The 276,760-nt window shown below is 41.5% G+C and overlaps 3 protein-coding genes across 8 annotated transcripts; 1 reads left to right on the top strand and 2 right to left on the bottom strand.

Annotated features, from left to right (window-relative positions):
- Positions 1 to 2,098: 2,098 nt before the first annotated feature.
- On the bottom strand, positions 2,099 to 217,352 carry rptor (regulatory associated protein of MTOR, complex 1). Of its 4 annotated transcripts, none has more exons than XM_080879214.1 (36): positions 216,914 to 217,352; positions 215,203 to 215,377; positions 190,097 to 190,199; positions 186,496 to 186,578; positions 140,113 to 140,271; positions 138,310 to 138,456; positions 128,868 to 129,043; positions 111,195 to 111,254; positions 95,225 to 95,325; positions 92,144 to 92,288; positions 82,810 to 82,885; positions 79,609 to 79,710; positions 66,847 to 66,930; positions 65,720 to 65,830; positions 65,143 to 65,217; positions 64,002 to 64,067; positions 60,943 to 61,134; positions 56,470 to 56,610; positions 55,583 to 55,703; positions 54,756 to 54,896; positions 48,815 to 48,970; positions 41,696 to 41,814; positions 33,124 to 33,227; positions 31,846 to 32,023; positions 31,625 to 31,735; positions 25,675 to 25,780; positions 21,571 to 21,685; positions 21,374 to 21,498; positions 20,355 to 20,480; positions 17,324 to 17,371; positions 7,988 to 8,094; positions 6,830 to 6,957; positions 5,521 to 5,607; positions 5,323 to 5,439; positions 5,079 to 5,208; positions 2,099 to 4,460 (listed from the first exon to the last, which is right to left on the bottom strand). In XM_080879214.1, exons 2-36 carry the CDS (start codon positions 215,368 to 215,370, stop codon positions 4,392 to 4,394), a joined length of 4,077 nt encoding a protein of 1,358 aa, XP_080735340.1. In that variant the 5' UTR covers positions 215,371 to 215,377; positions 216,914 to 217,352; the 3' UTR covers positions 2,099 to 4,391. The 4 variants fall into 4 exon arrangements, with proteins under 4 accessions (XP_080735340.1, XP_080735341.1, XP_080735343.1 ...); XM_080879215.1 differs by having other exon boundaries at positions 215,203 to 215,380; XM_080879216.1 differs by having other exon boundaries at positions 2,100 to 4,460; positions 20,379 to 20,480.
- Positions 217,353 to 227,523: 10,171 nt separating this feature from the next.
- LOC308395648 (uncharacterized protein) lies at positions 227,524 to 233,775 on the bottom strand. 2 transcript variants are annotated; one of them, XM_080880566.1, is made up of 5 exons: positions 233,673 to 233,775; positions 230,420 to 230,509; positions 230,003 to 230,098; positions 229,567 to 229,856; positions 227,524 to 229,384 (listed from the first exon to the last, which is right to left on the bottom strand). In XM_080880566.1, exons 1-5 carry the CDS (start codon positions 233,673 to 233,675, stop codon positions 229,150 to 229,152), a joined length of 714 nt encoding a protein of 237 aa, XP_080736692.1. In that variant the 5' UTR covers positions 233,676 to 233,775; the 3' UTR covers positions 227,524 to 229,149. The 2 variants fall into 2 exon arrangements, with proteins under 2 accessions (XP_080736692.1, XP_080736691.1); XM_080880565.1 differs by lacking the exon at positions 233,673 to 233,775 and adding an exon at positions 232,631 to 232,728.
- An 11,998-nt stretch (positions 233,776 to 245,773) lies between these two features.
- On the top strand, positions 245,774 to 250,504 carry LOC308395927 (neuronal pentraxin-1-like). Of its 2 annotated transcripts, none has more exons than XM_080880978.1 (5): positions 245,774 to 246,306; positions 246,667 to 246,871; positions 247,586 to 247,827; positions 248,174 to 248,353; positions 249,227 to 250,504. In XM_080880978.1, exons 1-5 carry the CDS (start codon positions 245,875 to 245,877, stop codon positions 249,446 to 249,448), a joined length of 1,281 nt encoding a protein of 426 aa, XP_080737104.1. In that variant the 5' UTR covers positions 245,774 to 245,874; the 3' UTR covers positions 249,449 to 250,504. The 2 variants fall into 2 exon arrangements, with proteins under 2 accessions (XP_080737104.1, XP_080737103.1); XM_080880977.1 differs by having other exon boundaries at positions 245,778 to 246,306; positions 246,664 to 246,871.
- Positions 250,505 to 276,760: the final 26,256 nt, after the last annotated feature.

Below are 276,760 nucleotides of genomic sequence, written 5' to 3' on the forward strand. Positions count from 1 at the left end.
ACTGCAGCAGTTCTCTGGTTAGTTGAAATGGGAACGGTCAGATTTCATGGTGCTTTTCTATCATCTAACTAAAGAAATGCCAACTTCTATGAGTATGTGCCTTTAAGAAAACCTGTTTTATATTGTTGGAACATTTTTCAGTTTGGAGCTGAACCTGCAGCTGGAAATATTCAGTCTTTTTAAACTATAAACAAGCACGTCACTAGAAATGACATTAAAACAGAATGAAACTTTACAGGCACGCTTTAATCATTTTATTAAAGACACAGCTGTTATTGTTACCATCACCACAAAACATGGTATTTTTAGACTTATATCTATCTGCACAATTAAATTATGCAGTAATGGGTCTAAATTCATTTACAAATAATTAATGAAACTTTGAATAAACAGACTACGAAACAAGAGAAAGAAGGGCGGGGTGTAAATGATTATTAAAAATTCATCCTTATTTAATGTTATCCTGAATTATTTATTTGAAAATTCATTTTTTCTAAATAGAGTATGAAATTGGATTTTTATTAATTAAAACATTATGTAATTTATGCCCAAGTTGACTGATCTTTTCATAGTTCCCTTTTTAATTTGAAAGTTTTATTCATGGGCTTATAATGCTCTTAACTGCTCTGTATAATAAAATTATTTGGGATTTACTGCATTTATTTTTAAATACATCAAATTAATTAATTTTTGCTTTAATTGTAGAATTCATCTTTATAAAAACGTACACTTTGTGGTCCTAACAGATCATGCCATCACACTCAATCACACACGAACGACCAAACCCAGTAAAGTAGGACAGGACGATTAATTCCATCCAGTGTTATTCCAGCAGCTGTAGCATTTGGGTGATTTTGAACTCTCTGATTCAGCTGCTGAATTTGCTAAAAGCAGCTAACAGGATGTTGTGGGTAACGAGAGGTTAGCTGGGAGCCAAAAGTCCATCAGGGACTTTTCTTAAAGGATCTTGAGTGCCCATGGAGCTTTTTGAAATTTCAAAGGTTCCTCCCATCACCCCCAACCAGTCACAGCAGATGGCTCCTCCCTGATCCAGAGGTTTCTTCCTGTTAAAAGGGAGTTTTTCGTTGCCACTGTCGCCACAGGTCTTGCTCATAGGGGGGGTCACCTGATTGTTGGTGTTTTCTCTGCATTTTTGTTACAATTTTTTTTAACAATAAAAAGCATATTGAGCCAACTGTTGTTGTGATTTGGCGCTATTTAAATACAATTGTATAGAAAAGAGACTAAACATCCATCTCGGTGTGACGGATGTGATGAGCAAGACGTTTGGCCCATAGCAACAAAATAAAATGAACACCATGTTGTGCTCAATAAGACTTAAAATGAGACTGAACTTCAGTTAAATGTTTAATGAGGTCAAAAATAACACGTGCCAAATGTCCCATTTTCTCACTTATATAATTATATAGAATTTGTATATATTATATAGGTCTATACAATTTACTATATAATTAGTCCTCTTTTTGAAACCAGAGGTGTCGCCTCCTGCTGGCCAGTAGAATGTATGCAAGCTGTTAGTTTTTGGTGCAACTTTATAGAAATGCAATTCAACCTGTTTATGGTTTTTTTAGAAGTCAAATTTACACAAACTTTGAAACAAGCTCAGGTGTTAAACATATGGTGATGCACTAAGTTGAGACAAAAGTTGTTTAAATTAATGAAATCTCAGAAACTCCAAGAAAACTAACAAAGCCCACATTAACATGAAACCTTGCCCTCCCCTAATCCGGTTTTATTTTGGTTTCAGTTTGAACCACTAGGAGATCTCGTCAGCTTTGAGTAGTACATATATCGTTTTCTTACATATTTGTTTGAAACAGCTGAACCGATGCAGCTTCAGGATATGAGACAATGCATGTGTGGTGCATTGAGACTTCCACGTGGTGCCAGGACTTCCCAACAAACCTAAAACAAAATATAACTCTAATAAACTAAGCAGTGGAGTTTTAAGATCTCTCTTTAATTTAGAAAAGCAAAGCAGATGTTCTTTTTTTTCATAAAGTTTTCTTTGACTTTACAAAATTAATATAAATTCACACGAAACTAGAAATTAAAATAAGACAACAGACGCTTGTTTGTGAACAATTATTTATAATTTAGAAATTCATCCATAAAGGATATTCTCCTGTTTGTAGTGTGTTTCAGTAGAAACAGCTCAGCAACATCTGGAGGCTTCTTTGAATACACATTGAAGAAACAGACAAAACCCGGTGTTGTATTTGGTTTATTTCACTGATTTCATCTCCTGCTTTATGAACCACAGTCAGCAAAGCAGTCTGAAGTCACAGACACAAACCTGATTGTTTCACTTTTCCTTTCCTACTAAAGACTTTTTGTCCAGCTCTAAAATCTTAAAACTCAAAGCAGGATACTCAGAGATGAATGTGAGTGTGAGCTGAGGGCTTGGACCAGCTCAGTGAGCGTGTGAGGGTGGAGACTGACGTGGTGACCGGACTGCATGTTGTGTGGTATGTTTGGTGTTTCCAGTTCACTTTCAGTCTACAAATCCACTCCGTCTGTGGGGGAAAAGTAGAGCTCGGGAGGCGCGATGCAGATGGGAGGTGTGGCAGGAAAAGAGAGGGGGGAGCAGCCTTTGAATGCTAAAGCTCCCCCACCCACCCCCCAAGGCCAAGGCGAACAAAGAAGAATTAAAAACATAGAAAAATACAAGAAAAGAACGAAAAAAAAAAAGATTAAAAGGCAAAGCTGCCTCAGAGGAGAGGCACGACGATGGTGATAATGCACAAAAAAAAAAAAAAAAAAAAAAGCTTTAGGAAAGAGCACCACATTGACGTCAGTTTTCATGATCTCTTGCTTGTGACTGACCTCACCTGCCTATCATGCTGCAGGGGGAAGAGGGGGCTAACGGGGGCTCGTGAAATACCTGAGCGAAATCTAGGGGGCTGACTAAAACCTGATGCAGCGAGCAACAACAGGTGAGTCGGCGCTCTCTAAGCATGCGGCGCACTTTCGCTCCGTTACACATAATCAATCCAAAGAAGTCTGCAATAAAAGCAAAATAAGAGCTGAAATGAAACCCTGCAGCGGGGGTTCATCAAAAAAAAAAAAAAAAAAGGATCTGAATGAAGACAAAGCTGCGCCTGATTGGTTTAAATTAACAGGAAGCTTTACTTCTATTTGTATTTTCCAGAAGCCATAAAAATGAAAGCAGCTTTTTGAGGGCTTGTTTGACCCTCAGGTAAATCATAAAAACCGCCATCTTTACTGTGACAGCAGGTAAAGATGGCACAGCCATACGATGAAGTCTAAAGGAAACTCGCTGTCGTGAATGGAAATGTGTGCGTTTGTATTGCTGTACTGTGGCAGCCGAACACCCCCTCCAAATGGAAGTGTGTTTTTCTGTGGGAAACAGGAAGAGCTTGAGGCTGGATCGATCACGAGCAGTCTTATTGCTTTGCAGAGGCAGGTAGGTAGCTGCCGCGGTCTCCAGGTAGGACCAGGTACTTGGCTAGCTCTCCTCTCACTGTGCTAGATACAAGGGCATGCGTCATCCTAGTAACAAAGCAGGTTTAGCTAAAACAAACAAAACAAAAAGCACACCCCTCCGAGCCACAGCGAAGGGGACTGCATGGAAATGATGATTTTGTTTGGCACGCTGGGGCGAAGGAAGCGAGGAGGAGAACTGCAGAATGGGAGCAGGTGTCTTTTTGGGCAAGTCCAAGGCTATGAGAGCCCGCTGTGGGCAGGGCACATCTGTGCTATAATTCCTTCTAACACTCACAAAAACAAACTCGTCACGTCTGCCGGCTTGACGTTTTCAGGGAACAGTAATCACAATCCACCTTTCCGGGGTCCGTCCTTCCAAGCGTCTTGGCGGCAGGTACTGCGAAGTCACGAAACTCCGCATCCTCGGCCAGTTTACGCACACGCACCGGGGTTCGGTGGCGTGGCGAGTTCATGTTTCCTGCACCGGTTAATGTGTTTGAACAGTGTGTGCGTGCTGTCCTCTCTCGCCACATCTGGATTGGGTCAGAGTTTGTTCAGGTAGTGATGCTCGCTGTGTGGCGAGGAGAGGCCCCCGGTGATCGACAGGTACCATTTTCTTTTCTTTTTTAAAATAGAACCTCTCTTCTTCTGTAGATGCTATTTAAATATACACACTCAGCACAGCCAAGTCTACAATCATTAGCTTCATAATAAGAATATGAATAAACAATGATAATATAATATATATAGAGAGTCGTCTGTAGCATGAGTTTTCGTCAGCAGCCATCACTAGAACATTCAGGGTGGTAATTGCATATGTACACGAAAAACAAAAAAGAACGTCATTTACATCCCGGTGCTTGAGGCTCAGGGTCACAATTCATGTGTGATGATGGGGAGGAGAGGTGATGGATGCTGGTGTGTTATCTGAGCCTCTTCTCTGCCGAGTAGATGGACATGTAGTAGTCGTTGCTGCCTACCGCCAAGTGAGGCTGCAGGGAGACGGAGAGAAAAGACAGGGGAGGTTACTTGGTAACTTCTTTTAACCAGAAGTTGGTAACCAACCTAGAGAGTCAGTGTTGTCCAGTTTCGGACATTAGCATTCATTCGCCGTCATGTTTCTGACTAACTGCGAGCCCAATATTCACCTCCCACCGCTCCAGAGAAGAATACCTGACTCTGTGTACACCAGCTAACTTTGCCCGAGTGCTCTTTGATGTGGAGGTTTGTCACTAAAGGAGGTAACAACTGTGACTGGAGGCAAATTTAATGAGCTCCGAGTAAGAAAACCAAAGAAATGAGCTAAACAAATGAAATTTCTCTTTGGGTTCAATGTGACAAGGAACATCTTTCACAATTTGCATAATTGTTTGATATAAAATTGATGAGTGCAGTTTTAAAGTGAAGACTGAATTGCAGATTAAATGCTGTGGCTAAGTACCTCTAAAGGAAAGCTCACTCGAACATTTCCACTTTGGGATGCATTGTTTTTTAAATTTCACTAAATTAGAGATATTCAGTTTTTTAATAACATTTATGTGTCAGGTATAGGTGTTAGCTTAACACAACAACAAAGACGATACAGATACACAGTTGAGCTCTAGTTTTACCCAGTGAGGATGGAAGGCTAAACAGCTGATGGCACCAATCCTTTGTCCCATGAAACCGTCATAGTACTTAATGTTGCTGATCACGTCGCCGTTTGCATTGTAGACCGCTATGAACTGGTTCATCGATCCACTGGAAGGTCGACAGTGAAACACAGAAGAGTCACACACGTGCATTTAGGTATTTACTTGAGGAAAAAGCATCTGATTCTCTGGGTTTGACCCAACGTCAAGCAAACCAACTCACCAGGCGAACAGGTTGGCCTGTGGGTGGATGTCTAGAGCCGTTAAGCCTTTCACCGTCTGTAGCACATTGATGGACTCCGGCATCCGTGGCTCAAAGAACCGCACATCTCCGTTAACACTGACGGGATAACCAGAGTCAGCACAGGCAAGAAAACATTCAAGTTAGTGTCTGTGAGTCTGAGCAGGTGAAAGAGGATACCTGACGCTGATGATGTGCCCGTCTGTCTCCTTCTGTAGATGAGCTTTTACCACCCAGGCTCCGTGCTCCCTGTAGGTCATCACACGACTGCGGAGACACAACAAGCGTCCGTTAACTACGCTACAAGTGACATCAAGTCAAAACAAACCATTTAAAAAATATGTCTTTTGGTACATTAAGTGGTATTTTCACCACCAACAGGAGAGCCTCTAGTGTCTGATCATCCATGGGTGCAGTGAGGCCGAAAATATCTGCTACTCACTGTGTTTTGATTGACTGACTCACTGCTTTGGGCTAACTGGGTGTGAAAAAGCCCTGAAGAATTAAATGATTGCAGCAGAAGCGAGAATAAAAACACGTGTCTATCACACGAAGGAGCTTTTCTTGAAGCCTCATCCAGCAACACTTTAAAACGCCGTTACAGTCGTTAAATTTCTTTCTTTCCTTAATTAAAAGCAAATCAAGTAATGTGACTAAACGATCTGGCTGTACAGTAAAGCTGGGTGCACATTCAGTAGAAAGGCTCTGATCTGACCGCTGATTTAACTGGGTGGTGACTTTCTTCTTGGGTAACCAGTGTGGTATTAAAAAAAACAAAACAAAACTGAAGATAAATCCTGCTGCTCTACATGTAACGAGGATGACACACCACTGGGTGGCAGAGTGGCATCAAGGTGGGGAGAAAAAACAGTCTTTCTGATTTTATTTTGTATGACCATCTTCTTGGGGCTGAGCGGCGCTCGAATTACCGGATAAGTAAAGAAACACTTTACAGTCGGAGCACAGATGTGCCAGAACGAGCGCCTGATCTGTCTAAGGCCGAATTTTAAGGACTCTTTTCTCCAAGCACTGAAAAAAGAAGCTTCTCTATACAAAATTTTCCTAAGACCGAGTCCAACCATCAGCTCTGGGCTGATCAACATGGGGAGGCAACAGTTGCTGAAAGATGTAACTCCCAGCCTGAAGGGGAACTATTAAATTAGCTTCATTTAAAGATTTATGGGCCACTTCATGTTTTAACTGCCTTGTTTTCCCCCTCAGGGGCTGAAATTAAAATAATGTTTAACCAAGCTGGGGGCACGGGGTCCATTAAAGGATGAGGCAACCCAAAAGGGAGATTTATGGCACACTACATACAATAAATATAGATTAGAGAAGTGAATAATGCACGAGTCTGGAGTAGGAGAAACTGCCATGTATGTTCTTCAGTGAAATTAAATAACGTTGAGACAGTAAAATAAAACCGTACTGAGAAATCATAAATTTGAAAGTGATTTAATGGGATTAGAAAGTGATGATGGGAGGCTACCATTCATTGGGGCCCATCCTCCGATCGAAGACCCGCACAGACCCGTCACCCAGACCGGCAACGATCAGCGAACGCTGGGAGTCGCAGGAGAGGCTGGTCACACAGCTGTCCGCTCCTGTTGGGATGTCCTGGCGCACAAACACACGCACACACACAAATCCTCTTGTTAAGGTCTGTAAAGGTAACGCTCATTTCACATTAAACCTCCTTTAAAATCATCAATCATGTGCTCTGTTGGCTCATTTGAAGCTGGGCGCAGCATCAATATGCAGCCATAGGCGAGACTGGGGCCATTTGTACTTGTATTAAGTCCATCCATCATGACAATGATTAGCACACCGAGGTCCATTAGATGTGTAAAAACAAGGAGAAAAGAAAGAAACCACACTAATGGTACCGGCTCTGCCTCACACGTCCATTACTTTGCCCAAACAAACAGCAGCAGCAGCAGCAGCAGCAGAGAGCTCCGTGAACACATTAAGTTTTAATGTGAAACGCCTCAAAAACAGGGTTGTTTTCATGTTTTAGCACCAAGAAAGTAATCCGAGTTGTTCCTGATGAATATTACAGCTTAAATCTAAAATTCCTCAAAATGCTTCCACACAGCGGCCTCGTTTGGGAAAAGTTGAAAGCTAGACTCAAAATCCTGCTAAAGGATCATTTTGTATTGTCAACGAATCGTGAAAGGACCAAAGTGTGATTTTTGGATACACAGAAGATCTGATGTAAAGTGTTGACGTTTAGATCACAACAACTGCGCTCTGTAGAGGTCGCCACAGCGAATCATCTGCTTCCATCTCACCCTGTCCCTCTGCATGTCCTCCTTCACTACATCCCTGAACCTCTTCTGCTGTCTCCCTCTTTTCCTTTGATGTTTAGATTTATGACAAATGGCAATAAAAGTCTCGTTAAGATTGAAATTCTACTTAGAAACATGAAACCTGCAAGTCTCATATTTTCTGAAACTACTTTCCAGAGACATGAAGGAATAAACTAAATCAGATGAAGGTCACGACAATGATTTAGGAACTAGAAGGAGGGCAGAGAGTCACACTTGACTGACACAGACCAACAGATGCTCCATTTGCCCTCAGCTCTTTTACCCGATTTTATAAAACTAATGAAGAGAAACACAAAGCAGTGAGGTGTGCCGAGTACCTGGACCTTCATTTCTCTGTCAGTGTCCCAGATCCTGACGACTCGGACGTCTCCAGACGTCATGAGGAACCCCGTCTCCTGCTCCCAGTCCACGACCATACCTGCTCCTACAAACACAGGACGACACAGCGACACTTACAACAAGCACAAATGGGACTGTGCGCTCGATACGAAGCACACACCAGGATTATTTATTGTTTTCAAAACAACAGAAGGTGGCTTTTAATCACAATTACACGAACAGCATAAGAATAATTTGCAAACAATCTGCGAGCTGCAGTTTGAATTTGATGTTTTTTTTAAATTTCATTTAAAAAGGGACCTTTACAAACACCTATAAACACAGCTGCTAAACACACAGAACATGTGCTGATCCCAGTAATACACAGCCCACGCAATCTGTCGGAGGTTTCAGGAGTCTCACGCTGACACATGTACCAAGTCAAATGAAAGATTAGTGCGGCAGGCTCCTGCACCAGTGCGTCACTAATAAATACAACAGAAAGGAACAATCAAAGAATGAGCAAAAACCCTGCTGTCTGCAGAGTGTAAAGGTGCAGAAGAAATGTTTTTGCAGTAAAACTCGGACCATTAAAACCAAGTCATTCCCGAGTGTACAAAGGCGCACTTCATGCAGACTGAAGCATTGTTTAGCATTTTGCATCCTCCCTGTCAGGACGACCACTGGGAGACGCAAACACTGACCCTGGAACTGCGCCTGTCAGCAGATTCCGGCTTTGATGAGTCAAATGGCACTCGAGCGAAAAAGTGAGGAAGGAAGAAGCTGAAGACAGCAGGACTCTTCGTGTGCTGGCAGTCACAGCAGGAATCAAGTGAACAGTGCAGCACAAGCTGTGCTGGCTCAGGAACGTCTGCGGAGGGAAGCTAACTGCAGCCGACAGCACGCTCCACGATGAGCGGCTAGGGTGTGACCGTTTCAGCGAGCTTCCTCCACACGGCCACGGGTCAACTGGTCAATTATGGTCTCTAGTTTTGACACTATTAATTTGAACAGTTCAACAAGCTGAACAGCAAATAAATGCCTCCTCCTTTTCTTTACTGCTGTTAGTCAGTTTAAATCCTTTAACCCAAGTTTGAATGGGAGTGTGAGGATGAATGGGGCGACGGACTGGTGACATGACCAGAGTGTACCCACTGTTTTGCTCTATGACAGCTGGGATAAGCTCCAGCGACTGAACTGAATCAGCGATTAAGAAAACAGATGTACGGGACTTAACGCGAATTTGTGCTAACACTCTAAAATTGTTTTTAGGAAAAACAGGAGGGCTCTCATGGAGGAAAATGTTTTTCTGAAACTTTCCAGAAGGCTTAGTAAATATGAACCCCCATAAAATACGTTCACCAGCCATTTTACACCAGTTAAACTGCTCATTAACATAAATCTCTAACCAGCCAATCACAAGGTAGCAGCTCAGCGCACTTAGACACGTAGGCATGGTGAAGATTATCTACTAAAATTCAAATGAACCATTAGAGCGGAAAAGAAAGGTGATTTAAATGATTTTGAATGTCATTGAATGGTTGCTGGTGCCAGCTGGGCTGAGTATTTCAGAAACTGCTGATGTGCTGGGATTTTCCATTAAAACCATCTCCAGGGTTCACAGAATGGCCAGAAAGAGGGAAGACACCCAGTGAGTGCTCGTTCTCTAGGTGAAAACACCTTGTTGATTCCAGACAGCTTGAAGCTGACAGGAAGTCTACAGTAACCATGTGCTGACCACGTCCATCGCTTTATGACTGTTAATAGCTTCCACAGTCACAAATAGAGGCAGCATGGTGGCACAGTGGTTAGCACTGTTGCCTCACAGCATTAAGGTCCACCATCAGGGCGGGTTCTTCCTGTGTGGAGTTTGCATGTTCTCCCCATCTTTGCGTGGGTTCTCTCCAGGTACTCAAGCTTCCTCCCACAGTCCAAAGACATGCAGTTAGTGGGGATAGGTTAACTGGAAACTCTAAATTGCCCAGAGGTGTGAATGTGAGAGCAAATGGTCGTCTGCGTCTATGTGTTAGCCCTGCGACAGACTGGCGACCTGTCCAGGGTGGACCCTGCCTCTCGCCCCAAGACAGCTGGGATAGGCTCCAGCCCCCCCGCGACCCTGGAAAGGATTAGCAGCAGAGAGTGGATGGCCTGTATTTATATAGCGCTTTACTAGTCCCTAAGGACCCCAAAGCGCTTTACATATCCAGTCATCCACCCATTCACACACACATTCACACACTGGTGATGGCAAGCTACATTGTAGCCACAGCCACCCTGGGGCGCACTGACAGAGGCGAGGCTGCCGGACACTGGCACCACCGGGCGGATGGATGGAGTCACCAATAGAGCAACTTCATGATGTGGTGTAACAGGAGAGCAGGATGTGCGGCTGACGACTCTGGAGCAAGTGCATGATGCTGTCGTGTTAACACGAGCCAAAGTCTCTAAAGAAAAGGCAAAAGAGGGTCCAACGTGGTAGAGTGAGACATACCTAATAAAGTGGCTGATGAGTGTAGTTACAAGCCAACTTTGTGTGTATAGTCAGGGTTCAGCACCCCTCCAGGTCTAAGCTGACCCCCCTGCTGGTCCTATGCACCAGATATCTTTATTTGGCTAACGATCCCTCGGCTGCTCCCATTCGCTGCTCTTCACACTGCAGTCTGGCCTGCCTTTGAGTAAAGCAGCAACACTAATATTTGCCGCTGGCAAGCAAAATGAATCCAGAACAACCACTAAAATATCTGCGTTCATAAAACAACAAACAAACAAAAGCCAATACTTTCAAAGGTGCTCGTTTAGCCATAATTCAAATGTAACAGCAAAGCCACTTAAATGCTACAAACTGTTTACTGTCAAGAATAAAACAGATAAATAATTAAGCAAATGCCTACTGAGACAAGTGCAGAATATTCATAATTTACTGAAATGATCCACTGAAGGCAGGAGTGTAATTTCAGCTTTATCGCTGCACACAGTAATTCTGCCTCTCTCTCTTTCTGTCGCAGGAAACCCGGACCAGTAATAACCTTTTTTTTTTGTGTTGGAGAAAATGAGCAGGAGCTCGATCGGCTGACCGTACAGTGAAAACAGAGAAGTTGCAGCTTCTGGCTTTAAACTATGAGTTAACATGCTTGATAGTGGCGGCACAGTTTTAAAGGGCAAAGCTAGCGGCATGCTTTAATAGCAAATGGTAGACAGATGAAAGTCACATGATTCTGAGAGCATTAACCTGAACAGACCTCTGACATCAATCGTCTGGACGACAGACTGGAAGCAAATCTTTTCTATCAAGCGGCTCAGGATTAACACACGTAACAGGTTTTATGCATATTACATGTGCAAGACCTTCAAACTCTGTGCGAACTACTAAATTTATGTCTGGTCAGCTAACCTGCAGTGACCAGCATTTTAATGGAGCTTTAACCACACGTGCTGCTCGTCTGCATTTTTAGGAGGCTTTTCTGCCTTCAGTGAAAGCCAAAATGACAGGAAATGATGGGCGAGACAGACCGGAAATGAGGGGTTACAAAGGTCACGGGGCAAATTAAAGCAAGGAAGGTTATTCTATTAAACCACAATGAGGGTGCACACAAACTACTTGATTCTCTGTACATATACAGTACGTGTCACTGCACCTTGTCTGTGTTGTGTTAAAAGCTAAAGCCTGTGTGTTTTCCATTTTAATTGACGTAATTTTCAAAGTACATAATGCATCTTTTTTTCATTTTAGTAAACAGAATAAATCCTCTTAGCTCACTTTGATAACCTTGGCGCAGATGGAGAAATGCATTTCCAACAAGCCAGAGTGCAGACGCTCTAACGGAGGGTTGAATGGTGGAGGAGAAGAAATAATGGGGCAGGTAGCAAAACACACATTAAAAACACACTCCATCTCTCCCCCTTTCTTGCAGGAGTGCTTTCACCACAGACGTTACAGAAACAGCCTCCTTTTCTATCCTCTTGAAACTCATCACGCCAAGATTCATTTCCTCCTGTTCCTCCTCCTTTCTCTCTGAGTCACTTCCTCCTCCTGTTTTTACACAATCAATAGCCATCTCCAGCTCACCCACCTGTGTCAGCACCTTGCTTCATACATTCATCTAATTTTTTTTAACACTGCTTATTTTTATTCTCATTTGCTTCCTTTGCAAAACGAAGTGTAGATGAAAAGAGAAGAAGCTATTTTCTTTGCTCTTCCTAAACCTTGTTGAAGAGCGAACACGTTAATTATTAGACATCTCCCCCGGCTGATCTCGAATCATTCATGCGTCTCATTTATCAGTCGTGACTGAGCTTCCGCTGCTGTGTCACAATACCGCTCGGCTTCTCTTACACTGTCAGGAAAACCCAAGCCCCGTGCGGCGGCTTCAAATCAAAGCGTGACGTCACCCGGCCCGCTCGGGCGTCACGCCGCCGGTGTGCCTTGGCACATGTTGGGGAATAGCATGCAGGGGAAACCGCTTCACAAGACTGTGCGGGCTTCTCACGCTGTGAAAAGGAGGAGGCGGCATTCCCTTTGAGGCTGACAGACTGGTAATGAGGAAATCTGGGTTACAATGAGTGGAGGGGAGAAGGGAAGATTCCCCAGTGCACTGAAGTGTGTGCAGGAGGAAACGCACATCAGCAAACTTTCCCAAAGATTTACATACAGCTCATCAACGCCTTTCTCTGTGTGCTCTCACAATAAGAAATTCTTTGGGCCAGTGGTTCTCAAAGTCAGGGGAAAACTGGAGTCAAATAAAATGATGCACAGACCTGCTTTTCCTGCAAAGCATTAAAGGACTGCCGGGCAGAACTAAAGCATATAGTGATTCGAAAACAAACGTCATTACAAATTAAACAGATGACGAGCAAAATATTAGCTGCTTTCACCCTTTATTAGTTTCATCATTTGTTTCGGTAATGACACAAAATGAAGTTGGTAATGTTTGGCAAACGTTGCTTTTGGGAATGTCAAACTCAGGCTGCACTCCTGGCAAGTCAGCTGATTGCAGTGTTTACCACATTACCTCTGGTACTGCTCACAGGGAATAAGCTATTCGACTTCCTTCAGCCTGCCTATAGCTGCTGTGAATGTGCCAGCTGTGTCACAGCACACCTCCACCCCAGTGCCACCTTTTTACACTGCGTCTAACTTGATCAGTGTCCTACCTGTTGGCACCGAAGCCTGTTCTGTTTTGTACAAAGGTCTTGCTCCTGCTCTCCCTGCTTTACGCTTTTAGGTGCATTCACGTGGAAGGCAGAGTCCCTGACCAGAGTCACAGCCCCAAATCAGAAATATTCCATACAGATGCTGACTGAAGTCTGATAATACGGCTGAGTTTGAAATTGTATTTCTTGTCTCAGGGATTTGAAACACGATGCTCCTTGAACACAGCCTTTGTGACTTTCTTCTGAAGATTTCCTTTCTTAACTCTTTCTATGTGAAACAAAAGTCACAATTTCTATGCATCATGCGCTAATGACTTAACTCTTTTTAGTTAACTTCCTGGGCAAAGTGACAAAGCGCAAACTTCCCAGATGTTCCACTGACTTGATGACTAAAAGAAGCCGATTAAAAGAAATATGGCTGACTTGTTGCTTCTGTTACATTCTAGAAAATATTCTAGAAAAGAAAGAGGATCAGAAGAGATAAAGGAACACTTTTTGAATTAAAATCAATGCCCAAAATAGCAGTGAAGCAGTGTGCAGCCCCCATTCACCCCTGCTGGAGCTGATGCTTCAGTCCTAATTAAGATATATTAAGCTTGAGACGCTCGAAGAACATTTAGCTGTACGCCGGCTTGCAGTCTCGTTTGTCTCTCCATCTCTCTGCCTCTCTATCCAGGTGCTCCTCTCGCTAACTTCTCGCTTCCACTATCTTTCCCGCGTTAGCTCTTCCCTTCTGTCCCACTTCAAGCGGCTAAATTCTCCCTGACAGCTGTCAAAAAACTTCACTTTGAGTTCAGAGGGTCACAGATCTGAAACCTTAAACCAAACCTTTCAGTTCTGTCTCTTGCAGACAACACTCAGCTGCTCAAAACGGGATATCATCCTGCCTTAGAGGGAACCTTTGTGGGCCTGAGCGGGTCTTAGTTACCCACACAGAAATCAATGTGGACATGCAGAATTGAGTTGTGAGAAGGAAGGAGCTGGCAAAAGGAGTGTGGGCAATGTTTCCTCAGCTGGAAATCTGACCACGTTACAGAGGTGGAGGCATAGATAGCTTCCAGGTACAATCTCTCTTTAAATCTGGTATTTCGCCCTCTCTGCTTGAGTCCTCCCCAGTCAAAAACGGCACTGATATTGTTAGCAGATGGCCTTCCCCTTGCTGAATCATTAACTGGGCAAAAAAAGCTAGTTTAACACCAGTAACAGCCAGCAGGCTTGTGGTGGATCATCACTGCTCCGGCACCAGTTTGCCAAGAAAATCCCCAATTTGTGATATTTATCTATTCCTTTGCATAAATATCTTTGATTCACTCCCATCTTTCCTCTCCGGAGAAGACGCCTTCCTCTGACTTCTTATTCTGCACCATTATCTCCAGTGACGGCCTAACTATCCCACACACTACAGCTTATTAAAACTGGCGCTGAGGCCTTCCTGCTTCTTCTCTCCCTCAGCGTTTTTCAATCTCCTCACTTTATCCTGTTTGCTTTGAAAAGGTCTTCCAGGATTCTGGTAATAAACCTCCAAGATTACTGGGAACTTACCCAGCACGCGCGTGCCTCTGATAGACAATGATGTCACGATACGGGAGCGTTCTGACGGGCAGGGAGACTTCCCCACTTTGGCATTTGGTTAACCTTTGAAAGAGCTCGGACCTGCTTGGCTGACACAGACCTCCTGAAATGAGCTCTAAGCGGCCGACATTATCACCTGTTGATCTGATTATTGGGGAGAGGAGACTAGCACAAAGTTCTCACGCCATTTTAAATAACTTAAGGAAATGGGTTCTGATCCAGGATTGCTGCTGGAGGTCTCACAGGCAGGAATATCTTCCTGATTCACCTCCCAGTGGCTGCTTTTCTAAACTCCGGCACCCAATCAGCTGTAGAAGATGATCGAGGCGTCAGATCCTGAATATAAACACTGGCTTTACATCTAAAAAATAATAATTTATATATTTTAGGAATTTTATATCAAACGTTATACATTTTTAGAATCCTGTAGTGACAATAATCTCTTTAGCTTTTTATTATGTAGTTTTTAAAAATGTGTTCACCTACAAAACAGTGAAAATCTGTGATGTGCGTTTATGTAAAAGCTGCAGACAAAAACCCTGCAGCCTTTTGTATCACTGCAACTTCACACAAGGTTCTGGAGGCCTGATGTTAACAAGGTCCCAGGCAGCAAGGCTGAATGTAAAGCAGGACACAAAGCGTGTCTCCATTTAACCAAAGAAGCGAAGTCAGCCCTACTTCTGCTCATGCACAAGAAAAGGGACAAAGAGAAAGATGATTAAAGAGGAGAAAAAAAGAAACAAACCTAATGGCATTAAAAGGAATAAAAATAAAACAAAGGACAAAGCTGTGTTGTAACATATTGCAATTATATGTATCAGAACTTAATTAGATCGGCTCTTAGTCTAATCTGCAGAGCTGTGACGTTTGTTCGCTTCAGTCCATCTAACCCCAGAACAAACACTGATTAGAAATTTCTGGTTTGCTCTCTCTGTGCTTCCTTTCAGCCTTAAATAAACACGAGCATGACCTTATTTTCAAGTCATCTCCAACTTTTCTTTCCTTATTTTCTCTCCATCTATCCTGTCTTCCAATCTTCTCCTCTGCCATCCGCCTACTTATCCACCCCTTTTAACCCCTGTCTGACCTTCCCTCTTAAGAATTCTCCCATTTTTACCTAGAAACCTTATCCCTCTTGTTTTCTGCACAAAGCTCTACCTCCAGCGACAGCCTCTGCATACTAATGCAGCTGCAGCAGCTGCAGGAATAACTTCTCAGAGCCAGTTGCCAGCCGCAGTCCTGTAATTCCACTGTTTCCTCTGAAGTTTAACAGGCTGAACCCTCCAGTGAGACAGACATAGTCCCAATTAAACACCGACACCCATGGGACCAGATTCAATTTGTGTGTGTGCACGTTTTTTTTAAATAAATGAAAGAAGCTGTTTGAGGTGACGATGAAGAGTGACTGGAGACTATGCAGCTATGTGAAAGTATTATTTTACATGCCGAGTTAATCAAATACCCATTTGCAAATGTGCCTGCAACTGAGTGTTCGGTACAAGGATCCCATAATTTAAAAGCTGAATAACTAGCCAAGTCAAAGCGGTGTGCGTGTGGGCTGAAGTTATGATGCATGGGTTTAAGGATGATCTTTTTTGCAGTTCCTCACAATCTAAAGAAGCCAAACAATATTTCCACAGAGATTACTTTTTGGGGTTACAGTTTCAATATAATCAGATCACAGCTAATGTGTCTCCTGCAGTGTGTATACACTTTGAGGATGTTTGCATATATCCCAGCAAACCATTCCAGTGTATTTAGAGAGTTATGTTACTAAAAATTAAGCTTACTGCTAACAAAGAACCAACATGTCTAAAGCTAATCAGCCATTTTTCACTGATTTTTGCCTTGGTCATGGAGATTTAGTTCAATTTAGCATAATACCATTTAGACATGAAGTTCATATGGTCACACGCCATTTACATGTCCTGCAGCTTTTTAAACTTTCATGACTGGTTAGTTTTAAAGATTAGGGCGGTTAGTTAGCCAGCTAAATATAGCTGCAAGAATCTCCCAGTGTTTACTTACAAAGTGGGTTCTGATTGTTTGAGCAGTGGCTGATTTTTAACTGCTCATTTAACATCTGCATAATTATCTGTTTAGGTAACACTGGCTTATTTACACTGATATTGCTTGACATGCACTGCCTCTGAAAACCAGAATCTTTTATTGCAAAAGACTCAAGTGCAGACAGCTGCTACAATCTGACATTCATTAAACTGTCGCTGGCTAGAGGAACAGAAATCTGCTTTCTCACTTTTGTCTGAAATTAAGGAAAACTAAGTTTGTAAATAACAACCTGATTAGAGTTAAAGGTTAAAGGAGGTAGGAATTAAGAGCTTTTGATATCAACTTTAAAAAGTTTGTGCTGGCCTTCTGAAGAGGACATGTCTGTGCTAGTGGAAGTTTTTTCTTCATGGAGCGTGCTCTGAACTTGGGTTGACTATCAGGGATGGAGTAATGAAACATCACCAGACAGGTGAATGAATGAAGCGTGCTGGTAGTGGTCAGGGGAATAAAGGAAATTTCTAAATGAAAGACACACCCTTGGCTGTTTAGTGCAGCATGTGCTTTAGTAGTGAGGGAGAATAGAAGGGAAATGCAACACTCACCTCCTTGCTTACTCCTGTCAAGATAGATGGAGACCCTTCTGGCCAGACCTGCGAGCAGGGGGAAGAGGAGCGTATGGAGGAAGGAAGGGAAGATGGAGAAGGGGGGGGGGGGGGGGGGGGGGGGGGGGGAGGAGAGCAGGAACGTAACAAAGCAAGCGACAAATTAGCAAGAACCCCTGTGCATGCTAACCCAAACATCCACACACACCTAACAGAGCTGTAATAACCATGAAGTGACGGTGGGTACTCCTCGCCACTTCATGGGTATTACTCTACATGCACTTGAAGAGCAGAGGGATGAACAAGGCTGCTGCTTCCCAGCGTGGTAACTCCCAAATGACAAACAGCGGCACGTCAACACCAAAGAGCGGAAGGAGATTTGAGCCGAGCTGCCACCTCTGCATTACAAACTGCGTCCCCAGCATCCGAACCTGCAGGACGCAGAATCTAAGATCCCTTCACCCACAGCGTTAAAAAGCAGGCAGGGTGGAGCTGAGTGTGCATCAGTTTGTGGCTGGTCAATAACAAAAACAACACCTGGAAATAATCAAGGTGCACAAATATGTATGGATTCTTATGGAGACTTGTTGCTTCGGTCTTGCTGCCTTGTTCAGCCTCTCTCTCTCGGGGGGGGGGGGGGGGGGGGGGGGGGGGGGGGGGGGGACCACAAAACAATATCAAAGACCCAGCAAAATAACAAAAAGCCAGACAGTCCACAGAGATGGATCATTGATGAAAAACAGCACAGGAGCGTGTTATTGGACGATGGGAGGGGGGGCGGGTTGAGTGAGGACAGGTCCTGCTGGTACTCTTGTGTGAGTGTGTTTGTCTGGCAGCATCTCCTTGAGAAATGCTCAGTCTTGTTGCAACTGCCTACAGAGGTAGAGCAGGATTTTGGCAGCGAGAAGACAGACTTGTGTAATATTTCATTAGGTTTTACATTATTAATGCAGCTGAGGCAACGCTAAAAATCTTAAAAATTCTAAACACAGCGTTATTGTACTCAATCTGAAAGACGTTCCAAGCAATGGAAATAACTCAGAACTGAATACTGGGCCAGGAGGTGGTGGGTGTGAATGCACCAGGGAAAGCAGAGTCTGCGTGAGATTGCCGAGGTTTCTGAGATCTACTGCCAAGTTCATTTTTATTTTTTTACATTTTGGAGCACAACAAGCCAAAGCTGGATTCTTCAGTAAAACTTTTTCAAGCGAGGTCTCATCTGAGTGGCTGCTTATATTAAAACTGATGCCTTCACTAGGTTCTGCATACAGACTGCAAAACAGTGGACTGTCACCGACGACACATCCAGGATAACAAGCACACCATTAAATGTTAAAGTTTCAGAGAAAACATGGCTGGGGCTCGCTGTCGGACAGTCCTCCGCAGAGGGAGAGCTTCTCAGGGCGGTTTGTGTCGTGAGAGTCAGGCAGAGACCGCTGTTAGTTAAGTGTGTCTCCTCCCTGCAGGGGCCCGCAGAGATATGGTGACTCGGTAATGACGGAAACACGTATGTGCACACGGCATGAGGTCCACACCTCTGCACAGATATGCAGTCAGGCACTGAATCAGCCAGTCACTCAATCTGACAGCTCTGCTCTGGCTGCTGCCAATTAGCCAAACACGGTGCCGCATCTCGTATGGGACACGCAGTTATTAAAAAAACAAAAAAAAACTTCTGCGCTCGTGCTAAAGTGCACCATTTTAATACGGATGGATGAGCGCTACGTAGGTAATCGCTGCGTTTATCACACAGGTTATGCTCAGAAACAGTCATTCTTACAGCTGTCACAGTTGCTCCCAAAAACATCCCAGTAGTATCGGCTGAGAAACGCTCGAGGCAGAAATTTAAAGCAGGGGAGAGAGTTAAGGAGAGCGTGCGCAACCTGACACAACACACCGGTGGGTGGAAGTGTCTGACAGGTGTGTACAGTGGGTGCCTGCATCGCATTTGTGAATATCTCCACCTCGGGAGTTGTGTGTAAGTGTGTCAACACGAAGGTAAACATGGCAGCGGATCCACCAACGTCCACAGTCCCAGTTTTATAACGATCACTAAAGCAATGTGAACAGTCTCACAGGGGAAGAATGAGAAATACCTACCTTCTGCATTTCGTGATTGATTACGTGCAGACTTGGAATGTAGGGCCCGCAGTAGGTTAAACAGCCCCCGCTGTTTCAGGTGTGACAGGTATATATGACAGATGTTGAACGTGTGAGAAGGTGAGGGAGGTGAAGCTGACAGCGGATTTTAAATTAGACCTACATTCGTGGACTTAAACCGGCCGCCACCGGCAGCAGAAACAACCCGAATGCAAAAGTATGGAAATAAAGTTTCGGCTGTGTCATTTTTCATTTGTGTGAAATTGGTTATTTTTAAAGCAGCTTGTGACAAACTCTCCCGGACTTCCAGTGACGGTGAAGTGGTCTGCCCTGGCTGCTGCCCCTCAAATCTGACATTTTTAGTGATTTGAACAGCTCTGTGGGATGAGCACACGTGCAGTAATTAAAACCGAAGCTGTGCGAGTGAGTGTTTGCTGCTGGGTTTGATGGGGTCTGGGTCACTGTGCGACTGAAATGCTCTCATCGGTGCCACCTTTTATTCAGAGATGAATTTCTGAGGTTTAAAACACCAAACACACTGTAAAAAAAACAAGAAAAACTACCTTCAGGCTGAGTGCTGTGTGATTTTAGTCCAGTTATGTGTTGGACTTTTTCTTTTATCCATCTAAAACCTGAGCTGTGTTTAATTTAAAAAGATATAAGTTTGAACGTAACCTTAACCTACTTTATTAGATGTACTTTACTGTAATTGTCAGCTGTGGCTGTATCGTTTCAGCAAAATTGAATTTTTTCTTTTAGTTTTTTTCATTACTTAGTTTAAGGAGAAAAAAAACCCTCCTCTCAGACCTTCTCTGTAGGCGGAGCAATGAGGACGTATGACTGGGATGCTTTGGGACAGTTTGTGGTTTTGGGGTATGGGTGGGACTGCGGATGGGTTGGTGACACAGTAATAAAGAGCGTTGGTCTTTACTGTGCGTGCTGATGGAGGGCTGACCTCGGGTAGTGGGCAGCATATCGGAGAGACCCTGCCACGCCGTCACCATCTCCGGATTCTTCTGGTCAGCAAAGTTCTTCCAGATCCGTAGCGCTCCATCATCTGGAGAGACGAGAGAGAGAGGGAAAGATACAGAGTAAGAGAGAGAGAGGCAGGAAAAAAAATGCAGCGTGGTGTAAACGCTGAGGCTGGACGCAGCTGCACAGACACCAGCATCCTGTTTGTAATCTTTATGCACTTTAAAGTGTTGAACTGCGTTGATGAAAACCCTGAACCAAGACTCTTTCACACACACACTGTGTCTTGACTGTCAACACACACTCCTCAAAAGAAGACGGAGAGTGTGTAACGCCGAGCGGCATCTTAAAAGGCTCTGTGCCTGTGAGCATCTCGCCAGAAAGAAACAACGAGGCAGGAATCTAACCTCCAAAACCTCTGCGGCAAAGACACCAAGATAAAACACGTCCGTGCACTCTTATGAGGAAGCTATTACAGGCCATAAAAGTCTCCACTTGATTTACAGCCTGCGTTTTACTTCTTTTAATGCTGATTCTTTTTTATAACTAATGTCCTGCCCTGCTATCCTTCAGAGCATGAGTGATGGGGAAAAGCTGAATAAGTGAACATTACTTTTTGATGAGATGGAATTTAGATTTATCAATACTGAAGCCTTTTATCAAAGCTTCTTAGCTTAATTTAACAGAAGGAAGACCAAACAAAATAAATGTGTTTGTATTTTAATGTCGAGTTGTTTTCTCCGGTTCCTGTGGGTGATGAAGATAAAGCCATGGAGGGTAATTGCTTTCTTCTTTTGATGAATGATGATGACTACACATGAGTGCTCTGTGTGTAACAGCCAAGTGTTTAAGGCTTGTTGCTGCTACAAATGAGCCTCTCTGCGATTTCTGCTGTTGCCAGTGGGCGTGGACATTTGCAACTTGGATGCACTTGTGCATCTGAACTCACACTTTTGTGCGTGTGTGTGTGTTAGAAACCTGTTGCGGTGAGCAGCAGTGAGCAGTCGTGTCCGTTCAGGTACTCCATGGATGTGATGCGAGTATAACGAGGGTTTCCGTTGTAGAAGTAGTCCAGTCTCTCGCCCTTGTCCCAGTCCCAAAAGCTAAAACAAACACACTCATTAGACGAGAATATGATCTGTTTAACATTTTAACTGAATGTGGTAGTCTCTGACCAGATGCTGTCCTTGTCAGCCACAGCGATGCAGGTGTTGAAGGGGTGGAACTTGACCACTGATGGCACTCCGGGGTTGCGGTTGATGAATATTTGATCATCCAAGCGAGAAATACCTGAAACAGAGGAGAAAATTCAAAAGTTGGTATGAAAGGATGATGGATTCATCCAAACCGGAGGTTTGTTTCCCGATGCAGGTTAAAGTAAGTGGCACGCAAATGGGGGAACAACCTGTCTGCTGGCACACCTAACCCACGCCTGCAGCTGCAACCTTACAGGGAGTAACTTAATGAACAAATAAAATGTAGTCTGTCCCGCCTTCCTCTTGCTTTTGGCTGAATCAGGGAGCCTACAGCTGTTCACTGTTGGTCTGGGGTCAGTACCTACTACTGCTCGATACTCAGGTAACTTTCCTGCCACCCGAGAAGCATTTAGGAGAGTTTATGAGTTGGGCTTTAGGTAGTAATTTTTGTACCTATTGAGGTGTTAAATTTTCACAGTGCTTTTACTTCTACGTAGACTCATCTTTTTTGGCCTTGGCTCTCCATGAAGCTTTCTTTTAAACTTTTAAAATGGCAAAACTGTTAACAGCTCGATTCCTTCCATCTTTTTTCCAGTTTTTGTATCCCAGAGATCAGCGTGTGGTTTTTAACAAATAAACTTAAAAGATTTCTCTTGCAGATTTTTCAAATTCTGCCTCTGATCAAAATCAAAAGCATTTTAGTACAAAACAGAGGAACAAAATAACATAAGAGCTACAACAAAAAGGTTTATTTAAAAGTCCATTAGCAGTGCACACTTTCTTAAACTGACTGACAGGTTTTGTCATGTCCAAGAATACCAAAGACACCAGCTGAGGGCCTCAGGACTCTCTCAGTGGTACATTATTGAGTTTTGTGTTCGTGAAAATTATTCTTTTGTCCTCTAAGTTTCTTAAACACACTAATGCAGTTCATATTTCCATGCTCTGTCAGCAGATTAAAAAGAAATGTTCAAAGAATACAGTTTAATTACTAGTTTTTAATTGTATAGGATAATAAAGGATAATAAAAGGTACACTCAGCGCAATAATGTGGCTCACTGACACATTTCTAATAGCTTTTGGAAAAAGAGAAATTTATTCTTCATGAGGTTTTGCATCATAGGCTGTATAAATGGCCTGGCTCTCATAGACTCTACCTGAGTACCCAAAGCACTTTGTACAAGTTGAGTTTTGAAAGTGTGAACAACAAGTGAGAGGTTAGTCTGGCAGCACACCCTGCTTTATCACCTTTTTTACCCTGAATGGCTCCGTCATTTACCAAATCACCATGATACTGTATGTGACATGAAAATAAAGGCACAGATCATAAAATCAACTCAAGTGAGAAGTAGGGCCATTTTCTCACAGACTTTTATACAATCAGACTTCTTTTAGCAACCAGACGAGTCGCCAGCTGCTGGCCACTGGAAAGACTGCAGGTTTTATGCACTTAACTCTATTTATTTGACTTTATTTATTTTAAAAACATACATCTATGCTTTGGGTGCACACATTAAATACTGGGCTGTAGTATTGCTTGGTGAACATAAATTAAATACGGAATCGGGGCCGAGATTCCCAACACAACACAAAGGTCAAGTATGATCTGAACTTTATACTTTTAACAGCAGTACTGAGAAAAAAAAATTAAAGACAAGTATTTGGTTTTTAAAGTATTTGTATAAGTTAAAACAAAAAGCAAATAAAGTTTCCTGGAAGACATTTTCAGAAGTAGAACGTGGAATAAAGGAAAAAAAGGACAAAGCACAGCCTGGCCATCGACAGGAAGACTTGAGGCAAAGAAGGAGAACAGAGCAAAACATGGAACGGTCTGCGGTGGAAGAGCCGAGGCAAAGAAAACAGTGGAGTTGTGTACCCCACTGGCAGGTTTCGCTGCGAGTAAAAACACGTTGATAAATCTGATGACTTGACTGCCTCACTATATGTTGTCATGGCAACAACACATGCCGGCTGCCGACCCCGTCCTTGGCTACACGAACTCACTCCCGAGACCGCCGTAACGAGATGAAGAACAATGAAGGGGGATGGATGCAGCTGTGACGGAGGAAAATGTAGTTGGAGGGAGAAGCTGCGGAGGCCTGCGGTTAAAAGCCGGCCGAGATCATCATCACGACTCGCTTTATGTGCACAAAGTGTGACATCACAGTAGATACAGAGCGACTGTAAAAACAGAGTACACCTCAGAAGTGCACAGTGAAGTGGGCAGACTTTGCACCGCCAACAAAAACAACAGTACAAGTCAGATCAGGTTCACAGGCTACAGAACATCGTTTGTTCTCTTCTCTCTTTGCTAGCTTTGCTGCCTCGTTCTCAACTCCTCCATCTTCCTCCATCGTACCCTCCCCCCTCCTCCTCCCTCCTTCCTCTCGCCTTGGTTCTCTCTCTGGAGGGATTCGACTGAATGAGGGCAACCCTACTACTTCTCTCTTTCAGAAAACTGCGAGGGGAATTCAATGATTTAACGAGAGCGGGATAGACGTGTGCGTGAGCAAGCCTCAGCTCTGACGCCAATCGCCTCGTGACTGTGTGTGTGTGTTTGTGTGTGCATGTGTGGAGGGGGCTGCCGGTGACGTCGGGGGTGTTAGTTATTCTGTTTGAGAGCTGCTCAAACTTCACCCGGGGAGTGTGTGTGTATGCTGGCACTGGAGCCTCTTTAATGTGCGAGTGCATGTGAGGGGAGACCTGTGACTCACAAAGAGGACGTCTCCTGCTGTGAACTGATTTCAATCAAGCCTTCCATCCCTGCGAATCATTTGCAAACTTGCTCACCTAAAATTTTTGATGCATCTTGATGTTTTTCGGGGACAGTCTGGATTTCACCCAAGTTAGCCTCATTAGGGCTCCGGAAATAGTCAATTAGACACGACTGTCAGTCACTTGTAACAGTTTAATCAACTAACATAGGGACTATTTTGTGCTTGGGTATTATAATAATAATGGATTGGATTTATATAGCGCTTTTCAAGGCACCCAAAGCGCTTTACAATGCCACTATTCATTCACTCTCACATTCACACACTATTATATTACCAATGAACCTTTGTTAGAAAAACAAACAAACAAAAATAACCTCCATAAACAGCCGCTTTATGCAGATGTGATAGAAAGTGAAAGAAACTGCATCAAACAGCTGTGCAGCAATGACCTGATGCTAAAACACAGCAGATAAAAGAAGTTGGTGCCAAGTTAAGAAAGTATCAAGTAATCCTTCACTAAATGAAGTGAAACACCTTTTTTTTTTTTTTTTTTTTTTAAACGTCTGCAGTGTTTCTACAAGCAAGGAGGAGGTGAAAACGAAGCCGTGTTCCTTTGTGAGATTATGACCTCGGCTGCTAGTTGATTTTAGCAAATTCTGACCCTATTTACGGTGAAACAGATGATAAAGCAGGATATACTTGAGCACAGGCCAACCTTCTGACTGATGATTTACTCAGTCAAGGTGCAGTCACTTTTCTCTCCTCTGCTCTTTCATCATATGCACCTGAGCCCATCCCTACATAATTTGTGAAGTCCTCTCATTACAATACCGTTAAAAATCAAGCTTCCCAACAATCAGTAATGTGTGTGAAAAACACAAAACATGAATCTGGTGAGAATGGCAGAATAATAATCACCTCCTGGCAGAGAAACGGATGAAACAAAGAGCAGCCGACAAGGAAAAGTGCCGTTGGAGGCTCTGTCTGGACAGTCTGGATTTCACCCAGATCCTGCTCTCATTAAGGCTCCGTAAACATTCAATTACACATGGCTCTGTTAGAAGCTAAGTGCTCGAGTGAAGTGACCGCAGAGCTTGTGTATGTCGTATGCTCCCTAACCAAAGTCACTCTACCTTTCAAAAGAGGAATCATTTAATGCAATACTGAATAGGATGAAAACCAGGGAAGAGATTTTAATAATTAATTTAATTTCCAGTAATATCTGTTCATTTCATTTGAACATCTCCCCTATGAAAATCCTCCTCAGGACATTAAGACGATTCTTTCTTCCAGGCAGCGACGTGAAATATAAATGTGTTTAGAACAAGTTAGAAGAAGAAGAAGATCTTTTGTGCGCATTACTGACCTCTTTGTATGATGCTTCGACTCTGCCTTCTTACGCGAGCATTTCTCAGAAACCTCCACTGACGCTCCAACCTCACCTGACTCTCCAGGTCGTGCTCCTCGGGGATCTGCGAGATTGCATGAAAGAAAAGACAAAGAGAGAGAAAAAGAGATTTACAACTGCTCTCCCCATCTGGAACATTTCTACAACGATAAGCAAACAAACGAATAAAAAATTCAGAGGGACAATATCGAATTACTGCCGCAATAAATCCATTTTTATTGAGCCTTGAACATTGACACTTTTGCTGAGTGTAAGTTGAAAACTTAATTAAATCCTGTTGTGCTCTCCCCCACATTCAGAGACCACTGCACCAAATAACAGATGAAACCATTATAATCCCTCCTTCGCTGATACAGCCTGGACTCTTCTCTGGATAATGGTTACTATCAATGAAAGGAAAAAAACCTTCTAGTTTCTATTCTGAGTAAAATTTAAAGAAAAAGAACAATTTTGTATATTTTCCACACCTGACGTTTTTACTTCCCTCAAGTCGAATTAATGAAAATTACAAGATAGAGTTTGCAGAAGCAATATCGTCACTTGAAATATTAATATCAACCCTGTTTTCAGTTAGATTTGTTCTCTTAACAGCTTCTGTAGTTAGCAAAGGCTCAACATTTTAGGTTTCTGTGTGCCAGATGATTAATGTAGCTCAATGCTGGTGCTATCTCTATGTCAGCAAGCTTCTGTAGTTACCTGAGACACACAAAAAGCCACAGGAGTTCACAAAGTTAATTATTTTAGCAGCCAAATTATCTAATAAAAATCTAATATTAGCACAGCTATTTAGCCAAGGGTCAAAATACTACATTTTAGTGTATCCAAAGATGATTTAGTCCTCATGTCTATGCTCTTATAAAGATAATCTTATAGTAATAAATTTAATCTTAACTAGAATTTGCAGTTGGATTGTTGATACTGGTGGATTTGTCCTGTGGCTGGTTGTTGGTGTCAATAAAAAGTAGGAGGTAAATAGCTTGCTGTGTACCTAATAAAGTGACACACATTGTAAATGTTTATGTTACCCTTATGGTTACTACTTCTCAGATTTGTTTCTGAGATGAAATCATTTAATACATGGATGCAGTAGCTTGCTAACTAAGTTTGCATTAGCTGCTAGTTTAGCACTCAACCTCTCGTTCAAATATGGTCTCTGCAGACTATTAAAAACATGCTAATATTGACGGTTCAGTTCAATACAGTTTTATTTGTACAGCGTCAAATCACAACAATAGACCCTATAATAATACATACAGAGAAAAACCCAACAATCATATGACCCCTATGAGCAAGCACTTTGGTGACAGTGGGAAGGAAAAACTCAATTTTAACAGGAAGAAACCTCCAGCAGAACCAGGCTCAGGGAGGGGCGGGGCCATCTGCTGCGACCGGTTGGGGTGAGAGAACGAAGACAGGATAAAAGACGTACATAACCTACTGGTTTCAGCACGCTGCAGAAACCAGTAGGTTATGTCACAGTGGCTACCCCCATCCATCATTTATTTACACAGTATGTATTTCCTCCTTGTGCTGGCAGGACTCAGTGCCCTGTCAGTATAGCGAGCTTTAGAGATACACATGTTCCAGTGAGGCCACTAAAACATGGACAAGATTATTATAAACCTTTTGATTGATTCGTAGTTTCTTAAATGTTAAGACTTTCCTTTCAGAATCTGTGCTCATTCCCATAAAGTTTTTCAACTTCACAGGAAAGCCTGAATCGCCTCGGTGCAATGTTAAGGGACGCTCATGCGATTACCAAGATAATGAGTCCAGGTATCAAGTTCACTTTATGTAATCACATCTCATCACATCTATTGAGCAGTGGGACAATATTAAAAGTATTAACTTTATTAAGTCTTACATAACAAAATGGGCCCCACAGACTTTGCGCCCACTTTATTTTAAGGGAACAGAATCAATTTTTTTTTTTTTTTTTTTTTAAAACAGGACATTAAATATGCAGAGTTTAATATAAAGCAAGTCTGTGTCATTCTTCAGCGCCATGAATTAAAGTCATAAATTAAACGTTAACTGCGCGGCTGTGAATAAACAACAGAGGAAAACTGTAAATGTATGTGTGTGGTTTTAAATGTCAGGTGCCAGCGTGTGCCTATGAAGCACATTTCTACAGCAAGGCCTCCCACGCCACATGAATGCTAAACAGTCCCTACCCCACCCACCCACAAAGTTATAGTACCATGTTGCCACTGTTCCTGCAATGTCCTCGCCTGGCGTGTGTTGGCTTTTGGAGAAATAAAACACACATACTGTAACACCTCACAGCGAATAAACAGATTTGTGTCTGTGAGAAAGATGTATGTAGCGTGTGTTCAGTCAAATCATTCATATACAGGGTCTCTGGGGTTTTATGGTTTCTCAGAGGAGGCAGATTTAGAAGTCTGATGTCGACCTGTGTGGAAATCGCTGGCTGATGCTGATGCTGTCGTTGCAAGGGTTGGTATGCTGCAGCGTGTCAGCTGCTAATGTAACGTATAATGAGACCCTGAGGAGTAAAAATGTGTGTGAGAGTCTCTCACACAATCTCCACATACTGTGCATATACAGTAAAATCGATAGTGTGTAGTGTAGAGTAAGGCCAAAGTATGTGGACAAACAGGCTGTCAACAGTCAGCAGCTAACCTGTGATTTCAGACCCGTAAACTGTACAAAAAAGATGGATGCAACCGCTGTGAGGTCACCTGCATTTTGGCCACGTCTACGTTAGTGTTTTGGTCTAATAGTGACCATATTGAGATGAAAGGATGGCGCTTGGTTACCAAACTGCATCCATTACTTTGCAGGTAACAAATTACTAGAATTGACCTCAACCAAAATTAAATCACAAACCTCTCAGATGGTCCAAACAGTAAACCAGATTATTTGTCAGAGGTTTCCATTAAACTGCTCCAAAAGGCACCAACAGCACAAACATGGCAGAGGAGGCCCGTAGAGCTGAAGCCTGGCAGAAACAGCCCCTCTCAATTAAAAACCCAAACTTTGCTTTTGGCTACAAACGGTGGACATTTTAACAGTTTAAGTTTTATGGTGACTGGCTCACTTTTGGAGCCAGCTTCAGAGGACAGTTACAGGTACTGTAGTTTTCGGCACTATCACCTTAGCCTCTTTTTTCAGCCCTTGAGGTTTCACACATTTACTTCTCATTGACATTTAGCATTGCATCTTGGGAGTGTTGAGCTGTGGGATGCGATGAACACTACTTTCTAAACTTCAAATCTGTACATCTGAAATGTTTTGGGCTATGCCAGATGAAAGATGACCAGCGTGAACAAATTGTGGTGACATTGTTGGCTGTGTCTGCAAAATGATGGTCCTATTTCTCTCAGCGGTTCAAAGCTGGATGGTATGAAAATCTTTCAATCCAAGATGGACAGACATATTTCAGGAATGCTGTCCTAATGTCTACTAATCAGGCAAACTTTCATATGGTGCAGCTAGTTTTGACCGCCTGGAGCACGTGGTGACATGGCCCTTGAAAGATTTCTCAAAATTCAGCAAATGATCAGAAAACAAATGAAGCAGCCACGTTACCAATGCTGCAGTTTCTCTATGGCAGAGATTAAAGTGGGGCACTTTTGCCTTTACAAATTTTGCTACTGAGGCTCAAAGCTGGTTACAGATAGAAGGCAACACTTGGTATAAATATGGTGTTCAGTCCTGACATTTTCATGTTGCCATGTCCTGAACTGCAGAAGTCTGGGAGGCTCAAAAATGCTGGAAAAAATAACACATTAAAACCCCCCCTTTCCCCTTTCGTTGCACTTTTTAAAGTTTCATAACTGCTCAGTGAAACGTTGTTGGTGTTTGCTAACAAGTTAGCTGCTCTAGGACTACACGACTGAGGCCTAGCTGAAACTCGTGATCACAAAATGACTTAAATAAAATTAAAATGAGCTGGAAATGTTTTTAGGTTTCAGTCTCTGCTGATTTCATCACAACCTGACCTACAGTTATTAATGCTGTCTTATGACTGTAAGCTCTCAAAAAGTTCTGTATTTGTGTTTTACAATCATCCATGATCTCTGAAAAATATGCCCCTGGGAAAAAAAAACATTAATATAATTAGGAAAAATAACACGGACATTAAAAGTGATGACTAATAAAATAGGAGTAAAACACTTCAAGACAAAAAATAATGTCAGACCCTGAACTGGACAAGCATCAGAATAAAGCTGGATTTGAGACAAAGTTAGAGTCCGAGAATAAAAATATGAGTATAATAAGTCCACACGAAGCTGTGCATGTAACCACGGCTCTTTGCTTCTCAAACAAATATGAACCTTAAGCAGAGGACGTGTCTTCTGTCTCTCATGTGAGATGTGTGGAGACAATAACACAAATATACACATTCTTCTAGTGTGCTGCTGACACAGTGATATGATAACCTGTGTGCAGACTTTGAGACACACACACATGGCTTTGTAATGGAGTTAAGTTTGATGACAGCACTCAAAATTTTGCCAACACAGCGTTATGATTTGCGGCAAAACTCCCCTTTACTCCTCCTCCTCCATCTACTCTGAGCTCGTTCACTCGCCTTCACATCCAGTCATCTCTCTGCTTTTTATCAGCCTTTGTTGCCACTCCTGGCCCCGTATTTCTTTCATCCTATTCATCCCACCACCATGCTCTTCATATTGAGTTTTCTTTCACTTTTAGCATCTCTGTTTTCCTCCTCGCCCACCTCTATTTGCCCCTCAGTGTCTGCTTTCCTTTTCAAATATTTTACTTTCATCATCTTTTATTTTTTTCTTCCTGTGTTCTCTTTCTCCTGTCCACCACTTTCCCCCTACAACATCTTACATGTTTTGTAAATATTTTTATTTTACTAATATCTTCTTTCTATATCAGCCATGAGCAAAAACGACCCCCTATTATTTTTCACGCACTTTGCAAAGTTTCCATTTTCTCCTCTGTTTGACCCTGGCTCTTTTTATATCGCTTTTCTTCCTGTTTAACCTACAAAAATGTGCTGACACTGTTTGCCTTTTTTCCTGGAAAAGACGACACGTTCAGGCCGTTTAAACACGCGTTAGTTTGATTTAATATTAAAGCATTTCGGTGTTACTACTGTGCCGGGTGAAAGCACTTGTCTTAATCTTAAGTTTCACTCAGGAGGATGTTACATTATGGAGCTCATTATTCAGCAAAGCCATCTCGTACAAACAGCAGGTACTTTCTCTCTCACTGTGATCGGTCCCCACCCTGCTGTTTTCCATAGGACTTCATTACTTTTTAAAATAAATCCTATAACACAGAGTTTATGTCCTCAGACAGCTCAATCTGTCCTCAAACTGTTGCAAAAAAGCACGATAAACACACACCAGTGACACAAATTCACATAAATGTGTGTAAACAGAAAATTATCTGCCATATTGTGCTGCTTTGTTGCTTAGCAACTGACTTAAGCTGATTTTAAAGTGGTAGATGGCTTAGCAGTGGAATACGGAGGAAGACAAGAAAACATTTCTAAGTTCTTGATTTGAAAATGGCGATGTCCTTTCTCCTTTTAAAGGTGCACTAAGCAGCACTTTCTCTGTATTAAAACCATTTTTTATTGTCAGTGTCTGAAAGGGGCTGAGGTCTTCCCCGACTCTCTCGTCGCCTCTAAAGGGGCGTTCCTGGGTGAAAAAACTGCTCGCAATCTGCCTGAGTTAAACTTCTCTCACCATTGAGGTGAGCGATTGGAGTGAGTACTAATTAGACAGCACTGATAGTCACTCCATTATTGATATGACAGGGTGGTAAATGCATTAGAGGCCAGAGCCCGCCGTGCACACTTCACCAACCATCAGCGACATAGTGATGTGCGATGAGCCAGCCTTTTGTGGGAGAGTAAGCAAGCTGACCAGTTTGACATGTGAGGAACACAAATGATGACACTGACCTTCATGACAGGCTGAGCAAAATACTTGGCGCTCCAGTCGCACAAGCCTGTCTGGAGGGCCGGACTGATGTAGTTCCTGTGACCACCTGGTTCATCGCTGTCTTCAGCTGCCTAAAGAAAAACACAAAAAGAAAAAAAACTGTGATTTAAAGAGTTAAACGAAACAGCGAGAGAGGACAAGAGTGACTAGCAGCAGCACGGCAGGTTTCATCTTTCTCTACCTGCTCGGGTCCCTTGTCAAACATTTTGCGAGTGCGGGTAAACTGGTGTGAGTGGGGCGCCTGTCCTCCCAGCGTTGGGGTGTAAGGCGGTCGTGTGGCCGGCTGCTCCCTGGTGGGGGGTTTGGGAACGTCGTTGGTCAGACTGGAGCTGCTGGTGCTGGGCATTGGTGGAGAACCACTGAAGTAAAGGAAAAGAGGACAAGAGGATTAAGGGGTCAGTTTACGAATGCACATTTTACGTGCTTTTATTTTTAAATTAGCAGCTGTGTTACATCTAAATGTAACACAGCTGCTAAATCTAACATCGCTTCTTCTGTGTTGTCTAAAGGACAGCTGCTATTTCTTTGCTTTTTCACTCATCTGTAGTCCTCCTCTGACTACTTGCACATCTATTTCTTTAATGCATGGGGGATCTCCTCTAGTATGCAAAAAATGCGCCTCTTAAACTTGAATCGTATTGGAGGACAAAGTCAAATCCTGGAAGTAGAGCCGGCTATGAATGAAGGCTGTCTTAACGTAGCCAAAAATCCCTCAGACACCTCGGGACGTTATGGTCGAACCTCAGGGCCTCTCACGGGACACGGCCTCGCTCTTCTAACCTGATGAGACACTTTCAGGCTTGGACAGTACTGAGTTTTCCCAGACTGTTCAACCCAGCTGCTGCTGCTCCTGAGAAATTTTGGTCTGATCTAGAAGCCGATGATTTGCTCTCTGCACAGGTTTGAGATAATGGTGAAACTGCAGATGTGCACATTAAAGTAGTGAGAAGGAAACTTTCAGGTTGTGTAATGTAACAGCAGCTCTGGATTTGCTGCAGAGGCGTGACGAGCGATGACCATGAAAGGGTTTGCAAAGCTGAAAGTTCTGAATTAAAGGGTGGAATCTTTCCTCTAATGCACATAGAAAACTATTTACCATGACAGAAGGGTGTTGGACGCACAAACAAACAAATTGGGAAATTATTCAATCGTGAAATCAAACAGCTCATGAATAATATTTCAATTTTAAAATGCTAATAATTATTTTTCTTCTGAATCTACACTTAATTTTGCTTGATTTTTATATTTTATCCTGGTTCATGCACCATGAATATAATTCAATATAAAATTTAAAGTAACATTTGGCCAGAATCCCATTCGCCTGCTACAAATGACGCACATCGTGATGATTAAATGCAACTTTTTTTTGCCTAACACATGATTCAAATGCTCTGGGGTTTCCGTTTAATGAGTTTTCAGTGTGTCACGGCGTTCATGCATGTGTGAGCTCCGTCCTCACCCAGCCTGGTGTATGTGCGTGCCCTTGCTGGTGGGGCTGGCCGGGGCTGACTGGGTGAGCGATCCTGAGTCCAGGATCCTCTGAGGTCTGGCATTCATCGTAGCCTGAGGGAGAAAAAAAAAAAAAGGTCTGTTTATTCTTGTTTCTGAAGATGATCACATTTGGATTTATAGTTTGAAATTATGATATTTCTTCCCAGATTTTTCAAAAGCTTTCAGAGACAAATATGCAGAAGTGTCTAGATCAGAAACGAGCCCAAAAATCTGGATAATCTTCCTGCTGTAACTGCATAAAAAGTGCAGGACTTCACAAAGTTTGCTAAATTTCCACAGGTTTATCCCATTAAGTGAGCAGGTAATATAACCTCTTCATTGTGAGTTGTCTAATGGCTGCACACGAGGGAGGGGCAAACTTAATAAAGACAATAGAGGCAAAGCATCGCTGATGAATAGCAGAGCTGTTGTTTACTCGAGCCAGGTGGGGAGAGAACTGTGTGCAGCGTAAATCCAGTTAACACAAGCAAACACATTTTACTACCTTTGATTTGATTTCTATGCTAATTGCAGTGAGCATCTTTTGCTTCTGTGTGCGTCTGAAAGGCTGAGAGCGAGGCAGGAAAGTTTTTAATGCAAAGACCGGGCCCATAAAAACGGCTGCATCTGTGAGGGGGACGAGACATCAGCTATGAGGGTTAGCTGTTGGCGCTTCATTAGGAGGCAAGTCAAATGAAAGAAAACAGCAGTAAAAACAGCTGGAACAATTATTATGGAAAAAGCCAGATCACTAATGAAAGCAGCTTTTCCACTCATGCACAACAAGATCAATATGATGGGACGGGGCACAAAAGGAAAAGCAGATAAGGAACTAAAGGACGCGCTTATGTCTTTTGCAGAAATTGTGGGATGGATGTGTGACACAAAGGAGAAGTGCATGTTGAGGAGGGCAGCGGTAAGCACACAAACAACAGGAAACCTGAACTGCACAAACAAAAGGTCTTTGAAACAAAAAGCATCAGGGCGGAAGAGCGTTTCCACTCAGTGAAGTAACATGCTCATGGATTATTCATCGGTGTTTGCTGATCGTCAACATGTGGCAAACAAACCAGACGCTAACGCGGGAGAGACATGCAAAACTGCAGCTTTAGCGGGAACCTGGGCTGGAACTGGTGCTAGCAGCTGCACTACTCCACGCAGGGAAACAGGCTCGTTCTCCGACTTCAACCCACTTCCCCACACTTCCTCTATCATTAATTGGCTGGAAAGCGAGTCAACTGCGCAAACACATTAGTCAGAGGCTGTCGAAGGATACAGCTGTGGAAGCGGATGACAGCTCAGGGAAAAAAAGAAAAGTCTGAATAATCCTGGTAAATTATGTAGAGCTTTCTTACTGCTGGAGAAAGCACCCGACATCGCTGTGACATGTGATGATGAGATCGAACAGCTGAAGGTGATTGAGGGTAATTGAGAGAATTCTTCCATTCAATTGAGGTTTATTTCTATAGCGCCAAATCAAAACTACAGTCACCTCCAGGTGCTCTACACCGTAGGGTAAAGACTCCAACAATCACACGACCACTGGCAGGAAGGAGAAACCTCCATTTAACAGAACCAGCTCAGAGGTGGCTCAGAGGCAGATAGAGGTGCTGCTATCTGCGGCATCTGTGGTCTATACACATGTGGTGAGCAGAGAAGCAGTACTCGCATTAAATCCCTCCTCCTGAGGGATTTAATGCCCCAGCCTGAGCCGACTGCAGCATAACTAAGGGAAAGTTCAGGGTCCTTTTTTAATCCAGCCCGAATTTACGCTTTATCAAAAGGTTTCAAGTCTAATCTTAAAAAACTAGTATGTCTGTCTCCTGACTGCAAACTGGAGCTGAAAGCTCCGCCTCTCATTCTACTCCAAGTGTAAGCCAACCAGCAGTCTGAGAGTGAAGCGCTCTGCTGGGCTTACATGGTGCAATGAGGTCATTGAGCTAAGATGGGGCCTGATTTTTCAAGACCTTGTAGATGAGGAGAAACTTTAAATTAAACTGTTTTTCACAGTAAAGATGATGTTTGGGGGCTTCATTGAGAACCTTAAGTTCTTAACCATAATCCATCTTCTTCTGCTTATCCGGGGCCGGGTTGTGGGGGCAGGGCCTAAGCAGAGAAGCCCAGACCTCCGTCTTCCCGGCAACCTCCTCCAGCTTGTCCAAGGCGTTCCCCGGCCAGCCGAGAGTTATAATCTCTCCAGCGTGTCCTGGGTCTGTCCCGGGGCCTCCTCCCGGTGGGACATGCCCAGAACACCTCAGCCATGAGGCGTCCTTCTCAGATGCCCGAACCACCTCAACCGGCTGCTTTCGATGTGGAGGAGCAGCGGCTCTACTCTGAGCCCCTCCCGAATGGTCGAACTTCTCATCCTCTCTCTCTCTTAACCAATAATCTCCTTTCAATACAGGCAAACAACTGGGAGATAAGGGCGGTGTTGGATAGTAAATCTTTGCCATTCAAACATTCAAAAAACCTCTGGATTTGTTTCAGATGGATGTGATCCAACTTTATTAGTGACACATCTGTGAAAACGACTGGATGCACCTGAATAAAAGAATCACAATGTGTTCAAAATGTATATACTATTAAAAATCTCCAAGAGTCCCAGCATCAGACAGCAACACTGGACTATAAAAAAAGCATTTAGAGCCTTAATCATCTTGGAAGAAAGTACATTTTAATTAGCTCCTGACCTTGTTTTGCTTTGTTACGAATCAATAACATTTGACATTTAAAATCTTAATTAAAAGAGCCGTTAGCACTTGTGAACTTGATGAGGGTTCTTAAAATAAGCAGCTGTTGCCGAGCTCTTTGAGAGAGAGGGAAAAATAAAAAAGACCGTTAACACCACTGTTTAAAATGTGCACTCATGATATCGTTATAGTCCAGAACAGTATTTTGCTCCTTCAAATTCTGCATCAAACGCTAAGATCAAATCCTCTTTAATGTCTGTTTTCTATCCTTCTCCTCATTGGAATAAATTACGTTTAAATATTTGGCCGTCATCGTTTTATTTATTTACAAAATACTTTGTTTTTCATCCCAAATCAAAGTACTTGTGCTTATTCTGTTTAAGGTCTTGTTTTTTCGTAGTCTTTCTCGTCTTTGTTGTGATATCCAACGTGTGAAACCTGCTGTGAGGACAATTAAAGTGTGGCCAGAGGGGACAGACGCAGTGCTCCAGGACAGATTTAAAAACACAGACTGGAATATGTTCACCCACACAGACCTGGACCAGTACGCCTCATCTGTACTGGATTACATCTCCAAAACCACAGACAGTGTCACCACCCAGAAACGGATCACCATGTACCCCAACCAGAAGCCTTGGATGAACCGGGATGTTCGTCTCCTCCTGAAGGCCCGCAACACTGCCTTTAGGTCAGGAGATGCACACGCCTACAGTACAGCCAGGGCTAATCTAAAGAAGGGCATCAAAAAAGCCAAACACCATTACAAAAAGAAGGTAGAAGAACACTTCTCCAACTCCAACCCCCGACGCATGTGGCAAGGACTCCAGACCATCACAGACTACAGGACCACCAAACCCTCCCCCGCATCCTCTGATGTCTCCTTCCTCAACGAGCTCAACAACTTTTATGCTCGTTTTGAGCGAGGGAACCCCACAACCACAACCAAAGCAGACATGACGCCAGACCACCAACCTATGACTCTCTCCCCCACCGATGTAGGAGCGGTGCTGAGCAGGATCAATGTCCACAAGGCTGCAGGCCCTGATGGCATCCACGGGCGTGTTCTCAGAGCGTGTTCTGGGGAGCTTGCAGGAGTGCTCACAGACATATTCAATCTGTCCTTGGCCCACGCTGTGGTACCGGCCTGCTTCAAATCCACCTCCATCGTCCCGATACCCAAAAACTCCAACCCATCTTGCCTCAATGATTACCGCCCAGTAGCACTCACCCCCATCATCACTAAGTGCTTAGAGCGACTGGTCCTAGCACACTTCAAATCCTGTCTCCCCCCCACCCTGGACCCCCACCAATTCGCATACCGCCGGAACAGGAGCACAGAGGATGCAGTCTCCATCGCAATGCACTCTGTCCTCTCACACCTGGACAACAACAACACCTACGCCAGAATGCTGTTTATAGACTTCAGTTCAGCATTCAATACAATCCACCCCTCACAACTCATCAGGAAACTGACAGACCTGGGCATCAGTTCCCTCATCTGCAAATGGTTACTGGACTTCCTGACCAACCGCCCCCAACATGTCCGGCTGGATAACCGCTGCTCATCTACCATCACAATGAACACCGGTGTACCACAAGGCTGTGTGATGAGCCCTTTCCTCTACTCCCTCTTCACCCACGACTGCAGACCTGCTGATGATTCCAACACCATCATTAAGTTTGCAGATGACACCACGGTGATTGGCCTCATCAGTGACAACGATGAGGCCGCCTACAGGGAGGAGGTGGATCGTCTGGCTGAGTGGTGCGACACAAACAACCTGCTGCTTAACACCGAGAAGACCAAGGAGCTCATCGTGGACTACAGGAGGAATGCTGACCCACATCCACCCATCCACATTAAGGGGACGGCTGTGGAGCGTGTGAGCAGCTTCAAGTTCCTGGGAGTCCACATCTCCGAGGATCTCACCTGGACGACCAACTGCTCCAAGCTGGTCAAGAAGGCTCACCAGCGCCTCTTCTTCTTGAGGACTCTGAGGAAGAACCACCTGTCCTCAGACATCCTGGTGAACTTCTATCGCTGCACCATCGAGAGCATCCTGACCAACTGTATAACAGTCTGGTACGGGAACTGCTCTGCCTCGGACCGGAAGGCGTTGCAGAGGGTCGTGAAAACTGCCCAGCGCATCGCCGGAGCACCACTTCCTGCCATAAAAGACATCTACAGGAAGCGGTGTCTGAAAAGGGCTGGGAAAATCATCAAAGACCCCAGTCACCCATCACATGGACTCTTCACCCTCCTGCCCTCTGGGAGGCGCCACAGGAGCCTCCGGACTAAGACCACCAGGTACCGGAACAGCTTCTTCCCCACAGCTGTCAGACTCCTGAACTCTGCCTCCTGACATCTGACCCACGTTAAACTCATGGACTGAACATACACACACCCACAATGGACAACTGTACCCTCAAACACACAATAATAACATGGACTGAACCACCACTCACAACCACTAGCACTTTATATAGCCTCTGTAGAAACTATCTACACCCTCACTTATCTTAACTGCACTACTGTATAGCTCTGTGTAAATAATCATTCTGTACATTCGATAATCTTTAATCCTACAACTGTTTACAACTTGCATAGTTCCCATTTCTGTATAGCTGTATATCTCAGATTTCTGTAAAGTTATTTATTTCATATTTCTGTATAGTTTTTCATATTTATATCCTGTTCATAGCCTGTACATAGCTTGTACTCACTACAGCCTGTACATACTTAGTTATAGAATATTCACAACATACTTCATACCGTGTACATTATAACATACCATAATAGACCCATTTCTGTAATATACTCACATATCTATATTATTGCTAATATATATTGTAATATATCTATATCACTAAAGCACTTCTGGATGGATGCAAACTGCATTTCGTTGCCCTGTACCTGTGCATGTGCAATGACAATAAAGTTGAATTCTATTCTATTCTATATTTTGTTACATTTTTGTACAGTTCTGTCATTTGTTCTAAGAACATTTGTTTGAGTCCTATTTACAAGCAGATGTTACATAGAGATATAATACATTTATTAATCTATAACAACTTGAAAGGAAGCCATCCTTAGACAATTCAATTCAATGTTATTTACATACTACAGATACAACATATGTCTGAGAAAGTAACATATTACAAACAAAATCCCAGTGATCAGAGGACCCGAATTAACAATCACTCGGTGATGGTGGAGAAGAAGAACTTCCTTTGACCAGGAAGAAACCCCCAACAGAACGAGGTGTGGGGAGAGAAAACCTTCAGCCAAGACCAGCTGAAGGTTGAAGGAAAAGAGAAGACTTAAAATTCATGAAAAGGAGCGTCAAGAGACCACGAACAAGGAAAATATGATCTCGCTTTCCAGTTCCTGTTCTTGCTGCAACTGAGGGCTTTTCACTGAGCTTTTAAGACTGCAAAACAAGGAATTACATTACGAGTAACAACACACAACCTCGTTTCTGAGCATCACTCTGAGACTGCTTCTATTTCTGACAAAGCCGCACAAACTGATGGGGCGTCCTGCACATTTGTTTAATGTGTGAGTGAAAGGACATGCCCTGGCTACTGCAGGGGACCCGATATTATGATATATTATTAACTATTTGCTGATATCTCAGTATTGGAATTTAAAGAAGAGAAACAACGTTCAACTTGTGAGGACGCGGCTTCCCTGTTGGCCACATGTGTTTGGAAAGCCACAAACGAAACAAGCAGCCGATCTGTGCAGAGTCAGGATTGGGTACATGAGTAAATAAATAACTACAAACAACTATATTAGTCAGACTCTGTGGGTTTAAAAATTGAGCCTGTGCAACTCTGTAAATCAAGTCTCAAGTTCACAGCTTGAAAGATTAACATGACTGATGATGATTAACCCTCTAAACGTGTTGCAAAAGTGTCCTGAGCAGGTGCAGGGCACGACTGAATCCTGTCTCCTTCCATTCAAGGCGTCTTCCTTGTTCTCTTATGTTGCTTGTCAGGGACCTAATCTTTATAAATATGACACCACTGTTTGTTAAATTGACTTGAGTGTGCAGGTCCACAATAACTCATGCTCCAAAAATGTGTTACGGTGCTGGCAGAAGAAAACGTCTATTGCATTATATTGTTAATCGCGTCCTGTTCTTTGTTTTATTGCAGCTGAGACGGAAGCCTCGATGCAGAGATGCTGCCTGTGTGAAGGTAACAGAGGGAACAATTGGTGTTGGTGGTGGAAAACACAAGAAATCCTGCCCGAGGCTTAGGATGGGTGGTGGAGTATAGTGGTTATTATAGCTCCTTAAGTTACGGCAGCCTCTTTGCTCTGCTGCGCTCTGCCAAGCCTCGGGGAGTCATTGGCCCTTAATTGCATTTGCACAAAAGTAATGGCCTTTCGGAGGAAGCAAATGCCAGTGGGAGGGAGGGGCATGTGTGCTGGAAGCTGATCTTTTTCACTGTATAACCATGAGGTGAAAAAGAACTGATATACGGGGATACAGAGACAAAAAATCAATTATAATATCCTCATTATATTAGACTCCAGAAAATGAGATGATACTCAGTTTTAAGAATTACTTATAACGTGGACAGCGGGAAAAGGAAGAAAAGGCTCAAACCTTAAATTCAAAATGCAGTAAGCAAAAGCTGTAAAACTAATTTCCCCGCTCTTTCTTGAATGCTTGTCAGTGATACACATACGCCTTTTTGAGAAACAATCAGCAACCTGAAGAGCTGAAAAACGAAGCGGATGCAGTTCCTCTAATGGCCACATGAGGGCGGCTCTAAAAGGAAGTCAATCCATTTAGATCATGATAAAAAAGGCCCAACATTACCGCTTTAGATTTTTAACAGCCTCAATACTTATTCTATGGGTATTTTACATTAAATTAAGGCACATTATTATTTATTGGACAAATTCATTAAAAATTCTCCAAAAAGCACCGAAACCACAAACACGGAGTTCAGCGACTCGATTGGTGGCTACAGCTACCTGTGCAGGCAAAGCACACACACCTCTAATAATGCCCAGCGCCAATTCACAGGTGTCTTTGTCGATGTTTGTATTCAATCTATGGATGAATACGTTATCCAAGCTTGCAAGCATTAGCTTACTGCTAATTACAACATAGCAACCATCAAAATGCTAACACTGAGGCTTCAGAAAGGGACTCCACAACCAACTATGCTACAGTCACACTGGGGGAAAAAAAAAACAAAAAAAAAAAAACAGTGCTTGGGAACTGAATGCAGCAAGACCAAAATAAGTGTGACCACGTAAAGTGAACATGAAATCAGTCTGTTGCCATTTTCAAAGCAGGTCTGGTGCATCAAAACGGCGACAAACCAGCATGAAGATGGAGTCAGTCAAAGCACAAAATTATAAAATATTTCTATTTTCTTGCTGCTTGGCCTAATAATTTTTTTTAAGGACTGTATATTGGAACCAGGATAAACCTGCTTAGCAACCACCCTATTGCAGAGTCGCATCCCAGTCCAACTGGCTGTAAGGTGTCAGCAACCTGTCTGCTGTTGTTTGCAAACCATTATCGACCAGTGAATGAAGTCAGTCTGAGTCATCTGCACTTGTTTGGAGAAACGCTGGGTTCTATTAGACAACTTGTGTAATCATCTTGTGATCAAAAGCAGTAGCCCGGTTCCCACAAATACTTGCAATCTGTTTCCAAACAAACTAATTCACTGCAGTTGCCGGGAAACCACAGGTCAGGTTTTACTTCCTACTCAAGAGAAGGTTGTTATCCTGTTCTTGCTCTGGTGTGACTGAGCCAAATGAAAGTCAGTCTTTAATACACAGTTTGTGATAAAAGCTTTAAAGACCCGAACATAACGCACCTTGTATGCTATGCTATTGAGGACCTTCATGGCCAGATCTGACACTTCAGGAAAAGGGTCTGCAGCCAGATGAAGCAGCACTCTCCAGATCTGAGTGTAAACACTGTTGAAGGACACGCCTAGAAGAGACAAATAAAACGAGAAAATTCAGCTTGGAAGCAAAGTTTTAAACAACGGACACAAATCACACACATTGAGAAAATTAACACACGTACAAAACACCCACAAACTCATACTGTACACCTCACTCTGATGTAGATCTTATAATTCACTTCATGTTCATTACAAGAAGAGCTAAGTGCTCATCTCATTAGCTTCATGCTACCCTCTCCGGTCATTTACCTCTCCTGCAGTTATAGGTTTTTTTGGCTGGCAGAGGGAAACGGACCTCTGGTGTAAGCTAATGTACACAATTAATCAACGCACAACACACACGCGCAACAAACAGCTGGCTCTCCGCATCCACCGGAGCTCCACTGCCGAGAACTGTTGCTGTTATCATGAATACAAATGAACAAACATTTCCTGTTGTCAAGGTGTTTTTGTTCACTCGTCATTATTCTTTTCTTCTGCATCGACTTTGCAGCGAATGTGACAATTTGCTGATTTTCTCTGAAGCTTGTTTGTTGTTCTTTGAACTTTCTCCTCCTTCTGTCATTTTCACAAGAGTTTCTTGCTGACAACAGTTTGTTTGGAGGCACCACCAGCCTGTTGTGTCTCTTTGTGTTAGAATGAACTCTTTTTCTTATTCAAACTCACCCTAGATTGTGAGCCTTTACTTGCTCCTGCATGTTTTCCTTACTTAGCCCTCTTCCTGCTGCAGCCCCTTTTCTACTCTAGCTCCATCTAAAAGTCCTTCAGTCCGTCAGCTTCAATCTGCCGTCTTTCTCAGTGTCAGGCACCGGGACACTTGGCAGTCCCCAGCTGTTGCAGTTTCTCATTTTGAATTGATTATTCCCTCCTTCTTCTCAGATCTCTCCGACTATGAAGGCAGCCGTGCAAATTTGACCTCTAAGGATGACCGCTGTCACGCTCTACCCTGCCCAAATCTCCACTTTTCTAAAAATCCAGGATTTATAAACCCTGAGAGGTAACGAGAACGACTGAAGTCTGGACCCACTAACTGAGACTCCCTGCCAGAAAGTGCTTCAAACAAGGGAGACAAAAAGGGCAACCGCTCCCCCCAAAAATGGAGGAAGACAGAAGGCAGCAACTAGGGGATGGATGCAATATGAAAGATGTGGTGTCGGCGCAGCGAATCCCAAACAGAGTGCAGAAGGAGGGAAAAAGAGAACAGAGATGGATCATACATTTCAGAAGCCTCTGTGCTCTGACATATGACAGAGAGTGATCAAAAAGGCAAGATATAAAGAGAGAAGACAAAGAATAAGTAAGAAAAAAAAGCATCCTGAACAAGGACGGAGAGATGAAGTGACGGAGAGAGCAAGAGTGACTGCGGGAGGAAGAGAGCGAGGGAGTTAAAGAGGTGATTAGACTGCAGCCTGAGGGCCAGGATATGATTAGCGACAGCTAGCCAGCGTGCTAGCTGCTGCAGTAAACAGCCACTTGATAAATGTGAAATAGGGTTCCTCTCCCATTTAACTGCTGCGCACAAATTACCAGTGCACCATCCCTACACAGTCCACATGAAAGAACGTGACGGTGAATATCATTCACTGGCTGAGCGCTGCAGCACAGCCGTGTCCTGACGTGACACTCGTGTCGTCCCAAGTCTTGTGCAGAGAGAAACGGATGTACAGTAGTAAAGATGTTAACCGCTGGCTAAATGAACCACTGCATCATTTTTTTATAGCCTCCACCAATTCTTGCAGATGACATAAATCACTTTTAACACTGCATATCATTTTTTGGGAGATTTAAACGGCTGAAACATAAAAAGTACATCAGAATGTCTGAAAGCAGTGAAGGACCTCGTGTGTGTAAAATATATTTTTAATATATTTCGAGCGAGAGGTAAGCAGTGCAAGCAGCCCCAAATCATACCTGCGGTGCTCTTTAAATGTGAGACTGCCTCAAACACACTGACAAAAGTGAATTTAAGCTTCTGATGTAACAAATTTGAAAGTTGGCCCAGGCAGACTAAAAGTCTGCATTAGTCATGGCCTACCTTAGATGCACAGCTTCACAGCTTTAGTCTGGAATGAAAATATCAGCGCGGTTCACAGACTGTGAACCTTACTGACTTTTGTATATTAGCTTTTTTAGCACCATCACAAAGATAAAACAGTTGATGTTGTCTTTGTCAGCTGCTAGATGGATGGACGTGGTGCAGCTATTAAGGGTCGTTAGAGGGCGAATGGCTGTAACGGCTGAAATAAATACTGCATCCAAAAGGAAGTAACCTTTGTGGACAGAACTTAACCACGGAAAGGGCTTTGTCCACCTTCGTGGTTACAAGATCAGTTTTTTGCAGATGATGTGGGCTGCTGCCCTCTAGGTGACCTTTCACCATGAGGTTTGGATGAAAGCTGAGCAATTCTAAATTTGAAACCTGCTTTGAATTGGGGATTAAATGTTGCATATGGTGGAGTTAAAGCACCTCAGGGCGCAGTTCAGAGTGGAGGAGGTGGTTGACAAGTGGACTGCTGTACCAGTCTGTTGTGTTGCAGCTTATCAATCTAAGCTCACCCTGTAAACAAGAGGCAGACACGACAATCCTCAACAGTGCGTCTGGGTTTGTGTTTAGAGGTGAGGTTAAATGCTAAGTCAGACAAGGGGAGCTCAGAGCAGAGCTGCAGATTTTATGCATGGACAGGATGGCTCCAAGGTGAGGTGTCTTAGAAACGTCCACCTGAGAGAAGACCTCTGAACAGACCCGTGTGGCCTGCCTGGGAGTGCCTCAGTATTCCTGGAGAAGGGAGGGAGGCGGTAGCAAGGACCGTACAGCTCTGCTTCAACTGTGACCCACACTCAGAGAAGCAGTACTGCATGTATGACTGCATGTATAGATGCCACAAGCTGCAAATGCGCAATATGCATCTAGTTTCAGTACTGTATCGTGTTTTATAAAGATATTTTACATAAGCCGTGTGTCGCCGTTTTCTTCAGATTACTCATCAACAACATTCAGCACTAAATCGAGGAACGATAAATCAGGCAGACACCTAAAAACCTTACATCCCAAAACAGTGTCCTCCAAGCACAACATCAAAGACTTTTTTATGTTACTGAAAACAAAAGATTAAAAACAATCTCTGAACCTCGGCTGAAGCCATATTAGATATTTATGCCTTACAAATGAACCTCCCAGCTTGGGGGTAATTATAATAACAAATAGTAAGTCCATCAATCAGTGCTCTGACCCTGGCCCACAGCACACTTTTATTACCCTGTTGGTTTTGTGCAGGCAGACTCCTGCAGCTGCTGCATTCAGCATTGAAATCTGTTCCAAAATGCTGGCCTATAATACACGTACCCTCTCAACATTTCTTTGTTTGCAGATAGATGAGATAAATCGGTGAATGCATGCTGCTGTTTACCACAAAGTGAGAAACAAGTTAATGCTTTTTGTTTCCAGTTGAGATGAAAAAGCAAGCCCCAAGGGTCTTATGAAAGCAACTTCAAACCAAACAAAGGATGGAAAAGAATAAGTTAAGAACAAATAAATCAGAACGGCAATTGAAGTCTCAAATGAGTTAGATAACTGAATCTAAGTGACAAAAGAAATGCAAGAGGCTAAAGCAAATCTAATTCTACACAAATCTGCACTCAGGTAAGCATTTTAGCCCTTTCTTCGTGTCCCAGAAACATCCATTCATCTTCTCTGCCCACTGTGAGAGAAGGCGTTTATACTGGCTCGCTGAGGGGAGTGTTTGGACTCTGCTCAGCTGTGCTGGGGGAACCGTTTAGTGGGTGAGACCCCAATATGTTTATTTATTTAATAACCCATTTACATGGACGGGAAGCTCACGCCAGCAGTGCACGTTGAAAAACGTTTCAATGGGCATCAAATTTTAGATTTGTCAGACTAAAGGGTAAAGAGAGCGAACACTGCCAACGTGTTTTTAATGATTTTCTTCATCAAACATTAATTTCCAAGCTTTGGTTTCCTATTGTGTCTGCGCTATTAAAAACAAAAAAACATGAAAAAACTCTGAAAATCCCACCAGAACAGCTGGAAGGCCCTGATGAATTTGACTTCAGGTTTCTGGATTAGCCGAGAAATCCCTGAAGTTTCTTTTAGAGAGCAGAAAAAAGCCAGAACAATGTGTGTCTTACAGAATAACTCAAATGTGCGTTTGAGCAGGTCTCTGTGCACATTTACACAGTTCAAATAGAGAAGACACTGGTTTGCTTTCTCCTCAGAGGACCGATATGAAAATAACTAAAACAAAGCCAACTTTTATTACAATACCTCAAACTACTTTCACGGCAACTTGAATGTATTCTTCAGAGCTCAATTTTACATTTTTGCTGTGTTAAAAGCATTAACTGAGATGTGATGGGGCAGCTGGGAGATTAAGAAAGGTTTCCAAGTTAAAATTTAACATTAAAAAAGGAAAAAAGAGGGAGAGGGAATCCTGAGTTTCACTTTCCTCTTTCTTGTGGGGGTGGAAGTGAGTTAATAGTTGTTCTGCTCACACACAAACTGCCTGTCAGGGCGCATGGCGCAGCCCGCCAATCACCTGCGAGCAGCAGTAAGTGAACAGGGGCGACTTCGGTGTGTATCAGGAAAAGCACTTTAATGTCCCAGCCCCCCGCTCCCTTCTATGGTGTCCTTTACACATCTGCAAACCTTTACACTTACTCTATTCTTGGATTTGGAGCTTTTCCGTCTGTGGCCTTGTTTCAGGGTTACTCTACTGAGGCCTCGCACTCTTCCTCTTCCCTTCACCTTCTTCAGGTCATTTATTTCCTTCTATTTTTCTCTCACGCACAGCCCCCTGAGGATTGCTGCTCACGTGATGGAAAATATTGCAACACTGTCCCTGCTGCTGACTGCATCATCCAGCAGGGTTACAGCTGCATTAGTCATGCTAATGAATGTCTCCAGATACAGCCGACACACAGTTAGCAAAGCTTATATACAATGAAATAATAAATAAAACAATGATTTTCTACATGCCCTTTGTCTCCGGTTCTGTTCATAATTTTTATGGACAGGATTTCTAGGCGCAGCCAAGTGGCGGAGGGCTTTCGCTTTGGTGGCCTCAGAATCTCATCTCTGCTTTTCGCGGATGATGTGGTTCTGTTGGCTTCATCGGGTGAGGGCCTCCAGCTCACACTGGAACGGTTCGCAGCCGAGTGTGAAGCAGCGGGAATGAGGATCAGCACCTCCAAATCTGAGGCCATGGTTCTCAGCCACAAAAAGGTGGAGTGCCCACTCCGGGTCGGGGATGAGTTCCTGCCCCAAGTGGAGGAGTTCAAGTATCTCGGGGTCTTGTTCGCGAGTGATGGGAGAAGGGAGCCGGAGATCGACAGACGGATTGGGGCTGCAGCTGCAGTAATGCGGACGCTGCACCGGTCCGTCGTGGTGAAGAGGGAGCTGAGTGTAAAAGCAAAGCTCTCAATTTACCGGTCGATCTACGTCCCTGCCCTCACCTATGGCCACGAGCTGTGGGTAGTGACCGAAAGAACGAGATCGCGGATACAAGCGGCAGAAATGAGCTTCCTCCGAAGGGTGGCTGGCCTCTCCCTTAGAGATAGGGTGAGAAGTTCGGCCATCCGGGAGGGGCTCAGAGTAGAGCTGCTGCTGCTCCACATCGAAAGGAGCCAGCTGAGGTGGTTCAGGCATCTGACAAGGATGCCTCCTGGGCGCCTCCTGGGTGAGGTGTTCCAGGCATGTCCCACCGGGAGGAGGCCCCGGGGCAGACCCAGGACACGCTGGAGAGATTATATCTCTCGGCTGGCCTGGGAACGCCTTGGTGTTCCCCCGGATAAGCTGGAGGAGGTGGCTGGGGAGAGGGAGGTCTGGGCCTCTTTGCTTAGGCTGCTGCCCCAGCGACCTGGCCCCGGATAAAGCGGATGAAGATGGATGGATGATTTTCCAAACAAGATGCTCATTTTCAAAACCAACAGCCCATCTCAAAGAAGACTACTGGCTTAAAGGTAAACTAATTTGCTTTGAGACATCATAATAGAGCTCTATAAACTTAAAACAACCCATCTGAATGTTAAATGATTGTGAAATTGATATAGGTTAGCATGCTACTGTTGCATGTTGTTCCTCCACCTGTATCTACTGACTATTTCTTTGCTAGCAATAGAACAGATTGCGTATTAAGCGAGCTGACACCACACCGTCAGCTTACATGTTATTAGCTATTAGTTGCTTTGCCTGTGAATATAGCTGTTAGTGGTCGGTGCTCTTATCAAGATATTAAATAAATCTGGGTTTAGAATAGTGCATAGCTGCTGTTATATAATGTTTGTTTACCTTGTGCATGCTGCTTCTTAAATCATCTGTGGTTTTGTAAATGCAAGTGTTGCTAAAGACGGTTATTGTGGCAGATGAGGTTTTGACTTCGATAGTAAATGACAGTATGCATGTGTGTGTCTAGCCTATATTTTCTGCATGTTTTATACCAAAATCTTTAAAAAAAAAAACCACAAAAAAAAACAAACCTACATTTCATAGTTTGAAAAACGCTTTTTGCTCTCTTCAAAAAAAAAAAAAAAAAAAAAAAAAATTCTCTTCGAGACACAGGACTTTTCGCAGCGGTGTTTCCTGGTTGAAGAATCACTGCTACTGAGCTGAACAGTTTCCTTTTACATCATATGACTGGGCTGCAGCAGGACAGTCCCCTGATAGAGAAAGAGCGAGCTCTGGGTCTTACTGGTGCCCGAGTCAGTGGCTTGAATTGATATGGCTTGGGACCACCATGGTCCTCCACCACATTAATGTCTGCTTCAAGGGATCCTGGAGGGGAAAAGTCATCAACTTCAAAAGAGCCCCCGGGGTCAGAGCTGCCCGGTGCTTCTGTGTCGCTCTCCATTCTTCTCTGGCCTGAGGATCAGTGAGTAACACCTGCCTCACACATCTCACGTCCTCAGTGCCTCCTCAGGGTCGTTCTCTACCCTTGCACACTTTAAGTATTTTTCAACATTTACTTGTAGGAAACCACAGACAGAACTCGGGTAGTACTGGACATTGGTTACCTATGAGGGAGTTCAGAGAAGAATACGAGGACACCCGTCGCATTTTGTCGATGGTTTCAAAAGAGAGGATGTACTCGTCGTTGTCAGGACTCCCCAGGGTGCTGCTGGCACTGCTGCTGGTGCTCAAGTTACCAGGAGAGAAGGCTGCTGGTCCACCTGGATAGAGGACAGCAATAAGTTATGAGCATTACAAACGTAATCAGTTGAAAAGGAAGCTGATTAGCTGCTGTAAATATGCCATTATGTACATTGAAAAAAAGAAAACAAAACTGAACAGTCTAATCAACAGCCAATCAAGTGTGAAATGTGTAAACTTGGAGGCCAACGACAGAAGTCATAACTTCATTTCAGACGTCAGATCCACTTGTTTCCTGCTGTAACTACCATAAACACCGCTCATTACTCTGACTCACACAACTCCAACTCCCATGCATCGGCCAAACAAACTGCAGGCTGAAATGTGGAAATGGAGATTGGTGGAGAATGGAAATACGTTCTGCTCGGTGCTTATTGATGATAAACACCCCTGTGCATTGGAATAAGCACTGAGAATGTGAATTAGAAATGGTGTGAGCAGTAGGTTAGGCACTTCACCAAGTGCCAGTGATTTAGCACCACTCAGGGCTTAGTCATTGCTCAGCCTGGCAGTGGTAGACAGAGGGAGGGCAGTTAGCTTTGGCTGTCTGAATCACTGAACACAAACAGGAGGTCACAAGCTCACCAAGGACAGTGAGTTGTGCTTGAAAAGCCCTGGACCCTCGTGTTAGATTTACGTGGCTACGGCTTAAATTATTCCATGAATATTTTGATTAGCATTAGGTTTTTTATTGTTTTTACTCACACTTTAACTTCCCTTTTTTAAATATGAATAAGAAGAAAAGTTCACAAAAGGTTTTCTGAAGCGGACAAAGCTTTTCCTTGAAGTTACGGCTGTTTGAGAAGCAGAAAATAAGCGTGACGGGTTGAAAGACTCAATTTCAGTCCGTACAGCTTTTCCTCTGTTTTGTGGTTGTCACGCTGACCACCAGGAAGGACAGAAATGGACAACGCAAGGACCAACTGACCAAATTACCCTGAATCACACCAGCGGCAGACCAAAAAAACAAAAACAAACACAAAGCAAACCCAAAAACAAACAAAAAAGTTAAAAATTTGAGTCCTAAAAATGATTTTTGTACTGGGGATTAGTAAAGATAGAATACCTGCCAAACAAGTAACATGAAGAAAACTCTGTGAGCTGGCCAAATGTCAGCAAACCCTTCTTGTTAACAGGGAGGATTCACACGTACTCGAGTCGTGCTTTGATGCTGAGGTGATCTGCTCACAAGCAAATCAAACTGCATTCATTTAAATGCTCCAGATTTGCCAAAAAATATATCAAGTAAAACATATGACAATATTCAGAGTGAGCTGGTTGCTTGTGCAGCTTGTCATTCAACATCAAAAGAGACGTGAATAATCACCCTGTTAAAAACAAAGGCAGCTGGTCTGGCTCATGCTGACTGATAACTGAAGCTCTGTTAGTTTGTTTTGTCAATGATTGGCTGCAAAGATCCCCTCCCCGGTCACCCAGCGTCATACAGTGCAGTATGCCTTTGGTTTAAAGTTCAGCACCATGGACAGCTCCACATTTCCACTGGTGATTAGGCCGCTCAGGATTCAGATGCTCTGAACCCTCGATTTCCTTAACACGGTTATCTCAGTCATCTATTTATTGTCGCTGGCTCTGAGGGAAGGTGGCCTTAAAGACAGACGATGACCTGAGGAGCAGCACCAATCCCGCCCAATATAAGATAAATAAGGATTACGATCCAAGATGGCGCCGCGTATGGATGCCCTGGTGCTTCAGTGCGTTACTTCTGTCTTGTTTTTGTGCATAACTTCTGTGTCTGGGCACTCCTCTGGATATTCTTACACCAGAGAAGAGCTTCTTAACCACAGGACTACAACACCTGTGGATTTACTTCCAATATTTGTCGCATCCGCGGCAGATTTACTGCAGACTCTGATCAGGAAAGTGAGACGCCGAAAGAGAGGTAAGCGAGCCGGCGCACTCATGCGTCTGAGGAGACGTGGACTGCGAACTGCTCTTCCTGGGATCTTCCTTTCCAATGTACGATCACTCAGGAATAAGACAGACGAACTGGCCCTGATGAGAAGCATGAACAGAGACTTTGCCTCCTCCTGTGTGTTATGTTTTACGGAGTCGTGGCTCTGTGAGGACATCCCGGACAGCGCGCTCAAGCTGGAGGGCTTTCATCTGCTGCGCGCTGACCGGCAGGCCTCTCTCTCTGGTAAGACCAAAGGTGGAGGTGTCTGCTTCTACATTAATAGTGGCTGGTGCACAGATGTAACAGTGATTGCTCAGCACTGCTCTTCCTCTCTGGAATACCTTTTCATTCACTGCAAACCGTTTTATTCTCCGCGGGAGTTTGCTTCATTCATCCTGGCCGCTGTTTACATCCCGCCAGATGCGGATGCGCAGGCAGCTCAGTGCGCACTCGCGGAGCAGATACTGCACATGGAGCGGACATTCCCGGACTCTCTCATCATTGCTCTTGGGGACTTTAACAAAGCCAATCTGAGCCATGAGCTTCCCAAATACAAGCAGTATATTAAATGCCCGACCAGAGAGGAGAGGACATTAGACCACTGTTACAGCACGATCAGCGGGGCCTATCGTGCGGTGCCCCGCGCTTCACTCGGACTTTCTGACCACGTCATGATCCACCTAATCCCCGCGTACAGACAGAGGCTGAAGCTCTCCAAACCTGTCGTGAGGACCAAAAAACTGTGGAGCAACGAGGCTGTGGAGGAGCTTCGCACGTGTTTGGAGTCTACAGACTGGGACACAATGAAGGCTGCTTCTAACAGCTTGGACGAGTTTACGGACACTGTCACCTCCTATATCCACTTCTGTGAGGACAGCATTGTGCCATCACGCACCAGGGTGAGTTATAACAATGACAAACCCTGGTTTACTCCTAAACTCAAAAAGCTGTGGCTGGAAAAGAGTAAGGCGTTCAGAAGCGGAGACAGGGACTGCTACAGAGAGGCCAAGTACAGGTTCACTAAAGAAGTGGACATTGCTAAACATCAGCACTCTGAGAAGATGCAGCAGCAGATCTCAGAGAATGACTCGGCCTCTGTGTGGAAAGGTTTTAGGAATATCACAAACTACAAGCCTAAAACCCCCCACTCCACTGACGACTTGCTCTTGGCCAACACCCTTAACGACTTTTACTGCCGTTTTGACGAGCCATCAGGCAGCCTTCACACCTCCAACGGCCCCAACAATAGAGACACTTTGGACACTCATTCCCCCACCTCTCCCCCCTCCATAGAGCCATCACCACCTTCAATCACTTCACCTGCAACACCCCCCTCCTCACCCCACACAAAGGAGGATTTCACACCACCTCCTCCCACCACAACTCTTCATATTCATGAAGCAGATGTGAGGAAGCAGTTTAAGAGTCTGAATGCTCAAAAGCTCCCGGCCCAGACGGCGTGTCTCCTGCCACCCTCAGACACTGTGCAAACGAGCTGGCCCCAGTGTTTTCTGGCATTTTCAACTCCTCACTGCAGGCATGTCATGTGCCTGCCTGCTTCAAGTCCTCTACCATAATCCCTGTCCCCAAGAAACCTAGGATCACTGGACTAAATGACTACAGACCCGTGGCTCTGACATCTGTGGTCATGAAGTCATTTGAGCGCCTAGTTCTCTCCCATCTCAAGACCCTCACGGCCCCCCTCCTGGACCCCCTGCAGTTTGCATACAGAGCCAACAGGTCTGTAGATGATGCCATCAACATGGCCCTACACTTCATCCTGCAGCATCTGGACTCCCCAGGAACCTACGCCAGGATCCTGTTTGTGGACTTCAGCTCTGCCTTCAACACCATCCTTCCAGACCATCTCCGAGACAAGCTTTCCCAGATGAATGTGCCTGATCCCATCTGCCGGTGGATCACTGACTTCCTGACGGACAGGAAGCAGCATGTGAGGCTGGGAAAGAATGTCTCGGACTCCCGGACCATCAGCACCGGCTCCCCTCAGGGCTGTGTTCTTTCTCCTCTGCTCTTCTCCCTGTACACCAACTGCTGCACCTCCACCCACCAGTCTGTCAAGCTAATCAAGTTTGCAGATGACACCACCGTTATCGGACTCATCTCGGACGGGGATGAGTCTGCCTACAGGAGGGAGGTTGAACGTCTGGTGTCCTGGTGCAGCCACAACAACCTGGTGCTGAATGCCCAGAAGACAGTGGAGATTATTGTGGACTTCAGGAAGCACACAGCCCCACTCCCCCCCATCATCCTGACTGACACCCCCATCACCTCTGTGGACTCGTTCCGCTTCCTGGGTACCACCATCACCCAGGACCTGAAGTGGGAGCCCACCATCACCTCCGTCATCAAGAAAGCCCAGCAGAGGATGTACTTCCTGAGGCAGCTGAAGAAATTCAACCTGCCAACACGGACGATGATGCAATTCTACACTGCAATCATCGAGTCCATCCTCACCTCCTCCATCACCGTGTGGTACGCTGGAGCCACTATCAGGGACAAACAGAGACTGCAGCGTGTTGTGCGCTCTGCTGGGAAGGTGATTGGCTGCAGACTCCCATCTCTGCAGGACCTGTACACCTCCAGGACACTGGGGCGTGCAGCTCGGATCTCAGCTGACCCTTCTCACCCTGGACACAGTCTGTTTGACCTGCTCCCCTCAGGCAGGAGGCTCCGGTCCATTCGCACCAGAACCTCTCGCCATAAGAACAGTTTCTTCCCCTCTGCTGTCGGACACATGAACAATAACCGTATGACTGTTCCCACCACTAACACATGACCCTACGCTGTGTCACTGCATCATTCCATGTTTGGCACTGATCACCACCTGCACTCATGTATATATCTATCCACTTAGCACTTTTAATTCTTATTCTTATTTTTATTTTCATGTCTATTTAAGCGTAATTTATGACAGTATGTTTGCACTGAAGCACCGCAGCAATTTCCTAATGTTGTAAACCTGCTCAACATTTGGCAATAAAAACCCTTTCTGATTCTTTCTGATTCTGATTACTCTGAACTCTGAATCATGCAAAGCTGCTCAGGCAGAGTAGCATATAAAATGTGGACTTGAATAAGAGCCTAAAGGAGGTAAGAGGATATAGAAAAAATACTTTTACTTTAAAGTAAAAATTAAAAGAAAATGGAGAGGCGAAGCTGAAGACTAAGATGAAAATTATAACATTTATAGGTGAAAAACTCTCAATAATCATCGGCCAGTGCAAAGGTGAAGCAGCAACAATTAAAAAATTTCATTTAGCTGGATTTGACAAGTTTAGTCTCTCTTGGTAACTTTGATGCAGTTTGACTCACTAGGTTGGCGTGCCCTCCACAGCAGAGTGTTAGCATGAAGAAGTGTTTTTGGATAGGGATTTCTCTGGGAAAGGGCCAAGGTCCACCTCTGAATAGCAAACATACACTTACACAACAAAATACTGCAGGCGTACTAAATATTCTCTGGGTGTTACGCTTATGCCTAACATGACACACGAGTGTCGAGTTAAGCATCGTGACAAAGATGATGTGAAAATGTTTTTTTTACACGTGAGAGCCGGGTTCGAATCAACAAGCTGAAGAACTCTGCCTGTTTGGAAACCTGGTCACGACCTCTCTGGTGGTTGTGAAACCTCTTATTAATGCACACTGAGTCACACTCAGGAATAACAAAATGCAGAAGTTAGCCTGAAGAATAACATCCAGAATCCGCAGCTGATGTAGAATGTGATATTTCTCTTTCCTTGAAATAGTTCAATTTAATAAGCTCTATAAGTCTATGTCTTAATGCAACCCTCCTAAAAATCATTCTTAAACTCGACTTTGTCTACTTCACACACATTAATTTGCCAGCACTCCCTGTCGCTCGGTCTTACCCTCTTCATTGAGGTTGAGGTTTTGCAGACTTTTGTTCAGGTTGCGGGCAGTGGTAGCAGTTCGGATGTTGGTGTAGGAGTTGACTGATCGTAAGCGAGGGATGGCCGGGCTGTCCCTCACTGGAGTCAGGTTACCAGGCTCTGAGCATGAAATGCAGAAAAGCACATTAATCAGATCACAGATTATCCCAAACAGCTCAAAATGATTAGGTTTCCCAGTCTGACCCAACTCAATCATTGTGGGAACTTCATAACCTAAAATAACAACTTAAAAAACTGTTTAAGTGGTTTCGCGTTTCTGACTAAGAACCTTTGAGAATTTTGACTCAAGTCCAAATCTAATTTCTCAGTAAACAGCTGTACACATGTTTGCCATGTACGCGACAACAGTTCTGCCTTAAGATAAGAAAAAAAAAAATAGTGATTTGCCATTTCACCTTCTCTTCGTCCTAAATCGAGCCATAAAAAATGGAAACAAGAAATTCAAATTGACTCTACATAAACTCACTCATCCCAGTCGACCCACTCTCCCTGCACACACCTGCATACAGGAGAGGTATGACTTCAGCTTTCAATCCTCTGACCGCTGCTAAATTTGATCTCTTACCACTGATACATAAATATCCTGTAAATTAAGCCCGATCTGTATCACAGGAAACATCAACCTTATTCAAATGATTATAAAAAAGTCATATTCTGGGTCAAGGGTCATTCAGATAATAACACAATGAAAATCTCAAACTAGGTTTTGTCCTACGCGTGTACAAATCCCACATGCTTAAAATCTGACACAGTGACTCTGATTAAAGGAACTGCTGATCACATACCCGCGGTGTTGGCCGGTGACGGCACGGAGTAGTTCTTCTCTTCCTCAATAAACTGGAGGGCAACAGTACAGAAGTTGCTCTCATATTGGACGACCAGGTGACTGAGTGCTACCACCAGCTCCTGCCAAATGCATATGCAAAAAAGACAGCATCAACCATGATGATCGTTCCGTTTGTTTTAGGTGTAAGGTAACAAAGGAGCTAAGTCCTCTAATTCAGATGTTTTTATTGGTTTATTTTTGGATCTTTTACCTCCCACAAAACAAAAAGCAAACGCTACAATCTTCTCTTGCTGTCTTTTCTCAAGACACATTTGTTAGCAACTCTTAAACAAACAGACTTTTTGGGTTTTTGTCTGGTTATCTTGAAATATGAAATGTTGTTTAAAAAAATTAAAATTTCTAGTTTCACAAGTAACAAAGAGCAGCCAAGTGCAGGAACTTATCAATACCCAGCAGGCCACACACAGGCCGTGGATTATTTCATGGAATTAAATCATCTCAAATGCACCAGTACACCAGTGATCTTAGTAGAAGTGTAGTTTAGGGCAGGGATAGCTCAGTAGGTAGAGTGGTGGCCCCATGATCGGAAGGTCGGGGGTTCGATTCCCCTGAACAGCTACCCTGAGGTACCCCTGAGCAAGGTACCGTCCCTACACACTGCTCCCCGGGCGCCCAGTGGCTGCCCACTGCTTCACTGAGTGAATGGGTTAAATGCAGAGAGGGATTTTCCCCATGGGGACCAATAAAGTACACTTTCTTTCGTCTTTCTAGGCCTAGTTTTATGTCCTTCTGCTGTTTTTGCACATTTTTTTAAATTCCCAATTTCTACATTTATCAGTTTGCAACTATATTTTATGCAAGTGTCTGTCTGCGTGCTGTAGCAACCTTTCGGACCACAGGGCTGCCATCGTTGATGAGCTGGGCCAGCATCATGGCCACGTTGTGGTCGATGGTGGTGGAGTGGTCCGTCCTCTCAGCAGAGTTCCCCACAAACGTCCCCAAAGCAAAGACAGCTGCACACCTCACCTGCAACAGCACAACCCACACAACACCTTAAGCTTTCTCTCCTCCTCGTTCAGTAATGATGTTAAAAGTTAAAAGCTGGCTTCGCTGTGGTTTAGTCTCCACAGTAAACGCTGCAGCTCTAGCTTTCTATTTATTTTTACCTGACAGTGATTTTGGGGTTCGGCCGTTTACCCCGAAAACCAAATATTTCCTCAGCAAACTGATACAAAAATATTTTAATGTCTTGTGGAACCAGTGGGGAAGAGTTTTAGAGGTAATTATAGTTCAATATTCTCTCACTGCACCAGTATGAAATTCAGAGATGCTGGATGCTTCGCTGACCTGTATCACTAACTCATTACTTTTTCTACGCTGCCTCATTGGATTTTTAATCTAAACCTGCTTTGCCCAAAAGGAATTTCCCATCAGGGATCGGATTCACAAACCAAACCTTATTACCACACAAGAATGAATATTTGGTTAGCTTATTTGGAGGCGATTAGATTTCAGGACACAGCTGCAGTGATGCTAAAATAAACAGATGTTACTTTGTTGCAGTTTGCTCCAATTAAAGAGGTTCAGCTCAAACAGTTCAGATGAACATTTCATAATTCACTTCAGCAAGAGCTGATTAAAATCAGAAAATCCAAGGTAATCTTTAAGACAATAGTTACAGGAAAATGCAACATGTCATATACACTCACTAGACAATTTGCCTTCAGGACCGTCTTAGCACAGATTCAATGAGGTTATGAAAACATTTCTCAGGGATTTTGTCCACAACGACTTGATAGCATCACATGGCTAAAAAATACACAGTGAGAATCTCCCGCTCCACCACATGCCAAAGTTGTGTTACCGGATCGAGATCAAGTGAATGTAGAGGACATATGAGTGCAGTGAACTCACTGTTATGGTGAGTCAATCTCAGCAGCTCAGCAGTGTCTGAAACACTAAGACCAGCCCGTCCGATACCAGCAATCATGCCACATTCAAAGTTACTTAAATCACATTTCTTTCACATTCTGACGCTCACTTCAAACTTCAGCAGGTCGTCTTCACTGTGCCTAATGCCTAAATCTATTTAGTTTCCGCCAAGTGACAGGCTGACTAAATATTTGGGTTAGCAAGCATTTCAAATGGTGTACTTAACAAAGTGAAAGGTGAGTATAGGTTATATAAGAGTTGTTGGATGTTGTCAGAAACGGAACATAAAAGATCCCGACAACAATAAAAAGCAGTCTCGTCTCACAACACAAAGGAAAATAGTCACAAATTTGAATGTCGTGCATTTCAACTGGAAATATATTTTCTGTCTGCAGCACAACTTTAGTTTAGACAAAGCAGGAAAGAAAAAAAACAATTGTATTTTCCCCCAAACCACAATCTTATTCCAAACGAACACGGCTGTTTGAAATTCCAGACCCTACCTTTAATAAATGGAAAACATTGGTTTTGTGTAAATAGACACGAATCAGTACATATAGAATAGAATAGAATAGAATAGACTAGGCAGGAATAAATGGTTATGTTGGACGGGAGAGACCTGACAATCAAGCTGGAAATTTTGTGTTTAAGAACATGAATCAACAGATTTGAATTCATAGCTATTTCACAACTGTCACGAGACTGTGTTGAACAAGGAGATATGAGACATCATCCATTCATAAAAAAATAAATTAATTAAATAAAATTAAAACATGTGCTACTAAAGGGGTGCTTTCCTTTTAAAATGGTCTTAGATTAACTTGATAAACATTATTCTGAATGGAGGAGCAGGCGTAGGAGGAATGTTTTTCCTCAGCTCGAGTGAGCTCTGATTGAGGATTTTGTCTGCATATCTGTGTGTTTGTGGGTTGCAGAGCCATGTACGATTTTAGATGCCATCTCAGTTCTGTCCCCTCAGACTTTTGCTTAAACGTAATTAAACTCTTTGCACAGTCACTCACCTCTGTGCATCTTCACCTACTTCCAGAAGCCTCTGTGCATACACGGGCACGTGTTCCCATCTCTTCAGAGTTTTAAAAAAAATTGACTTTAATTCCTGAATTCATTTCCCCAGCTACAACCCAAAAATAAAAGTAGAATATTTTGTTGAATAATTTTATTTCACAGGGTCTTTTCCTCAAAAGAGAACTGCCTGCTTACGATGTGGCTGTGCAACGTGAGCAAAGCAACTATCAAAACACAAATAATGTTTGAATTTAACACAAGGAGAGCTTTAAAACGCAGTAACCTATCTGTGAATGCACAATTTCGCCACAGTTTGATCAGAATCAGTCAGTTGGAGCTTTCAGTGGGCTTGAACAAACCAACAGAACATGTGTGGGTCACAGATGCTGTCTGCAGACCTCAGTTTCAAGCCCACAGCCAAAGCAGCTGTCTGCGCTGGGAAGGACGCCGTTACTGAGCCAGGAACAGATGTTCCCCGTGTGGCTTGTGTGAACAGGGGGCACCGAGTGTCTTGGTGAACTTCAGGGCAAACTCAGACTCACTGTCCCTCTGGTCCACTCATGACCCAGTCAGACAGAAGCCAGCGTGGGCTGGTGTTAAAGATTGAGCGAGTGCACTGAGCAGGGCAGTCCCGCAGAAAACAAACATGCTTTAAACCTTTTCTAACAAACACACTGCATCCCTGAAGTTTTCTCAACTCCACCTGGAGGTGTGCAAAAACGCAGATGTCTGATTCAGTTTTTAAGCTGCTAGCTTCCTAGAACAAAGTCAAAAATAATAATGGTCCGGAGAATTCACAGCATGTGACTGGACCCACATCTGATGTGGACAAACTCCTGACACCATCGCTCATTTGTGACTCAGGAGGCACTGAAAATAAAGACATTTGGCCCAGTGTTTAGTAACATTTGTTACCACGCATCAGTCCAAACTGTGGAGAGCCAAATAAATACATTCATGGTCTGTTTGTGATTTTTCTATAATTTCATGTTTATTTTTATGACTTCTAAGATGAGACAGATTTAAAAACACCGGCACAGTAAAACAACTGAACAGTTAAAATTACAGACTGTGGAATATCAATAAAAACGTCTTATTATAAATTTAAGACATTTGTCATCTTGGACATCGGAATATTTTTGAGAAGCTTCATGATGTAAGAGTTCAGAGAAAAATGTCTTTAAATGAAAGGAAGGGAAATCTTTTCATTTCCTGTCCACATTGTTTTCTTTCTTTATTATTTCTTACAAAAAACTTTGTTTTTGAGTTTTGTAATGGGAAGTCTGAAAAGTCTTTTCTTTTTTCCCTGACTGACCACTGATATTACATTTCAAAAGTAAAAAGCCCCAAACTCTTAAAATATTCTCTTTATTTAGCTGCACTCTAGACTATAGTTTTAGTTGAGATGCCTTTTTCTTATACAACTCTTCTAAGACTCGTCCAAATGAAAAACTCAAGCAGAAGTCAAAATATTCTGATGCATGCAGAGACCGATCTGCGTATTCTGCGACCTCGTGGTTCCGATGCTTTGGCAGTGGCAGATTGAGTATCTACAGGTGCTGCTGTGACAGCAGAGGGTCTGTTGGACTCCAGATGTTAGCCAGTGGTCACCAGCTAATGTTTGTCATACAGATTTTGTGTTTAAATGTCACCCAGAAACTGATCTACTGGAATGTCTTGTTTTTTTTCATCAGCACATTAAAAAACGACAACAACAAACGAGACTTCTTGGGCTGAATCGTGTAATACGTATTTGCACACTGACCTTTTTAGTCACTAATTCAAGTGAAACAACCTGTGAAATATTCTACTGACAGCAAAAATCCCCCCAACACAAAAAACTAAATGTGAGTGAGAGCTCCTTGAGGCAGTTTGGAGGAAACACAGTTAAACAAAGAGCAGCTGGTCAATCATCCTAACTGACACGAGGTTTCACTGGCTGCAGGCCATCAGTTAAACCCTGTCCACGTTACACTGGTCCGAGCAACTAACAATATGCTTCACAATAAAGTCAGTTAATTGAGTTAATTGATCCACTCGGCACAGCCTCTGAAGAAAGGAAAACTCTTCATGTGTTGGAAAGAAGTTAAGAAATTGCTATTACTACTAACTTTCAGCACTTCCCTTGAATCCTGTGTAGGTCTCTAGCCTGCAACAACAGGTCGACAGGACTTTTACTGAAACTAGAATCAGGGCAGAAGTTTCAAGGTAACATTTCTTAGAACATGAAAATCTGTCTAAAAATCTGGTTTAATTTAAGTTGAAGAACTAAATCTGAAGGTTATGCATATTTTGGAAATTAAGCTGTGCTGCTCTTCCTTTTTCCTCAAACGAACGTCTTAATCATCTCTAAAGACTTTCTTGTATTAGACACAACGCGTGCAACACTTGACGTCTCACCTCTGGAATAGGATCTGAAAGCAGAGTGTAGAGCTTCTCGTGGGCGCTGTCGCGAACCCCACACCAACGCGCCGGGTCAAAGTTCTGCCAGATGCGTCCCAGGCAAATAGCCACCCACTGGCGGAGCAAGGGATGGGGGTCTGACAGCTGCTCCAGGCAGTTTGCTATCAGGTTGCCCTGCAGACAGGCCTCCTGGAGGGGAGAGAAGGAGCGATGCAGAATGAGTGATGAGTGCATGAGATGCACAGATGTGAAGCTTTTGGTTATAAAAGCGGGCGCACCTGCAGATGAGTATATCTGATGGATTTGAGAAAGACTGACAGAACCGTGGGAGCTGAAACAACATCACTGAATTACTCTCATTTGGATCCGTCGTGAGACGCTGGACTGTGGTGGTTAACAATAACCATCCCGCTAAATCTAATAAAATACAATATCTGCAGTCATCTCGAGCAGCGCACAGGTGTGAAGCTGGGAGAAGACTTGTAGCTCATTAGCCAGTTAATAACCACTAACCTGTAACCTCACACTGTGTGATGGACAAAAAGATGATGAGCTCTGTGGCAGCATGACTTTTTCCTTTCAACCCATTTGGGCTTTAAAAAAAATCATCTGTGAACAAAAGGTAATTGGTTACCAAGTTTTCAGATGGTCCAAAGCACGAGAGGGAAGCTGGCGGCTTTATTTAAAATCATCATAAAGTTTCTTTTTGATGGATTTTTTTTGTCAGAGCACTAACAAGTGTTCTCTCTCTCGTTTCCGCTGCTGTCGCGTTTCTTCTTTTCACAGACTTTTTCAAATGCTGAACTATCATTAATAACACGACAGACTCCCTGTCGTTTCTCACACACAAACGGTCACTATCTGCTAGCCTGTCTGTGTGTAGTTCAAATGTTCAACAGTACAAGATAAAACTACCCAACCTACAGTGCACGTTCAAACCCTTCATCTCCACAAATGATTCATTGTTATAATACCCAGGACTCTGACGGCGTACTAGACTTTATTCTAAAGCACACGTGGAACATGGAAACGTGTCCGTCACTGTTTTTCACAGTTCAGTTTTAGCGACACTGTTTCTAAGCGTACTTTCTTCTCAACCTTGAAGCCTCGTGACTCTTTGCATCACAGTGCACGGCCTTTTTATCACGTATGATTCATTCCTACCACATCGATGACTCTTATATGTAAAAGTGGGACAATGCTCCTTAGCACTCTCAAACAAGCAGGATTATACGGTGGTACTAATTCATTAACTACCCCACTGGATCTGATCACAGTGTTACAATGTCCGGCAGTAGTAAGAACAGGAATTAAATATTTTGCTGCCTACAAATGGAATTAATTACAAAAGCCTGTGAAGTTACATTGGAAAGTTTTAAAAAGTATATTTATGAGTAGATTTATTCACATGTATAATATAGTGTTGTATAATGTATATGTGGTACTGTTAGACAGGTCTTTCTTTAAAAAGACATCCAGCACTCAGAAAGGATTTAATACTAATATTGCCACTATTATTATTATTATTATTAGTAGTAGTAGTAGTAGTAGTAGTAGTAGTAGTAGTAGTAGTAGTAGTATTACATTACATGATTTTTAGATTAATTGAAGATTCTAAATTGCCATTAGCTCCAGGTGTTAGTGATTGTGGTCGCCCATCTGTCACTGTTAGTCATGTGATGGACTGGTTCCCCATCCAGGAAGCCCCACCCCTGCTGAGACCTGCAGGATCCAGCCTCACTGCAACCCTGAAACGGTGAGTGGTCACAGTAGAGTAAAAGGAGGACAGCAATCTTTTGGATCTAGGAAAAAAGTTGGTTGTTCATTTTTTTTGCTTGAATTTTTGGTCTGCATATTTTTTTGCTGCATAACTGCAAATAGCTGACCAACCAGCTGCCTGCATATGATGCGTTTATGGGAGTTCTGTAAATTACAAAGAAATTACAAAGAAGCCAAATATACCAAATATAACTTCAAAGTACAGTCTGACTTCTCTGTGCAGTTTAAAAGACCCGTGTGATTATGCAAAGATCTAGTAAATGTGTCACTTCTCAAGTTTTCTTGAAAATTCAACCTCTCTTACACACACGAACCGCAATAAACGAGAGGGGGAGAAAATCTTCTTTCGTCTCCAACAAATTGAGGCATCATAACAGCGCATCATTTGTCAGCAGCTACACAGCGTAACCCTCCCCACCCCTAATGTTTCTCATCGTTCTCTCGGCTCTGATGGATCCTCCCAGCTGAACCCAGAGAGCTGGAATATTAAGACACCATGGCTCGGTGACATGTTCGCAACAGCGAAACTGCAGTAATGAGCGCTGTTGTTGAAAGGAAGAGGAATAAATAATGGAGATGTGGAGCAGGCAGAGAGTCTCAGTGTAATGCTGAGGATCATCTATTATTTACACAGACCTGTGAGAGAGGTAGGCGTGCTAAGGACACAGGGATACCGGAGAAGAATGGCTGTTTCTGAGCTTGAGAGCACATACAGCTTTTATGATTTGTCACATTTATATACTGTAATGTCGAGACAGGGAGGAGTAGAGGAGAAATGAATGAGTCAAATAACATTCACAACTAGACAGAAAAATAACCACAGAGACCAGGAGCAGGAGCGAAACGGAATGATGGTGGAATATTTCTTTGTGGAATAGAGTGTCAAGAAGTGCGTGCGTGCGTGTCGACTCCATGAAATGACGAGCTACATCCCTACATCGCACCCCTGGACGTTTGATTAGCGTCAGACACAAAAGGCTTCTGGGATTGAACACCGGACGCCAGCAGCAGGCCGAAGTGACACCTGCGGTGATAAAGTGTCACCGCAGAGGTGGCTGTGGGACGGAAACGGAGATTGCAGAGGTGACTGTGGGTGACAAAACTGTCACATAACCAATATCTCCCAGAAATACACAATAGACGAGAGAGTGATCTTTCAAAGTGACGGCTGGCCCCGAAAGAAGGCGCCGTTCTGTTGAGGGAAGTGAATGAATATGTTCGCCTATTTGGATTTCTAGCAAGCAAACAGACAGCGACGTGTTCAGACATCCTCCTACCTGCCCTGTGGTATAGTTGTTCACTATAACAGCTAAAATGAAGACAGCCATGGTCCGATGCTCAGCCTGAAACAGGGAAAAGGACAGAATTAAGTTTTTACGTCACTTCCACTCTACGTTTCTCGTTTATCTTAAACTAATTTGTTGTGAAGCAGTAAGATAAAGTGGACCTATTATACTTTAATATGCGAGTGGAAAATCTTCATATTAAACAGGGACAAAATTTTAGACAGCAAGGTGAGCAAAATATTCAGGATTCAGACTGCTCAGATTTTTGTGCACCTGGTCGACATTAACTTTCATGGTTTCCTTTTAGAGGCCAGAGATACAGCTCCAAGCAAAGCAACTTCACTGACATTCTCCGCTTGACCGCTTCAATTTATAGGGCTTGACCAGGGTCAAGTTCAATATCAGGTTTCAAGTTAAAGAAGGATAAGAGTCATCACGTGTTCCTCTCATGCCACTACACAGAGGACTGAGTTGACTAAAGATGAAGTTTGGAGATGAGGAACAAACATTTGTCATTAAGAGCTAACTGATTAGCAGTTAGCAAATTATTTTGCCATCAAACATGGATCACGTGACTCTTTCCGGGTCACTTTGCTCTGTGTTTTTGCATATCGATATCAAAACAGTAACTTTTTAGATAACTTATAGAAAAAACACAATGAAAAACGTGTCTGATCGTTAGCGCATCGGAACCGTTTCCTAATTTTATAATTGAACTCAGTAAATAAATGTCAATTTCTATAATAACGCAATGTCATGAAAACTCTGAAAAAAGGGAAATGGCGAGAAGTCACAATAAAAAGATGAAACTAATATTATATTGATGGAATTTTCGCTTGTATTAATAACTTATTCCTAAAGACAACAGGCATATTTTTAGTGTTACTACAGACTATTATTGTTTCTTAAGAGGTGGATCCTTCATTTAGGCAGAAAATTTACTAGAGAGACTGAAGAGTTTAAACACTGTTTTCAGAACAAGAACATTAAAGGAGTGAAGTACAGCAGCTGGTTGAGAAATTACATGAAAGGAGTAACACCAGATAAAAAATAACAGAAGTCCACTTCAAGACTCCCAGCTGGAATATTTAAACAGGATTTTGCTTTCTTGATGACGATGGCAGATACTCACAGGCATGTAATTGTCAGCCAACACTGACAGGAAGTACTTGTGCCCATTGTCTTTCACCAGGTCAGCTTGACATGACTGTGGAAACAGAAAGAAGGAGAAGATGGTGGAGACTTCACAGCAGATATATTATGGGGTATGTTTGTTTCTTTCAAGCAGAGCCTCAAAACTTTGCATGAATACTGATTATAAATGTTATTATTGCAGGAGCGTACGGCCCCGAGCAGGGACTAAAATATGAAACATGGCAGAATTGAGATGTAAATCCTAGATTACTCCTAATTATTTCATCAGCGCCAGAAAGCTCTTCCAATGCCACAAGCTGCTTCTGTACTTCAGGGTTTATCATGTTTTTCGTCTGTAACATGAAACAAAGTGACGAGCAGTGAAGCTCGAGATCAAAGTCTGCGTCTGATTCAAACATCTTCAAAAAGTGTCGGAGGAGTTAAATCAGATAAATTATTGTAGGAAACAAGGAAAAAGTTAATTCAAGTAAATGAACCTTTTTCAGTCTATGAAAATAAATATAATAATATAGAATAAACTGGACTTTGAAGTGTGAGAGTGTGATTTTACGTACGCTGTCCACAGCGAGGATTTTAGCCCAGATGAAAACCAGCAGCGGCCGCAGCTCTCTGGCTGAGCTCTGAAGCAGCTTTAACACGTAGGGGAAGATCCCCACGGACAAGGCCTGAAACACAGAACAGGCAAACACGGAGCGCTGGTGTTTATAAAGCTGTATTGATGTTACCGTTATGGGTCAAGCTTTGCTGTTGAACCTGACCGTCCAAGTGTGAAGGCCGAGACGCACCTGTGGTTTACAAAAGTCAAGGCGAACACCAGAATGAAAAGTAGCCGAGCACAAGCTGGGAGCCCGAAAGACTTGTTGAAAATACAACCTGGCTTTGGACTTATTTCACCTTCCAGCTAAAAGAACGAGAGATCCTCTTTTCGAGGAGCGTGCTAACAATTTGGCTATTATACAATATCCAATTAAATAAACTATCCAACAGCAAAAACACCATACTTTGGGATTTTAATCTTAAACTTATATTGATCTGAATTACAAATGCTAAATTCTAAAAAGATTTTCACTGGAGGTTTTACAGATGCAGCAGCGTCCTGTTCATAATAAGATAATAATCTGGTGTTATACGTGTAACTAAAAAAAAGCATACAGCTGATGGTTTTACATTCAGTCTTCAGATGTATCTGCTTTCTCCTCAGTGACGGGCAGCAGCACCTGACTTTAATCCACTAAAAACACTAATATCCTATTTAAAATATAAATAAATTAACAAAAAAGAAGACAAACTGCTAGCAGCATGCTAACTAGTACAGCCAGGTCCACTGCCCATTTCAAAATGCAAGAAATCTAAACAATAACCTAATATTCAGCTGTCATAGTGTTTTTAAAACCTAAAAAAATTGCATAACAGATATTTTGCACATCCTGACACAAGTCTTAGATTCTTCATTTTTTTCTGTCTTGGATACGTTTACAAAAGTGAATATTGTCGAGCTTTGCAAACCTCTAAATCAGTGAAAACAAACTCAGTTTCATATTTCCTTTTAATAAAGAGATAATGATGTAAGCTATGAGAGGCATGTGTTTAAAGGACACGTGGCGCTCCCTGCCTCCAGTGCTGAGCACAGGATGGAGGGTTGCGATTGTTATTTTTTTAAACATTCATAGCAAAAACGCACCAGACTGACGGCCCAGGGTCCCAAATCCAGAAACCGTCCGAGCAGGTCCAGAGCACGCAGCCGGTGCACCTGACTCAGGAGGACCTGAAAGAGAGCAGAGGTCAAAGGTCGATGCTGCCGCCTCTGAACTGAGAGGAAGTCTAAGATTAAAGTAGCAGGAGGAGGAAGAACAAGAGCAGAAATGTCGTAGAGGTGCAGTAAAACAGGTGGCTCTCCCACCAGTACTGCTAACACACTGGCACCAGATTTCATGAGTGGGCGGCAGGGTGCGTCCTCTTGGCTGCCATGTTATTTGAGATCTTACTGCAATACTGGTACGGGTAAATACCTGATTGGGCTTTTTTTTCCCTGCAGAGAAATTTTGGCAGCCACTTAAGCCCCAAAGGAAAATCCCCTACCCTTTTGAATGATGTAATTGGCATTCTTTTGTTGTTAATTGGGGTTTCATTTGAATTGTTTTTTGTTTTGTTTGTTTTTTACCAAAGAGACAAAAATAACAGGAACATGCACAGATTTCTGTCCAATGAACTCATTGCCGCTGTTGTATGCTGCGATCATGCTTACTGCCGCGTGCAGTCAGCCCCACAGGCCGATTCTGAGCCAAGAAAAACCCAAAGCAGCAGAGATGCCAAACGGGATCACGATGTAACGGTTTTGGCCAAGTAGAAGTATTTTAAGGACGCAAATGTTAAGCGCTCAAATTGTATGCGTGTATGTTTGGTTGGACTAACATTATGTGCAGTGTGCCACAAAGCCTGTGTGAAGGCTGGACACTGGTCCATCCCCATGTGACCACCCTGCAGTGTGTGTGGGAGCAAGCATATGGAGGAACCCAGGAATACACACCCACACACACATACATTAAGAAATTTCCAGGGAATCAATGTATTAATGACTTCCTCCGTGCCTTCGACCCGCAGGGTGTGACCACAGAAACAGATCCGGGAAAGACCGGACCAGGGATGCCTTCAACTCTGAGGAAGTGTGTGGGAACAAGGAAGTGTGTGACGCAGGCGCGTGCTCTGCAGGAAGGAAAAAAGCCACCTGGCAAAAATACTAAAGAAATCCTCCTGATCTCGGTTTAAAGGAAAAAAAAAATCTCATTCCTCATCCAGTCCCCACCCCTTTCCCAATTCTCTATATATTTTTAGATGCATAGTCAGTGTAAAAATGGTCATAGCATGGTGACATCACCCACTAATTAGTGAAGTCTCATAATGAAGCCAGGAACTGAGCAATTTCCCCACCGCCATCTCTTTGGACCCGGACGCGACGAATGAGCAGTAGCTCTAACAGTGAAGTCACGGACACAACACACCCTTGACTATCCTTCCTTAATGACTGTAACAATAACCATAATTCAAAAACGAACTTAATATTTTCTTCAATGTAACCTAAAACTACTTTTTACTGCCTTACTTTCAGTTAATGTATTTTGTTTTGCACTATGCATATTTTATATGCCATTAGGTCATTTATTGTGAAAATTCTCATGTAGGAACTATTGTACTGCATTTTGGTTCCACTGGTGCACCTGAGTGAGATGCACGCCCATGTTGATGTGTGAGCATGGCAAGTTGAAGCAAGAGAAGCCAATTTAATTCAGAGAAAGTTGTTTCTTAAAAGTATCTGTAAAGTGCTCATTTCTGCCTCAAAGCATGGGTCAGCCAGCGAGGTATGTTTGTATGTTATATAGATCATTTTATGTCTTTAATTCACTCGTCTTACTATCTCATTGGATTTTATGTTATGTTTTAGTTCGACGGTGGCGTAGTTTGTGATCAAGGTGAAGCTGTAACAACCCCAAGATCTTACAACTAACATTAAAGCCAACTTCATGCCATCAGTAAAAGAACTCTTTATTGACTTTAAGAAGAGGTAGAAGTGATAGTCGAACTCGGACCTGCATGATTCCCGGCCCCCTGGTGGCAACATCGTGCCAGTGCACCAAGGACCAAGCTGCTGCAAATGTTAATGGACACACAAGTTCACAGTTGCTTCTTCATAAAGATGTCCAGAAGCCAGACATTAAAGTTTATGTTTGGAAAGATGACACAAGGAAGGAGAAACAATAAGGAACTGTGTTAAGCCTGACAACAACAGCATCACAAGTTAGCAAGAAGGGAATTAATGCACCCAAGTTCACAATTCATTACTCAAGTCAAGTTAAAGGGAGATTTTGCATCAACAAATAAGTGCATTACAAGAAAAACAAAATGTCAGACACAAATGAGACAGAAATTGAAGCTCCCAGTGCAGAACAAGCTGCAAGGCAAGTGGATGAAACCTCTTTAGAGCAAACAGTGCAAATAGAGCAACGTAGAAGTGAAAGGTCTCGCATGCTCACAGAAAAAGGAAAAGAATTCCATAATCAAAGGTTACAAGGGTTGCAACGTCGCTTTGACAGTATTTATGACAGATGGAAAGCATTAATCAAAGTGGCAAAAAAATCTGTTATAAAAGGAGATCCACCTGACATTCTTGAAGGTCACATGAACGTTGTACAAAGAGAAGCAGCCGAGCTTAATGATATTTATGATGAATACAGAGCAATGGATGGACCACCTCATGATATGCGTTCCAAGCTAGACAAATGCACATCAGTGACTACAGTAGTTTTGCAAAAGATCAAATGTCACATTAAAGGAGAAACTCAAGAGGAGATTGTATGGCCTGATGCAGGCTCTATATTTACATCCTCTAGCTCTGTTAGTGTCTCAGTTCATAGTCCATTTAAAGCCAATACAGTTCTTTCTAATGGTTCCTCCTCCAAAAGACAAGAAGCTGCAGCAGAGTATGAAGCCACAAAGGCTGTGCTTCAGATAATGACAGAACAAGAGAAGTACAGAGAAAGAATGCAAATGCTTGAAGAAGAAGACAAACGCATATCCGCAGAGCAAGCAGCTGCTGCAATGTCACAACGTCTCCTAGAGGAAAAGGAGGAAACTGAGCGCAAGTTACAAAGAGAAAGGGAGAAAGCGGCCGTGATAAAGAGACAACAAGAGGAAAGTGCTGCAAGGAGGAAGTCAGTTGAGGACTTAAGAAGAGAAATTGAAAGATTGGAAAATCTGAAAGGACTCAAGGCAGCACAGGCAAAACTACAAGTTTATGAGGAAGACTACATTTCAGTAAAGCAAGAAAGAGTCACTCTAAACCCTGCAAACTTACAGGTAACAGAGTCCAAGAATACTGCTAATCAACCCTTACAACCACGAAGAGAGTCAAATGTCACTTATGAGAGCACAGGTGAGCTTGTAAAGGTTTTGGCAGAAGCTATGTCAGCTAATAGACTGCCTATTCCAGAGCCCTCGGTATTTAGTGGGGATCCACTTAAGTTTAAGCATTGGAAGGCGTCCTTTCAGACTCTAATAGAGAGAAAGAACATTCCCACTGCCGAAAAGATATTTTTTCTACAGAAGTATGTTGGTGGCTGTGTTAAGGAAGCCTTAGATGGCTATTTTCTGATTGGCTCTGAAGACTCATATGAGGCAGCATGGAATATGCTCAATGAACGTTATGGAGAGCCTTTTGTCATTGCTAAGGCCTTTAGAGACAAGTTACACACCTGGCCAAAGGTCACAGGAAAGGATAGTGCAGAGCTAAGAAAGTTTGTGGACTTTTTACAAAGCTGCCAATCTGCAATGACTAATAATGAGAATCTGAACATTCTCAATGATGGCATTGAGAATCAAAGACTTGCTGCTAAACTACCAGATTGGTTAAGTAACAGGTGGAACCGAAAGGCTACAGAGTACCAGCTGGAGCACAAAAGATTCCCACGTTTCAGTTACTTTGTAACATTCCTGTCAATGGAGGCAAGTATCGCATGTAATCCCATTACATCATACCAAGCCATAAGACAAAGTGACTTTGACCAACCAAAGACAAAACCTCAACCTACACCCATTCCTAAGAGACAAGATACAGTGAAAATCTTCACAACTAACTCTACTGAAAGAAGCATGGTCTCTTGTGTGTTTTGTAAAAGAGCAGGACACGGCTTACACAAGTGTCGTAAGTTCACTGAGAAACCTGTCGCTGAGAGAGTCAAATTTATTCAAGGCGAAAAATTATGTTTTGGCTGTTTAAATAGTGGCCATCTCTCCAAGAACTGCAGCAACAAGATGACATGCAACACATGCTCAAAACTGCATCCTACATGCCTGCATGAAGAAAGACAAAGACAAGAGGCAAAGAAAGAACCACCTAAAGAGCAACAAGTAAGTGAACTGAAGGAAACCCAGCATCAGGTAACACAGTCACAAGACATAGTCAATGAGACCACATCTAATAGAGTGACTCATGAAAGTAAAAACACACAGACATCTGCAATAGTCCCAGTCTACGTATCCACACAAAATGAGCCAAGTAAAGAAGTACTGATCTACGCTCTGCTGGACACACAGAGTGATTCTTCATTTATTCTTAATGAAGTAGCAAATAACTTGGACACAACCAAAACTCAAGTTAAGCTCAATCTATCTACAATGTCATCCAAGAAAACTACTGTACCATGCACAAAACTTGAAGCTCTGCAAATAAGAGGACTGTTTTCCAAGAAGAAACTCACTGTACCAGTTGTTTACACACGAGACTTTATACCCGCTAATCGTAGTCATATTCCTACTCCAGACACTGCAAGGGCATGGTCACATTTGGAGCATCTCACTGAACATATTGCACCCCCTTTGGACTGTGATATAGGACTCCTTTTAGGGTACAACTGCACACAAGCCTTAATGCCCAGAGAGGTCGTATGTGGTGAAGAAAACCAGCCATACGCTCAGAGAACAGATTTGGGTTGGAGCATCATCAGCTACTGTGATTCATGTGATACAGGTAATGATGTAATTGGAGTAAGTCACCGCATCATTGTAAAACAAGTTATACCAGAGACTGAGTCACCCACAAAACTAAAGAATAAGGTTCATTACATCTGCAAGACACAAGTAAAGGAAGTAACATTTCCAGATGTAATCAAAGCACTTGAATCAGACTTTACAGAGAGAGCAGTGGAAGAGACAAGCATTTCGCAAGAAGATGTCCGCTTTATTACAAAGCTACAAGAAGGAATAAAGCAAAAGCTAGATGGACACTATGAAATGCCACTGCCTTTCAAGGGCGACAGGCCAGATCTTCCCAATAACATGCCAAGTGCAATGCAACGTTTAAGTAGTCTCGAACGCAGATTCAAAAGGGACCAAAGGTACTACACAGACTATGCAAATTTTATGGCGAACATGATAGCATGTGGTGACGCAGAGAAAGTGCCGGAGAAAGAACTCTGTAATACACCTGTTTGGTATATCCCCCACCATGGGGTATACCACCCTCAGAAGCCCGGCAAGATACGTGTAGTCTTTGACTGCTCTGCACAATATCAAGACACTTCGCTGAACATGCACCTGCTTACAGGGCCTGACCTCACAAACACTTTGGTGGGAGTGCTCTGTAGGTTCAGGAAGGGCTCCGTTGCTGTAATGTGTGACGTGGAACGCATGTTTCACCAGTTTCATGTAACACCTCAAGACCAGGACTACTTACGCTTCCTGTGGTGGGAGCATGGTGACCTAAGCGTTCCACCCTCAGTCTTTCGAATGAAGGTTCATCTCTTTGGCGCTGCTTCTTCTCCTGGCTGTGCCAACTTTGGGTTAAAACATCTAGCCACGCAAGGTGAGGGAAAGTTCACTCCAAACACTGTAAGGTTCATTCAAAGGAACTTTTATGTAGATGATGGACTTGTTAGTGTTATGTCAGAGTCAGAAGCCATAAAACTAGTCCAAGAGGCAAGAGAACTGTGTAGCACAGGTAAACTAAGATTACACAAGTTCATATCAAACAGTGAAAATGTGATAAAGTCATTGCCGAGAGAAGAGTGTGCAGAAAGTATTAAGGATTTAGATTTGGCACTTGGAGAGCCATTAATGGAAAGGGCTCTTGGTGTTCAGTGGTGCGTTTCTGCTGATGAATTTCAGTTCAGAATAACTGTAAAAGAGCACCCAATGACAAGAAGAGGAATTCTGCGCACAATAGCATCAGTGTATGACCCACTGGGATTTGTGGCACCGTTCATCCTAAGAGGAAAGCAAATCCTGCAACAGTTATGTCAAGAGAAAGTTGGATGGGACGAGCCACTCTCAAATGATCTCAGCACACAGTGGGAATCCTGGCTCCTAAATCTTCAAACCCTGTCAAAGGTGAAAGTTCAAAGACATGTCTTACCTGCAAACACAGACATTGCACAGTGTGAATTACACCATTTTTCAGACGCTAGTGTGACAGGCTACGGAGAGTGTAGTTATTTAAGAACAGTAACATCAAAGGGTGATGTTCATTGTGCCCTAGTCCTGGGAAAGGCACGTGCAGACCATGCATCAAGAGGACTCAGTGTCCAACAGCTACTCAACTCTAACTGGTTTAAAGGTCCAGAGTTTTTGTGGCAAAGCGAGCTACCTGTTGAAAATGGCAAGTTTACGGAAGTCAAGCCCAATGATCCAGAGCTAAAAACAGTACATGTGTTCAACACCAAAGTAGAAGAAAGGAGAACAATACTAGACCGTCTCACCAAATTCTCAGACTGGAGAAGAGCGGTTAAAGCTATTGCTCGTCTACAGAAATTTGTGAAGGATTTTAAAGGACTCACCCAAACAAAGGGTGAAAACACAAGTGTTGAGGACAGACAAAGGGCAGAACTGTTCATAATAAAACTTGCACAAGAAAACACATTCAGCAAAGAAATCAAGGACTTAACTAGAGGAAAGGACATTCAACTGAAGGATAAGACACACAAGCTGTACAGCCTAAGTCCATTTGTTGATGAGCAGGGAGTGCTCAGGGTGGGAGGACGTTTAACAAGAGCAACTCTGCACCCATATATCAAACATCCTGCCATTATTCCCAAATCAAGTCATGTGTCGTCTTTACTTATTAAACACTACCACGAAAAGGTGCAACATCAAGGAAGAGGAATAACTGTCAACGAGCTGCGCTCCAATGGACTATGGATCACAGGATGCAGCAATGCAGTTGCTTCTCACATCTACAAGTGCACAACCTGCAGAAAGTACAGGAGACATACTCAAGATCAACGGATGTCCGATCTGCCAGAGGATAGAATGGAAGCAACACCCCCATTCTCCTACTGTGGCATTGACTGTTTTGGACCTTTTTATGTAAAAGAGGGTAGAAAAGAACTTAAAAGGTATGGTCTTCTTTTTACATGTATGTGTTCTAGGGTAATACATATTGAAATGCTGGATGACCTTACCACTGATGCCTTTATGAATGCATTACGTTGTTTTATTTCTATTCGTGGACATGTAAGACAAATTAGGTGTGACCAAGGTACTAATTTTGTTGGTGCTAAGGGAGAGTTTTTGAATGCACTAAAGGATTGTGACAAAGAACAGTTGAAACAATATGGATGTGAGTTTGTTCTGAACACCCCCTCTTCAAGTCACATGGGAGGTGTTTGGGAGAGGCAAATTAGAACTATTAGAAGTGTTTTAACTTCTATTTTGGATCACACTTCTAAGAGACTTGACAATTCCTCACTCAGAACATTTCTTTATGAAGTCATGGCTATTGTGAATAGCAGGCCATTAACAGTAGAGAACCTAAATGATCCAAATTTAGAGCCTCTTACACCGAATCATATTCTCATGATGAAGTCCAGTGTTATTCTACCTCCTCCTGGTGAATTTGTGAGCCAGGACCTGTACCTAAGAAGGAGATGGCGCCAAGTTCAGTTTTTGGCCAATGAATTCTGGACTAGGTGGAAAAAGGAATACCTTCTCAATTTTCAACAGAGACAAATCTGGCAAAGAGATAAAAGGAATGCAAAGGTGAATGACATTGTTATTCTCCAAGAGGACAATTCTCCAAGGAACAAGTGGAAATTGGCAAGAGTAACAGAGATATATCCAAGTGCAGATGGAAGAATTAGAAAGGTTAAGCTTTTGCTCAGTGATTCAACCTTGGATAAGGATGGCAAAAGGACTGTCAAACCAGTGTACCTTGATAGGCCAGTACACAAAACTGTGTTATTGCTAGAAGCAGAATAAATGCTAAATTGTAAACATGTTCCTATTATAATGTTTAAGTAGAAATCACAATAGTTTTGTGATTTGGTGGGAGTTTTACTGCCTTACTTTCAGTTAATGTATTTTGTTTTGCACTATGCATATTTTATATGCCATTAGGTCATTTATTGTGAAAATTCTCATGTAGGAACTATTGTACTGCATTTTGGTTCCACTGGTGCACCTGAGTGAGATGCACGCCCATGTTGATGTGTGAGCATGGCAAGTTGAAGCAAGAGAAGCCAATTTAATTCAGAGAAAGTTGTTTCTTAAAAGTATCTGTAAAGTGCTCATTTCTGCCTCAAAGCATGGGTCAGCCAGCGAGGTATGTTTGTATGTTATATAGATCATTTTATGTCTTTAATTCACTCGTCTTACTATCTCATTGGATTTTATGTTATGTTTTAGTTCGACGGTGGCGTAGTTTGTGATCAAGGTGAAGCTGTAACAACCCCAAGATCTTACAACTAACATTAAAGCCAACTTCATGCCATCAGTAAAAGAACTCTTTATTGACTTTAAGAAGAGGTAGAAGTGATACTACTGATTGAGCCCAATAAAGTCATCAGGGCAGTTTCCACAGAGGGCAGAGAGAAAAGAATCCAAGGGTCGTTTTCTGTACGGTGCTAGACAACTGCAAGTCTTTGCACACCCAGGAGTCGCCCCTGCCAGCAGGTTTAAGGCACTCAGAAGCTACAGCCATCTTTAACATTGTTTACAATTAGGCCATGCTTTTGAGGTGCTCAACTTTGGAACAGCCTTCCTTAATGCATCAGTTTGGCCAAATCATTAGTACTTTTTATAGGTCTATGGATGGAAGTTTGTTATTGATTATTGCAATTAATTTACCGATCTAGTATTTAGATTTGATATCTGTCCAATTAGGACTTGAAGAGCTGGATCAGGTTTAGAGATGGCACGATACCACTTTTTTATGTCCGATACCGATACCGATATCATAAATTTGGATATCTGCCGATACCGATATGAATCCGATATAGTGTTTTTTAATCAACAAAACTGTTTTTTAAAATATCTTGCTGCATTTTGCAAGTCTGCAAGTTCATACTCAAGTTTAAAACAACAACTACACTAAAGCTATTCTGTTATACCTGTATACAAAAAAAATATTTCATAGTTCAGCAATACTGATCAATCTAATAAACTTAAACCTACACCATCCTCACTATTCTGGTATTTTAAAGAGTACTTAGCGTAAATATTAAGAAACCTAACTAATAGGGTTCCAACTCCCAGCAACAACAAAAATAAATAAATAAAAAATAGGGAACCACCCCTCACGCTCCACCTCATGATGCTTAATCGACGTAATCAACCTTAATTTGATGCAGTGTGAAAAAAAATGCACAGAAATCAATTATTTTTCAAGAAATATTAAATAGATTCAACATCTTTCTTCAACAAAATTGCAGACTGCACAGATGGTACCTTCCCAAAGGAAAAAGTACTATAGCTTACTAGGGTGTATATATTAGACTTAATAGTTACTATATACAGTAATTGACTTCTATTCATTTTACATCAAATTAAAACTTTGGGTGTCAAATAATTATTTATTAAAAGCTCGACATTTTAAATGAGAATAAGAAAGAAAAGTATGTCTTTGTGCCCCCTTTTCCCTGTTCATGCCCTATCGGCCCCCCTGGCTAAACTTTGCTAGATCCGCCCCTGCACAGTTACCAGCGTCAGCTACGTAGAAAAAGATCCTCGAGTAGAAAGTAATATTAAATAAATTCTAACAACAGCTTATCAAGCTTAAACGTGCTGCTGTTGTTCAGCCGCTGGTTTCCTCTTTCTGGTGCAAAGTGGGCCAAAAACAAACAAGACAGACGGACTCGCGACAGAAAAGCCGATCAGCTGATCATTAAGCAGTTTCACGATTGAAGTAGCAGCCGGAGAGCGAGAGGCAGTCGCTTGTTAAGCTTAACGCAGGAATGCTTTACATTCAGAGATGGACTTACACACTTGCTTTACTTCTCTCGGGGATAACTTTGTCGGAGATGAAATGCCAGGTTGCTAGCGAAGCTCCACATGCTATCCAGACCACCGACAGGTCCCGCATGCCACAGCCGCTCTATCACGTGATGCATACTGCTCCGACGTGCTAACGTTCTGAGGCAAGTTACGGCATGTTGCAAGTTTTGTGAGGTGCTTTCGTGATATAATGGATCGGATTACATTTTTTATTTTTCTCCGATATCCGATCCAGTAATTTAGGTCAGTATCGGACCGATACCGATACGTAATATCGGATCGGTCCATCTCTAATCAGGTTACAATGGAACAATTCAGTTTAGCTTGCTTCGTCAGGACTCCAGTTGCTAAGAGGATAGCTAACATAGTATGCAGGAAGCTAACAGCAAGGGTTCAATAGTTAGGAGGTACTTTCCACCTGAAATACTTTCAGCCATGAGGTTTTCCCCCTTTGTTCTCACTCTGGTTATGTTCAGTGTAAAAGTTGGTGGAAACTCTTTGTCACACTTAAAATAACATATTATGTTGAGGTCAACTCAGTCAAATTAACATTATGTTGTTTTAGCTCCACTCAGTGTGTGAGGGGTTGCACTCACAGCGAGACCAACAGTAGGGAAAGGAGAAACAAGCGTAACTAGAAACAGCAGCAGCAAACAATCAAGTACGTTCAGATCATTTATCTGATAGCTGATGTTACGTTACGGAAAAACAAGGTGGTCCGAATCTCTTCCTCACCGTGAGGAATACAGCTTTGTGATTTAACAGGAGATTAATGTCGTCAGACACCGCGGGCGTTGTATCGGAAGTGAAAAAAGTTGGAAAGGAATTTATAGAGTGCTACACAAATAAAATTGTTATTATGATTCCACACAGCCCTAATCATAAGCTCATTTTATGCAAATAAATATCTGAGCAATTCTCTAAACATGCACACACATTAAAGTGCGTGTGCATGTTTACTGGAGCGGCTCATGTGTGCAACAACATGCTTCCCATCCCCTTCGGTGCAGTGAGTAAGCGCTTCCTCTCATGACGCTGTATGTATGAACGTCGACGCACGTTGCGTCACGTTATGATGCACCTGCAGGTATGAATCACTTGGGTGATACATAGAGAAGAAGATTAAAAAAAAACAACACGTGTGTTTGAGTGTGTTGTTGTTACTATAGCGTCACAACTTGGAAACATTGTAACTCCAATAATCCGTCCAGGATGAAGGACTGCTTCCTGGGCTCTGTTGTTCTCCCTTTGCTCATTTCATTAAAGAGCGTTATTGATGGTTTCCTGCCCGTTGCTCATCTTTTTTGTCACTCTTTGCACTTTTCAAATTGAGTCAGATTATATTTTGGCCTTTGACTGTAAATCCTGTAAGAATTCACCCGACTCTTTAGCTTCATTCTTATGCAACTGCATACTTAAATAGGTAGAAAACCTGTTTATGTGCCCATCAATTACATCACGGAGCAGGAAGTAGCCCTCACACTAGATGACATTGCCCTTATGGTGTACAGCTGCAATATGTTGTGTAATCTCAAAGGCTGCTGCTCCTTTCCTCTTATATCCACATCAACAACACACACACACGCTGTACCCGGTGCTCGCCGATCAGTCTGCCTTTTCCTCAGCTTTTAACGGCTCCCGACAGAACTGCTGTATGGACGTGCTGCTGCTGGGAGCGCGCTGAGTCAGCAGAAAATTACCATTCAACACGGACAGCTACTATGCTGTGATATAGCACTACTATGTACTGTGATATAATACAACTGTACAACCCCGCGGGGTGATGGTGGTGGTGGAGGTGGGAAGAGGAAAATGAAGCATATGACCGCAGTTACTCAGCAGCTGATGCACTCTACGAGGACGTGCCCAGATTTCACTCTTGGACCTTTCACTCTCTCCAGAGTGTGGTGGTTTACACGTTTGCCTAACAAGATCCCGGGTTTGATCCTGGGAGGAGACACTGATGCCTCGTTGGATTGTGCCAATCAAAAACTCGGCGCTACCCGCTGTAGCGACCCCTCGTGAAATAAGAGAGGAGCTGCAAGCCGCTTCTACAAAGTTCAGCGCTACAGAAAACACAACATTCATGTCGCAGGTTTTCTTGCAGGCTTGTAAAAAAATAATAATTGGTCTGAAAATAATGAGCTCAATTTGCAAGAGGGACGACCTGAAGGTAGGAGTATGTTGTGTAATAAATTAAAAGAGACCTGTTAGCACTGTGACATTTGCAAAACAAAGACTCATACTGATACAGAATTATTATTGCATGTTGAAAGTATAATTGCATTTCATTTCATTTTCTTGTCTTTTTCAAGCATTTTTATCTTCATCTTTTACTTTAGTGTCTCTCTTTTGGTTTGCGATCTCCGTTCCACGTTTTGCATATGAAAGCTGGATTTTTATATCCTTTCCTATAGTTTTCTCGTTATATTTGACTGGTTTATCTGCAATGGCGAGGTGGAGAAAATTAGCGTCTTGCTTTTATGAATTATTATCTACATTTAAATGGAAATGTGGGCACAGAAAGCAGCGCCTCCTTAGCTCGCTTAGTTATTTCAGTGGCCCGAGTTCAGTTCTGTCCCCGGCCATTTGTTAGACATTTTACCCCACCCCCCGTTTGTCCTCAGCAGTTCCAGTCTCATAAAGCTGTGGGTGTGTGTCGAGGTGTGTGTGTGTGCGTCTGTACCTGCAGTACAATTGGGAGCTGCTCAGGTGGGTTTCTGTTCTCTACGCCCATCGTCAACCACACCTGAAAAGCTGTCAGCTGCTCTGCGAAGAAAGGACTGTGCTGTGGACACAAGAAGCAATGAAATATTTATCACCATTTCAAATCATTTATTCTGCTTCAGCTTTCTCTCTCTTTCAAATGGACACACACACACACACACGCTCATAATGAGGTAGTCCTGCAGTTACAAGCCCATCATTTCATAAAAACATGAACATAATGAGCTCAGGAGTGACACCGCACTGCAGTAACAACATAAATCCTGATCTGTCATGATCACCTTCCCCTCTCCTCTCTCTGCTGTCATGGCACATTGTCTGATTGATTGGCTGCTGGCCGCAGAGTTTTCGATCACGCAGAGTGTTTGAATTGCGACAGCCTCGTGTAGACCGCTGATGGATGTCGGGAGGGGAAAATATCAGCGCTTCGCTGTTGGATGGTTACATTAATTTGAGCATAATCAAAGCTTAATAACCCTACACACTCAGATACTGACACAATTGTGAAAAGTAGCGCTGCTTACTTAAAGATGACACCTGTGATGTTACTAAAGTAACTACTTTTTTTCATTTGTTACTGTTGAGACTTTTGACAGACACAGCCATACAGTACTGTGTGTAACAAATGTGTGATACTGTATACCAATGAGCGAATGTGGGTGAAGCTGTCAAAATTAATTAAAAATTAACGTCACAGGCATGTAGTTAAATAACTAGCTGGGTTGTTGCAAGACAAGAAATACGACAAAATGCTGGCTCATCAAATCCCAATAAATTCATACACAACATCATTTTGTCCTGAATTTGGTCTCTGCTTCCTGCTTTGGACCAACATCTTTACACTGACATAAACTTATTACATTTTTAAAAACTGAACACTGATTTTAAATGTGTTGCCTTGATAAAGTAGTTACTGTGATGAATGACACAATTTTCCTTTTTTAGCTGCAAATTACATAAAAGATATTTTAGAAAGATTTATAAAATGCCATGAAATATCAAAAATACATAAAGAAATAAAGTTATTACATAAAGTAACAAAGATGTGGGGCACGAGTGGCATTTTTGGTTCCATATGAAATAAAATATGACTGTTGGGGTGTTTTACAGGTGCTAGAGAGGAGTTAATTAACATGAGCAGAGACTCAATCTACCATAAATAACATTCTCCTTTTTTTTTCTTTACTCAGCTGTGACAAAGCCCAACAAAGAGAGCTAAAGGAGTCAAAGCACATCAGAGAGGAATTAAAGGCTCCTGAAAGACGGAGCAGGCAGATCTGCTTTAGGAGTCCTCAGAGGCTCAATTATAGTGTTGGTAAGTGTTTTTAGCCCAAGTGCAAGAGAAAGTAGGAGGAGGAGTGAGTGTGGAAAACTGCTCCTGGGGGAGCGATGCTCACCTCCCAGGGCCAGGTGGAGAGAAGGTGGAGTTCCCATATAAGAGCCCTAACATGGGAAAAAACCGTTGGTCGGCTCATTCTTGTTCCCACAGCATTATAAGCAATGATGCTGCAGGATTTTTTACTTTTATGTAAAAGACTGTTATTAATTATAACAATACTAAAAACAGTGTCCTTTCCAGAAGCTCCAGCTGCTAACTTACTGGATGAGCTCCTTAATTTGCAACTATCAGGCAAAGCTGTAATGTCTCGGATCTATAACAAACTGTGCAGTGTAACCCCAGCCCGCGTTGTGGGCCTCAAGCCCACATGAGAGAAGGAGTTGGGTATATCTATGTCAGATGACGTCTGGGACCTTTCTCTGGTAAACTCTACATCACTCTGCGCCCGTCATTCCCTGTTACAATTCAAAGTAGTCCACAGGGCCCACTTATCTAAATCCAAACTAGCTAAGCTTGATCCCACTTTAGACCCTCGCTGTAACAGGTGCGGGTCTGATGATGCCAATCTAACCCACATGTTTTGGACCCGCCCTGCCCTGGCAAATTTTTGGGAGGTGGTTTCCTGCACTTTGAACAAGGCTACTGGCCTGAAACTAGCTGTCAACCCCTACTTGCTCTCTTTGGTACAGCGGGAGAGGATGATAAGTACATTCACGGAGCAAAGCGCAGGGTGCTGTCCTTTGGTTCCCTCTTGGCTAGAAGTGCCATTTTGATGAGGTGGAAAGCTGCTGCCCCGCCCTACTATGGTCGGTGGCTTGCTGATCTCATGTCGTGTCTCAGTCTGGAAAAGATCCACTGCTCCATCCAGAACCAAAAGGGCACATTTGATAAAATTTGGGGTCTCTTTCTGGAAAACTAAACTTCAACTCAATGGATGTTCCAGCTGACTAATGGATCTTCTCCTAAACCCAACCAAGTAGTTTTGTCACATGAGCCTAACAAAGACATTTTGTTGCCAGAACCTAATCAAATCACTTTGTTGTTTAAACCGAAGTAATTTTGTTTCATAGTCCTGACAAATTCAGTTGTTTAAACCTTCTAAAACACGTTTGTTCCTTTAACCTAACCAAGTAGCTCTGCTGCCAAAACCCAATAAAAGACTTTAGTTGCTTAAACCAATCAAAGCTACAAGATCACAACAATGAAACTGGCCACCTGCAAAGGCCCTGAAAAACATCACTTATGATGTTGTAGGGAAAATACACCAAGACAGTGTTACAGATACGCTGTTGACTCACACAGATACAAAAAATAAAACAAAAAAAGTGTTACGATGACCCATATTTGTTAAGTCATCATCAGCTCAATCAGCTTTTTTGAAGAGCGCTTCCATTACACTCAGCATCTCCATCACGGCCCCCTGCCTCGTCAGTAAATATAACAATAAACAGTCGAGCGGCTGAAAGTGCAGGGCCAGTGCTTTCTGAAACTATTTTTTTATTTGACGCTCATACTTGAGTTATTAGACTTGACATTTTACAATGTAATCCGCCGGGGATGAGTGTGTGCGAGTGTGCTTGAGAGATTAATAGAGATGCTGTATATGCGGGTGGTGGCGAACTTGCAGTGCAAACAAGAATAGTTTGTTGTTTACAGGTGTCAGTGCTGGACACATTCAAGATGAAAGACATCCATCAATGCTAGAGGTCCCCTAGCCTCCAAGCTTCATGCATTTAATGCCAAAAAACACAACAACATGATGCATCAGAGGCATCAGTGGCTCTGTGCTTATTTGTCTCTCACACACACACACACACTTACTCTGAAGGCGGTGCCCTCCTCGATGATGGTGGGCAGCTGAGAGAGGCATATGTCCACGGCCAGGTCCCACGCTTGCCTGTAGAGAGGAAACACACACACACCGCATGTAAGTGACATCATATGTCATGAGGAAGATCCTTAAATAAAACTTATTTTCAGGACTTTCCAGGAAGAATAACAAAAAATAAATAAATGAATAAATAAAAAAAAAAACTGCCAATCACACTTGGTAGTGTGGGATGGCCAAAGGAAGATCGCATTAAACTGTGGCACCGTTTGCTACCTTTACGAGTTAGAAGCTGCATATATCAAACAGCTAAGACTCAAAATTCTTTCCATACCAGGCATGAACTGAGACCCTGAATCCAAGAATTTAGATCCAGTGATATTTTCTAAAGAACAATGTGTGCTAGCGATGTATTACAGGGTAAGGACTCTGTGACACTTCACCTTATATCCTATATACCAGAACTCCATATGAGTCCAGGCCAACTGTCGTAATACCTTCATACGATGTTGTCCACAGTGACCCTGGTAACAAACAGACTAATTTTATCCATATAATTTCCAGAGTCTTGGAAAATAATTTGTATGTATCCTTCACCTTAATGCAGGAGCAACAGTAAATTTGGTGCGGTGGTATTTTTGTGGTGGTTCTCCAGTCTTGGTGACTGTACGCTACACATGTTTTAAACCATAAGCAACATGGCTCATTTCACACAACTCATTATTATCGGGCTTCAGGACACTGTGTAAACTGGAAACGCCCCCAAAAACAAACCATGGATGTTCAGAGTGGCGGCCAATTTCCAAAAATTTCCAAAATAGTTCTTTACATAACAGAAATAGTCTTGATGTCGATTCTCTGGCCTTTAATTTATTCCATTTTTAACCAAAATACATGTAAATATTAGGGGTGCAACGATACACAAAATTCACGGTTCGGTTCGGTTCGATTCGGTTCGATACTTTGGTGTCACGGTTCGATATTTTTTCGATTAAAAAAAAGTTCATGCCTTTTTAATTTGTCATTTATTAAAATTATAAATATATATTTTAACTCAAAAGTACAGTTTTTAAATTTAACGCTAACCCTTGTGCGTGTTTTTTATTTTGACAGCGAATGCGCACCTGCGGACCACTTATGTGCAGCCCTGGTTATTTAGCTGGTCATATTGCAGCCACAGAAATTATTTTGTCCATGAAACCATAAAGCTGCACTTTCTTTTTGCCTTATAGTCTGATTTGTCATAACTTCTCCGTTTTGTGGTAAGCTTTTCTTTGGCTGTCACTTCTTCACCCTGACCCGTCTTATTTGGCTCAGCAGAACTAAAATATATATCCTGCTGCTTTTACACGCGCACTCACATAAGCTCAGCGATTCTCTGCGCAATCAACCTCTCACATGTTTAAGCTGCGGGAGATTTCACTTGTCATGTTTGCATAGTAAGCTAACGATTAATAAGACGATGTCAGAGGAATTGGTGCACAAATTATCATCACTCACAGATCAGTGCTGTCGCTCTCTATACACAGTTCGCACGATTGCAAAGTGAAAGCAAAAAACAAGCGCAAATTCAAACGCGATTTCAATATGTCACATATTGGCAGTGGCTCACCGATGCCAATGACATAATAACCCAGCTACATTTCCGAAAGAATGCAAAAGCATTGACATATATTTTTCCTTCCTACAATAGGCCGACGGGCAGGACAGAGATAGATTTTGGTAGCCCGACTGGAAAAATCGCTAGCCCCGGGACGTCGGGCTAGCGATATTGCGAGCCCTGTATCTGATTGAGGAATCACTCATCTTTGGAAAAGAGAGTTTATTACAGAGAAATGTCTCTTTCCAAAATAAAAGTTATACTATCCACTTCTTCTGGGCTATATTCTCAGCAGCATAAGGAGAATCATGTGCTAACGGCTGTCTAAATGACTCGGCTAAAGTTAGTAGCATGCTTGCTTTTTTTTGTCTGCTTCCACTTGTCTTTGCACTAGGATGATGTCGGTGTAAATGTGCAGTCATATTCGTTGTGTTCCCGCTAGTGCTTTCAGGTTAATCTCGTTGAAATGACCTTAACGCCACAACACGGCAAATCTCCGTTAACGAGCTACCGCCGATCGCCCCGTGCATGGGGCTAGACATTAACGAGCTAACTGCGCTAACACACTAGTTCCCACCCATGTAATTGAGCATTGCATGGCACATCCAACATACTGTTTTACTTTAGTCCATGACTGGCTTACCTTCAGGGTCATACGTCACATGAAAACCAAAATAATTCCAAACGCCAGATCTGAATGAGAGTGGGGGAGGTGCCCTGCGCTCTTCCTTCTGACAATGCTGTCTGTGTTGAGCGCTCAGTGAATCTGCGTTGGACTACTCCGCCTAGGCTGCACTGTCGAGCCTAGGCGGAGTAGTCGAACGCAGATTCACTGAGCGCTCAACACAGACAGCATCGTCAGAAGGAAAGTTGATAAAATAAATTACAAATTTTGTATTGTTCGATACATATGCATACCGAACCGAAAGCACCGTATTGAACGGTTCAATATCGATACGAATATCGTTGCACCCCTAGTAAATATTACATTTTATTGCTAAAGACTTGGCAGGGATTTCACTATTTACTGTTTTTTAACCTCTTGGTATTCTCCAGATTAACCTGAGTCTTGTCAAGGGTTGGAGGTAAGCTTAGGGCTGGGTTTTGTTTTAGCACCATCCTCAAAAGGTAAACTCTCAGATCTACTGATTCTCATGTAGCCCCAAGCAGAATCAACAAAAGCAGGTCATAAACCAGACCTGGGCCATTTTTTCCATCCTGCCACTAACACTCATTTTGCTCAGCTCACGTTTTCTCCCTCGCACTCCTCATCATGCACACGGGCTTCTTTAAATTCGCAGCCTGAGGTCCTGAGGAGGGCAGTGAGGAGCCTTTAATCCCGTTGGAAACACAAGCTCTCCTCTCATGGCCATCATTTCTAATTCATGGGGTTATGCAACTCACATCAAACCTTATCACAGCTTCTCTTTTCTCTCTTTCTGCCCGTCTCTCTTCTCCCTTCACTTTCCAGCTCCTTATTGCAGACAATTGAACTCTGGGCCTCGATGGGGCTTTTTCCCCTCAGTTAACAGGAGGCGGGGGTTGAGTCATGTTCCCAGTCGATACGCAGCAACGTAATGTGATGCTGAACCACTGATGCTGAGTTCACTCTGTCTGAGACTCCTGCTTTAATGGCCTTTCCCATTATCTCAATGTGATATAATAGAGTTGCACTCTTGGTCAACAGCACATTGTTAAAGACATAATGGACCCACTGATGAATGTGTAACATGCAAACATGCAATACAGCATGTAGAAAGCATTTGTGGCTATTCCAGCTTCTGTCAGCTGCTGCAAAAACAGAAGCGTATATCTATTCAGGAGCCGGTGTAGTCGCCTTCCAGTGAAAATATTACCCGTGCAAACACACACTACTGCTCTATTAAGAACAGATGCTGCTCGTTTTACAGTGTTGGTGCCATATGAGGCCTAATTTTTGACGTACTAGCCCTGATTATATTCATGCACTGTTTCAACTAAGACTTCTGTTTACATGAATATCTTACATTGCAGTTAGCAAACAAATGATTCCTCTAGATGCACAAGTCAGAGTGCTGTATTGTGTTATTTTGTTTTTATCCAACTCATTTTTAAAGACAAACGTGGAACAACACCTTGCTAACCAACCCAATCGGGTTTAATCCTCGTGCTTATTTAGACGCTACGCTGAAGTTGCTACAGTAGCTTTAGACTAGCTGGGCAACTTATTTCTAGAAGTGTGATGAGGCTGGCTTAAAAAGTGAGCCAGCCTCCATAGACACACATATGAAGTTGTCGAAGTTTAAAGCAATAAAACATTATGCACTCCACACTGTATATAAATGCCACTTGTTTTGCACATATTCAACTCTGTATATTTTATATATTTTATTATTATTATTATTATTTTTACTATTTAATTTGTAAAAATGTGTATACACACACACACACACACAGACACACACACACACACACGTAGGAAAATATTTAGTATACACATCCAGAAATGCATACACTATTATATATTGTACATATATTTATTAGTTTCAGGTTGGCCATTCTTGTATTTTGCTCGTTTGTGTTGTTGTGTTTGCACATCTCTGTTGCTTGTGGGGCTCGCACACAAGAATTTCACTCGCATGTGCTGTGCCAGTGTGCCTGCACATGTGATGTGACAATAAAAGTGATTTGATTTTGATTTGATAAAAAGCCTTTTTATAGTCTGATACAAAGAAAAGGTTTGGTCTCAGTGGGCAGCTTATCCCCTTTTTTAATAACTCATATCCAGCCTTGACTGACAGTCGTCCTGACATAAGGAGTCGACCGGTGTCGGCTGGGCCTCATCGTCGCTCATCACTGAATTAGACCTCTGCTCTGTTTTGTGCTGCTGATGCTTTTTGGAGCATTTTTAATTGAATTACTTCTACTGACCACCAAAGCAGGTTGTGCAGACTAACATGTAATATGAAGTCATGTGAAGGGAGGGACAAAAACCACACTGGAGATGTGATATCACAGGCACAGGCCAGTGCAACAACAGAGGAGGGAATGAGCTTACTTTAGTTAGCCATAAAGTGAGTAGATGGTGTGCAGCTACTGAAGAAAGAAGATTCAACAAACTAGAAAGTGAGTCAGTGACCTTCATTATACCCGAGTTGGACTGTTTGCAGTATTATAGTATGTGTATCCTTAACACTTTCAATTTCATGCTTATCATCAACACTGGCACTCCTATGACTCCATCTAGATTCAGTGCAAACTGCAATTTTTTCAGGGTCACATCATACTGTGACTGCACTGCTGCTAAGAAGTTCCCCACTTAGTGGAAACCGCTTCTTTCTCCACTGTAACTTAAAACTATATATTACTTGTAGTGCTGTTACTTAATGTAATGATCCGTTTGCCATACAGCAACTTTAAAACTCGTTTTAAAATGCTTCTTTAAATGTGATCATATTTGCTTCTAAAGGCCTCTAAAAGACAGGCGTTATCATTCTGTTCCCTGTTGGCTAGGAGGGCAATCCTACGGAGGTGGTGGGATGCTGCCCCTCCCAACAGTGGTTATATGACCTCATGTCATGTCTAAAACTGGAAAAAAAAAAAAAAAAAAAAAAATCAGACATTTACTCCAGAACTCTACTGGGAAAAATCAAAGCATGTGGGGTCCTTTCCTTCATGCATTTCAAAATCTATAAGAATTTTTCAGCAAACTCTCTTATGTCAGGTGTGGAAATACAGTGTACAGGGCAGTGACCTGGGTGGGATTATTTTGCAGGGATTAAGTTATGTTTCTCTCTTTTCTTCTTCTTTTATTTCACAGCCTTAAATGTACGGGCTGATTACCCCGAATGTACAGACCATCTGTAATCCCTTTCTTCTCTTTTTGTCCATATGTATAAAAAAAAAAACTCTTAATAAAAAGACATTGTTTAAAAAAATGTGGCCATGTGTGACTGCTACTGATGTTGTTATACGAGCTGCTTTCCTTAGTTTCGGAGAACAATTATTGTTGGTTTTAGATACAGTTTGTTTCTTGATATGGTACAAAAAGTAAAACTTCTACAAGTACAGGAGGGAAGACGCTGCTGGAGCATCCTTCAGAGTTATGGTAATCATTAATAGATCCATTGGCGCTGACAGAGCTGCGAGAGCCTTATTTTTGGACATATGATGTTAATATTATAAAAAAATCGCTCTGAATTAAACGTGTTTTCTCGGTTTCATAACGTCAAGTACTGGGATTACAATCTGTGTGCACACATTGCCAACAAATCTCCATCCCTGCTGGTGTTTATGTAACCCAATGGTGTGGAAACCAGCAGATAGAGCAGTGCTATCAGCGAGGACACACTCACGGGGAGGAGGCTGCTGCACTGTTTAGGATGACAGCATTAACTTGGATGATGTCTGCGAATCCGAATGAGTAACTCATCACACCAAAGCCCGTCTGTGTGCGATGAGGGGACAGAGCAGGGGACCAGTTGGCGCTGACTAAGCTCTTTTTGTGTGTGCGAGTGCGTTGCCTGCAGAGAGTGGTGCAGCAACGCGCAAACAGGAGCGCAGATATAAAGCAGACACACACCCACGCACACTCCCACACTAAAACTGCCCACGAGGGAGCAATCAACCTGGGGTTTATCTGCTCTCTCCCATCTCCTCCATCTGAATAACAATTGCTGTTGGTGTTCAGGCACCAACATCGATCAACGAGCACCCAAACTGCTTAATTCCTCCTCTATGTTTCCCTTCCTTTCCCATCTATGTTCATCCAAACTTTTATTTTTCCACCAGCCTTATATCTCCAGCACGTCCCTTTTTCATTGTCCATTCGGTTTAGTTTTCTGCACTCTTAAAGCGCCTCTCTGCTGTTAATCTGTCGTGCTTAATACTGCATGTGCTGCTGTGAAACAAAGTGATACTCTTCATTTCTTTGGCGGTAAACTGTAATGTACCCACAATCTAAAAAAAAAAGTGGGTAGGCATGAGAATGAAAGGCTACTGCTTCAGTAAAGAGCAGTATTCTTTACAATAAGTGATGCCAGGCTGTTACACAACAAGTCACTCCTCGAGGCAATGAGAGTGAGAGATTTTTTTCCCAAACACAAGCCAGATAATGAGTGGGAGAGATGGAGGGAGGCATTTATAGAAGACCAAGAGGAGAAACAATAGATAGTGGGAGAAGTGTTGGTGTAAGTAAAGCAAGATAGACGATGGGATAATGTTCCTAGCAATGCCTAAAAGACTTTAAAAGCTCGTCTCTGTGTTTACAAGTGTAGTTACGAGAACACATGACTAATAAATCAGTAAAATGATGCAGAAACTTGTCAGTCCCAAACTGTGTGAGTATAAGTAAAACCTTTAAACTCTTATTTTGTGTTATTAAATAATTCAAAAAGGTTTTTTGTTTTTCCCCCGGTTTATTTTTGTGGTGTGGCTGCTTTTAAACTAAATCTGCCATGGCTGACACAGATAAAGACGTCCCACAAAGTCTTTTAACATCCCCCAGAGGACAAGTGCTTTTTCGTTGCTTTCAGTCAAAAGGTGGACGCATTTGGCTGCAGGTTAATGTGAGTGGGTGGGAAAAGAAACGGCAGCACTTTTACTCTAAATCCAACCTGTCTCGTCTCTGCACTGCATTTATGTTGACTACAAAATAGATCTGAGGCACAGAAGGGTTTCAGCAGTGACGCTCCTACCAAGTAAAATGACAGAGATGAGAAATGACCATGCAGAGTCATCTGTTCTTTGTTTTAAATGACGCTCGTCCGCACAGTCACCACATCAGGCTACAGCAACAAGGTTCTGTAGTGCGCAGACAAAGTGAGCATGAGAAGAGCAAACACTCTTCTCATGCCACGAAACAAAAGAGGAAAATAACTGCAGTTCCTCAAATGACCACTTGAGGCCGACACTCAGTTTTACAGCAGATACATGCTAACATGCTTACAGCATGCTACAAACAACAGTTCTGGCCTCCATGTGTAAACAACCCAGTCAGGACAAACACACAGGTGGCCAATTGCCCGTTTTGATTTAATTCCTCACAATTTTAATTCATAATAAAGGCCAGGCCTGCTGTTAAAGAAGGGAATGTTCAGCACTTGGGTGGACTAAAAGACACCCAAACAGGTTTTGTTTGGATTGCAGATGCAACGTGCATCTTGTGATAGCTGATAACTCCCTCAGCTTCACCCATCGACCCAGTTTAAAAACTGAGGCTTAAGTTTTAAGCGTTTAGACATAAGTTTTAGTGTTCGACCGTCCTGATGCAAAGATAAAGAATTTTCTATTTAAAAACACACACATTTGCCGAGGAGAAGAAAAGAGGAAGGCTACAGAGAACATTCATGGATGTAGTGAAGGAGGACAGATGGTGTGACAGAAGAACATGGTCGGGAATAAGGATGAGATGGAGGCAGGCAGGCCGCTGTGCGACCCCCTCGCGTGAGCAGCAAAAAGACTTCATATGCAAAGGTGTATTTGTGAATCATAAAGATATACATAGAGTATACAAGTACTTTTCCATATCAGAACACACTTTCCTGCTTTGTTACTGGTATTACAGGTATACTGTGAAAATTACCAGTCAATCAACATAAACACAGACTTTGCCCCGCCCCTGGTGAAGGCAGCTGTGTGCCTCTGCCATGTGGGAGAGAGCAGCACATGGAGCCAAACTGGAAACTGTCAACATGCAAAGATAAATGAGAAACAAGATTCGTGGAAACTAAACTTAGTATAAATGAAGAGCGTGCATATGCTCCAGAGAAGCAGCAAATAAAGACACCTACGTGTTTTGGCTTACATTTCAACATTATATTTAGAGGTTGTGAGAGTAAATAAGGCACTTTTAATATGTTGTAGTAACTGTAGTTACACAGATGGGTCTACATTTTTACACAGACCCTGACGCACCCTGTCCTGTTTTTGCTTATAGACTAGAGTGACAGCAACGCTCTTGGTCACACTGCTGCACATACAGATGCTCAGCTACTGTGCACCTTCTCCTGCTTCTGTTTTCAGACAGAGCACAGAGCTGTTTCTGCGACACGGGTAAAACAGGCTGCAGTGCATCCGGTAGTAAAACAAACACTGTCATGCGTGAGCACGATCAGCTCTGGTGTCACGCTCTCAGGTCGCTTCTTCTGACTGGATTACTCTTGAAAACAGAAGATTTGAACAGCAGGCGGGTGGCACGTCTGTGAAAACGTCTACTGAATGCACAAAGATGAAGTTGAATGAGAGCTCCATAAACTCTCTACAAGTGCAGTTAAACTCCCAGAAATATCTCACTGCATTCAAAGTGTTTATCCTAATTGCTTTGGTAAAATGAGGAATTGCAAAACCAAACTAAATGGTCAGAAAGACTCAAAGTAATTCCTGATGGAAAACAGTTTCAGACATTTAACATTTAACAATCAAACCCATAACTTTAGAACAATTGAGCCCTGAGGCAGATTTTTCCTTTTGTGCATAAGATGCCAGACTCATGGCCTTTTTTAATATCCCCACACTAACAATCATTAAACAGGCACACATAAAAAAGGCAACACTGTCTGCTCTCTAATCATAACGTGTGTTTGTTAGAAAGTCTGTTCAAACTCCAACTGCAGTGCGCCTGAACAAACAGCAAAGCCTCAAGGATGACTCTCCCTCGTACTCTTGCCTTCTGCTTTGCAAAGCTGTGGACATCTGTGTTACCGGTGTGCGTGAAAGTGAGCCCCGAGCTCCGTTTGTGTGCGTCTTACCACATGGCGTGCATGTATGTAGGGGGCAGGCGGGGGCTGCTGACTGGTGTGCAGTTGTATGACCTCATTATCCTCTCTGCTAACAGAAAATTGCGAAACAAGCTGGCCACCAGCAGGTCCTGACGAAACAACTTCTGGAACAAATCTGCAGAAAGAGAAAGGGAACATCAAATGATTTAAGTGAACACAGAGATAAGTTTGCATGTGGGAGGAAACGGGGGCCTGAAAGACTCGATAAACAAAAAGAAGCTTAACTAGAGCGAGGCGACTACTTTAGAGAAAAATGGGCTACTTTGTTTGTATGCTTAGAGAATATAAAGGGCAGGAAAATGCAGATTTAAGCCGTGTCGCAGTCACGTTTTCGTCAACTCATTAGTGTATTCACCAATTCACTGTAATGGGGCCAGGCCAATCCCATGGCAATCTCTTAGCTTGTGATTATGATTACTTCGCTTGTGTGTTGGGGATATTTTACGAGACACTGTCTGACAGCTTCTGTGCCCACTGCTAGTGTTGGGCTGTTTAAACACTGAAGTGTCATTGTGTGTGTGTGTGTGTGTGTGTGTGTGTGTGTGTGTGTGTGTGTGTGTGTGTGTGTGTGTGTGTGTGTGTGTGTGTGTGTGTGTGTGTGTGTGTGTGTGAGAGAGAGAGAGAGAGAGAGAGAGAGAGAGAGAGAGAGAGAGAGAGAGAGAGAGAGAGAGAGAGAGAGAGAGAGAGAGATTTGGATTAGGTGTGCAGTGCCTTCATTACAGGGATTCTTTCTGATGCGAGATGCTTCATTAACAGCAGAGCCCCGAGGGTTTAAAAGGCTTCTGCAGCCATCAGCCTTGTCACATTGCTATTCTAGCTGGGATACAGTTTGTCTCATGAGAGTCTGAGCCCTCCTCTGTGTGGATGTGTGTTGCATTCAACAGACAGGTGGCCAATGAGGGAATCTGCGTGCGATGCATGCAAACTGTAACAACATGTAGAAAAAAAGGAAATTGTGTGCGTTTTTATCTGGGGAGGCTGAGCTTGAGGGTAACGGCTAATGGCAGCGCTGTGTGTTGTAAGCAGGAGTTTTGCTACGTGTGTGTGTGTGTGTGTGTGTGTGTGTGTGTGTGTGTGTGTGTGTGTGTGTGTGTATACGGGTTTTTATGTCTGCCAAATTATGTTTAAATGATGTCCCCAATTACTCTGCTAGACGCTCCAAACACAATTAATCTCAATTTGAGCAGCCAACCTGCACGTACTGCACTTTTGGCATTTTATAGAAAACAGCTTCACTATTTTCTACCACTGGGGACGTTCTCAAAGTTTTAGCACTGCTGATGCGTCACTACTGCGCAGTTTTTATTAGGTGCCCTAATTTGAGCTCCCTGAGAACTGAAACACATGGGGTCATTTCATTTTTAATCACTGCCCAAACATGTTCAACTAAAGATTGCAGCGCGCCTCAGATGTGTCTCCGGCTCCAACAAGAGGAAATGTTCCTGCATGTTTGCTTCTCTAATCATTTTAGAAGAAATTAAACTCTTACCTTCTTTTTCATAATTTATTGTGATATAAATATGTTATAAGGCTTCATTGCCCCTAAATAGAGAAATACAACAATGGTTTGATTTATGTTCATTTTCAAAAATGGATATTGACATTGACGGAAATATGCCAGATTTGATTTAATTGGCTGATTTTTATCTTCTGGCAACTTAAACCATATGCATTAAAATGAAAAGAAAAAAGCACCAGGGCACATACAGCAGCCCGTAAGTGCATAAGTGATGGAACAATGACATAATGTGCAAAACAAACATTAAATAGAAGCAAATAAGCAGAACTTCCAGCCACTCATCCAGATTTATCCATTTCATTTCTGGATTAGAACTGACTTGTATTTTAGCTTAAACTAACTGTTATTGTGGGTTGTTAAGCAAGAGTATCTGTTCAATCTGTTTATTGTATTAGTTCATATATTTTGGTTTTGGTAATCCCTGCTATAAAGTTCTGTGACTGAAAAAAAGAAAAACAAACAAAAACCAAACCAAGGTCAAGGAAGTCACCTTGGACACCACTACAGTCACTTCACTGCTTCTGCTAATTGCTGGAAAATGTCAACGCTTTACCTTTAATTTCTTTTTGGAGAAGAGGATGAAGTCAGAGGGGGCGCAATCTGGTGAGTGGGATGGGCAGTGAGCAAGGACTATGATGACATGGCCAAAAGCAAATTCTGGCTTTTTCATGTGCTCTGTGACGGCACCCTGGCACAAGTACGTTATGGAAATTATGAGTATTTATACCCTCTTAAAGAAAGAGCTGTTCGTGAAATGAGGCTGACCAGATCTGAAGGAGAACGAGTTGCACCAGGCATGGTCATCCGATTTATAGCTTCGAAACTCACACAGAGTACCATAAACCTGCTCCTACACCAGCTCTAAATGTCAGGAAACGCATTGCGTCTCTGCTACAAGCAGCTCGGCTTCCCATGTAGAGCCAAAACATCCAGAATCACCATCAGACAGCAGTCACTGGACTCAAAGTCTCCACTGGGATTAACCCTGGTTTAGGTTTCCCTATTTAATTAGACCTCAGCAGACAGGCGGGTTAACCCCAGAAAAATCCATTACTGTGCACAGTTTAGCTGGTTTGCAGCAGATGCTGTCGCTCAGAAACCTCGGCTCATTTTTGCCGTATCTAGCAAAACACTGGCAACCATCAGTGGCACTCCTCAGCCACACTGACTTCTCAGCCTCTCGCATTCACAAGATTTTCATAAAACCTGACCTGGACTGAAACACTAAGTTTGATGTCCACAGAGAAATCACAGATGTGCACCTCTAAAGCTCGCTGAGGTTTTTTAGCTGATGGTTTATTTTTTAGTGTGCTTTCCAGGCTGTGATATTTTCCCAGTGTCTTTCATTCCCAACATTTGTTTTGGAAGTTGAGATGAGTTTAATTTGGGATGCACTCACTTTCCATCATAAGAAAACTATTTCTAACCCAACTAATGTCTTTCTTAAGATCTTTTAAGGTACATTATTTTGGTGAGAACAGCTTGCTCACGACTGTTAAACAAAACTGTGTGCCTGCGTGTGAGCGCCTCACCTCTGGGCAGAACATTCCAGGCGATCGTGTCGGTGATGGCTGTGAAGATCCAGTTGAGCTCTCCGAGGGGAGTGCGTCTGTCATTGAGCCTGCCAGGGATCCTGCAACACACACAACACAACACAGATGGCTGTGTCAGCCGCGCTCACTGTATGTCACATAGTTTACTCAGAGGACAAAGTGGCAACTGCTCAGTACTATCATCACAACACATCTGAAGAAATTTACATTTGCACTTAGGTGCTTACTCAGAGGCCGTAAAGAAATGGGAGGCAGGATATGTGTGCACTCATACACTTGCGTGCAGAACACATACTGTAACCCTGTGAGCACAAGACCCGAGACACAGAGCGACATCAAAGATACATGCACTGTTTAGCTCAGATCATATGTGAGAGCCACGTGCAAAAGGCTTCAGGTTGCAGTCGTCGCGTAATAAACTCCAAGTGGACTTTTTAATCAAGTTAAATCACAAATCAATTTGTGCGTGCATCTGTCATTGTCAACAGTAATTAAGATTTGTGTTCCACTGCAGCAGCTCGGGGCGGCTACATATGTTTGTAGGAATGACCACCTAATCAGATCCCTCAGCTTTTCTGGCATGAGAGCAACCTCAACTCTCTCAAAGTGGAGCGAGCGTGTGGGCAACTGGTGTAACCCCATGTCCCATGAATAAAGTCACCATATCCCTCTAAGAACTGGGTGCTTTGTTATTCTTCTTTCTTTTCCGCACAAAAAAAAGAGCAAAGAAGAAATTTGACAACCATCAGAACAGGTTTTTGGTTTTTCCAAGGGTGGCCCTGGTATGCTGTAAAGGCAGATATCGCCCTCACTAACCAATGCTGCACACCCAATCAATTTGACCCCGAAATATGACAGAAACCACTCGGCTGTCTTGATGCATGCTCAATCATCCAGGTAAGTAAATCCCAAAAAGCTTGATTCTGGTCACCTGGATGAGTGACGAAACGTTTCCCCCCAAATAAAAACGTTATGTCAGGTGAACAGAATCAACCTTTTGGGAAACCACTCAGTTCAGAAAACAAAGCAGGAGTTCATCAAATTTTCGATGGTTGGTGGCTAAGAGTAGGAGAGTGGACTGGAAGAGCACCCAGAAGTACTTTCCAATAACAAGGTACTCTTTTCTCCTCTGCAACCTTGGTGATGTTGTGTAAATCCACCAATTATTACTGCAATTTGTAAGCTGACGACTTGCAAAGGATCAGCCGCCAAAATGACCAGCAACACATACCTCTGACATAATCAATACCCGGGCAACTCATCTGACCCGTGACTATTTGTTATCACCACTGGAGAAGATGATAAAAAATATCGACGACTTTATATACCTCTGTTATTAAAACCATTTTAACCTTTTCGTTTTTCATCGTTGGTTTAAATCAAAAAGGCCGGAAGGACATTGTTAACCTTTATCTCTAAAAATCAATCATAGACAGCTGCTTCACTGCTTAGTACTGAATACGTTTACTAAAAGGCTCGTGTCATTATCAGTGGTGCTTCACTAAAATCCTCATCTCACGCTAAAATCAACGTGTAAAACAAACAGCTGAAAGTTCCTGGAAGTCTGGTACAAGAGTGGATTGGAGAGGATTTCAGTCAGTGGTGATGGAGATCTTATCAGACGTAGGAAATACGAACACAGCCTTTGATACACCATGTAATACCATCTGGGAAGTGTCTGATTTGCAATGTATTTTAACACGTGGCCACTGCAGTAAAAGCATACCTGGATATAAGATCACACAGCAGAACACCATCAATAATAGATTTTCCTCTCGAGAGTCTGGACCTCAACATTATTGAAGCAGTGTGGCATCATCTTAACAGAGTGGAACAAAACGCAGCCAACACACAAAGAAAAGCTTTGGTTGCACTTCAAAAAGCTTGGATGAATGTTCCTGAATGTTCCTACTTCTGGGAATTTCTTGGTCATACCAAATACTGACTTTCAAGATTTTTAGAATTGCACAAACTTCCATTCATTTTTGCATGTTTCGCTGACTACTGTACATATTTCACATTTTCCTTGCAAAACAACAATGGGTTGGCTCATGACTTATGCGCCATACAGTAAAAGTGCCAGATTTTAATCAGGTTCATCAATCTAGCACAGATTATCTTCAGACCAAACCTCATGAAAATGACCGAGTGGAGTTTTCTCAGGGCTTAAAATTGCTCACCAGGAAATCCGACTATAATGTAATTTCTATGAATCACATCTCGCTACAGAAATCCAGCATTTGGCTCCTGTCTGACATTATTGCATTATTCACACAGCTGTGCGTGTGCGCCACAGTGACTTGACATGTGTAAACCCATGAACTGTACATCATACTTAAAGACGGTTATTCCATGACCAGCACCGTGGAAATGAGAGCTTGAGAATGTGCTGCTGAAAGAGAACAAGACGCCCCGACAGTAATCGCCGTAGCAAAACCAAGAAAATTACCTTTACAACACCTACCCGTCTGCCTTTTAATGAGCACTATTAAAAGCAATGAGGGAAACTAGGAGAATGGGCAAACATTAGCTGCCTCAGAGGCATTACAGTTAGTGTGAGCCATTTGAGCCCGAATAAAGAAATATATTTTAAATTAATGACAAATGTACAGGAAAGATAAATGCAGGAAAACACTGTTAAGAGCCTGCACGACCTCGATCACTGCAGCAAACAAAGCTGAAAACCTGTTTGAGTATGGATATGATTTAAAACATCAAACGTTCAGATTTGTTCCTATAAAGATTACTCTTTCAACAACACTCAACTGAACTGAAGGGACTGATTGCTTGAACTTTGACATTTTGGAAATGTAATCATTATTATCGTAAACATTCATATAGGATTTGGTCGTAATTATCATATGAATTCTTCAGTTATGCTAAAAATGTGTTAAAAAATAGACGTGCAAACCTTTTGGGGGAAGAAATTGCAATATTTCTGAATTATTATCGGTGATTTTGGTTTGTTAGACCAAAATGGTTAAAAGGTACATGTTGCTTCATATCTAGAAAATCAGGACTGTATTTACCATGGTTAGAAGATGATTAATTGTTTATGATGTTTTCTGCAATAATAAATATAAAGAAAGACAACAAAAACAAATGCAGGCCAACAAGTTCGAGAACAGCTGCTCTCCATCCTTTCTGAGTGAAGTTTTCAAACCAACATGAAAATGAACTTTTCCTGTGTGAGACAACTCTGACGATGAACTTGCTATGAGGACACAAAAACTATGTTATCCTGAGATAATGAGATAATAAACTTGCAAGATCAAAACATAACTGTAAACCAGAAGTCGTTTTGGCTTCTTTAATAATGTATAAAATGAGAGGGAAACAAGTTTTGGTGAATAAATAATGGAGGCTCGGTAATGATTGGCTCAGAAATCGGTTACAGTAATTGCACAACACTGACATCCAGAAGTGCGCTCGCCCAATTTGATCACGTTGTGTCATCACCGACAGTCACTCCCTAACGTTATTGTTTCCAGCCTGATTTTATAATCGTTAGTTGGTGCACTACAGCACTGTCAAGAACCAAGATGTCTCTACACAGAACCATTACCGGTCAAAAAATGACAACATGTATAACACACAGCCACCTCAGTGGTAAACACTTGATTCCATTCACTATAAAGCATCAGCAATAAAGTCCCGCAGCAGCATTTTAAGCTATTTAGAATCGCCAACAAAGTACTTTTTAATACACAGAGCGTGTGAACTTTTTCTGACCTAAACCTCCCCTCTCTTCCTCTAAGTGACAGATAATGGAAGCTGTGAAGCTCCTGGCAGGTACAAGCCAACTGTATAACCATGAGGGCCGGCCAGCTCCTGAGCACTTTGAGTGCTTGCCAAAGATGTTTGGCAAGTCAGCAGTAAGGACGAACACTCAGCAGTTCATATCCTTGCTTAGTATCCAATATAATATATTTGGGGACAGAAAAAGACATTGCACTGGTGGACGGATGAACAGATAGATGGATAGCTCACTGAACGGCCTGGAAAAATGCCCTCTGAGGCTTTGAGGCTTGTGTCATCGATCAAAACCTGTCATTTCTTCACATTTTCTGGTGTTTTGCTGTACTACGGTATTTTGTATATCATTTTTATACTGATGCGCTTGTTTTATGTGAGAACGCACATGGATCTTATCAGGCTGTACTGTGAATGAGCATCATTAATCAGTGATATAGTTTGTTTGTTGAGGCACTTGATGAAACATCAAAGTTTGCGCTAGTCATACTGATGAACTCATCTGCTTTCCAAACCACCAGAGGCTTGAAGACGAGAGGTCAGACACACATGAAACAAACTGAAATGTCGAAGTTAAAAAAGAGAAAATCATGAAAGGCTGAATTGTGACTAAGGCTGCGCAGATCACAACAAACCTCCCTGCAAAGCTGCCTATAAGCTCCAGTGGGTATTCCAAGACTAGCAAACAGTATAACGTCTGAAATATAAGCCAAAAAAGATTTAAAAAATGTATTTACTTATATTTAAAGGGGTAAAAGGGGGGATGAAAACCATCTCTTGGTCTTTCTCTTTAAACCATAGTTCTCTGGTATCATTGGGCAGAATAAGGCCCAATGACAGATTTTGTTTTTATACCACTGATGCACCAAACGCCCAACACCAATCCATCCTCAGCATGTCTGAAAACAAGCTTCTGGATGTGAGCAGGGTCATAAAATCCTCTGTAAAAGGAATAAGCTGTTGATCTTATCTAAAGAGAAAAGGCACGCACCCCGAGGGCAGCTGCCATGTAGCTCCTCTCTGATATCTCTGTGCAGCGAGTGCACCAAGTATTCCCTTACGGGATCAATTAATGTATTTTAAAGGCTGAGGTGCCATTTTCAGCGATATGATTTCTTCAATATTGGAGTCTAACTTCAGGGACTCCCCAGTGAGTGCCACACAGACGGTGTAAGACGCTCGGAGGGGTTGGGGGGGCTGGCTCTGCACACCGGGGGGAGTCTCGCTGTGAATATGGATCAACCTACGACAGTTATGTGACCCCCACGTGAGATAAAAGAGAACTGATGAGCGATGAAAGACGCCGTAGCATGAGACATACCGAGCACGTAAAATCCACATGCGCTGTGCTTCGTGACTCCTTATGCAAGAGCCTATTGTGACTGGATGCAGCTAGAATGTGTGTTGGATGTATGTGGGAAGCAGAGACAGAAGGGTGCACAGATGGAGCAAAAACAGAGGAATGATCAAATTAATAAACAAACCAACAACATGCAACTACTCGACGCCGCCATTATGTGGAATTCATTTCACCACAAATGTTTGTAACATCTCAGGAGCGATGAGTGTAACGTGCATTGTTTCCAACTGCGGATGACCTTTAAAGGTGAGAATACGAGCCCAGTGAGTGGTCAGCGAGTGCAACACATGCTCATGCCCACGTGTCCAAGCAGGACTCGGCAAAAAGATGACAAAGAGGATTAAAAAAAGGCTGCTTTGAATACTATTTGTAACCAATTACGCAAGACACGTTTTAAAAGGCTGAAAAATAACAAGCTGTCCTGGTTCTCTCTGTTGGAGCCTACAAAGAAAAAACACCAGGTGTGATTTAGGTATTGTTGTTGCTAGGATACCACCGAGCCAGCTGACTAGTCGCCATCACTAATGTTTGTCTAGTATTTTTGAAAACTTAGTTATTTAGTTCTTTACAGGACACACTGGCATCGTACAGTCAACATTAAATCGTTATAAATAACAAACAAACAGACCGTACACGACACACAGAGGACAGCTCTCAGCTCTCAGCGAAGGCGGTCGCACTTTCTCCTCTCCTCCTCACCCTTATCTTCCCTGCTTAGCCTCTATGTCCTTGTCTTGTCTTGCGTGCATTACTTTCCCTGGAACAGCCTCTCACTGTCGTTCTCTAAACCTAAAAGAGAATTATGGATTTGATCAACTGGTCTCTGAGTGCTATTGACACCCTTTTCTCAACGAGAAGTCGGGGCTCGGGAGAGCCTGAGTGCCCTGGAGGGACTTTCCCTGCCGGTTACACGATGGACGGGTGGCAGAACTGGAGGACCGTGTGCCTGGCGGGACTGTCGATCGAGGACGCTGAAGATATCTACCTATTCGGAACCATGATAACAGGGTTCATGCTGATCGGCGTTGGCCTAGCCCTGCTTTATCGGAGAAATAAGAGAGCGGAACCGGCTGTTCAAACCCCCACATGGCTGCCCGCTGGATTCGAAGCGCGGGGACGAGGTGCGACTTCTCACAACGAACGTAATATGGTCAACACCTTGGAGACGCTTACTGCTGCTGTGAAGGCTCAAAACAACACCATTGAGCGTATGAGGGGAAACATCAGAGAAAGGCCTGCTCAAAATGACACCCTTGAGCGACAGTTGGAAAACATCGCAGAACGGATCACTGCAGTTGTGAAGTCTCAGAATCAAAAGACTGACAACACCTTGGAACTGAAGTTTGATACCATCATGGGGAGGCTCGCAGCTCTTCAACGCGAAGTTGAGGGACCTGTCTCAGAGTGCTAAAATTCGAGCTGCTCACAAAACAAAAATTAACAATATTCAACATTCGGACACCACGGCGCCAGCTGCAGGCCCAAGGCTGGAGCCCACCAAAACAACTCCCTGATAACGACTGTGTGATGACTATTCTTCCCGTCCCATGAAGGCCACCTGGGTTGGCTGGCAGACTGTTTACTTAGCCTGATAGAGCGAAGGACACTGTCTCCGCTGAACTCTGGACACGCACACACGTACACTTACACTGATAAGCAGTGTTGGGGAGTAACGGAATACATGTACCGCCGTTACGTATTTAGAATACAAAATATGAGTAACTGTATTCCGTTACAGTTACCGTTTAAAAAGGTGGTATTCAGAATACAGTTACTTTGTTGAAATAAATGGAATACACTGGGGTACTTTCCTGTTTCATTTTGTCGCGGGTCAGGACTGTTTGGGTTTTGTTTGACAGCTACGTTCTTTTGTTCCAGGCGGCAGCGTTACGGTTGCCATGGTTACAGGGCGACGCTCTCTCTCTCTGCGACTGTGTGTTTCCTGGGTGAGAGAGCGCCTTTTCGTTGTTGTTGTGCTAAGCTAACAGGCAGAATGCTACAAGCATAGCTCTAAAGAATGTAGCATCATGGGCAGTGTAGTCCGTGCTGCTGGGAGAATGGACTGCCATACACGTTATGTGTCTGTGAGCGCTAGGAGGGAGAAAAAGGGGAGTGGAAAGGTACGAGCAGTCATCGAGCAAAAACGGGAGCTGGAAGCATGTAAATATAATAATAACCACTGCAGCCAAGAAGAGTGCCTGACGAGCCCAGTTGTAAGTAAGCTATTAAGACTCGACTGTACACTGTGTTCGTGTTTTCCTCCGAAAACAACAAGTTCCGTTGGAGCAGCCTTTCAACGCCTCTCTCTGTCTGTCGCAAGAAAAGTTGACCCACACAACAAAGTAGAGCTATTTTTCGGCTACCAGCCGACAGGGATCCCGCCGTATTATGCTGGGCTTACACTGTGCGATTTTTTCAGTCGCGCGATTCAGCTCCTGCTCAAACTGTACGATTGACTCGCAGGGGTTAGAAGTTCATAGGTCACGATGCAGGGTCTCACACTATACGGCCCGATGCTCTGATGCGACCTGAGTGCTCACACTGCGTCCATAAAAATGAAGGTTATAACAGAAATTCTGTCGCTCGCTCTCCCTCTCCGTCTTTCACTCACACAGACACACCACCACCATCAACTTTGCTAAATTGCTAATGAAAAACATTGGTCAGGCAGCTGTGATTGAGCAGCAGTGCCGATCCAACTATTTTCACGGTTGTTGTGGTCGTGATAATTTTGTGAGGCCACATCGAAAGGGCTCGGATGGTTCTACAGGTTGTGCCTCCATCGCTTGTGTCCAGATCACACGCTGCACTGCCGTGCTACGCCGTCTTTTTCGCTGACATTTGTGTTTGCGCGTGCGCAGTGTGGCAAACTGCGGTGACACCCTCACGACCAAGCGATTGATGATCGGGAGCTGGTCGTGAGGTGTCAATCGCTTCTCGTTACCTCACGTATACTACACGATGCACGACGCACGATGAAGGCCAAAATCGGGCCGATCGCCAAAACGATCGCACGACTCAAAAATCGGCTCAAAATGGGCCAAAAATCGCACAGTGTGAGCCCAGCATTAGTCAGAGGTCCCTTTACTACAGTTCGGAGTCGCGGACCTTCAGTAATAGTAATAAATCACACAGCAATAGTACATTCACGTTGTTGTAAAAAGCATGATAATATTGTAGCGGGTCAGGGCTGTTCGGGGTTCTGCTTGTACAGTTATGTTTTGTGTATGTTGCCATGGTGACGGGTGACGCCCTCTCGCTGCGACGGTGTGTCCTTCCGGGGTCAGAGGGCGCCCTATGTGTGTTGTGGTTGCCGCGCTGAGCAGTTAGCTAGTGGCAGTGTGTTCTTCTGCAAATGTAATAAACGGCTGTGCTCCCTGGCTAGCTCACGGGAAGCAAGACCAAACGATACCTCCGTCTCCTCCTTGTCTGAACTCGCCACAATATATTAAGTAATCCAAAGTATTCAGAATACGTTACTGTCATTGAGTAACGTAACGGAATAGGTTACAGAATACATTTTGGGGCATGTATTCTGTATTCTGTAATGGAATACATTTTAAAAGTAACCTTCCCAACACTGCTGATAAGCACACACTCATCCCCCCTCCCTTCCAAACGCCTTCGATGCTTGTTTCCTGAAGGGGCAGCACGGCGGGTCTGTGTGCCGCGCTGGAATGGTAGCGCTGTGCAGGGTGGCTGCTGTGTTCGCTTCGGATTACTCCTCAACCCCCACCCACCCCTGTGGCTTGTCATGTCTTCACAATGTTGTGCTGTGGACATTTATGTGCTTCTTGTGCAGAGGAGTTTTTTTTGTTTCCTGTTCTCATGCTGTCCTACCATGGAAGCATAGCATGAGTAGGGGTCTCTTTTTTCCTCTTGTACTTTCCCCAGTGTAGTGTACATTTCAATGTTTTTTTCTGATTCTACCAATCTCTGACCTGTATCCCCATGTAATGTTTGTGCTATATGTGTAAGGTCGGGGGGTCCTATTTCACTGCAGGGCAACCTGCATGTGACGAATAAAGCTTTGATTGATTGATAATAGAAAAACATTTTTATTAATATTTGTAATAGAAACAAAGCATAAAATCAGAGTAAATAATAAGGAAAATAAATATAGTGTAAGAAGTAAAAAAAAAAAAAAAAAAAAAAAAAGATAGCACAAGTACCTTAGACAAGAAGAAAGTATTAAAGAGTCATTTAAAACTATTTTTCTCTGGTAATGACGCTGTGGAGCACAAATGGAAAACACCTGATATTCTTTAGTTTTTAAGCGGCTGTGGGGACAACTAAGAGCTGATGTGTTAGTAAACCGACAAAGAAGGGAAGCCATGTAACGTAATCCCAAAAAGTTTTAATTTAATTCTATACCCAACAGGTGAGCATCAACCTCCAGGGCTGAAAGATGAAGCCAATTCCTCTAATGATAGAGAAGTGAGTCATTCACCATAGATGCCCATGTTAAAACATTACAGTTCAGCTAATTTGCTCATTCACTGTTTGTGGCGGCCCAACAGCCAACCACTGTCAATTTTGCTAATTCAAGTCAGTGAACGGGTGCACTCGACCATGCTGTTGATGCCTTTTGGAGCATTTTTGGTGGCCTGTTAGAGACAACCCACAGAGTTTGTGCTCCAGGGTTTGAGAGTGAAATCCTGGCATATTAACAAGTACTTAGTAGGAGTTATCAGGTAAACGTGTGTGCGTTGAATCCGTACATTTTACAGATGCAGCTTGCTAAGGAGGCTTGCTAGTAGGGCTGGGCCATATCATACCGTTCGTGATGGCAAGCTACATTGTAGCCACAGTCACCCTGGGGCGCACTGACAGAGGCGAGGCTGCTGGACACTGGCGCCACTGGGCCCTCTGACCACCACCAGTAGGCAACGGGTGAAGTGTCTTGCCCAAGGACACAACGACCGAGACTGTCCAAGCCGGGGCTCGAACCGGCAACCTTCCGATTACAAGGCGAACTCCCAACTCTTGAGCCACGACAGTGCCCCTTATAATCCTGTGTGCCTTATGTATGAATTCTGGTTGTGTTTACTGACCTCGAAACGATTTTATGTACACGGCGCTCGAGAATTTGTCAAAAATGTTGTAGTACAACTTTGCTAAGCTACGAAGCCGCACCGCTTGATGGATTGTCGGAGCATTACGGCTATCGTAGTCAGAAGCCTCGCGGAGTGATACGTACTGTGCCTCAACATAATATTACCGTATTGTGTGTGTGTGCATCCTTTTTTTAAGTTTTGTGGATATTATACATGGTTATGCTGAGGATATGTCAGCCAGTTTCCACTGGAAATGCCTCTTGGTTAAACTGTCAGGGAGGAATTTGCATTTGCACTGTTAAATTTTTAAACTTTAATCCGCATAAAAACAGCTGCTTGTTTAAGTGAAAATACATTGATGGGGTTTTTTTCACTAATAAAGTTGTGGAGTTGTAAAGTATTTTGTCTCGTTTCAATTTTATAGTTATATTTTATCAGTTATATCGTTATCGCACATTTTTAAATGTATATCGTGATAAATATTTTTGGCCATATCGCCCTGCTCTACTTGCTAGCTTTAGTTACACTTAACATGTAAAACAGACTCGTCTTAAATATGTTAAGTCCTGGCTCCAAAACCAATACAAAGGGTTTTAAATCTAACATTAAAGTTAGAAAATGAGGATTAGAACAAACAAATGACGGTAAGGGGGATAAAGCCATCTTTTATATACAGTCTATAACGTGGTCTTGTAACAAGATAAAAGAAGGAAATGGCCTTTTGGGCAAGCACAGAGTACAGAGAGCTTGATCATTTCAATATTACGAGGTGAAAGAATTTATTTAAGGCAAGTTTGAGATGAAAAAAAACTATCTGTACGACTCTTAATCAAGGGTCACATTTGAACTCCATAATCTAACGGAAGCTTTAAGGCAGGGGTGGGGAACTCCAGGCCTTGAGGGCCGGTGTCCTGCAGGTTTTAGATATCATCCTGGGTCAACACACCTAAATCAAACAATTAGTTCATTACCAGGCATCTGGAGAACTTCAGGATAAGTTGAGGAGGTAATTTAGCCTTTAAATCAGCTGTGTTGGATCAAAGACACATCTAAAACCTGCAGGACACTGGCCCTTGACGCCTGGAGTTCCCACACCCCTGCTTTAAGACTTCTAGTATTTAGTATCAAGAGCGAAGCGATGAGATAAACACAAAAGTCACTACCTATAGTCGCCCTAAGTCAGCAGAACATACAGCCAAGCGTAATTTGCAAAGCAGTGGAAATGAATGTTTGAATTATCTGAATGAAGAGAAGTCACTAATGACGTCAAATACTGAGCTCAGAGATGATCCGTTATTTCACTTTGACGGACACCAGCTGACTCAACACTTAGCCCTCTGTCCTACAGGCAGGAGATGCAATCAGCCAAAACAGCTACTAAAGCATCAGGATTTCCAGCGTCTGTGTTAAATTCACACAAACACCTTCGCCAGTCACACTCAGGTCTGCTGAAACCTCAATGAAGACAAGTACGGCATTAATATGAATATGAAAACTCAACTCTGTGAGTATGCACCCTGCTTTAATGTGATCTTGACAACTCATGCTAGGGCTGGATTGGCTGACCCTGAGTTATGCTGCTACAGGCTCCGGCTCATGATGCAGTCCACTCTTGTTTCAGGCTTCAAGTGTTTATAGGCCACTGCTGCACGTCTTTGAATGTCGTCTGCTGTGTTGTTTGTGGTCTCTGTGTGTTCTCCTATTCTTTTATCCTGAACTAGGGGACATCTGCTCCAAGCTGAGGGTGAGCCCTCTCCATGAGCCTGGTTCTGATAGATTCTTTTCCTGTTAAAAGGGCGTTCTTCCTCGTCACTGTCGCTAAATGTTTGCTCATAGAAGACATCTGGATCATTGAGGTTCTCTATCTAATACTGCAGGGTGTTTACCTGACAGCAAGTCCCTTGAGATGACTTCTGTTGTGCATAAATAAAAGGGAGTGAACATGAACACAGCCTCAAGAATAAAGATGCTCAACAGGCTGGAAAAGGTTCGAAAACCCCCAGATTACACATGACAGAATTCATGACCCAAGTTACCCTCAATCAACAAAGATCAGTCCAGTAAAGTAGCCTGTAAGTGTCTGAAGACCTCTCATTGGCTAAGGTGCATACCTATAGGTTTACAATCAGCTACATAGCGGACAGCGATGGTGCATGGCAGAGGACCGAGGAGAAAGCACGGCTCTTCAGAAAAAACATTGCATATGAGGTTAAATCTAATATTTTCACTTCAGCTGTCTAACTGTATTCCCTTTAAACAAGAGCCTGTAAATGTGTGGAAATAAGATGTTGCTTTTGGTCATATTAATGTAGAAATCTTAAAAAAAAAAAAACAAAAAACTGGTCTTTCTGTGTATCATGTTTTATTCCTCATATAATAGCCTGCTGTTAATAATTCCATGGTTGTGCATCAACTCAAGGTCACGTATCTCATGAATTACACATTTTACAGCTCTTTTTTTTTTGTTTTAAATTAGGACAGTTTCAAGTTGAAAACATCTCCAATGCAATCTGTTGAGCCTATACTAAAAGGTCAGCATTTTGCTGCCGTGCACCCTTACCACTTTTACTGCTTTGTTTGTTGCTGTGTTCATCTCTGAGGCAGACAGGTAGCATGAAGGGTCAAGCAGAGAAGGCATGTGTGTGACGGGTTCACCCTACAGCCTGGATTTTTCTCTTTGAAGGTTTTTTGTTCTCTCTGCTTGCCGTGGCTATACATACTAAGAGACCATTACAGGAATCAAAGCTACAACATAGTCCATTCTTTAAGATTGTGCCTTTGTCTTTGACAGAAACTACTTTGAATTTCATTTTGATTTAGCAGAAAGACTCTCACACCATTGTTAACCTTTCACGTCTTTGATGTTGCTGTTCAGTGTTTTACTCGCGGCCTAACGGCAGAATGAGACGAGAGGGGAAATGCTTTCCCTACCGCCATCTCTGACGCAGACTAGTGTGACGTTTCTGGGTGCTAAAATTCTCCTTACAGCATTCAGGTCATATATTACTTTTTCTACTTTACTGCAGAATAATTCTGGTGAGACAAGTGATGAAAGACAAACAGGACGTGAGAGCTAGAGCATGAATGGATACTGTCAAACCCAGCGACTAATGTTGGTGTGGTTGAGAAGGTGGAAAGTGGGGAGAAAGGAAACAGAAATGGAAGAAGAGGTTATTTCATCAAAGGTGTTCTTCATCGCTCTAGTGGTTTTACCATCGTGCCATGGGAGTCGTGCCGCAGGAGCTGTGGCTGTTGTGTACTCGGGCATTACTCTTGTAACACTCATCCACGAGAGAGTAGTGGGGGGAAAAATGGCGTGTACAAATGAAAAGATCAGACAGAAAGTACAAACAAGCAAAAAGATTTATAGTCAAGATAATAAGAACCATGTCAAATAAATTGTGGAGAGAAGACTTGTTAGAATTATGACTAATCCCCACTAATCTCGCAGAAACTTGGGAAGCAAGTCAATAGTGAACCTGTAAATTCCCCAACAAATAACACAGCTGCACCTCCTCTGGGCCCACAACAGGTGAAATACTTCTTCTACACGTAGTTTCTCAGATATTAAGTATGAACAGAGCAGAAATAAACAGTGAGTGATGAGTCACATAATTTATCATTTATGAAATGTAACAGCTGGAGGAAAGAAACTTTAAGCAGAGTGAGTACAACTGAAAAAAGGAACAAACAATCCTAATTATAATCCTGAGCAGCAGGTTAATGACAAGAAACATGAAAGATTTAGCTCTACATAGAAAACCTGTGTGGTTTTTGCATCAGGAGAAATGCATTTTTATCATCTCTCTTATTTTTCCATATGTGCTCAGTTTTATCAACAAACTTGTTCTTCAGATTTTTCAAATTAAAAGCTTACAAGTGAATATGTAAATATGTTGTGTTCACACCTCTGCTGCAGAAGCGACAGGATATTTCCAGAGGACGATAAAAACCTGCAAATGACACCTTTAACTTTGTGATGGGCAGCAAAACAAAGCGGAGCTGCAAACCAAGATCATGCGTCCAGCATATATTTCCACATTAGTGGAAAGTGTTGACTTTCCATGAACGCAACTTAAAGAGAGATTCGTCCCAGGACATTTGTGCCCATTTGTTTAGGGATTTCACAATCCAGGCAGATGTTTTTGCATGCAGTGATCCAAAAATCAACAGCAGGTAACCTGATGTAGGTAGTTATAGCTATGTGTGCGATCGAAGCTGGAGTGAGCCTGAGCTGCAAAGGAAGCTACATCAGAGTTCACCACAAAGGGAAGAAAAACTAATAATCAAAGATTAAAAAAGCAACCTGAGAAAGTCTTTCTATGTCATACCTTTGGTCTTCTCTGGAGCAGGCCGAAGCATCAACAATTAGCCCCTCCCCTTAAGGCCACCCTCACTATTCTGCAAACTTTCTTCTGATTAGCTGCCGCTTGCAAACAAACGATTTAACCATCACATGGTGCAGTCAGACCTGTGTGCCTGCGAGGACCATGGCAGTAAATCTACTCTCATCGACATCATACACCATGAGTGGAAAAAACTTCCTGAAATCGGAGCATTTAGAGCAGTCCGAGTCTTGAGCTTTAGGCTCATTGGATTTACTGGGTCAAGCTTGGGTCCTCTACCAGAGACCTGAGAGTTTGAGGGTTCTGAGCAGTATCTCCATTGTTCCCAAAACTGAGGTAGCATGGGGGCCTAGCCTGGGACATACCCTTGCTGGGATTCGAACCTCTGACCTACTGTTCCTACTATCCAGCTACTATTAAAGGTAAGATAATAAAGGAAAAGCAGACTAGATCACCTTTAAGGTGGATAAACCCTACAATCTGAGAAACCAAACTACTATGAAAGCCACTGACAGAGTTGAGGGATTAGAAATATCCTCTCCAAAGAACAAAATGATGTTTTGGACAGGAAAGGAAAACTGCGTCACTGTGGGACTGCTGCTGTGTACAAAGCACCAAAACACACACAAAAAGGAAAAAGAATATAAAGACACACAGGACAAGAATGAGCACACGAGCTCACAGTTTCTCCGTGTACACCCTCATCCAAAAACTAATTAAAGTCCAGTAGATAATAGAGATGTGGAAGTAATGTGTGGATGTGCACTCACAGGCTGTCAGTGACAGGCAGAAATCATAATCTGAGTAGGTGAAGACAAGTGATTACTCACCTTAAGCAAACAGAGTGTGACATGTCATTAAGAGACTGCTGACACAGTCTTCAACTTCAGCACCTCAAGGTGCTTTCCAATGAGATGTACTGTTTTCTGCTGAGATTTAACAGCCCGTTTTTAAGTTACTTACGGCTTCAAAAACCAAGTCTCACTCAACTTAGTTTATCGGTGTCACTTTACCCTACCCCCGCACCTAAGGTTTGAAAAAGGAGCCACGCTGATGGTTCTGTGAAACTACTAAAACTCTGGATATGACATCCATATTGAATGTTAATATCAATCTCAGTGTATGTGCCTACGAGCAAGAGATCTTCCACACTCCGCCGTTTGGCACCCGCAGGTTTATGCAAGAAATGCACAGCTTTAAATCTGCCAAACTGCTGCTGCTTCAACTGTGAGGAGGAAACAAAGGCTGGGAATTATACCTGCAGGATGGAAAACAACAGAGAGGGCTGACAATGACGGCGACGAGAGCAAAGAGACAGACGGGAAGACAGACAGGAGAGAGTGACACGAGGAAAACAGGATAATGATCTCTTTAGACTGAGCCCTCCTGTAAAGAGGGAGACAGTCAAAGGATGGCTGTGGAGTGCCACTTACTTCTCAATGAGGTCTAACGTCACCCCTGGCACCAACTTGGCACTCTTCTGCATACAAAACCTGGGGGGGAAAACACAGGGAAAGGTTAGTGATCAGGGCTGTAATGAAAACAAGAGGGGCTCACAGACGAGACAATGCAATAAAAGCGTTTGGCCTCTACAGCACAAATTTTATGACCAATGAGGGAAACAATCAGCGGATAAACACTCAAATGAAAAACGAGCCCTTCAAAGATTACAACCACTGAGCACTGATAAGTGTATTTTGGCTGAGTTACAGTCAAAGGGGAGGGGGGAAGGCGGCGAGATACACATCGTATTTCTGAAATGCCTGTCAGGGGGGCGGGGGTTGTTTACTATGCGCGGTTAGCTCCGAGAGGTCGAGCCAGCTGTAAGTCACAGCAGGAAGATGCTCGGCGATGACTGTGAGTCATCACACACCTGGAAGAGCGCAGGTGTGTGCACACAAGCACACGTCAGTCACACAAACATCAGCTGCAGGAATGTTAAAGCAGGAAGGAGATTCACATCACAGCCAGAAAATCATTGGGTTCCCTCACACACAAAGATTTCCAGGTGATGACTAGTTTATTAATTGTTCTAATCCATAACTCACGTTTTTAATAAAAAGAGATACTAATAAAGACAAGGACAAGTGGCGAGTCTGTGTAGACATGCACCTCGTGCAAAAAGAGCTAACAGTGGTAGGATAAAATATTTGGAAGAAAAAAAATTTGGCGCACTTTGTGATAAATAAATAACAAACAAAAAAATCAGCTGCTTCTCCACGGAGTCTCTTGTCCTACTGGTGGACAGTAGCGGCAGTCCTTACTCTGCTCTGACCAGTAAGGTCAAGGTCCTTACGGCCCTGTGAATGTCCTTCTGACAGATGATTAACCATAATGCAGGACGGCACCACGCTGGCGAAATATCACCAAAAGCACCTCAACTGGCAGCTACAGTACAGCAATGGAGGAGTGATGATTTGAGCTTCTTTTGCAGGCACAGATCATAAACGCCTCTGTATACCAGAGCATACCAAAGTAGTTCCTGTGTGTGGCTTTATCCAACACCCAAAGCTTAGGCAAAACTGAGTCATGCAACAGGACAATGATTCTAAGCACAGGAACAAATCTCCAACTGAATTATTAACAAAGAAGAAAAGTCAGTCATACAAAAATAATTTTCTGTATGACTATAAACGACCCTAATTAATCACTTCATGGTTAATGCAACTTTTTAAATAAAAGAAGGCTTTTAGGAGAATGTGACACAAAATGATGCAATCCATGCTGAAAGCCAATAATGTGGAAAAAAAGAAAGTGATGCATCAGTTCATCGAGTTAAAAATGACGTGAAAATGTGAAATAGCTCCGTCTGTGAGAACCACACAAGCTGATAAATTCAGCTTGTTCAAGAAAAAGAAGAATTGATTTATTCCTACTTACAGGAAAAATGTTACCAGGCAAAAACAGATTACATGCTACTTGTTGCTTTTTACACAGCTCCCATTCAGCATGTCGATCCACCTGTGATTAGTTATTGATTCTGTTTTTCTCCACCAATGTTTGAAGCCAAGCCACATGCTTGAAAGTGAACTTGCCAAAATTGACAGAAGTCGTGCATACATTATGAAATTGTATCCCGACTATGATGGAAGTTTTGGCACTTGAATTCGAAGGTTTTTTCCTGCTGCTGGAGAATAATGAGATCCCACATGGCGGTACTGTGACTTCCTGCTTCTTTAAAGAACAGCAAAGATCCTAAGTGTCACTGACATCCATGAAAAAACAAGTGTAAGAATGTAACCAGGAAAGCTTGTTCTAGAAAGTCTTTTGGACTCATGATATGTACATAAAAGCTTTGCTGTTTATGGTGAGCACAGGTATATTTGTTTTCCTCCGTATAATACATTTTAAGATCGCCCTGCTCACACCTACTATTGAATTTCATTTGAGCCGCAGATTAAATATTTTGTTTGTTTTTGTCTGCACTGGTTGCAAAAGGGAATCTGTGAATCCCCGGACGTAAACAGAGATGATTAAGTAAAAATGAATTTCAGGCAAAAACAGACAGACCAAAGTAAACAGAGCACAGATATAGCAGGAGGTTGCATCAGGGAGTGTGCGTTTCCACTCTGCAGGGTGATGGATGGGAGACGGGGTAGAGGGGAGATTGTACGGGAAAGAGAAGAAGATGGGAGGGGAGGAAGAGAGAACTTGGTGGCATTTGATCATGTCAATATCTATAATAAGTCTGATCCACATTCTTGCTCTATTTGGTTGTGATTGCAAATGATCAAAAACAGACTGACATTCTGGGCACCCACTGCGATCAAAAGAAAGTAATTCTGCCAGTGCTTAACATTGCAGCACATGAAGCTCAGTTTCAAACGGTTTCCCTCTCCTGTGTTTACATTTGCTCAAACCAAACCTATGAATGCGGCACAGAACATGTTTACTGTTTAGTAACGAGACATTAAGGAATTAAAAGTCAACAATAATAATGGATAGAAGTTCAATATAACACTGTTAAAAGACACAAACCATCAGGAAAAACGAATATCAATCAGCAAGCAGGGGACTCAAAATGTGCGATGTCATTAACCAAGAAGGGTACTCGCAGAGCACATTCCTCACATACTGTTGGCAAAGGATTAATATCAAAGCTGAAGTGTTTCCCATTAATTTAGATCTTCTTTTTTGACAAATAAATAAAAGATTGGTCGCAAGCCCAACTCCACTTTCATGGACTGTAGCTAGCGATGGTAAACCTTTTTGTCTTCTGCAGCCTCAGTCAGTCAAACGGTTGCAGCAAGTGAACAAGTTCTCCACCTGCTGCAGGAACCACCAGTTTGTACCAGAATAAGGACTATAGCTGTTATCTGTGTTGGAATCATTGTGACCACAAGATGACACACTGACATCCTGGCCATTAGGTGACTAGCAGTGACTGGAGTCTTCTGGAAGAAAGACTTGCCATTTGGCAGCCATCAGAAAAACAGAACATGAACAATGTAACTGGTCCACCAGCTCGCAACTCATTACGATTCACAGGTTATTGCAGGGGTCGGCAACCTTTCTGATGATGAGTGCCATCTAAAATTTCCTCAGAAGTCAGTGTGCCATATGATTGCATTAGCAATAAATTTAATAACGCTCTATATTAACAGTTACACACTATATAGAACCACTTTATAGGATTATATTTGTTCGCAGATGTTGGCAGCTATCAGCGAATAGTTATCAGCGAATAGTTATCAGCTAGACACAGGTCTCCGAGTGTCCAGCATTCAGAGGCTACCTGAGGACTCATGTGAGAGAAAATCTGCTCACACAGACATGTCGAGCCAAATACTGTCAATAAGGCCTCTGCAATGTTCTGAAGACGGTTAAACTTGTCAGGTAGTGATGTCCAGCAGCTCCATGAACACGCACAGCTGTGGATTCCAGCTGCGTTCGTAGTTCTGCCAACTTTGACCCCCACAGAGTCTAGCTTTTCAGTTCAATCAACTGCATTTCGATGTCGCATTAACTCAGCCAGTTAATGCGAGACAAATCCAGCTGCTCAATAAAGCTTTCTGGTTTGATCAGAAAAGAAAACATTGGTCCATACACCTGAAAGTCCTGAAAACACATTGTGAATTCTGTCTCGAGTACGGATGTATCCGAGTACTCCTGCGGTGCTGATGCTGTGCGGAGCAGACAGCTCCTGAAACATTTGAAGTGTTGGGATGTGGAAATTTCAACATCGCTTGAAAAAACTGACAGCTAACAACATCCATCTCACCGATAGGCTAAGGTATTTTTTAGCCAATTACAAGTTGAATCTGGTAGTTGGGGTTGATAGCTAAGATACCGTCATGTGCAACGCTGGCCTGGCCATTTATTTTTTAATGCACCTTCACAAATTAATTCACTGCATTTCGTGCCATCAGTTAACCCTTCGCCTGCCAGCTGCGGCACACGTGCCCAGGGTTGCCGACCCCTGGGTTATTGTAATGTGTAAAGCACAGAAACCAGAGCCACTCTCTGTTGGGTTTGTATCTTCTCCCAGTGTCTGGGTGGGTTCTCTCCCACAGTCCAAAGGCAGGTATGCACGTTTGGTTAACTGGAAATTCTAAACTGGCAGTAGGCGTAAATGGTTGTCTGCTGCCCTTTGACAGCTGGGATTGACACTAGTCCCACCTTCTGTAATTTGGCATATCTCACTGACTACTTGACAGCCAGTTTTCAGTGAACAATAGATGGATCAACTGATGGTCCAAATGCTTCTCTCAGGTCTGGTGTCAGATTTCTAGTGGGGTTTTTTCCTTTCAGACACAGTTCATTTTTCATAGTTTCAATTAAAGACATGAGGACAAATTTATGTGTTTCTGTAACACCCTACAAGTAACAAACATTCAATTTAAAACTGATTCATGATTGTAGAAACAATACTGGTTCATCCCGAGAGTTAAGTGCCTTTTTGAAGCTTTAATGATTCATAGGTCAGGGTTACGTAGCTTAACACACCAAAACTTTCCTTTGAAAATAGTCGACCACAAGGACTGGACGGAAAATGAGTGAAATAGCAGCCAATGTCCAAAGAATAACATTGACCCTTCAGAAATTCTGGAGAACTTAAAACAAAATAAAAGTCAAATACAAAAGAATTTGGGTGACTCAAGACTTTCACACAGGACTGTATGTCAAACGTTTATCACCAAAGTCAGAATAACAAATGATTTTGTCCTTTCGAAAGAATGAATGTCTGTGCAGAGGTTCAGGACCACCTATCCAATAATAGTTATTTAAAAATGTTTTTCAGTCATCACATCAAAATATTTATCTCTTCCATCCCCAAAGCCACAGTGTTCACTGGCTAAACAGCTCATCACAAAGAACAACATGAGTTAACATACAGAAGACCCAACTTTGTGAATAAGTCTCAGGGAAAAAAAAATCTACTAAAATGTGTAGAAGAAGATTCTGTACCTTTATTCAAAACCAATTCATAGTTGAAAAAAGCTCCGAGATACAGATCAAACCTTTTTGTTGTCACCACTCTTCAAAGCGGCTGCTGAACTTTGGACTGCACCTAAACTGCAGCCAGTGAAATACATGCTCCTGAAGAAGACAAGCAGGTAAGTTTACTGAAGTACAGAAGGCCAGCAGGGCAGAGATGAAGAGGAAATTGGGGGATTATTACTTACAGAGAGCAAGGCAGCCAAACTTTAATTGGGTTGGTGAATAAGTGAGCGTGTGGGCACGGAGCAGAGAGGGTAGGAGTGGGCATGTACATATTAGATTCTGAGGAGGAAAATGAAGCGCTGCTTGTGTGAAGAAACTACAACGCTGCTCCGAGGGTAGGCGGGTGGTGGAGGAGGAGTGGGACGAGGAGAATGACTCCTGCTGTCTTCCACAGCTCATTACTCCTTCAACCAACTTGCACGTTTCAAGTCAGCAACTTTATCATTCATGTGCTTGAAGGGTTACTGCATGATCTCAAACTTAGATTAGGTTTGAGCTCACGCAGTAACCCTGCTAGGACATGAATGAAATTATTATGCATGAATTTCCATGCCATACTGTGGTAGCCAGTGGCTTCACAGTGTAGTGGTTAACACATTCGCCTTAACACCAAAGATCCCCACCAGGAGCTATAGAAGTGGAAGCTGGTCCCCAGCTTCAGTAAGTGAGAGAGTTGCATCAGAAAGATCTTCCTGATATCCGAAATAAGGAAGCATTCAAAAGTAAAGCAAAGCACACCATATTATGGCAGCCAGCATTAGTATTATCATTAAAATGTATGCTGACACCCTAATGAGGAAAAAATAAGTAAAGCAGTGCTGACCTGGGAAAATGTAACCTGGGTTATTTTCTGCAGACACACACTAAACATTTCATATGAAAGTAAACAGTTGTCAATGCTAGCAGAGACAAACTAATGTTCTAAAAGAGGACGCCCTTTCACACATTCAATGAAACCATGTTTATTGCTTCTAATAAACACAACACACGAAGCGAGAAGCTCTCGCTGCAGTGGTCGGTTGCTTTGACACAAACACAAACAACAGCAACCCTCACATACATGAATTATTGCCCTACAGCGTTTACCAAAGGTCAGCAATTTCATTGTGGAGGTACAATTTACAGATGTTCCCTAAATGCCTCACATGCAGGTAGAGATTTCTAGATTTAGTAGCGAGTAACCAGAAGCATAAAACGATTATATGCTTGAACTGTGGCTCTTGAAAGTTTGTTTCTTGCTCCTTTTTATCTCCCACTCAACCCCTTTTCAGTCACCAAGGCTTTGTGTGAGTTGGATCATTAATACTTCATCCAAATATCTCTGGCCCGAGTCCTGAGGCACAATGTTTACTGATTAATTGGCATCTTGCACGAGCAGTTTGGGAAATCTCTGGGATGTTTGGGGCTTTATGACTGGGTCAAAACTGAAAGAAATAGTTGAACACAGCTGCTGTTTCTCTGTTAGAACCGCCTGATTGACCATTTTTGTTGTGTTTACTTCCACCTGTTTCTTGTTTGTTTGGTTTTTAATTTTTGATATCAGAGTTATGTTGTCATATATTATAGTACAATCAGGTAAAGATGCTTTGGGAAGATAATCTTCAAAAATATTACTTTCAGATTTAATTCAAAACAAACAAACGGTTTCCTTTTCTCATTAGTTAATGTGAACGTTCAGATCTATAGTTGAGGGGTGAGTTAGTGTTTGGTCGCTGTGGTAGCTGAAATATTTAGGTTTGAGAGCTGCCAAAGCAGGAGGCCATTGTTAGCCTGAAACAACCAACAGACCTTTCAGAGCCATGCGGTAAAGTTTAGGAGTGACAAACACAGCAATGAGACACGTTTGTTAAAAGGAGGGCTGCACTGACGAGCTCAGAAACACCAAAAGGCCTTAAATACCACAGAAAATGATCGCAGATCTCTTTCATTGGTGAAGATAAACAGCTTCACAAAACGCTAAGTCAATAACACATCAAGTGTACGGTTTCATCATCAAACTCTACAATCAGAAAAATACCTCAAGATTCAAAACACTGAAGAACAGAAAATATTAGTTTTGTAATTCTGGAGCAAATCAGTTGATGTGATTGTGACCTTAAAACATCCTGTACCATCAGTCAAACAATGGTGGCAGAGTGACAGCATGACTATGTACAGCCTGGCTGCCAATGGAAATGTGTGTCTGGGGTTTTATAAATGATGTGACTGCTGACAGAAGCGGCAGGATGGAGGCTGAAGTGTAAAGTGCAACACTCCCTCTCATTCAGTCAAATGCTGCAAAACTGATAGACGGCGCTTCACAGTACAGATGGGTAACGACTTTAAACACACAAAGAGCCTGATAAGGCACAGAAATGAAACGCTCTTCCGTGCAATGCACTTAAACGAGTCGGTCACCTGAGGTTAGCTGAGCTGAGCGTGCACGTATAAATATCAAATGAAATGCTTATGTTTATGCTATTGCCTAAAATACAGAGGCAAGCAGAGGAAAGGGTATTACAGTCATCTAAAAGCTCAACTACAAATTAAAATATTGCCGTTTAAAATGTTGAAACATCATTCTGGTTAGGTGATTAATAGTTCAACTGATAATTAAACTAATAAACACTGAAATGAGATGAGCAAACCCTCTGTGAAAGAAATAACTGACCCTAAATTGGCTTGCAGACAAAAATTTAAATTAAATAAAACAAACAAACAAAAAACTATGCTATGTCTGGCCTGGGGCAATGCAAAGTAACCTCCCTCAGCAACGCTTTGCAGTTTGGGGTTCCTGTTTTCTGCAGAGTTATTGATTCCAAGTGCTGCTTGCTCTGACAAATACAACTTCGATGATCCATTATTTTATTTTATAGTTTTAGTTTCACTGAACGTGTGAAACTTATGACATCTAAAAGTGGGAAACCAGGGTGTGAATTATGCATGCCTTAAAGTAATGCACTCACATTTGAATAACTTCTTTCTAGTGTTGACCACTCAAAGTGCTTTAGACCTCGAGGTTAACCATACATTTATGTAGCACTTTATTGTATTCACCAGAGAAAACCCGCGCGGGCACAAGGAGAGCATGTGAACTCGACACTGAGCGGGCCCTGCCGGGGCTCAAACCAGGAATCTTCTGCCTGTGTAGCAATAATGCTAATCACTGCACCACTGTGGCTCACAGCTTACATCTGCATACTACATGCAGTGCTTCATGTCCACTGTAATCCCGACTCCACAAGATTAGATCTGCTGAGAGGTTTTGTGAATGTTCAGCAATTTCAGTCCTAGAACAGCAAATCTACCTCGAGTTTCAATGGCGGTGTGTTCAGTGTTAAAAGGGCCACTAGTTTGTTTTAACTGGCTTGTTATAATACAGAGGTTTCCTGCATACAGCCACACTGACCTCAGCTTCAGAAAAAACTTCACGTTCTTCCCTCTAATATTACAAATCTCCATTTGGTAACACTTTATCATAAAGTCACACTATTGTGAATTTTAACAAGTTTCCCTTTTAGTGGAGCAGCGCAGACAGACTGTAGCGATGATGTCACATGGAGACAGACCCTGGAACGACTCCAACAGTGAATAATGGAACAGCAGCGATGGTGATTTTAATGTGGCAGCAGCACGTTTTCTGACTCACAGCTTCACGTCTGACATTCAGATGAACTAATCTGGATATATAGTAATCAGCAGATGTCACCAAATGCTATGTGGACAGACTTGCGCATGTTTGAAGAAACTGATGCAAAAATAATGGGATATAAGAAAAACTGTATAAAACTAAATTAAAATAGAAAAAAAAATGTCTGATAGTTATAAAATGGAAATAATAGCGTTACTCATCACTACTTAAGCAAAACCCAGCTGGAAAAAAAAAAAAAATAGAAACTTTCCAGAATCTCCCAAACCAAGAAATCAGCATAAACATCAACAGAATAACAACATAAAAACTACTGTAAATATATACAAAAGACAGAATCTCCGTTTCTACATGTCTGAACAAACGGACTGTTACCAACCTGGCGTTTACTGACGCCAAACAAAACATCAGATCTAGGCAAATCTAGAAAACTTCATAAATACTGATCTTGGACAGTTATCATTAAGAGAGTTGCTCATTTACAACAGTAAACACAGCCTGGTCCAGCCTTCACAGGTATAAAGTTACCGTTCACCTCCCAATTAGCCCCTACCCAATCCTGACCATACCCCTACCCTTTTTAAAAAGGGCCAAACAGAGCATTTGGTGCGTATCAGTTAGATTGATTATTTTCTGTGTTCTGTGGTTTCCAAAACGAGGGAGAACAATTTCATAAAACCAAAAATTACATATTCTGATTACTTAGAGCAGGGGTGTCGAACTCCAGGCCTCGAGGACCTCCTCAACATGCCTTGAGGTTCTCCAGAGGCCTGGTAATGAGCTAATCATTTGATTCAGGTGTGTTGACCCAGGGTGAGATCTAAAACCTGCAGGACACCGGCCCTCAAGGCCTGGAGTTCAACACCGTTGGCTGAGAGTTAGGGATAGAGTTATACTCTGATGACTTAGACTTCAGAGGGTTAAATACATGTCACACAGTAAGTTACAAGTGTATCATGTATTCAGACACTGACACAAAATTAGCTGTTACACCTAGGAATGGTCTGGGCACCTTCCTTTGGAGGTTTGTTGGGCATATTCGGCTGAGAGAACTCAGTGAAAGGATTATAAATCTCATCTAGTCTCCCTCAGGGGGAACTGAAAAACTTCCCTATAGAGAAAAGTATGTGGAATACCCTGCTTAGCCTGGTACTGTGAGACATGACTCCAAATAAGTAGAAGAAAATGGATGGACAGGATTAAGGCATGTGCAATGAACCTGTGACTTTCAGGGACCCTGTGGGTCCTGGACAGTTGGCCTCTTTGCCAGGCTGGTACTGTGGACTTGGTCAAAGAAAAAAGATAACTGTGCTCATATAAAGAAAGATGAAAATGCTGGTCGGGGCCGCAGTAGCAGGTTATGTAGGTAATTCTTTCTTTTTTTTCACCAAAAATATGAAATGCTTTCAGTCAACAACTAGGAATAGGCTGAGCTATCAACCTTTGCTATGGCAGTATTTATGAAGGGGTTTCTGAGGTAAACCTGCTGCTCCCTTCAAGTCCACAGAGGTCCCTGGAAACTAGTATGCAAAGGCATATGCGGCGTTATGTAACCGCTTCCTCTGTAGTTCAATCCACATCAACAGAGAAGAGGGGAAGATGAATGTGTCAACATTTTTACAAGTAATTTACATCTCCCTTATTAAAGCCAAGACTCCAGAATAAGAGCACAGCAGTGCATGTTCATGTGCAAGTTTAATTTTCCCCATTTCGCCTATAGAAGCTGGAAATGGAAGGCGCAGCCACATTTGTACTGAATGAACATAATGCGGCTGTGCTCCGCGTGTCTGTGTCAGGGGAACTCCTGCTGAGTGAAAGGAATCCGAGAAGCGGTCACGTGAACCCTCGCTGCTGCATTTCCATTAAAATCTCATCTGTGTTCGTGCTGGGGACGTTGCACACACCGTTTACAGCAAGCGCACGAAAAATAATGAACCTCTACACGAGAAGACTTGGGCTGAGAAGCAAGCAGGAAACGTGCAGCCATTAACGCCAACATTAACGCCCATCTGTGTTATATGCAAGGGTTCCATTATCGCTCACATACATGAAAAACAGAAGCTCACAGACCAGGTTAGTGTGGACTGAATTACATCTGCATCAGAGAGATTGTTCTGCCTAAATCATCCTTTTCTTCATAAGTGGCCACATGTGGCTATAAAAGAGATTACAGTTGTGCTACTTAAAGGCTTTATTGTGCACAGTGGTAATGCTAATGTTAATATAAGGATCTTGAACATCATGATGTTCAGAGGATAATGTTACTTTGGTTTGCATCTTAGAATATTTGGACCACAAAGTTCAGAAGGGTTTTATTTATTCTGAAGCAAACAAACATACAAACACTGACACATGTTCAGTGAAATCTAGTTTGGAACTACTAAATGTGGATTCAATTATATTACACTGGTAAAGACCTTGATAAACTATCAGTAAGGCCGGGGCTTGTTGCTCCCGTTCGTCAACACCAAGTGGGGTAAATTAAGCTCGTTGTGCCTAACAGAGGACTAAAACCAATCCATTGGTCTGTGACAGCTTTCTGCATTTGGAGACTGTCAGCCCCTCAAATCCAACACCCAAATATTCTTCTTTCCAATCTCCACTAATCCTTTGTTTCACTTTTATCCTGTCCCTGATTGGACTGATGTCCCAGTGACTTCTCCACCAACGAGTATCTCACCTGCTTCAAAAAGCAGTCCAGCCCTGACTGATTTAAAGTGTCTCTTGGTTTCCGTCATGGATGGATGGATAGTTTGTGCTTTGTTGTTCTGATCCTTTAATTCTGTGCAAACCTAAGAAGGCTCATCGTAACTAAAGAGAAATAAAACATTTATTTTTAGACGTGCTACTAACATGTGTATCTGTTTAGAGAGAAATGGTGCAGGTGACTGGAAGAGTGGGTCATATTTTGACAAAGATGATGGAAAGCTGCTAATAACCGACGTAAGTGTCGTATTTATTTTTAGTATACGGGTCTAGTTTAGTATTCTTTAAAAATGGAGATGCTGAAATTTCTCCACAATCTTTACAATAGTTGCAGTTATATTTCCATCTGGACCTTAGCGTGTTGATCGACTGAGAGACCCCATTAGGGCTGACTGACACCGCTGACCCCTGAGCCTGTCTTCTAGCACCGTTTTTTAAAACCGATAAGCATTCTGAGCTCTTATTTAATCCCATGGTTCTTTTTCTCACCCCCCCTCCGTGTCCCTGTTGCCTCCCTCTTCATTTTCAGATGCACATCTCTTCCATTCCTCTCCACCCACCGCAGCAGCAGGGAAGTCCCTTGAAGATGGTGCTCCATCAGTAATGATTTTCTGCACAGCTGAGCAATGAAAGGTACACATGCACTCAGTCTGCCTGGCTCTCCCTGCCTGGCTCTCTCGCTCTGTGTAAACCCCATCATCCATCCCTCAATGCATCTCATTAAAGTTTTAAAGCGAAGGTAAGCCGGCACATCAGTGAATTCTTCCATCCGCCTGCTCTAACCCTGCGAAACTCCACCCCACCCCTTCCTCATTTTCTCCCCGTTTCTTACTCTGGGGCTGTGTGAAATTAAAGAGAAGGCAGCCGGGCATCTCTTTATTTAGAAAATAATAAGCAAACAGGCGAGACAGCACCTAACTGAAGATGGAGCATGAAGAGTGACGGCACTGAGGAAGGGAGGCTGAAGCCCCTTTGAAGCAAGTCAGTTAAGTCTGAGGAGGAGGCTGATGGAGATGTAAGCCATGTTCAATCTGGAAGTTTTCAGTCAAATTGGTATTCTCTACCAAAGTTGGCAGGGGGGGCGGTGAACACCAACCATATACCATGTGTGGAATTACTAACGTGTCTGCAAGTTGTGTCCAGACAACAAGACACTATGTGGCTTTAACTACTGCTGAATATCAGCCAAGTGGCCATTAAGGAATAATGGTAATTTCAAAAATAAAGCTTAACAGTAGCAATGACCACTTAAAGCTGGTTACAATTTCCAACTTTACAGCAGAAAGAAACATGTTTGCAGTCTGGTACAAAAACAATGTTGGTCTTCACAGCTCATCTTTTCCCAGCAGCAGATCCTTTTCTTCGGCAAAGCATCTTTGGTGAGTTGGAGCTCTCACTCGTGATTTTAGATACAGTGTAGTTCAGACCATCCAAGAAGTTTGTGCTCTTGGATGGTAATGCATTTGTACAGTCTATGGACACAGCTTGCTAACCTTGGCTCATAACTCAGCACTCCATTCTCTGGCCAACATGTTCACTTCTGACTCCAGAAAATTAAGATGGCAACAGGCAGAAGGCTGAAGTGGACCATTCGATATATCGCTCTTTGGTTTCTAGGCATAACAGTGGATATGCCCGTCTTTTTGTATAAAGTCTCCCATAATATAATGTCAGTCGAAATGAATCTCAGTTTGAAGCTCCTACGTCACCTCGGTCTCGCGTTATTGCATTCACAAATTTAGGTGTCACACCGCCCACCCATCTGTCCGGTGGGTTGATATAACACATGGATGACAAAACTGGAAACAGAAACTCAAAGCCACTCAAAACTGCCACTTTCAGCCAACAGTCCCTGTCAGCTGAAAGCGACTGTATCTACCTGGTGAACACCGCAGAGATCGATCAATACACACAATCCAAGAGCTCAAACAGTGACTTTTCTTTCTTGACTTTTGCCAACAGACTCTACATACTCATGAACAGAATGTGTTTATAGAGATTAATATAAAAAAGTTATTAGAAAACCCATAAAGTAAAGCTGCACTATATTGTTTATGAACTTATTAGGAAAAATGCATCATTATGAGTTTGCAATAGGACCCATTTTAATACACAGAAAAACCGAACACTACAAATTGATGATGATTGTATCGTTTCATGCATCTTTTATAGCAGTACAAATGAAATTAAAATATATTGATGTCATTATCGGGTGAATCTGCATTTTGCAATTTTTTTTCCATGTTCAAATAAAGACTGAGTGAATGAATAACTTTAAATTTTCTCTTTCTGATGTTCATGTAAGATTTATGTTAAATGAGCTTATCAAATTCCACTGAGCTAAGTAAGGAAATTTCATATATAGCACATACATAATACATGACCAAATTTCCCCTGGTTCATTACCAACCAACAAGTTAGATTCATTAATACAAGCCAGTGAAGGTTGACCTGAGTCTTTAACAGAAAAGATCAGTCCCAACTTTCCCCTGCAGGCCACAGCATCCATTTTTGAAGGCAGAGGGCATTAAAGAACATCTCTGTCAATATTATCCAGCAGCCTTTCAGCAACTTGTTCTTCAAAAGGAGACGTTGGTAAGGGATATCAATATTAATGGCATAATACTGAGACCTCATTATGCTGAAGGTCACGGCTAGATGTGGATTTAGAGAAAGATGAACGAAACTCTTCAACATTTATGGCAGAGAAGAAACATTTATCTAGCTGTAGGACACCTCCTGCAGGCAGCCTGCCATTCTCACTTATACACTTAAAAAAAAAAGTTTCACATTCCCAGTTGAAAATTTGTTAAATCATCCCTGTGACTTCTAGTGTGTGCAAAGTAGATTCAGCAATTAAAATGCAAGAAATGGTGCAAGTAAGAACTGATTTATGGCACCAAAGGGAGCAGGAACACTGCAGATAGAGACTGTATCTGGGCTGGTAATGCATCAAAGATGAGGCGCTCACCTGAATTTTTCAGGTATCATGTAACAAGAAAACTCCTTTTTGCTTTTACTTTCTCAATCACCATCTCCACACCACGAACAATTTAACCATGAATCACCGTAACAAAGCACATTTTCGGGAGCCGAGATATGGACATTTATTTTTCTTGTGCAAAAATAGAAAAGAGAACAATGGTAAAGTGCAACTGCATTATACTGCTAACACAACATTAAGTGTTATGACCCCATAAATTTGAGTCTATGCCAAACTTCAACTAGTGACAAAGGCAGTGATGAGCAGCCTTTTAGCCTCCATTTCTAACTGTGGTGTGTGGGACTGTATCTAAGGTTTACACTATTAACTTAGTAATTATGTGGCAGCGCATTTCAGGTCAGTTTATAAAGTAGGTGACATAGTGCATTACTTTTAAGAAAGGTATCAAGTAATGATTCTGCAAAAAGTACTCCACCCTCTTGTGCACTTCAGTCTTTGAAACCTGAAAGGTTGCACACAAAAGGCAAGATCAAAAGGTGGAATGCAAGACCAACGCATCCATGCTTTTGATTTACACTCATTTTGGTTAAATTTGGGTACAAAAATGACTTTACTCATAATTTAGTAGAGTTACCAACGGTGTCCGATTTTCCTTATTTAAATGGTCCGATATGAGGGATTAAAACCTGGTTACTGAGCCACTGACACATTTGTACATATGGGGAAGTGTGACACCCAGACCCGTCACCTGCAGAGCCTCATTTACCAGTCAGAAATGACAGCTCCCTCAGAGATAATGTGGACTTACTGGGTATAAATGCATATCCACAGTAAGTGTGTGTCCTGACAGGATATCAGAGCTGATGCAATCACCCCTGCCTCTTTGTGCAAGCCCCCCCACACCACACTGCCCGACACACCAGTGACGGACTGATGTAACCTACATGCCCCCACGGTTCAGCTTGAAGCTCCATCAGTACAGTCCTCTGAATGATGCATAATAGTGCATTTACATCAGGCCACTGTATAAGCCAAGTTTCCCAAATGAACTCATTCGCCTGAATATTTTTCACCTCTTTTACTGAAGAGTTCTCTGCAGGGATCATCATTTCTGCATCACTGTGGATGATGCCGATCTACATTTTTCATCACAGCTGAATTTTTCTCATCATGGCTGAATACTGAGCAGAAGCTCAGAGGAATGTTTGCTCTCTGCACAGGACAACTTCATATCCTCAGAGTGTGCAAGCTGTGACTTGCTAACAAGCATCTGAAATAATTGAAAGACTGACGCACAATTTCCTGCATGTTTAAAAATATATCCATAAACATGGATTAGCCCCTCATGTGCTGTGGGATTTTCAGGCAACCAAATTATTACTCTTGCTAAGTACAAAAACACTAAAGGCTTTAAATTAATTGTTAATTTTCTCTGTCAGTTGTTTGTATGTGCCCAATTCCCCTCAAAAACATTAGTTTCTTTCTGCATTTGCACAAAAGAAGGAATTTGATGTCAACAGGCCTTCCCTGCAGTGCATCATCTGTCAGAAGAGGTTGACTAATTGACTTACATGATGCCAAACAAGTTAAAGAGGCGCTTGGAAACCAAACATCCATTCTGAGGGAAATTTGGCTTATAGCCCTGGATCACAACCACAGGCAATCAGACCATTTGTTGGATTGTGATAAAGTGTCTAATAAGGCGATTGAGGTGCTTCTATATATGCAGCAGATATCATGCCAGGTCCAAATGCTGCAAAAAGGGGCTGTCAATAGTGCTTTTTCTGATGATGTAATGAAAAGAAGAACTCAAGATATCAGACACGTCAGATCACACAGAAGCCGTTTAATGTAGACATGAATGAAAATATGCCCTAAAAATGTTGCTTGACCTTTGGTGTCCTTGGACACAAAAAGTTTGAAAACCACCACACACAAAAAGATGCAGGGAGACTGGACTGGTGAAGAGCATTTGTAACCGAAAAACATGCTCCATGATGAGCAGCTATTACCCTATTTTTCGGACCATAAGGCGCACCAGATTATAAGGCGCATTAAGTGAAACAAAAAAGTCAGATAAGTCCAATTTTACTCAGCTCATTCTTCTTGCTTCCTCCACGTCCGTACCATTGATTGATTAATGTTGAATTCTCTCACAGCTGCTCTATTCCATTGTTGTTGCAGTATATTAATGACTAACCTCGTATTGTGGATGGATTATCTCAGTTGTTCTCCTGACTGACGTTTGGTCCCTTTTCAGCATCCTGCCATGCGATTGCATTTGTCCCTAACCATCGGGAACCCTCACGTTAACTTTTATCGAGTGGAAAAAAGTTAGCGTTCATCCTGCAGCTTCACCGTTTGTTATGCTAACATAGCTGTGTCGCTAGCAAACACATAGCACATCATTATATACCAGCTAGCCTAACTTCAGAAACCCTACAAACGTAACTGCTGTTTAGTTTTCTGTCTTCATTTATGTTGGAAGTGATAGCAGAGCTGTACTTTTTAATTTTTTCAGAAATCTCTCAGTCAAAACATGCTATATGATGTTCAGGTGGAAACTAGCGAGCTAACTTCCTGCTAACTTCTAACTCCATTAAATTTCACAAATTCTGTTTTCATGGATGCCTGGATGTTAAACTTAATTGTTACAACTGGTAAAGCAGCAATGCTGATCGTTTTATTACAGATGAAAGAATTTAGATGGTTTTTAACTCTCAGTGATGCCGCAGTGTTCGTTTGACTTTGGGACCTGAAGCAGACGGAGTTTTGGACCCAGATTCCTCCGTGAGGCTCCTGACTACGGCAGCTGTAATGTTGCGGCTTCCTAGCTTACCAAAGTCATTCTAAGACATTTTTTGACAGATTTTTGAGTGCCATGTACCACATAAAATCGGTTCGAGGTCAGTAAGCACAACCAGCATTCATACATCAGGCGCACCGGATTATAATGCGGACTCTCGATTTTTGAGAAAATTAATAGATTTTAAGTGTGCCTTAAAGTGTGGAAAATACGGTAAGTAGCAACAGAAGTTGAGTTGTTTAGGACTCCATGTTACAAACGTATCAATATTTAAAGCTGGTACGTCTGTATTCTGCACCGCAGCAATTTCCTAATGTTGTAAACCTGCTCAACATTTGGCAATAAAACCCTTTCTGATTCTGATTCTGAAGCGATGTGTAATACCACGAAAATGATATTTTATTCTACACCTTTAACATGCGAGCTGACCAAAGAAAACCCATCCAATCTACCTCACTACTTCAGAACATATTCCAGATGTACCGTCTCCACTTTATCGATGCCTCTATGTTTCAGACTTGTAATGGGGGGGAGGAAGAAGCAGAGATAAAAAGGATTGAAAATGAGAGAGACATTACCAACGTAGGGCGATCTTGATGGGCGTAGTGAGACAGGATGTAAAGAGGTCAGCGGGGAGGTCAGGGTTCATGGGCAGCAGCTCACTGGCCTCACAGGCGGCAAGCTGGATGCAGTTCTTCATGGAGGGCGGCAGGGGCATTTGGGCAAGCGGGTGGCTGGGGTTGATGGCTGCCACCTGATTGGACACAAAAATGTGATTTATTTCTAACATTTATCTGACAACCACAGTCAAACGTTCAAACATTTATCTAGGAGACTTTTCATAGCTGCAACAACCACAGAGAGTAATCTCAGAAGTCCAAGTTTCAGTCCTAAAACAATGATTTATTTAATTCTCCACAGCTTGACCAGTTTTCTGGGGAGATGAATAACAAAGATCTATAGAGAAAGGGAGCTGGATGACTATCTCACATCTGTCAGACTACAAAGCACACAGACACATAGTGAGCATCAAATGAAATGTGGAATTGAGTTCAGACCAAATGCCAAAGACACTTTTTGCATGGTGCAATTACATACAAACATGCAAACTGATTCAAATTCACACTGGGTGACTACAGGGAAACCCACGCAGTCAAAATATTAAACTTTGGTGAAAACATCTGTTAGATGCTGCTTTGTGAAATCCTGTGAGCTGTAGCTCTCTCAGACTGATGGGTCTCCTGATGCCACCGACAATCAGAAATGGAGCCTGCAGGGAGACCGTGTGGTTAACTTCACTTTTATAGAGACAGAACAGGACAATTAAACCAAACAGATTTCCTGAAATATAAAACTGTCACTCAGTAATTGGTATGACTTTGAGAAGGTAGTACTACACCTATTGGCCGTTACAGGAGAAATATTTGTGGGTTGGGGAAAGTGCAAAAACACTCCGGTGTAAGAGAACGCTTTGTGTTGGCCCTGAACACCCCATAATAATTTCACTTTGATGAATATTATCTGATCTCTATCATTTCTGCACGCTTCTTTATGATACAGATTTAATTTGAAATTGTTAAAAAGTATCCATCTACACTCAGTGTAGTTTAAAAAACAACAACAACAACTTTTTCAACCTTTACGAGTCATTTGTCTGTGGCCTGAATTGTTCTCATGTGCATTCATTTTTATTTAATTATCACTTAAATGTGACTACAGCTTGACTCAAGTCCATCTTCAGTTTAATGTACATAACCACACATGTGTGTAATGTAAAAAAATCCCACCAATACGATGCATATAATGATCAAAACTAAAGTAAAAAGTCTGCTACTTTAATAATGTCATCAGTAAAGTAAAGCATGCCGGTGCTAAAGATTTGGTCCTTATTGACAAAGGCAGTGGATCAAAATTCAAGAGGGCCTTGAGAAAAACCTGCCCCAGAATGCAACAGCTCTGAGTGAGTTTACATTTCAGCATGACAATGATCCAAAGCGTGCACACTTAAACTCCACAGAACATCTGTGGTAAGACATCACGATGGTAGCAGAGGCTTCTTTAGTAGAAGGTGATAAACAGCAAAACTTCAGGTGTACAAAACAAGCAGAGACTTATCCAGGCACACTGGATAAGTTATATACCTATGTGGTATGTGATTTTTGTTGCCATGATGCCAGGTCTCTCTTGGAAATGAGATTTTTAATCTCAATGAGATTTTTTACCTGGATAAATAAAGGATTAATAATAATAAACTGAACGCTGGAAACACATTCAAAAAGTGTTCTTAGCACCTGAAGCACTGTAACAAAAGGCAGAATGCTGGTATTTTAGTGGCAGAGTCAGGGTTTGGATACAGAAGCAGGTTGAGATCACAGCAGATGCAGACGCCAAGCTGAAGAGCAGATAAGGCATGAAATTAAAGGTTAGGTGTAAATTAGAGAGCAGCAGTTTGAGTTGAAGAAAGAAAATAACTACAGTAAGAAAAGTAAGATGAAAACATTTGAAGTCTTTGTCATCTTGATGTAAAATGGTAAATGGCCTGCATTTACTAGTCCCTAAGGACCCCAAAGCACTTTACACATTCAGTCATCCACACATCAACACACTGGTGATGGCAGCTACATTGTAGCCACAGCCAACCTTGGGTGCACTGACAGAGGCGAGGCTGCCGGACACTGGCGCCACCGGGCCCTCTGACCACCACCACCAGTAGGCAACGGGTGAAGTGTCTTGCCAAGGACACAACGACCGAGACTGTCGGAGCCAGGGCTTGAACCGGCAACCTTCCGATTACAAGACGAACTCAACTGCCAACTCTTGAGCCACGATCGCCAACCAACAATGAAAACTACCAAAGTCCAAGTGTGATTTTATGCAAATGTCCAGCGACATCAAATCGAGGCTTGAGCACCCTGCACCACCTACACCAGCCTGACTCGTGTCACTGTTGCAAGCTGCTGGTTGGTGTTCATCAGACCTGCTATCATCTCACCACTGATGGGCAAACAAATGATCACTTCTTTCATCTTTGAGGCCAAAAAAATGTTCATTGTTTGGCACCGAAAAGTGTCGTATTTATTACAGGTTGCACCTTGAACATCACAGAGATGTATAGAAGCTGCTGTACAGTGCTTACTGCATTAAAAATGAAAACACATGGGAGGGAGAAGACAAAAAAACTCAGCAAAGCCCAAAAAAGTTCAACTTTTGGCTGCTTTTATGGACAGCGTTGGGTAAGGAAAGGAAAAAAAACCCTCACAAGTCTGACTACAAGCTTTTGGTTTTTTGTTTGTTTTTTTAAAGTTTGTCACCTTGATCTACAAGGCAAAAAATTAGAAATGACACACCGGCTCAGACTTTTTCACATTGTAATGACACCGTGATAGGTTATTGATCCCAGTGGGAAGTTTTCCCCGTTCGCAGCCTCTCAGGAGGTGGTCTTTGATGGTAACAAAATAAATAAAAATCTCTCTCGTCTATTCTGAGAGCTGCATTAGTGTGATACTTTAACACTCTGGGGCGGCTCAGTCAATATTTGCAAATGTAAAAAATGAGAGAGGCCTGTGTATGATGTAAAACTTTAATTATATTTGGAGCTCTTGACTATCTATGTGCTCATTGTGCTGTTGATTTGTTTCCTGGGAGTTCAATACGTTTCCTGTCTTTTGCTTAGTAAACTTTAATGAGCTGTGGGTCTTAATGGAGGCAGCAATCCAAGACTTCCCTTTATCATCACTGACTGCTATTGCTTGTTTCTTTCATTCTGCAGCCCTGCCTAATTTTAGCAGGAAATTAGCCAGGGAGACTTATATTATTAGTATTATTATCGTTGCCTCTTTTCTCCAAAGCACAGGGAACTATTACTTTAAAAGACTGAAGACTGCTTCACACAGCTTGTAAATAGTTTTTTTTATTATTATATGCCAAATAAGTTTGTATTTGTAACAGAGACCACAGCGCTGCTCCTAAAAGACATCCACGATCAGTGAACTCATTGCTGAAGTCACGAGCTGCGGAGATCGAATCTCGCCTCTTTTATTGTTCCATCAGAACTCCACCATAAACTGTCCGAGGACAAAGCACAATCAAATATTTTATCATCGCAGCATCTAATTTAGGAAAAAGTAAAGAAATATCTGACAGCTCTGAGAAATTACAGACAGATTCGGATAAATAAAGAACTCTGTTTACCAGACGGTGTTTCTGACTGCACAGACATATATTCTTTAGTAAAGAACCATCAGAATTATCAACTCTGTAGAACAAGTTAAGGATGTACTTAAAAATGTGCCACATACATAGTTACATAGTTAAACAGTTCTGTTCATACTGATCATGAGTGTGAAACAGCTTCGGTTTCTAATATGCAACAAAACAAAAACAACATGACAGCCAGAGGACGAACTGAGGGGCTGCACCAGGATCGATCAGGGTTGTTCTGATAGTGAAATATGCAAAGGAGACCAGAATAAAATAATATGCAGCTGTAAAGAGGCATCAACAGCTTCCTTTTTAACCTGCCGAGTTTGCATTGAGCTTTGTTTCTTTCTTTGGCTGTTTATGTAGCAGTGATGTTTACACTGCTGTGTATGCTCTGCTAACAGCACACTGCCACGGCATTGATTTTTTAACCTGCTGGATTTCTTCATTTTTGTCCTTATAAGTCCAGTTTTAAAAGTCTAAATACATCATAAGCAGGCTTTTAGACTTTCACTGTACTTCATTTAACTACTTTGGCAGTGCTGTGAAATCAGATTTAAAATAAATGGAAAATCTCCTCGATTTAGTTGACTCCATAAAATAACGTGCAGAAAAAGCATGAAATTATCATATTGATGTCAGGTATTACAGATTTGTAACTTTGGTTGAGCCACCGTAAAAACTCTTGCATCAGCAAAGCATCTGGCACACGTTTGATAGATTTTGGACATAAAGTCGAAGACTAAAATGCGATTGCAGCAGATGGGGAAACCTAAAAAGATGCACAGTACAATCCAGTGTTTGATCTGCAAATCCTAACTTTAGACTGAACAAAACGTAGACCTCTGAAATCATCATTTCACAGGTGATGAGATACTATATATGTTTGTTTCGTCGATTCTTGAGTACACACTTGGAATTATAGATTTAACTGACTGAAAACACAATATATAATGAATAAGCTGTAATGAGATTCAAAACACCTAAAGTTATATATAGTTATATATAGCTAAAGGTGATAGAAGTAATTTTTTAAGTGAACTAATCTCCATGTTCTTTGTTCCAGTGCTGGATAAAAGTCAACATGTGTGTTTGATTTACAGGAAGCAGCGTGAGTGCAACCTTACTTTTAGGGTCTGCAGTGTTTGTGTGGGATGCATAAACACACTGTGATCATACACTGCACAGCTGGTCTAACTGTAGATATAAATTACAAATTGTTCCTCTAAGACCGCTTGAAGAGCCGTAGACACTCTGAACAGCTGTTTGCTGCAGCAGAAAATGTTGCTTTAAGTGCTAAAACTCTTTTAGTGTGTGCAAACACTTTTGGGATTACAGACATAAAGGTGGAGGGGGACGAGCAGTTGCGAGAATCTTCAGACTGCCTGTCACAGAGCGAGAGAATACACTACAAGCTTTGGCAATCAAGCTACACTATCAAAAGAACACATAATCACATAGCCGGCAAGCAACAAATCCCATGAGCACCAGCATACAAACAAAGGGTGCAGGAGTCTGGACATTTATGGATTTAAAAACATGCCATGTGATAGCATTTAATACAAAGGAAAGATGTGTTTGATTTTGCACAATTTCTAGACAAGCAATTATATTAAAACCAATCTGGAGAATTGAAAATGTTAATTAATTCATTCAAAATGTCAAATTTACTTCAGTTGTATCCAGAGCACGATTAAACAGACCAAGTGAGCACTCCATAAGCATTCCTTTACTTGATTCAGGTTTGTCCAAATGTGATTCTGTAACAAAGCACAGCGCCTGACAGGAATCTCTTTCCTGGATCTCCACAGCTTATGAGTGCTGCAGCTCAGCGTCTGACGCAAGCCAGAGTAAAACCTCAGAACACCTGAGGCATGCACGGAGGGGACGCGCCTCTCTTTTTGCACCTGAGCAGCATCACAGGACGAGACAAGCAAACAAAAACAAATGATCCGCAGGCACATTTTATTCAGAAAGCTGCAATAAGCTGAATTCATTGTCCAGAATACTTCTAACGCAGTTTGGAAATAAGGTAATTAAAAGGTACAGGAAATGCCTGTGATGGAGGAAGTGTAGTTTTATATAATGCCTCATTGCTCAGTCTTCCAGCCCTGTGCCAGTCCAATAACTCATTAGCTGGCTCTATAGTAAGTAGTAAAAAATGTAAAAGCTCAGATTTACTGTACTGCTCTGCACACACATGAATAAATTAGCATTATTAAAAATACAGAAGAGTAGGTGTTCTTAATGGAGGGGTGATGACGTGTGCAGCTGTGCATTGCTCTCCTATCAAACGAATACGTTCCTCCTCTTTGAAATGCTCGCAGGCGTGACTGGGAGCCCCCGCGAATGCATCTGTGCCAATCTTCATCTCTCTAATGAGGAAAACATCGGTCTCTGCGAGCGAGTTGACATCACAAACAAAGCGGCGCGCGCCTTTCTAAAGCCTCTCGTCGAGTCAACCTCAGAACAACACTGTCTCTTGAAAGAAATCTGGCGAAAGCATGTGACGGTGGGCTGCGCTAATCCTAACGGTAAATACAATAACTCTGCCAGCAGAAGCTGATTAACGCCAAACAGCCACTGTAATTATCACATTAGCATATTGTAATCTCGCAAATTACCATGAAAATCACCATGACAGCTTTCTTTTCTCTCTCTCCTCCAGCGGGGAGATCAGGGGACGATTTAATTGCTGAGAATTATTTTTTTAACGGAAAAAAAAAAGAAGAACAAAACAAGAAAACATTGACACTAATCACGAGACTAATCCTCGGGACGGGCGGGGGATGTTATACGTATCATGCTAACAGAGGAAGCGCACAGTCACGCATGGGAGCTACTTTAGTCGAGAAACATTTTTGCAGCCCTGCATTCATTATTCATTAAAATGATAGAAGGAGCAAGTGGAGGCTTAATGTGAGCATCCTGGAAGCGCCAGTAACACAAACACCACACAGACAACACACACACGCTCTTATAGTCCAGCGTACCATAGCTGTGTGCATTGCAGTGATTCACACACACATCTTTCCGTCCCACAGCTAATGCAGTGAGCATGTTCACTGAGTGCACGCAGGAAGTGATGACATATTTAAAAGGAACCAAGTGGCCCCATAATAGCACACTCAGAGCCAACACACAGACACACACTCAGGCCCACTGGCGGACTGAAAGGACCACAGGAGGAGCTCGATATGGGACTGTGGAGGAGTGCTAAAACACTTCCTCCTCCTTTCATATTTTCACCCCATCCGGCTCCTTTATACTCCTTCATCTGCATCATGGCGCATCCAAATAACGCCGTCCCTGGTGAGTTCAGGCCTGTGGTTCTACGTGAATCACGTTCGCCCCGTGTTCATTAACAGGTGTCGTTGGACGATTCCATTTGCGGCCACTCGTCTGTGTATGAGTGCACAAACGTGTGGGTGAGGTGGGAGACGCCCTGCTTGGATGATCTGCTGTATGATTTATTTTTACTTTTTTAAATTCACTGGACGGTATCGCCTCTTGTTATCTTCCAATTATATACTTCCTGTGTGAGTGGGTGAGACGGGCGAGCACTGAGGTGGAAAAGTGAAAAACGCTTATGGATGTACATTTAACCTAAAGGCCTCCTCGGCTTATTTCTTCACTGAAAGGCTACAGTTGAACTCTGAGTCTCTCAAAGTTTTTGTGCAACGATGCAGCTAATGCGTTTGGAGTAGGCTTTGTGCCCTGCTATGAAAAATATAAATATAGTCCTTCTGCACAGCACATCTCAGCTTTCAGTGGCTACAGTGAGGTTACAGATGAAAATCTGGGCCAATGTAGATAGAAATGTTTAAAATAATCATTTGGGTGATAACTAATGTCAATATTTCTGGCATGTTTTATTTTATTTTACACTCTTTTTAGAGAAACACTTTTTTAAATTACCTTTTAAAAGGCATTCAATCAATGATTTCGTGAGCACAAACTCGATGACAAGAGATGAATATCAGCTACTGACACTAGACGCAAATATTCAGCTAATACATCAGTGCATCGTTGACCGCAGTCATGCTGAAAGCTTTAATCCCAAGTCTGTGATATGCTCAACTAACAACAGACAGCACTCCCTGCAAGTCTTACCTCGGTTCGCTTTCAAAAACCCCTGGTGACCCTTTAAGTATTTCCCTCTTTTCAAATTAGCTACAACTATGAGACAATGAGAGGTTTGTGCTCACATTGTTCCCTGATTGATGCTAACATGCTACTTCCACACCATTAGAAAGGCGTCACATACTCGAATTATTGGCCAAGCATTTTGGGGGGTAAGCAAAAAGTAAAAGCTGATTTTTTTCTAATCTTTTTCACTTCTGTTATTTTGAGGAAAGACAAAAAACTGCATCTATGCTTTAATGAAAGTGAGTATTTCAGCTGCTCCTCTTTCTCTTCGATTCATCAAAAACTAATTTAAAGCTCATTTATTGATAATTTTAAGTAGTTGGGAAAAACACTTAAAAATATGGTTAGTGTTAAACTTGCAGCGACTTTTGGAAAAGGGAATAATATTTGAATTAATAAAAATAAATAAAATCCAAACTATGAGCCAGGTTACCTTCAGGGTTTTTGCAAGTCTATTATGTTGATTAGTCCCAGCAATCCACCAGATATTTATTCCCTTGCATATAACAGCTAAATCATAATTGGTCATAAAACAACAGGAAACCTTGCACCACTTTTAAGGTTCACGTGAGCCTTCAAGAAATTTTGTTCTAAAGTGATGAGTTTGTTGCTTTTTGGTCCCCCAACGTATAACTGAATGGGGCACTTTTGCCTTTAGGCACTTTCCAGTAGAGCGGCTCATTCTGAATCACTCAAAAACAAGATTTTTGGAGGATTTTTGATTTAGACTAAGCGGTTTGTGAAGGAACCTGTGTGATGCTACACCAAATGAGAATTGTGATTTTAGCCTTGGACTCGACCTGAGCAAACTTTGACAGAAAAGAGCAGGAGAAGCAAAGAAAAAGCAAAGGATGGAGAGACACTTGTGACGAGCGTTGCGGCGACTCAGCAGTTTGGCTGCTGCCTTTGCCTTCACTTTAACGGGTAACTCAGCACGCACAGCAGCTCTTCTTTACTCTCGCTCTGCCTCCTGCTCTGTACTGTTCATCCTGTACCTCCCTCCCTCTCCTTCTCCTCTCCAGCTAATCTACAGTCTGGCTGAAACTTCTCCATGAATAATTGAGATGAATGACAGCACCATCTCATTACGAATTCACATAACACGCCATAGCCGGAGAGAGAAAGAGAGAAAAAAACGTAATAAAAAGATGAAGCACTGAGAGGACTGGGGCTGGTAGTGCTGTGTGTGTGTGTGTGTGTGTGTGTGTGTGTGTGTGTGTGTGTGTGTGTGTGTGTGTGTGTGTGTGTGTGTGTGTGTGTGTGTGTGTGTGTGTGTGTGAGAGAGTGTGTGTGAGAGATTGGTGATGAAACCAAAACTCAATCATTTAGATCCAGCTGCCTATTTGATTGGCTGCATCACCGCACTGAAGACATCTTGGATTTTTATTAGAAAAGGTTCCAGCTGCGAATCACGAGTCGACTCTCGGTGACACCAATTAGTCCTTTATAAATGCTGTATACATATGTGAGTGTGTGCTCAGTGTGACTGCAATCGGATGAATCACCCAGTTTGCTGCTAATAACTCTTAAATACCAACACATCATTTTGCCCTGTTTGCTCGCACACTGTGTCTGCGTGTGCTTGTATGACTCAGCTCATTCTTTAAGTCTTTTTTCCCCCCAATTACCACCCTGCTACCAACTCGTTCACGCTGTGCGTTTTTGCCTCACCTCCAGCTCCTGCTCTCTCTGCAGGGCAAACTGTTTGAACGACTTGACGATGATTCCCGCGTTGGAGCAGTCGTACACAAAAATGGACGGGCTCCCCATCCACGTCTGCAGGTCGTAGATGGACAGCGGGATGTACTGGGTGTAGTTCTGAGAAAGAGAAGGCAGGAGGGGATAACGTCAGAGTGAGGAATTGGAGAGATAGGTGCATCATGTTATTGCTGATAACTCACTTTTATAGATTTGTGTTTAATTATTAAGCAGTCATCTGTTTGATGAAGAGTGCGAGCAGACGAGCGAGAAAACGAGAAAACCGGAGTGAGGCAGAGGAAAAATGGGGACGATGGGAACACAGACCGAGGAATATAAATCTAATACCCATGGTGCAATAAAGGTGCTCTCCCCTACACTTATTGGAAAATTTGGTTCTTCGCACCTTCTGTGATGCCCGTGTCCACATCAAATCCCCCACTGATGTCCTGTTACAGCAGCCAGCGACACTGCAGCTTCATTTTATAGGATAAGGAATACCGAATAAAATGCGAAAGAAAAGAGGGAGAGGACAATAGGCCCGAGGGTACACTGAGGACGTGGAGCCAAACGCTAGCGCTCGACAGCAGCGGTGCATCATTGTAAGTGGGTGCTTACTTACAGGACAAGATGATGAACAACTCCAGATTTTATATCTGATTCCCCAAAGTCAGCGAGTCTGTCCGCATCAGTGCGATGCTGAGATCACAGCAACCAGGTGAGATTTGATTTAATGTCTGGTTGTCAAGTTATTTTCTGACTGCAAGAATGTTCCAAGAAACTGAAAACATCTTTTTTTTTAACCTGCATTTTAGCCACAGGAGCCTCGGTCCACTTTAAGCTTCTAGGTGAACACTTCAGGAGTTACTACTCCAAAGTGCTTCAGTTACACAGGCTGACTGCCAGCAGTACCATACTGACTGATCCAAAACAAGTATATTAGCTACTAAGATGCATGCAGTATCTACTTATACCTTTAGATACAAATTCACAGTTTCTGTCTTTGTGCAGAAACTTTTAATTGCACTACAATGACCTGTGAGATATTTGGACTCCTTCATTTACGACAAATGACTGGACTACATCAAAGTACATTTTTCCTGTACCTGTGGTGCGTGACAGAGAGCCACTTTGCACTGGAAAAACAAACACAATCGTCACTCATCATCTGGACCAACTGCCAGATGTTGCTCTGTGCGCCTTTGTCTAATTCCTGAAAATAAACATTGGTGTTTCTAAATGAACGATCTCCAGCACCTATTGCCAAAGCACAAGCATGAAATGACATAACGGGATGTTTAAAGACTGATATAGAAATGCTGAGGACACTTCACGGGTACATAAGAGGATGATCTTGAATGGGAGATCCCCCAAAATTAAATCATGTATAGCCTTTTGATTTTCACAGGCACGTTCCTGAAACTTTCCAATCGCACCTCATACATCTTATTAGGTCCAAAAATGAACTGCCTATAGTTTAAGATGCAAATGGCCTGTCTGGTTATTTGTGAATAAAGTAATGCAGGGATTATGAGCTCTGCTGGAGACTAAACAGCATTACTCCAATGAAAGCATGTGAAAACATGTTTATTTTACTTTGCTTTGGTTTAGTGCACGTGTAAGCACAGCCTGTGACATTTCAGCGACAAATAATCAAGTCGTCCTTGGAAATGACAGCAGTAAACAGCTAACACCATCATGGCTTGTGAACGTGACAGTGTAGGTCTGATTAGAAAGATCTGTGAAGGCCCGATATCGTCTGTGCATGTGTGGTACCTTATTAAAAACCCAGATCTCTCCATTGACAGTAGGTCGTGGCACGCCGTGGCCGTTGTAGTGGAAGAGGACTCGTTCTTCCTTGGCATTGCGTCTGAGTGACGTGCACAGTTTCTTCACTTCATCCACCGTGGGGTCCAGACTCTGCTTGTAACGGGCCTGAAAGAGGAGGGAAGAAAAGATGTCACAATGATTGATGCTTTAGTCACACTGGGAACAAGGACACTGCTGCTCTGCGTTTTGTTTCGGGCAGGGAGATGTGCTGCATTTAATTTTTTCTTTCCTTTGCAGTAGTCCTGCGTCAGTCTAACTTTCTTTGTTTTCTTTTTCTTTGATTCAGCAGCACTCACAGGCCCTTGGTTTTGAACAAATAAACAACCACATTTTGGTTATTCGCTGTTTTGCTTAGCTGGGAAGTAAAAAAAATCAGCTTTTGGTGTATGAAGCACTTATTGGTCTGTTCTGAATGAATATATATATGACTGCATCAATTTTTACAGTGTGTCCCAGCACAGGACACTTCTTTAAATTCTCTCCATATTAGGCGACGGAGCAGACTAAAAGGTATGGCAGCTGATGTGCAGGGTGGACTTGAGAATAATCTTGCAGAACATTTTCAGTCTAGCTTTAAACTGTGCAGGAATGTGGGGGGATAATGTGCACCTGTAATGTCCAAAACAAGTTGTATTGATGCATCTTTCTGTGAAGCACTTCGAGTTGCATCGTTGTGGGACTGTAGTCTATAAATAACCTTTTGAGATCTGTTGACTGATGTTTCAGGAAGGATGAAGTTCACCACTCTGCTTTATTCCATCAGTGAGAGTGGCTAAGATTGGAAATTATTTTCTATGTGAAACATAAACCAAGAAAACAAAACAAACAAGAAGCACTCAGAGAGCACAAACCTTCGCCAAGGCAGCGTCATCTCTGTGCAGTATTTGCTTTTAAGGCAACAGAAGTTTATTTTCTTTGTTTTTTTAAACATACTTTAAGTACTTATGTTTGTAGTGCAGTAAAAACAAGTGCAAAGTGCAGGCTTTTCCTATTTGCCCTGTCGAACCCCATTTTAATATACAATTACTTCATTTTAAGTTTTTATTTTTATTATTTTCCCTTAAAGTGGATGTAGCTCATGTGTGGCAGTTATTTATTTAAACAGTTATAACCTGTTACGGTAATGTACATAACAAAGCTATAAGAAAATGAATCAACTACACTCCTGTAACCCACTGTCATTTGAATAGCTACATGTAGCATTATTTTCACTTTGACTTTTGGCTCTACTTACCTTAAAGGAGAGCAATATATTAGCCAATAAATCATTATGATGACCTTGAAGGGATTGAGACAAATTTCTATTGTTTATTAACATGACCTCACTTTACACCCCTACAAAGTTCTATCGAAGTTTTATTCATTCAAAACTTTTCAAGCTTTTAAAAACAGAATGACAGACACACACATGCAAGCACCACCAAAACCTTAACCTCCTTGTTGGAAGTTAATTTGGATTCCTAATAATAATAATAATAATAATAATAATAATAATAATGATACAGTAGACTGAAGGTTTACAGAAGGACTGACGAATCCACTTGTCCAAAAATACAGGCAGCTACCAGTGCAACCCCTGAGTAAATGTTATCAAATTGAACATAACATATGACATCTTTCGTGTTATCGTTTTCACAAGCATATCACTGATTTTGGGACTGATCCGAGATTTTTAGTAGATGCACCTACTGCATGGTATGGCTTTAGTGCACAAGTGCATTGAATCAAGAAAATTAAATGAAATTCAGTTTTTATTTATATAGCACCAACTCTCAAAATCAGTCCCCTCAAGGCTTACATACTTAAACAGAAGCTTACTTGTGTTCATTTTAATTAGAGATATTTTTATGATCAACAACTAGTAAACAGGACGAGAACCAAACTGTTCAAGGACAATGTGTCTTACACTGCAGTCAGGTTTAGACTTTTAGTAATAATTATCGAAGATGAACTGAACTCCATGTAACTAAGAAGTAAAGACGCCATGTTTCATGTTCAAGCGTTCTGAAAGGGAGAGGAACACTGGAGAAATGTAAAAGAAACTCTGCAGAGCTCACAAGGGCACAAGCTATTAAGATCAACTTCCTTTTTCAACAAAGTAGGTGACCTTGAGTCCACACTTCAAAGTCCACATTCTCCACAGCAACTTCATACTCATTTAAAAGTGCAGGAAGTCTTTCTTTTATTTCATAAATCTGCAGTTTGAGTGTTTCTCTATGTATATTGTGCAGTCTTTCCGCTCTCCTCTCAGACACAGAAACGTGTTATAAAAAGGAAAAAAGAAAACTGGAAAATCACACATGATAGTATTTATCATTTTAACTGAAAACAAATCAGTGAACAGTGGACAAGTGAAGAAAATAGGATGGATATTATTCTGCAATCATCTGATTTCAGAAAATCATTTGGTCCTCAGCAAGATTATTTAAATACAACCTCAGATGACTTATTATGGGATGCCATTATTTAATGAAAACTAAGCCAAATTGCAAAAGCAAGCAACTAAGAACTCCAATGGTTCAGCAGCTTTTAGAGCCACCTTTAACAGCAATAACTTGAAATAACTGTTTTCTGTAATGACTATCAGTCCCTCGCATTCCTGCAGATGAAACTTTTACCCACTCTACTTCATAGCTCTGCTTCAGTTCATTGGTTTTTGGATATTCATTTATGCTAAGCTCTCTTAACATCCTGCCACAGCAATTTAATCAAGTTGAAGTCTGGACTTTGACTCTGATTCTTTTCTTTTTCAGTCATTTTGTTAAAGATTTAATGCACTGCTTGTGATCTGTGCTATGCTGTGGCATGAACTAATTTCATCCAAGCTGTAGCTGTCAGTGAGATTACATTTCACTCTAGAATATATTGGTATACAGAGGAATTCATGGTTGACTCAATTTTAGCAAAATGCTCAAGTCCTCTGGTTGCAGAGCCAGTCCAAATCACCACCTCTTCACCACCAAACATGACTGTTGGTATGAGGTGTTTGTGTCGATATAACTGTTCCTGAGGTCCCGTGGTTCGTTCAGATGCAACTTTGCAAACCTAAGCCATGTTACGAATGTTCTTTTTAAGAGAGAAGATGCTTTGTCCTGGGAAACCTTCCAATATTAATGGCAGACTGGTGGCTATCAGGTGCCAAAGCTGTTGATGGAGAACTAACATCAACAAGTGAATTGCCAGAAAAGCAAAATGAATCCACGAAAACTGATGAGACTATTTTAGGTAACAGTGAGCCCAGCGGGGAGAGACTCTAATAACTACACGTGTTAGTAGATTTTCACGTGCTGTTTTGAAGAGGACACAAGCTGAACCTGAATGTTTTCTTCCATTTAAGAAAGACCACGTTCACATTTGAAAATACCAGACCAAAAATAAGGATCTGAATCAGCTGACAAGTGACTAACCAGCTGGCAGACCAAAGACAAGCATCCAAAAACCGTCCTGACTCAGACAAAGGCGTTTTTGTTTTGCAAGAAGCCAAACGCCTAAGAGAAGTTTTCACATTTCATATTATCGAACAATAATAATTTCAGCTAAACAAAAAAAAGTATGCACGAAGTGCAACGCTTATAGAAGTCTTGTGAAAAATGGTCTTAACACAGTGAATCACAGAAGGTACAAAAGCAAGTGCAATTTGTGAGCAAACAAGGAGGCTTTTACACTTCTGAGTGTGAACTTCAAACAAGCTGCTGATAGCAGTAAGTGTATGAAACATGACATATATAGTACCAAATCTCTTGTTTTTTGAATAAGGCGCAGTCACAATAAGAAAACAAAAGCAGTAGATACAATTCACAAACAAAATAAAAGCAGAACACTGAGTTTGAGATTGTGTTGCTGCTGCTTCACTGCTGTCAACTTGTGGTTTTTTTCTGCCACCTCTTGCTTACTTTAGACCACACTTCACTGGGCTGTGTCATTTTGCAGGAGCAAACCAGCGTGAAGCTCATGCCTGTGCGGAAAAGGTACTCAAGAAACTTTAAAAGGACTAACGGTAGGAGACAGAGGACATGTGCATTGTTGGCGCTCCTTCAGCTCATTAAGTGAAATGTTTGTGTGCATGCATGAAAGGACACAGAGGTGTCAACTAGTTATGCAACAGAAAAGCACCCGTTTAGACCAGTCTGAATCATTATCACACTCACCAAGGTCCTTCTGTTACACAACCAACCAGCCGTTTATCAAACAGCCAAATGGCTTTGAATCACAGAAGAAGTCACATTTCAACTTTAACTTCTTGCGAAATTTACAGCTGACAAAACAAAAACCAAGACACCAAATCAGATCTGCACAGGGTTCATTTTACCAGCTCACTGATTTAAGATCCTCTTCACAGAACACAAATATCAACTTTTAATTACTTGATATTAAAAAATAATACTATTTTTCAAAACAGACCTATACAGAAGTCTTCATTATAAATATTCTCACAGTATTTATTTTCATATCCCACCACTCATTCTGCCAGTTTTCTATTTGGCCCCACAACACTTATGTCACTCCCTCAATTTGTCCCGTATACCAAGGCTACAACTTACCAAAGCATTAAGGGTTTGATCCCAACCTGGATTCATGGCTACATGTCAACTTCTCACTTTCCATCCTGCAAAGTCACTATCTAATAAATGTAAAAATAAAAACACTACATTCATGCACTGATCGCCACCTTTAAAATTCAGTGAGCAACCATTAAATTTTATTTTGCCTTCAGCATTAATCTGCAGCGCCTGACGCTTAAAAATATATAGCCAAATCATTTTCCCCAATCACAAGATGCAACATGTATCTTAATCAACCAAATGTCATCAACAGAGATCAAAGAAACTGCAAAAAAAAAAAAAAATAACAGTACAGCTTTGCACCCAACCCTGCAGCAGACTGATTATTTTCCTTCCCAACACAAACGTCACTAACCATGTAAGATATGGGTTCTCCAACTTTAGGACACACCCAGGGATCCCTTCTAGCTACCACATTATTATTCCAGCTTCTAGCTTTTATCACAACTTGAATATTTTTAAAAGTGTCAGAAAAAAAAAAAAGATTTTGTTACCATAAACACTCCCCCTCCATCAATACAAACTTTATTAATATTACAGTGCAACTTTAAGTTATTTTGTGCACCTCTCTGCTACAAGGGTGAGAAGACCCAAAATTAGATAAACAGAAAATACGAATTTCAGTATAAAAGCTCCACCAGAACTCCTGTTTCTAAAACTCCTGCACTCTTCATGTTCCCGGACAACAAGCAGATGTAGAATCACTGATTTATAGGTATCATGTAGGCTTCATTACTCATTGAACTATACAACTTATTAATGACCCTCTGTGTTTAAATGTTACAGCTGTGTGATTTTTAATTAAACGGCGCTGGATGGTGTAATCCCAGTTGGGAGCTGTGATTTGCAGAATAAAATTACCACTTGCTCATTGTTCCGTCACATCATACAACGGCCAGACTGAACAGACCTTCATCAAAGATGTCAACATTTCAACTTCCCGTATCTGGAAGACTTTGCAGTGCGAGAGGAAAGCTTGCAGGCTGACTCAATTTGGGCATAATCAGATAAAAGCGTCTGAATGTCGAGAGGCGCAGCGCTCGCCCCGACGATATCAAGTGGTATCTGAATGGCTTAATGGCGTTAGTGAGGGAGCTGCAGTGATGGAGGTGCAGCGCCTGGAATCAGAACTCATAGTGGAAACTGGGGGAGGTGTGCAGAAAGGCGAGAGTGTTAGGTGGGACAAGTGTTTACACTTTCTGTAGCTGTTATTTCACATGATTCCCAATTGTATTTAGATGCTTCAGCAAAGCTGCTGATTTACATTCATGACAGCTGAGCATTTAAAATTCAAGTGGCAGAAAGAGATTAAGACAAATTCATATGTATGAGGAAGACACCTAGGAGAGTCCATTTAAATATACCAATTACAGTTTTCTTGGAGAGGGAGACGCGAGTGTTCCTGTGCAAAGAAATGGACTCACTAACAGCCTTGACCTGAAGGGGGAGCTCCAGCTTCCTGTGAGGACAGAGCGTCTCCAGAGGTTGAGTCAAACTGCAGCTGTTCGCCTGTTGCTTCTCCACCTTTCACCACCGCTGCAAAACACTTCCACTATTTCCATTAAGGCTACGGGAAACAAACTCTTTGTAAAGGCGTGCGCTGTGCCAGCCCTGCTGCCATTCATCATCATGTCACCTCTTTAGAACAGGCAACCTTTTCAAAGCACCGCACGCATTCAGGATGAAGCTAAACACACACAGTTTAGCTGCAAGACTCAGTGAACTATTCTGTGACAAATTTCAGCATACTGTGCAGACAATAAAACAGGCAATGACTGCTGGGCACAGGTAAAACTCAGTCTGTGTGATCCATCATCATTAACACCGAAGCAACACAAAATGGTTTTTATAAAACAAATAAAATAAGAGAAATAAGAAATGTCTTTTACCCATTAAAGAAAAGACTTCTCATCTTTTCAAGCTCCAAATGAAAATCTGAATAAATAAAACAATTAAAGTAAAGGATGTATTAAGCTGGATGAAGGTGACAGCAGCAGCCACTTGTTGTCAGAGGGAGGAAATGAGCAAAGGCAACCTTTGTCCTCTCAACCACTAATCAGCATCTGAACATCAACAGCAGCCTTTTTAGAAGTGAAATACGTCAAAGAAATATGGAGACTGAAGAGGAAACTAAAACAAGTGAGGAGTAGAAAGATAAAAAACAGTTTGAAGGCATCCTCTCAATGCCTTTACCTACAAAAGTCACAGCTGCCAAACCTTTTTCTGATGTTCACGTCTTCTGCCTAAACTGATTCTTATTATTTTTTAAATAAAAAGCTCTGATATTTACTATATAATCATCTAATCTCATTTATTAACAAAGAGCTATCTGCATTTATCGCTTTTACCAGCTGAAATGAGAAATGTTTCTGTAGATCAAGTACACTGTTTCGTCAAGCTCATCCACAATCCCAGCAGATCATCTGATGACTTGGCTCATACGTTTCTACGCATCAGCCACCGGCCAACGTGTGCGACCCCATCTTTTTATATTAAAACTGAATGAACGTTTGAATAAATCAATTTCATAGTCCTGTCTCCAAGATTTCAAGAATGTAGATTATTTAAAAAAAAAAAAAAAAATAGATGGGGTTAACCCATCTTTTTAAATATGTCAAATACATATTTCATCAGCATTTCATAACTGTGACTCGTTTTCACATAAAGCTTGTAAACAATAATTAGGCCAACTTGATATAACGGCATCTCTGCCTCAGCCAAAACAATGGGTCTTTGAATGTTTCACGTTTAGTTATTTATAAACCTGGCTCCTTGCAAACGTTAAACATTAAACCTAATTAGATTTTAAATTGAATTCAAAATCATTCCAAAGAATAAAGTCATATCTAACCCCACTGGGTTAGACTGAAACTACAGCTGTGTTAATTCATACGTAGCATAAGAGTATTGTTCCAGACACACCAGTTCATTCATTCTCTCCCCCTCTCACTCACTCGCACACCAAGTTTAAACCCTGATGTCTAATGGACCTGCAGGCAACTCAATCCCTGCAAAATTTCAATTACCGATCCGTCAGTATCACAGCAACTTTACACACAAGGTGAAAATACGACAGAGTTTATTCTTGTGACTGACAATAAAACGCACTCAGCTTCAGAGTGACTGAAAGCAATTATCTTGTCTCGTGGTCACGAGGAGAGCTGGTAGAAATGAGGAATAGTTGGGACTCTAACTAGACCTCGTCTGTCAAAAATAACGAACGTCTCAGAATCGGAGTCAAAGAGAAAATATTATGTAATCTACGATATGAAGGGCGCAATGGTAACCATGATTAGCAAAGAAATGGGACGCATTTGTTTAGTTTCATAAATATGGTATATATCATCGCCGGGGCGATTGTGGCTCAAGAGTTGGGAGTTCGCCTTGTAATCGGAAGGTTGCCGGTTTGAGCCCCGTCTTGGACAGTCTCGGGCGTTGTGTCCTTGGGCAAGACACTTCACCCGTTGCCTACTGGTGGTGGTCAGAGGGCCCGGTGGCGCCGGTGTCCGGCAGCCTCGCCTCTGTCAGTGCGCCCCAGGGCGGCTGTGGCTACAATGTAGCTGCCATCACCAGTGTGTTAACCCTTTCACATTGTTTGAAATCATTTTGAGCAATGCCGTTGCGATTCTTTGAGGAATGCTGAATGTAAATGTATTTTATTTGACTTACAGTGACTCCTCTGTACTGGACAAATAATGACGGCTTTCAGCTGTTATAAAAACACGACAACCCGCATAAAATAATCACTTTTTCAGATTCATTTTCTTTTACAAAGATTTTAGTTGGTGCAATAAATCAGCACCCGTCTTTGTTTTACAGCAGCGGGTATCCTGTGTCCACAAAAGCATAAAGTAGTTAAATACAACCAAGATGACAGAGAGCCTCTGCTCAGCAAGACCTAGAAGAGACAAAACTCATAAAAACTATCTCAAGATGATTTTGTGAAATGAGCTTTTATATTTTCTGCATCATTGTCTTTGGACCTCGGAGGTTTGCCTCATCCAGAGGCTACTGTGTCAGACTACCTAGGAGAGTGGACTTAATGCCGCCTGGGCCTCGTTCTGCCTGCACCTGCAGACATCACACAATGGAAGCTGTGAGCCAGAATGGACCGATGCAAGATGGGCTTTATGGTCAAAAATACCTGCTTACCTGAGTCTTTCTCCCTTATATTATATTTAAAGCTCAAGGAAACTCTTTAAAGAAAAAAGACATTGTGGTGATAAATTATGTCTTTTGCCTCCTTTCTGTAAAGACAGAGGATACACCACTTTTACAGGACAGACTTAAATATTCTATTCGTTTTTGCATCATTTCTTATTTTTCAAAAGAAATGATGCACACTAAAGCTGCAATATATTTCCCTTGTGGGATCGATAAAGTTATCCAAGTAAAAAACTAACACATGGAAAATTACTTCACTTTATTAAAGCATCTTCACAACTCAGGAGAATGAATTCTCTTGTCCTCAGACATGTCTGGGCTTGTCTTTTATTACCAACAGCATGTTATTACACCTTTATATCACCTTTATATCACCCCTAACAAACTTGAAAAGGCTGGCACTGTACCAGATGTGGTAGATCACAGTGCCGTGTAACAGTCAACGATGTGACGTCAATGATGACGCCGTGTGACGCAGCCTAGAGGAGTCATAAAGCTTTGCCCATTCTGACAAGGTGTTTTTGAAAGACTTGAAACAAATAACAATTTTAACCATTAAATGGGGTTTGGAGGCCTTTACCAGGAGTTCTGGTAAAACTGAAGTGAGAGCTGTGACTACTTTCATGGCAAAAACCCATACTTGGCTCTACCAGGGCTTTGTCTTGTCCTCACTTCTGATTTAAAAGAAGGTAACCTTGAGGCAAAGCTTAGAGTTGGCATGTGTGAGACCTCAAGATTTCATCTCTGGTTTCAGCAGATAATGTGTTGTAGTTGGATCAAGGTCATGTTACTCTTTTAGAAAATGAGTCTTTCCCTTTGAGTTGAGTAACTTCAAGTAAGACTGACAATGCATCAGTATCACTGTAGATGTACCAGACAGCCATGGTAAGGAGTGGTTGGTTGGTTGGTTGGTTGGTTGCTCCATTTTCAAATACTCATGTCACTGATAGAGGCATTCAACATGAGAGTTTCCCAAGGTGGTTCAACGTTAGAAAGAATGACGAGCTCTTTTGAGATGCATGAAAGAGATAAACTCAGGTGCTTTATGAGTGTTCAAATTGGATAATTACCTTGAGAAATGTTCCTTAAATGTTTTATTACAGAGACCAAACACGAGAAATACGTCTGAGCTATTGCATAACTCAAATGGCACTGTGGATGTGAGGCGTCAAATACTGCTGTTATGTAATATACTGTTGGTGACAGACATCCACACGGAGTCCTGTGGTGTTCTTGATTTGACATGATGGCCACATCCAAGCTGGATGCTGAGTGATAACAGTCTTTTGACACTACTGGGTCCTTTAAATCAGCGGTCCCCAACCCCCGGGCCACGGACCGGTACGGGTCTGTGAGTTGTTTGGTGTGGGGCCGGGAGAATTAAGGCTCATTTTCTGGTTTTCAGGGTTTTTATCGTTAACTCAGTTTCCCTGGGTCTTTTCCCGTGTGTTATTAATAATACTTCTTTTTTTTTTGGTACCGGTACTGTTTTTATTTTGTTGTATTTATCTGCGACACCTTAAAGGCCGGTCCGTGAAAATATTGTCGGACATAACAGGCGTAAAAAAGGTTGGGGCTTTAAATGTTTGAGAGGGAGAGATTAATCGTATAACCTGATAATAAACACCTAGAGAGACCTAGAGAGCATCTTGGACAAAGAGACACTATTTAATAACCTGGGATGATTACAAGCTCTCAATCTAAAAGCTGCAGAAGCAGTAACAAATAGTTGGCACGAAAACATGAAAATGTTGATGTTTTGCAAGATTAACCATTCAGAGATATGATAGTGAAAATATAGAGCTGGAATTGGGGAAGACAAAATGAATATTCTTCTTCAGGGATTAATAAAGTCCACTAATTCGAGTTTAGCTGAGAAAAGTACAGCATAGTTTGACAAATCGCACACAGCTGAGCAGGCCGCTGTGGCGATAGTCATTTCCCCAGTGACAGCAGTCCTGCTGGGGCCAATGTGTCCGGGCTGAGTCAGTTCACAGCAGGTCGGATGGAGCAGAGGGAGAGATGACACGTCATCTTCTCATCCTGCCAGCACACACCTCCTGTCAAGACTAAATTACCTACACGCCTCAAATGCATTTCTATGGCCGAAACATGAAACAGACTTCTATGAAAAATCATCATATGGATACTTTTAAAAAGTGAAATAATCCACAGAAAGTTCTGTAGAAGGGAACAAACTAACTACTTTATAGACGACGTGTTCCTAATAGAAAATAAGTGATATTACAGCAACACCCATCACTTGATATCGTTGGATGATGGAAGAGAGCAGCCGGAGTCAGAACACTGCTGCTGCAGCTGACTAAGCGACATGGGTTATATAACTGGCAGAAGGTCCAACTGCACCAAGTGCTGGTGTTGAAGAGGGTGATATAATAACAAAATACATTTCACAGACAAAACAGCTGAAATGTAAGTTACATGCAATCAAACCTAGTTTGGTTTTTGCTCGTTTGTCCTCATGTCACTCCTTTTTTCTTCCCCTCCCCCCAACCTGACCTGCAGGTCTCTTCCTGTTCAAAGGAAGCTCTTCCTTCCCACAGTCACCAAGTGATATTCAGTAGGCACTGTGTGACTGTTGGGGTTCTCTCTCTAGTATTGTAAGGTCTTTGAGGCCACTGGTGGTGTGAATTGGTGTTATATGAATAAAATGTTATGAACTGAATTCTACATTAAATTCCACTGAGGAACTCTTTGTCATGCTTTGCTTCCTATTTCTCTGTGGGATTTCTTAATAATGTCCTTATTTGTATGCATGACAGAAGGATTAATTAAGCTAGTCAGACACAGCAAACAAAAAAATATTCAGCTTTCATGTTGGAGTCATTACAGATACTATAATTGCAAAACTAAAAACAATGGATAAGCAGATGTGCTTAAATTAAGCAAACATGCCTGAATCCTTATTAGGCTCAGGGAGCTTTAATAGGCTCCATTAGATTAGAACCATCCATGTTTGTGTGTCTTTGTGCACATGTACATGTGTTGTGCAGACCTGTGACAGTGAAGAGGCAGAGAGACCTCAAAGCACCAGTCCAATTAAAAGTTCAGTTCTGAGCAGAGCTCAGAAGTCTGTTTTTGGAGCAACATTTGTAATTAAGTAATTTTACCTTAAGGACAGAAGAAGGCACTCAGAGCTATAACGCAAAAAAGCTGCAAGCAAGTCCTGTGTTTTTCTTTTCTTTTCTTCAAATGAGAGCTTCTGAGTGTGTATGAGATCTCCCTTTGAAAGAGTACAAAAGGTTTGTGTTGAAACGCAGCATAGCGACAGGTAAAAGCAGGTGAATCCCATCCAAAAACATCTATAACAATATTGCTGTAGTGTCATTTTTTTGTGATGACCCCCGCTGGTTTGATGGATTTTCTTCTCAAAGGAACGCCTGTGTTTGCCTTGCTCTGGGAGTTTTTCATCTTTCTTCTAATGTCACTTTCTAACTGGAGGCTACAAAGGTCCAAAAAAAAAAAAAAAAAAAAAAAAAAAAAAAAAAAAAGTCTATTTACTTCCTAGTCGGCTGCTTTTTAAAGTTTGTTATAAAGCCGATTTGCAGTGTTTCTGTGCAGTTCTGTGAATTGGTTCTGGTTCTTATTTAATGTCAATTAAATTATCTAGGATTTAATAGTCCAAAGTAGAGCTGGGCGATAGAACGATAACGATATGTATCGCGATATAACTTTTACTCGATAGAGAAATTAAGCTATCGCGATAGACCTCGCCGCTCTTGTCCTCTTTAAAAAAAGGTCAGCCAATCCAAATTAAGTAGTGCAGAGCCGAACCAATCACAGCCGCAGCGTCACGTCGCGTGACTTGTTACGTACAGCACAAGTGCCAAGCCGCACATGTGTGTTTGTTTGGGAAGCAGCCAGCGGGTAATGGAGGAAATGAGTGTGCCGACTAGAAAAATCAACCGAGCGTGACCGAAGAGAAAACAGATGATGGTTCCAACACCGGAGAGATTGTCGAACGGAAGAGCCATAGAAGTTCCGTAGTGTGAAGGTATTTCGGCTATTTCAAGTCTGACAAAAAACAGAGTAGCGTGCACTGTAAATTGTGCCGAAAGCAAGTCCGGAAATACAATAAACTGGTGCATGCGTCACACTGTGCGCCACGTTATTGTTTCGGTGAAATGAATTTCTAAAAGACTGTTACTGTTAATTCTACTCTCTGCAGTGTTTAAATGCTTACATATACACACAGTTACTGTCCGTCCACACATACGACTCGGTTCTGCTTCTATGCCCCAGCTTTGTTTACTTTTTCCCACCGAGGCTTCAAGACTTCTGATTGGCCAACATTTCGGCACGGTTAGGAATCTAGCGCCACCTGCTGCTTTGGCATGTTCATAGCAGCGTTTTCCTTCATTTCTGCCTTTATGTGTGGACGGGATTATTTTTTAAAACGGAAAATCTCCGTTTTCAAAAATACCCGTGTACGTGTGGACGTAGCCTCAGTCTCTGACTGGAAGCGCTAATTCGTCATTCGGCTTTTGTCAGACTAAAGTAACTGTTAAAACTGTTTGAAAAGCTAAGCTATACAACAAGGAGAGATTGAGAATTTCCTTTTAGTTCTCAGTTTATTTGATATTGACAAAAGTTAGTCAGTTTTGTCTGATCTTCTGTAAAACAAACTAAGATTTATTTTTAGAATTAATATTTTGTTTCTAAGTGGAATTGACAATTTAGTCTGTTTCGTTTGTTCTATTTTGAAACTTAAACGCTTTAGCGGCTGCCTTTTGTGTAGTTTGCAATATTTGCCTTTATTTATCTGAAAAAGTCTCATGTTCCTTAAGTACATCTACCCTGTTGAACTTATTATGGGAAATAAATATTTAAATAAAAACAAGCTGCTGATTATTTCACATTTTACTTGTGAGCAACGGCACATTTAAATCTTACAAATATAGTTATTTGGCTTATATCGTGATAGATATCGTTATCGCCTGAAATGAAAAAAACATATCGTGATATATATCTGTGTGAATGTGTGCGTGAATGGGTGGATGACTGGATATGTAAAGCGCTTTGGGGTCCTTAGGGACTAGAAAAGCGCTATATAAATACAGGCCACAGGCCATATCGTTATCGCCTGAAATGAAAAAAAACATATCGTGATATGAAAAAATCTCATATCGCCCAGCTCTAGTCCAAAGCATATGCTTTTGGTGCTGGTATTCTGATCCACCCTCTGCAGCAAAATCCCCAAATAAGAGAGAGACACCAGTCAAGTTTCAGAGACCTAAGTCAGCTTTATAAGGTCAGAGAGGTAGTGGTGGCGCATCCTTCTCACAACTGCCATAACCCAGTGGCTCAGGGCAAAAAGTCATCTTGTGCATAAATGAGACACACCAGCAGCTTTGACAGAATGGGACTAATTGACTCCCTGGGAGCAGCAAGGGGCTGTTTAAACTATGCTTAAATTTGGTTTCATACACTACAGTTTCTCTAAACAAAAGTCAGTCAGAAACACGATGAAAGCGTAATGATCAAAACAAAATGACTTGTAAACTGTGTTAGTGTGTCAAGTCACTCTTACACAGGTCCACATTCATCCAAGGTTTCATTTTGTTACACCGATGTTTTCTGTCCTTCAGGAAAGAAGGTAATCTTGTGATTTAGATGACACATAACTAATACAGTTGGTGCAACGCGTCACACAGCAGATACTCTATCTGCTTTGAAGTATTGAGGGATACAGCGAAAGCATCAGTAGTCAAAGTAACCTGTGGTCTGACAGATGGATTTGAGCAGCTATTCTTATCCCCGAGCAGCCGCCTGACTATTACAGTGCTCTCCTCTGCTCTAATCAACTGCTGCCCTCATTTCCAGCCACCTGCAGGGAAAGTGGAACCGGTTGGTGATTGAGGAGGGACTGGAGATTGAAGCGGGCAACAGTGCCACAAACCATTAGCCAGGAGACAGAGCTTAGGGAACACCACTGACTTTGACTCTGTTGTGTCGTAACTATGTTACACACACAGAGACAGACACACAAAAAGTCAAACTTCAGTTTTATTCAAGCCTTTACATCATCTTCACCTGGAGTCCTGATTTCAAAGGCAGCCTGTAACCGATGTCTGTTACATCTTTCTCACAGAAATGAATTACCTACAGAGATTGGGTGCCAAGTCATTAGAAAGTCTACTGAGTAGAGAAAATGTCACAAAGCCAAATGCTATAATAATAAGTGTTAGTCATTTGCGATGCTGGGAAATAATTTGTCTTATGATGCTGGCTGCTTGGTCACAGACACCACTAACCAGAAATTACAACAGCGCGTTGAGTCAAGAGTTATTAGTATTGATCAGGAAGCTAAACAAAGCCTCAAAGACATATTACTGTCATTTGTGCTGTGGTACAGGAAGAATTCGGCTTAATGCCTCTTTAGTGAGCAAGGTAAAAAAAAACAAACAAAGAAAACAAAGAAAACAAATAATCTGCCGACAGCAGACCACTTCCAATTAAAGTCCTATAAATACACACATATCTATCCTCTAACCAGGACTTCTTGATTTACAAAGGAAAATCAAATATCTGCTCAAATATATTCCAAGAAAATCATCACAAAACTTTATTCGTTTGTCAAAGAATGTTTAAGTGTTCTGGAAAGTACTGAAAATGAAACAAAGCTGTAAGCAAACAAACAAACAAACAAAAACTCGCCCCGTCTCCAGTGTGATACATTCAGTCTCTAAACTACCACACTGAAAATAAAATCTCGAGTTAGAAAGGCCAGACCTCTAAAGTCCTCCTTAACTCTCCTTGAGTAGCGTGGCACAGCCACATATCTGACACAACATCCAAGCAGTCCTTGTTGATGCTGCATTATAGGTTATTTCACAATAGGTGACCTCCAACCTTTTCTTCTTTTTTTGAGTTTAAGAGAGACACGAGAGGTCAAATAAACATTTTTTTTTATTAGTCATCTGTGATCCCTCCTACTTTCTCGAGTTATGAGAACCACTCGGTTGAGAAGCAAACAGGATTTAGATGGACAAGCGTCGCTACACTTTCTAGCTCTGAAATGTCACAGTTTTCTGTTTTGTTGTGGATTTTCTGTTTTAATCCGTCTGTGGACCAACAATGTATTTTCTGAAATGTCATAGTGCCTTCTGAAATGTAGTAACTTTTTTGCTTTGGTATTTTGTTATTGTGTCTTTAACTTTAAGGTCACTATATTTTTGTCCTAATTTGGTCCCGTTCACAACTACATATGCAGTTTACTGGAAAACAAAATGTTTCAACTCAGTTCTTTCCCTGCTTCTTTTTCTCGTTGGCCTAACAAATAATAGAAATGCAGACAAGATAAGAAACTACGTTGCCTGGGTAATGTAATCTACATAAAACTGGACAGTTTGCTTAATTTGTTTATCGTGCAACAAACATTTGGTAGTTCTAGTTTTTCAAATATGAGAATCTAACTTTTTCCAGTTCTGATACAGTATTTAAACCCTGGGTTCAGGAATCTCATACCAGTGTTAGTATTATGTACATTATTATACACAGACCAACATCAGCTTTGAATTGAGCTTTTCTCCGTACACTGTATAATGCATTAAATACATACAGCAATATAAATTTACTGAATTAGTATTTACAGAAAAATCACTAGGGGGATAAAAAAATAAATAAATACATATTAGTATAAGTTATTCTCCTAACTTATCTGTGTTGATATCAGTATCACAAAATATAACAAGTGAAAATATGGGTTTTGGGGTTCATTTTAAAATGTGGGACAGTGGGGCAATGAGGTGGATGACACAAAAACACAGAAATACGATCCAATTTCATAGATGGTAGTTCAGCACACAGCACCACAAATTCATGTCCTACATGTACACACAAACACGTATGTTATAGGAACACACAGAGGCGGCTGGAACGCTTCAAGTCTGCTGGAGTTGGGTAGAGTTTCTGATACTGAGCCGTGCATAGATACATACACGCATGTGAACATGCAGCCATGAGACCAAGAGCCTCCCCCTCCCCATTCCTGTATCGACCAAATTAGTGTCTATTAATAACTCAGCAGGAGCACTGAGGAGTTTCACAGGACATATTTATATCTTGATCAATACCCAGGCCACAGCTGGGCCTAACATATTGTCCCCATTTGTGTGCATTATTTCACAGGCCCTTTTTTATGGTCATTATGCTTGTGTGTTTGTGCCTGCATGTGTGGTCCCCCAGTCTCCTCATTAGCGTCCTCACTCAAAATGTCAATGGCTCAGTATGCAGCATGACCCGAGGAAAACGCCACGCCAATAAATTGTTTTCCTGGTGTAATAATCTTCATGCATTCAAGTTCAGTTACAGCACTATTCTACAGCATTACACAGTAAGCAGTTCCATGTATTCTCTGCCACAATAATGAAAATAAGCCACACTAAGTTCTACTGAGAACTTACTAAATGGACTAAAATAAATAATAAATGTATGTTATCTTTGTTTTTACTACACGCGTGTTAAAAAGGCTGCAGTTAGCTGCATCGGGTGAGCAGCTGCAGAGCAGAGCTGAAACACTGCGCTGTCACTGACATTTATACAGAAAGGAGCTTTCATGAAATAACAGCTGCACTGTAAAAAATGACTCGTAATAACTTCTCTTATTGTGAAAAATGGAAAGATCAAATTACATTTCATAATAATGAGTTTGAAGATATTCACAGTTTCAAGGTGACTACATGTAGTATAGCACAGTAGTGCCAGTATAATCCGAATTTATTGACATAATTCACATCACAGGTGTCATCAACTTACAAATTTTAATGGAGCTCTGTAATATTTATTGCAGTTATAAGTTTGTATTAGGTTAAATGATGTGAAGCATTTCTGATTTGCTGTTCCACTAATCTAAGCAACAGACAAGCAAGCAGCTTGTCTGGCTCTCATTACAGAGAGCCGCGTATGTTTAGACTAGGTTGTTGCAGATATACAAACCTATATCCCATTGTATAAATAAAAAGATGCTGCAGTATAGAAATGCAAAACTAATGCTAACATATATAAAAACAGCTAGAATCGAGCAGGTTACCTTCCATCTGAAGGTTATGGTTGCAAAACCCGTCTGAAAACCCACTTTTACTCACTGGCTTTTAAATCAGAATGAGTTACTACTAATTTTATGTCTTTTTTCTTACTTAGATCATTTTATGCTTCTTTTTCTTAATTTTCATCATGTCTTCCTGTGTTTTTATATCTTTTGATTATCTTAAATGTACAGCATCTTGGTCAACAGTTGTTTTAAATGTGCTATATAAATAAATTTGACTTTGCAAAAAGAATACAGGTTGTGTGGAAGCTTTGGGTCTTGACCTGTGTAATCACATTTTCACCGCACTTCAGCTTCTTGGTCTTGCTCATAAGTCTCATTTTGTAAATATTAGTCACACCATGTTTCAAAACGGGGGATTATCTGTGGTGTGAAGCTGGGTAACAAATTGTCAATCACAACTCATTAGCCAGTGAACCTGCAGTTTAACAGTCAGAACCTCCCCTTCTCTTCACATCCAGAGTAACCACCGTTTGTGTTTTTCAGCCACAAAATCTTTGCACAGAGGAGATCGCACAGGTTTAAATTATTATTTATTAATATATTATTCAGCAGGACAATATGCAGAGTAGACAGTCAAAGTAGAGACTAAGCAAGCCGCCTCTGCAGCCTTTGGATATATGGCTCAACCAGGTGATCTATACCAATTCCCCCCAACATCACCTTCCACTGTAGGCATGCATCATTTTATAATTATATTTTCCACTTTACTCAAGAACCTTTAACACATTTCTACTTCCTAGATATGGATGGCACTAAATTGCCCCTCCCCTCCTCTTCAGTTTCATTCCTTTCTCAAAACTGCCAATCAGAACATACTTGCTTTCTTTTAAAACACCTCCTCCTTCTGCACGTGCTCAGTGAGTCAGACATCAGGCAGGTTCAGCAAAAGCAAGGCCACAGTAACAACTTACTCCACTGAGTAATGTAAATAACACTTCTAATTGTGGTGCCCTTTCATATGCTTGATGAGTAATGCGTGAGCCCGTGTGTGCACATGTGAAAGAGAGTAAGCATGTGGACTTCAGGTGATCCCTCGTTGATGTGATTAATGACGGTGTGTGTGTTTATGTTCCAGCTCTCGGGGTATGGAGCATCCAGGAAAATGACCTTGTTCCCCTGTGTGTGCATCAAGACTAAGAACACCTCCACACATTTCTGTTTCCTCAAGAAGGCAAAGGCCAGCAGAGTGTACTTTCCGCCCTCCAGGTTTATTCACAGAAAATTTAGGAAAGCATTTGCCACTAAAAATAACTCCAACTTAATCAAATCTAATAACCTTTTTGACATTCAGGCAATGAGTGAGTGAATCTCTCTTCTTTGAAAGGAGCAATGGTTGCACAAGAGGCTCCATTCATATTTTATCAAATGTAATGACAATGAGCAAGAAAGTCCAGATAGCTTTATTGGATTAATGTTATGCCAGGGAAAGAGAAGGCAGCCTAAAAGCATTAAGAGGAAATTCCTGACATCGCTCCTGGACAACTTGCTTGGTTTCCCATATTTACAGGGCTGTTAAGTTTCACTTCGAAGAAATGTGGCTGTAAAAATCGTATTTTACATCTTCCAGCTACTGGAAGGCTGAATTACCAGTGGATAAGAGGATCAATTGCTTTACACTAAAGGCAGTGGACAAAGCATTAAAGACTGGAACTAATGCACGAGTAAAGTACATTTCTTTGATACTTTACCATCACCGCATTTCTGAATTCCTCCCATGATTCACCACAACAACAGGAAAACCATCTCCTTCACCCCAAAGACAAATCCAACTTCTGGTCTGTGACTGGTCCTGAGTCGTTTAATGTAAACTGAACGTATCAGCCAGCAAATGAGGAAAAAGCTGAGAATTAACATGTTAATGCAAAGTGAAAAATGTCAGTGGGTGGTTTTAAAGAGCTTTGATAACGCAATTACTTCACAAATTTGCCATTAACTGCTTTAATCCTGCTACATTTAAGCTACTATAATGGGTTTTATTGTACAAGAAAAAAAAATCCCGGGACAAAAAAAACGATTTGCTTTAAAGGAATAGCTATAATAAGACGACCTGCTCGAGGGGGCAAAGGAAATATGCATGACTCTTTTGCTTAAAGTTCAACTTTAGTGGACAAAATGTCTTTAGGAGAACACGAACACGAACACACACACACACACACACACACACACACACACACACACACACACACACACACACACACCCTGGCAAGACGTCTGCCGAATAATCTTCTTAGAGAATAAAATATTAAAATATGTTATGCAAGTCTCATTTCAACTGATCTCAGTTGTGCTCGTTTGTCTACAATCTGAGGCTGACTTTGGTTTTTCTGCAACAAAGACAACTGTGCCCGTTTATGCACCAGTAGTACGAATGAGACAAAAGCAGAAAGAAAAAGAAAAATGATAGGATGAGGGTGGCATGGAAAAGAAAATTGAGCAAAATAAGCACAACCTGCAGGGTAAAGAGGGAAATGAAGCAGTGGAGGGAGTGACTGGAAGTGAATAATCATCGTTTTCTAGTTCCAACATCCTAAAGGAGAAAGCTGATAGCCTGCGAGGAAGAGGTGATGCATTTAACCAGTAGGAGAGGAAAGTAGGAGTGAGATGAGAAGAGACGAGGCAGGACCTTATTAGATAACAAAAAGCTCACCACAAAGCAATGTCCGGTTATTGCTTTACAAGTGAAATATCAATAAGTCACTCATTAATTCCATCAAAGAAAATAACAGAATAGAGGCTGTTGGGAAAATAACAAGTGCCCCGTAAAATCTTGTCCTCAGCACTGTGTTCAAGTTACATCATTACCACAACTTAAAAATTGTTATAATACCACAATAACAATATATGGGAGATTCGCTGGCTGTTAATAAGGCTAAAGTTGTATAATATTATTCATATAAACAGGATAATGACAAATTAACTAAGCTTAGCTGTCAGGTACATAAAATCTTATGTTGCCACTTAACAGGTCTAATTTTTATATCCATAGACTATATATGGAAACAGAAATAAAATTAAATGAAACTGCCACCATAACGTCATAATAATGTTGCGACTAGGCTCCAAACATGTTAATTTCATTGCTTTTTATAGCCTATTTTGGCATGAGCATCTGCAGGGATTGTCTCAGTCTTGGAAGCCAGCCTCAGGTGGCAACCTGTCATTTCAACCTTAAGCTAAAAATATGTTTTCCTAAAGAAACCCAGAAACACATTAAACTATGCAGAGGTGACATGTATTATACAGCGTAACAAACAGATATAGAAAGGGATCAGTTATCTTCATGCACATTTGCCTGTGTGCATCAGCCTAATGTGCCGTGACAGCCTCCTGTTTTGTATTCTTGCTCATCACAAAAAGTCTGAACTAGAGAGACAGTTAATATTAACATCAATGTAAACTAACACTGGCAGAGAAAATATTGCTTGGTTTACTGTAATCCATCCCAATAAGTATGCCAGGGAAAACTCTAGTGTGACCCCCGCTACATCAACTCTAAATCGGAAGTATTGGTGTCCAGAATACAAAATTAATACAGAATAATAATCATTGCTAAAAATATTTTATTGTGTTTAACCAAAGGAAGAGACTTGTGTCCCTTTCCCCTTTGCAGAAAGGTCTTAGCAGAGAATGAGAGAAGTATCACTATTATCTCTACAGACAGCTACATGTGTACCTGACCCTGACCTCTCACCTCCCTGTGAAAGGAAGGAAAAGTTGAAATAGAATTTTTCTCTGTGGATCAATACAGTTTCACATGACAGCAAGGATCCTTGCGGTGACAGAAGACGGTTGTCTGATTCCTTTCTAACATTTTTCCACTGCAACAAGACTGCTGGCTTTGATCTTTGCTCTCATCACTCAGGAATCTGAATGAAAACTTAAATGTCTGAGTTTACTCAGAGCAGTTTACGGTGTATAAATTAGATGAATAAGCTAATCAGCAGTAAGGACTGAAGGCGACTGCGCTGGTCCGCTGACAATAATCCTGACCTAGCAACATCCCGTAAGAGAACAACACTCTGAGAAGGAATGAGACGAGATAAAAGGAGAGAAGGAAAAGGGATTACTTTGAGGCTTACCGAGTAGGTGAGAGAGGTGTTGAAGATTTTCCTGAAGTCTGAGTTTTCCACGGAAGATAGAGGATTACTTTTGATATTTTAAATGAAGTGACAAGGTCGTACCACCAGTGACAGAAAATAGGGAGAGAAAAACGACACCTGGTGTCAAACTTGAGCCTAATTAGGATATTTGCCCTGTCGCTAAATGCTCCAGATCAATCTCCCAACATGTGGCCGGTGTGGTCCTAATGGTGGGACTGCTTAATATAGAGATAAGCTTCTTGTGTTGACAGCTACAGCCGCTATCTGTCTCCATTAAGCTGGCTTGGCTGGTAGATTGGCTGTGATGAATGAGTTCCTCTGGACTCTTTTCCTGCCCCCCCTCCCCTCCCTGCGTACCTGCAACTTTTTTCCTATTGTCTCTCACTTTTGTGCACCCACTCCCATAAATCTGTGCCACTTCAAATGTGTTTGGTTTTGATAAATTCATTTAACCTGGACAAATACTGGGCATATTCTACCTTTCTTTACTTAAAAGAAATTCTGCCAGACACATTTTATATGTTTAAATTCCACACGGTTCAAAGGCCAATCTCCCTTCATCTGATTTTTCATCTGAAGCCTTGTCCAATTTCCTGAGTGCAACTAACACCCTGAAACCAAAAACGTAGGCACACTGGAAGAGAGTTAAACCACCTGGTAGCATGACAGCGCAGGACAACACTGAAGCAGAAATGAAACCACAACATACCGCTGACAGACAGGAGTCAACGAAGCGCCCTGCAGACGTCGAGCACATTTGACGAACAAGGCCTGGACTGACTGAATTTATTTGAGTCAGTTTCTAATCTGCACGTTTAGTCGCTGGAGCAAGCTAAAGATGGTCAGTTCGAATCGCTTTGGTCATTACTGCTGTAGGAAGCAGTTTGATTACATAATTAACAACTGAAAGTGAAAAATTGCTTAATGTTAATGGAAAAGTCTCTGATAATTAGAGCAATAACAGGAAAGTCTGACATAAATTAAGGTCTTATTTCTATTGGAAAAGCTGCTCTCTTCTAAACAGAGCTGTGTTTTACTTTGGTCAGATTTGCTTTTCTGTTTTTTTCCTGCCTGCAGCCGTAATTCTGTTTAGTGATGCTGCTGCCACTGGCCAGCTATCGGCATAGGTCCGGTCAGGGTCAGGAGACACTATGAAATATCCGAAGTGGTGCACAAACACATACACCAGTCTGTCACCACACTTGTTTGTTCATCACACAGTGGAGCGACTCGTGCCCTGGAAACATTTCAGCTCCTCCTCGTTTGATTTACCAACTCATACTAAGTGCATGACATGCATTTATAGTATAGCTCCTGGATGAATATCATTCACATCACAGTTATGATGGATTGCAGTCATTGTATGTGTGGATTTGATATCACGTATATACATACATGTCCCATCAATTATGTTACTCAAGCCCATTTCTCAGAAAAAGGCCTATTAAAATGAATAAAACTGATCTGAACTATATTTATTTAAACTGGATTTACAAAAAAGAAAAAATACAAAGCGTGCAGTGAGGTTCTGTTTTGATGCCTACTGTAAATTCTGTATAGACAATCATACTGTACAATACAATAATTATAGTTTTAAAACTGTTTATTAACCCTCGCAATTGTATATCTACAATCTGTATAGTTTTCATATTTTTAACCATATGTATAACCTGTTCATAGCCTGTACATAGCTTGTACACTCACTACAGCTACAGCTTGTACATACTTATAGCATATTCATAACATACCTTCATACCACGTACATTGTAACATACCTATAATAGATCCATATTCTGTAATATAGCTATATTATTGCTAAAGCACTTTCTGGATGATGCTAACTGCATTTTGTTGCCTTGTACTTGTGACAATAAAGTTGAATTCTATTCTATTCAGTTCTACATGTTGACTGTCAGCATCTTATTCTTTTTGTTGCAGTTTCTAATCCATCTATTAAAACACCACAACCTCATACAATGACGATTCTTTGGAGTTGTTATTTGCAAACATCTGCACAGACAGTGTTATGAAAGAAGGAAGGCTCAGGGTTTAAGTAGTCATCATCATGGGCTCATCCGATTAGAATGAGAATAAGCAGTCATCAATCATTCACAGGGTTCTCCTTTTATTCTCAAAATCAATAAAGGAAAGACACACATGGACTGCCAATGCACTGCTGCCGCCCCGTGTGGGAGTGAAGAAAAAAGTGAGCCAAAAGTGAATGCAGTCCTTATAGAACGTGTGACAGGTGAGTGCAATTAAGGACAAGCACCACACCCAATCAAAGGTGAGAGAACTAAACAAGGTGCATCTGGTGAAGTGAGTGGGTTTGCTGGGATGTGCTAAAAGGTGGGTCTTTACAACAGACAGTATGCGAACATTTAGCTCGCCGAGAACCCAGATTGATGTTAAAGCTGAGCGAATGCTGAGCCCAGCCCAGCAGCCAGAGCCTGAACTTCACCAGGTAACAAAGTGATGAGCAGTCAGGCTGCAGCCTCGTTTCTACCTGCTCATGCTTCTATAGTAGAATCACCGTGGCGATTGCTTTTAAGTGTCTTTGTGCCGTTTTTCATCTTTGCTTAGTTTTCACACCTAAATACTAAAGGAAAGATCGCATGTGTCCTCATTAGGATAACGAGTTTCACGTCATTTTACAGAGAAACGTAAAAGTGATGTAATGAGTTGTGTAACTAATATCAAGTAGCATACCGCATAGATACACAAATGTTATGTTATTTTGTTTTAGCGATAACCCTGATCACAAAGAAGAGGGGAAATACCTTCAACATGCAAACACATTTGACCACAGACAGTGCAATTTGCATGAATGTAATGTCTTTGACATGCTGTTTAATGATGGTGGTGATTCACAAAGCGGAGCTAAGGACACCTAGTGTATCGAATTGATAAGTGGTATCAATAATGAAATCTTGAAGTGCCTCGGAGTGTCACTGCTGCCAGTCATACTATGCAAATATACTTGGTTGCCTGCAAGTAAATGTTTGGTGGAATTAGGGCGATAATTTACAAAAATGAAATGATTCAATAACAACTGACACTAAAGACGTTTTAGCAATTGTTTACTGAGGACATATTATCAAGTGAGCACTGGCGTCATGTTCTCATAGACTTCAATACGATCCATCGTTTTACAACCAGAGGAGTCGCCCTCTGCTGACAGCTGGAAAGAACGCAGTTTTAAAGGCACTAGGAACAACTCTCTTTTATATGGAGTTTATGATAATAAAAAAAATGGGGATGAGCATCTTCAGAATGGCTTTGATGCAGTGCTTTCACTGTGATGTTAATCTGATAAATGTCTGAGTGTTGAATTATTTAGAGCTTCAGAAAGTTCAGACAGATTTTTGATCTTTCTCTTATTTTCTTTGGGAGAGATTTCTTTGAGGTTTCTGCACGTGGCTCTGCAGGGAAACACCTTCAAGATCACACACATCGAGGTCCCTGCTATTACAGGGAAGGTGTGCATGCATTTAAAATTAAAGCCAACCTCACTCATCACTATCTCTATCTCTGTGATAATGATAACGCATTACGGCCCTGTAATTGGGTTTCGTGGTCCATCTCATTAGAATTTGTGCATAATAAAGAAACAGGGGACACCCTTTTTACCTTCTTCTTTTACACACATACTTTGAACCTCTGAGGCACTTAAGGTTTATAATTTTCTCCTTTACAAGTACTTTTAATTAAATTTCAAAAAGAAAGGGAGAAATATGACACTGTAGAAGAAAACGAAGGGGAGGTGATATAATGAGACAAAGGCTGAAGTGGGAATAGGTAAGGAAAGAAATGACAGGAGCAGGGAGCTAAGAACTTTTGTGTTGATAGAGCCTAAAATAGCCTAAAATGGAAGGAGGGAAAGAGAAAGTGGTGTAGTGGAGGGCAGAAGAGATGTATAATGATCAACTGTCCACAGTCTGTGGCACACTACAAGCCCCTTTAATCCAGGAAAGGCTCTTCCTCCTTTTTAATGATGCCAGGGGACAGGGAAGAATAAAGAAACCCTGTCCAACTCCGCATGGCTGAGCTTTATGGTTTATGGAGGATTTTCCTGACTCTCATGTAGGGCTGAACGATATATCGCATTTGCGATAATATCGCGACATGATCAAGTGCAATTTTCTAACCGCAAAGGCTGCGATTATACTGCGATTATAAGGCTGTCCAAATTACTACCATATCCCAGAATTCATAGCGCGGCCCAGCCAAACTCCAGTTTCCAGCAATGGCGGCCGCTACTAAGTTTTAAAATTACTCATACTAATCTTTCTGGGTCACAAAATAAACTTTTAACATATTTTCAGGCGAGAAAGTAGTTGTGTAAACATCAAATATCTGCTCGGTTTATCAAGATATCCCATATTTGCAAAAGTGCTTCGACGTTTTCAGAGGCGTCTGCTACCCACCAGCTCGACAGCTAGCCGGGAGCTCGAGGGTTACTGATGCGGCCGAGAACGGCACAACTCCCGGCACATCATTTTCAGATCACCGCGGAGTTTCGCTGCTCGGGTTAAACGTAATATATAAGTCACTTAGACAACCTAAAAATGTTATTGTTGGGCTTTTTTCAGTGTTTTGTTTGTTCGTGAGTAAATCGGTTTGGCTGAGATTAAAGTTATTAGATTAGATAAAATAAAACTTTATTAATCCCCCGGGTGGGTTCCTCCTTGGTTTTCACACAGCTGACTAAACGTCAAACAGAAAACTTATTAAACAGAAGTATGAGACAGTCGAGAATTTACACCAGTGTCTGGTTATATTTTAGATAGCAAGAAGCAGACGGCCGAGTTTATTAAACTCCACCGAGACAGCGGTGACGCTAATCAGAACTAGACCGTCCAATTTCACGCCTTTAAATTTTAAAGGCGTGTTTGTGTGTGTGTTTATACAATTGCTATTATGTTTGCACTTTATGTGTAATGTTACTGACTGCAGAGATCAGTAAGATGTGTGTATTTTTTATTTATTAGTTTTATTTATTTAATATTATTTTTTAATTGAATGACTGTCTAGTAGTTCACAGATGTCGAAAAACTGAGTGTGGTAAAGCCACTGATTTTTTTTATGTATATTTCTGCAATCTGCACATTGTACTGACTTTCATTTTAATGTTTACTCCAGGGTTCCTTGTCAGCACTTTATGCTCAGATGTTTGTAAGCTAAAAATAAACTATTGTGTATGTTCAAATATACTGTTGTGATTGAAGAAGTTAAATAAAAATGTCAGTCATCAATTCATGCATCACCTCATGTCATCATAACAGAGGTCTGTCTTCCAGGAAAGAACAGTTTAAAATTAATGTAATATAGTATTGGCCATACTATATGATGTATTGCTTGTCTTTGTTTAATAATACAGAAGACAAATACCTTAAAAAATAATCGCATATCGCATCGCAATCTTGGGGCAAAAAAATCGCAATTAGATTATTTTCCATAATCGTTCAGCCCTACTCTCATGTTAGGACAAGCTGTAATACAGCGTGATAATTCTATACACATTCAACATAACGGGCACAAAAAGCATAACTTGAGAGACTCCAGAGGCAGAGGCTTAGATTAACTACTGCAGGCTGTCTGGAGAATCAAGGCCATGCAAGACATTATTATAAGCTTTTCACTGTTGTGTTTTATTCAGGGAAAAAAAAAGATCTGTGAGTCAGAGCCTATTCAAAATATCAAGATTTTATCCCCAGAGGTTTTTCTTTTTTATCCTCTTTAGCAAAGAAATGTGCAGAGTGCTACATATTCTAGTCTTTGCAATTCAAAGTTCTGTCTCTGACTTTAAAATGTGTTCAAATCCAGAATACAAGAAAACCAATAATGTGAGGTTGACCCGTTGGTCAAAAAAAACTAGTTACAAAGTCAGTATACCTACTGGGATCATTTTGCAAGTATGTAAAATGAATTTATTACTTATTTCATGTGTACTCAACCAGAAAAGCTTGTTTTGAGTGTGGATGCAGTGCTTGTGTACCGAGTGCGGTGTAGGGAAGCAATCTTCCCATCCATACCACAGGGAGTATTTTCAGTAGTGCAAACGTGAACAAAGCAGCCCATTTCCTGCAGGTGATAAAGGACATGTGGGGAAAAAAATCCCAGTTTAGGTCTTAAACTGTGCACAGTCTGTTACACAGCCCAAATTATTAATGAACAAACATTTTAAGTTAATATCTGCAGCATGTTAAAATATTCTAACCTAGTTATGTTAAACTGAAATCATACGCTAACATTTTAACAATTACATGATAAAGGAGGCTTCACGTTCCAGCTTGGATGCTGCTGCTGCTGAGGTGGGTCCACCGTAAAACTTTAATACATAGCAGACATTTCTGATACATCTAGGCAGTTACACATAAAAGCTGACAGTCCATCACAACACAGACGCACCAGCTTATCACTTTAGGATATGTCTTATTAATCTGCAGCAAAGTTTACACTCGACAACTTGGCCCTCAAAACCCATCTACACCAGTGATGATGATGACGTCACCTTCACTCAGTAACACCAGTGACGAGTCAGGTATGAATAACACAATGAACTTAAAGGTTATTACGCCCCATCATCGGGAGGTCGGGGGTTCGAATCCACAGAACAGCTATGCTGAGGTACCCCTGAGCAAGGTACCGTCCCTACACACTGCTCCCCAGGTGCTGGATTGGTGGCTGCCCACTGCTTCACTGAGCGAATGGGTTAAATGCAGACTAATTTCCCTAAATTATAATAATAAAAGTATACATTATTACCTTACTAAGAAAGTCGAAACTAAGAAAGTACAAAGTCGAGAGAGAACCCCAGAAAAGTTTTTGGGTTTTTTTTTTTGGAGATTTGCATTTTGTTTTTTAATTTTAAATTAATATTTAAAAAAAAAAACAAAAAAACACTGTTATCAACAATCTTCACCCTCATAAACACTTAAGACTAACAGCACTACACTAGCAGACATGTCACTTACTTCAACATTTCCCTGACGAGTGTTTGAATATCAACATGGAAAAGGAAATAAAATCTACACTACCCCTCTGCATCAGGTCACTCTAACAAGCAGTTGTCATCTGCCACGAAACAGGATTTTTATTTTTTTTTTTTAAATAACAGGGGTTAACTTCAGTCTCATTTAACATGGACAGTGAAGCAGAAAGGATGATATAAAATGAGCCCATTAAAAGGGCCATCGCTACTCAGGTCGTTGATATAGATATCCCACACTGCCTTGAGACAGAGGGAAACCACAGGAGGAAAGTGAACCATTAGAGGGTAAAAGAAGGGACAGGAAAACCATTAGCTTAAGACTTGAGGGGTAGAAGGGGACTCCAATTATTTATACAGACAGCTGTTCCACTAATTAGAGCAGAATAAGAGGTGCAGGTCCAGCTATTCAGAAACAATCAGGGTCACTGAGAAGGATAGTGGGGTTGACTAATAGCGGCACAGGATTTAAAGTGAAGGATTCTGGGTAGCAGCTGATGGAGTAGTCTCAGTACAGCTATGTCTTAATGTGACATAACGCCTTTCTATTCTGCACTAATGAGCGAAGGGGCATGAAGACGGATATCACAATCTGCTGAGTGCATAATCAGAAGAAGTCACATTTTAATTGAAGCCACTTTAGGAAAAATAATTATTAAACTGAGCAGTATGGTAATTTTCAGACCTATCAAAAGAGAAAAGAAGCTTCACGCACATTAACTGCCCAGTTGTTTACAATGATAAAAACACCACATATACATCACGCTCACTGAAAAACAGCTCATTACCTACAATCCATTAGTCTGGCCTGAAGCGGCTTCTCAACTTTTACTCAGCTGTTGTTAAAAAACTGAAAATTACTGGCGACTTTTTATTGCTGTATATAAGCAGCACACTCAATGGAAACTTCTCATAATTAATCACGTGTGTCACAAACTTTTGTATGCCGGTGCAACTTCATCAGGGACATTAGTCTCAACATATGCTCTACTGGCAATGGTAGCAAACTGTAATGCTGCAGCAAAAGGCAGCTTTTTGTACAAAATATTCTGGCTTTAGGAGCTACTATCCTTGAAAGGGAAGCAAAACTTTATTGAAAGGCTAAGAAAACCTTTAAGGTGACATTCATCTCCAGAGGTGCATACATGAGACAGAGCCAGAAACTGTTAGACGGCCTGAAATCTTCAACCATTAAACTATTACGTCACCAAGAGACGTGCATCTTGCAGTAAGCCTGGCGAGCTGCAAACCTTCAAGTATTTAATTTGGAGCTTAAAAAACTCATCGCACTACACACTACACATTTGATCTTCCAACCAAAATAGTTAAGCTCTGAATCTACAGCTGTTTTCACACAGTCAGTGAACGTTTCTAGGCATTAACCAGCAGAGCTGTATGTAAAAGCACAAATGTCCAAACCAGCTAGACCATGCATTCAATGGGATTTATGTGGAGAGGTCCCCAGTACAAAGCCCAGGGCTGCGAGCCGAGAGGCAGCCCGTCATCTACGCCAGAGGAAGAAATGAGAATGCTTCTGAAGCAGATGTGCACCAGATGTAAATTTCACATTTTCAAATCTTATGGGGTCCGGGTCTTAAAGCCTCCTCATAAATAAACGAGGGAAAGCAGCTGGAAGCATCAAGTTGTATTTTCAGTCATTTGTGACAGCTACGTGTGACTAACCCTTGGAGGTGGTGGGAATTCCAGTTTGGATTTTGGATGTCAAGACACAAAAATATTCACTTATTTATTCATTTTAAAGGGATTTCACAGATCAGACAAAAAAAGACTCATGGACCCCAAAGCAGGTCAACAGAGAAAGGTTTTTAATTTGCTCCTGAGTTGGTGTTACAGAACAGTAAATGTGGCTTGTACTGTAAAAACAGTAATATTAGAAAGTCTGACACCTATAAAACATTTATGTGATTAGTGAAGAGCCCACATTTGAGGACTTGACTGCGATTTGATTTGATATCTGAAAAATGCGTCTATGTTCCAACTAAACATGAGGCTCTCTCTTCACAACATGACTGAAAATCTTCAGCAACATTGCACGTGCATTCATTCCTATGTGGAACAACAGGCTTGGTGGAAAATGCAGACTAAGGTAATTGTCATGTAAATAGACAATTTTTTTCCAGGGCAGTGAATGCAAAGATCATGCCACAGATACTTGACAGATGATGGTTACTGACAGAGACAGACCTGACTGCCAAACATTCTCGAATACTGGCCAAAAATCCCCTACCCAGCTCCATCATAATAGCTAAAATAGACCCACTGGTGCAGCATTATAGCTGATCCTTACCACAAAAGCCAGTAGAGTATTGTGGTAAAGAGAGAGCAAAGGCAAACCTGTGGATTTACTGGTCAGTCTAAATTCCCACCCATGAACTGCACTTAACCAAAAGAGTAATTTTGCAGGCTGCAAAAGTGAACTTCATCCAAAGGTTGTCTAGGCTGAACCTTGGAGATATGGTGAGGAGCATCAGAGGGGTGTTTAGGGAACTAGGACTTCATTCAACTACGACAAGGCCTAGGGTCAGACCCAGGGAGAGGTGGAGAGATTATGTCTCTCTGCTGGCTTTTGAAGGCCTCACTACCCCCCCCCACACACACACACACACACTAGAAGAGCTGGAGGAGGTGGTGGCTGGGGAGGGAGAGGTCTGGGCATCTATGACCTGGACCCAGTCAAGTATCAGAAAAAGAACAAATGGATGGATTTTAACATTTCACAGTGAAATATGATTATCTTAACATAGTTATTAATCACAATGATCAAATGGGTAAAATCTGTTTACTGATGCTTTTTAACCATGCTGACCATCTTTAAGTCCAGGAAGGAATACTGCAAGTTAACTGTTTGACCAAAAGCACTTCATGTGAAACGCTTTTCCTCTAGGGACAATTTTGAGAGCCACTTGAAGAACAAAAGGGCTTTTGAATTTAATATTGCAGCTACGGCTGGCTGAGTAGGGCTATGTTAATAATAAAGAACAGAAACATAGACACGGGCTCTGGATCATCGGTGAGAAGGAAAAGAAGAGTGTGAGGAACCGAAGTGACTCAAATGACTTGCAAAGCCACAAAAATGTCTTCAGGGACGACTGGGTTTTGCCATTGCTGTGCTTCACTAAAGTAGGAATTCAAGAAGTACTACGCTGATTGGATCTGCCCACAATTTGTACCATTGTCCTTGAGCACACCCATGAACCGGTGCCTGCACTCTGTTCAGCTGGCAGGCTGTAGGACTGGCATGCACATGCCGTCACAGCAGCACATTTTACATACTGCTTAAAAAAAATATGAATGAAGGGAGCTGTATCCTTTATCTCTGTCCACTGAGTCACATCCTGGACTCCTGTGTTGTCCCCTCCTGCTCTGCATCCTCTCTAAATGGATAATGTCAGCACAAACACACACACACACACACACACACACACACACACACACACACACACACACACAAAGGTCATACACATTTATGCAATCAGGATGTAATAATAACAGTCACACACTCATCATTAGTATCTGCACACACTCAAGCTCAATGAGTGCAAACACGAAGAGGTGACTCACTGTGGAGACAGCAGCATCCATTCTTGACTGCTGACTGGGACACCAGTGCAGCTTCCCACTGAATTCAGTCCTGTCTGTGATAGCAGGTTTTTGCAGGTAGGATGCAGACTATCACATGAAATGACTTTTTAAAAAAAAAAAAAAAAAAAAAATCTACAGCTACATACTTTCACTTGGCCAGAATATTTTAATTTAACCATATTTATATACATCTTTAATTACAGGAGAACATGCATTCTTTATTGTATTATTCAACTGCTTGATTTCATGCTATCTACACCTTTATACACAGATCAACCATGTCTGAGTAAAGGATTTAATAATGATCCTAATAATTCTTATAATAGTAACATGCCCAAACAGAGAATTATACTTTTGTAAATGGAACTATAATTTAAGAATTATACCATTTATAAAAGATACTCCACTATGAACATGAGGTGTGATGAGAAGGGGCTCGTAAAAATCTGAAACCTGTCTTGGTTTAAAATTCAGTGGAATTCCCATTTTGCCTCCACGATGGGCACTCGATCTCCTCCAGTGTGTCAAAACACAAACCCTTCTATTTGATTTTTTCTTCATTTTTGGGAAGTTGACAGTATTGCAGCGAGTGAAATCACACCAGGTCCAGGTGTTGAAGCATGTTGGTGTAGCCAAAAAAGAAAAACCTGTTTTCAATGGGCTCTGAGACAGCACGGCGTGGCACGCACAACAGTCACAGGTTAAAGCAGAAGTCCATTTTGACAGTGTGAACGTGGGGGTTGAATTCACAGTCCACAACCCCCATGAATTAAAAAAATATATATACACACCGGTATATGACAAGGATGCTCTAGATTTTGTGCCTCATCTGATGTGCTGTCGTTGGGCTTGGATACTGTGGACTCTTCAACTTAAACCTGCCCAGTTATAGCAGGAGACCCGTCTCCTAACACCAGCAATGAGCTCCTTCCACATGAAATTCAGGACAACTTGAAACAAAAGTTTGAGGTTCACACTGAAACTGTAGAATATACAGAGCAGGCAGTCAGAACAGAACCCACTGAAACTATTCTTGTGGATCCAGCTTCTCAGAACTGTTTGATCACAAGTGGTATTTCAATCTTCCAAGAACTTATTAAAGCAGCTTTTCCCCCCTTAATTCATCATCCATCTGCAGAATATTCATTTCTCCAGTTTATATGTGATACACAATTACAAATATATACTGCACTCTGTTCGCTGTCTCGATTCTCAAGACCAATCGCGCAACAACAGGCGGTAGGTACATGTGGATGTGGTGATGCAATTGGGACACATGCACACATCAATACATCAATGGTTACTAACACTTTAGCGTCAAATCTGACCATAAATATAGCAAAATACCCGGCCTTCAGATGTCTCATCTTTGGAGATCTGTGCATTAAACATCTCTGCTCTCACTTTGCCTCCTTCCTTTTAATGTAGATAAGATAGAGTAAGATAGAGCACCTTCGCTTCTGAAAAACACTTAGGAGCAGCACATACTACTTTAAAAGGAATGATAAATTTACTTGTTTTCCAGGAAGGAGCAATCAATGAAACTGAAATGCTTCACTCACCCAAAAAACAACAACCCCAAAACACCCCACATCCCATTTCGTGTCCAACCTATAAGCTTAGCTGACAACCAAAACAACCCTTCTGCATTATCTAGAGTTAACCTCCTCCTAACCATTAACACAAGAGGAGTGCTGTATCCAAACTGTCGCCTTCCTCATAAGCACGCTGTCCAGATGGTAGATGTTCATATTTCTTCCAAGAGGCTAATGGTTTTCTCTGGCCGGCTCCGGCAGGACTGAGTGCACGAGGGAAGTCAAAGAGAGGTAATTGGGAATGTTTCTGCCTACCGCTATTCCCTGTACAGCTTCCCATACATGCTAGTCATCAGGAGAACTCAGATGGGTTTCAACTGATGTGAAATTCAATTTAGTTCAATTCAATTTATATAACCAAATCACAACAATGGCCTCGAGGTGCTTTATATATGAAGATATAGACTTCAAAGGGAATAATGTAGCGTAAGAACGGTGTTGGTTACTGAATTAGAAAAAGAAAGCTTCAAGAGCAAGTACTGAAGCTCTATAACCAGCAAAGCCAATAAAAGGTTGAATTAACTTTTCCTCAAACAGCCGTGATTTATTTTTTATTTTTTTAATTCAAAAACCAGAGTGGTGCTTTTCTTTGTTTTTAAAAATGGGAATTTTTACCAATTAACTGAGACACCCAGTCGTATGCTGTGCTTAAATACGCTGTCAGCACACAGTGAACAAACCACATCTCCCTACTGCTGGCCAAGCAAGTCCATATACAGCGACATCCTCACGTGATTTGTGTCGTTTTTCTTTTTTTGCCCTTGCTTTATTTTTTCTCCACATGATACAACCTAAGCCGTGCAAGAATGATAAAAATGAACAGTTCCCCAAACACCAAGCAGAGGCAAACACTGAACACAACGATGGGTGCGGCACACACGCCTCAGAGAATATATCACTTTTCACTGGTTGTTTGGCTGGAAAACTATAATTATGGATTCGTACTCAGTGTTGAGCCGATGATGCCACTTCCACAAACTCTAGCAAACGGTGATTGCCTAAAGTCACATGGGCATGTCACTTCTGGAAATTCCCTCAGCAGCTGAACATGTCTGTGGTTCAGTTTCTGTTATTGAATGTGAAAAGTCAGCTTCCTTCCAAGGGAGACAAAAACACAGCTGTTAATGTGTCATCTTTGTCCCCTTTGTTGTTCGATAGATTCAGTTACTACCTAACTGTCTTGAGCTTAATTTAACAAATAAAATGCTGTTCAGACTGCACATTCACAGTGTAAGAAAACCCCAACAATCATATGACCCCCTAATGAGCAAGCACGTTGGCGACAGTGGGAAGAAAATACTCCTGTTTGACAGGAAGAAACCTCCAGCAGAACCAGGCTCAGGGAGGAGTGGCCTTGAGTGAGGGCGAGTGTATGCACTAGTGGTTTTGTAACCTTTTTGTCTTTAAGCCAAAAGGCAACTAAGATTTCACGAAACACCTTTTATTCATGTGTGCGCAAAATATCCCCGTTTTATTTTCGGTGCTTTCTTCTAATAGCAGCTCATTTACGTTTGTTATAGTATAAAACTCATATTCATAGTCTTTTTAGAAACTTGCTGCTCCCGTTTAAGCATAAAATAGGCCACGTTTCTCATAAAAGGCATGTTTGGTTACACCAGGGCTCGCAAAATCGCTAGCCCGACGTCCCGGGGCTAGCGACTTTTCGAGTCGGGCTACCAAAATCCATCTCAGCCCTGCCCGTCAGGCTATCATAGGAAGGAAAGATATGTCAATGCTTTTGCATTCTTTCGCAAATGTAGCTGAGCAATTATGTCATCGGCATTGATGAGCCACTGTCAATATGTGAGACATGGAAATCGCGTTTGAATTTGCGCTTGTTTTGTGCTTTCACGATCCACTTCATGGACAAAAGAATTTATGTGGCTGGAATATGACGAGCTAAATAACATAATGCTCTGCCGGGTGTGTTGTGAGTTTCCCTCGATTTCTGAGTCGACAAGCGCCTTTGTTACTGGGACCAGTCATTTTAAGAAAGACCTCATCAGAACCCATGAGAAATGCATTATTGCCCAGTCTGCACTATCTTTCCCAGAACAAACACCGATTGCAAAAAACATACTAAAAATAAACCAAGCATAACAAGAAGTCCTGAAAAGGCTGTTTAGAACAGCGTACTATGTTGCAAAGAGTGAACTACCATTGGCAAGATTTAGCAGTCTTTGCAAACTTCAAAACGCAAATGTCCTAGATCTTGGTTCCACTTGCCTCTTACTGAACACCGATTGATGTTCTACACAGTTCTTGCAAGTTCATAGAAATTTCTGTTCAATTAGAACCAAATATTTGAGTTGATGATTGTAATTTGTTGTTGTAATTTGTGTTTTAAATATTCTTAGATTGATGTTGTGTTTCCTTTACAATATTATACTTTAATGTATAATATTGAAAAGGAAACAAAACATCAATCAAAAAACTGTCTTCTTTTTTTTTTTTTTTTTAAATTCGGGCTACTTAAATTTATTTTGGGCTACCAAAAACTGAAGAGTGCCTGCCTGAAGGGCTACCAGTGATTTTGAAATTTTGCGAGCCCTGTACACGTTATGGCTTCAACTGGAATGCAGTCTAAGAAAGGCAGATTTTATTGGCACAGTGGCACAGGGTGAAAACTTCTCTGCATATCAATACAGGATTATAAATCAGGCTCAAGTCTGGGGGTTTTTATTGGGGGGGGGTTTAAGACCGCTTCAACACACCTTTAAGGAACCAAATTCTAAAAATGCTCGATCCTTTAACTCCACTCAATCTTTCATTAACTCTAAACGCAAAGCCATCCTTAAGGTCGTCTATCACATTTCTGAAAGTTCCCTAAAATATTACACAACTTTTTGACTGAGTAGTATCCTCCGTGACAAACTAAAATCCTCACACTGAAAAAGTGGAACTAAATTTTTATTTTCTGGCAATGTGGCAAAATTTCCTGTGACGATTGGATAAAAATAATTTTCCTGAACACAAAAGAACATTTGCTGTTGCTCTGCTATGACAGAAATAACACGTAGCCAATCGTAGCATTAGCATTACTTATGTAAAATATAAAAACAGGTGGCACAACAGGTGACCCACTGGCTCATGATCACTATGTCATTACTAAAGGAAACCGTAATGGCCTTTTAAAAATACAACATAAGAATGTAGCATAAGCAAAGCCTGCAAAGTGTGTTGCATCATTAGCAGCTACACAGAAACCCTTCACTTGTGCTCGTCCTCTGCTGTGTAGCTTGGCGTTTCCAGGGTGATAAGAAGAGACTGCAAATCTAATCAAAGTAAAGTCTTTGAGGTTCAGCTCAGTGATACATTATGCAAGAGAGGGGTAGCCGAGTGGACGGCAGGGGTTCACAAGCTGTAGCCCGGAAGGAGAGCAAACTAAAGAGTGGGTAGCATGAGAGGACACCATGCAGTTAGATAAAAATACCGAACCTGTTTAGCAGCAGCAACATGTTCAGCAATTTAGAAACAATGTGCTGGCTTTGAGAAGCCCATTGGACAAGACAAGCACATCGCTTTTCATCAAGATAACAAACAACCAGCAAGTCAAGAGGGGGGAGTTTCAAACTAGATTCCCAGACAAATAACAGAGAGGACAGGGAGAGAAAAAACAGTAACGTGCACAGAGAAAATGAAAGTGAACAAGTGAGGCTTGAAAGGGAATAGCAGAGCAGACGAGGCAAACAGAGAGAAAACTCAAAGAGAAACCGAAAACTAAGGTATCACATAACTTCTACTTTCTTGATGCCATGTCTATGAAACAAAAGGAGTCCTTGGTTGAATCCAGTCTGAGCTCTGTAAGATAACAAAATAAAGCCACAGTCAATAGAAGCACAGACAGCAGAGAAAGAAAAAAAGAAAAGAAAAAGATGGTGCTCAACAAAGATGGCTGACAAACTTGTGGTGGTGGCAGCACTGTGCAAAAGCAAAGTGAAGAATTATCAAAAACAAAAAAAAAGAGGGCTGAGAGTTTGCAAGTGAAGGAAAATTTTAAAAAATATTCCATTTATCTGAAGCCTATCCCAGGTGCTATAGAGCGAGAAGGCGGGGTACACTCTGGACAGTTTGCCAACCTGGCAGGGCCAATACCGAGAGACATAACCATTTATACCTACAGCCAATGAAGGATCACCAATTAAACTAAACCCACAAACAGTCTTTGGACTGTTGAAGCAGAAGTACGTGGAGAGAACCCATGCAGACACCGGGAGAACAAAGGCAACACAGGAACGCCCTGGCCAGATGGGGGATTCGAAACCAGGACCTTCTTGCTGTGAGGCAACAGTGGAACCATCAGGTTGTGCAGATTCTGGTTGATGGTGGTGCAAAGCTGTTCTTAGTCAGGGGAGCAATTTGTCTGTCTACAAATATTCAATATGAATAAATTATTCAATTCAATTTTATTTATACGGCGCGAAATCACAACAACAGTCGCCTCAAGGCGCTTTAAATTGTAAGGTAGACCCTACAATAATACATACAGAGAAAAAAAATCCAACAATCACATGACCACCTATGAGCAAGCACTTTGGCGACAGTGGGAAGGAAAAACTCCCTTTTAACAGGAAGAAACCTGCAGCAGAACCAGGCTCAGGGAGGGGCGGGGCCATCTGCTGAGACCGGCTGGGGTGAGAGAAGGAAGACAGGATGAAAGACATGCTGTGGAAGAGAGAGATTATACAGCAAGTAGTCCCATGTTATGTTAAAAAAAACAAAATCAGAACAGGTGTTAGTTGTGCCGATTTCCCCAATTGCTGACCAGTGCATGCTCTGCCTCATACACTGCAACAAAGCATTGCCACTTTGTTACTGTGATGTTCAGCCCTAATTTATAAAAGGGGGGGGGGGGGGATTTCTAATAGGTACAAAAACTATACAACTGCCGCCAAAAAGCACCTTTCACTTAACTGAACTATTCAAAATTCCTGCAGAGGCTGCCAGATAATCTGCATCCTACTATGCAAAACCCATCAACAAGCAGAAAGGATGTCTTTTCTTCATTGTAGTGCAAGGAAAGCAGACAGCACAAAAAAAGAAAGAAAAACTCAAATGAATAATAAAAAAAAAAAACCTCCACAGGCGAAGAAGAATGGTAAAAACAAGACGACAACAATAAGGATGGACACGGGAGAATCTTGATTTGAGGTGGAGTGGAAAACAAAAGGTCAGAGAGAGAGAGAGATGTTAAGGGAAGAGAGAGGAGGTTGAGTTGGTAGAGAAAGTGAGTGGGCAGCAGCCAGGACAGAGTTTGCCTTTCTCTGTACGTTTTGTGTCCATGAGGGTTAATTTAAGAGTACAGAAGCAAATAGAGAAACAGATTCGTGACAGCAGGTTGGCACAGCTAAACTCCCTGGGCAGCTCAACTGTTGCGAATGCTGCTCTTACATATCAACATGACGGGGATGGAGGGCTAGGGGGGTGAGGGAAAAAATGGCTTCTCATTTGGTCTAATATTCCCCATCTCGTTTCATCCGAAATGAAGTTATTACACAATTTGTCAGTGCTGTCACAACGCAGGTAATAACTGCAGTTTAATTGACTGCTTTGTCAACGCTTTATGTAAGGTGTGTTGGCGAAAGCTGCACTCCAGTGTGGAGCTGCAGAGCTGTGAATCCTCCGGCTGGAAAAAGGAACCGCTTTCTCACCCTCCCACACCTCCTCCTGCACTCCTACCACCATTTGCTGCTGACCTCTCAGGTCAACCAAGCCCGAGCCTACATTCCTTCAGCTGCAGTCTCTGGGGACGTTTCTTCCTCCACCCTCCTCTTACCACACGTGTTACTTCTGAACTCTCTTACCAAACAGCCACACACTGTTGTATTTTTATTTCTAAAGCCTCGTGATGCTTTTTGGCGGGTATGTAGGGTTTTAGCAACATGACAACAGGATGAATTGAATTTCGATCCTCTGTAGATACTATAGCACCAAAATTGTTTTACTGGCTCATTTTTTTATCTTGGTTTTTTGTGAGCGTGGCATCTCCACCTGAGCAAAAAGAGAAACTAAAAAGAGAAGAAAAAAAATCCATCTTGTTCAAAACCTCAGAGACCATGTTCACATTCTGCTACCACGTCTCAACAGAAAACAAAAAAAAGGCCATGATCAAATCCAAAACTATATGAGCAGATTAAAACATATTTGCAGGTGGTTTGAAATCAAATTCAAACCCAATAAAACCAAAAGAAACTCAGCTCAAGCACTCAGATCAAATTTCAAGTGTTTGCTTATTTTTTGGAGTCATTCTCCAGAGGATGCCTGTCTTTCAGGAAGAAGAACAGAGGGTAAAAAAATATATATATATATATATTGGAGAGTAAAAAACAACTAACACTAAACTACCATGCATGGGAAGTTAATCCCCCCCTAAATAATAAAATGAAAATAAAACCAGCTGCAACAACATTGTGATTTTAGTTCCTGGACAGCTTCTCGAAATGATGCCACACATCAGCAGCATATAATCACTACAAGTGTCCAACCTCTTCAGAATTGCCCAGTTTCCTACAGTTTATACACCAGATATTACCAATGTTGCAAAAAACCTTTGGGGGGAAAGATCTAAACAGATGACAGGGTGAGCTGAACTTAAACTCTGATCAGATAACTTTGTCTCTAGAGATAATTGACAGTATTTCAGAGCTTGTCAGTTCAGTTCATTTTTATTTCAAACATTTAAAACATGTGCCTTCACAATCATTACAAAATATCATTCCATTATTTGTTTGAAAAGGAGTAGGCAGAAGTATTTACTTATTTGTCCCTCCCCCCTCAAGTTTTACCTCTCATTCATTTAATTTTTTTTTAGTCTTAAATTAAACAAACAACAGTGGATATCTGTGGTTTCTAAACAGATAATCAAAAGCTTGTTTGTAGTTTACAGTTGAATGTTGGCAAATGCAGTCCCTCTTTAGTTCTCACACCAACCGGTCGCAGCAGATGGCCCCGCCCCTCCCTAAGCCTGGTTCTGCCTGGTTCTGCTGGAGATTTCTTCCTGTTAAAAGGGAGTTTTTCCTTCCCGCTGTCGACAAAGTGCTTGCTCATAGGTGGTCATGTGATTGTTGGATTTTTTTCTCTGTATGTATTATTGTAGGGTCTACCTTACAATTTAAAGCGTTTTGAGCCGACTGTTGTTGTAATTTAGTGCTATATAAATAAAATTGAATTGAACTGACTTCTCCACACAAGCCATGTACCTGCATTCAACCACAGCCTGGCCAAAAGCACCACAAGCAGACTGCAAACAAGACAGCTTAAGGTACCAAAAACTTTCACTAACCCCGCTGCTATGGTCTTCCACAGGAAGACTTGCATCGAGCATTTAATAGCTAGATACGTAAAGATCCATGAAGTGTACACTGAGAAAAGAACATCGCATTGTTTGTGTTTTCTGAAATATTTAATTTATACTCAAAAATATGCAATCATATTTCATATTTTCATAACAGGTTACTTTGGACAGAGAAACACTGAGCGGTTTACGCGTTCAACAACAGATGCATCTTCCTGCTCAACGAGCTGAACATTATAACCTTCTTGAAAGCAGGATTTATTGCTTCTTTCATGACAGACTGCTGTATTAGCTTCGCTGGCTTTAGCAGGTAAAGTGAGCGTGTCTGTCAGAGACTTCTTTCAGCTAATTCACCAACAAAAGCAATGGTGCCAATTTGTCAGCCATAATCCAATATCTGCACATATCAGCAGCATTTATTAGAAATATTGGCCGGGGGATTAGATTTCATCCTGAAGGGGGGGGGGGAAAAGCCTTTTGTGATTTAGTCAGCGTGGATCTTTATGTTTGTAAAAAGCTGAAATAAAATCTGTTAGATCAAACTCCTACAAATGCTGCGGCTTGCACCATTACGGTGATCCATGTCAGTGAATGGCAGATCATTGTCTAAACACTGGAAGCGCAGTCAGTCACTAAGATGAGATTTCCTGCTGTCATGGTGAGCACTGCTTTGTTGCTTCTTTGCTTTTTATGTCCAAACAGAGAAAGTTTCTTTACACTTATACTCCATCTCTTTTACTCCTTAGAAAATAAAAATTCTTCTTTGGGAGACTTTTACTTTGGAGGAGTGTCATGTGCTCCAATGACTTCCCAATTTTTGGAGGAAGACAAAAGCACCAAGGGGGCTCTGGGAAAAGGACAACAGCTGCTGCTGGCATGAACGAATAAATGTATACACACATATAAACTTAGAACAGCTGAGTGTACAAAAACACATAATGCATCTATTTTGTTTTTTTTTTTTAAGTATGAATTACTGTCAAGAGCATGTGGGCGTTTTGTTGGCATACTGCATATAAGAAGTATAAAGGAGCTGGAAAATGTATGTTTTCTAAAATAAACTCATATAATATCTTAATATGCGTTCTCTACTGGCTGATTGCTTGGTTGATTGATACTGGATTATTACAGCTGTATCTTGTCCATATTTCTCCAATATGAAAATCTGGGAAAGTTGCCTAATTTAGAAATGATGACAAAACAGAGTTTGGCTAGCGGGGAAGTTCAGACTAGGGCTGGGCCATATTATACCGTTCACGGTAATACCGGTATAATGTTAGGCAACGATAGGAAAATGAAATATCGCGATAGAATATGAGTAAAACGCGCATGCGCAGTGCCTTTGTTTTCATACGCACATGGCTGATTGTTGAGTGAAACAGATGAACCAGAATTGGGTTGTAAAAATGGTGCAACTTCCGTGATGTGGAACTGGTTTGGCGTTTGTCCATCAGTTACACGACAAAGCACATTTTTTTGCAGAACATGCAAACGGCCGTCGTTATTGTCGTATTTGTCGAACTAAGATGCTCTTAAATCTGGGAGTAATCTGGGTCCTAAACCCCCCTCTTCAGGTCAAACGAACACTGCAGCATCACTGAGAGTTAAAAACTGTCTCAATTCTTTCATCTTTAATAAAACGATCAGCATTGCTGCTTTACCAGGTGTAACTATGAAGTTTAACTTCCAGGCATCCATGAAAACAAAATGTATTACATTTAACGGAGTTAGAAGTTAGCAGGAAGCTAGCGGAAGTTAGCTCACTAGTTTCGCTAGTTACCTAAGCATGATATAACATGTTCTGACTGAGAGATTTCTGAAAAAAATCAAACGTACAGCTCTGCTATCACTTCCAACATAAATGAAGACAGGAAACTAAACAGCAGTGACGTTTGTAGGGTTACTGAAGTTGGGCTAGCTGGTATATAATGATGTGCTAAGTGATCGCTAGCGACACAGCTATGTTAGCATAACATAAACAGTGAAGCTGGAGGACGAACACTAACACTTTTCCACTTATAAAAGTTAACGTTAAGGTTCCTCATGGTTAGAGACAAATGCAATCACATGGCAGGATGCTGTAAACGGACCAAACTTCAGTCAGGAGAACAACTGAGATAATCCATCCACAATACGAGGTTAGTCATTAATATACTGCAACAACATGGGAATAGAGCAGAATTCAACATTAATGAATCAATGGTACAGAAGTGGAGGAAGCAAGAAGAATGAGTTGAATAAAGTTTGATTTCCTGACTGCTTTGTTTCGCTTAATGTGCCTTATAATCCCGTGCACCTTATGGTCCGAAAAATACGTACTGCGCACTGCAGTTTAATGTTGCAAAGCACCTCTTTTTAACTTCAGTGAATATTATACATGGTTATGCTCAGGATATGTCAGCCCATTTCTACTGGAAATGCCTTTTGGTTAAACTTTCAGCAAGGAATTTGCATTTGCACTGTTGCATTTTTATAAAGCTTTAATGTACATAAAAACCAGCTTCTTGTTTAAGTGAAAATAAATGGAAGGTTGTCTTTTTGCGCTAGTAATGTTGTGGAGTTGTATTTTGTCTCGCATCAATTATATCGTCAGTTATATCGTTATCGCAAATTTTCAAATATATATCGTGATAAATATTTTTGGCCATATCGCCCTGCTCTAGTTCAGACCATCAGTTTTAATACTTTTCAGTACTGTCTGCAGGACACAGAGTAACCCCACAGCTGGGCAGACAGTGGTGACCTCTTAGATACAAGTCTAAAAATTAAACCGGCCCATCCCATCCATTAGCCAGAGACCAAAGATGGACAGTTTTCCACTAAAGGGCCAATCGGTCTCATAATTACGAGTTGATCTGCTATAACTCTTTACTGCAGCTATTGCATCACCGCAGACTAGGGCTGCTCAATTAATCGAATTTTAATCACGATTACGATCTGGGCTTTCAACGATCATTAAAAATGACTGAGCCGATTATTAGCCCCTCCCTCATTTATCCGCGACACCTTAAAGGCCGGTCCGTGAAAATATTGTCGGGCATAAACCGTCCGTGGCGCAAAAAAGGTTGGAGACCGCTGATTAAGAGGACCTGAGGGAAGCTCGGAAAGCTAAGCAGAAGTTATTTGGAGAGGAGAGTGACTGCCGTTGGCTGAAAAGAGAGGTAAAAAAAACTTCAGTGGTGTTGCACACTATTTTATATTATTTTTTAAAGTCATTGTTAACCCTTTAAAGCCGGTCAGAGCAGCACGCTCCGTTTTGCGTAACTATTTTTAAATCCCTGTAGAACCTGAACAGTGTAAGCTAGCGCAATAATTTGTTTTGCATATGAAACCGGAGGAGTTGTACTTACATCTGATGCCATCAGCTTGTCCTCGGTCACGGTTTCGTTCCACATATAGCTTTGCAAAAATTGCATAAAAAGCGCTTGCAGGAACAAAAACATAATAATATTCCAGAAACACGCTTTGCCGTTCCTATCAGCTGTTCGTAACACTTCCCACAGTGAAATGATGCACCTGCTGTTTTCTTTGCAAATTTGCATCATAGGATTGTTTTTTGTTTTTCCTGCAGTATATAAAAATTGCTGTATCTCCAAAATAAAACTATGAAGACACTCAAAATAAATTTCCTGTGGTGGGAAACTATTTTTTGCAACTTTATTGTATTTAAAGTTTTGAGGGATAAGCCTCTTAAATTTCCCCAAGTAGAAATATATGTAAACAAAACAAAAGCGATTTTCTATTTTTTTTGTAGTTTATTGCACTTTTTTGCAATTTATGTACTTACTATGCACTTAATGCAGACATATTATTAAAATATGGGCTATAACAGTTGTATTGATGTATAGCAACTTGAAATGCTCCCACAAATGGCACTACAGCATGTAAAAAAAATAAATAAAAATAATATAAGCTCTGGTGGACTTGGTTCTATAGTAGGTCTTAAAGGGTTAAATAAATATCGTCAAATAATCGTGATCTCAATTTCAGTGAAAATAATCGTGATTATCATTTTTGCCATAATCGAGCAGCCCTACCGCAGACTACAAGAACTGTGGCAGTTCATCATGCTGCTAACTCTGCAGGCAGGAATCTCCCAGTGTGGCATCTGCTGTTTATTTGTTTTCAGAGCTCTGAGATGCACACATAGACCGAGTTATTTCCCATTTCTCCCTTTTTTGCTTACAGAAATTTCAGTAAAAGTAAATATGGTTAAACATTTATTAGCAACAACTTGAAAAAGAACTAACATTTTGGAGGCCTACACACATCACAGCCCTACACACGCATGGAGAAAGCTGTAGACCAAGTGGGATACACTGCGAGTCATTTTCAGTTGGGTTTTATTTGCATTTAAAAAAAAAAGTAAAGTAAGTCTGAACACTTTCTTTTGAGCTTATTTGAGTAAAACTGGAAGAAAACTGGAAGCTGACGTAGTTGTGAGAAAGTGTCCAAGTTATTAAAGGTTGGTGTAATTTAATTAACACACATTTAAAAAAAACAAAACTATCTAAGAAAAGTAGGAATAATAAATATGCATGATGTCAACTGTAGTTCTTAGGAAGAAAATCCAGACTCAGTTTTCTGAGACACTGAATGAGTCAAAGAGAACTTTAAACAGCCTCTAAAAAAAACTCATGATGAACAAGCTGATGTTTAAGTTCCCAGAGCTTTAAGCAAAGATCAGTCAAATCAATACCAGAGTACCAGGAGGTGGTGGAGGAGTCATCAGTGTAATATTCAAAGAGTTTACTGAGAGGTTACTGCTTATAGAAAGGTAGGTGATTGTTCAGTTCAAAGAACAGAAAAGTGCAAATGGTTTAATGGATGCCAAAAATCAGTCATTGATGATATTATTTTAACAGGATTGAGTCATTATCTAACTCGGTCCTGAACAGACGTGGTGTGAGTCTGTGTCTCTGGTCACAGTATCGGTTAAAGACTCACCCTGGGCTGCCAGTTTTCATACTGCTTCTGCAGGTTGGCCCCGATGGTCTCCAGGGCCTTCTGTGGACTCATCGACAGAGGATCTGGGAAGCAAACACAAGAGTGTAAACACACTGCAATTAACACAGACACACATACAGACGCACACACAGCAAAGAAAATAGCCATAACTGAGGAAAACCACACAAGTCGATGTAGAACTAACAAACCAGCCATATAATTACTGCTTTAACGTTTAGTGATTAAGAATTCAGCCACGCCACGAGTACAAAGAAGTTGTTGAAGTTGTTCGTTTCAGCATCAAAGGGACATTTCTTATTAAATCTGAAGCGGGGTATGGAAAAATAGCAGCAGCCGCTAAGGTTGAAATATTGATGAGAGTAAATCAATATGGCATGAAGAAAAGCAGAATATAGATAAAGGACAGATCAAATTCTGCTCAGGGAGGAAAAAAAGATGTATTAGTGGGTTTTCAGGGGATAGTGATATGCAGAGAATGAAATCATTACTGTTCTGATCAATGAGGACTATTCACATTAGATCACACCACAACGGCCGCATTATTTTACATTATGTCTAATGTACATAATACATTTACAAACCATATATAATATTTTGTTTAGCAATGACACGAAAATAAGAAAGAATTTGACTATTCAGATTTGAATATTTGAAATGTATTGATCATAAAATCCTTTTCATTCAATGTTTGCACTTTGAATGTGCCTTTAATGACTTAAAATATTAGCAACATGCTAACAGGGGCAACTCCTCTGGTTTAAAAACAAAGATAAACTGTATTAAAGTCTAAGGGGAAAAGACCCCTGCACTTATTTGAATACTTCCATTAAGACTTTATGGTCTCAGTCACTACTTTTAAACATTATTTAATAGAACATAAACTTCATTTTGTAACTTGTGGTCCCATTAGAGCAAAAAAAAAAAAAAAGAAAGAAAGGAAAGAAAACATGGTGTGTTTTAGCATGTGGCTACTTAGAGATGGACAAGTTTGTGCCGCATTAGCGCACATCGTCCCCAGATTCTCGTCCAGAACCACTGTTCGCTTGTCACATCTGGTTTTAAAGCACTAACAGGGCGACATCATAAACGCTCAGCTCTTCACTAACCAGCTATTACGTGCTCTATGGTCACAAGGCCTTGCTCTCTCATCTCCGGTTCAATCCCATCTGTGTCTACTCGGTGAATGCTCAGTAATATTGTCTCTGAACTTGATGAACATGCATCTTGCAACATAACGCTTCTGTTTATACTACATTCACTTGTATTTTTATTTTTATTTTTATTTTTATTCCTATTCCTATTTATTCTATTTATCCCCTTCGTATATTTTATTTATATTGTCTCTGTATTTATATATATGTGTGTGTGTATAACTCTGTAACTTCTGTCGGTGCTGTGTTTTTTTGGAAATCGAATTTCCCAGAGGAACCCACCCGAGGGATTAATAAAGTTCTATCTTATCTTATCTTATCTTATCTTACACTGGCATCACAATTTCCTGCTATGGTGCAAAGTGAAAGGCAGTTTCCACAAAACCGCACACACACACCAGTGAAACAAAAAGCAGATGTGAGGTTTTTGTTTTGTTCCCCTCCTCCCAATCTGCGTGTGGCTCAAACATCCATGAGAGATGAACACTACGGTGCATTTTAGGACGTCATCCCAGCCTTTAACACTTCATACACCCAAATGGCTTCTCACAAGCCGAGTGGCAGGTCTATAGAGCGACAGTGTCCTCAGAAGCCACTGAAAAACTTTCAGAAACTTTAAGAGCTGTGTTTCCACTTTAATGTGCTTGCCTGACTCCTAACAGTCAGTCAATCCCAGGGGAGCAAAACAATGTTTTTTGAGGTTCCCATTCAATGGAGACGGTTGTGTTTTTGTTCTATGTCACATTATGTGGTTCCGGTGAGGGCAGACTGCTTCATCCCTGTGTGACAGAGACCTTATGAATTTAGCTCCCACGGGAAAGCTTGAGAATATCCCTGAAGTGAAAGTTCAAGTTTTAGTGTCATGTAAAAGTCACGGTGCTCAGTAGTGCTGAACACCATAACACCGCCTTGCTCTTTGAACCAAAATTATTTTTCACCCAAAAAAGGAAGAAGTCTGTGTTTCAGCCCAATAAAGCAGTTTTTCGATCCCTTTGATCACTGCGTGTACAGCAATGATAGCAACAACACCACTAAATGGCAACATGACACAATACAGAAATAACTGTATGTAACTGTATGAAATAACAATTCACGAAGTGTGTTCTTCGCATAGTATCTTGTCCAGCTAGTACAGGACCAACACAGAAAAATAACTACTAGCCAATATATTATATTGATATGTCGTAAATATTGTAATATTGTCGTTTTCAATAATCCAGAAAGCTGGCTGAAGCCAGATGTAAACAGTACACAGTTAAAAATGAAATCACAACTGTCGAGAAACTGATCGATGAGTCCGTGCATGTCTTGTTTTTTTTTGTTTTCTTGACCATAATGCCACTGATGAAGTGCAGAGAGGCTATACTGGATATAGGGAGAACACAAAACCTTAGGGAGGGCAGTGTTTCTAAAAACAATAACAAAAAAAGCACTATCAAACCCCTCCACACACAACTCTGCAAGAGTGTTGCATTGCTCAAATTTTGTAAGCGAAGAGCAAGCTTCAGCCCGTCTGCAGCTTCAAATCACAAAAACCTGCAGCTTTGACATGAAGCGAGGACAGAGGCTGAGGCAGCCACAGTCGCGATGCAACTTTTTTTTAGCAGTTTTAATAAAATGGCACGTGTAAAACCAACTGTAACCCTGTCAGCTTACCAATTTGAATAACTTTCACAGGTTTTCACCTCAGCGCTCGGCAGCTCTCTAAAACGTGTTCCTGAGAGAAAACGCTCCAGGTATTTTGTACTGAAAACTAATATTTTTCTCCATATCTCTCCTCTCAATTTTATGACATTTCTCTACTGTCCACTCTTTTCTCTCCACACATTTCCCTTCAGATGTCTTCTAAGGTAACCCTTGTTACTGTCATATTTCAGGCCTGCTTCCAGAATAAGATGACTGGGTGCACATCAAAAGTTAGTGAGGCCGATCAGCGTACTATGGATAGTCCTGGAAAACGCCAGAAGATATTCTAATGGGTGTCAGACCACATCTGTAATAATAAACTGAGGTGTAAACACTCGTCATTAAGGGTACAGAGGTGGTCGTAAAATATCATCTTTATGAGCAGAAAAATCACAGCTGCACTAAATTAAAATTAAAATTTAAACCACTTATAATAACTTATCTGTAGCAAATATGGATAACGCAACAATCCCTGTAAAGAGATAATGAATGCATTAGTGTGTGTATGATATCCGCTTGTTCACATTTTAGTTTTTGATCCACATTATCTAAAGTGTGTCCAAAAATCATTGACAGCATTCACACTGAGGAAAACAAATGCCTGAGAAATATCTGTTTATTTTCACACCAACAAGAGAAGCAGGACAGTGTGAGAGCCTTTAGTGAAATACACGCGTGTCATTTAAGCTCAATAAATCTCATTATGAGTCTCTTTGATTTGTTTGGTGTCTGCGTGGACTCACCTATCCAGCACTCCAGTCTGGCGCAGGGGGAGGTCTTGACCACATCAGGTGGGTCCACTCCCACGTTGAGGCACAGCACCAGCGCCACGCTCACAGTCTTCATCTGGGGGCAGACGCAGAACACAATTCAATCCTCACACATCAATACACAAATCAAAACAGGCTGGTGGATTATTTTTAACACCATTAAATCTTTATTCATGAGAGAAAATGCCATGAGCACCCAGACTTGTATTCCAGTACATCCTGGGAGTTTTATCCCGGTACACCACAATCTGCTGCTGCAGGCCAATGAAGCTCCACTGGAGCGGTGAAGGTCAAGTATCTCACCCAGGGGGAACCTAACAGCAGTTACTGAGAGAAGAGATATACTCTTTCCTTTGGCACTCTCTGCATCTGGTCCAGAAATTCCCAAGTCTGAAGCTAATGTTGGTGCCACACCTTTAAGGCAGTGGTCCCCAACCTTTTTTGCGCCACAGACCGGTTTATGCCCGACAATATTTTCATGGACCGGCCTTTAAGGTGTCACAGATAAATACAACAAAATAAAACTAGTACCGGTACCGAAAAAAAGAAGATTTATTCATAACACACGTGAAAAGACCCAGGAAAACCGAGTAAACGATAAAAACGATAACAAAATAACGCTGAAAACCAATAAAAACCCTGAAAACTATACATTTCACACCTGAGCCTCAACTCTCGCGGCCCGGTACCAAATGACTTACGGACCGGTACCGGTCCGAGGCCCGGGGGTTGGGGACCGCTGCTTTAAGGAATCTAACCTGTGACCTCAGAGGTGTGTCAGCACACAGGTCACACTGCAGGCATGAATTTTGAACACTATATATATTTAATGTAAGAGAGAACACAGTAGAGCCCACTACTGAGCGCTGTTACAGGGTGAAACTACTTCCCCGCTTTGCCTATAAATACAGTATATAACTGATAGTACCCCAACTATTATCTTCTCCATCGATTCTATTCTCTGTAGTTTTCCATTTAATTATTCGTTTTATTATTTATTTAATTATTTGTATTACTGTAGAAAGAGGGTGAGTCATGTGATTGAAAATGCATATTTTGTTTTGCGAAAAACAAAATATGCATTGGACATGTTTATAAATCCCAATAAAAGTCTCACTGAGCATTGGCCTGTAGTAGAACAAATATATTAAATTAAGCCAGAAGACTTGCATCAAAGAAACTGACACCACCACTGGTAGGGAACACCAAAAAAGAAAAGAAAGAAAAGAAAACGGGGAACAAAAACAAACAGGCCATCAAAGCAGAACAACCATGAGCCAGGGGTTATGTGGCAGGACCTGACACATCAGCTTGATCAGGCAGGAGATGCTTCCAACAAGGCAAATTAAACATTTCACCAGCAGTAGGCAGTCACTCGTTCCTCCCTGTCAGTACCTCAGAGTGTCTTTTGTGTGCCACAGCAGACATCAAGCTTTGTGACATCCTGTGGTTCGATCCTGTAGCTCTAATGAGCTTGAATGAAGACACTGACACAAAGAGTTGACCTCAAAGGATTCTGACAGATAAAGACAGAATGATCAGCCGCCTAAACTCTTATAAATGCCAAAAAAAACCTATAACACCACTATCTGACACCAGATAAAATTTATGCAGCTGCACAGGAAGAATAGTAATTTTACTGACTATTACCAAACCTTTAATGGGCGAAACAAAATATTTTTCACAACTGCAAATGTAAAAACAGTCATTTGAAATGGTGCTAAATCATTTCAAATGACTAAATGTGACATTTGCACAGAGCTGAAGAATAACAAAAACTGCACGGCGGCATAAGCGACGAGCTATTGGCCACACAGCTCAAACTGTATTCTTACATTTAATATTACAGCATGAGGTTTAAAATAAAATATTCAACTCGCTCCTGTATAATTGTGTTTATTTTGGGGAAAGTAAGATAAAATTCTCCTTTCAGTCATTATTCTGGTAAATTTGAGACAAAACAAACCGATTTTTGTAACACTCAGTGTGACCTACATTTCTTAAAGTAAAAGTAGGAACCATTTTTTTAAAAAAACAGACTCCCATTAGTTCCCAGAATTCATATTTAAACTTTAAAAATCATACTGTATACATTATTTATATTTTACCTTGTCAAATCAATAATTTCCCACCCTCTAAGTCTTGTGGTGTGCAAACACAGCTATGTGAGAACTTATCTTTTCACGTTTTGCATTTAAAATGCAAGCAGTGTCTCTGGAGCACATTGTAGTGGCTAATTATTCTTTGAGTTTTATTTTCTAGTTCAGTCTCGAGATTTCTGCTCCACAAGCCGACCTGCCTCTGTCACTGAAACCGCCCAGCAGGTCAAGTGTTTGTTGATGGTTTTGCTTAACCTGCGTCGAGTCACGGTTTCATCATCACGCCGCTCTGTGAATCGAAGCCGGGGGGGTGTTTGCTCTGAAACAGACGGCGCTTGAACTTCATAAGGCCTTGTGTGTCATCTTGGCTCCAATTACCTGGAGGTTAGCTACCTGCAGGGTTCCCTCACAGCAGCTCTGTGCCTGAAATCAGGTCAAACTGTGTGAAGTAAAATTTAGTGGTTGCAAAGCTTTGATGTCCACAACCACTTTTTTTATTAATTATGTGATCAGTTGTGCGAAACAGAAAGTTTGTCTCCAATTTACTCTTCAATTCTTTTCATAAGACTTTAATTCTTTATGTTTTACCACTGTTTTCCAATTGATGACAGCTGACTGCTACTACTTTCTCTACAGATTTATTAAGGCTTATTTGTGATTTAGCATCCAATAACCCAGCTAAAGCCGAATGTCTTCGCTTTTTTATGTTTCCTAAATCTTCTTTATTAATATGAAAAACAACAGATTATATTTCTCAATATATATTTTCTGTGGTTCTTTTGTCTGTTCTGTGAATTATTGCAGTGAAAAAGTCACTTGTATCATGTTCATAAATGATTAAACTAGTGATAAAACTCTACTAGGTTTACAAGGAGCCATTGATGGATTGCAGCCACACAGCATTATCGCCGCAGGCTAAATCCAGAAAATTCACGAGCATTACTGAGGGGGGCTCGATGACTGGCCAGCTAGGATCCCAGCGCGGGAGTTTTCCCCTCATAGCCCAGAGGTCTGCTGGATCTTTTTCACACTTTATGCATCACAAACTGTTATAAATAAACTACAGTTTTCTGACAGCTTTGAGTTGGAGTGAAATTGAGATAAACAGTGGAAAGTCCAATTGGAAGCTCAAAAAGCACATGTATGTGCATCAGTGTTTTTGTAGTGAGTATTTCATGCGTTGTGAATTTCTACAGGGTTAGAAAATTCTAGTGTAGTGCATAACTATGTACACAATTACAGAGGTACGATTGTTAATTGCCAGACAGGCATATTGGTAAAATGGTAAATGGCCTGCATTTGTATAGCACTTTTCTAGTCCCTAAGGACCCCAAAGCACTTTACACTACATTCAGTCATTCACCCATTCACACACACATTCACTCACTGGTGATGGCAGCTACATTGTAGCCACAGCTGCACTGGGGCGCACTGACAGAGGCGAGGCTGCCGGACACTGGCGCCACCACCGGGCCCTCTGACCACCACCAGTAGGCAGACATGAGGTTAGTATCTTGCCCAAGGATATTTGGCATGCAGCCAGGAGGCAGCCTGGGATCGAACCACCGATCGGCACATTTCCATCAGAGTCCTCATCACCGTCAATAGTAACGGTTTAAGACGTGCCGCTATGTGCATCACTGTGCTGCTTTAACCATGACAGTCTTTGTGGTGCAATAAGAGTGTTAAAACCTCCGCCCAGCTTTGTGCACGTTTTTTTTTCCCTTTTCTCTTGTTTACGACCCTTTTTGGCGTGAGTCTGAAAGGGATTTTTTCGTTTGTTACTGGTTCACATGAAGCATGGCCTGCAATCAAAATCCTATCATTTCCTTGGTTTGGACAGATATGCAGTGGCATTTTACGTACTGTGTCTCCACATTCAGACGGGATGCTTGTTGTTCGAGGTCAAAGTCATTCCTGTTGATTTTCCACAGCTTAGGCAGTGGGACACTTGTTTATGTGCACTGAATGGCATCGCTGAATGACTGCGTGCTCACGTACAACACCATGTAGGGTCAGCGGGATATTTCTAAGTCACCTTTGACAGCAAGCGATAAGATACCATCTCTGTCTGTACATAACTGAGCAGGGTTAAGAGAGCTGTTGTGAAAATAATTAAGGTGGCCTGTGCGTTCCCACTGGCAGAACAAAACACTGTTGTGATAGTGGGACTCAGCAGGACAAGCTCAACAGGTGCGCTCCTCCTTACACACAGATGAGCTCAGTTTCGCTTCACTTCATTCATTTCTACCCGAGCTCCTCAACCCACACTAGGTCCCACAAATGCGAAGTGATATAGAAGTTTTCTGCTTGGCTACACAACAGTATTCACAGAGTAGTCATCCAGTTGCTGTGCAGAACTAAACTAAGATGACAGCTCCATTACAGACATTGCATTGCTCACAGTGGCGTGACATTCCCTGACACTGAAAATAAGACTGGAAGGATTTAAACCTAATGAGGTCAAATCAATGAAATTAACAACAAAAACAAAAAACAAATCAAGTTTGTCTCTTTACATGAATGCAGCTCAGCTTTTAGACTTCACTTTTGCAGGCGAGCCAGATATTAGAGACAAACAATCTCCTTGATCTTATTTTGACAGTCACTTGTAGCTTGTTCACAGACCATTTATTTCCAACTTGGCTTTCCCGTCCAGCAGGCTTGTTGGCCAGGTTTCGACTGTGGCACTCACTGATATCGTTCAGCTGCTTCTCCAAAAAAAATGAGCTACACGCACGATTAAAGGTACTCCAACGTCACTGTACTGTAGTGGTGCTAGTGAGTACTTGGCAAATTAAAGTACTTGGAGAGTCCAAAGCTGAAAAGTTCTTTCGTGTGCATTTATAAATGCATCTTTAAATCCAATGATATCGCATCAAAGGGGCTTAAAGTATGCCATTACCTCCCTTGTCACCACATCTAGACCATGGTGTGGTTTCTTGGGATGCACTCTATAAAGATTTTTTACGTCCTTCATCTTTCAAAGAAGGATGGTGGCTTTCCTTCAAGCGTAATGTCCCCTGACACACAGCTCAGGACTCAAATTGCAGAAAAGTCAATGAAAACTCGGGCATTTGGAAAGCTATACATTTATTATGTCGGGTTTCCGATTATCTTGTCCAAACCTTCATATCTTTTCATCTAAATCACTTAAAGATAAGAAGCATGCAGTTATTTCTTCTGCTGGGAGTAATTTTACTCTGTTAGCACAACAAAAAACTGTGATCTCCTTATGTGATACACAAGTGCATCTGCCATTTGAATAAATATAGACGACTAAAAGCGGCTGGAGTCCGACTGCCAAAACAAGGTGATTTATCAGCTAATGTGCAGCAAGTGTAGGTATTCTCTGGCAGTCCTGCAAAACACCTACAACAACGGCCTGGGAAAGGACATAAAACACGCCACAAAGATGCCAGCTCAACTGGGAAGACCCAGATCAGATTTGCCCTTTTTAAAATACAACAGCTGAAATGGCAGCACACTTTAGAGACATTAATCCAAAGTCCGGAGAGAGGTAAAAAGATGTTTCTGTTATAGCAGGTAAAATGTCAAAGAAAACTGCTGAGAAAACTTTAAGGTAATTTTTTTTTCCACACCACCAACTAACAAACGCCAAAGAAAAGCATCAGCCTTGTCAGTTCAGGAAAACTGCAAAAATGCATATAATTAAGATCATAGTGTAAACAGCCCTGATGAAATTATTTGTTTCCATTCAGCTTCCCACGCAGATAATTTATAATCCATTCAATACAAATTTGCATGAGAATAATGGAGATGAATGAGGGACAGCGTTTCTTTCTGTTCCAGCTCAACACTGCGATACAACATGGCATTTGAGTGTGACAGTACGCAGATGTGCGCCAAATTATTTCTACTGATTTATCTGCTTGTTTATTCCACTTATTATCCAATGCACAGTGAAAACAAAGACCAGTACTCCTGCATCAATTTGGTTTTTCTGGTTGGCCATCAGATATAATGGTGTCAATCTTCATGTGGCTTGTGTAAATGAGTTCCTAGCCTTGGGGTGGTGGTGGTGGGGCTTTCAGGCCTAATTGTGTAATTACTACTGGCATAAATAAAGTGAAAGTAACTTATTTTAAACTGTGAAATATCGAGGTGTCCTCATTCCCTTAATGTTGGTTATTTGCTGAATGGAGACCACGGGGACAAACATGAAAGTGCAGAATTTGCAGTTCCTTCAAAGGCTCAAAAGGGGGAAAAAAGTCAAAGCTCACAGAAAAATGCCAACTTTACAGCAGATATATTAACAGACTGGTACCTAAAAAGTAAAAATTAAAATATAACAAGCAAAAATACTGCCAATCAACGCCTTTGAAACAAGTTGTAAGTCGAGTTGTATTAAGGCCATTATAGCAGGTCATGGCCTCTTTGAGTGAAAGATGTAGCTGTTGGGAGTTTGGTTACTCAGCTGAAATATTTTTAGTTATCTGACAAATAATATGGCTTGCTGTGCAAAAATATATACATACATAGCATTAGCTGGTAATTTGTCCCTACATAGTCTTTTATTTACAGTCAAAGACATTACACACAGAGATATAGAACACAACAAACTATATAAATAGGCATTCATTCATTTTGTTTGTTTATTGTTTTTAATGTGTGCTCATCTCCTGAGCTCCATCAGTGGATTATCAACAGTCATCGACTGACAGGTGATCATATATTGGGAGCTAGATTTGCATTTAAGAATGACCTTTATTCAGTAAACATCGCACAAATTCATATTGATCAAAAAATGAGGTCAAGTATTTTCAAAGAGTTTACACTCCACGTAGTAATAATGTTCTTAAATGAACTTCAATAAACAACCTTGTTGGTGATTAAACCAGGCCGTGCTCTTCTAACATGTTTACTTGTGAAGGAATGAATCATCAATAATCATTGATTTTAAACTGTTATGTTGAATGCAAACTGTGTACAAACACAAACTTGAGTGTCTGTTACACTTTGATCTGGACTATATTTCAAAGGTCTTATTTGTCTGGAAGTAATATTAAGGTATTATTAGGTGCTTCAGTATATACATATACGCATACACACACATGGGTATGTGGCACGGGGCATGTGAGAGAGTATATATATTCTTCAGAGTTCAGGCTGACTAAGGTTCAAAGAGAGCAAGGATTGGCAGAGCCTCTCCGACTGTGAAAAAGGAAAATAACCTTTTGACCCTGAACAAGTGGTTCGTTTATCATCAGATAGGTGGCAGTGGGCTGTTAATTTGCTTGTTAGCACTAATCTGAGTGAAAAACTCAACCAAAATTAGATAATAAAGGCATACTGGCCCTCGTGGATTTCCAATAATATCATGGAGAAGTGAGAGAAGAATTAAGTAGTTAATTCTTTCCTTTGTACAGTCTGCTCTTTTAGTGGGATAAATAAAAAGGGGTGAAACAGAAGAGGGAGTGGGAGGGAGATAAAGTCTGTACGTGCAGCTCAGTGTGTGTTCATGTCTTCCTGTTTCAGCTCTGTAGATATAAGTGGTTGCTGTCCTGCTCTCATTAACTACACGTGACTCCGGGGGATTTTCCTGCCATTTCTATCCAGGCCCTTTAAGACTCCCATACAGCCCCGAGCACCACCTGCTATGTCGATCAATGGACCCTGATTAATCCATTTGTTAGGCCCGCCATAAATTAAGGTTATTAAGATGGTGGAGCGCATTGATCGTGTGCCATAGCAGCAACAGGTCAGATATTGGACGCTTAATCTTAAAATCCAGAAAAAGGCCAAACGTCACTACACATTGATCTGCTTTTTAAATATAAAGACTACGTTTTGGAGATCAAAAAGTTGCAAATGTGGCAGGTACATTAAAATGGAGGAAAGAGTGTTTACTATGTTATGAATTACTGTAAACGGGAAGCAAGGAGACAAAAAGGAAATGGACCCATACATGGCTGGTAGAGGCGGACAAAGACTGTGTTGTTCAGTGAAGTTTTATAGTTTTCCACAGCTGCATTTTCATTGTAGACGACAATAAAGCACAACACAAAAGAAACTCTAGTGGGAAATCACGCCGCTCAGCTGCCCGATATTTCCATCGTGATTCTAAAGTTACTCACGGGTGGCTTCATCTCTACAACATTACATTCATCTCTATACAACAGTCTTTAAAGACATCAAGGCCTTTTTGCAGATGTAGGAGCGCTCAGGTGAACAGGTGAACCACCAGTGGATGCTTGCCTGACTCTACAAGCTAATAGTAAGCTAGTGGTAAACTGCACCTCTATTATCATCGTCACCGTCATTAGTGAAAAAGTTACCTATTTTATAAACGCACAATAACTTATACAACCTATAAAAAAGGTTAATTCTTTGTTATCTAAGCCTGTGCTTTTTATCTGTGGCACCATGACAGATCGTCAGGTGTGCCATGGGAAATTATTTCACGTCACTTAATTAGTCTATAAAATGATTATTTAATTACTGCAAATAATCGGCCATTGTTGAGCATCTGTGTCTTTGATGCAGTGACTGGCAGAATAATAAAATACTCTTTGATGTTCGTGTGAAGCAGCATGTAGCGCAATAATGAATTTGTTGAATTAAGACAACAGACAGTGATGAGACATAACAACAATGGATAAATATTTGAAAAAGAAAAAATGAAGACTCCCAACTGGGGCCGGACAAATTGATAATACAGGTGAAGTGTCTGGCATGAGTGGTGGTCCAATCAAAGCAAAAACTGTGAGCTCGAGGCAATCCAGCGAGCGTTGTTTGTCTGGGTTTCCTTTCACTGGAGATCCAGCTGCACCAACTCTGTTATGCTTAGTGTGCAGAGAAAAGCTTAAATGCAATCTGTAAGCTAAACATCTGCTACTTCAAAACAAAAACGAGGACTATTTTCTTCAACTTCAAAGAAAACACTAAGAAACAGGTAACTTAAATGAGAAAAGGTCTCCCAGAGCTCTAAAAGCAAGCTGCTTAGTAGCGAATTTGAAGCCAAATCTCAAAAACAAAAAAATATCAGCTCATATCAGAATGTCTTGAGCATGGAGAACGTCTGTATGAGCAGTCGTGGACGACATAGCAAAGGCTTCGTTAGCAGAGAGAAAGAGATCCAGTGCTGGATCTTGCCCCACGAGGCGAGTGTCTGTGTTTGATGATTTGCACACTTGTTGCTCCTTATGAACTGGCTGTGGCGCAGCAAAGTACCGACTTGTGTTTGACCAACAGCGTTTTTGACTGATGACGGGTGCGATGATGCAAAGCTGTTTCAAGTTATGAGTGGTGTGCAAAGGCCGGCACAAATGCTAGATATATTTCAGCATATGAATGAACTGAACACATAAATGCAAGGCCAAAATGAAAACCTACTCACAAGCACAGACAAAATGGATTTTGTTCAAAAGGTGCACCTCTGGCAATAACATCTAGAAAGTGCCATCCTTTGGCATGTTCCCACTCACTCCAAAATGGCAAGCAAATTTCAACAATGCTGCACAGTGAGAGATAATAGAAAAGCATCTAAACACTCTTTAGAAGTTGTCGTTTTATTTCCCCTCACTGTCACTGAATGACTTGACTGGGGCCGAGAAAGCAGCAGTTTATGGAAAGGATAAGACAGTATAGGACCAGGAGAAACCAGCATAGCTGCCATAAAAACTCAAAAGAGAGCGAGCTACTGAGAGCTATTGAGGAAGAGCTTCATGTGCCATCAATCCATTTTCTTCCACTTATTCAATTCAGTGTCGCAGGGGGGGTTGGAGCTTATTCCAGCTGCCAGAGGACAAGAGGCAGGGTACACGCTGGACAGATTGCGAGTTTTTCACAGGGCTAACACAGAGAGACAACCATTCACACCTACAGCCAAGTTAGAATCACCAATTAACCTAATCCCACTAACTGTGTGTCTCTGGACTGTGAGAAGAAGCCGGAGTACCTGCAGGGAACTCGCAGAGACATAGGGAGAACATGCAAACTCCACACGGCCAATTGATAGATTCAAAAAGAGGACATTCCCGCTGTGAGGCAACAGTGTTGGCTTCATGTGCACATTTCTTCCATTCCTGCCAGTATATCAGCTTTGTGATCATCTAAACAGGGCTAGGTTTCACACCGAGTGAATAGAACCAAATAGAAAGAGTAAGGCCTCGATTCTACTCTGTTGCGGACACAGACAGTTGGAGACCCGATAACCGAGCCGTCATCCCGTTTACACAGCTTGAAGAACACCACATGTGTAGATGCTAGTTATAATGTAAATTATGGAGTTCTTTTCCTAACAGTCACAAAGAAAGTCACACAAAAAATTTCGCATTGACCTTCACAATCCACATTTGACAATAACATTTACTTCACACAATTTGCCATTTTATAACATTTTTGGTTGGTGGTGTGTTGCTAGACATTTTTCACCTACATGACATATGTCAATGCAACCAGTACTGTGGCAAACATGATTGACCAATAGAATTGGGACTACATATTCATATGGAGACATCTATTTACAGAGATTACGGTCAAATAGTGAAAGTATGAGATTGGAAAAGTTAAGTTGCCCGTTAGGACAAAGTCGGACCATTTAAACAATCACCAAGTCGCCCTCTGAAATACCGACAACCTGCCCAAGGTCCACCCTGTCTAGTACCCTATGCTAATGTTGTAAATGGCCGTCTCCAATTACATGTGTGTGTCTAGTCATTAGTGGGGTTTCTCTTGTCATGTTTTATTTGCACTTTGAGCCAGGTTGAAAAATAGAAGCTAAAGAAATAGCTGGAAACGTAGGAAAAAAAACAACTGTCACACACACTTTGTCCAAAAACCTCTCATTTTTAGCTTTTTTTTGTAAAAAGATAACAATGTTAGCCTTTTTTGCAGCTATAGGGGATTTATGGCATCACTCTTGGCTGGAAGCAGTGCTTAAACAATGGAAAAAATACAAACTTTGTCCAAAAACCTCTCATTTTTAGCTGTTTTCCACTTTTTCTTTGGTCATTTTAGCCTTTTTGGCCAGGGTGAAGGGAGTATCTGCCATCAAACAAGAAGACAGCCGCATGTAACTACGACGGTGTTTGCTAGTTCACCTTACGTGCATTAATGTAATAACGTGGTTAGCCTACTCAACGTAAATTACACACGAACAACATTAAGCTACTCACGCAGAGAAGAATGGCTGCTGCTGCCATCATCATCCTCATCATTTCTGCTACACTGGCAGGGCTAGGGGCCAGGACTCTACTCTTTGGGTTTTTGGGGGATGTTGCTAACTCCGGGTCCGATAACAGGCAACCCACCCGCAGTAGATGTGCTCGATGTGAGGTCTCGCAGCAAGCTATCAAGTAGGGCGAATTTCTCGGCTTTTAACAAAATGCTATACGTCACCAGGTGTTTCATCAGATTCGAGGTGTTACCTCTTTTGCACGGTATCACCTTAAAGCACTAGGGCAGGGATAGCTCAGTAGGTAGAGTGGTGGCCCCATGATCGGAAGGTCGGGGGTTCGATTCCCCTGAGGTACCCCTGAGCAAGGTACCGTCCCTACACACTGCTCCCCGGGCGCCCAGTGGCTGCCCACTGCTTCACTGAGTGAATGGGTTAAATGCAGAGAGGGATTTTCCCCACGGGGACCAATAAAGTACACTTTCTTCTTCTTTCTTCTTCTTGTTGCAGGCTGCTGAGTTTGCATCTTTTGCTGTGAAGTACAGCCAGACTTTTGACCGCTTCGCTTTGGGCATTTTTAATCTGTAGCTCTGCTCTAAAAGAACGTACATACCTGGGCCCACCTACTATCCTTGCAAAGGTAAAATGATTGGCTAGAATCCAAAGTGTATGACATCTCAGGAAAAAAAGCACCGAAATAAAGCACCAAAATGTGCGCTGCTTTTCTGGTTACTACTGTTTGCCATAACGGCACTGGATACCGGTACCCATCCCTACTGACGTCACTAGCCGTGTCTGGGCCCAAACTACGCTTCAGGTCCTAAAGTCAAACGAACACTGCGGGATCACTGAGTTGAGATTAAATAGAACAAGACACAAAGCATTGAAACAAGTTAAAATCACAACAACCTTATTAAACGCAGAGTAGTTTGGACCCGGAAGCAGGATTCATCATATCATCACTTAAAGACCGGATAGCTGCATTTATGTGTAAAAAGTGATCTGGTGCTTATGTAGCGCTTTTCTACTCTATTTCAGCACTCAGAGCACTAAAAAAGATTTTGGCATAGTTTAATAAACTTATTTGGTATTTTGACATTAGTTCTATTGAACAAGGCTGATGCTATTTCCTACCAGACAGAAAGCCAAGACAATATCCCACATCACACTGTTTACTTGCCAAACCTTCTACATCCATCTCAACCACAAGAGAATGACTGATACAGTTCATCAGTCTTCATGGCAAATGAAAACATCACCATTATCTCTGCACTAATTACAGTAACATAAAGAGGAAACACAAGATGGTGGAATGGAGATGCACTCATATCAATGCAATACTGTTTTTGAATTTCTTGGAAGTGTCAAAAAAAAGAGTGTAACCTCATCAAAAAAAACAAAACTTCTGTTCTTTCCTGACAGCGTTAATATTCTGCTCCTGACAAGTCGGGACGTTGTTAACCAACTGGTATTTAATTTGGAGCTAGCAGTTTAATGGAATTTGCAGATATTTAAGCAAAGTCGCTGTTTTAATCAACGTAAAATCGTTAGCGTGCAATTCTTTTTAGCACCTTGCAAATACATTCTGTTTTCATGGCTCGGTAGCTAAAAGTCTATATGCTCCCTAATGAACTGCACGCATTGATTGAATTCAACTAATGAAGCAGAAGTAAAACCAGCACAGCCCACCTGTCTTGTTTCCACATTATTATTATTATTGTTATGAGCTTGGATATTGATGACATTGATTTCATTATCGTTAAGCTGAAAAACGCACCATGTCTGGAAACCAGCAGGGAAAGAAAGGAGACATATTTAATTGAATCGTATGTGTGTGATCAATAGTCAGAGAAACGTGTGTACCAACCAATACAAACCACAAAGCTATAAAAACCAAGCATTACTCCCATACTCCCTGCCATATAATAATGAATTCCTAGAAAACACATTTAATTTGGTGATCAGAGTCCTGAAAAAAAGAAAAGATTGCCTTGAGCCATGTGTAAATCCAAAACAAAAAGGTCGCTAAACTGCCCGATAAGTCCATTAGAATCTTAGACGGGGAAAAGAAAAAAAAAAAAAAACCTCAGGCCTTTTTTTTTTTTTTGAAAAGTTGCTACAACAATTCAATATTCTGCTTTGACTAAATGTTACAACAACAATTTTTTGTCACTACAACAAAGTAACAAAAAACTCATTGCTGACAATTTTAAAACGCTGTCACACCATCATGGAGGAAAATCAGTGAAAAATGAAGCCACACTTTACTTGTATCTCCAAAATCTGATGTCCACAGACATGTCGAAGGACGAGTCACATTCTGGGTTTGATATAAGATGTGAAAACTACATGAAAGACAGGGAAACCAGCTCTTTCCAGCTGGTGTAGCTTTGCTTTTGTCTTTTGATCAGCAGTAATAAAAAAAAACACAAGGGAAAATAAAAATGCACAAGTACAAAATCAAACTACCTCCCTACACTGTGTTAACAGTGTATTGCATTATGAGCAAAATAGTAGGGCTGCACGATTTTGCATAAAATGAGAATCACGCTTTTTTGGCTTAGAATTGAGATCACGATTCTCTCACGATTTTCTTTTCCAGTATAAATATTTATTGCACTTATTAACTGCACATCAACTTCGTAACAGTTGAGACTGAAGATAAAAACAATAAATAAACATAAAAACAACAAATGTCTCACATTTTGTTGTTGCCGCAAAATGTTGTACTGCTTGAAATTCCGTCTCCACCGTTGCTCGACGCTGCGTGTATAGAGCAGGTAGTGCAACAATAGAAAAATAGTTGCGGGACGGCACTGTGTAGTGTTTGTCTAGGGTGTTGATCATTTTCCTAAATCCCTTGTTTTGCACAGTGTTGATGGGAGCCATATCTTTGGTCAGGTGATAAGTAATAGCCTCCGTAATTTCTTTGTGCCTGCGGGAGTTTGACGTGTATAGGGAAGCGCTGTATAAGGTTCCCGTTATTAATGTTTGGGTGGTTGACCGGGACGGATTTTCTCCTGTCACTTTCTCGTCATCCCTGACGTGCTCTCCGTTGTTTTTTCCCTGCTAATTTTAGCAGCCAGCTTCTGTATCACGTGGTATAAGGCTCCGCCCTTGTCATTTGTTGAGCAGGAAGAGTGAGCGCTTGTTTTCATGCAGATTACGTCCCGGATCAAAATGCGGTACAATCGTCGTCGTTTTCTTTTTTTTCCTTTTTTTTTTTTTTTTAAATCGTTGTCATTTGGAAATGAGATCGCACATAAGTATGAATCGAGATCGCGATTTTCTAACAATTAATCGTGCAGCCCTACAAAATAGAGTTCAATATTTTTCATTTTTAACACTGGAAGCTTTGGCCTTTTCATCTTTATGCAGAAACTGACAGGCAAGATAGGATCAAATTAAGTGTTGTTTCTACTAATGCGTCTAATGCGACTTCTGTAAAGTGCAGTCTGATGGCTGAAATTGGGTGTATAAATGTATTTTCCATATTTTTTAGATTCTACACAAGTTTTTGACAGATTTCTAAAATATTTGTCGTCTTGTTTTTATGACAGGCAGTCTAATAAGTTTGTTAAACACTGTATCCAGAATGATGTGTAAAGGGGTCGATATGAACTTCTCACCCACCCGCTGATGATGCTGTACATATCCTGTTTAGCTGTAAAATTAATGCTGATCTGCCTTCATGCCCAACAACCTGAACCAGTCCTAAAAACAAGCACAATGAGGCCATTCCTGTGACAGACAGGCTATCGAGTCGGGGCAGGGTTTCGTCAGCGTTTACGAAGAAACTGTTACACTATAAGAGGACAAGTTTGCATCAACCAGTCTAACGTCAAACTGCTTGCAGCTCAACAAGGGATTGTGAAGCATGACAGGTAGGAAGCGAAAAGTTCCTGTGCATGCATGACAGCTCAAGTTTCATGCTGCTTTGAGACAGTTTATCTATCATTCAAAACAATATTTAAAGCCCTGATGCCATTACATGTTTTAATATAAATGCAAAAGAAAATAGAAGTCTCTTTGGGAAGGACGGTAGGCAGCGGGGCAAAGCTCACAAACTGTCAAATCCCTGCAGTGTAGTGGTGGCAGCGTCGTGACATGAGGTGTTTAAGGAAGAGAGAATTTAAGGAAAGGAAGTTTTTGAAGAAATCCTGGAGTGAAAGAATTGCCTTTCAACAACAAAATTTACCAAAGCAAATGACTAACTCAGTAATATTATCAAAGATTCAGATGTTCCAGAATAAATATTTAGCCATTGTGTCATTTAGCTTGCAATCAAACTCAGTGGCTCTCCACTTCAAAAACAAAAAAAGTGTGTACTCTGTAATCCACCCAATTTGAGAAAATTCAAGGAGAACCTGTTAAAGGTTAGCACAGCAGCATTATCATTCTGTTTTTAAATCATCCCCACTTCATATTTTTCACCTGATGGTAATCATCCCATCTTCTGTGGCTCTGCACACTTTGAAAACCCCAGAGGTACTGGGAATATTTTGTGGTCTTTACTAATAAAAAAAAAAAGTCAATTAATTGATTAATAGTGCAACTTAATAAATTAGAGAATTGTATGTGAATCCAAAATGGAGCCAGCTGCTAATGATTTTAGAAGACTGGTAGTATGAAACAAGAAAAAAAAGCCCAAGAACACAAAAACTCCATGCAAAGCCAAAGATGGCTCGAGCCTTTAGAAGGTTCTCAAAAATAAATGAGTGCAGAGACTTCCGGTGGCTCGTAGCACCGCATGGCCGCATAGAGAGTGACCTCCGGCACCAACCGTGTGTTTCCCCGGACTCGAGAGCTGTATTAGGGCTACATTGCCATTTTTCGACTCAAGAATGAGTGGGGATAAATCTAAAAAGGGAGGATACGGGCTACGAAACATTCTTGACTGTGAAATGGAGAAGGACGCCGCGGCTAGTGAGGCAAGCCTCGCATCGGGACAAGATGGCGACCGAGGTGAAGGTCTGGGTTGGCTTCGGGATGCTGTGAGTAGCGTACTGGTGGCCGAAATGGCTACATTGCGAACCGAATTGAAGAGTGACTTCAAAGCATTCGGTACGGAATTTCGGGAGGATGTAAAGAAGCAAATGGCCGAACTCTCTAAGGAATTGAATCAAAGATTACACGAGATGGCGGATCAGGTGGAGGAGATGACTGGTCGGCTAAAGCACGTCGAGGACAACATGGCTGACTCGGAACGCTGGGACATTGGTGTTAGGGATACACTTGTGCAGCTGTTGGAAAATCAACGGGCGCTTCAGGAAAAGGTGTCCGATATGGAGGGCCGCGCTAGACGCAAGAACATCCGGATCTACGGCGTACCGGAAAACTCGGAGGGCTCGTCGGTGACTACCTTTGTTGAAAATCTGATCAAAGAACACCTAGGCGAAGATTTCGGCCCGGACCATGCTCTCGGCATTGAGCGCGCACACCGCGCGTTGGGACCGAAACCACCCCCGAACGCCCCACCACGCTCAATAATAGTGCGCTTCCTCCGGTTCTCTGTTAAAGAAGAGATTCTCCGCACGGCGTGGAACAAAGGGGTACATATCCAAAACAAACGGGTGTATTTCGATCATGACTACTCTCTGGAAGTGCAGAAAAGGAGACGGGAATATATCCCAGTTAAGAAGGCTTTGAAGGACAACGGGATCCATTTCCAGACACCACTAAGTAAGATGCGAGTGTTTTATGCGTCAGGCAATGTCCTATATAATACCGCGAGCCAAGCTGCCGAGGATTTAAGAAAGCGGGGAATAGCCGTGGGTAAGATCACCTTGGGGAACCAAACCAACAGGATGACAGAGGACACGATAAAGCAGCTACTTCCTTGGGAAACGCAGACAGCACACTGCGGGGGCGGCTTCCAGCAGCACGTGCGGGAAAAACTCCAAGCATTCCGGAGGGAGCAAGCAAAAGTGTCAGCAGACGAGTGAACAGCTGATGGCGGGACAACGGTGAGATAGCTGGCGGTAGAGTTTTGATAATCTAACCGCAGGAACACTGACTTTCGTATCATTCAGAATTCATATTTCTTTAGGTTGGTGCCTACGGACATGGTTAGAGAACCACCACGTTATGTCTAGTAGCGATAAGAGACTGTTTCGTTTATTTTTTGCCCTTTTTTGGCTTTTTTGTCGGTCACTCCCCTCTTGTCGGATGAGGGGCCCCACCCTGTGGCCAGTCCCCTCAATGTCAAAGGATACTGTTATATCCTTTGTATTGGAAGCTCCTGTTAATGTTTTGTGTGTTTGCTGTTCAGTGAGTTCTGGTTGTGATGTTCTGAGGTCTGGGTTGATTATGTTGTATTCCACATATCCACTTGATGGCTTATAATTTCTATAAAATGCTGTCACTAAATGTAAATGGCCTGAATAGCCCTATTAAAAGAAGCAAATTAATTGCCAAATTGAAAAAGGAGACAGTAGACTTGGCATATTGGCAAGAAACTCATCTAGATAATGCAGAACATGAGAAATTTAAAAAGATGGGTTTCAGACATACATTTTATTCATCGTATAGGGCCGGGAAAAAACGAGGAGTAGCTATCCTTATCTCAAATAAAATAAAATTTGAACATATATCTACTATAAGTGATAAGGAAGGTCGGTTTGTTTTAGTAAAAGGTAGAATAGAGAATAAGACGGTCACACTATTAAATGTCTATGCACCCCCAGGAAGCAACGCAAGCTTCTTTAAGAAGATATTTGATTTGATCTCTAAGGAAACGGTGGGAACTCTTATTTGTGCAGGAGATTTTAATTTACTGTTAAATCCCAGATTAGACTCAAATAATAGGGACAGGAAAAGCACGTCTGGAGGGAAACGGGTTAAAGGAATGTTAACGGAATTAGGGCTTATTGACGTGTGGCGATCTATCCATGGGTCAGCGTCAGGATTCACTTTTTACTCTGCTCGACACTCAGTGTATTCGAGGATAGATTACTGTTTTATGTTTAATAGGGATTTACACAGGATAAAAGATTGCAGAATAGGTCCAAGAGATGTCTCTGACCACAGTGGACTTTATATAACGTTACATTTGGACGGGACACGGAAGACAACTTTGTGGAGACTAAATACCGGTATGTTAAATGACCCCGCTTTTGTGAAACAAATGACAGCCGATCTTAACTTGTACCTGCAGGACAATGATAATGGAGAGACAAATCACAGTATTGTATGGGATGCAGCCAAAGCTGTCCTCAGAGGTAAAATAATTGCGTGGTCGACCATGATTAAAAAGAAAAAGTCACAAGAATTGTTACAACTGCAGAATAGATTAATGGCCTTGGAACAGTCAGGTCTAAAGGATAAAAATACTACAGTAACCCACCAGATCAGACAGATTAAGCAGGAGATAGATAAGATATTGAGCGAAGAAGTAGAGAAAAACATAAGGTTCATGAAACAGAGGTATTATGAGGCGGGGCCTAAGGCGGCGAAGCAGTTGGCGTGGCGGATTAGAAAACAGCAAGCTGAAAATAATATTTATAAGATTAGAGACCCGGTTGGTAACAATGTTGTAACTGACCTGGATAAAATTCAAAAAGCGTTTGAAAAGTATTACAAATCCTTATATAGTCAATCTACTCAGGGTGATGTAAATAAGATGACTGACTTTTTGAATTCCTTAGACCTGCCTACGATTGGTCGAGAAGCAAATAGTAAGTTAACGTCCTTAATATCTCGGGAAGAAATAATTAAAGCTATCTCCAGCCTTAAATCCAATAAATCACCAGGTACCGACGGGCTCCCTGCCGAATGGTACAAAACCATGAGGGAAAGCCTTCTTCCCCTGTTGGAAACTAGTTTTAACTACATTTTGAAAGGAGGTCTGGTACCTCCCTCTTGGAAGGAGGCCTTCATATCGGTTTTGCCAAAGGGGGGACAGGATAGACTAAACTGCAAATCTTATAGGCCTATAAGTGTCCTGAACTCAGACTATAAACTATACACAACTATTTTGGTGCGAAGAATGGATGCTGTAATGCCTTCTTTGATTGATGAAGACCAAACGGGTTTCTTGAAAAATAGACAAACCCACGATAATATTAGACGAGCTTTACACATCATCGAACACATTAATAATAAGAAAAAAAGCTCAATTATTCTTAGCTTAGATGCTGAAAAAGCATATGATTCAGTGAATTGGGACTTCCTCTTCCTAGTGATGAAAAGATTTGGTTTCTGTAGCGAGTTTATAAGATGTTTCCAAGCTCTTTATTCTCTCCCTACTGCCAGAATAAAAATTAACGGTAGCCTCTCCGATACTATTTTTTTAGAACGAGGATGTAGACAGGGGTGTCCAGCAAGCCCCTACCTCTTCAACTTGTTTATCGAACCTCTAGCCCAGGCTATACGTCAGGAAACATCGTTGAAAGGGATTGTAATAGGAGGGGACGAGTACAAGGTGTGTTTATATGCAGATGATGTCTTGGTGACAATCATGGATCCCAGCTCAGGTATACCAGTATTAATGGGGATGTTGGAAACATATGGCCTGTATTCAGGGTATGTCCTTAATGTCAAAAAAACTCAAGTTCTGTCATTTAATTTTTCTCCGGACCAGACACTACTGGCAAAATTCAAGTTTAATTGGGAGGCAACTGCTATCAAATATTTGGGAGTGTTTCTGCCTAGAGATCTGACACAACTGTACGATATTAATTACAGTCGTATTAATAGAGAAATATATAGCGATCTCAACATTTGGGCCTTGCTCCCTCTCGACCTTGGCAACAGGATACAGATAATTAAAATGAATATTCTCCCCAAACTACTCTATCTTTTTCTTGCTTTACCTATTCAAATTCCAGAGAAGCAATTCAGGGAATGGAATAAGCAGATTTCGAGATTCATTTGGCTTAACAAAAGACCACGGGTGAAGTTCTCTACTTTGCAGTTGCCGAAAGACAAAGGGGGCTTGGCTCTACCTTCATTAAGGAATTACTACTTATCTGCTCAGCTGAGGTCCTTGGTGTGTTGGTGTAATCCATCTTTTTGTGCGAGGTGGAAGACTATTGAGATGTCTCTCTCAGACACGCCAATCCAGTCTAGACTTGGTCACGCGGCTTCTGATTTGGACGATACCTTGACGCCCAGCCACTGGGTCACTTTTACATTAAAAATATGGAGGGGAGTGGTCAAGCAGGCGCAACTCCAGGAAGAGATAAAACTTCTGAGGTGGCCAGCGTATGACCCTGATTTTCTACCTGCTTCCCACGATAGTAGATTTAAACAATGGGTGTGGCATGGAATCACTGCTGGGTGTTTGGTTATTGTAAAATCTAAAATTATGGCTTTTGATACCCTATGCAAGACTTACGATCTCGGGAAACAAGACTTTTTTCGATACTTGCAACTCCGTGACTATATTGGCAAAAGACTGAAGAGCTGTGTCCGTGGAGACTTCTCGATTGTTAATATTTTCATTGATGCTTATGACTCTGGGAGTAACAGAGCCTTGATAAGTAAACTGTATAAATGTCTGACTAAGCTCAAAGGGCACTCAACGATTTACATAAAGCAGAAATGGGAAAAAGAAATGGACATTGTGTTTACAGAAGATGGGTGGGCACGGATCTGGGAGACACAGTTTACCACGACTAACTCCAACATGTGGCGGGACTTCTGCTGGAAGAACATTATACGCTATTTCATAACGCCTAAACAGAAGTCTAAATTCAGTGCTACACCTGCGTTTTGCTGGAGGAATTGTGGGGAAGTCATGGCTGATTACGGTCATATATTCTGGTCCTGCCCACTCATACGACCCTTCTGGACGGAAGTTATAAAGATAATTACAGAGGTGTTGGGATTCCACGTGTCCTGTACATTTACCTCATTGTATCTGGGGTATTTTACAGACGATTTAGTTGCAGATGATGTTTACCTTCTGAAAGTTCTCTTGGCTTCTGCGAAGAAGGCCATAACAAAACGCTGGCTCTGTAGAGATCCTCCCACTGTAACACTTTTTACCTCTATAGTGGAAGACGTCAAATTGATGGAATGTATGACTTTCACTCTGCGACTGCAGGGAGATTTGGGAAGGAGACGGTGGAGAAAATGGCTGGACTTTACAGCTTGTGGCAGCACCCTTTGATGCATAGAATTAGCAATGCAGACTTGTTGACGTATGTATGTGTGGATGTGCAGATGTATGTACAGGTGTATGTTATCTTCCCATGACCTCATACTGTTTCTGTTTTTTCTTTTTTCTTTTATCTTGTTGCATAAAAATGTTCCTAAACAAATAAAAAGTGTCAAAAAAAATAAATAAATAAATGAGTGCAGACACTGCAAGCTAAAGCTAGCGTAACAACTATTCAGTCACTTGAAAGCTAATCAAGGCAAATATGAAGCACTATTTTGTTTAAAATGCTGATTCTTAATACAGTCATACCAAGTGTGACATCTGTTAAAATGGTCAGTGTCAGCTGATGTTTGGAAACTATTGGGCTAAAAATAAAGTGTACATCCTGAGAATCAATAACGCCCTGCACTGCAATCCATTATCTCTACAGGTGGATGTTCAGGTTTTTGTGCCATCAAGATAAAGGTTTCATGCTCTCTGTTCACTGTGGGGGAGGGGAGGGACAAAAATAGATATGAAAGTGCTGACAGCACTAGTTTAGGTTTTTCAGTTTATCGATGGGAGTCAATCTAACCCCTGAAAAAAAAGAAAGAAAAAAAAATCACTGCAAACCTAACCCCGCTCATTAACGCTCAGTCAGACTAAATGCTCGACTTCAGGTCTGACAGCTCGATAAAAGAAATGTGATCCTTCCACCAACCTAACTACTACCACGACATGCTTTCTGATCAAAAATGACATGGCGCTTTATTAGTTAAAGTCAGCTGCTCGTCACCTGACTTTGCCCTGTACTGTACAAGCGTTCTTACAGGATATCTGATAGCTGTTATCGTGATTCTACTTGGTAGGTTCAGCAGCTGTACACACAATCCTGCTTTGCTCCGAGTGGCTGCAGATGACTGCAAACACACAGATGACTCAAAAGCTGTGACTGAACCAACAGCGGACTAAACACACAATTTGAACCAATAAGCCTAGTAATAGTGCAGGTTACCTGTCACCATACCGAGTCAACTCAATGTGTCTCACAGAACAAGACCTCTGACTGACCTCTGTTAGAGTCATTTGCCTTTTTCTTCTCTATAATACGCTTTGGTCTTGATTTTAAGATGTAAAATGCCCAGACATTTAACACAATGTTATTAAAATTGAACTAAATCATGAACTTTCTTCCCCAAAGTGCAGAAAGAGTTTTTTTAAAAGCCTTCTCACGGCATGCCTCTTTTGCCAGCCTTAACTTTTTGCTGACCAACTTGTTCTCTAAGCAAACTCCTATCGATACTGTCAGTCACCTTAAATCAGCCAAAGCACTACATGTGGTCTCAACTACCAGAGGTGAAAGTATGTGAAGCTGCAGGTCTAAACCTTCATGTCATTAAAGGGTTTCTACTAAAGCACTCCACATTATCAGAACTCCATCACCATCATCATCATCAATCAACTAGATAAAAATTCTGACGAATGCAAAACTCACTGGTAAAATGAACCTAAGAAGCACTACAGCCTCATCTGTGTCCTTTATGATTCTGCTCTAAGATCAGAAAAATAAACAGAATTAAACAAAACTGGCTAATGTACACTAGCAGCAATCAGCAGCAGGACTTAAAGTTAGGTGTCCGTCCGGTCTCGCTGCGCTGGACCTTTTTATTTATTTTTATTATAATAGAAATGGTGGTGTATTCAACACCACGTTTTCTCAATGTGTCCACAGCAGAGGATTTGCTGTTTCTGCTGCCTTTTAAAATGTTAGCATTCATGTTCATGTCACTTCTGACAAGATTACGATTTCTGACACACACGAATTTCAGTTTTGCGTGTGCTTTGAGTGTGCTCTGCGAGTGCCGACACAGGCGGGTGTAGTTGATAGCTGCCTGCTATGCTTCACCTTCACTGACCTGACGCCAACTGCCAGAAATTGCAATTCTACTAATGGCCACTTGAGGCCTGGTCCAAAAGTGAGCCAATCTGCCTAGACTCCCATATTAACACAACTTTACAGCATTAAATACATGGTTCAGTATCAAGTTATAAAAATTGTTACAAAATTGTTACAACCTACATGGAGACAATTACAACAGTTTTTTTCAGCAGGTCGCCAGTGAGCATCTGCTAGGATTCACCTCACCTAACCAGAGTCACTGACCTCTCAACCATAACTGTGCCGTTGTGCCCAGAGTATGTTTAATGAAATTATCTGACAAATAACATGGGATTCCATGTGGTACAAAGCTTCCAAGCAATCTGCTGTTCCACTTCAGTTGATTAAATAGTGGTTCTTCTAGAACTGATGATTTAAAAACTAATTAGCAGGTATCTGTGTATCTAGGCTGAGCCAGCAACTTAGTACTTGCTGTCTCATCTACATACGGTCACTTCTTGCTCAAAAGGAAACAAAAATGGACAACCAATCTACGAACCAGAAGATGACTTCAAAATGGCTTCAACCACCTTTCACATACTGCGTACAATCGACATTGATATCTTAATCATGTTTTTCAGAAAAAAAAAAAAAAAAAACATTCAAATGCATTCTGAATTCCCCAATCTCCAGGCTACAGTCAAATTCAAAGCTAAATTCTGTTCTGCATAAGACACACAAATAAAGCTCTCGTAGCCCAGACATGTGAAAGGACACATTCTTCTTCCAAGTTTACAAATGAGGACGGAGGGCCTGAAAATGCTCTGAGCAATGAAAGATTTAACACGGTTGATTTAGCATGACTTCCTGATAGGAATGTCCATTTCAGCTAGCCCATATTACCTCTTTTAAATCAATAGCAGCTCCACATTTAATGATGCCTTCATTTCCCTGCAGCTTGACACCTCAGCGGGCACTGCGGAGTAATTCAACTCATGTCCTAACAGCAGCGAAGTTTTAAATTTTCATCTGGGTGAATTTCTACAATCGGTGCAGAGTTTCTGAGGGTTATGTACAACTAAGTGACATTTGCCAGCATTATAATGGCAGTGCTCTGTAGCCGTGAGGCGATAAAATAATCAGGTTGGTAGCACTGCAGTGGATCAAACGGCAGCTTTATGGGAGCTGAAACACACGGTGACCATTCATGTGGGAAACCCTTTTAGGTTCCCCCTGAAAGCGTAGCATTGGTAGCTGGTAATCAAGCAGAATGAAATGAATTGGCAGAGTAATAGAGACGAGGGTAGCCAGTGATTTGCTGCTGTTTAAAGACTGATAAGCTCTTGAAGCACAGCATGTAGCATCAAGGAATTTGATTTGTCTTTTTAATGAGTTGAATTTTTGAGAACTGGCCCCGTGGATAACCATTTGACCCACCCTGTCCTATAAAGCAGGAATTTTCTGCTGTAGTTACAAACCACAAGAAATCCTTCTAGGATAAAAATTAATGCTCAATCAATACGTTACATGAAAGATGATATCAGAGTTTGATCTTTTTGTGGGAACTGCTGATTAGAGGGGGAAAAAAAAAAACATACTATAATATTTATCTTTTAAAAATAACAGTCTTTCTAAAGCTACATCTAAAGCATCAAAACTCATTAAATTAAATCAACAATCTTAGATTTCCTGTTTTATTGGTTCCTGCTTAAAACTAACAGTCCCATCAGATATATGAGCATGAAAATGCAGCTATACAGGTCGCTATGAGCTGAGATAAAAGGAAAAACAGCCTCTGTGACCTCAAAGCAGAGCTCACACAGGAAACATCCTCAGGCTCTTGATTTACTCCTGTACATGGATGAGAAGAGAAATTACCCTGTCCTTCATCCGCCAGCTCTGCGCCAGGGCCTTGGAGCCCTCAATCTTCTCTGAGTGCCTCTTCTTCATGAAGGCCAAGGGAAGTTTCCAGTCATTCATATCGGCCTCCTCTTCCTCAGCGAGGCCCACAGCCGGTGAATGAAGCAAGTCTGAGTCCATTTTCATCAGGGCCCTGCTGGGAGAGCGCTCATGTTAATGTCACTGGTTTGATTTTGAAGTGTCTTTGGCTGTAGCTACTGGGTATCCACAAAAAGATTGGCAGGCTCACTTTAGCCATTTAATTGCTGCATATAGTCGATATTGACATTAGTCTCAAAAATAAATAAATAAAAATCTTAAAACATAATTTGGAGACATTTCCAGTCCAGATGCAGCCAAATGTGCTACTGTGCAGCTATTTTATTAAGTAATGGATGATAAATAATAAAGAAAGAAAGTAAAAACAGAATATATACACAATAGATGTAAGCAATCCTAAATACATTTTTGATTACCAACTGAGATATTCATAGGAAAATTTAAACAGCAATAAAAGCGCACTGTCAGATAACTGCAGGAGGCCTGTTCAGAGAGCTCGAGACTTAGATCCAGATTTAGATGAATTTATTCATTCAAACGTCTTCAGTGTTTAAACAACATGTAAAAGAACTTTTGCTTCCTTTTTCAGTAATAAAACGTTTCATTATATTATCTTAGCACAAGTATAAAAAAATTAAGCATCATGACTTCGATCCACGTCTCTTTGTGCAGCTGTTGAAGTTCTACAGGATGAAGACGTGACCTGAGAGTCAGCCGCCCCTGTTTGTACATTATTGCATATGTTTGTCCCTCTTGGCCATGCTATCATCACAGATACAAGCCATTTCTTTTGGGCCAAAGTCTGCTTTGTCAATATGGATCACCAATCATCTGATAAAGTTCCGTCCTCTTAAATGCTTCCTATACAGGATTGGTGAGGGTTTATCCAAGCTGGCATTAGAAAGCAGGGGTAACACAGTCAATTTATAATTACTAAAACACTTAACAAGCATTGTGGGAAGAAGCCAGAGTACCTGCTACTGTCCGATAAAGTAAGAACAGCTCCATCCCTCCTTGTACTGTTGTTATGGGCTATACCAAGCAGACTGTTTCTACACTCAGATAATAATCTGATTATCAACACTGGCAGCTGACTTTTCCACTTTATGCCCTTTAAGTCATGGGATGGTGGTTATGAGTCATTTTTATGCCGTGTGAATCTGCTGCTGTGAATCCTGTTTGAATGAAACCCACAACAGCAACTGAAACCAAACACACTCACATCTGGCTTCCTCCACTTTATTTGAACAGGCTAGCTGCCTGACTCTGTAGCAAAGCAACAGCTGTAGAGATGTTTCAGCTCTACAGCTGGAGCCACGGGACAGGAGGTCGATGGGTTTTTATCTTTACTGCCTCTGCATTCGTGCTAAAACGGCCCAGCTGTGTTAAACTTGGCTGCACGGATGCTGGCGAGCAGCAGGCTCAGTCCAGTCCAGCTAGCTAAGCTAAACTAGCGCGGCTAATGTAACAGCTCTGCTGTCAGGTGTCAGACTGCACCGAGGCCAGTAATATTCACTTAAAGCCTTTTTAAAGCGAGTCTCTGAACCACACACGCGTGACAGAGATAAGGAGACCGATCAAATGTGCAGAAAAGGCACCTAGAGTGTCAGCGAAGCGTGCAGGTGCAGACCTTGGTGCGGTGGGATTATCAGCCCGGGCTGTGGAAGCTCTCCTTCTCCGGACAATGACAGACACGGTCGCACACACAATCCTGGTCAGCAAATTGTAGGGCAGCGTCCAGAGCCTGTAGAGTAAGTCAAAGCCGTCAAATCCGAGCTGCACGGGCGCGTGTTTGCAGGGGAATCTGCGGCTCCTCTCCCCACGGCTCTTCGCTATGGGAAGGGGCTGCAGGCGAGGCCCATCTTCACACGGACAGTCTGCCACAGCCACACGTAACGGCGGCCGCACTTATCAATGACTGGGCTCGCGTGGACTCCTTCTACGTACCAGCGGCCCTGGTAGTCGGCTCCGAGCGACGGTCTTCGAGGAAATCTCAAATAATTCCGGGAATTTCTCCGAAGAGGCACTTCTTCAGCACTTCTGCAAGGGCGCAGCCATCTTGAGTTGAACCCAGAATGCACTGTTGGGGCGGCGAAGCTGTCGTGAAACGTCACAGCTGTTGTTCCTGGCGTCACTCACCAAAATATAAACACACGTACTCACGTCAGCCTGAAGCCTTTGAAACCCGCACGAGAAAGTGGCTTTGAGCTGTCCTTGCACGAAGGTTGTAACTAATGAAAAGGTTGTAACTGAAGTCTTTGTAGTTCTTGCAGTTTTAACGTAAGTGTACATTTACCGACGCAAAACCTTTTTTCCTCCAAAAAGCATTTACGATTTTGTAAATACTTTTTTAAAATGATAATGGCCATTTTTTGTGGGGGTTTTTTTCTTAAATCTTAAATTTTATTTCTTACATAGAATTTTTTATGACTTTTTCCTCCCGTATGTTGCTCTGTCACCAGATTACTTCAGCTTGACAATGTGGTTTGCTTTGCTGCTTCCTTTGGAGGAAGTTCCTCTGTTTAGGAAAAGGTGCTTTGGAATTAAGAAAACGAGGTTATTATGGTTTTGGTTTTCTTTCTTCTCCTGACATTTTTCCCTTGAATTTAATTGTAGTATTTTTTTATAAGTATTGAACTTTATGTTCTGCGTCTTCAATTTACAGTAAAGGTCAAAGAAATAAAGAAAAACTTCAGCTTGACAAAGTGCTTTACAACGTCATTTGAGAAAACAAATCTCATTATTTAAGAAAAGGTGCTTTGTTATTTTTAAAATGAGAACGGAGGTCTGGAAACAAGGACTTTTCCCCCCCCCCAACATATTTTTTCCAACTACCCGTTTAATGTAGTTTGTAGTAACAAATTTAGATTAAAATATGACTTCATAAAATCCCAAATAGGTTGTGATGTTATCTGCTTGGTTATTAGCTTACAGAAATAACATGTACCACATGCGTGGTTAAATACATCTCACCACAGCTACACCAATTATTTCCAGTAGGCTTAAATGTATTGAATTGCTGCCATGCGATTGGTCGATTAGATATTTTTGTTCATAAACAGTTGAAGGGGTGTACTTAACAAGCGCCGGTGAATCTGGTCCATATTTTTGTACCAAATGTCCTTATTTTTCCTTATTAAAGGGAAAAGGTTTAACAAACAAACAAACAAAGAATACACTTACACAGGTTTGTGGCCTTATTTATTCAGCGATAGTGGGGAAAAGCACTGACATGGATCCTTCCTTCCTTTCATCCTAAACACCAAAGTATTTGTTTTAATTGTGAAACTATTTCAGGATATTTTGCTGTCACTTAAGGGGACATTTGCTAAATGTCATTATTTTTTTAATCAGTGCCAGCTAACATTAATTTAGTTGTTACACCACAAGCCATACAATACAATACAATCAATTGACTTGTTGTATGAGTAGGACGTCAATACTATTGAAATGGACTGACATTTATACAGAAGTTATCTTGCTTAATAGTCATCAGTGTGCTTTAAATTACCAGTGACATGCACACAAGTTAGAATAATCAACCAACCTAACAGGCATGTTTTTGGACTGTGAGAGGAAACCAGAGCACCTGGAGAAAACCCATTTAGTCACAGTTTGAAAACATCGAAAGTCTGTACAAATAAAATCCTCAGGAGGGCTCAGTTTCAGAGCCCTCTTACTGTGGGGAAATAGCACCAACCACTGAAATCTACAGGGTTCCAGTAACCATATTATCCATTTTTTAAACCACTCATCCAATTCTGAGTCATGGGTGGTGAAAGAATCACTTGTTAACCTTACATGTATGTCTGAGAGAATCCACACACAGTGGCGCAATGGTTATCCCACTGTCATCCCACACCAAGAAGGTTCCTGCTTTTAAACAGCTGGCCAGCTGAAAAGCTGGAGCCTTTCTGTGTGAAGTTTACATGCATAGATTTTATTAGCATACTGTAAGGTTCTCTGTCCCGGTCGTTGTGTCCTTGGGCAAGACACTTTACCCTACCGCCTACTGGTGTTGGCCAGAGGGGCTGATGGCGTGATATGGCAGCCTCGCTTCTGTCAGTCTGCCCCAGGGCAGCTGTGGCTACGACCGTAGCTGCCTCCACCAGTGTGTGAATGCGAGAGTGAATGAATAGTGGAATTGTAAAGCGCTTTGGGTGCCTTGAAAAGCGCTATATAAATGCAATCCATTATTATTATTATTATTATCCCAATCTCCCTTTCAAGTGTTACCAAACTGGATGGAAAGTATGAACTACTAACTGAAAGCAGTCTGACAATTTCTGAGAGACTAAAACTTGCTTCTATCTGACTGCTGTAAAAGTGACTGACAGCGAGCTGTTGGGATGCTCATCCTTTTGGCAGGCTGATTTCTTGGTCAACTTTCTACTTGCTTGTTTACTCAGCTTGTCCCAACAGCCAACTCTCGGAAAGGTCCAGATGGTTTCAAATGTCTTCCATTTCATAAATATTTAGACCATATTCTCCCCAGAACACTCAAACCTTTAGAAATGATTTTCTACCCTTGGTCTGATCTCTGCCTCACCACAGTGTAACCACACAGATCTGCAGAGAGTTCTTTGGATTTCATTGCACTGATATTACCCCGATAAGCAGTGTGGATTGCAGGCAGGACTTTTATGTGCACATGTGTATGCCTCACTATATTATCCCCAATCAACTCAGTGTTCCACAAAGGGAATCTGGTGCCGTTTGAGACACATTTCAAGAATAATTAAAGCAGAAAGAATAAACCAGACCGAAAATCTGGAGCAAAATCAAGAAGATGTTTGTAAATGAGAGATTTATTTAACCTGAAAATGTGCACATCACCCCTCAGTGAGATTAAGTGAATCTTAAGCTAGTTCATAAGGAGTGTTGTGTTATATGTAAGTCATAAATGTGCCCAGACCCAGCCATTTAGACTGGCTTTAGCTGTGCTTTTTAAACCAGTATAGCAAACTGGTGGTCATACATAAGCTACACATCCATAACATGGTGTCTAACCAGATGCTGGCCACACATTTTCGACCAGGATATGTCCTTCAATGCTTATATCTCTAAAATTAGAAACAGTCTCAGAGTGATGCTGAAAAATTAGTTCATGTATTTATTATTTCTAGGCTTGACTATTGCAATTCATAATTATTAGGTTTCTCCCATTGAATACTGCAGGTTGCCCATTTATTGCAGCATTTTATGATGACTGACGCTTTCTGGATGTTTGCATCAAACTTCTGATCACACAGTCTTCTAAACTGAAGGCAGTTTCAGAATCAGAATCAGAATCAGAAAGGGTTTTATTGCCAAATGTTGAGCAGGTTTACAACATTAGGAAATTGCTGCGGTGCTTCAGTGCAAACATACTGTCATAAATTACGCTTAAATAGACATGAAAATAAAAATAAGAATAAGAATTAAAAGTGCTAAGTAGATAGATATATATATGATATATACATGAGTGCAGGTGGTGATCAGTGCCAAACATGGAATGATGCAGTGAACACAGCGTAGGGTCATGTGTTAGTGGTGGGAACAGTCATACGGTTATTGTTCATGTGTCCAACAGCAGAGGGGAAGAAACTGTTCTTATGGCGAGAGGTTCTGGTGCGAATGGACCGGAGCCTCCTGCCTGAGGGGAGCAGGTCAAACAGACTGTGTCCAGGGTGAGAAGGGTCAGCTGAGATCCGAGCTGCACGCCCCAGTGTCCTGGAGGTGTACAGGTCCTGCAGAGATGGGAGTCTGCAGCCAATCACCTTCTCAGCAGAGCGCACAACACGCTGCAGTCTCTGTTTGTCATCTGCAAACTTGATTAGCTTGACAGACTGGTGGGTGGAGGTGCAGCAGTTGGTGTACAGGGAGAAGAGCAGAGGAGAAAGAACACAGCCCTGAGGGGAGCCGGTGCTGATGGTCCGGGAGTCCGAGACATTCTTTCCCAGCCTCACATGCTGCTTCCTGTCCGTCAGGAAGTCAGTGATCCACCGGCAGATGGGATCAGGCACATTCATCTGGGAAAGCTTGCCTCGGAGATGGTCTGGAAGGATGGTGTTGAAGGCAGAGCTGAAGTCCACAAACAGGATCCTGGCGTAGGTTCCTGGGGAGTCCAGATGCTGCAGGATGAAGTGTAGGGCCATGTTGATGGCGTCATCTACAGACCTGTTGGCTCTGTATGCAAACTGCAGGGGGTCCAGGAGGGGGGCCGTGAGGGTCTTGAGATAGGAGGGAACCAGGCGCTCAAATGACTTCATGACCACAGATGTCAGAGCCACGGGTCTGTAGTCATTTAGTCCAGTGATCCTAGGTTTCTTGGGGACAGGGATTATGGTAGAGGACTTGAAGCAGGCAGGCACATGACATGCCTGCAGTGAGGAGTTGAAAATGCCAGAAAACACTGGGGCCAGCTCGTTTGCACAGTGTCTGAGGGTGGCAGGAGACACACCGTCTGGGCCGGGAGCTTTTGAGCATTCAGACTCTTAAACTGCTTCCTCACATCTGCTTCATGAATATGAAGAGTTGTGGTGGGAGGAGGTGGTGTGAAATCCTCCTTTGTGTGGGGTGAGGAGGGGGGTGTTGTAGGTGAAGTGTTTGAAGGTGGTGATGGCTCTATGGAGGGGGGAGAGGTGCTTGTTTAAGCATACAAATGCCACATCTCATGTAATGTAAATCAGCACTTGTTAAAATCTGTTACCTTTGTAAGTTCTGTTATTTTTCATTAAGTTGGTCTCAGAATCACAATTGAAAAAATTAAGTCAACTGTGAAAATTCACATAAATAATAACTCGGCTCAGGAGAATAATTCAAAGTTCCAGTTTTTACACAAATTGCTGAATTATTGATGTCACAGTCAAGATATGATGGATGAAAGGTAAATGTTTGGTTATTTGTAAGAAATTGTTGATCAATGCTGTAAAGTCATGTTTTTCAATCATTTTCCTTAATATTTAATTACTTGTATCAATAAGCTTCCCTGCAGTGTGCCTTTGAAATATTAGTTTAACTTAGAGATTAGTTCTGTGTGCACGTTCATGGTTATCCAGGTGATTTCGCGAACTCGGAAATAAGGCAGCTGGACCTTTTTAGGTTTTCATCAAAGACGCATCTTCTGTTCTATAACAACTGGTGGAAAGTCCCAGATAATAAACCCTTAGTGAGTTGTGATGTGAGCTGAGGTGTAAAAAAGGCGGTTATTGCCACCACTGGGCCTGACAGGTTAAACCACTGTGAGACATTGCTCCTCCCCAGCATTATATGAGCTAATGAGGTTACATGACACAAGCTGTGAATGGGGGTTGAAATGTCTGGGGCTCTCTGACTGTGTTGTAGGTAGCTGATAGCCGGTGTCGTAAGCCCACATTTCTGCTCAACGATAGTCGTTCACAGCGAGCATAGATGGCCTCTTTTACTCTTCTCTCCAACAGACTTCCTTCTCAGCCCAAAATGTGAACTTTGGCATCATCAAAAGAGCGACCTTTGTCCTTTGCTGTAGATGTACAGCTCAGTCTTGTCCTGCTCATCTGTGTTGTGCCATATTTTGTGGAGTGGATGTTTGGTATCTCCTGTTAAGAGGTCAGAGCTCTCCTCACTGCACTGCACCGTATACGAGCTTGTTGAGCTTTTGTTTGGATGCTTTGTCCTTGGGATGAAACAGTTTTTGTTTGAGGGTGTTGCTGGGTTTGAAGTGCACTGAAATGTCATGCTTGGAGAAAATTCTTCTGAGTTTCTCTAACAAATCTGTAATGTTGTTTTGTCTGTTGGTATTTTTCTCCCTGGTTGTTATCTGACATTTCTTTAATTGTTTGTGTTCCACTGGGTGCCGGGAGTGAAAGAGCTGGCATCAGTCTCTGTGTGTGGATTTCAGGTAAACTTCATTGTTGAGGCTTCCACCCTATATAAATGAACACAGCACATTCCAGAAATGGTAACCTTTTCCTTTGTATCCTCTGTGGTGAACTTGATGTTTTTATCCACTCAGTGGAAAAACATCAAGTGAAGGACTTGACCTCTTGGGTTCTGATTTTAACCCAGGCGACGCTGACATATCTGAACCCAAGTCTTGTCCCTATCAAAGAGCCTAGAGCTTTACTTTCCACTTCCTTCGCTTAAAGGTTGGCTGTGTTGGTGACAATCAGTAGCCCATGGCACATGCATGTTTTTACCAGTAGACACCCTCATTGTATCTGAAATATGGGATGGTAAGGCAGAGGTCCGACAGGGTGCAAACCTAAACAGGGGTGAAGGTGGTTTGAGGAGCTGTCTTGCTGTTGTGGTTTCCTGACAGCATCCACTGCCTTGATTGCCTTGATACCTAAAAAGTGAAAAAAAAACCATCACATGACTGCATGGTTTAACCTGGAGTCAGCAGATGAGTTTATACTGGTAACAGTGGGTCAGAAAGGGACTCCTTCTTTTTGGAGATTATGTATCAGAATTTCAGGAGCAGGACCACGCCTCCAAAAACAAGCTGCTTCCGGTTCTCATCTATATAGGTTCTCATCTATATAGGTTCCCCTAGTTCTGCAAGCTGTTCATTCTCGTCTACGTGCCCCACCCTCCCTCCTTGTTTTCAATTCTTTGACTTCTTCACTTCTATTTAGTACATGGGGATCTGCCAGGCCCGGGAGCTGTCGCCAGTCCCCTTTGAGGCCTTCCCCAAACCGCAGCTCAATTCATGTCCAAGCATTCACCTTTACCTATTAAAATGCTGTCAAAATGAGGACGTAGGCTCAGCTAGTGAAATGATTCTTGGGAGGTCCATATATACAGGGTGTAGCATTGTTGGGGTATTGATATGGCTTCCCCTGCCTCAGGTTTTCAAGATGTTATAGACAATGAATTACTTTCTTCTTGTAGCTGCTGTGGGGTCTCGCCTCGAGACCTTGTAAGTGCTCCTGTCGCTGAGGAGTGTGGTAATTTTGGAGTGTTAATCAGTTGAGTTGAGAAGAGGGAAGGCCTGCCCGGACCATGATTGTATCTCCTCTTCCTCCAAGTGTAAACCCACGTGTTCACAGAAAAGTGACCAAGTGCAGCATATAAATATACAAGTCACAACACAGTTAATGTATATTTTTAACAGAGAGCTGCTAAAATGCTACAAAGCAGCATTTGCATTCATTTTTAGTAATATTTATTAGAAATAAGTCTAATATATTCTCCATGAGTTTTTAGAGCTTGTCTGCTAAACACAGCTGCCTGCTTTGGACATTTAATTACGCTGACATCAAGCTACGAGTGAATTAATAAAGTTGGGATTGAACATTAAATGATTAGTTAAAAAGCAGTTTCACATTGTCTCATTATTTTCACACGGTCATTTTTGCCGTACAACTGTGGGTCGTTCTAAAGTCAGGCGTGTCTTTAAAACGAAACACTCATTTTATTTGTTCTTGTTCAACAAAATAATGAGGTTTGGTGCGCACAGCCTTGCTTTTGTCATCACCTGCAGGAGTCAGGTGAACAGTGCGTCTTCACACATGATTTGTTCCAAACATCCTTTTGCTGTAAAGCTTCACACTCATTTCTCAAACAGCGGGAGCTAAAGGTTTGTTTTTGAAAGAAGCCTCGTGGAAGAGAAAAAAATCAGTAGTCTGCGTACTCACTCAGGCAGTCGGTCGTGACATTACTGAGAGCTGTTTAATTGAGGGAGTACAATCAACATGTTTATCAGTTTGTTCTAAGTCAACAAATAGATTTGCTCTGAGGCCTTGATGACTTTAATCAAGCACAACATGGTCTGTCTTGGGCACAAAAGACAATGCCGCGCTGTGATGACTAACAGCTTTCTTTGGGCTGTCAGCTCATCAGAAAACATGAAAATGCTACACCAGATGGATGGAGCATGAAAATATCCCTGTCTTTGCATTCGCGAGTGCGACAATCATTGCTATGGCCTCTTGGCTTACCGCACTAGCAATCTGGTGTGCAAGAAACTCATAGGTATATCTGATTCTCAGCCACAGTGTCCACTGCAGGGGGGAACCAATCCAATCTCCCAGGTGTGATAGAGGTTGGGACCCTGGAATGACTGATATCTAATGGTGGTGAGAAAAAAAAGAGGAGATTAGTCTACTTTTTCCTCATGTGCTTTTCTGCCATGTAGAGAATAAGGTGACATGATCAACTGGGCTAGATCTCGGGAGCTGGTGCCAAATAAGGCTGGGGCAGGAAAAGGCTTATAATCCTTTTTCCACAGATTGATTTCTACAAGACCAGAGAGAAAAGAGACTAATGAATGTATAGATTTGAGTAAGTGAGTGTTCATAGGAGGAAGCTTTGCTATCATGTGATCCTCGAATATGATGTCAATATACGGGTGACTCCTGTGAAGGAGGAGAGGTGTGCTGGAGCATCGATCGTTGGCTCGTCTGCAGTCATATTTTAGAGAAATGTTGTCCCTCAGAAACCTTTTTATTTGCCCAGCACTTTAATAAATCAAGTTCAACAAGAATTAAAATGCATTACTAAAACATCAAAATCATAAAATATGAGTAAGTTTTTTTTTTTTTTTTAAGTGTTTTAATCCTGCATCTATTGCTGTTTAAGCCAAGTTTACAGCACATCAATAAAAACAGCTACAGTGATTAATGCTTTGTTCTAAGTTGCATTATGATGATCAGTATTTACCCTCTGAGCAGCTCCGAAGTGAGTCTCAGGCTTCATAATTCACATTCAAGGTTGACTGAGAATATGAATTGTAAATCCATCAAGTCCCCAACTGAAATGTGAAAGACAGGCTCACACTGTTTGCCTCAGTGTGGGCTTTAAATGATACTCACAGGAGGTTGATATTTACATAGATATCAGATTATTTTTTTATTGTTATTATTTTGGTTGTTGGAGGCTGCAGGCACATAGTGGCTTATCCTCGCTGCATGTTGAAAATGAGAGCTGCATAGACTCTGGGGTGCATGCAGGGTGTGGCAAATTGGTGACAAGAGTAGAGCTGCTACTAATGACTGTTTTCACTCCTGGCTGTTGATTGCAGGAAATAACCAGGTGAGTAACTCCAGAATGCAAGTTTTTGAAATCTGATCTCTTTCATTTACCAAATAGACCAAGACTCAGCAAATACTGTGGTTACTATATGCAAGACAAGGCCCCCTCATCAATAATCAATATTGTTTCTAATTAAATTTCTTTGGACTAATTGCTGCAGTTTTGGTTAGGAGGTATAATTAAAATGCCCTCCTAAATTAATGCCATAGGCAGGTGGACACGGGCCGAGAATGTTTTACCAAATGAGGAGCGAGCAGGCAGAGATTAAAAAATATCAAGCTACCAGTAACTCTGCAAGACCCACAGACTTTATCATGGCTTAGCAAGAACTCACTGGCAGGGCACACTGAAATAATTCACCATTCTTTAATAGGAACAATCAGGTAAATACACGAGTTAAGGTTAGCCTTAATATTCAAAGCTTGGAATGAAGAATTGTTCTTTTGCACGTTTGCACAGGCCAATTCTCTGAAGGTCCAAAACAAGTAGAATTTTTCAGAATTGTTTCCAGTTGACAGTTTTTCTCTTGGTTTTTGCAGGTGTGTTTCATCAAGTGCAAGAGCCGTCAGACTAGCATGTCAGGGAGCCATCTAGCACGAAGGAGGGCACGGCAGGTAAGCACAGCTTCACAGAGTTGCAGAAGCGTAACATCAAAGGGCAGCCTGAGTTTCACTGCAATACTAAAGGAGCAACAAGCAATGAGAGAAGAGTTGGAGTTAAATACTGTTGGTAAGTGGTAATGAGCTGCAAATGAGCTAACCGGTGCCAGAAGAAGTAATGCCAAGCACACCCACACAGATGATAGAGGGAGGCAAAGGGAGGAGAACGTAGAAGCACAAGAGTTTTCAGTGTGAGACGTGATCTCTGACTGTAGTCTTTGTTATTATAATGTGGTTGTTAATTCATTAAGTTTGTTTTAAACCCAGATCCTGTCACAGTCTGGATGAAGCTGACTGTGTGAGAGTGAGAAGGAGAACCCAGGTTCAGACACGGAAGGAGACGGAACTGAGTTTATACAAAAGGCGAGCCGTTTATTAGGCTGAAAAAACATGAATACAAAAACGAAGCAAGGTGAACAGGGGGCGAGAACTAAAACTAAAACCTGACAAAAGTTACACAAACATGATTCTGAACAGGTGCATGCGAGGAACTATGAATAGGAAACATGAACCATGAAAGAATTTAAACCTGAAGTAACATGGAGGGAGGAAAACGGATGACCTGACAAAGACTGAATGAAAATACACATAGGAGGTGATCAGGGGAAGTGGAAACACATGGGGAAACAACTGATTGGGATTAACACCACAGGCGAAGCAAAACAAAACACAATGAACATGGAAACACCAGACTCTTCAAAATAAAACAGGAAACACTGAGACATAGACATAACAACACAAGCTTGACACGGACATAAAACACATGAGAACCGATAAGGGAGATGAGAGCATGGGTGTAACTAAAAGTAAAACAATGAGGACAAGAAAAAGACTCATAAATCAGGAGACAGAGATGAAACAAAAACTAGAATAAAACTCGACTAAATCCCGACTAATAATACAACACAAGAACATAACATATTTTCAATATAATATAAGAAAATCAAAAATCCTTTTCTGACTTTAGTTGGAAAAAAATATGCCCGTCCATGTCAGTTTAGGTGTACATAGTGTGTAGTCTTATGCAAACAATATTTGAACCTGATGCACTAGAAAGAAAAGAAAATCAACTACAACTCTTTTTCACACGCATTGTTTTATTTGCAAAATACATTTTTCACATAAAAAAAAAACATCTCAAGAAAGTGGAGATGATTATGCTGATTATCACTACAGGTTGCAGAGTGAGTGCTTCCCAGAGCAGTGATTTTCCCCCAGAGACTGTACATATGTCTGCTGAGCTACACAGCAGGTTGTCCACTTCCTCGAGCTGCAATTCTGGTCCCCAGACTTCAAGTCTGCTCAGTGATGTGGGGAGCCCAGGCAGCAGCTTGATGTTTGGTTAAAAACATCCAATCATCATATCAGAAAAAAAGTGAAAACACATTACATATTCATCATGTCGAGGTAAAACCTTAAACACGCTGTCGTCATTTAAAAGTTATCTCACACTCAGTGGATGTGGGATGCAGGCTGACGGTCAGAGGAGAGTGTTGTTTGCTTTCAGAGCCTTTACATTGAGGGAGAGGGAACATCATTAAAAAAAAATCCTTCTAAAGGCTACAGGTGAAACTGCACAATGTATAGATGCTGCAGACACTTTCTCAAGCTTCAGATGGCACAGAAGCTTGTAGTTACACCTGGAGGTTGAAGGTGGAGGACAGGGATCTGAAATAGTTTGTGATGCTGCGACAGACTATCTGAATCTTCAGGCAGATGTTTTAGCCTTCAGGCAGCAGCTGCTGGCGGAGACTGAGGATTGTTGGAAAAGACTGCAAGAATCAGGGTTCACGCTGGATGCTGCCATTTAAGGCTTGAGTCTGAGCTGGTGGCATAAAGCTGCTGTAATCAACTGCAGCTGCAGACAAAGGTGGAAATTGTGCACTGGGAGAAGCCGCAGGTTTTGGGTCAGGCTTCGGAGGCTGCTGGATGGAAGTGGCAAAAACTGAGGCTGTGGTTGGCTCCTGAAAGATGTTGATGGAAGGCTGGGTTCACTTAAAGTTCAGGATGCATGAGGCAGAATGTGGAGTTTGCTGCTGTAGGTGGAGACTGAGATGTAACTCGATGTCAGAGGTCGCAGTTCAGTTTTGTGCCAGAGTTTTTTCTTGCATCAAGGTCAAGCCTGTGTCTGTTTAATATTTACAGCTGAGTTCAGTCTTTTTGAGTCTTTTGATCAATATTTACAGTTTGATTTTTTGCTACATGTTTGTATTTAGCAATGTTTTGCTTTTTTCCCCCGAGAAGGCTCCCGGGGATCCGGTTCATGTGAGATGTCCACTTCTATAAGAGGAGGATAAACTTCGTCTTCATGTAATTCACTGACCATCAGTAGTCCACTATCACCCTCTTGTAAACTAATTTGTGGACAGTTAAGTTTCTCCCAGAGGCGCTGTTTTATGATACGGCCAAGCTGAACAGTATATGGCCGGGGCCGCCCATTTTTATATCTGTAAGACAGGAACACACACAAATTTATTGTTTCAGATTTGAAAAAAATATGAGAGAATTTGTCTTAGTTAATTTTTCACAAAAAATAAAGAGGAATTTCCCATTATTCTTATTTTCTATTTAAATTGGGTAAAGTATCTATGAGACAGATTTTTAATTATTTTAATAAAAATCAACTTACTTGAGCATATCATCCACTACAGAGTGGTAGATCTTCTGATACTCTTCTACGGTGTATCCATGGATCAACAGAGGTGTCTCCCTCTGCTCCAGGACACCACCGGGGCTCAGCTCAGTGGGAGAGGCCTGAGGAGTGGGAAATAGATCCTGGACAGGAGAAGTAGTCGATGGCTCAGCGAATCCTTGGGTCTGCGCAGGTGTCAGAGCAGCAGTGCTCAGTTGTGTTACAGTGATGACCTGATGGAGGTCAGGACAACTGGAAGCTTTGGCCTCTGGGATGAAATCCTGGACCTGGAAGAAGCGAAGAGCAGATTGTGTCAAATTTAATGACTTTGTTTTATTTGTTTCTATTCTAAGACCACATGGGTGTTTATTTTTCCAGATTTATCTGAATTTAGAATGCCCACTCTGTCTCAGTCAGTAAGAGCAGCTATTACCTTGTTACAGCCAGCTCCAGTGGTTTCCTGACAAGAGGATACTCTTTTCCTCTTCCTGCAGCGGGTATTGTCCTCCAAGTAAAAAGCCTTGCCGCACTGCAACAGCACAAACAGGTCCATGTTAGAATTAAGGGTGAATAAGGTTAAAGTGACAACAAGTGTTGAATAAAAAGGAATTTTAAAAAGAATAATAATCAAATAAAGAGTGTTTTGTCGTGCAAGCCTGGTCACATATTATCTGCATCTGTTGGAAGTAAATAATATTAATGAATCCTATATTTTAAAAGTATAAAGCAATGAAGTTATTATATTGGGGTTTTTTTTGCACTTTTTTATTTATTTAGATATTTTCACAGCTGGAAAAGATGCTCAGATCTTTTACTGATCAGTGTCCCGGACAGTAAGCTCAAGCGTTACCTTGATAAGGGCGCATCCAGGCTGAACAGAGCAGACTCTTTTTCGCTTCCTGCAGCGGCTGTCATCCTCCAAGTGAAAAGGCGTGCCACACTGTTATAACACACAGACACCGATGTTAGAACAAGGGTAAAAAGAGCAGCTGGTAAATTTTAATGAGTATTTCTTTAAAAAAAATTATTTGAAGAAGTATTTTGCTGAATATGTCTGCATCTAGTGAAAATAAAGATAGTAAATACTCCTGCACTAGTCTAATGAGCTTGGAAAGAAAAGCGACTGGACTTTGTCAAGTTTCTTTGAAGATGTTTCACCCGAGAAGCTTCTTCAGTTCTGAGAGCAATTGGTTGAGAGTCTCAGATTTTGAGCCCCCAAGAGGGTCATGGAGCCCCTATTGTTCCTCTTGCCTAATCACACGATCCAAGGTGTGAAAACTCGTCTAGGTCACAATCAGCCAAGGTTTAGGGTGAACCCATGGTGAAACCTGGCCCCACCCTATCATGTAATTTACTGAGGTCAAACGGCCCAGGATGTGAGTGGGCGTTAAAGCGTCTGGGAAGGATCCCAAAACTGGATTATTGATGCCAGACCGTTGGTGTTCAAAGATGGTCATTCACAGCAGACATAGATGCTTCTTTCACTCCTCTTTCAAACCATCTGTCTTGGTCCAAAATGTGAACATTGGCATCATCGAAAGAGTGACCTTTGTGGACAGCCGAGCCTTGTCCCGTCGAGGTGGCTCTTCCATGTTGTGCCATGCGTTTATGAAATTGCTGTTTGGTCTCTCCAATGTAGAGGTCTGAGCATTTCTCGCTACACTGTACAGCAAACACTATGTTGTTAAGTTTGTGCTTAGGAGTCTTGTCTGTGGGATAAACCAGTTTTTGTCCGAGTGTGTGGCTGGTCTGAAACGCCTTCAAGGAAACCTAAAGAAGTCCAGACGCTTTTCTTTCCAAGCTTCTTAGACTACGATGACCTGGGTGACTCAGAACCTTCACAGACATACTCCTGCACTACATGACCACCTATTATTTTTTTGATGCCAAATCATACATCACAGCAGGTCTCACTACCATTTTTTTAACTTTCCCGAAACTTGTCCGTTTCATTCAAAAGTGGGCTAATTTTAACAAATGAACACGTGTTTAACCCTTTAAGACCTACCATAGAACCAAGGCCGCCAGAGCTTACTTTATATCTTTACATGCTGTAGTGCCATTCATTTTTGGGAGCATTTCAAGTTGCTATACATCAATACAACTGTTACAGCCCATATTTTAATAATATGTATGCATTAAGTCCATAGTAACTACATAAATTGCAAAAAAGTGCAATAAACTACAAAAAAATTGAAAATCGTTTTTGTTTAGTTTTTTGCAAAAAATAGTTTACAACAACAGGAAATTTATTTTGAGTGTCTTCATAGTTTTATTTTTGAGATACTCCTGCAAGCACTTTTTATGCAATATTTGCAAAGCTATATGTAGAAGGAAACCGTGACCTAGGACAAGCTGATGGCATAAGATGTAAGTACAACTCCTCCGGTTTCATATGCAAAAAAAATTATTGCGCTAACTTACGCGGTTCCGGTTTTACAGGGATTTAAAAATAGTTACGCAAAACGGAGCGTGCCCGCTCTGACCGGCTTTAAAGGGTTAATAAATCCATTGTTATCTCCATGTGCTGCATAGAAGGGTGATTTCTGTGATATTGTTTTGTAGATTGTTAAATACATTTGGGATGAACAACCAACTACTTACAAACAAGTCAATTTTGAACTGTAAACATAATGGGGGGGACCATAAGCTAATTTTTGCCTAGGGCCTTGTTTTGAGTTGATCCGGCCCTGCTCTAACAAATAGAAATCACAAACTTTCAACTTGCATGTCCTTGTTAGAAAAAAATTCTTTTCCTTTTCTTTTTATTAAATTCCTAAAAATGTTGCTTTTTTGAACGAAAACTATTTAAATAGTATACTATTTAATGGCGTCATATCTACATTAGATATTTACAAGGTTCGAATATATCACACATGATGCAGCTCTGCGCGCACTGATCTGCGCTGTCTGTCTCTTCTCAGACAGTGGGTGGGGTTAATTGAGGTCTAAAGCACTCACAAGTAATTAATATCACCCAACAAACTTCTCTCATAGCCTCCTGGCAGCACATTTCGATGCTACCCTTTTTTTTTCTTTTCTAAAAACCTTGAAACCTCACATGCGCCGTGATGAAAGCGGTGTTCTGGGAGTCAGCATGGCTTTCAGTGCAGGTCATGCTGAAGAAAATAGTCAGTGGATGTGCTGCTTTGAAAGAAATCGTCGAGTCTGTGAAAACCTGGCTTTTCTGCACCGCTGAGCCAGTGGAGCTGAAGGACGAGGCCCGTCTTTATTTGCATAACACTGAAATGTGTCAGGCTTTCTTTTCACCTCTTTTGTCCAACGTTTCATCCGGATTTCACTCAACCAATCACTCGCGTTTACTGGAATTACTCAATTAATTACCCTAACCCCGATGTAAACGCTCTTGTTCATATTATAATGACTCTGTAATAGGGTTTTGGTTAGTAGGACTGCTGTATCTTTACGCCACAAATAGTTGCATTTGGGTCTTTTCCAACATTACAAGGAAAGTGAATTAATGTATGAATAAAATAAATTCATCTGTTTTTAAAGTACTACAAAGTTTGAGTATGTAGTTCCTAAGTGTGCCTGAAGGGGGCAGTTATACAAAACTCATTTTTAAAATTTCAATAATAACAAAAAACAAACACATAAATATGTACGTAGCTGTTAAAATCCCCACTTTCCTCCATTCTTGTATTAATCCAGACGGTCAAAGTTAAACACTGATTTCTGATGTTTCTCTGCACCTCACATAGTTTTTTCACCAAAATTACAATGTAACTAACAAATGAATGTATACATTAATGGCTAAATAAATGCTTTGGTTTTCGTTAAAATGCACCTTTTTGTCTGATTTACGGGATATGCTTCATCAACTAATTCAAAAATAACAAATTAAGCAATTTACATGTTGATTAATTAAATTTGTAAGTCCCCGGAAGAACAAACAAACAAAACAAATCTGTTTGTATAAAAATGAATTTTTCTCTCACTTTTCAGTGAACAGCAGTAAATAAAGCAACACTGGAAAAATTCACTGAGGAGCCCAAAAGAGACCTTACTGTAATATATCCACATAACATTATATACCGGTACCCATCATTTTGTTGTATTTTGTCCCTGCTGAGATCACTTACCATCTCTGAAAAATTAAGCTTCGACGGTGTCAGCAGTCCAGGTAGATAAGAAGTTAAGCTCCTATGTGATGACCCCGAGTTTTAGCTCCTTGTTGAGTCCGCCTCTCAGGTATTAATCTTTGGCTCCTCCCACCTCATTGAGGAACTGACGTCACCTCGTTCACCTTAAGTCCCTGGGCAGGGGACTAAGACTCAATGGCAGCAGGCATTTAAATAAATGAAACATTATGGCCTTAGATGAAAGTAAGTGTGAAATGTAGCACAACTGCACCTTCTATTGTTTTTTTTAACATTAACTGAATTGACTGACGCACAGTTCCCCCTGATGCCCCTCAGCCCTGGGTAGGTTCTGCCCACTTGGCCTCTCCATTTCTGGAGGAGGATTGAATGGACACATAAAATGAAGTGTTTAGATGAAACAAATATAGTGCTGTATAAATATGTTAGCCATCTTAAGCATGTACACGGATTATTCAGTGCCATCTTTACGGCAGCATTTAGTCACTCACGCAGAAGTTTGGCACCTGGGCTACAGAAACACTTTAGAGGCAGGATTTTAAATGTGACTCCATCTGACATAAAACCTACTAAACAGCTTTGTCAATAATTTGAGGGATGTGTGAATTACCTCTGTGTTCATGCAGCTTCTCTGTAATTGCCAACAGCTTGTGCTGACAAGATAATCGATCACCACATACACGGATACCTATTCATTCATGACCGTATGCAGGCATCATGGAGCACACATCCTCCAGACATGTCTCCTTTTCCCCGTGATCAATGAGTTCATGTGAAATCAGACAGCACTCGGTTAACTGAATGAATGTGTGTGTCTATCGTGTGTCCTCCGACCAGCAAAAATGAACCTGATATTTGGCATCAGCAGTTTAAAAAATGATATTTCACTCTCAGGGGAAGTTCATTTATTTTTCTAGAATTATTTTTGCTCCCAACTATTCGCACTGGGAACAACACAACTCTGGCGTCACCATTTTCTGGATACTGGATGATAATTACTACACTGAACAGACAACGTGACAGCATGCACACGTGAAAAAGAGAGTGGGAGAAGAAGAAGAGGGAGATAAGGGCCAATTGACCGTGACCTTGAGTTTTGAAGTGATGTCTTCAGTAATGGTGATGTCACTTTGTATTTGACAGAGCAGCCAGTGGAAAGATTTGTGCCACTTCAGTTTGGCACTTGTCGCATCCACAGAAAAGGCAACTTTGACCCACACACGCACACACACAGGCAAGCGATGAGCACTCAGAGCCACATGTTCATACTTGTTAGCTGAACGAACTCACACAACAAGCGTGAGGAGCATTTACCATAACACTGAACAACAGTGAGCTGCGGCTCACCTTCCCCAACACTGTGAGAGGTGTAGGCGGAGTGGAGTACTCGGGTCTGAGAGCAAAGCAGTACAGACCACTTCAGCTGACTGAGATGGTGCTTGTATTATGAAAGGGCACTGAATCATCAACTGAACTGAATGAATCTAACAAAGCCATACAAGCAGCAATAAAAGGATGGATGAATGCAGACGGGTGACATATTAAAGGGAAAATGAATCTGGGAGGAGATCGACTAACGCTGTTGGGCTGTGGGGGGCAGTTTGACGGCATGGTTTTGGTCACCAGTTGGGGGGGAAGAGTCATTAATACAGAGTTGTTGTGAGTCTGCATGAGCATAGATTTCTTCAGTTTGTACCTTTACATAATATAAAAATTGGTAACAATTCAGCATATACTGGAATATAAAGCAGTGATTCTCAGTCATTCTGTGCATCTTTCAAATAATTATTTTAGTCTTTTACATTTAATACAATCCCATTTTCTCTACTGTCCTTTCTTATGATTGCCTGGTTCACACTCGACAATCAGAGCTTAATATATTCACAGTTCTGTCTGACGTCAGGAAATTAATCTTTCTAAATGTGCAGGTGTTCTATGTTCACAATCAAAGGGAAACAAAGTAATTTGAATCAATCATTCAGTCCTGGATTTGTATTTCAGCAAGATGTCATGCACATTTCGAACACAGCACATGTAAACATGTTTGTATTTTGGGATAATTTTGGAAATTAAGTACAGCTCAACTCTGATAGCAAACTGGCGCACAAACATCTCCACACTAGAAAAAATAGTGGTGTCATTGTTCTGGGTCATTCATCCCAGCATTTTTAGTTTGTGTTGTTTTTCTGATTTCTTTGTAAAGTGAGTTTAGTCCTTAGTTTTCATGTCAAGTCTATCATGTCTTCTGTGTCGCGTCGTTGTTGTGTTGTGCTTTCATGTGTGCTCTCTTGTGTTCCCTCGCTCCCGCTCTCATCTGCCTTTCCTCCTGTGTCAAGCTCGCGTTAGTCTTCTTCTCAGCATTTCACGTTTTATTTTGATAGTCTTGTTCATGTTCAGTGTGTTTAGTTTTGTTTCCTCCACATTTATTTTTATCAGCTGTGTTTCCACTTCCCTCATTGCCCTTTTGTATATTTAAGTCCTCTGTTTTCCTTCGTTCATTGTCAGGTCCGAGTTTAGTTTAGCTGTTGATTTTGGTTTATCATATTTTGCACTTTCGTGTTCTACCTTCAATAAACCGTGTGTTTTTTGTTAAACCTTATCCCTGCCTCGAGTGTCTGCACTTGGGTACCGCTAAAAAGAAACACAAGGTCTGTCGCTGCATACCCGTGACAGTTGGCTGAGAACAGTCTTGGTACTCTTATTTTTCATTTTATTTGCTCTATGGTTTAAACCTGCCTGTGCAAATGGTGCCAGAGGAGATACCCTGCAGCTGTTGACTGACACCAGAGTAGTGTGTGTCTCTGTTATGGGTCTGAATGTGGTGGGGATAAATATGATAACTCAAAAGATTCGGGGCATTATCATGGGTTAATAACCGGATTGACGGGTTATTTTTAAACAATCTGAAGTTGGTGATTCTACAGTGATGAAGATTGTTCAGAAGTTGAAAACATTCAAGGCGGTCTTCCTGGGAGTGAACATCCCAGCTTACCCCAGTGTCAGACCGTGCAACACTTAGAGAAACTGCAGACAAACCACAAGACTTCTGGAATAATGTCTGCACTGTGCAAACATCTCCACTTTGATTTGTCCACCAAAGTTTGGAAAAAAAACTCTCTATACCAAAGTATTCCAGAGTCAAATGTGAGGCCAGCTGTCTGATAGCTAAAGCCTGGCTGAAACTAAGCCATGCAGCAGGACAATGATTCTGAGCACAGCAGCAAATCTGCAGCAAAACAGCTGAAAAAGAAAAGAATCAGGATGTTGTGAAGGTTTAGTCAAAGTGCAGACTACAACCCATTTGAAATGCTGTGGCGGAACCTCAAGAGAGCAGTGCATAAATAAATGCCTGCAAATCTCAACGAACCAAAGCATCGCTGAAAAGAAGAGGCGGCCAAATTTCCTGCAGAACAGTGTGTGAGACTCATAAAGTCAAACAGAGAAGATTAAAGTTAATGCAGCTAAATGTGGTGCTACAAATGACTGAATTATAGGATGAACTTAGTTTTTCACACACTTCTTCTTTCAACCTAACAGCACACTGCAGCGTGTCACCTCATACTGTTCATCTGAGGTTCTATTTAGCTAATTTAAAGACCTGCGAGGGACCAAATGAGTTCTTTTTTTTTTAGTATGCTCTTTTCATAAAACCTTAGAATTGTATGTGACTGTAGGTAAATGAATTGGTAGATAAAGTTGTGCCTGGCAGGCTGCAATAAAGGCTAATGAGACATGCATCATCTAACAAAGCAGTCAGCTGTCCTCTGTTCTGGGCTTCAGAGTGAGCACTTCAGAAAGAAGGAGGGAGAATGTCAAGTGGCCTTATGTGCAACATCAAAGCTACAAAAAGGCAACGAATCACACTGATTCAGGAGACGCTGCTTCACACACTCAGGTGGCTCTGGCTCACTTGTATTCACTGGAAGCCTCAAATGCTCATAAAGAGAAAATGTACATTTACTGAACTTGGAGGGTTTAACAGGACATGCTGTGCGCAAGTGTAAAATGTGAGAAATGTTAAGCAGAACTGGCATGTATTAGCTAAAAAGGATTGTTACATGGTTTATTCCCTAAATGTGTGATTTCCAATGAAAAGCAGCAGCATCTGGAGATCTCACTCTATTTGTACCGAGAATTAATGAGACATTCTGGCTATTAAGCAGGAGGTTTCTGAGCCTGAACGTGCCTACAGCTGACAGTAGCACTCATCAAAAACCCTATGCATATATATTATTCATGTGCAGCACAACGCCACGGCTGATTTGCTGTATATAAATAAACCGTGTGGTACAACGCTGGGATCTCTAAGCGTTGCTTCAACATCATGAATAATTTAGACTAGAAAAATCCAGCCAAACCAAATATGAATGTAAAACACTGTTTTAATTCACAGTGTAGATAACGATCTCCTTACGGAGGTATGATATATAATAAAAGCTCCTAGTTCCTCTTTGGAAAAAATATGCACACTTAAGAAAAGCAAACTTGTACACCAACTTGACAGAAAACAACATTGCTAAGAAGCTTTTAATTTGAAAGAATTTTGTAACGAAGGAAAAACAGGTATTGCATTTTTTTTTTTTTTATTGTTGCCATGTTTCATTCCTCTCCTAAATTAAGTGTTGATGAAATTTCCTTCTCGCTATTTTCCTTCTCTGTAAACTAGGTTCCTTTCAACCTCAGTCAAAATTTAATCTCCTCTGGGGAGAAATAACCCAGCACAAAGGAAGGCTAGGGCAGAAAATGTTGTAGTTTACAAGGAGATACTTTGGTCACTTGATATAATTGAGAGGGGATGTGCAGAGAGCTCGCTCTCCCTATTACTCACTTCCACTTCAAACCCTTCTGCTTTACAGGGTTTCATCTTCACGATGTTATTGAGTCCTAAAACACACCTGCTCCCACAGAGTGATGTCCTTGCTCTGCCACTAAACACTAAGTGCTTCAGCTTGTCTTTAAGGCTGTGAGAACTGTTGCTCCATTATGGCACTGTGTAAAATTTTAGAAGGCTAAATTTTTATTTCTACCTGGATGATGCCACCGTACACTTGAAAGTGGGTTAGATTTAAAAGCATGTGAGCTTTGGAGTTGTAACATTTTAAAACGCAGAGAAAAAGTGACCTCTGTGAGGGGAAATACAGTGAGCTGTAATAAAGGTGCAAGCCTCCCTCGTACATACTCTTCATTTTGGTGCTGTTTTGAAACTCTTATTGAATCTTTTTTAGGAAAAATGTGCACATGTGGATGTAAACAAGATGTTGAGATATAGATGAAAAAACTCCATCCATTCTGTCCCTTGACAATTTTATTGAACTATAATTTTTGTCCCAAAAGTTGATTCTGTTCATCTGGATGTGGGGGAGAAACATTTCTTCAGTCTCAGCTGACTGCAGGTTTCCCCAACCGTGTAAACAGTACATTTGCATAATGACTGAAACCAGCACAGCTGACTAACAATGGGCTGTGAGGTCAGTTTCATGATCGTTAATATGCAAATGACATGACCACTGATCAGTGGCCGTGAGTACCATTCACCTGCTCGATGCAGAGATGGTCTTTTAAATTTTCTCCTTGACTCCTCGTTCAAACAAGCATTCCTCTCTGTCCAGGATGTGTACATCCCCATTACTGAAAGAGTGTCCATAGACTACAGAGTCCTGGCCTGATGAATTAGCTCTTCTGTATTGTGCCATCCGCTTAGTCAAAGGTTGTTTGGGTTCCCCGATGTATAAATCCTGGCAATCCTCCTGGAACTTAACAGCGTACACTTTATTACTCTTTTTGTGTTGGGGGACCTGATCCCCAGGGTGGACCAATTTTTGGCGCAGCGTGTTTTGGGGTTTAAATGCAACAGAGACTCTGTGTTAGAGAAAATGCATTACTGTTAACAAATAGGGGATCACTGAGGGTTTTCAGTTAGGCAGCAGTTGTCCTTCTCTCCTGGTGCCTTCCCAGCTTCGATAAATGTCCAGCTTTGATAACAACATTTACTCAAGTCCTTCTTGATATGATGTTCTTTTGTTTCCCTGACAGCTGTGTCTGTGGCAATGGTGTTTGCTCTGTGCTGTAGCGTCCTGATGACATTTTAAAAAAAAGTTTGCAAATGGTGGAGCCAGCACCCATGCTCCCTGTTTCTGCTGTCTGAGATGGGAATTAAAGATCTTCCACACTAGGACTTCTACCAGACAAATTTGTGCAGCATCCACCCTTGACCTTGTCCTCCAGCCCTGCTCCTGTCTTTACCAAAGTGTCTGCAACATATGACTCCAGGTCTGCTGATATGATTACAAAATCAATCATAGATCTGTGACCTCGGTTGTCCTGCTGCCATGTGCACTTGCTTGAACATGGTGTTCATCATGGTTCAAAACTGTGGTTAGTGTAGAAGTCCAATTTTAGAGATTTTTATTCTAGAGATTGGACGGTTAATAAAGCATAGAGGGCAGTGAAGCTGTTCTGCCTGCATGGGCGGTTCCAACACCCTATCAAGACGCTTTGTTTTTGCTCTTGTTGTAGTTTGTTTTAAGCACACGCTTTAAAATCCCTCTGCCCAATACAACACTGGAAACAGAAACTCATCTAGCACCTGAAACATCGCCCTCTTCCCAACCTATTTTCTAAAAATAAAAACAGGACCATCATTTCAGTCTGTCTTATGCTGAAGACTAAACATCCCCTCCCTCCTATTTTGGCCTCAGTCTTGTCGAGGTAAAGGCCTAATGGGGTAAAATGTTGTTTCTGGAGCAAGTCCAACGAGGCCAACGCAAGCAGCTTGATGAACAGCACTGTCATAGCGAGAGCGTTAATGTGCAGGCTTTGGAGAATTATGATGAGATTAGCTCAGAGCCCAGTGGAACGCCTTGTGCCCCCGGTATTTGTTTATGTCACTTTGGATTTTAGTAAGAGAGGCGTAAGTTACTGAACGACCCTCCGGTGTGTGCGAACGTCAATAAAACAATGTTATAAGAAGTAGATCATAGAGCTGAAGGTCAAAGCCAAATTATTTAGTCCTGTATTTCATCTGCATACAGGCATGCGGAAGAATTTATAATTTGCATGGTTTATAATGTTTAGTTTGTCAGTGTGTGTGTGTCTGCATAAAATAAAACTACCTCTGTTAGCAGAGACAGACTCTTTGGCGTTTTTCTGCTCCACTCTTGTCCTCCACTCTTCCCAGCTGTCCTGGTGGGAGTACATGCATAACAGCAGACTACTCCACAGTGCAGGCATCCCATCAGAGAGCCCCTACCTGGTGGGATGGTGAGATGTGATGAAATGGAGACATCAGTGTAGCAGTGGCAGAGACACTGGAGTTTCAGCACTGAGGCTTCAGTTAGCTGGCAGCACATCTGAATTCCCCACAGTCAGAAGGGATGTAGTGGAGTGTGCACATGGAGGGGAAAAACAAATTTTACTTTGGGAACCTGGACAGAGCAAACAAAGGAGGAAAGTTAATAGATTTGCAACTGAAAATACACTTCCTCCAAGCTGTGAAATGAGAATTTTGAACAAAGAGAAGCAGTACAAACAGTGCTCAGATGTGGCACAGAGGTGACAGACAAATCATACCCAACACACTCAGATTGCACCAACATGAACCCCCCTTGCCTTCTTGTTTTGCTTGTGCTGCACTACCACACCCACCCTCATGCCACCCTCCCTACTCTCTGTTTTGCTATTGCAGATGCTGGATAAATAAGCAGGCGTTTTGCCTGCCAGTGTGCAAAATGGTCCTTATTTATCTCTACCATTAGAGAGTGGGTTCTATTATAAAGCTTTGCATTATTCAGTGAACCTGAGAGACTGATCATTATGGATTTCAGCCCTTTTCCATACCGGCCCCTGGAGTCCAGCTTGGTCTGCTGGCTCATGCACTGCCACATCTGACCTTGTGCTCAGAGCAAGCTGCAAGGAAGAATGGGTCAAAACTCCTCTTCAAAAACTGAAGAAAAGATGTAAATCTAGCTGTGAAATATCAAGTTCCATCTAAATGCTTCACTTTCAGGAAGTATAAAGTAACAGAAAAAACTAATTCCACGTGCTACAGTTTCGTAGGTTTTGGTAAGCTCAATGAAAAACTAACTGGACAGCTAGTTAAATCAGTTTTATGGGAGTTGCAGCAGAGTAAGTGGCAGGCACACAGCGAGGATGGGGGGAATCATAGCTGAACATATGGTGCTGCAGAATGGTTTAATGCGTGGGACAGGAGATGAATACTGAACAGATAAATGTGATAAGCAGTCGTCCCTTCTAGTGTAACCTCTCAGTACAGTGGGAAGAAGCAGCGTCATTAACATTAACTCTTGCACATCAAGAGCTTTTAAAGCTGCTCAATCTGCTCTCATTTGGTAAACAAGCACTGCGTCGCTGCTGGTGGCTGAAAACACTGAATGAGGCATTACTTGTTGATCCGCAGCCGCTCTCACTCTGAGCGCTAATAAGCGCTCGGTCTTTAATGTGCATGTGCTGAGATAAGGAGAATTTGTTACTCTGCTTGTCCTGCAACTCAGCAATTAGACCCTGCCATTAACCATTTGTTATATCTGCTCTTTCTCTCCTTCAGCTTGGCACCTTGCTGATTACAACGCGTTGGATCGATAATTAAACAAATTAAAGGGGACTGTTGGGTCAATTTTCATCCCACCTTAGCCGGCGGCTGCCGCGGCGTCATATAAAAGTCTGAAAAAACCTCTTGAAATGCAGCAGAGTTCAAATTAAAGGCTGCTTAAAAAGGCTGCGTTTTACGCAGAGCTCAACTACACCGATGCGACAGAGACGGAGCGGATATTTGTGTCGGAGCAGGCGGGTTGGAAAGCAAACCTGCGACTTGTGCGTTTGGACTCTTGTTTAGTTAGTCGATGGTTGTGACCCGGTGTTCTAACCAGATGTGGGAAAAGGCAGCGAGGGGCGTTCAGGTGCGAGACTGGGCTTGTTTTTACTCACACGATAGTTTCAAAATAGTGAGCTTCTACTTAAACGATGATCCTTTTATTTAATAAAAAATGTCATCAAGACCCCGAGTTTCACTTAAAATGCAAATTAAGGAGAGCCTATATAGTTGATAATAATTGTGATAACAAAGGTTAAACTCGCCTCTGTGTCTTTATGGTAAATGGTAAATGGCCTGTATTTATATAGCGCTTTACTAGTCCCTAAGGACCCCAAAGCGCTTTACATATCCAGTCATCCACCCATTCACACACACATTACACATACTAACCTCGGTCGATGCACATAACTTTTTCTTCTTTCAGTGTGCTTAGTTTCAGTAGTTTTTTTTCTGAACGACCAAACTGCCAGAATTCAATCTATCTATCCACATGAAATCATGACGATCCATGACTGATAAGTGTTCCCATTCTGGTTTTTCCCATCCAGAAATACTTTTATTGCATTGGCATTGTGTTTGGGATCATTGTCATGCTGGAAAATGAAGCTTTTCGGACGGTATTGCATGGCAGATCAAAGTCTGATGGTACTTTTTTGTGTTTATAATTCCATCCAATTTGACAAAACCCCCAAACTACTGTTTGAAATACAGCCCCAAATTAAGACAGGGCCTCCACCATGTTTAACACGTGAAACTTAGACACTCACTGTTGTTCCTTTCTCCCAAAATCTTCTGTAAATATTGATCGTGGCTCAAGAGTTGGGAGTTCGCCATGTAATCGGAAGGTTTGCCGGTTCGAGCCCCGGCTTGGACAGTCTCGGTCGTTGTGTCCTTGGACAAGACACTTCACCCGTTGCCTACTGGTGGTGGTCAGAGGACCTGGTGGCGCCAGTGTCCGGCAGCCTCGCCTCTGTCAGTGCGCCCCAGGGTGGCTTGCCATCACCAGTGTCTGAATGGGTGAATGACTGGATGTGTAAAGCGCTTTGGGGTCCTTAGGGACTAGTAAAGCACTATACAAATACAGGCTTTGAACCAAAAAAAAAAAAAATTACATTTCAATTCATTCCTCCATCAGACTTGTTCCCACAGATTTCTGTTCCATCTTGTGTGTAATTGGCCATACCTCAGCATTTTCTCCTTTTTACCCGTCTCTTAGAATGGCCTCTGGACAGCCATCCTTCCACTGAGGCTATTTCTTATGTTTCTTTAGTGAACAATAGCTTGACCATCTGCAGATCCAGATACATCTCTTAGGTCCTGTGTCAGGTGTTTGCTTGAGCTTTTTTTCTTTATGATTTTTCCTATTTGAATGAGTCGTAGGTCAGTTAAGTATCAAGTAGTTTAACAAAGAAAATTATCCTCTGAAAGTGATTAAGTAAAAGGACTGGAGTGAAAATGGGTGACAACTTGCTCAAGACCACTTTAAAAGTTATAGGTAAGTCTGGCTCTTTGGAAACAAAATGTAAAGACAGGGGGAGTGGCTCCAGATTTGTGCACAGTACTCTATCTTTGTATGTATTCATTACTTCAGTTCAGCCCTCCACACTTGGTGTGAAGAAACAAATTCGTTTCATACATGAGAACAAACCTGCTTGTGTTGCATAAATATCATTTAATTTTCTAATGCCAAAGTGGAAAGTCCCGGATGCACGTGATTGTTTTTTTAAACCCTCATCCTCACCCTGCACGTATCACTCGCGTTTTGGTATCGCAACATGATCTGTGCTAAGTGTTGCTCGCTGTGCATCTTATTTTTTCGTGTGAGAGCCGCGGGGGTGGTTACGCAACAGTCTGATTAATTATTTGGAAACATTTGACTTTCCTTTTAGCGCCTCCGCTCTTGTAGTGGTGAGATTTAACATAACTGTTATCATCACATCAGACGAGCCCAAAGCGCGTCTCTGTCAGGCTCCGAGTGGCTGCTGCGGTGCACACTTTGTTACAGTGAACAAAAAGGAAAATACACTCTGACAGCGTGTTGTTTAGGGATGTGAACAAGGCTGTTATACTTTAAAGTCACTGAAGAACCTGCACCGTGGAGTACATTTCTGGACACCAGTGGAGTTTTACGACGCCAGCGTGCATGCCAAAAAGACGGATTGGGAGAGAGGGAGGGAGAGAGGGCGGGTGAGAAAATGAGAGGTTGTGGTGGGGTCTCTAACCGTGGGACAGACTTTTCTGAAGGATGGGGAGCTGTTTTCATTTAAGGTGGACTGATAATTTTGCATTCACAAACGCGCATTGGATGAGCGTGAAGCGCAGACAGTTGTATGGTGCACAGGGTGCTGAAGTGAGTGGAGACGTGTCCTTTGTACAGCTCAGCTCAGCCTTTTAATTTCTCTGCAGTTTAACAAAATTCAATAATCTTTAACTTTGATGTCACAGTTAAGAAAGAATGCGATAATTAAAATAAAATGAGATCACTCAAAATTAAACTTAAGGCTTTAAAAGGAAAATAATATATTGTTCAATAAAAACATCCTCCGTTATATAAGTAAATGAAATGCAAAATTTGTTACTAAAATCTTATTAAGCTCTAAAGTAAAGTAAAAATGATATTTGGTCAAAAATGTGGAATAGCTTAACTTTCCAGAAAAAGATTCCTTTACCTCAAATAAAGGCATTAAAAACGGATCAGAAATTCTATTTGACTGAGTGTTGTGTTTTTTTGTTTCTTATCTTATGTTTCTACTATTAATTAATATACTGTCACCTGTTTATGTATATTCTTACTGCCCAGAAACTATAAATGTTAATGAACAAGGTTTCGAGAGTTAGAGATATTTACACATTACATATCATCACTTCATCCTTTTTTTTATTCAATAAACGGTTAAAATAGTGAAAATAATGTTTCTGTTATTTCAATCATTTCAATTTAAGATCAAATCACAACCGTGACAGAAAACTGGAGACTGGTTTTACCCTTTATTTAACGTTACGTTATTCTGAAGGTTTGTTAGCAGTAGACTGAAGACAAGTGATTGAGACTTCACGTGAAACGTTTTGCATCCCCTCCTCTTCTTCTTCCCCGATCTCATCTCACTTTGTGGTGTACACGCACTCTCTGCCACTGTAAGTGTTAGGACAGAGTGAATACGACCTTAAATAAGGGGCTGGACTCTGTGGGCTTGGCAGAACCCGCTGCCTCCCCTCAGTGATGCAGTGAATCTGCGCTGGTTTGTCCGCTATATAAGCCGCACACAGCAGCGCGAGTCTCACAGCTTCAGTGGACAGCTCCGTGGTGCTGAAATCTCGGAGACACCACTCTCTCTCACACTCAATCCCTGACGCATGACTGGAACCATGGAGGGATTCTCGTGGAAACTTTTTCTACTTTCCTGCCTGGTTGTTGTGGAGAGCCTCGGGCAAGACTTCGGACAGACGCAGTTTATTTGCACGTCAGTGCCCAAGGATATGGACTTGTGCACAGCTACGATGCAAAACAGCGGCCCGGCGGAAGACCTGAAGAGCACTATCATACAACTGCGGGAGACGGTGCTGCAGCAAAAGGAGACCATTGTGAACCAAAAGGAGACAATCAGGGAACTAACATCCAAATTGAGCCGCTGCGAGAGCCAGAGCCTCCCTGCGGCCGCAGGACCTGGCGGTCGGCGGCCGGGGTCGAAGAACACGATGGGGGATGTATCTCGGGGCACTACGGATACTCTGGCCCAGCTGGGACAGACTTTACAGACGCTCAAACAGAGACTGGAGAATCTAGAGGTAGGAAAGCAGAGCGAGTGATTTGCCGACAAGATCAAAAGTTAATTAAATAGCCTCCATAGTTAATTAGATTAAAGGATAATATTCTTTAACTCGTTGATTGTGTGTTGCTGCGGCTTTCTGCAGCTTGTACTTGGGGCCACATGTGTTTTCTAACATATTTATCTGTTTGTTGGAGAGAAGCTCCGTGTAAAGTGAAATGTTCCGCAGCCTATAAAATCAAGCGAATAGCACGTTTAAGATAAAGCTCTGCGCTTGGCAGTGAGTAGAGTAAACAGCTTCCAGGGACTTTAAAGAAAAAGAAGTCTTCCCTGTCACTTCTTTAACCCCCTCTCTGTCTCATTCTGTCCGATGCAGCAGTACAGCCGGGGGAATAACACCGTGCAAGCAAACAGCCTGAAAGACCTGCTGCAAAACAAGATAGATGACATGGAGAAGCAAGTTCTGTCCCGGGTCAACACGTTAGAGGAGACCAAATCCGGACCGAGGAATGACACCGAGCAGCGGAACAGAGTGGAGTCCACGCTCACCTCTCTGCACCACCGGATAACAGACCTGGAGAAAGGTGCGTTTGGATTTCAACGGGCACGGGACTTTAAAGCTGCTCGACCCCGTGTTGCTTTCACGGCAGTAAAACGAACCACGGCAATTTAAAAGCTGATTAGATGTAATTTAATTGTGTTTCACGCTCAAGGACGTAACGTCCCTTAGAAAACTCCCCACCCCAAACAGGTAGCAGCGGCAATGTGAAACCTTTTTACCGCAACCATCACATTGCGCACAGATATGAGAGAGTGGTGAGGGGAGCTGCATTGCTTTGCATATCTCAGGCTCTGTTTGCACTTTTGCTTCGCTGAGTTTTTGTTTTTCAAAGAATCTGAAGATCCAGCTTGTATATGAGCCTCTGCAAAGGGGATTAGTGAAACTTTGCGTCGCGCGCCTCGCACCGGCGCGTTTTGGAGCAAATATCCATGGTCGGTTCAAATTCCAACACGTGCAAACGCGCGTGCGTATGTTAGACCGAATGAGAGGGAGGAGACAGAGCCATCTTACACAAAATATCACAGGATCGCAATGGTGCAAAGAACCATGATGGAAAAGATTGTATGAAACTAGTCAGCCCTCAGCTTCTTTTGCTTTTCAAAGACTCTGTCATGTACCATAGTTTTACAAAATGTATGTAGGCGTATGGATGTTCAGCTTTCCTGTAATTTATCTCTAGACATATGAATAAAATGCTCACTACTAGTGCTTTAACTAACAGTAATCTCATCAACAGGCAAAGACACCCGACCAACAGATAAGTTCCAGATCACTTTCCCCCTGAGAACCAACTATATGTACGCCAAAGCAAAGAAGAGCCTTCCTGAGATGTACTCCTTCACCGTGTGTCTGTGGATCAAGTCCAATGCTTCGCCTGGGGTGGGCACCCCCTTCTCCTATGCAGTTCCAGGACAGGCCAATGAACTGGTGCTGATTGAGTGGGGGAACAACCCCATGGAGATTCTCATCAATGACAAGGTAATGAAAAAGCTATTATCCTGGAAGCAAAGTGAATTCACACGTTTCTCACCTTTGCAGGAAGTGTATGTAACACATCAAAATAGTAATTTACAGTTGGGGAAAGCTGCAATACTTTCTGCTTGGATGAGTCAGGGTAACCTGACAGCTTCTCTGTAACACAACAGGAGGCTGAGTTAAAATAGGTGCTGTTTGAAACAGAAGCAACCTTTTTATAGAAGACGAGGAGATATGTGATATGGGGGGAAATGATTCAGCAGGAAGGCATCACGATGTGCCGAGTCTGTCCTACCAAAGTGTGGAAGACATATTGAACAATGGAACTTACGAAATGTCTTTGCTCCAGGTTGCAAAACTGCCGTTCCTCATCAATGATGGAAAATGGCATCACCTCTGCATCACGTGGACCACCCGTGACGGGATGTGGGAGGCCTTCCAGGACGGAGTGAAGCGGGGCAGCGGGGAAAATCTGGCACCATACCACCCCATCAAACCAGAGGGTGTGCTGGTCCTGGGACAAGAGCAGGTGGATATTAATTTTTAGACATTTAATCCTACACCTGTTTGGAAATAATTCTCAACCAATTATGTGATTAAATTTGAACAAAGATTAAAAGTGGCAATATTTATGAAATGAGACCATGGGGGCACTGCAGAGGTGGTCAATTAATGCTTTCCAGTGTGTGCAAGGCATGAATTTTGATAGAGAAGCATAATTTGAGATCTATTTTACAGAGAAAACTAAGCAAGATGTATCCTCCATACTGCAATCATATTCTTAAATGAAATCCAGCTGCAGTTTTGGCTTTCTACCTGGATCAAGTATTTTCAGGAGTATGGAAGATAAAAAATGGCAAGAATTTGTAGAAAAGGAGGCATAATTTAATTCCTAAAATGGGACAAAAGATATTTCTATTTTAATTGTTTTTGTTTTAATTTTGTCTTTAGCTTGAATTAATTCCTTTTCCAACTTTATTTCCCCCCATTTTATTCATTAATGTTAGTGTAGTTTTCTCGTGTGTGTGAGCCTGCCAGTGATCAACTATATGGCAAAACTTGCCAAGCCCTCAGCCCGTTATTTGCATAATTTAACATAAGTGTCTGAAGTAAACTGAAACAAACTAACAAATAAACTGAAACTATCATTAGTTATAATAAATTAAAGGCATACATTTATTTATTTTCAAGATTACATTTGATCAATTTTCTCTCTTTCTTTTTGGATCCTGGCACTTTTTGTCCTCCATAAAGAGGATCCCACTTTAAACAAGAGTGTGTTTCTTGTACAAATTAAAGCCCCGAGTTTTTTCATCTTATAAACCTTAACTAGTCTGGATAACCTTGCAACTGTCCTGTGAAAACCCCCAAGTGAAATGCTTAACATCCCTTTGTTTCACAGGACACGCTGGGAGGAGGCTTTGATGCCACACAAGCCTTTGTTGGTGAGCTGGCAAACTTAAATATCTGGAATAAGAAACTTTCTATCACCGAGATCTATAACTTGGCAACCTGCAATAGCAAAGCATCGACTGGCGATGTGTTCTCCTGGACAGAGAGCAACATCGAAGTGTTTGGCGGAGCGACCAAATGGACCTTCGAGCCTTGCCGTTCAGCCAACTGAACTGCATCTCACCGCTGAAGAAAGGCCTATCTGTATTTCTGAGCTTTTGTCGTTCTTGTCTTCATTTGACGTTTGTTAGAGACTATCTGAGTTATAAGTAAGCTTAAATCTGGGATTTCCACCATTCTTAGGTATCCATGTTGCAAAACAACGCTTTTCATCTTGAGGAAAAAAAAAGAATCTATTTCATCTTGGAAACCTCAGTGAGAAAGTATTGCTATTATCCTTTTTCTTTCTTGGACATTCAGTTGAAAGCACATCTAAGCTTTTCGTTTGGCTTATTTCGTCTTGGACTGGCAACTGGCAATCTGCGCCTTACGTTTGGACAATTCACAATCCAAGTGAGGAATTACATAACCACTCTCGCCCCCACCCTTCCTTCAGGAGAGTGGGAGATTACGCTGTCCGTCCAATTCTTGTCAGTGTTTGGCGCTGTAAAGTGATGTCTGATGCGGTACAGCTCCCCGTGACCCCTCCCTTCCTCCCATGCCTCCCTGCCACCCTCCCTCCTCCTCCACTTTGCCCCGCCCCTCCGGAACTTGCACTGTGACTGATGAAGAGGAATGCCAGGAGAGGAGGGTACGTTGAAGGACACTGCAAAGTCAAACTGTGGTACAAGTCGATTTGTAATCATCGTTCGCTTCAAGTGTTTCTGTAAGAATGTCGTTAACTTGCCAACATTGCTAGAAGCCTGGGTGCCTTGGGCTGGTACAAATATTCAGCACATTCGGTATGTTTTCAGTTGCAAATTCAATGTTTACTGGTTTCTGTTTTTTCTTTTTCTTTTCCCCTCTGAGCTGGGTTGAGTTTCTTGTTCTTCTGGTAAACGTGATTTAATTACAGTTTGTTATCTGACATGACGTGTTTTGGCAGGTGTTTGTACTACTCTGTATTAGGAATGTTACAGTAACTGTATAGTAACAGCATGAATGAGAGAGTGCTGTGAAAGCATTGTTGAAATCTGCTTTACTATCTTCTCCGGGTCTGGGTTTTTTACTGTATTGTTATATGCTCCAAGCATGGCAAAACTGAGAGATGAAGAATTTAATTTTTGTAATAAAATTGTGATACTTAATGTCAGAGTGCATTCCTGGCTTTATGTGAACATTTCTATAGTAACAAACAACAGTAAGTGGAGTTTTTTTTTAAACCAGATAGGTGAAAAAGGAAGCGATAGTGACGGCCACAAAGCAGAAAACAAAAAGAAACTGCATGGAGTGCAGTGCAGATTAAGGTGACTGGATAAGAAAATAAGCCCTTATTGCCAGGTTTATTATTTGTGGTGTGAGGTGCAGCGCCTGCACTACGGCAGTCAGAGGGGGGAAAGTGTCTTGTCATAACAGTTCAAATAAATTCAGCCTGAACTCAAACTTTTAACTTTAAACGTTCTTTGTCAGTTAACTCAGATTACCTGTTATTATGGCACCAACTATTTCCAGTGATACAGTGTCGTCGTTAATGCTTCCTGGATTTAAATCAGACACTTAATCTGAAGCTCAAGCATCAAACCGTGAAAGCAATTTGTCCAACCACAGGTAGATCATCCTGGGGAATTTTACTCAAAGACATTTGAGAAATATTCTTCAGTGTGGGCAGCTGTTGTATTTGTTTCTCACCAAGTATTTTCTTAATTAAGAAATCTTATCAGGGCCTTAACTATTCATCATGCCATGTGGTGCTGAATAATTTCTGCTGGGGTACAATTTGTTGATTAATTATACTGCATTTTAATCTAAAGAAGCTAAAAAGAATGAACCAAAACTTGACTAGAGCATTATTGGAGGGAGAAAAACAAAACAGCTTTAGGCTTTTCATTCTGTTTTCCACAATAATTATTCATTACATCTTTGGCTTGACCTTGGAGTGAATGTTCTTCAGACCACTCTGAGTGGTCATCAGTTGCTTACATTACTTTTAGTCTCACATTAAAGTGGAGTCTTTTAAAACTCCCATGAGGACATCAGCTTAGCTAAATAAAGGAACAGTATATTTTTTGTTGTTGACATTTTACTATTTTTCATATTAAAGTGAAAACCAGAATAAAAGACACAAAGGAAAAAAAAAATCACTCCTCTCAATCAAGATCAGAATTAAATAGTTTAAAGCACAAAGTACAACCTGCATTAAAAATTCTTCCGTCACAGGATTTTCACACTTCCTGGGTGTGAAGGATTCGAGTGAAATTGTTTGTCTCATTCAGTCTGTAACATTTGGTTTGTGAGGTTTGCCTCTAAAATAAAGCTAACAGCTTTTGGGGTTTCAAAAGAAACGTTTCATTAGGAGCATTCGTGTTACGATTGTGTTCTCCTATAACACAGGCAGGAATAGCTACAACCAGTCGATAACTTTGGATTTCTAATGGGATTTCACCTCAAAAATATTCCCACATATTCCAAAATTTCTCCACCAAACACAACCAGTCAGTGTCACTTTAGCCTATGTTTGGTTGCTTTTCGTTATAATTTGACAGGATGTACATATGGTCACATGTAAGTAACCACTCTGTTAATCTGGGGCTTGAGTTACAACACAAGCTCATTTCCAGTTTGAAGTTTCTGAATCTTTGTTCCATACATTTAGCTAATGATGTAAACTTTGATAGCCAGGCTGCAAATAGATATGATTAAACAATCCTCTCTCAGTGCTTTAATTATATTTAAATAATTCTTTGGCATTTTAGGCCTTTATTGACAGCAATAAACTGGTGCTTGTGGGGATTTCAACTCATTTTTGAAATGTCACTTACCTGTCAGATGCTTTGAGCATTTGATAGTTCAGCTACAGCGCACTAAAAATTCATCTGGCTATTCTACAAATTCAAACAAAAATGTAAAGTTCAGCTACAGGCATAGAAAAATAGACCTATAATCTTTAGAACATTTGCATTTGTTCCCTCCAGTAAAAACATAAAAAAGGTACAGGTCTTATTATTTTTCTATTATCCCTCAGGGAGCAATGCTGCCAACACCGGTGTGTTGTTTCTTCAGTGGTGGGTCGTTTTTACTCCTAAAATATAAAATGAGTTAGTATAAACACTGACTTTTAGGGTAGACATTAATAAGCTGAGTTAGCATCTGTATTGTCTTTTTCTGGCGCAGCAGAACCAGAAGGACTAAAGACGATCTGATATTTAATGAACTGACAGAATTTAAAAAGAAATCCAAACGGGAGGCCAAAGCAATTGTGAGGAACATGAGAGAGATTTGACATACAATAGAAACCACAACAGACAAAGACAGCAGGGAAAACGGGGCTGGGTATCCACAAGGGAACCGATTAGGAACGAGAAACAGTTGGTTAACAAGACACAGGTGAAAGTGCTCAGCAACAGGAGAAGGTAATGAGGGCGGGGAAGGAAATCACAAACCAGTGAAACAAAAGCATGAAGTGAAACCCCAAAATGAGAAAACTAAAGTTCTGTCACCGCGGGATGAACTCTAACACTACACACAATTACAAAGGACACATGAAGGAAAAGAACCTAAGACGAAAACAAGACTAACGTCTACAAAACAACAATAATTAGTGAACGGAGAGATATGTGATGTTTTAATGTGGACAGACTTTTGAGTACGAGCAGATCCTGCTGAAATGCATCTGAGCTTCAGATGCAAAAGTAGCCTGATGTCATACAGATCAAGAGCCATAAAAGAGTGGACGTGGACACATTTGGGGAACCGTAAATGCTTCTTAAAGCTGGTTTTGCTCGCTGTCCACTCCAGTCCAGTGACTGCCCGTCTGCCTGCACGGAGCTCCTTTGCCAGGCAGACGGGCAATACTGACACTGTGTTTTTTGACCTTTGAATTTCCTTTGCTGTTCTCCCTGCTCTGCTCCAGCTCACAAGGATCAGGGTCTTGGGGAAGAGCACAGGAACATGTTAAAAACATGGAATAGTGGAATCATTTACGCATTTGCAGGACTATAAAACCGGCTCAGTGATTCCGTCAAGTTCCTTTCACACCGATCTTACTCTTAGATTCATTCAAGTGCTGTCACGTTTTAGATACACAACTGACTGATATTTCAACACTTACAGTGAACACACTTCAAAATTCTTTTATTTTTTTTATTCATAGCTCACCTGACATCTCTGCTGCTTTAATCCTCTTTGAATGACAGTTACTCTACTGTCATCACTCACTGGAATTTCTTTATTCTTCACACATAAACTGACATTTCACCTGCCGGCACTGGCTCACACACTGAAGCTAAACTTTTAAAAGTCAAGTTTTAGAGCTGGATTCATATTCAGCTAACATTTCAGCAATGTCTGCCGCCTGAAGTACAACTGACACTGCAGCTCCTTTTATTGTTTGCACAAACTGACAAATCACCTACAGATATATCAACACTGTTCAGACTTTTTTAAACAGTTCAAGCATTTCTGAGCTTCAAATTCAACCAGCACCTGAACTCCTTTATTTTTTTTCACTGTAAACATGAAATTTTTTAAGAATTTTAATCATTTTGTTTTACTTGAACGTGTGTTTTTAATTTAAAAGTGTTTCCTTTTCTAGTTAACACACTGTGTTTTGTTTCACTCGTTAATTAGCTTATGAATAAATTCATTATGCCTTGACTTAAATATCATTTGGTAAAAACAAAGTTGTCCTAACAGGCATTTCTGCTCAATAGATTTTTGTGAAAAACTTTGAACTTGCAATGGATTTTTTTTCTTTTTAGCAAAGAGAAATTTTGCGCCTAACTTTAATCTCCCATGATGCTCAGCAGGCAGCAACCAGGGTCAAGAGCCTTTGACAAGGATGACAAGACACTAATACAAAGCAAATTCCTGTAAAACACACACACACACACACACACACACACACACACACACACACACACACACACACACACACACACACACACACACACACACACACACACACACACACACATTCTCGTTTTGATATCTTAGTGAGGACATCTAATTGACATAATGCTTTTCTTAGCTGCTTACCTTACCTTGCCTACCTTAGCCTAAACCTAACCATAACCTAATTGTAACCCTGACACTAAAACCACACTTGTGGTCCCCACAAGTATAATAACATTCACATTTTTTGTCCCCACAAAGATGTCTAAACAGGAACACACATAAACATATACAGGGCACAAAAGTATTTCCTCTATCACTCCGTAGATGGATCCCAAACTACTCATCAAATTATAGTTTTGTACATTGAAGTCAAGAGAATTCAGCCCTTCTACAATATAAAACAACCCCCCTATTATGATATACCACAAATTATCCTACAGCTACCTGAGGAAATACTGGCTCTCACAGAGCCACAAAAGCCCACCTCACATTTGGCGCCACTACACACCCATCAAAGAGCACATAGTCATAATCACTAGGTCTGTTTACTACACACACCTAATACCCTGCCGGGGTAATGCTGATAAGCCTTTACTGAATATATTGCTGCAGTGCAATAGCATTTTGTGCTTTGTGCAGAATTTAAAGTGGACAGACAAAAACAGATCAGCGCAGACTAAAGGATGATGTTGCACTTTGTATACATAAGACACAAAGCCACCTCTTACGTGAGCAATCTCGACTGATAACTCGACATGACGTAACAGCAGGAGTTACACTCGCCTTTGCGTCAATTGATTATAATGTAATTGCTCTGTAAAGCCTTGACATAAGCAGCTACAGGCTGAAGGACAATAAGTACACAGATACTTTTGGAAGGTCGTTAGCAATTTTCTGCTTCTAAGGTACAGCATATTACATGATGTTATGCTTGCAAAGCACATATTCTAGGACACCTCCTCAGCTGGCAATGCAAACCAATGTAAGATGCTCTTTTTTAAAAGATGTTTGTACTTTATGTAAGGAGAAGATGTCCTACTTGTTTTCAGACATCACATGCTATTTATTTAGACAAACTTTTTATCAAGACTTTTAGCCACGTAGCAGCATTTTCGCCGAACAGCTAATTGTGTTACTTTTTAAGTGATGCTGTACTTTTTTTTTTTTTTTTACCCCTTTCTACCTATTTTGCATTGAAAGCAACCTACAACATTTTCTCTATCCATTATTTACTTACAGGCCTAGAAACTGGTCAATGACCCTCTGGCAACTACCAGTCACTGGGAAAAAAAATGGTGAGTTGACGCTAGAGGTTCCCAACTTCGCTGTGCAAAACTGGTAGCAAAGAAGGTGCTGTACCAAAAACCCCATTGTGATTGCTGTGGTCATTAGCACATTAGGTCATTGTTGGGGTTGCCAGTAGTTTGCATGGAAGACATCAACTTTTCTGCAAACACAAAAATGAACTTTTCTCTTGCCAACTACTCACTGTCAGAAAAACCTGAAAATGTGCTGCACGATTCACAATGACTGGTGTTTGCAAAATCTACCATGCATGGATCAACTATGAGTGACTGCAACAATATATTAGCGACCCCCAAAAATGGCACAGACGTTTCAGTGCAGCAGCATATCCCTCTTTGTGAACAATTTTACTTTGCAATCTCCACCTGCAACCACCTGCTTACTGGACAGTTAGTACACATTATTCCCTAGTGTGCAGTCATTACCAGGGGGTCACCAGTCTTAGACCTGCATGACTGAGGCCTAAGTACTGATCCAGAGAGAGTCTTCTCATACGTGGCTTATCCTAAACCATGACTAGTAAATCAACCTACATAAAAATGTGGCTAAAACTGATAATAAAGCACAGAATGAAACCTAACAATATGAAAATCAAAAATCGAATATATTTTATAATTCTGACAGCAAAATAAGTGTGTTCCACTTTTACTCCAAACTGTCATAACAAAACAGAAGTATTATTAAGGTGAAGCCCCCCCCCCCAAGAGTCAAGCCACCCAAGACAGACAAGATTCATGAGCCTAGGTCATATTAATTCCTCTGGGTTTTTCTTTTTTTGTTGTTGGAGAGAGAGATTGAGTGGATAAAGACGTGACATCTTTGCTGACATCTCATTAATTCATAAGCAGTCCCTGGTGGCAGAGGGAAGACAGGAATAATGCTTCAGTTCAGAGCTGCAGCATTTACTGTTGTTAACTTTGGGCGACAAAGCAGCACCATGTAATGAGACTTTTGGTTGTGCCATGCTCAACAAATAACACTGAGAAGAATGTCTGCTGAGAGAGTGTCAAATATCAGCACATAATGAGGCCTTGGACTATTGACAACCTGTTTATTTCTGCCAGTGGATCCGTTTCATGTCGAGCTAAAGGACTTGAAACGGTCAAAGGGATTTAACTCAGAGCAGATGCTTGAAAGTGAACTGCCAACATCAATCTTTCCTCTTAAAAAAAAACAGAGAAAGAGAGCTTCATCTTCCTCCTCTGCTCTTTTTTTCCTTCTCCCTTCTCCTCCCATGGTGAGAGCTCCAGGTGACAGCGGGGAGTGAAACTTGTGGCATTTACTGATCAGCAGAGGCTTCCAGGAAGGATGGCGGGAGGATAATGAGGCTTCCTGGGCAGCCTGGGATCAAGGTGGATCCATGCCTCCCTTTCTTAGCCAGTCATTTCGGACAAGTGAGGCGTAATCCCTCTTTATATAAAATCTGATTATCACACAAATCTCACCGGGCTTCTTTGGCCCAGAACAGCAGCTGTGAAATAAGCTGAGCACTGGACTGAAAAGGAGCTGAAGGTGGTATACAGTGATATACCTTTATGTATTCTAGCTTTGCACAATAACATTTACAGCATATTTAAAATTGCAATAATGTATTTTCTGCCTACAGTATCGACACATTAGCATCTCTTAAGTTGAGCAAACAGCTGTCTGTTGATATGTCAAGCAGCTATGGCACAATATTATTCTTCCCTTTGAAGTTGTGCTGTGAGTTATGCTGGATTTGATTTCAAGACTCTATTCGTTGCAAAATAATTGGCCTCAGTTGCATCAGTAGACTTCATTAATGCATTCTCATGCATTATCGTTGAAGAAGAGACTGCATCGCAGTGCTACACTTATTATTTCCTTAAACCTCTCATCACAATCTTTGAAGTGTAATGCTAATGCTAACAAACAGATTGTGTAAAACTTTAGAAGTGGGGCGAAAGAGCCAGATTTAGGAGCTCCTAAAAGTCAGAGATTTATCTGAAATTGCTTATTCATTGCACAAAGAATTACATCACCTGAGAGGTTGTGCATTATTACCTAACTTTGTGACCTAGATTTATAGAGAACCTACGTGCAAATTGAATTCTTCACAGTGCATTTTCATAAATAAAATTATACCGATCAGCTAAATGAACCTGACTTATTAATAATGCACAGAGGAACTCGGAGTCAGGACACAAATGGAACTTTTTTTTCTCAGGACCCACTTCAAATGTATCTGAAATAAAGTATGCATTAAAATATTAAAAACACAATTAAGGGATTAATAACAAAAATCTAATGAAATAAAGTAAACACAATTAAAAGTTTTAGCATAGTTATAACACTAACAACAGAAAGGTTTGAGGGGAGCCTGGCATCACACAAAGAGCTGAGCCCTTTCATGTTTACAATGACGGATGAGCTCAGGTAGGAGTCTGTGGACTATAATGTTTATTTAAAAAACGGGTCATCTAGGAGCAGGTTGAAGAGAACCTGTAGAGGTAGAGGTATGCTCTGGAAAGAAGGAATTAAATTCAGCAGGAGGAAGAAAGACAGTGGGATTGTTAAAGATTTTCACATTTAGAAACAGGGGGAGAAAGAGAAACGAAGAAGAGAGCGCTCCTGCAAATGGCGAAGAGCTGAAAAAACAGCAGCACTTACTGCATACACATTCGGCAGAAGTCATACAAGCAATAACTCTGAGCTTTCTGTCAACACACGGAAGTCAGTACTAAAATAAATGTACACAGTGGAAAAAATAACTTTTTAGCTGAGACTGGAAAATCTGCAATTCCTAGAAAAATGGTTATAGGAGTGGGGCGGCTAAGGCAGCTACAGTAAGAGAGCACAGGAGGTGATAGATATGAAGACAGAGCTGCCAGGCACGGCAAAAAGAGGAAGGCCAAAGAGTAATAAAAGAAGAAAAGTATATAAAGACAGAAGGGCTGAGCAGAGAAAACCATTCAAAAGCACGTGAAAAGAAATGTTCAGTTTAGGTTTAAATGTGGTTCAACGTGAGGCGTCAGGACCATCAGGAGGATCAGTCTGTGTGCGGGATGGAAGCTGCACACAGACTCAGTGAGGTTGCTTTTAGTAATTTGTAATTTATCTAATCTCACAGCTTTAGTTGAACCCTTTTCTATCAAACTGACTAAGTATTTGCACAATGATCCAGCTGCCTGGGGGGTAGCTTTCTCTCTCATTTAATAATACAAAAGCAATTTCTGAAAGTGAAACAAAACCTTCTTTGAGATTCAGAATCTCTGCGAGCTTGTCTGCATCCCAAACAAGTCTGGACAGTCCTGACAATTCAGGCTTCTTCTCCGAGATGCAGAAGCTTTTTGAAGTGTGCGTTTGATGTGGAACCCTGCTGAGTTATAACCCACCTCTCCGCAGATGGAGGCTCTCACCTCGAGCTTGGAGCTCTAAGGTATTTCCTCTCTCTGTTCGTGAACGGTTTTTCCCAGGTGATTCCCGGGCACTTCCTGGTTACTGGGCCTTTAAGTTGCTTGTATTTTCAAGAACTCATGATCAATTTCATTCAATTATTCAGAAATGTAAATATGTTTCTTTTTAACTACAATTTAAAATAATGGTTATTAACCGTGGTGTAAAGTTTCACTTCAGGCAGTGAGAAAAGCAAAAGCCGCTGCAGTAACTTCCTGCGATGCTTCAAATCTTATATTATTTATTAATGCGCTTGGCCCCAACCTATTGGCACTTACTCCTCACTGAATCCTCAATGAAATATGTATGCGTGACGCAAGACAACAGGATGTGAAAGAGGAAGATGAAGGAATACTGGGAAGGTGAAGGGGAGGAGTCATTGCCGCCAGGAGTCCTGATCTCATTTAAAAAGCCGGCTTTTGTGTCTCCACAGTGGAAATGAGGGAGATGAGATAACAAGAAAACCACAGTTCTCCCAAATCAGAGAAAATTACATCATGAGAAAAGTAAGAACTGCACCACACAGCAGCGACTCAATGTAAAGTAAATGCAAAAAAATGGATGCTGATGCTGATCAATTACAGCTCTATATTTTTATTCTTGAACGGGTAAGTTTACACCTTTTAGCCAAGTTGCTTCTTATTGGTTACCCTTCACAAACAAAAGGTTTCAGCAGCAGGTGGGAGGGGCTACCTGAGAAGTTTTATTAATAAATTTCATAACAATGGCTATTTAAAAGTGTTTGAAGTAGTAAAAATATCACGTCACACACTCTGAACATCTGAATGTTAATCACAGAAGGGATGACGTTCGTACATTTTTTTGTATGATTGACTATCAATAAATACCTTTTGATTTATATATTCATTTTACTTTACTGTTCTTTATCTAGAAATTAATATTTTATGTTAGAAAAACAATTTTCCCAGAGGTTTTAAAAGCTTATAATTGACCTTTAAATGATTAATTAATCCATACTAAAGCAATTAGTTTCAACCTATAAAGCATTCATGAGTGTTGGTGGTACAGGAACTCCTTATAAGAAAATGACATAATCTAACAGCATGATGCTTTGGGTTTCTCCAAATGATCCTATGCACTGTGTTCTGTGTTATCAGATTTCATAAGCCCTCCTCCCATCTTTATTTTCTCCCTCCATTCTGCTACTCCTCCTCCCCTCCTTCATTCCTCACAAATCCTTTTACTCCCTCTTATGTTCCCTCTCTGTCGTCCTCTCTGGGGAGGCAGGGTGGGCGACTCACATTGGTCAGCTACATTTAGAGAATCTACAAGAAGAAAAAGGGTGTGAAAAGAAGATTACCAACAAGAGGATAAAAAAAGACAAGGCAGGAAGAAAAAAAAAAGGCACCTGCTGAAGACAAGCAGGTCAAAAGGTTTGAGATGACAGTATGGGCCAAATATAAGTCTGGGATTTGTATTTTAGTCCCTTTCCTCAGTACTCACAGGAGCTACTGAAGTGCAGGGTGAACTGTAAATGGGATGACGTAACCTCCATGGGGGTTAAGTACACGAAGTAGCTCAAGGTCAGGCAGGATGAAGGCTACGAAGTGTCCTTGGATTTAGCTTGATCAAGACAAACGCCCGGCTTTCCCCTGAGTTTTGAGGGCTCTAACGGCAGGACTCTCCCTGTAAGGAGTGGACAGAGTACATAAAACATGGATGTAGTGGCCTTGACTTCACCCACTGGTTAATGAAGTCCCGCTGTGAAGCCTCAACCTGTCAAAACTTAGTGTTTTGAAATTGACTGTAAAACTGGGGCCTGCTCTATGTGCTCCTCTTCATGTGCTTTCCAAATCGGAATATGAAATCAAAAATATGTTACAAAGACGATGCACTGCAGTACATTGTTTGGCTGCTTGCTTTTTGACTTTTTAAGTGAAAGAGAAAGCCAATGAGAAAGTGCCAAAACCTGCAGTCCCTCTAATGGCCACTGGACTCTAAAAACAAGTCAGTCCCATTAGCCAATTAACTTTTCATAACTCATCGTGAAGTTATTTTAGTAAGGCTTATAGTTACATCATTCAGTGTGCTCTGTATTCTGGACCCAATATGCAGGAAATGGGAGACAGGACTTAAACTTGAATGTAGCTTTATCACTGCTTCACAAGAACCACAATATAGAATATAAAAGCACTTAAGCTGGACAGAAAGTAGGAACTTATTAACTTGAAAATTATATCAGAAACATGAAACTCACAGGGTGCACAGTAAGAGGAACTGAGGGGTGACATAGCAGAGATAAACTGAGGCTGTATTCAGGGTCTGCAGCCTTAAAGTACGCATTTCAAGGCCGATTACGTCACAGCGGCGCGCCGAAGGCTGTCCCAATTCAAAGGCTGCTCGAAATGCGGTCCTCAAATGCGTCTTTCATTTCCCTGAATTTTAAGGATGTGGCGGTGTAGACTTCGTGGCCCAACATATCCCAGAATGCATAGCGCAGTGGTGGGTGTGGATAATTTTGCCGAAAAATAACGGCGGATGAGGGGCGCCCGAAGAGTAAACTTTAAGTAAGTACTGAATATTATGTCACTTATTTATGTGCGAATGTTTAATAACGAAGAACATTAAAACATTACTGTTGGCCACATGTCGGCAAAGTTATGTGACATTAGTGACGTTTGTACTAACTTGGTTTTAAAGCCTCTACTTTCAAATATACGCCCTTCAATAGCTGAGCTTAATCTTACAGAGAATGATCAAAGCTCATGTAGAAAGAAACAAACAAATGAACAAAAGATTTTCTCCTTCATTTCTGTCAAACAAAGCTGTATGAAACGTTTCCAGCTGTTAGTATCACGGTTGCTAGGCAACCTGGGCAGCGCGAGGGAGGCTAGACCATCCCATTTCACAAGCCTCGCACTTCTGGCCTTAGCGGTCTTTAGGTACGCGGCCCTTGTGGACCGTTAAGGCTGCGTACTTTAAGGCTGCAGACCCTGAATTGCGATACAGCCTGAGACAGTATATACAGGTAAGAAAGGAAGAGGAAACAGGTGGGAAAACAGCTGACACTAATCACAGGGGAGGAGACAAGGGAATTTAAGCTGAATATAACACACATGAGACAAGGGACTATCAAAGTAAAACAGGAAACTAACACTGCGAAAGAGACAGAGAAAAAAACAAAACATGACCGACTGAGGAGATGAGATGAACTACAGAGACTGGACATGGACCAGACAGACACAACTGAGCAGGGAACAACCCTCAGCTTAGAGGAGAAGACGAGGGGAACACGGGAAGACAAAAGGGTAAAAGGAAATGAGGCTGAGATGACAAGGAACACAGCTGGGAACAAATCAGAAATGGTGAGACAATGGGAGTAAAACTAGACACAAATGCACAGGAGACATAATACTGCTAAAGTACAAGTGGAAGTAACGAAACATGGACTCACAAACAGACAAAAACTTGACAAAGCAAGAGGCTAAACACTGAGTAATCACCACTAAACTGACACAAAGGGATGTGAGACAAAGCACAGAAATGGGATTAGACCCGACACAGGAACATAAGGGAGGCAAGAATACAGAATGGACTCGAGGGGGACAAAATAAACAAAAACCCAGAGCAGGACTACATGAGAAACACAACCTCAGAATATGAATATAAGGAAAATAACAGGAAAGTAAACAAAACTGAACACACTGAGTCCTAAAGCCAGTTATCCCAACATAGTGTTTATCATTGTGGTTCTTTTTTGAGCCTTTTTACTGCATTTACTGACAGATAACCAGTTTGTGCTTCGGTGTTGGTGACTGAAATTCCTTTGTTTTGGTTTGGTTTCTTAATTCGTATTAATAAGTGGCTGTGTATGTATGAACCAAAACTTTGAAATCTGGATTCATCACTCAGATAAACCTATTCTCATTGATTTTCAGTCTTACCTCATCATTTTATACTTGTTTCTTTTCCTTAGACGCGGCTTCTTGACAGCCACCCTTCCACCATTTCTGATAAGACTTGAGTGAGCAGTAGATGGATCAGTGTCTCAAGTCCTGTATCACTTCTTTGCTGCTTTTTTCATGATTCTCTAGGGTGCAACTTTCCGATACAGCGGCTATAGGTTAGTATTTTAAGCCTGCCACGTATTTTGTTCTCCATTTGTCAAATTTCCTCAAATATTTGGGAATCACTTTGTTGATGAAAAAAGAAAAATGGCTCAAGACATTTGCAGTCTACATTTACGTCTGGAAGAGTTGCCCTGTGCTTGGCCTTACAAAGCAGTGAGATTTATGTCACTTTAACATTGGCTTCACTTTTGAAGCCAGAAACTATTTCCATGTAGTAAATTGGGTCTATGGCAAGGCAAGGCAAGGCAAATTTATTTGTATAGCACAATTCAACAACAAGGTGATTCAAAGTGCTTTACAGAGACATTAGAAACAAAAACAAATAAAAAGCATGATTTAAAATTGATTAAAACAAGCAAACAAACAAACTAACTAAACACACACATTTCACACCTGTTCGCGCGATCTGAACACTTATCGTAAGGGGAGCTACCAGTCGTTCTGTGGACGAGCTACTTTCTATTTTAAATTCCCTGAATTTAAAATACTCTCTAGACCCAGTCTAGACCCAGCTGGGGAGCTACCCAGAGCTCTCATCCCACTTGACAAACAAACAAACAAACAAACAAACAAACAAACAAACAAACAAACAAACAAAACAGTATATAAAATCAAAACAGATAAAATCAGAACAGTAGATAAAATCAGTAGTTAATGTAAGTTTTGAAATTTAAGCTTAACTAATTAACAAACAAACAAAACAGTATATAAAATCAAAACAGATAAAATCAGAAATAGATAAGATCAGTAGTTAGTGGGACAGTAGTTATGGGACAAAGCTATGACATCATATAATCAGAGAGAGGGTGAAAAGAGGGACCGGTGTGTAAAGTAAACAGAGAACAGCAGCGGCAGAGAAGAGGAAAAATTAGAAGATGTGAAGGAGAAAGATCAAATGTAGCAACAAAAAGACAGAGACAGAAATTCAGAAGCAGAGATGGTTGAGTTTGTGAGAGGCAGTCGCAGCAGGGCAGGGCTGACGACAGTGAAACCGTGGAGATGCTGCCACTGGCTACATACATATTCCATCTATAATGCTGCGTTTCATAGAAAACTCCCCCCTCTTTCTCCGCTCTGTCTTTCTGCCTCTCCTCTATTGCTGCTTCTTCCATCCCTCCCTCTCTTTCTCTCACTCTCTGTGCCAGAGCACCGCAATAGCAGTATGAATAATTGAACAAGCCTGAAACGGGATTGAGCACTTCTGTTGCGGTTGTGTCTTCTGGTGAGGCGGAGAGGCTGGCATTCATGACAAAAACAAAATAAAAACACACAAACACATTTCCTGACTGCCCCGTCTGCATAACTATAAATGTGAGAGTAACCTTGAATGCGCATTAACACACACACAGATACACACAGATGCGCTTCCATGGCTTGCAGAGTAAGTCGCCTGTGTTACATTCTCACTGTTGGGATTTGAGTAAAAGGAGGATATTCGGCTACACATGTACTGGAGCCTTTAGCAGCTTTGTATGACATTGAGCTCATGTTCAGAGTCAAGGTCTGAGAGGGAGAGCAGGCAATGTTTGATTTAAATATTCCCAAGCAGATTGCCACAGGAGGGGAATCTGCAGGATTGGATCAATCAGCTTTCACTGTGGAAAAGAGGGGGGGGGGGGGGGGGGGACACATAAAGGGCACAAGTTGGAAGTGTACTGCAGCAAATATGTGTGTTGCAAGAGGAAAGAAGAGACAAGATTACTGCAGTGTGTGTGTGTGTGTGTGTGAGGGAGGGACAAAAGTGTGCACATAACTGTGTGTGTTTATGTGGATAAAACAGGCTGAGTACCTGCTTAAGTGCCTGTGAGATGTGGAACAGAAGGGAAATGTGTTTGTGTGTGCGCATGGACAGACAGGAGGGTGTATCCACAGGGTGTTGTCAGGCCAGGCCAGGCCTGTGCTCCAGCTGCAACGTGTGTGTGTGAGAGAATTTGTGTATGCATGCTCCAGTTCCAGCTTAATTGGCCCCCAAATCTGCCATTCAGCGAGGCCGGTTCCTCGCCCCTCCATGTGGCCTCCTGGGAACGAGAGAGCATAAGTGACACATTAAACTAGCACTCTCTCCCTCACACACCTGCCGACTCGCCTTTCCTCTATCTGGGAACAGAGCCAAGGGATGTTCAAAGTAATTAGGTCAACTGTGAATTGACGATTGCATATTAACAGGTATACAGTACACACACACACAGACACACGCACACACACACACCTTCATGGATCATTGTAGTGATCACTACTGTGTTGATTTTTTGTTTCCTTATTGTTACGTTTTTGGTCACGTGCATCAGGAATTTGTAATAATATACAAAGACTTTGTACAAATAAAGTTTTTTTCAACAGTTAAGATAAACACTGTTGCTATATCAAAGGTGTCAAATACTTTTTTTGGTTTTCTCAAACCAGCTGATCAGCACAGAGATACACATGTGGTGTCCTTTGGTGCTGGGACAAAAAGTCATATATATGCTTAGATCTCAACATGCAATAAATGAAGTATGTTGGGATCTGAACATATGAAGTCCCAACATGCCCAAACACACTTTTCCCCAAACCAAACAGAGTATATTTTTTTACACAGACCTTATCAGTGAGTGAAAGTGAACATTCAAAGAGAAACAAGCTTAAAACAGAACATAAACCACAAACTTCTTGCTGGCAAACATTTGGCATATACCACTAATCTCTAACCTCAGATTTCATCACACAGTAAAACAGGACAGTTCACTCTGGGTGTCTAATTTTGCCATGTTTGGGGTGTAAAGTATCAGCTCTAAGACTTTATGGGAACCCTGTGATAAGAATATTAGGGTCATATCACATCACAGCCAAGCAGTAAAAACGAGTTTTATACTGCAAAGGTGAAACATGCCGGCTGAGCAGCCGGTTTAAAGCACAGCTTGGTGCACCAGTGTGGTGTACGGCAACCTACTTTGTTGTCAGGTCCCTCAACACTAATCTTGAAGGATGGCAGAGGTTTATAGAAATGTTACAAGATTTACAGGTATACTGCCATAAATACTGGAAAAGGACAAATGACAAGTTTGAGGCTCACGGAGACCTTTAGGATTCATACTCTGGGATGTCTTTTAAATTCTTTATTTATTTAATTATTTGATCAAACTGTTGATTCCTTTTAGGCAAAAAAAATAAATAAATAAATACTGCTGCTCCGTGAGGTCCTGCTGGCATTGCAGAGATAGGCGAATGGTGTCCTCTGGCATCCCCCCTGGCTTTGGCAATACTTTGCTGGGATTGTTGGGAGATAATGGTCCCGTCATAAATTTGTCAGCCAGGAGATGGGTTTGTGTGCAGTTTGGGACCTTTGTTTTGTTTTGAGTTGAGAAGAGTTGAGCTGGTGATCAGTTTAGTTTAGTTTTACTTTCTCTTTTATTTATGGTTAGGTTTAGGCAACAAACATGTCTTAATCAGTTTAAGGTAATAGAAGCTCCTTCATTAGATTTAGGAGCAGACTGTGATTTTGGTCAAAATATGTGTATTCACAAGCGTACATGTGTGATGAACTGGACTTTCTTTGCACCGATGCCAGAGTACAGCTTACATGAACTTGCGAGACGCCGGCAGCTATGACAAAGTATTAGATGTCCTGGGAAAGAGAAAAGTTGTGAACTGAGAAAACTGATCACACACTGCAAACCCCAAAGCCACAATGCGACTAAAACAATGGTGCAAAACAATAAATAAACACTCAAGCAGTACACTGCACAGTACGGTTGCATATTTTCATGCTGTTTCCCATTTTGTTGGCTTGTATCCGTAGTTTGTAGAAGCAGTTACATTTTCAGTCATTGCTGTCACTGAAGTAATTTTGTCTCCGATGAAACAGAGAGGAAAACTTTTAAGTGCATAATGGCTTCTTTTAGCCATGACCTCCTTGCACACTTTGGAGTATAACTTTTGAAATCAGTTTCCCTGGATTTTAAAGCAGACCTCCTGTTTTCTTCCCTGAAGCAAAAGCTAAGAAATCTTGATAACACCACAAGGGTTATTCTTCTACTTATTCATGCAGAAGTGAGCTTCTAGAGGGAATTGTATGGCTCCAGGTGTAAATCTAAATGAGACATCTGTTCTGTGTAAATAGGAAGATCCAAGAATTATGGAACATGAAAGTAACATTTCTACAACTGAATGACGTTTGGTAATTTGCTCAGTGTATGTTAGCAAGTGAAACCAAGTTCACAAAGACAGTTAGAGTGTACTGTGTAATGAATGCCTCGTGGTAATAACCAACACACCGTTGTTCACTAGTCGTGACGACTGTTCGATTCAGTGTGATTCATCTTTGCATAAAGCTTCACTGGCACGGATATTGTTCTGAGTGTTGCTGCTGCGGCAAAAAAAATAATTACATAATATAACATATAAATAAGTTGGAATTACATAAGCAAGTGCAGAGATGCAGCAACTTTTTCTTGGATCATCGGCTGGGGATTGAGAGCTGGCAGATGATGGAGGGAAACAGTCAGAAAGAACCGAATCAAAGCGATGATTCAGCAGTGGAGTGAAAGCCAAACAGAAGGCATGTGGCCACGAAGGCATTGAGAGAGAGAAGACGCTTCAAATGCAACCCGGAAGAAAGGAGCTCCCCTCAGAAAGACGAGAGAACGCAGCATGGAACAATCGTTTTTTGTGTTTCTAATAAGCGTGTTCACGCAGTACTACTGTACTGTGTGAACATGTTAATGTAGCTGTGACGTGGGTGATAAGTTGATTTAAGCTAAGAGAGGTGCCATGAGACCGTTCAGTGCTGTGATGGCGAGGGGAATAGTTAAAGGATTATGTACAGAGTTCTCTGAGTTCCCTTTATGCTGCTGTAGCGACAGCATTGTTTTTGAAAAGGGCTGTGTCCATCAGTTATGTACTCAATGCTATTCCTGCATCTTCCAAACATTTCAGAGAAATGGTGATATCTTCCACTGTCCTCAGAGTAGATAAAGCAGCAGCACTCTTAAACTGAATGTGAACATCACGTCTGATTTCCTGCTTATTGTCTAGAATCCCACAAGACGACCAGGATAACAGTAAATATATCCTGCTAATAAAAAACAGAGAGATATTACAGAGCAGTAGTCTGGGGACGAGGTAAATCATGTCCTGCCTGCTTTATGGGGCCATAATTAATCATCCAGTAAGACATGAAAGTTGTAGCTGAAATTATAAACTCATCAGAGATGTGTTTACTAAGGTCACAGACATATGAGCCAGGGGGCATTTTATGGTAGACTGATGGCGTGCTGTCTTTCTCTTTCGTTCTCTTGCTCTCAGGTGTGATAGAGCATGCCGGAGGTTTTATCTTTCTCTGTTAAATCTAAGCTGTACAACTTCTGAAAGCCTATGATGTAGCCTACACCGTCACCTGATCTGCACCTCCCTAGAAGTGTAACTAAATGTTGCTTCTATGAAGCCTGCAATTATTATGAGTAGCCTGTTTAGCAGCACTTCCTCCTGTGCATTTTAGCTGCTTAAGTTTTTCAATAGATCAGTGTTAGAACAACTAAAATTGCCTCGATATAAGGACTCGCAGATATCAGCAAACTCTCCCTTGGTTCCCTGTATTCTGTCTTCTGAACTCATAACTGACTTCACAATAAGGAAACTGTGTTGGACCAGTGGATTCTCTACACTCCTGCCCAATTCCCCATTTACCTTGCATTATATTTTTGAGTTGTCACAGTTCATTAAACTGTAAACCCATCCTTGCATTGTGCATTGGAGTCTTTTAGAGAAATGTTAAGAAAGCTTTCTAGCCCACTTAGAGAAACCATGCCCCACTGGTGCCTTTGTAGTGTGGTGGGAGAAGTGTCCATGTAGTCACAACTAATTCCAGAGGACACCTGCACACAGCCTTGTGCACACCCTCAAATGAGGACATTTATGTCGGCCCAAAGTGGGCTGCTAAGTGCTCACTGAGGGTATTAAATGATAGTATGATGATTAATTGTTCTTTAGCATTGATTTTCCACAATCCTCTCCACTCTGAAAACCGTTTCTCAAAAAGATATTCCCTCATTTGAAGTTTTAATGATGATGATGGTGGGCAGTGCTGTATGATCCTAATTGTCCATAGGTGTAGTATTTACTACACCGCCTACTACTGTAAGAACCAACCGGAATAGAAACGTGTCACCGTAGGATAAAGGTGATGTCTTGGAACAGCTGGTTCTCAAACTCTTTGGGTGTAATTATTTATTGTTTGGTAGGTCAGTCCTCAGATCCTGTGAGTCTGCACATCAGTGTGCTTGGGAAAGATACTGAAACCCAAAATGCATCTGTGCAAGTGTGTGCAGGATAGTTTGAATGCAGTGTGAACAGATTATGTGGATTAGAGTGCTCAGTTAGAAAAAAGTAGCACGTTAGTTTCACTTCATACTCTTTGCTTGACCTGCAGTGGCTTTGTGCCCACAGTTTGAGAACCACTTCTTTGAGTTGACACGAAGGTGGAATAAAAAATCTCCTGCAGTATAACAAACACTTTGTCACTCTCAACTCATCCCAGCCTAACACATTACCTGGAACCTCACCTTGTCATATTTTAATGTTAAGCCTGTATCCTTTAGGGTAATATTCTGATGAAGAAAGAAGAAAACCTCCTGCTTTCCAGTTTAGAAGATGAAGGGCGTGTGTTAAAGTCTGTCAGACCTCACTGCATGGTGAAAAATGCCAGATTTAACGCAGGGTTTGGCTAATGCTTTTTCAATGTGCAACAGGTCCTGACCAAATATTACTCTGTTACTAGTCAGGAGTGAGAATGGGGTGAATGTTTGTTCTGGTATTGAAAATCCATACTGTTAATACTATGCAGTTTAATAATATACCTTACTATTTGTATACAGACTATCCCAGAAGTCTGTGCACCTGTATGGTGAGTGAAATTCTAGCACTTTATTAGTCTGTAATTTCACTTTATTTAGCACGTATACAGTATTTGTTTGTTCATTGCACTATTAAAGTTTATGGATGTAGTTTGTAGTAGCATGCTAGCTACCGGTAACTGATTAATAAACCCTTTTCATCCAAAAACTGTCACATTTTACTTTAAACATCAGCATGGTGGTGGGCAAAACAAAACAACCATTGCCACTGTGGAACACTAGCTGGTCAGTGTCACCAGTTTAAGGTCACTGAACAGAGGCCTGTACTACAAAGCAAGTTCACCATATCCAGCATATTTTTTCTTTGGCTGACTTCATTTACCCTAACATCGGCAAGGTTTTTATTAAGTGTATAAGTTAACTCAGGGTTTATCAGTCTAGTGATGAGCAGCTTACATGAACAGCAGGGTGCATCTGCATGTGACCATAGACAGGTCCACTGGCAGCAGAGCAGCTGATGTTGGAAGCTTTTTTATGGGATTTGCTGAAATGAAAAAAATAAAAAATAAAAATGTTTTATATCCTTTAATTTCATTAAACACAGGTTTGGTTGATCTGAGTTTGGACACCAAAATGCAATCAACTATTTCGGGACCCAAGTGCATCACATAATTTAAGTAAACCCACTTCTGGTAATACTTTATGCACAACCAAAAGCACTATGCTCTATAATATAAAACCACAATGGCCTTACAGTAATTTGATGCTAGCTTCTTTATGATTTTAGTTCATCCTATGGTAGCACAAAGCACATTATTTAATAAAGTCATGTTAAATCTACTTATAATGATGAAAATCAATCATGGAGTCTCCATAACTCAGTTTTATCCCCAGTCTTGAGTGACATAAGCAAACATACATATTTGCAAAGAACATCTGCTTTTAGATGAAAACTGTTTGAGGGAATCTGATGGTCTAAGGCCATCACAGGAAGAGGTCCTGAGAAACAACCCTAAAAAACATGTCTTCAGTCAAAGGCCCAGAGTCTAATATTAATGTTGTGCTGCAACTTTACCCCAAACAACTGTCAGCATCTTCTTCACAGCAACATACTGTAATGAATGAATGCTCCCAAGCAGCATCACACATTTAGAAACATTTATTAGTAACACATGGATTGAATTTAGATTAAAATCAAAGAGGATAGAATCATAAAAATGAACATAAGTTTCTGCTTATGTAGCAATCTAAATGAAATGTTTTTGATGCTGTGCATCTTCATATGACTAGAGGCAGCTGAACATAAGGCCAGCTAGCTTTTCCAAGTCTCCCTCATCAATGACTTCACTGCTGACCCAAAGACAGCTTGAATCCTGTGTCTGTTTCTCCTGTTAGCTACATGCAGGTAGCTCAAAGACTCATTAAAAATCCTTCTTCTGGTCTTGTGTTGTACCCAAATCCCAAAGGAATGTCTGGAAATCTCTTGCGATTCCACTTAATTGTCTCAGACTGATCTTCACACAGAAAAACAAGCAAATAAGCCTCCATGTATAAAAACATTATTTATTTGAACCTAAACCATTCATCTTTTTCCTAACAATGGGATTTTTTTGTCTGTACTCGTAACCCAGCAGTATGTTAGTACATAAACTGAAAAGTGAGTGAAAACAAACAAACTAAATGGAAAACACAAACCTCCTAAATACACAATGTGAAATGTGGTCCACTGGTTGACACTCTTGTAATTTAGGCCACCATAACTCACCTACAGTCTCATTATGCAGACTTTGTCACTCTTGCAAACAGGACTTGTTTTCTCTCTGTTTCCAATACAGCTGTTACACAACAAAGTTTGTCTTCTACTGGCCTTGGCAGCGAAAAGGTTTTTGATAGCTGAGTGTTACAATTTGGAGAAATGAGTCAAGCGTTATCGTATTAAAAAGTAATGCATCAAGTAAGGGAGGAATGATATAACTGAAGGGAGGTTTTTAAATATTAAACCTGGACAAAAATCATTTGAATCAAACTGTAATATGTCAGTAAAATCCTGCCCTGCTCTCTGCTTCTGCCCAAGAAGCATCTGTTATACAGCTTATAAACATTTTGCCATGTCATAGCAGGAAAATCCAATTTGTCATCAATAGCGCTAATGAGTACTGCTTTAAAATTTAGGTGAGTCAATATCCAGAATCCTAGTATTGACCATGCTCACATAATGAAGAGACTGAGTGGTGCTGAGACATGGGTGGTTAAGCGTGTTCTTTTTCTGCTGGTAGACAAAGCAGAGAAGAGCTCTACAGTTCACAAATTTACTTTTCAGATCCACTTTCACAACTGAAACCTCTACAGCCAAACCAGGCAGCTATGAACAAACACACAGTGTAAACACAACACAATAATAATGGATTGCATTTATATAGCGCTTTTTCGAGACCCTCGAAGCGCTTTACAATTCCATTATTCATTCACTCTCACATTCACACACTGGTGGAGGCAGCTACAGTTGTAGCCACGGCTGCCCTGGGGCAGACTGACAGAAGCGAGGCTGCCATATCGCGCCATCGGCCCATCACCAGTAGGCGGTAGGTGAAGTGCCTTGCCCAAGGACACAATGACCAGGACAGAGAGCCAGGGGATCGAACCGGCGACCTTCCGGTTACAGATGCACTTCCCAACCTCCTGCACCACAGTCGCCCCAATAAGCATCAAAGATAGAGGGAGTAAAGCAGAAGGAGTCGGAAGTTTCTCTTCTGGGTTGATGGGGCTGAAAACAAAGTAAAAAAACAGAGAGTGGAAAATACAATATGTCAGAAATGTGCTTGTTTTAAATGTTATATACCTATGTGGTATGTGACTTTTGTTGCCATGATGCCAGGTATCTCTTGGAAATGAGATTTTTTACCTGGATAAATAAAGGATTAATAAAAAATTTTACATTCATTAATAGTGTTAAGTTGTGCAGGTTTTGCAACATGATCATCTTAAAAGGCATTCGGGATATCAGCATCTTGTTTTTGTTGGTTTGTTTTGGGGTTTTTTGGAGCCGATAGTGACCATTTTTAGATGAAAAGGTTGAGTACTAAGTTACCAGCTAATGCAAGCAAAGTGGCTCCATGTACTGTAGTGGTGAATCACACTGACACAGAAACCTTCAAGCTGGTTACAGTTTACAGACAAACAGACAAAATCACTCACTAAAGCTGAAACCTTCTCACATCCTCATTTAAAATATTTGATACAGCAATACATTTAACTTCTGTATTAAACTGTAATAAAACTTTTTAGAAAAACCAGATTTGGGCTTAACCGTGTAAGTTCTGGGTTAACCTTAGTTTCCCGGATGTTTACTGGGGTACATCACAGCGTACTCATCAGTTTTCTTGAAAATATCACCACCGTTCCTTGAAGATCCCTCGGACCTCGAGTGGATGGACTATAGGAGGATTTAAGGTCTAATGGTGTGTTAAGTCTTTATACTTCTGGGTCTTATCTCAAATTTTCATGTAGACCAAGTGTCTGTTTGAACTATATTTTTATATTTATTATTTACTTGCTCTCAGAGTGTTAAACACCACCAGTAAGTGCAACTGACGGCATAAAAACTACAACTGTCTTTGCAGATCTAAATCAGATTCCCCCGACTCTAAATGAGTGTTATACTCTGTTGTTGACCTTTCTGGTTTCAAACAGGCTAAACTTTATAAATAAAGTTCTTTTCCTGTGCACAAACATTCATGCAGTGCTTTTAAAACTGAACTACTGTACCCTGTTTTCCTGTTACTGCTGATTTGTTACGCTCAGCCTGTATTGTGTGTTTAACCTCTTGACATTTTTCTAACATTGCAATTTTATTTTCCTTTGCAAAACCAGCTGCTCTGCTGCCAGTAGGCCTCTCTTCAGTGACTGAAGCTGAGGACACTTTTTGTGGTAGTTTTTGTAATTTTCTGATATTTTTTTTAGTCCTGGAAGTCAGATAGGACTTAACAAACCAGTGGATGATACCACAGTGACCATTAGAGAAACTGGAGGCTCTGGTATTTAGGAGTTGGCTTCATTGTTCAACCTCACTGGTTGCCACTTGGTGCAGATTCATTGCAAGGATACTGCTTCCCTTACATATGTTTATATCCTGTAGTAGATATAAACATTCATGTAATTGGAGGTAGCTGGAAAAATGTTAATGTGTTGATGCGGCGTTGGATTAGAAAATGCTCAAAAGACTCATGATATGTTGTGACAAGTGATGCATTTTAGTATTTTGATATCCAAGCTAGTGTTGGGATTTATATCTGTTAATGTCACATCAGATGGAGGTACGCAGACTCAGAGGCGGTGCTCGCTGGAGACGTTTAGAATGTTTATTTACAGACAAGAGGTAACCACAGGGCACACAGATGAACAGGGTTAATCTGGGGGAAGATCCAGGTTATAGCGAGTCCAAACATCCAATCCTCAACATCCACGTACACGCTCACGGTTGGAGGGGGAAACTCTCTCTCTCACCACACTCCAGGGACACAACGAACGGGACAACCACCTGCACGCAAGGAAAACGAACAGTCACTGAGGGAAGCTGCAGGGAAAAGCACGAGACGTCAACTAGAGAGGAGCCAGGGTTTCACTGACGATGTAGGTCAACGTTCCAGCGATGAATGGCTGTCCATTTGTGCCTTAAAAAGGGCTGTGATTGTTCATCTGTTGCAGGTGGGTGATGAGCAACAGGTGAATAGACTCAGGATCAGTTGAGTGTGTGTGGTGTTGATCGTGGGCTCACTCAAACGGGGGAGAGAAAACAGGAGAATCCACTGGGATATCCAGGGCCATGACAGTTAAGAAAGGATCTCTCTCCTCTTCTGGAAATTAGACATAATTTCAGCACATTGATTTCTGATTTTGGATTGTCCTTGACAACTTTGAGGATATTTTTCTTTGACGCACAGATTGAACCCTCACATTACACTTAAAGAGGTTAACAGAGGTTCTGCAGAGGTGAGAGGCCGGCACAGAGAGGACACAGAGCTGGACAAATGTAGATAGAGCTCTTTAGTTTCCAGTAAAGAATTCCTGCACTTCACTCTAATGCAGACAGATTCTCATCTGCTTGAACACACGGTGTTTCCCTCAACCAGGAAGGCGCAGGGGGTGTGTTCTTTATGTCCGTCTTTTGTGCAGCTCTGTATATGATTTCTGTCTTGACCTCTTTTATCTCCATCCAGCTGAAAAGCACCACAAGGTGCAGGTATACAGTAGCTGCTCCAGGAGGGAGACACAGACAGTTAATATTTAATGGCTGTAGACTTCCAGCTTTTGAAGAGCTGGGGACCACATGAAACACTGTTTGATGGTTAAACCGAGTAGTGAGAAATCAGCTGGGTGAAACCTTCGGGATAAAAGTGACTGGAAGCAATTCATCTCTTCTTTCTGCTGGAAGTCGTTCATCTGAAGGAATTAAATATTGTTTTGGATCACAAAAATTGTTGTTTCCCATTTCTGTGATTCTGCACAAAGTATCAGTGACAGTGTGATGCTTACACAGACACCAGCATATCAAGGAATACCTCTCAGTGAAACAAAGAAAAACAAGGGAGTCTTATTCATCTACACATGATAAAAGGTCTGGATGTTAAGCCTTGTACTACACAGAGGTGACTGTGTGAGACTCGGATTTCAGTCGCTGATGATCAGATGTATAAAATGTCTGTTGATACACTTGTGCTGGTGTTCAAATTGGCCAATAGTGGCTAGATTAAAGCAGGAGGCTTGAGGCAAAGAGGTGCACACCAACCACATGTTTCGTCACCAACATGAACATGAAATGAAAAACTAGAAAATCTCACCCACTGGTGGCACCCAGCAGCCTTTTGTCATACGAGCACTGATTGACCTACAAGTGATTCATTTGTGAAGAGCAGCCTGATCAACAAGAATAACCAGATTACATGTATTAGACTGAATTTTAGCAAAATCCTTTATAAACCAGTCACCTAATTTAAATAAGATAAACACGCAGCCTGTAATTTCACCAGAAATTTCCAAAATATGTTTACATCTTCATTTGGTGCCTTTCAAATTACTTCCATGTGCACAATTTTTCCCGTGCTATCCCAATACTTTGTTATCACATTCTTTACTGTAAATTCCTAAGTTAATTTGTAAATTTTTGTAGTAAATTGTAAATATTGTAAAACTTTTCTTCTGTCATTTAATGGTCGGGCATTGTACAGCTACAAGCATTTCACCCCCATGTCATACTGTGTATGGTTGTGTGTGTGTGTGACAAATAAAATTTGAATTTGAATTTGAATTTGAATCACAATATTTCCAAAATTGCCAGTGTGTGAATCCATGATTTGTTTCATTGAGAGAGAATTATTTAGAAATCTTTCTAATGATTTCACAAACAAGGCTATTTCTATGAAAAATGAAACACATGACAGAGGCATTTATTAAAAGCTCGTTACAAAAACAAAAGGTAGAAACAAAGACAAGTTTCAGTCCTTCTGGCAGTTTTAAAGTTTAAATAAAGACACAAACAGTCAGACACGGCCTCCATCTTGACAACAAAAGGCCATTCTGCATCTGCGGCACTGTTATATAAGACTTTTTGAAGGATGTTACCTCTCTCTGTTGATTTGTTGTTATAACTAGCTGCATGTACGGTATTTTATTAGAGATTGTTCTAGGAAATGCTAAAAAAACCATTTAGTCATTGAAATAAATATCTGTGAAAAAGAAATGTCATTAAATACAACATACCTTCTGTATTTCACATTCTGGTGGATTTTATTTTCTTCACAGCTGTAAAGAAATTTGTCAGCCTGCTGCAGACTTCACCGCAGACACTCACTT

The sequence above is a fragment of the Rhamphochromis sp. 'chilingali' genome (assembly GCF_963969265.1).
Source record: "Rhamphochromis sp. 'chilingali' genome assembly, chromosome: 4".
Classification (NCBI taxonomy): Eukaryota; Metazoa; Chordata; class Actinopteri; order Cichliformes; family Cichlidae; genus Rhamphochromis; species Rhamphochromis sp. 'chilingali'.

Coding starts and splice junctions, on each gene's coding strand:
- rptor (XM_080879214.1), bottom strand. CDS start 215,370: ATGAAAATGGACTCAGACTTGCTTCATTCACCGGCTGTGGGCCTCGCT. Junction 138,457..140,112: donor AGATCTGGGTTTTTAATAAG/GTACCACACATG, acceptor TCTCTTTCTCAG/AACTACACCCAGTACATCCC. Junction 32,024..33,123: donor ACGCACATACACCAGGCTGG/GTGAGGACGGAG, acceptor CCTTTACTTCAG/TGGTTCTCCACCAATGCCCA.
- LOC308395648 (XM_080880565.1), bottom strand. CDS start 232,687: ATGACCTGCACTGAAAGCCATGCTGACTCCCAGAACACCGCTTTCATC. Junction 230,510..232,630: donor CCGCTTTCATCACGGCGCAT/GTGAGGTTTCAA, acceptor GTGTTATAACAG/TGTGGCACGCCTTTTCACTT. Junction 229,857..230,002: donor CTGGAGCTGGCTGTAACAAG/GTAATAGCTGCT, acceptor CGCTTCTTCCAG/GTCCAGGATTTCATCCCAGA.
- LOC308395927 (XM_080880977.1), top strand. CDS start 245,875: ATGACTGGAACCATGGAGGGATTCTCGTGGAAACTTTTTCTACTTTCC. Junction 246,872..247,585: donor GATAACAGACCTGGAGAAAG/GTGCGTTTGGAT, acceptor TCTCATCAACAG/GCAAAGACACCCGACCAACA. Junction 247,828..248,173: donor AGATTCTCATCAATGACAAG/GTAATGAAAAAG, acceptor TCTTTGCTCCAG/GTTGCAAAACTGCCGTTCCT.